Source organism: Macaca fascicularis, chromosome 7 (assembly GCF_037993035.2).
Source record: "Macaca fascicularis isolate 582-1 chromosome 7, T2T-MFA8v1.1".
Classification (NCBI taxonomy): Eukaryota; Metazoa; Chordata; class Mammalia; order Primates; family Cercopithecidae; genus Macaca; species Macaca fascicularis.
The window spans coordinates 74,446,329-74,662,718 of record NC_088381.1 but is presented as its reverse complement, the minus strand read 5'-3'; the positions used below and the strand labels follow the sequence as shown (position 1 = coordinate 74,662,718).

General features: G+C 48.5%; 2 protein-coding genes, 1 long non-coding RNA gene and 1 other non-coding gene across 9 annotated transcripts; 1 reads left to right on the top strand and 3 right to left on the bottom strand.

The window, feature by feature from the left end:
• Window positions 1–47,189: 47,189 nt before the first annotated feature.
• Window positions 47,190–84,115, bottom strand: LOC135971900 (uncharacterized). Its single transcript, XR_010588271.2, has 4 exons — window positions 83,930–84,115; window positions 83,244–83,316; window positions 52,095–52,253; window positions 47,190–50,441 (listed from the first exon to the last, which is right to left on the bottom strand). It is a non-coding gene; the product is annotated as an uncharacterized lncRNA (long non-coding RNA).
• Window positions 84,116–84,231: 116 nt separating this feature from the next.
• IDH2 (isocitrate dehydrogenase (NADP(+)) 2) lies at window positions 84,232–101,518 on the top strand. 2 transcript variants are annotated; one of them, XM_045395995.2, is made up of 11 exons: window positions 84,232–84,424; window positions 93,974–94,065; window positions 94,966–95,131; window positions 96,842–97,002; window positions 97,088–97,231; window positions 97,963–98,099; window positions 98,277–98,428; window positions 100,141–100,253; window positions 100,423–100,520; window positions 100,614–100,706; window positions 101,146–101,518. In XM_045395995.2, exons 1-11 carry the CDS (start codon window positions 84,310–84,312, stop codon window positions 101,231–101,233), a joined length of 1,359 nt encoding a protein of 452 aa, XP_045251930.1. In that variant the 5' UTR covers window positions 84,232–84,309; the 3' UTR covers window positions 101,234–101,518. The 2 variants fall into 2 exon arrangements, with proteins under 2 accessions (XP_045251930.1, XP_015308733.1); XM_015453247.3 differs by lacking the exons at window positions 93,974–94,065; window positions 94,966–95,131.
• A 1,712-nt stretch (window positions 101,519–103,230) lies between these two features.
• Window positions 103,231–183,454, bottom strand: ZNF710 (zinc finger protein 710). 5 transcript variants are annotated; one of them, XM_065548423.2, is made up of 6 exons: window positions 183,316–183,454; window positions 123,660–123,752; window positions 116,473–117,964; window positions 111,481–111,672; window positions 110,478–110,652; window positions 103,231–105,759 (listed from the first exon to the last, which is right to left on the bottom strand). In XM_065548423.2, the coding sequence occupies exons 3-6, from the start codon at window positions 117,934–117,936 to the stop codon at window positions 105,590–105,592; spliced, it is 2,001 nt and encodes a 666-aa protein (XP_065404495.1). In that variant the 5' UTR covers window positions 117,937–117,964; window positions 123,660–123,752; window positions 183,316–183,454; the 3' UTR covers window positions 103,231–105,589. The 5 variants fall into 5 exon arrangements, with proteins under 5 accessions (XP_065404495.1, XP_045251926.1, XP_065404496.1 ...); XM_045395991.3 differs by lacking the exon at window positions 123,660–123,752; XM_065548424.2 differs by lacking the exons at window positions 123,660–123,752; window positions 183,316–183,454 and adding an exon at window positions 181,440–182,387.
• LOC123574815 (U7 small nuclear RNA) lies at window positions 108,276–108,338 on the bottom strand. Its single transcript, XR_006699999.1, has one exon. It is a non-coding gene; the product is annotated as a U7 small nuclear RNA (small nuclear RNA).
• Window positions 183,455–216,390: the final 32,936 nt, after the last annotated feature.

Sequence of the window (216,390 nt, the reverse complement as noted above, 5' to 3'; positions counted from 1 at the left end):
TACAAAAATTAGCCGGGCATGGTGGTGCCCGCCTGTAATCCCAGCTACTCAGGAGACTGAAGCAGGAGAATCGCTTGAACCCGGGAAGCAGAGGTTACGGTGAGCTGAGATCACACCACTGCACTCCAGCCTGGGCAACAGAGTGAGACTCCATCTCAAAATAAATAAACAAACAAACAAACAAATAAATAAATAAAAGAATTCTTGCATACTTTCATTTTTATGTATTCTATCACACGAATGTAGCATACATTTTTAATCAAGTGGATATTTAAGTTGTTTCTTATTGTTTATTATCTTAAGTAATGTTGAGATAAGCATCCTTGTCAATAAATGTTTATGCACTTCCTGAATTATTTCCTTTTGCCCTTTATATTCTTCCTTCCTCCTTATAGTCATCCAATTAGTAGCAATATGTACTGTGTTTATAACTAAGGCCGTGAACTTGTGCAAACGACTTTTAAAATCCTCTCAATCCTCTTTTTTTTTTTTTTGAGATGGAGTCTCGCTCTGTCGCCCAGGCTGGAGTGCAGTGGCGTGATCTCAGCTCACTGCAAGCTCCACCTCCCGGGTTCACACCATTCTCCTGCCTCAGCCTCCCGAGTAGCTGGGACTACAGGCGCCCACAACTGCGCCCGGCTAATTTTTTTGTATTTTTAGTAGAGACGGGGTTTCACCGTGGTCTCGATCTCCTGACCTTGTGATCCGCCCGCCTCGGCCTCCCAAAGTGCTGGGATTACAGGCGTGAGCCACCGCGCCCGGCCTCAATCCTCTTATTAGCTCTGCCTTTCAAACAGTGCTGGGGTGGGGACACTCCTTGCTAAGGATATGGAAAGCACAGCTAAATTAGAGGTCTTGCCTAAGGTCACCCAGCCCCTGCAAGCTGTGCCTTGCAAGAGGCTATGTTAAAAATCAGCACTTCTTTCTCCATAACACCCTCTAGAAAAAAATATTAAAATTATTAAAAACAGATTTAATAAAAATTAAAATCAGCACTTCCAATTTTCCAGCACACAGAGCACCTTGGGCGCATCACTGCTCAGAAGAGCACCTGGAAACTAGGACTCCCCCGTGGGGCCTCAGAGCTCTGCAGGGATTCGGCTACTGGTCCCCAGACCAGAAGAGTACTTTCCCCTGCCTACTCCGGCACCTTCTCCCTCCTCCCTTTTCCTGATCCTTCTCCTCCTCCAACTTCCTCCAGTCTTCTGTTGAATAAAGGGAAAAATCTTTAATGTTGTTGAAATAAAGCCCTGTCTTTAATGTTATTGATCCCCCCTTCTCCCATCTCCTCCCCCGACCCCCAATACACATACCCTTTCCTCTCTGCAGGACCTCAGGTGCAGAGACGTTTGAGTTAATACCTTTTCGGTTCACAGCACATTATTATCATTTGTCTGCACAGGGACCCTTGATTAATGTAGCTGTTTGTTTCCTTTTATCGTCATTCCTCCTCCCGCTCCCTCTCCCGATAGAAAACCATTAAGGTGTTTAATATACATGTTATTGTTCTTACATGTTCTTTAAAATGTGTAATTTTAGAATTAGATACATGTTTTTGTTAACTTTTTTTTTTTTTTTTGAAACGGAGTCTGGCTCTGTCGTCAGACTGGGGTGCAGGGGCATGATCTTGGCTCACTGCAACCTCCGCCTCCTGGGTTCAAACGATTCTCCTGCCTCAGCCTCTCAAGTAGCTGGTACTACAGGGACCCGCCACCTTGTCTGGCTAATTTTTCTTGTATTTTTAGTAGAGACGGCGTTTCACCATGTTGGCCAGGATGGTCTTGATCTCCTGACATTGTGATCTGCCCGCCTTGGCTTCCCAATGTGCTGAGATTACAGGCCTGAGCCACCACTCCTGGCCTGTTAACTTTTTAATTTTGAAACAATTATAGATTCACAGGAAGTCGCAAAAATAGTACATAGTGTCCCATGAACACTTAACCAGCTTTCCCCAGTGATGAACTTATATAACTGTAGCAGAATAGCAAAATCGAGAAATTGACATTGGTCAATGCTGTAAATAGACTGCAGACCTTATCGTTCAGTGTTTGCATGCACTTATTTGTGCATGCACGTATATATGTGTGTATAGTTTTACATAATTTGAATCCATGAATGCATTTGTGTACCAACCACCACCATCAAGAACTGTTCCATCCCCGTGGGGTAATCCTTCATGGTACCTCTTTATAGTCACACTCCTGTCACTGTTCCCTCACAACCATTAATCTCTTCTCCATCTGTATAGTTTTGTTATTTCAAGAATGTTATGTAAATATAGTGCATAATCTTTTTTTCTTTTTTTTTCTTTTTTTTTTTTTTTTTTTTTGAGACGGAGTCTCGCGCTGTGTCACCCAGGCTGGAGTGCAGTGGCGCGATCTCGGCTCACTGCAAGCTCCGCCTCCCAGGTTCACGCCATTCTCCTGCCTCAGCCTCCGAGTAGCTGGGACTACAGGCGCCCGCCACCACGCCCGGCTAGTTTTTTGTATTTTTAGTAGAGACGGGGTTTCACCATGTTAGCCAGGATGGTCTCGATCTCCTGACCTCGTGATCCACCCGCCTCGGCCTCCCAAAGTGCTGGGATTACAGGCTTGAGGCACCGCGCCCGGCCTAGTGCATAATCTTTTGAGATTGGGTTTTTCCTTTCTCTTTTAAAAAATTCTTTTAAGACAATGTCTCTCTCTGTCATTCAGCCTAGAGTGCAGAGATTGGCCTTTTTCGATAATCACAATGCCTTTGAGATATATCCAAGTCATTGTGTGTATCAATAGTTCTTTCCTTTTTATTACTGAGTAGTATCCCATGGAATGCATGTACTAGAGTTTAACTTTTACTTTTTTTTTTTGTACAGATGGGAGTCTCACTATGTTGCCTACGCTGGTCTTCAACTCCTGGGCTTAAGCAGTCCTCCCACCTCAGTCTCCCAAAGTACTGGGATTATGGGCATAAGCCACCACATTCAGCTCAAGTTCATCCACCCATTGAATTGAAGGCTATTTGAGTTGTTTCCAGTTTTGGGCTATTACAAATAAAGCTACTCTAAACATTTGTGTACAGGTTTTTATACAAATGTGAGTTTTCATTTCTCTGAGATATATGTCCGAAGAATGCCGTTGCTGAGTCTTATGGTAAGTGCATATTTAGTCTTATAAATTGCCATGATGTTTTGCAGAATGGCTGTACCATTTACATTTCCACCAGGAATGTGGAGAGAGATCCATTTTCTCCACACTCTTGCCAGCATTTCCTGTTATCACTGTTTTTTATTTTAGCTGATCTTATAGGTACATAGTAATATCTCATTGTGATTTTTTCATTGTTTTTTGTTTGTTTGTTTGTTTTGTTTTGTTTTTGAGAGGGAGTTTCGCTCTTATTGCCCAGACTGGAGTGCAATGTTGCAATCTTGGTTCACTGCAACTACCGCCTCCCGGGTTCAAGCGATTCTCCTGCCTCAGCCTCCCCAGTAGCTGGGATTTCAGGCATGTGCCACCACACCCAGCTACTTTTGTATTAATAGTAGAGACGGTTTCACCATGTTGGCTACAGCTGGTCTCAAACTCCCGACCTCAGGTGATCTACCCACACTGGCCTCCCAAAGTGCTGGGATTACAGGCGTGAGCCTGCCTCGTTGACTCATTGACTTTTTTCTCTACATTACTGTTTACAAGAAATGCAGTTATTTTACGTGTTTAGACACAACAAAACAGTGCTCTTTAACACATGCAAGTACAATGGCTATAGGTGCAAATAAATTTTGCAGTAATACGCAAAGTCTAAATCTGAAGCCCTTTCTGAATTGGGAACCTAGGTAAATGGGCCCTCCTTGGTACCTAACAGGCTTCATCCACTTCCAAGCCACTCCCTGCAAGCCCCCCACTGCCCTGTCCCCTCCTAGCCATCTTCCCACCAAAGTAATGGTTCTCTACCCTGGCTGTGCATTGGAATTGCTTGGAGGAGCTGGTCAATTCTGCACATCATTTCAATCAGATTATCTGGGGGTGAATCCAGGCATCAGTCTGTTTGTTTGTTTGTTTGTTTGACAGAGTTTCACTCCGTCACCCAGGCTGGAGTGCAATGGCACAATCTTGGCTCACTGCAACCTCTACCTCCTGGGTTCAAGTGATTCTCCTGCCTCAGCCTCCCGAGTAGCTGGGACTACAGGCGTGTGCCACCATGCCCAGCTAATTTTTGTATTTTTAGTAGAGACAGGGTTTCACCATGTTGACCAGACTGGCCTCGATCTCCTGACCTCAGGTAATCTGCCCGCCTTGACCCCCAAAGTAATGGAATTACAGGCATGAGCCACCACTCCCAACCAACATCAATATTTATTTATTTGATTTTTTGAGAGGGATTCTGGCACTATTGCCCAGGCTGGAATGCAGTGCTGCAATCTCGGCTCACTGCAGCTTCTGCCTCCCGGGTTCAAGTGATATTCATGCCTCAGCCTCCAGAATAGCGGAGATTACCGGTGCCCACCAACATGCCCAGCTAATTTTTGTATTTTTTGTAGAGACGGAGTTTCATCACATTAGCTAGGCTGGTGTCGAACTTCTGACCTCAAGTGATCCCCCTGCTTCAGTCTCCTAAAGTGCTGGAATTATGGGCATGAGCCACTGCGCCCAGTCAAACACTTGTAAATGTTTTAATTCTGTAGGTGATTCTAACCAGCAGCAGAGGTTGGGGGTTGGGAAGCTGGTCCTACAGAAACTGCCCCTCCTCCTATCTACCCTTCCACTGTAGTTTGTCTCCCACTCCTTTCCTCTCAACTGGTTTACTTCTAAAGACTTTTTTTTTTTTTTTAGATGGAGTCTCGCTCTGTCACCCAGGCTGGAGTGCAGTGGCACCCCCATCTCAGCTCACTGCAACCTCCGCCTTCCAGATTCAAAGGCCTAAAGACTTTTCAACATCATCAAGTCTCTCCCACTTACGGAAAAAAAAAAAAAAAATTGCAAATACTCACAAATATTCCTTGACTTTCACATCCTGCTCCAAGCTCCTTCCCACCCTAGGGTTCTTAGCTAGACTGCTCTCCTCTGATGGGAGGCCAAAGTGGGTGGATCACCTGAGGTCGGGAGTTTGAGACCAGCCTGGCCAACACAATGAAACCCCGTCTCTACTAAAAATACAAAAATTAGCTGGGTGTGGTGGCGAGCACCTGTAATCCCAGCTACTCGGGAAACTGAGGTAGGAGAATCGCTTGAACCCCGGAGGCAGAGGTTGCAGTGAGCTGAGATAGTGCCACTGCACTCCAGCCTGGGCACCAAGAGTGAGATTCTGTCTCAAAAAAATAAAAATAAAAAATAAAAAAATAAAAATAAAAAGCACGTTTAGAAACTGTAGGTCTGCGGTGGGGCTGAAGATTCTTCATTTTAACACATTTCAATATGAGGGCGATGCTGTGCACTATGAGGGCGATGCTGTGCACTGTCTTCAAGCAGTAAAGATTTAAGTCTCTGTTCAAAAGGCTCCTTGGGAAAGTATCCCCGACTTTCCTACATTTAGGTCTCCTTCATAGCACTTAAGGCTTTTTTGACATTTGTGCTCGTGCTCCCAGTTTACTCCTCCATAAAATGGGAATTCTGGCCGGGCACGGTGGCTCACGTCTGTAATCCTAGCACTTTGGGAGGCCGAGGCAGACAGATTGCCTGAGCTTAGGAGTTCAAGACCAGCCTGGGCAACAGGGTGAAACCCCGTCTCTACTAAGATACAAAAAATTAGCTGGGCGTGGCAGCGTGTGCCTGTAGACCTAGCTACTTGGGAGGCTGAGGCAGGAGAATTGCTTGAACCAGGGAGGTGGAGGTTGTGGTGAGCCGAGATCGCACCACTGCACTACAGCCTGGGTGACAGAGTGAGACTCTGTCCCAAAAAAAAAAAAAAAAAGGCATTCCACGAAGGCATGGGACATGTCTGTCTAAGATTGCTCACTGTCATGTCACCAGTGTCTCACATAGCGTCTGGCACATAGGAGGTGCGCTAAAACATTTGCAGGATAAAGTACATTGCTCACTAGGGCAGAGAAGTAGTCCCTGATCTAGTGGGCCAAACTCTTGTCCTCAGTAGAGCCTCTGCTCAGGGCAGAGGGAGCTGCCTCCTTTCAGACCCTCCCCTTCCTCCAGGACCTCCATCTCACCCATCCCCTCCCCCTCACTGCCCCAGCAGCTGCAGCCTCCAATCCCAGAAACAGGGGATCAGAAAAAATTACACAGGAGGTCTCTGGGCTCAATGTCTCTTCCCTGCTCCCAGGCATGATCTACCTCCCCAGCCAACAAAACAGTACAAACAGGCTGGGCATGGTGGCTCACGCTTGTAATCCCAGCACTTTGGGAGGCTGAGGCGGGCAGATCATGAGGTTTGGAGATTGAGACCATCCTGATCAACATGGTGAAACTCCGTCTCTACTAAAAATACAGAAATTAACTGGGCATGGTGGTGCGTGCCTGTAGTCCCAGCTACTCAGGAGGCTGAGGCAGGAGAATCGCTTGAACTTGGGAGGTTGCAGTGAGCCAAGATTAAGCCACTGCATTCAAGCATGGTGACAGAGCGAGACCCTGTCCCAAAACCAACCAACCAACCTAACAAACAAAAAAAAAGACAAACAAACCTTTCTAGTTCCCTGGAAATTGACCTCTTCTTTTTATTGTTAAGGGTTTTGTAGGAAGGGTTAAACCGTTTACAGAAAGTGAGAAGCCTCCCTCCAGCCCTCCCTGACAACTCTTGAGATGCTCTGCAAAAGGTCAGATGTTTCCAGAAACTCAACAGACAGCCAGTGTCTATTTAAATGGAAAGACAACGAGTTCCCGGCAGCCAGCCAGCTTTCATGGGCAGTTCTTGCCTGGTTCTGCAGGCACCCGGCCAGATGCCCAACCATAGAGCACCCCCACCCTCACCCTCTTTGTGGCCATGGAGCAGGCTGGAGTTGTCCGAACCCAGCCTGAAATCCCGCAGGCCAGGGAATTATCGGCCCCATCCAATAAATGGGGCACATACACCAACTGTTCTGGAATGCAGACGTGCCAGGAGTGATGGGGGAGGGGAAAAACTTCCTGCGGACACTGAATATTTCAGCTGGAAGGGACTGTATCCTGATCCTGTTGTTTTAGAGAGGAGGCTCAGAAAAGGGTACCTCTGGTGTAGTTGAGAAAATACTTAACCAGAATCAGGAAACCTGGGTTAAAAATCCAGCCCTGGGGCCAGGCACGGTGGCTCACACCTATAATCCCAGCACTTTGGGAGGCCGAGAAGGGCGGATCACCTGAAGTCAGGAGTACAAGGCCAGCCTGGCCAACATGGTGAAACACTGTCATTACTAAAAATACAAAAATTGGCGGGGCATGGTGACGGGCACCTGTCATCCCAGCTGCTTGGGAGGCTGAGGCAGGAGAATCGCTTGAATCCGGGAAGTGGAGGTTTCAGTGAGCCGAGATCACGCCACTGCACTCCAGCCTGGGCAACAGAATGAGACTCCATCTCAAAAAAACAAAACAAGTCTGGGTGCGGTGGCTCATGCCTGAATCCCAGCACTTTGGGAGGCCGAGGTGGGCGAATCACCTGAGGTCAGGAGTTTGAGACCCGTCTGGCCAACATGGTGAAACTCTGTCTCTACTTAAAAAAAAAAAAAAAAAAAAAAAAGCCGGGTATGGTGGCCGGCGCCTGTAATCCCAGCTACTTGGGAGGCTGAGTCAGGAGAATCGCTTGAACCCGCGAGGCGGGGGTTGCTGTGAGCCGAGATCGCGCCATTGCACTCCAGCCTGGGGGACAAGAGCAAGACTTCGTCTCAAAAAAAAAAAAAAAAAAAAAAGGGAAAGAAAAAAAAAATCCAGCTCTGGCACTAAGAACTCTGGGATCTTGAACACAGCATGGGTCCTCTCTGCACATCAGTTATCTATCTGTAAAAAGTGGATGCAAATACCTCCCCGCCAGGTGAGGTCACACGCAGCACAAAACAAGGCCTCCTGATCCCAGCCTCAAGCCCAGTCGCCTCTGCCCTCAGATTACCTTAAGCATCGATATTATAGAAAATAAGAAGTGGCTGAAGCTGGGCGTGGTGGCTCACACCAGTAATCCCAACACCTTGGGAGGGCAAAAGGGAGGATGGTTTAAGTCCAGGAGTTCAAGAGCAGCCTGGGCAACATCTCTACAAAAAATTAAAAAACTAGCTGGGCATGGTGGCACGTCCCAGCTACTCAGGAGGCTGAGGTGGGAGGATGGCTTGAGCCTGCGAGGTTGAGGTGGCAGTTCACCACTACCGCCATTGCACCACTGCAACTCCAGCCTGGGCAACAAAGCAAGACCCTGTCTCAAAAAAAAATAAAAGTGGCTGAAGACATATTTAAACAATCTTTGTCTTTTATTACTTAATCATGTTCTTTGTAGAAAAATTAGAAAATTCTGACAAGGAATGGTGGCTCAGGCCTGTGGTCCTGACACTTTGGGAGGCTGAGATGGATGGACCATTTGATCCCAGGAGTTCAAGACCAGCCTGGGTGACATGGTGAAACTCTTTTTCTTTTTTTTTTTTTTTTTTTTTTTGAGACGGAGTCTCGCTCTGTCGCCCAGGCTGGAGTGCAGTGGCGCGATCTCGGCTCACTGCAAGCTCCGCCTCCCGGGTTCACGCCATTCTCCTGCTTCAGCCTCCCGAGTAGCTGGGACTACAGGCGCCCACAACCGCGCCCGGCTAATTTTTTGTATTTTTAGTAGAGACGGGGTTTCACCGTGGTCTCGATCTCCTGACCTTGTGATCCGCCCGCCTCGGCCTCCCAAAGTGCTGGGATTACAAGCGTGAGCCACCGCGCCCGGCCGGTGAAACTCTTTTTCTACAAAAAATTACAAAAATTAGCTGGGCGTGGTGACGCATACCTGTAGTCCCAGCTATTCAGGAGGCTAAGGTGAGAGTATCATCCGAGCCCAGAGAGGTTGAGGGTGCAGTGAGCTGTCATTGGAGCACTGCACTCCAGCCTGGGTGACAGAGTGAGACCCCATCTCAAAAAAAAAAAAAATTAAAAAAAGAAAAGAAAATTCTGATAAGCACATAGAGAAATAAATTTATGTTCCCATCCCCTAGAGTTAATAACTGCTAAAATTCTGGTGTTTATCCTTTCGTAGTTTCAAGGTGTGTATTTATAAACTTTTTTGAAAATGGATCATAGGATACATGTGCTTTTACATTCCTGTTGCTTTTATTTACTTATTCATTTTTTGCCTAACCCTGCCATGAACTAGCTCTTTTTGGTTCTATTTAACATTTCAATGGATAATTTACATCCATAATGTCTACCTGTAGTTAGATAGATAAGTAAAGCTTTCTATAGTTTGTCTAATCTCCTCTAGCTAGATATTTAGGTTTTCAATATTTACATTATTATGAGCAAGATAAACCCATCTTTATTCACTTCTTTTATTTTCTTAGAATAAATTATGCTCTGTGGACTGCTGGATCAAAGGATCTGTGTATGTGTATGTGTGTGTATGTACAGGTCTCATTCTGTCACTCAGAATGAGTGCAGTGGCGCGATCTCTACTCACTGCAACTTCTGCTTCCTGGGTTCAAGCAATCGTCCCACCTCACCCTCCCGAGTAGATGGTAATGCAGTCGCTTGCCACCCTGCCAGGCTAATTTTTGTATTTTTTGTAGAGATGGGATTTCATCATGTTGCCCACTTTGGTCTCGAATTCCTGGGCTCCAGCGATCCTCCCACCTCGGCCTTCCATAGTGCTGGGATTATAGGCGTGAGCCACAGCCCAGCCAATATGTACACATATATATTTTTTTAATTTAAATTTTTGTCTTTTTTTTTACACATACATTTTTAAAGAGACAAAGTCTTGCTATGTTGCCCAGATAGACTCAAACTCTTAGGCTTAAGTGATCCTCCCACCTAAGTCTCCCAAATGGCTGGGACTACAAGTGGCGCCTGGCTTGGATCTCCATATTTTTTAAAGGCTTCTGATACACTGTCAGACTGTTCTTGAGAAATGTTGTGAAAATTGTTATTTCTTAAAACAATATATTTCAACATATTTCTATATGAAGACTTGTCCTTTCTTCTTTCTTTGCTGCTGCTTCTTTTTTTTTTTTTTTTGAGAAAGGGTCTGGCTGTGTTGTCCAGGCTGGAGTGCCATGGTGTGATCATGGCTCATTGCTCACTGCAGCCTCAACTTCCTGGACTCAAGTGATCCTCCCACCTCAGCCTCCTGAGTAGCTGGGACTATAGGTGTGTGTCACCAGGTCTGGATAATTTATTTTATTTATTTAATTAGTTTATTTATTTTTCTTTCTGAAGATTCCAAAAGTATAATTTTTATTTTTTGTAGAGATGGGGGTCTTGCCACGTGGCCCAGGTTGGTCTCCAATTCTTGCCCCAAAGTTATCCTCCCGCCTTGGCCTCCCACAGTGCTGGGATTCCAGGTATAAGCCACTGTTCCTGGCCAGTCCTTCTTTACCTGGAAAGCTGCTCTCTTCAACATGACACTCAGCTTTGGGAAACCTGAGGGTGTAGGAAAGAGAGCACAGATAAGCTGAACGGGTACTGGTCCATGGACACAGAGCAGGGTGGAGCAGGGGTTTTTTTGTTTTGTTTTTATTTTTTGTACCTGACTCACTCCTCCATGTCCCCAGTCATTAAGACGCCATTAAGACGCCATTAAGGCACTGTAGCTCACACCTTAATCCCAGCACTGGGAGGCCGAGGCAGGTGGATCACGAGGTCAGGAGATCAAGACCATCCTGACCAACATGGTGAAACCCTGTCTCTACTAAAACTACAAAAATTAGCTTGGCATGGTGGTGCACTCCTGTAATCCCAGCTACTCGGGAGGCTGAGGCAGGAGAATTGCTTGAACCTGGGAGGCGGAGGTTGCAGTGAGCCGAAATCGCACCCACTGCACTCCAGCCTGGCGACAGAGCAAGACTCTGTCTCAAAAAAACAAAACAAAACAAAACAAAACAAAACAAAGCAAAACAGATCAGACCTGGCTAGTAGCCAGTAAGATGTCCATGTCCCTTTCTCCCACCCCACATCACAACAAGGGCTACAGAATATAAGAGAAACTGGTCCAGATATTGACCTGGAAAACTCTGATGGATGGATTTTTTGTTGTTGCATATGTTTTTGCATATCCTACCCCCAGGCCTCTAAACAGTCACTTTCAAAAGCTCTTCATTTCCAAGTTAGACATCACTATTACAACTTTTGTAAGCACCTGTTTATTAAGGGCTTCATTTACACCATCACATTTAATCCCCACATGCACCCAGGAAGAAGGTACAGAAAATAAAACTGAGTTTTGGAAAGATTAAGGAACTTATCTCAGGGGACATGGCTGGTAAATAACCTATTTGAGATTCCAATCTAGGTCTGACTCCAAAACTTGTATTACACACACACACACACACGTGCAGTGGTGTGATCTCGGCTCACTACAACCTCCACCTCCCAAGTTCAGACTATTCTCGTGCCTCAGCCTCCCAAGTAGCTGGGACTATAGGCACATGCCACCATACCCAGCTATTGTTTGTATTTTTATTTAATTAATTAATTTATTTTTTGAGATGGAGTTTCGCTTTCATTGCCCAGGCTGGAGTGCAATGGCGTGATCTCAGCTCTCTGCAACCTCCGCCTCCTGGGTTCAAGTGATTCTTCTGCCTCAGCCTCCCACGCAGCTGAGATTACAGGCATGTGCCGCCATGTCTAGCTAATTTTTGTATTTTTACTAGAGACAGGGTTTCACCATATTAGTTAGGCTGGTCTCGAACTCTTGACCTCAGGTGATCCACCCGCCCTGGCCTCCCAAACTGCTGGGATTACATGCATGAGCCATTGTGCCCGGCTATTTTTCTATTTTTTTTTTTAAATAGAGATGGGGGTCTCACTCTGTTGCCTAGGCTGGTATATTTTTATTTTATTTTATTTTTTATAAGACTAAGTCTTGCTCTGTTGCCCAAGCTGGAGTGCAGTGGCACAATCTTGGCTCACTGCAACCTCCATTTCCCAGGTTTAAGCGATTCTCATGCCTCTGCCTCCTGAATAGCTGGAATTACAGGTGCTTACCACTATGCCCAGCTAATTTTTGTATTTTTAGTAGAGATGGGGTTTCACCATGTTGGCCAGACTGGTCTCAAACTCCTGACCTCAGGAGATCCACCCACCTTGGCCTCCCAAAGTGCTAGGATTATAGGCATGAGCCACTGTGCCTTGCCAGATATATTTTTAAATTATTGTAAAACTATTAATGTATGTCAAAACTATATACAGGCAAACTTCGTTTTATTGCTCTTTGAAGATATTGCAGTTGGTATATACTGCATTTTTTTTATAAATTGAAGGTTTGTGGCGAGGTCAAGGAAGTCTATGAGCACAGCTTCTCCAACAGCATGTGTTCACTTAGTGTCTGTGTCACATTTTGCTGATTCTTTCAACGTTTCAAACTTTTTCATTATTAATATATCTGTTATGGTGATCTGTGATTGGTGATCTTTGATGTTACTATTTAATTGTTTTGGGGTACCATGAACCAGGCCCATATAAGATGGCAAACTTAATTGATAAACTTTTTTCTTTTTTTTCTTTTTGAGGCGGAGTTTCGCTCTTGTTGCTCAGGCTGGAGCGCAGTGGTGTGATCTTGGCTCACCACAACCTCCGCCTCTGGGGTTCAAGCGATTCTCCTGCCTCAGTCTCCATAGTAGCTTGGATTACAGGAGTGCGCCACCACGCGTGGGTAATTTTTGTGTTATTAGTAGAGATGGGGTTTTACCATGTTGGCCAGGCGGGTCTCGAACTCCTGACCTCAGGTGATCCACCTGCCTCGGCCTCCCAAAGTGCTGGGATTATAGGCATGAGACACCATGCCCAGCCACAATTGATATACGTTTTGCTTGTTTTGACTGCTCCATCAAATGGCCATCAATGGGTCATTCTCCCTCCCTTCTTTCTCCCTCTTCTGGAGCCTCCCTATTCCCTGAGACACAAAGATGTTGCAATTAGGCCAATTAATAACCCTATAATGGCCTCTAAGTGTTCACATAAAAGCAAGAGTTCCACATCTCTAGCTACAAAGGATTAAGCTTAGTGAGGAAGGCATGTTGAAAGCCAAAACAGGCTGAAAAACTACCCTTCTTGAGCCAATTAGCCAAGTTCCGAAGACAAAGGAAAATTAAAGGCACTACTACAGTGAACACACAAACAATAAGTAGGCAAAACAGGCTGGGCATGGTGGCTTGCACTTGTAAGCCCAGCAGTTTGTGGTGTCCACAGATTGCTTGAGCCCAGGAGTTCGAGACCAGCCTGGCCAACATGGTCAAACCCCGTGTCTACCAGAAATATAAAAGTTAGCAAGGTATGGTGGTGCACGCCTGTGGTCCCAGCTACTTGGGAGGCTGAGGTAGGAGAATCACTTGAGCCTAGTAGGTCAAGGCTGCAGTGAGTTATGACTGTGCCACTGCACTCCCATCTGGGCAACAGAGTGGAACCCTGTCTCAAAAAAGGTTTTAAATTTTTTTTTTTTTTTTTTTTTTTTTTTTTTTTTTTTGAGACGGAGTCTCACGCTGTTGCCCAGGCTGGAGTGCAGTGGCGCGATCTCGGCTCACTGCAAGCTCTGCCTCCCGGGTTCCCGCCATTCTCCTGCCTCAGCCTCCTGAGTAGCTGGGACTACAGGCGCCCGCCACCGTGCCCGGCTAATTTTTTGTATTTTTAGTAGAGACGGGGTTTCACTGTGGTCTCGATCTCCTGACCTTGTGATCCGCCCGCCTCGGCCTCCCAAAGTGCTGGGATTACAGGCTTGAGCCACCGCGCCCGGCCTTAAATTTTTTAAAAAATTAAAAAGGCATATCCTTTTTTTTTCCCCAGACAGGGTCTGGCTCTGTCACCCAGGCTGGAGCGCAATAATGGCACGATCTCAGCTGACTGCAACCTCTACCTCCTGGGTTCAAGCGATTCTCCTGCCCCAGCCTCCCAAGTAGCTGGGATTATAGGCACCCGCCACCATGCCTGGCTAATATTTCTGTGATATCTGCATATTTTTTAAAGATAATATGATGGCTCACTTAATAGACTACAGGATAGTATGAACATAACTTTTATTTTTTTATTTTTTATTTTGTTTTTGAGACGGAGTGTCGCTCTGTCGCCCGGGCTGCAGTGCAGTGGCTGGATCTCAGCTCACTGCAAGCTCCGCCTCCCGGGTTTACACCATTCTCCTGCCTCAGCCTCCCGAGTAGCTGGGACTACAGGTGCCCGCCACCTCGCCCGGCTAGTTTTTTGTATTTTTTAGTAGAGACAGGGTTTCACCGTGTTAGCCAGGATGGTCTTGATCTCCTGACCTCGTGATCCACCCATCTCGGCCTCCCGAAGTGCTGGGATTACAGGCTTGAGCCACCGCGCCTGGCGAACATAACTTTTATACGCACTGGGAAACCAAAAAATTTCATGTTCCTTCTCTACGGCAGTGGTCTGGAACTGAACCTGCAATATTTCCAAGGTATGCCTATATATCAAAGAGGCCTGGAGGGATTCAGTAGCAATGTGTTAACTCCCCTCTGAGAAGGAGGGTAGTTTGGGATGGGGTGGTAGACATTCCCAAGGTGAATCAATATTTCCAGCTCTCTTCCTGTGTCCATGGGAAGGTTATACTTTCACACTGTCTTGAAGTTAGGTGTATCCTTGTGATTTGCTTGTGAAATGTGAGGAAAAGTGTCAAGTGTCCCTTCCAGGGGAGGCATTTGAGATCCAGTGTTGGTTCTCATGCTTTCTTCCTCTATAATGGTGAACTGTAAAGTTTCATGTTGGGATGGTGGTATCATATGTTGGTGGTGCTGTGACTATGGTGCTGACTACAATGAGCTGAATCTCTGAGTCCATGTTAGGAATAAAGTATGGGCAAGAAATACATCTTTGTTGTTTTAAGCCATTTTTAGAGATGTTTGTTACCACAGCATAGCCTAGCCTGTCCTGACTGATGCAAGGGGTGATGAGAGAGTTTCGTGTCTTCTGCTAGCCTTTTCTGTATGTTTATCATTTTACAATAAGAAAATGCCATTTATAAGTTTTAAAAATAAAAATAATATGCCTGTCATGGTGGCTCATACCTGTAATCCCAGCACTTTGGGAGGCTGAGGTGGGAGGATCTCTTGATCCCAGCGGTTTGAGAACAGTCTAAGCAACATGGTGAAACCCCAAAAATAAGCTGTGCGTGGTAGCATGTGTCTGTAGTCCCAGCTACTTGGGAGGCTGAGATGGGAGAATCACCTGAGCCTGGGAGGTCGAGGCTGCAGTGAGCTGAGATTGTGCCAGTGTATTCCAGCTTGTATGATAGAGTGAGCAAAATAATTTAAAAAATAATAATAATAGACATGCACACAAATGGGAGCACAATATATACACTGCCATGCAATGTTCCTCTTATTCTTAAAACTGACCCTTTGTTTTCGTTTTTGGTTTTTGGGTTTTTTTAGGGACTGGATCTTGCTCCGTCACCCAGGCTGGAGTGCAGTGGTGTGATCATATCTCACTGCAGCCTGGAACCCCTGGGCTCAATGATCCTTCTGCCTCAGCCTCCCAAAGTGTTAGGATTACAGGTGTGAGCCACCGTGCCTGGCCAAACTGACCCTTTCTATGTCAGCTTACACAGCTCTACCTCATTCTTTTAAATAGCTGCATGGTAATCTGTTCTCTGGATATACCACAATGTATTTTACACACACACACACACACACACACACACACACACACACTTTTTTAGAGAAAGAGTCTTGCTAAGTTGCGCAGTCTGGAGTGCAGTGGCTATTCACAGAACCATCCTGCTGCTGATCAGCACCAGAGTTTTGACCTGCTCTGTTTTGGACCTGGGCTGGTTCACCTCTCCTTAGAAAACCTGGTGGTCCCCTAGCTCCCGGGAGGTTACCATATTGATGCCCAACTTAGTGCGGACACACTATAAGCATAGAGCACAACAGCTCAGAACTCCTGGACTCAAGTGATCCTTCCACCTAAAACTCCTGAGTAGCTGATTACAAGGTGCCCACCACTACAATGAATCATAATGGATCACTATTGACAGATGTATAGGTTATTCACATATAGATTATTCACATCCGGTTATTCACAAAACAAATGCTCTAAATCACAGCTAGACTACAGCTGACTATTGCAAAATTTATGGGAGAGTGCTGATATTTATTTTCCCTCTTTTGGTTCATTCTGGCAGTTTACAGCCTGATCTTAGCACTCAGGTAGGGTTGTGCAAACCTCCTGTGGTTGGATGACTAAGCCAGGCATGCTTGCACCCTTTCTGGGATATATGGATGAGGAGGCTTGTAAGTGCCTGCAGGCGTGCATGCGTGAAGGCTGGGGGGCGGGCCAGAAGAGCAGGGCCGGAAGCACGTACACATTGCAACTCTCGGCTGACTGACCCTGACTCATGAGTTCAGGCAGAGAAGTTAACGGCCTGGAAACTCCAGAGCGCTGAACGAGGTCTGACTCACTGACAATTATCCAGAAACGAGTCATATCACTCCTTGGTTCTCCTCCAGAGCCACCACACAATCTTTGGGAAGGGCCTGTGACATGAATCATTAGGATCCTGAGAAAGATGAGAGTTGTTTAAAAAGACTGCCAAGAGGTTTATCATTTCTGTGTCATTCACTGAAAGATTTCTACTTAGTCCTCATTACCTTAATATTTTGAATGCCCCCCAAGTAAAGGATCCATTCACGAGTGACACAGATTCCACCTGCATCCCCGGAGTGATATGACTGAAAACATTAGACATATGTATCAGGACTTCTTCCCATTCTTTTATTTCTATTCAGTGGCCTTCCGTCCTTCCTATTTCATAAGATAGGGTCTCACTATGTTGCCCAGGCTAGAGTGTGGTGGCTATTTACATACATAATCATGGCTTACTGCAGCCTCCAGTCCCTGGCCTCAAGTGATCCTCCTGCCGTAGCCTCCTGTGTTGTTGGGACTACAGGCTCATGTCACCATGCTTGGCCTGTTCACTAGCTTTTTTCAATTATTTTTCAAAATGAAAATACCTTTATTGGCCGGGCGCGGTGGCTCACGCCTGTAATCCCAGCACTTTGGGAGGCCGAGGCGGGCGGATCACAAGGTCAGGAGATCGAGACCACGGTGAAACCCCGTCTCTACTAAAAATACAAAAAATTAGCCGGGCGCGGTTGTGGGCGCCTGTAGTCCCAGCTACTCGGGAGGCTGAGGCAGGAGAATGGCGTGAACCCGGGAGGCGGAGCTTGCAGTGAGCCGAGATCGCGCCACTGCACTCCAGCCTGGGCGACAGAGCGAGACTCCGTCTCAAAAAAAAAAAAAAAAAAGAAAAAAAAAAGAAAATACCTTTATTGGCTGGTTGTGGTGGCTTATGCCTGTAATCCCAGAACTTTGGGAGGCCGAGGCAGGTGGATCACCTGAGGTCACGAGTTCAAGACCAGCCTGGTGAAACCCTGTTTCTACTAAAAGTACAAAAAAATTAGCCGGTCATGGTAGCACACACCTGTAATCCCAGCTACTCAGGAGGCTGAGGCAGGAGAACCACTTGAACCTGGGAGGTCGAGGTTGCACTCCAGCCTGGGCAACGAGAGCAAAACTCCGTCTCAAAAAAAAAACCAAAAAAACAAAAAAGGCTGATTATAAAGAAAAGTCTTGCCCATTACAAAATAAAATTTCAGATAAGTATATAAAAGGGAGTGAAAAATTACCCATAAGGTGATTTCCAGAGATGCTGCTATTAGCATTTTGGAGCACATCCTTCCAGACTTTCTTTGTGTGTCTGCACACAACGGAGACACATATTTGCAAAGTTACCAATACGTATAGATTTCTGCCCTCATTTGGAGGAGCTGCCCCCTATTCCATCACAAGGGTGCCTCTCGTCTCCTCCCTGTCATGCTGCAGATCTAATAGAAGGCCATAGCAAGCACTTAATAAGCTTTTTTTTTTTTTTTTTTTTTTTTTGAGATAGGGTCTGTCTCTGTTGCCCAGGCTGGAGTGCAGTGATGTTACTTTAGCTCACTGCAGCCTTGACCTCCCAGGCTCAAATCATCCTCCCACCTCAGCCTCCCAAGTAGCTGGGAGCTACATGCCACCATAGTGCTAATTTTTGTTTGTTTTTTTGAGACAGAGTCTTGGCCTGTTGCCCAGGCTGAAGTGCAGTGGCATGATCTCGGCTCACTGCAACCTCCACCTACCAGGTTCAAGCGATTCTCCTGCCTCAGCCTCCTGAGTAGCTGGGATCACAGGTGTACACCACCATGCCTGGCTAATTTTTGTATTTTTGGTAGAGATGGGGTTTTGCCGTGTTGCCTAGGCTGGTTCAAACTCCTGGGCTCAAGCAGTCCTCTTGCTTTGGCCTCTCAAAGTGCTGCGATTACAGGCATGAGCCAGCATGGCTGGCCTCCTGGCCGATAACCTTTTTTTTTTTTTTTAATTGAGATGGAGTCTTACTCTGTCACCCAGGCTGGAGTGCAATGGCGCGATCTCGGCTCACTGCAACCTCTACCTCCTGGGTTCAAGTGATTCTCCTGCCTCAGCTTTCCAAGTAGCTGGGATTACAGGCATGTGCTACCACACCTGGCTAATTTTTGTATTTTTAGTAGAGACGGGGTTTCAGCATGTTGGCCAGGCTTGTCTTGAACTCCTGACCTCAGGTGATCCACCTTCCTCGACCTCCCAAAATGCTGGGATTATAGGCGTGAGCCACTGCGCCTGGCCCAGATAAGCTTTTAATGAGCCTAATAAAGGCATCTAAAGATGGCGTTATTATTTTAACAATTTAGCCATGAAGAACTCCATCTTCCATGAAACTGGAAGTGAATTTACAAGCATATGGTTATGGCGGGAGGAACATTGTGCTTGGAGTTAGACCAGCTGAGTTCTAGACTTCCCTTTGCCATTTTCCTATGTGGGCAAGTCCCTTCACGTCTTTGAACCTCATCTGCAGTTGAATACATGTGAAACCGGCTGTTAAATGCCATGTGCTATGTACTCTGTAGAGGCATTACTGGGATTCTGTGGCAGAATAGGGCAGACACTTTGATTTCTCACTCCAGGAAGAAGGCAAGAATTTTAGTTTCCCTGGAAGAGACCTAAAGGTAAGTCTCATCAGATATATCCAAGAGTCCTAGAAAAATTTAGAGCTCAAAAGCATTTCAGAGATCAGAATAGTACCCCCTCATTGCAGTAATTCTAAACATGTGTACATGGATAACATGACCTCATGGAGAAATGCGATTGATATGTGGATCTTCGGCATTCTGTGTCTGGCTGGAGGTCCTGGAGCTTCCTGAGACAAATAGTTCTCTTCCTGGTTCTGCACCAAATGAGGGATATGACCTTAGGCAAGTTCCTGTAAGCCTCTGGACACGTCGATTTTCTCATTTATGAAATGGAGTTTATGATCCTGCTCTACCTGTCTCACAGAGTTATTGGGAGGTGCAAATGAGGCACCACATGTGGAAGTATTTTGGAAATGGACAGTGTTTTTCACACTCACAAAGCTGCCTCATTGCAGTGCCAGGCCACTGCCCCAGAGCACAGAGAAATGATGGGCACAGGCAGCCCAGACCCTACTTCAAGGTGGGTCTTACAGAATGGGAAGCCTACAGACAGTCCCTGAGTGCCTACTGTGCCAGGCACTGCTCTGGGCACTTCTGGGGAGATAAAGGGAGAAAGGACAGACAGGTTCCCTGTCTTCACGGAGCTTAACTTCTGGTAGAGGGAGGTAGACAATAAAAAGGGAAACATGGCAGGTGCGATGGCTCACGCCTGTAATCCCAGCACTTTGGGAGGCTAAGGCAGGCAGATCACGAGGCCAGGAGTTCGAGACCAGCCTGACCAACATAGTGAAACCCCGTCTGTACTAAAAAATACAAAAAGTTAGCCAGGCATGGTGGCGGGCACCTGCAATCCCAGCTACTCGGGAGGCTGATGCAGGAGACTTGCATGAACCTGGGAGACGGAGGTTACAGTGAGCCAAGATTGCACCATTGCACTCCAGCCCAGGTGACTGACAATACGAGACTCTGTCTCAAAAAAAAAAAAAAAAAAAAAAAAGGAGATAAATACAGACAGGATAATTTCAGAGAGTGGTATGCTCTGGATATAAAACTGGATGACGTTGGTTGAGAGGGACAAGGCAGGCGTGACAGAAGAAGGCTGCTCTAAGGAGGTCACACCTGAGCACAAGACCTGAGTGATAAAGACAGCAATGGAAAGACCTGGAGCTCAAAGTGTTTCAGGACAAAGGGACAGCGAGTGCAAAAGCCCTAAGGCAGGAACAAAGTCCTATTCAAGGAACTTAAAGAAGCCTGGTGACTGGGAGCTACAGCAGAAGTTGGAAGGGAGCAGGCCAGGGCTTGTGGCAGGTTTTGAGGACAGGCGACACATAGTCTAGTTTGTGTTATGCAAAGATCACACTCTGCTGGGTCTGAAGTTTCATTTCCTAGGCCGAGGTGCAGTGGCTCACGCCTGTAATTTCAACACTTTGGGAGGCCAAGGTGGGTGGATCACCTGAGGTCAGGAGTTCAAGACCAGGCTGGCCAACGTGGTGAACCCCCATCTCTACTAAAAATACAAAAGTTAGCCAGGTGTGGTGGTACGTGCCTGTAATCCCAGCTACTTGGGAGGCTGAGGCAGGATAATCTCTTGAACCCGGAAGGCAGAGGTTGCAATGAGCTGAGATCGTTCCACTGCACTTTAGCTTGGGCGACAGAGACTCCGTCTGAAAAAGAAAAAAGTTTCATCTCCTATAGGTGCTGTTGGGGACAGCAGTGAATTTGAAGGGCTTGCAAGGGCTTTATGCACGAACCAGCACAACCTCCTGAACCTTCATAGTAGAAAATTGAGACAGAGAGAGAGTTGGCTTGTCTAAGGTCACTTCAGTGCTCCATTCTGGGTTGGCATTCAAACCCAGGTCTCGGACTCCAGGTGCCGCCTCTACACCCAAGACTACCCCTCCAGGAGAGGTTGGGAGGCGGTTCACTGAGGCCACACTGTGGAATGAGGACCCAGAATAGGTCTCTCTCAGTGCCCCAAAGTTTCCTGGTTCAGTCAGTGAGATCCCAGCACTGGGTTCCAGAAAGGAAGTACATTGCCCATGATGGACCCTGTTTGGTGTCACCAGGCTTATTCCTCAGCCCTCAGGTGGCAGGGACAGGGAGGAGGGGTCAGCTCCATGAACCCAGACAGCCAAGAGCAACCTGATCCAGCAGGAAGCTGGCCTCCAGCCAGACAAAGCATCGACAGGCACCTGGGGCCTTTGTTCCCTTTATTCCTGTTGCAAACTTTCCCAGCACCTGCATTGAGCCTCAGGAGCACCTGGGCCACGAAGAGGCTCCCACGGGATCTGGTTCTCCTGCAACAGGGAGTGGCCAACTCCTGACCAGAGGGAGGTCTCGTGATAAAATTATAATGATAACAACAATAGCATCCACTTACGGAGCTCACTACGGGCCAGGTGTGTCATTCCATTTAACTCCCATAACAAACCCAGAGGCATGGACTATTATTAATCCCATTTCACAGATTGGGAAGTGCAAGCACAGAGAGGTAAGGTGACCCGAAGTGAAAATACTATGGGCTTGGAATCAGCAGATCCCAGCCCTGTTTGCCTCTGTGACCTTGGGCAAGACATGTAAACTTCATAGAACCTGTCGCCTGATTCTGACCTCAGAAGACCGCAGTGTGGATTGAATGACTGGATGTAAGCAAAACTTCTGGCACCAGGATCTGGATCCACAGGTCTTGTCTTCACCCCTCCCTCCCACCATAGTTCTGTGACCTTGGGCTTGTTACTACCACTGAGCATCAGTGTCCTCAAGTAAACAGGTATAATAGATATTACCTAATAAGGCTGATGAAGGCCTGCAGCTCTTTGGAGAGGAATACTTCTTTAGAGATGACTGTGCTCCTGAGACCATCCGAAGAAGATGCCGTTTTACGTATTGCCCTCTGCTTTCTACCAAAATAAACAAAGAAACACAAATAGAAAAACCGGTCTTAGAGCCATTTCCCACTTGAGACAAAAAGCCAATATTACTCATACAGCTGGGCTCAGAAGATTTTCTCAGAAGGAAAACCAGAAGTGACTGCTCAAGTCATAATATGGCTACCAGGATTCTATTTCCACACCTTCAGACAGGACAAATGACCCCACCCGCAGCAGTGGTGACAAGAGGACAAGATGGACTGTTCTAGGCTCCTGTAAAGTCTAGGGAAAGGCCCGGCGTGGTGGCTCACGCCTGTAATCCCAGCACTTTGGGAGGCTGAGGCGGGTGGATCACTTGAGGTCAGGAGTTTGAGACCAGCCTGGCCAACGTACCGAAACCCCGTCTCTACTAAAAATATAAATTAGTGAGGTGTGGTGATACATGCCTGTAATCCCAGCTACTCAGGAGGCTGAGGCAGGAGAATCGCTTGAACCTGGGAGGTGGAGGTTGCTGTGAGCCAAGATTATGTGACCGTACTCCAGCCTGGGCAACAGAGTGAGATGCCGTCTCAAAAAAAAAAAAACAAAAAAACCAAACAAACAATAAATAAAATAGGCCTGGTTTAGTGGCTCACGCCTGTAATCCCAGCACTTTGGGAGGCCAAGGTGGGCAGGTTGCTTGAGCTCAGGAGTTCGAGACCAGCCTGGGTAATATGGTGAGACCCCCCCAGCCCCATTCCTACAAAAAATTTTAAAAATTAGCCAGGCATGGTGGCACACACCTGTAGGTCCAGCTACTTGGGAGGCTGAGGTAGAAGGATCACTTGAGCCTGCGAGGTTGAGGCTGCAGTAAGCTATAATTGTGCCACTGCACTCCAGCCTGGGCAGCAGGGTGAGACTTGTCTCAAAAAGAAAAAAAAAAAAGTAATTGGAGGAGAAAATCCTATTCTTCTTGGATTGCTAAACTGGTAGGATGTGAATCCTGACCAGTTGACAGCCATTTTCTGGGTGGCAAAAGGCTTTCTGCAGTAGTAGGGGATGAAGACATCAGTGAGAGAAGCCAGTGGCAGAGTGTCCAGATGTTGTATTCCCAGACCCCTATGGTCCCGGCCGCCCCTCCCATGGTGTGGTTCAATGAACCAATACATTCCTTTCTGTTCCTGGCAAATCCAGAGCCCTGCCTAATCCAACCACCCAGCACTGAGTAGTAATAAACGCAAGAGTTCAGTAGGAGAAATGTCATGGGCAGGAGTGGAAGTGAAAGTTTTGGGCAATAGGGCTGTGAAGTCAGAGATGGACAAGACTGCCTCACTCATTCTGTCAATATTTTTGAGCACCTGCTTGTACCAGGCACCTGTTAGTCACTTAGGATATAACAGTGAATGAGAAGGACCTGGTCCCTTTTGTCACTTTGGAGTAATCAGAGGGGGGATCCTGGAGTTGGTGAGGCATGAGGAGGTCACTGAAAGATGGTAAAATCTGGCCAGGCAGAGAGGAACGAGGAGAATTTTCCACAAATAGAAAAACATGAATAAAGATTCGAAGGCATAAAACTGTAGTGCCTATGGGCGGGGCGCGGTGGCTCACGCCTATAATCCCAGCACTTTGGGAGGCCGAAGCGGGTGGATCACTTGAGGTCAGGAGTTCAAAACCAGTCCAGCAAACATGGTGAATCCCCATCTCTACTAAAAATACAAAAATTAGCCTGGCATGGTGGTGCGTGCCTGTAGTCCCAGCTACTTGAGAGGCTGAGGCAGAAGAGCCAGAGAGGTGGAGACTGCAGTGAGCGGAGATCACACCACTGCACCCCAGCCTGGGCAACAGAGTGAGACTCTGTTAAACAAACAAACAAAAACTATCGTGTCTATGAAGTCACAGACAAGGTCCTGTATTTCCAGTGTCTGGCTACCATACGCGCTCTATTAGTGTTTGCTGTGTGTTGAAGTAAGTGCAAAAATGAATCAATGAAGCAAAGTTTAAGTCATTTTTGGGAAGAGCAGGTCATTCAGCTGCGCTGGAGATGAGGTCCCTTTGGAAAAGGTAATGCGGAGGGAGGGAGATTGAAGCCAGACTGCAGATGACCTTGCTGAAAAGCATGGTCTTTGCCTTGACCACGCCACACAATCCCAACGCTGGCAGGGCTGGGAGCAGCTGGCCAGGCAGAGTGGCTCCCACAGGCTCTGTGTGCTCCCATCTGTGTTGTGGCTGCCACGCCCATGCTCTCCAACCTCACCAGCCAGGCTCCACCCAGCACCCTAACCAGCACCATGGCCACCCAAGGTCATGCCCCAGACACCACCCGCCCTGCTGGCTCCTGGGCAAAGCTGCCAGCAAAGCACTCCTGCTCAGTCTGTAATTTAAACATGACCTCCTCTTCAGCCTAGAGCACTCGTGGCTTTCTACACCGCAGACATACACTCTGCTGCGGGGGAGTTGCTAGCACAGGAGAAGAGAGCTGGAGTCTCCTGGAACTCCTGGACCTTGGCCAAGAGGGCATTCCTCCCAGCTCCACTAGGCTGAGGCTGGACACAGCCGGGGTCCCCATCGTTGGTTCCTTAGCCTAGGACTAGGGAGACCACGCCCCCTCGTGGCCAGGAGCCACGCAGCAAGTTGGCCTTTTAGGAGAATTTGCACCTTTGCTTGCTTGCTTTATTTATTTATTTATTTATTTATTTATTTATTTATTTATTTATTTAAAATACATTTCTGAAAAGTCAAGAATATCAATAAGTCATTTAAGTTATACAGGTTGATATCTCAAAGAATCTCATAGTAAAGAATTTTTGAAAAAGCTGTTTTGGGCAGGGTGCAGTGGCTCACGCCTGTAATCCCAACACTTTGGCAGGCTGAGGAGAGTGGATCACAAGGTCAGGAGTTCAAGACCAGCCTGGCCGAGATGGTGAAACCCCCGTCTCCACTAAAAATACAAAAATTAGCCGGGCGCGGTGGCAGCTGCCTGTAATCCCAGCTACTCGGGAAGCTGAGGCAGGAGAATTGCTTGAAGCTGGGTAGCAGTGGTTGCAGTGAGCCGAAATCATGCCACTGCAATCCAGCCTGGGTGATAGAGTGAGACTCCGTCTCAAAAAGAAAGAAAAAGAAAAAGCTATTTTGCATTTGCCAAAACCAAAGCAAATGTTTCTGACTCTAATTTATTTTATTTTTATTTATTTATTTTTTGAGACAGAGTTTCACTCTTGTCCAGGCTGGAGCGCAATGGCACGATCTCGGCTCACTGCAACCTCTGCCTCCCAAGTTCAAGCAATTCTCCTATCTCAGTGTCCCCAGTAGCTATGACTATAGGTGTGCACACACCTGGCTAATTTTTGTATTTTTAGTAGAGACGGGGTTTCACCATGTTGGCCAGGCTGGTCTCAAACTCCTGTCCTCTGGTGATCTTCTCGCCTAGACTTCCCAAAGTGGTGGGATTACAGGCATGAGCCACCATGTCCGGCCTCTAATTTCTGTCTGCTCTTCTCCTCTTCTCTTCTCTTCTCTTCTCTTCTCCTTTTGCCTCCCTCCCTCCTTCCTTTTCTCCCTCCTACCCTCCCTCTTTTCCTCCCTTCCTCCCTCCCTTCCTTTCTTCCTTTTTGAGATGGAGTTTTGCTCTGTCACCCAGACCTGAGTGCAATGGGCACAATTTTGGCTCACTGTAACCTCCACCTCCCGGGTTCAAGTGATTCTTCTGCCTCAGCCTTCCGAGTAGCTGGGACTAAAGGCGTGTGCCACCATGCTAGGCTAATTTTTGTATTTTTAGTAGAGACGGGGTTTCACTATGTTGGCCAGGCTGGTCTCGAACTTCTGACCTTGTGATCCGCCCACCTCAGCCTCCCAAAGTGCTTGGATTACAGGCATGAGCCACTGCGCCCAGCCTGGCCTAATTTCTTTTAACACTTAACTGTGAAGTTGGGAGGATGGGATGCCTGAAAATTGTTTTAATTATTTGCCAGCTCTGGCCAGGTGTGGTGGCTCATCCCTGTAATCCCAGCACTTTTGGGAGGCCAAGGCGGGTGGATCGCCTGAGGTGAGGAGTTTGAGACTAGCCTGGCTAACATGGTGAAACCCCGTCTCTACTAAAAATACAAAAATTAGCCGGGAGTGTTGGTGTGGCCTGTAGTCCCAGCTACTCCAGAGGCTGAGGCAGGAGAATTGCTTGCTCGGGGAGGTTGCAGTGCGCTAAGATTGTGCCACTGCACTCCAGCCTGGGTGACAGAGTGAAAATCCATCTCACAAAAAAAAAAAAAAAAAAAAAATATTTGCCAGCTTCGTGAAGAATCTTCCCAGCTAAATATGTTCTGTGAGGTTGTGGAACATGCCTTCTGCTTTTTTTCCCTTATTCTAAGAGCCCTATGAGGGCAAGTAGATCCCTAGTCCATAGAATGAACTGCAAAGGTAGAGGGCTCCTCTCTCCATGTTCCTGAGAACATGAGAGAGGCTTGGAAACAAAGCCTTTCACCTCTACATTGTTTACAGTGGGGGCAAACTTCTGAGTGTCTGTGACATGAACTCATTTACAAGCATTTTTGTCCACATTACGTAATGCCCTGTGTTTGGTGCCAGTTATTGGTGGTGGTTGTGGAGGAAGAGGACGATGATTCAAGAAAACTAGATCCTGATCTCAGAGGCCTCTATCCACTTTAGACACAACATACACATATGACACAACTTGCAAACAATTCCAAAACAGCAGCACAGTGTAAATGAAACATACATGTGCTGAGAGCCAGTAATCAGCGTGGGAGTAAGGCTGATGGCAGGGCGTTTGCTGGAAACATGGTTTGAGGGGAGTCTGGAAGAATGCCAGGCCCACCGACGGAGGCGTCTGGGGGACTGGATTGATGTTAAATAGGAAGCCAGCATCTACTCATCTCTGGAGATACAACCATTACGTCCCCCAAGGCACTGTGGCCCACCAGGCACTTACTCTCACTGGTTTGCCTTTGCAAAGGTTCCGCAGTCCTCTCTACCTTCTTGCTCTCACCATTTGGCTGCCACAAATAGAAACCACTGCTAGGGATACCTGGCCCACCTGCACACCTCTTTCAACTCCTGTAGACTTCAGACTGTACCGGGAGGCATCAGAGTACACCTCACTGGCATAACTGCTTATGCCCTGGTCCTACCCCTGCCTCTATCTTCCAAGGGAGAAACCAAGTCCTTTGGATCCCCAGAGCCACAAGAGTCCCCAACTCATGAAGCCAGGCATGCTGCTCATTCTCTGCAGAGAACACTTGAGCAGAGTTGGTGCAGTCCCTACTCATTGATGGAGCTGCGGCCAACTACAGGTGACAGCTGTCCACTCTGACTGTGACTGCCCTGGAAGCTTGTCCTGGTCGCGAGGTTCAGTATAGAGGGCATGGATTATGAAACGCAATACCTGAAGCAGTGTAGCTTGAGGGCAGGAGGCAACTATTTTTAACCACCTCTCAGGCCAGGAAGGTCATTAGTGAGGAATGTTGCATGAGGGAGATTGAAGGATTCCATTAGGCCTGTCCAGTCGTTACTTGTAAATTTTCAAAACACAAACAGAAGGCCAGTTGATTCATTTACAGTGGAAAATGCAATTGGCACACAATTTGGAAATACTCAAAGGACCTATAAAGCTGTTCAGTGAATAAGAAACTCAACTAAAGACAATCAGATGGACCAAACAGCTAAAGACATCAGGTCAAGAAAGCCCAAGGCAGCCATGTTACTATGCCAAGTTCCAACTCCTTAGAATCATTCATCCCTACATCTGGATTCCTCAGGACTTTTAAACACTCAGGATGCAGCACCCTCCCATGGCCATGAGGACTGAATATAGCCCTGGGCAGTTGCCCACCCACTGCCTCTAGAATGGCTCACCGCCAATTCTCTGGGAGAGATTCTGCTGTCAGTGATGATCTCAGCTTTTGGACTCGTACCTGTTTGGATTTGGCTAGTCACTGGATGACCCATTTAGATTCTCTAATCTGGCTTCTGAACAGAACAACGAAGGCCAGGTAGGGTAGTTCACGCCTGGAATCCCAGTGCTCTGGGGGGCCAAGGCAGGAGGATCACTTGAGATCAGGAGTTCGAGGCCTAGGCAACATGGCGAGACCCTGTCTCTACCAAAAAAAAAAAAAAAAAAAAAATTAACCAGGCATAATGGTACATGCCTGTAATCCCTGTGGGTTAAGAGGCCAAGGTGGGAGGATTGTTTGAGCCCAGGCATTCAAGACCACCCTGGGCACACAATTAGACTCTGTGTCTACAAAAAATTTAAAATTAGTCAGGTGTGATGGTGCCTATAGTCCCAGTGATCAGGAGGGTGAAGTGGAAGGATCCCCCGAACCCAGAAGCTGAGGCTGCAGTGAGCAGTTACCATGCCGCTGCATTCCAACCTGGGCAACAGGGCGAACAGAGCCTTTTGACATGGACTTAGAAACCTGCCTCACCTTGGCCTCAGTCCACTGATTTGGGGGCTATCATTTGACCTGACCGTTCTAGTATCTACTCCATATTTCTCTATCTTGGCTGCAAACAATAATAAGTCTGTTAGGAGATCTGCTGAATCTAGGATCTCTGTGCCTCACATCCCAAGCTGAGGTTGGTCTGGGGCTGCAGTTGACCCATTCTAGCTCCCATGAATTGTCCCATCCTTTTCTATGGGATCCTGAGTCACCCCTTTAAACTTGCTTAGCCCTCTGCCCCAATGTTTGAAGTTTCTGTTGCATTCCTTTCAGGAAAGGGAATGGCATTTTGACCCTCTCCAATCTTCCAGCGCATCTTCCATTGTCATTTTTCAAAGACCAGTGGCAGGGACTCAGCATCCCGTTTCTCAGTAGCCTGGGATAGAATTAGTCTGGGCCAAAGGACCTAAACTTATTTTGAGTAGCCAGGCACTTGTTTACAAACTCTTCAGCCCATCTTGGACCAGCTAAGAGCTACCTCCGTCCCCGGCAAAGCTCATGCACACAGTTCCCTCCCAGGTCTGAAAGGCAGAGACTGCCCCGCCCCCTACACTGGCCACAGGTCCCACCGTCCATTTCAGCCTCTGCCAGAAATCCCCCTGCCCCATCTGCTCTCTGTCCCCTGCAGCTCCTAGCAGCAGGCCTGCCCTTTCTGAACAGAACCAAAAGTTCCTTTCAATTGTCCTCTCTGGCAGCATTCTATTACAGTTGTTTATTCCTTCCATTACAAAAAGTAGCACAAGCTCATGAAAGAAAATGTAGAAAATCCAGCTAGGTAGCAAGATAAAGGGAGGAAAAACAACTTCCTGCCCCATTACCTAAGAACAGGCACAGTTAACATTGCAGTACCATAGGGAAGCTATCCTAACAGGTCTCCTGTATCCTTTTTTCTTTTTCTTTTTTTTTTTTGAGACGGAGTCTTGCTCTTGTCGCCCACGCTGGAGGGCAACGGCACGATCTCGGCTCACTGCAACCTCCGCCTCCTGGGTTCAAGCGATTCTCCTGCCTCAGCCTCCAGAGTAGTTGGGATTACAGGCGCCCTGCCACCACTCCAGCTAATTTTTGTATTTTTAGTAGAGATGGGGTTTCGCCATTTTGATCAGGCTGATCTCAAACTCCTGACCTTGTGATCTGACCCCCTCGGCCTCCCAAAGTGCTGGAATTATAGGCATGAGCCACGGCGCCCGGCCAGGTCTCCTGTATCTTTACGTGCCTTCTTTTAAAATTTCCTTTTAGGCCAGGCACGGTGGCTCACGCCTGTAATCCCAGCACTTTGGGAGGTCGAGGAGGGTGGATCATGAGGTCAGGAGATCGAGATCATTCTGGCTAACACGGTGAAACCCCATCTCTACTAAAAATACAAAAAATTAGCCGGGCATGGTGGCACAAGCCTGTAGTCCAAGCTACTCTGAGGCTGAGGCAGGAGAAAGGTGTGAACCCAGGAGGCGGAGCTTGCAGTGAGCCGAGATCACACCACTGCACTCCAGCCCAGGTGACAGAGCGAGACTCTGTCTCAAAAAAGAAAAAAAAATTCTTTTAAATCTGAGCCCTAATTATTAGCATTTTGTATACCCTTTGACGAAAGAATTCCACTTCTACAGAATCACCGTGAATGTGCACAAAGATTTGATCCACCAGCAACCCGGGCACAAGGGATCTGTTCTCCAGGGCACCAGCAGGAACAGGTGTAGCTGCAGGGCAAGGATGTTACTGGAAGCAGTTTAGACAAACCCAGAAAAGGTCCCTCACTATCATAGCAGTGTTCTTTGGGGGAGAAGATAGAAATGAGGAACGAAGGGTATATTTTTGCTTTTACTTTATATATTTAAAAAAAAAAAAAAAGCCAGGGCTAGGTGCAGTGGCTCATGCCTGTAATCCCAGCACATTGGGAGGCCAAGGTGGGAGGCTTGCTTGAGCTCAGGAGCTGAAGACCAGCATGGGAAACATAGTGAGATTCTGCCACTACAAAAAATTTTTAAAAATTAGGTAGGCATGGCTGGGCGCGGTGGCTCAAGCCTGTAATCCCAGCACTTTGGGAGGCCGAGACGGGCGGATCACGAGGTCAGGAGTTCGAGACCATCCTGGCTAACACGGTGAAACCCCGTCTCTACTAAAAAATACAAAAAACTAGCCGGGCGAGGTGGCGGGCGCCTGTAGTCCCGGCTACTCGGGAGGCTGAGGCAGGAGAATGGCGTAAAAACCCGGGAGGCAGAGCTTGCAGTGAGCTGAGATCCGGCCACTACACTCCAGCCTGGGCGACACAGCGAGACTCCGTCTCAAAAAAAAAAAAAAAAAAAAATTAGGTAGGCATGGTGCATGGTGGTGCACACCTGTAGTCCAGGTACTTGCAGGCTAAGGCCAAAGGATTGTCTGAGCCCAGAAGGTTAAGGCTTCCATGAGCTGTGATTGTGCCACTGCACTACAGCCTGGGTGGCAGAGTAGGTCTTGTCTCAAAACAAAAATAATAAAAAAAAAATATATAAATAAATAAAAGCAACAAACAAACAAACAAAACAAGAAAAACAATGATTTTTGCAGAGATTCTTATCTTAGTTTTTCCATTTCTGATGTTTCCGTATTTTCTATAGGGAGCATATGTTGCTTTTGTAATCACTGAAATGTAAGATAGTGGTATGGACTAAATTATGTTCATCAAGAAGTTCTAGCTTCATAGGTATTTGTAGGTAAAGTCTTTAAAGAGGTAATTAAGTTAAAATGAGGTCCTTAGGGTGGCCCCTAATCCAGTAGGACTGCTGTCCTTATAAGAAGAGAAGATTAGGTAGGGCCAGGTGCAGTGGCTCATGCCTGTAATCCCAGCACTTTGGGAGGCTGAGGTGGGCAGATCACTTGAGGTCAGGAGTTGAGACCAGACTGACCAACCTGGTGAAATCCCGTCTCTACTATACAAAATTAGCCAGGTGTAGTGGCACATGGCTGTAATCCCAGCTACTTGGGAGGCTAAGGCAGGAGAACTGCTTAAACCGGGGAGGCGGAGGTTGCAGTGTGCTGAGATTGTGCCATTGCACTCCAGCCTAGGCAAAAAGAGCAAAACTCTGCCTCAAAAAAATAAAAGAGAAGAGAAGATTAGGACACAGACATGCAAGAGGAAATGTATGAGAACATAGGGAGAAAATGGCCATCTGCAAGCCCAAGAGAGAGACCTCAGAGTAAATCAGCCCTGCAGAAACCTTGATTGTGAACTTCTGGACTCTAGAATTGTAAGAAGCTAAATGTCTATGGTTTAAGCCACCCAGTCTGTGGTACTTTGTTATGGCAGCCTACCAAATTTGTTTGCAAATTACATTGCAAACAAATGCAATGGTCAGGAGTTTGAGACCAGCCTGGCCAATATGGTGAAACGCCCGCCTCGGCCTCCCAAAGTGCTGGGATTACAGGTGTGAGCCACTGCGCCTGGCTATCGATCACTTTTTTGTGCGTGGCTAGAATTTGAGCCCCAGCCTGTGGTTCAGGGACCAAGCAGAGGATCCCACAAAGCAAAGAGTGAGGTGTCTCTCCTGCAAGCTGCCACCACCGCAGTCACACCAACAGGCTCAGAAAGCCCTAAGAGCAGTTCTCAGTGAGGAGTGGTGCCGAGTGGAAAGCGTACATCCCCTGTTGGTGGCAGTGGGGAAGAGAAAGGCCAGAGTCAGGGAAGTGGTGGCTCTTGGCCAGAAGAATATTCTAAAGAGCAGATGGCAGAACCTTCCATGTGGTGGCCTCTCGGGGCCCACCATATACCCAGGTGTTGTTCTGACCCTGCTGTGGGTTTCAGACCCCTTTGGAAATCCAATGAAAATAAGGAACCACTCCCTGAAAGACACACACACACACACACACACACACACACACATAGATTTTGCACACTAATTCAGGGAGTTTGTGTCCTCCTTGAGCCAACATTCAGGCACCCTAATTTCAAACCTCTGCTCTAGTGAAAACTGTAAAAAAGCAGTTTATGGAACTGTTCGACCTGGCTCCTGCCAGTGCAAAAACTGTTCACTGAGCAGGAAACAAAACGGGACTGAAAGGTAAACAGTCAGATGTAAACAAAGAGAAAGCCAGGAACTTTTACACAAACATTCCCGCAAAGTAGGAGGCTGCAGCCTCCATGTGGCTCTGAACACAGCTTTCCTGATAGCAGAGACTGAATGAGGCACAGAACATCTGTTTTGCATAATGTGCTCATTGCAGAGGGAGTCAACAGAACCTGTGGCCCCAGAAATGTTTCCCCTTGAGCTGAAGCTTCTCAGAGAATGGAAAGAGAGGTGGAACCACGTTCCGGTGTAGATGAAACTGGCCAATATGATAAGAAAATGAAATTGCGAACATGTATAAGTAAGCCCCAGGGTTTTGTGTGGCCATCCTCAGGGACTCTTGTGTGCAGTGACGACATGGTAGGCTTTGGGAGTTCTCTGGGCTCACTCTTACACTCTCTGAACACCAGACTGTAAGTAGTAGAGAAGTAAGGGCTCTTGCCTATATATTGGATTATTGCTTTCTTTTTCTTTTCTTTTCTTTTCTTTTCTTTTTTTTTTTTTTTGAGATGGAGTCTTGCTCTGTCGCCTAGGCTGGAGTGCAGTGGCGCAATCTTGGCTTGCTGTAACCTCCGCCTTCGGGGATCAAGAGGTTCTCCTGCCTCAGCCTCTGGAGTAGCTGGGACTACAGGCAAGCACCACCACACCTGGCTAATTTTGTATTTTTAGTAGAGACAGGGTTTCATCATGTTGGTCAGGCTGGTCTTGATCTCCTGACCTCGTGATCTGCCCACTTCAGCCTCCCAAAGTGCTGGGACCACAGGCGTGAGCTGCTGGTTTTTTTTTTTGTTTTTGTTTTTGTTTTTTTGAGACAGAGTCTCATTGTGTGGCCCAGGCTGGAGCACAGTGGTGCAATCTCAGCTCACCGCAATCTCTGCCTCCCTGGTTCAAGTGATTCTCCTGCCTTCGCTTCCCAAGTAGCTGGGATTACAGGCATGTGCCAGCACACTGGCTATTTTTTTTTTTTTTTTTTTTTTTTTTGGTATTTTTGGTAGAGACAGGGTTTCACCATGTTGGTCAGGCTGGTCTTGAACTCCTGACCTCAGGCAATCCACCTGCCTTGGCCTCCCAAAGTACTGGGATTACAGGCATGAGCCACCGTGCCCAGTCTTACATTGGATTATTGGAAAAAATAATTTACAAGAATGTGGCCCAGTTACAGTGGCCCGTAATCATGCCTGTAATCCCAGAACCTTGGAGGCCGAGGCAGGAGGATTGCTTGAGCCCAGGAGTTTGAGATCAGACTGGGCAAAAAAAAAAAAAAAAAAAAAAAGAATGTTCATTGTAGGCCTATTTATACCAGTGAAAAATTGCTCCAAATAGCAGATGGCTTAAATAAATTATGGCGGACTGTTTGTGTGTGGGTTTTTGTTTGTTTGTTGTGGGGCAGGTTCTTGCTCTGTTGCCCAGACTGGAACACAGTGGCGCAACCATGGCTCACTGCGGCCTTGAACTCCTGGCATCAAGTGATCCTCCTGCCTCAGCTTCTGGGGTAGCTAGGACTATGGATGTGTACCACTGCATGATGTGAGCCATCAAGCCTAGTCAGTGCATTATTTGATAGACTTAACCATCTAAAATGACAGTGCAGAACATCATGCAGACAGACATCTTCTTCCCTCCGCTGGTCTCAAGCCACAGGGTCATTTTTTTCTTTGATCTTTTCAAAGTCACCCTTCTTAAACATGAGATGTGGGTGGCCATGTCCAACCTCTCCCTCCCCGGTGTTTTATTTATTTTTTTAGAGACAGAATCTTGCTGTGTCATGCAGGCTGGAGTGCAGTGTGTGATTACGGCTCACTGCAGCTCAAGAGATCTTCCTGCCTCGGCCTCCTAAAGCATTGGGGTTACAGGCATGAGACACCGTGCCTGGCCTCCCTGAAGGTATGAGGTGATGTGGTTGCTGTCTCCCAAGTTTTCACTCCATATAAGTTCAAATCCCATCTGTGGGCAAGATCCTTTAGTCTCTCTTACCTTCAGTTTCCCCTCTATGAAACAGCATAACAAGCAGCTTTTTTTTTTTTTTTTTTTTTTTCCTGAGACAGAGTCTCACTCTGTTGCCCAGCCTGGAGTGCAGTGGTGTGATCTCGGTTCACTGCAATCTCTGCCTCCTGGGTTCAAGCAATTCTCCTGCCTGAACCTCCTGAGTAGCTGGGATTGCAGGCATGTGCCACCATGCCAGGCTAATTTTTGTATTTTTAGTAGAGATGGGGTTTCACCATATTGGCCAGGCTGGTCTTGAACTCCTGACCTCAAGTGGTCTGCCTGCCTCGGCCTCCCAAAGTGCCGGGATTACAGGTGTGAGCCACTGCGCCCAGCTGCAAGTAGCTTTTTGATGACCTCCTATGGGAGATGAGATTTTTGAAGCTGACAGCATAGCACAGTTGTTAGGACACCAGACTGTGGACCCTCCGTTGGCTGACCTTGGTGGCTCAGATTCCAGCCCAGCCATTTTCTTTCTGGGTGGCAATGGGCAAAGTGCTGAAGCACTTTCTGTGTAAATTTTCTCATTTATAAAATGAGGATAACAAAAGCATGGTTGTGAGGACTAACACATCTAAAGCACTTAGCCGCATCTGATAGGGTAGTCATCAGCCACAGTACCTACTGAGCACTTGAAATGTGGCTTGTCTCTCCCAGCTACTCGGGAGGCTGAGGCAAGAATTGCTTGAACCTGGGAGGTGGAGGTTGCAGTGAGCTGAGATCGCGACAGTGCGAGACTCCATCTCAAAAAAAAAAAAAAAAAAAAGAAAGAAATGTGGTTTGTCTAAACTGAGATGTGCCCTGCATGGTGCTCACGCCTGTAATCCCAACACTTTGGGAGGCTGAGTGGGGAGGCCAGGCACAGTGGCTCACATCTGTAATCCCAACACTTTGAGAAACTGAGGCGGGAGGATCGCTTGAGCCCAGGAGTTTGCGACCAGCCTGGGCAACATGGTGAGACCCTGTCTCTAAAAAAAAAAAAAAAAATTAAAAATTAGCCTGGTGTGGTGGCATGTGCCTGTAGTCCCAGCTACTCTGGAGGCTGAGGCAGGAGGATCGCTTGAGTTTGGAAGGTCAAAGCTGCAGTGAACCATGATTGTGCCACTGCACTCCAGCCAGGGTGACAGAGCAAGACCCTGTCTCAAACAAAACAAAACAAACAAAAAAACCCTGAAATGTGATGTATGCATAAATTCACATTGGATTTTGAAGACTTCATACAAAAAAGGCCAAGTGCAATAGCTCATATCTGTAATCCCAGCACTTTGGGAGGCTGAGGTGGGTGGATTGTTTGAGACCAGCCTGGGCAACATCGTGAAACCCCAACTTTACAAAAAAATACAAAACATTATCAGGGCATGGTGGCATGTGCCTATAGTCCCAACTACTCGGGAGGCTGAGGTGGAAGGATCACCTGAGCCCAGGGGAGGTCAAGGCTGTAGCGAGTTGTGATCATGCCACTGCACTCCAGCCTAGGCAACAGAGTGAGATCCTGTCTCAAAAAAACAAAAACAAAAACAAAAAAAAGTAAAATAACTCACTAATTGTTGATTATATTGGGTTAAATAGAATATATTATTTGTTTTCTTGTTTTTAAGATGGAGTCTCACTCTGTTGCCCAGGCTGGAGCATAGTGGCACCATCTTGGCTCACTTGGCTCACTGCAACCTCTGCCTCCCGGGTTCAAGCAGTTCTTCTGCCTCAGCCTCCTGAGTAGCTAAGTGCCATCACACCTGGCTAATTTTTGTATTTTTAGTAGAGATAGGGTTTCCCCATATTGGCCAGGGTGGTCTTGAACTTCTGACCTCAAGTGATCTGCCTGCCTCAGCCTCCCAAACTGCTGGGAGGACAAGAGTGAGCCACCACACCCAGTCTAAATAGAATATATTATTACAAATAATTTAACCAGTGGGTTTTTTGTTTTTACTTTTAAAAATGCAGCTACTAGAGTCTTTAAAACTATGCTCTTTTCTGTCATGGTGCAAAGTAAATTAATAAATTAAAAAACAACTACTAAGCCAGGCACAGTGGCTCATGCCTGCAATCTCAGCAGTTTGGGAGGCTAAGGCAGATCACCCAAGGTCAGGAGTTCGAGACCAGCCTGACCAACATGGTGAAACCCCGTCTCTACTAAAAATACAAAAGTTAGCTAGGCGTGGTGGTGCGTGCCTGTAATCTCCTGAGGCTGAGGTAGGAGAATTGCTTGAACCCGGGACACGGAGGTTGTAGTGAGCCAAGATCTTACCACTGCACTGCAGCCTAGATAACAGAGCGAGACTCCATCTTAAAAACAAAACAAAACAAAAGGCCGGACACGGTGGCTCACGCCTGTAATCCTAGCACTTTGGGAGGCCGAGGTGGGCGGATCACCTGAGGTTGGGAGTTCGAGACCAGCCTGACCAACATGGAGAAACCCCATCTCTACTAAAAATACAAAATTAGCCAGGCATGGTGGCGCATGCCTGTAATCCCAGCTACTCAGGAGGTTCAGGCAGGAGAATTGCTTGAACCCAGGAGGCACAGATTGCAGTGAACCGAGATCATACCACTGCACTCCAGCCTGGGCAACAGAGTGAGACTCTATCTCAGAAAAAAAAAAAAAAAAAAAAAAAGCTGCTGAGGCAAGGGAATCACTTGAACCCGGGAAGCAGAGGCTGCGGTGAGCCAAAATCACACTATTGCACTCCAGCCTGGGCAACTGGAGTGAAACTCTGTCTCAAAAAAAACCCAAAACCGGCCGGGCGCGGTGGCTCAAGCCTGTAATCCTAGCACTTTGGGAGGCCGAGACGGGCGGATCACGAGGTCAGGAGATTGAGACCATCCTGGCTAACACGGTGAAACCCCGTCTCTACTAAAAAAAATACAAAAAATTAGCCGGGCGAGGTGGCGGGCGCCTGTAGTCCCAGCTACATGGGAGGCTGAGGCAGGAGAATGGCGTAAACCCGGGAGGCGGAGCTTGCAGTGAGCTGAGATCCGGCCACTGCACTCCAGCCCGGGCGACAGAGCGAGACTCCGTCTCAACAAAAAAAAAAAAAAAAAAAAAAACCCAAAACCAAACAACAACAACAACGAACTACCTAGGTAGCTTACATTATGTGTTTATTGGACAGCAGCTGCTTAGAACAAGCCTGGTATGGAGTAAGTCAGTGTAATTGAAAGCTACTGTCAGTGTTCAGTGCCTGACATATGGTAAGTGCTTATTGAACAGCAGTTTTTTGGTTTTTGTTTTGTTTTGAAATGGAGTCTAGTTATGTCACCCAGGCTGAAGTGCGGTGGTGCGATCTCAGCTCACTGCAACCTCCGCCTCCCAGGTTCAAGTGATTCTCATGCCTCAGCCTCCTGAGTAGCTGGGATTACAGGTGCACCCCACCATGCCTGGCTAATTTTTTTGTATTTTTAGTAGAGGCTGGGTTTCACCATGTTGGCCAGGCTGGTCTCAAACTACTGAGCTCAGGCAATCTGCCTGCCTCAAACTCCCAAAGTGCTAGGATTATGAGCGTGAGTCACCATGCCTGGCCTGTTTTTTTCTTTTTTTTTGTGACAGGGTCTCACTTTGTCATCCAGGCTGAATGAGTGTAGTGGTGTGATGTCAGCTCACTGCAGCCTAGATGTCCTGGGCTCACACAGTCCTCTCACCTCAGCCTTCTGAATGGCTCTGACTATAGGCGTACACCACCATGCCCTGCTAATTTTTTTTAACTTTTTTTTTAGAGACAGAGTCTTGCTATGTTGCCCCGGCTGGTCGCGAACTCTTGGGTGCAAGCAATCCTCCTGCCTCAGCTACCCAAAGTGTTGGGATTACAGGTGAGAGCCACCATGCCTGGCCTTGAATGGCAGTTTTGAAGACTTTTCTCCATCCCCTCTCTTGCCTCTCTGCCTTGGCAATCTAACCTGGAAAGCATTGTCTGTTTCCTTCCCAGCTTGTTCTATTCACTGGCAGTGAGAGCCCTGTCTTTCCTTTTATCCTCCCAACTCCCAATGCCCCTCCAGGGGTGCCCAGCCCCCCAGTGAATTTCCATGCTGGTGGGACTTTCTGGCTGTCCAGTTTCCCATCACCTCCCCTCTCCCACCAGCTCTGGGCCCAAGCACCTCTGTGTTCCCCCGGAGTCCACCCACCAGGGGTGTGTGTGGTGATCACTCTTGCCATCGTCACTCTCGGGTTTTCTCCTTAGGCCCTGCACTTCTGAGGCTTGATCTGCGATGCTGGGAGAGATGGGACGCTGCCAGAAGGGGCTACTGGCAGGCTGCCAAGAGGCTGCCCACAGAGGCCTTTGCCCTGACAAATTCACCCCTGGGGCCCTGAGTCTGCCCTCAGTCTGGCAGCTGGTAGAGAGAAGATCCAGGTCCCAGCTGTGGACTCAGACAAATCAATTGCTCGGGAGGCCAATATATACACCAGATGGTAAGTTTTCCATGCATTTAGCAGGGTGAGACCAGTTTTTGTTTAGGAAGATATCTTGATCAGCCACTTTTGTTGAGGAAGAGGAGGTGCTAAGGACATGGTTGAAGGGAGATGTTTAAACACAGGAGGAATCAAACGGCTTTACAGAGAATGTTAACCGGAACTTGGGGGTGAGGGACCCCAAAAGAGAAGAAGAGATGGAAGGATGGTCATAGAAATGAAGGAGGGAGGGCAGGGGCAGAAAACAAAATGGCAAGGTCAGAGCCTGGGGTGTATGTGTCCAGTGAGAATTTCACAGTGGCAGGGACACCAAAGGGCTTTTTTTTTTGAGACTTTTGTTGCCCAGGCTGGAGTGCAATGGTGTAATCTCGGCTCACTGCAACCTCCGCCTCTGGGTTCAAGTGATTCTCCTACCTCAGCCCCTCCGAGTAGCTGGGACTATAGCTACAGTAGCTGGGACACGCCACCACGCCTGGCTAATTTTTTTATTTTTAGTAGAGACGGGGTTTCACCATGTTGGCCAGGCTGGTCTCAAACTCTTGTCCTTGTGTTCCACCTGCCTCAGACTCCCAAAGTGCTGGGATTACAGGCGTGAGCCACTACACCCAGACTCAAAGGACTTTTATGAACAGGATCTGTACTATTCTTTTTGAAATGGTTTGTTTTCCTACTAAGTACATCCCTCTATTGCCCAAGCCTTCAGTAAAAGCTGTATCTCATGTGACAAGAAAGCATAGAAAGGTCAGGCATGGTGGCTCACATCTGTAATCCCAGCACTTTCACTTTGGGAGGCTGAGGTGGGCAGATCACCTGAGGTCAGGAGTTTGAGACCAGCCTGGCCAACATGGTGAAACCCCATATCCATTAAAAATACAAAAAAGCCAGGCGCGTTGGCTCATGCCTGTAATCCCAGCACTTTGGGAGGCCGAGGTGGGTGGATCAGGAGGTCAAAAGTTCGAGACCAGCCTGACCAACATGGTGAAACCCCATCTCTACTAGAAATACAAAAATTAGCCGGGTATGGTGGTGGGTGCCTGTAGTCCCAGCTATTCGGGAGGCTGAGGCAGGAGAATCGCTTGAACCTGGGAGGTGGAGGTTACAGTGAGCTGAGATCACTTCACTGCACTCCAGCCTGGGTGACAGAACAAGACTCTGTCTCATTAAAAAAAAAAAAAAAAAAAGAAAGAGAGAAAGAAAAAGAAAACAAAAGAAAAAAAAAAAAGAAAGCATAGAAAGAGGGCTTTTTTTTTTTTCCCCTAGGATGGGCACAGAGCAGAGGGACGTCACCAGGAAGTGATAGGCAGGGACTCAGGAGGTCAACACTGCAGGTCAGGGACCAGGGGGACTGGAAAGCCCTCTAGAACCCTGGAACCAGTGGGGAGGATGTCAGGGGCCCGACTGTCATGGGATAGGAGTAGGAGGAGATTCAATTTAGAGCTCAAAGGCTAAGGCCACCCAAGCTGTGCAACTGGGCCCAGCCTGGGCAGCTGTCATGCTCGGGCACTTTGTCCCTACCTGACCTTACCTCATGGCCAGACCAGCGTAAAAAACAGGCCTGCGAGGAGGGCTTGGCAGGACTGTGTCTTGCCAAGGAGTAATCTGGGGCTGCACATAAGGATTGGCCCTGGCTATGGTGTGATAAAGGACTCGCCTCAACCAGGGGCTCCGCCTACTGCTCCTCCCCAGGTAGACACTGCCACCTTCTGGCTCTTCCTCAACTGGCTGCCGGCACCTGCCTCCTCCACACCTCCTTCAAGACAGGTTTTCTCCCGACCAAGAAACAGAATTGTGGAGGTTTCCTTTACCTGCTTACAATCCTGTCTTTCTGGGCTCCCATAAGGTCACTTAAATTAGAGTCTAGGTGATGCCAACCTTTAGAAATAACTTTAAAAAACAATCTTCTGAGAGTACCTCTTAAGTGTTCTCATTTTTTTAAAAAAAAGGGTAACAAGGGTAACTATAGGAGGTGATGAATGTGTTAATTAATTTGATTGTGATAATCATTTCACGTGTCCATATACCAAATCATCACGTTGTATGCTTTTAATATATATAATTTTACTTTGTCAATTGTATCTCAACAAAGCAGAAAAATCCACCCCAGGCTTTTGGTCTCCTCCCACTGATGGCTTCCCACAACTGTCACTGCCTCATTTTTCAGTTGATTGGGGGCAGGGCCCCACTGTGGGGTGTCACTGTCACTGGTATGAAGGCATTTGAGGCTACAGACACTGTTCCCGGTCGTTCCCCCTTGGTTTTTGTTGGCTTGTTTGCTGGTTGGTGGGGTGTTTTTCTTTTTGTCTTTTTTTTTTTTTTTTTTTTTTTTTTTTGAGACAGAGTCTCGCTCTGTCGACCAGGCGGGAGTACAGTGGCCAGATCTCGGCTCACTGCAAGCTCCGCCTCCCAGGTTTACGCCATTCTCCTGCCTCAGCCTCTACAGGCACCCGCCACCTCGCCTGGCTAGTTTTTTTGTATTTTTTTAGTAGAGATGGAGTTTCACTGTGTTAGCCAGGATGGTCTCGATCTCCTGACCTCGTGATCCACCCGTCTCGGCCTCCCAAAGTGCTGGGATTACAGGCTTGAGCCACCGCGCCCGGCCGTCTTTTTTTTTTTTTTTTTTTTTTGAGATGGAGTCTTGCTCTGTCACCCAGGCTGGAGTGCAATGGTGTGATCTCGGCTCACTGCAACCTCTGCCTCCTGGGTTCAAACGATTCTCCTGCCTCAGTCTCCTGAGTAGCTGGGATTACAGGCACCCATCACCATACCCGGCTAATTTTTGTAGAGACTGAGTTTCACCGTGTTGGCCAGACTGGTCTCAAACTCTTGACCTCGTGATCTGCCCACCTCGGCCTCCCAAAGTGCTGGGATTACAGGTATGTGCCACCGCACCCGGCAGGTGGGGTGTTTTTTGCTGGGACTCCCCAGGCCTCTCCACTACTGTGCTCTGCTGCAGGCAGGTTTACTGGGATTCCTGTAACCAGTTTCTTGAGTTTATCAAGGGGTTTGTCTCCCTCCACAGCAATAGTTTGTTAATTTTCTCTCTCTCCTTACCTGAATGCGGGGATATGTTCTCTCTCTCCTTACCTGAATGCGGGGATATGTTCTCTCTCTCCTTACCTGAATGCGGGGATATGTTCTCTCTCTCCTTACCTGAATGCGGGGATATGTTCTCTCTCTCCTTACCTGAATGCGGGGATATTTTCTCTCTCTCCTTACCTGAATGCGGGGATATTTTCTCTCTCTCCTTACCTGAATGCGGGGATATGTTCTCTCTCTCCTTACCTGAATGCGGGAAAATGCCTTCCTGCCTTTCCTCCTGAGAATCACTCTAGCCTGGCCAAAAGTCCTTTGTTTTGGTCTTTCCAAGTCAGTGCTGAAACCCAAGCTTTCTCCACCAAAGGGAGTCCCAGCTCTTCACCTCCCAAATCGTCCCATCCCCAAGTCCCAAACAGGGAAGAGAGCTCGGGCGACTATGGAGATTGGAGTCTTGCCTTAGACCCCAAGGACCAGGCCCTTGTCCAGGGAAGCCCTTGGTCCTAGTGGAATCTGCAGGGGTGGGGGTGGGGAGGCTGCTGGAGAGACCTCCAGGTGACATTCCCGAGACAGTGGAAACTCACATGGCCCAGCTGTTCATCCTCCATGGGCTCCACTTCCCACCCATCCCTGGCTTGCAGATCCTCTTACCACGGCATGTTTCCTTCCCTCCCCTCCGCAGAGTTGGCTGACTCATTAGGCATTTCCCACAATCCGGTTCCTTCATCCCCCCGCCGCCCCTGCCACAAGCTTCCTGCTGGAGTCTGGAGGACCTCAAAGGTGTCCAAGGAGGCCAGCCCTTGGGAGGCCGAGGACTTCACAGCCCGAGGGGAGAGCAAGTCGTCCAGCCGCTGAGACCCACTCAGACCACGAACAGGGCAGGTGCTCAGAGAGCTCGCCCTCTCGTCCACCCCAAACTGGCTGTTGGACATTCTAGTGTTGACCCAGAGAAAGAAGCTGAGGCAAAATCAATATACAGGGTTAATTTGGGCCAAGAGTGAGGACAGCCATTAGGGACACACTTCAAGTTGCCTTGGCGTGTGCTCTGTGTTCAGCTTTTGTTACAAGCAGGCCTTTAAAGGCAAAAGGGGACGGCCGGGCGCGGTGGCTCACACCTGTAATCCCAGCACTCTGGGAGGCCGAGACGGGTGGATCACGAGGTCAGGAGATCAAGACCATCCTGGCTAACACTGTGAAACCCCGTCTCTACTAAAAATACAAAAAATTAGCCGGGCGCGGTTGCGGGCGCCTGTACTCCAAGCTACACGGGAGGCTGAGGCAGGAGAATGGCGTGATCCCGCGAGGCGGAGCTTGCAGTGAGTGGAGATCACGCCACTGCACTCCAGCCTGGGCGACAGAACGAGACTCCATCTCAAAAAAAAAAAAAAAAAAAGGCAAAAGGGGACAAAGAGTGGGTGATTCAACAATGTTCTTAGTAGTTTGCAGGAATAACATTGGCTTGTGATTGGCTATGCATTATTGAGCTATGGGGTATGAGTTACGGTGTCTGGAATATGGCATTTTATGGCTACATGATATCAGTCTAGAGCCCACATAGCAAGTGGCTTCAAGAGGTAATTATTTAGCTTGGTGGTTGGGGGTGGGGTGAGGTGTGACTGCTGTCATTTGCTGTTGCATTTCTTTTTTGAGACAGAGTCTCACTCTGTTGCCCAGGCTGGAGTGCAGTGGTGCAATCCTGGCTCAAGCGATTCTCCTGCCTCAGCCTCCTGAGTAGTTGGGTTTACAGGTCTGTGCACCACTACACCCAGCTAATTTTTTTTTTTTTTTTTTTGAGACAGAGTCTTGCTCTGTCACCCAAGCTGGAGCGCAGTGGTACAATCTCGGCTCATTGCAACCTCTGCCTCCTGGGTTCAAGTGATTCTCCTGCCTCAGCCTCCTGAGTAGCTGGGATTACACATGCACACCACCATGCATGGCTAATTTTTTGCACTTTTACTAGAGATGGGGTTTCGCCATGTTGGTCAGGCTGGTCTTGGACTCCTGACCTTGTGATCTGCCCACCTCGGGCTCCCAAAATGCTGGGATTACAGGTGTTAGCCACTGCACCCAACCCGCTGTCACATTTCAATGCCTCTCTGGGCCTGATAACGAAAAGAGGATTTGCATTCTTTTTTTTATTTTCAGATGGAGTCTCATTCTGTCACCCAGGCTGGAGTGCAATGGCATGATCTCGGCTCACTGCAACCTCTGCCTCCTGGGTTCAAGCCATTCTTCTGCCTCAGCCTCCCGAGTAGCTGGGATTACAGGCACCCGCCACCATGCCCGGCTAGTTTTGTGTATTTTTAGTAGAGACGGGGTTTCACTATGTTGGCCAGACTGGTCTCAAACTCCTGACCTTGTGATCCACCTGCCTCAGCCTCCCAAAGTGCTGGTATTACAGGCGTGAGCCATCACTCCCGGCCTGGGACCTGCATTCTTCAGATAAAGTTTTTTTATTGTTGTTTTGTTTTGAGATGGGATCTCACTCTGTTGCCCAAGCTGGAGTGCAGTGGCACGATCTCGACTCACTGCAGTCTCAAACTCCTGGGCTCAAGTGATCCTCCTACCTCAGTCTTCTGAGTAGCTAGGACTACTGGTGTGCACCATGCCAGTTAATTTTTTATTTATTGTAGAGATGGGGTCTCGTTATGTCACCTAAGCTGGTCTCGAACCCCCAGGCTCAAGTGATTCTCCTGCCTCAGCCTCCCAAAGTTTTGGGACTACAGGCGTGAGTCACCACACCTAGCCAACACAACACTTGTCATGCCAAATGTTTGGGCTTTTTTTCTCCATACACCAAGTAATTCTGCAGCAGACACCAGTTGGGATTCCTATAATTCAATTCAATTCTGACATGGTCTACCTGGAGATACAGGGGGTGAGCTCTGGAAGGGTCCTGAGCACAGGAGGGTTGGGAATAGGCCTCCAAAATCTGGCTGTAAACTGGCCCCAAAACTGGCCATAAATAAAATCTGCAGCACTGTGACATGTTCATGATGGCCATGACGCCCACGCTGGAAGGTTGTGGGTTTACCGGAATGAGGGCGAGGAACACCTGGCTCGCCCAGAGCAGAAAACCACTTAAAGGTGTTCCTAAACCACAAACAACAGCATGAGCAATCTGTGCCTTAAGGACATGCTCCTGCTGCAGATAACTAGCCAGAGCCCATCCCTTTGTTTCAGCCCATCTCTTTGTTTCCCATAAGGAATACTTTTAGTTAATCTATAATCTATAGAAATAATGCTTATCACTGGCTTGCTGTCAATAAATACGTGGGCAAATCTCTGTTCAGGGCTATCAGCTCTGAGGGCTGTGAGACCCCTGATTTTCTGTGTGTGTGTCTTTAATTCCTCTAACGCCACTGGGTTAGGGCGGCTGAGCTGGTCTCAGCACGGGAGTTTCCATCTCTGTGGAGTTGGGGTGCACCACCCTCCCAGCGCATGGAAGTCTTCCTGTTCACCCACTTGGAAGCTCTCTGAACACTGTCCTTTTGGGTTTTGTGGGTGATTCCTAGTCATGATTGATTACATCAATGGCCATACCAAATATGTTTATCTTTTTTTTTTTTTTTTTTTTTTGAGACAGGGTCTGACCCTGTTGCTCAAGCTGGAGTATAGTGGTACGATCTCTGCTCACTGCAACCTCCACCTCCCAGGGTCAAGTGATTCTAGTGCTTCAGCCTCTTGAGTAGCTGGGACTACAGGTGTGTGCCACTACGCCTGGCTAATTTTTTTTTGTTTTGTTAGTAGAGGTGTGTTTTTGCCATGTTGCTCAGGCTGGTCTAGAACTCCTGAGCTCAGGCAATCCACCTGCCTCAGCCTCCCAAAGTGCTAGGATTACAGGCGTGAGCCACCGTGCCCAGCCATCTTGTTTTATTTTCTTCTTGCATGTATCCTTTTCTGAAGCTTGAGCTCCAGGGCCCCTTCACTTGCACAGGCCCCTTCCGAGGGTCCCTACCTAATTCTGTATGACTTTCTTAAAAAGGACTCCCTTGTCCAGCCAATCCTACCAAAAGCTTCAGACTCCATAAAGTCTAAATCCATGTGTACCTAGAGCAGAGGACCAGGCTGCAATTAGTACATCCTGTGCCTGCCTCTGGCAGAAAGACAAACTCAGCATTTCTCCTGCCAGGCCACTTCTACAGGCTGTTGCTCTCCCCACCTCTTCAGGCCTGAGTGCTGAGAGGCAGCCTGGCCCAAGAGTCTTTGTGACTGCCCTGCTAACAGTGCCCTGGATTGGCAGGGAGGGGGTGTCAAAACTCCAAGAGCTGCCGTGTGTACTTCTCTTTTCTGGATACCTTCCACCTTGACTCTGTCAAACAGACATAAACATTCTCAATCAGCAACCACCCCACTCTAAACTACTCAGAAAAGAGGTTGAAAAACCAATAAGACTTCTGCAGAATCTCTTCCCTTTCCAATCTGCAAAACTAACCCTTACCTCTATCCCCTACCCCACCTCTTACCAGCCTGGGCAAATACAGTCAGCCCTCTGTATCTGTGGGTGCCGTATCTGTCACACATGTCCGTGTGAAGAGGGTCCACCAACAGGCTTTGTGTGAGCAACAAGGCTGTTTATTTCACCTGGGTGCAGGCGGGCTGAGTCCGAAAAAGGAGTCAGCAAAGGGTGGTGGGATTATCATTAGTTCTTATAGGTTTGGGATAGATAGACATACAAAGTACCTTCTTAAGGGCAGGGGAGAACATATCATATCAGTTAGGGTGGCACAGGAACAAATCACAATGGTGCAATGTCATCAGTTAAGGCTATTTTCACTTCTTTTTTGGATCTTCAGTTGCTTCAGGCCATCTGGATGTATACGTGCCGGTCACAGGGGATATGACGGCTTAGCTTGGGCTCAGAGGCCTGACATTCCTGTCTTCTTATATTAATAAGAAAAACAAAACAACATAGTGGTGAAGTGTTGGGGTGGCAAACATTTTTTTGGGGTGGTATAGAGAGACAATGGGCGATGTTTCTCAGGGCTGCTTTGAGTGGGATTAGGGGCAGCATGGGAACCTAGAGTGGGAGATATTAAATTGAAGAAAGATTTGTAGGGGTGATATTGTGGGGTTGTTAGAAGGAACATTTGTCATATAGAATGATTGGTGATGGCCTGGATGTGGTTTTTTATGAATTGAGAAACTAAACGGAAGGCGCAAGGTCCAAATAAGAGAAGGAGAAAAACAGGTATTAAAGGACTAAGAATTGGGAGGACCCAGACATCCAATTAGAGAGTGCCCAAGGGGGTTCAGAATAATTGTTTGGTTGGTTGGCAAGTTTTGGGGATCTATCCTTGAGTTTTTTTATGTTATCATACCAGGCCAGATTGATTCAGGTAAAAAAAAACACTGTTTATTTAAAAATATGGAGTCTTTTTTTTTTTCTTTTTAAAGCAGTGAGTAAGTCAAGGCCTCAGCAATGATTTTGGAGAAAAGAGAAATGCAAAGCCAGCAATTGTTTGTTAAAGAAGGATTAGAAACAGCTAGGAGAGAGTGACTGAGATTGATAGTGTGGTGGAGATAGCTGGGGAGAGGTAGAGGGTGGCATAAGAACAGGAATGAGAATAACAGTGAGTATAAAAGTAAAGAATAGGACTTCATCAGGGTGAAAGTATTAGAGTGTACCCTGTCAGCAAAGATTATCCACTTTAAGAGAGACTTAAGGGTGGGGGTTTGAGGTAAAACCAGGAGATATCAGTTACGATGGTTTGAAGGAAAAGTGTAAACCGGCAGTGTAAACAAGGGCAGGGTATTTACCAGTAGGGTATTTACCAGTAGTTGAGTATTTACTCCTAGTATGACTAGACATAAGATAGTAGGGATGACAAGTTTTTGCAGTGCAGTTCAAGTTGGGCTGGTGTCTGGAATGAGACTGAGGCCTAATGAAAAGGACTGTCCATACAGGAGCTTAAATGGGCTGTACTAGCATCCTGAGGACAGGCTCTAATTCTGAGAAGAGCAAGAGGTAAAAGTACTGTCCAGTCCTTTCTAAGTTGGAGGCTGAGCTTGGTGAGGTGTGTCTTTAAAAGACTATCAGTCCGTTTTACCTTTCCTGAAGATTGAGGACAGTAAGGGGTATGAAGGTTTTACTGAGCCTGAGAAACTGCTTGGTGATTTGACTAATAAAGGCCGGTCCGTTATCAGACTGTATAGAGGTGGAAAGGCTAAACCGAGGAATTAAGTCTGACAGAAGGGAAGAAATGACTGTGGTGGCCTTCTGAGACCCTGTGGGAAAGGCCCCTACCTATCCAGTGAAAGTGTCTACCCAGACCAAGAGGTATTTTATTTTCCTGACTCAGGGCATGTGAGTAAAGTCAGTTTGCCAGTCCTGGGCAGGGGCAAATCCCCAGCTTGATGTGTAGGAAAGGGAGGGGGCCTGAACAATCCCTGAGGGGCAGTAGAATAGCAGATGGAACACTGAGAAGTGATTTCCTTGAGGATAGATTTTCACGATGGAAAGGAAATGAGAGGTTCTAAGAGGCGGGCTAGCGGCTTGTAATCTACATGGAAGAGGTTATGAAATGACGACAGAATAGAATGGGCCTGTGAGACTGAAAGGAGATATTTTCCTTGGTCCAAGAACCATTTGCCTTGTGTGGGGAGAGATTGACAGGTGGAAGTTTCAGTGGGAGAGTAGGTGGGAGTGACCAATGAGAAGGAGAAAAACTGGCCATGAGGGACAAAAGTTGGAACACTAGCTGCTTCTTTAGCTATCTTATCAGCATAAGTGTTGCCCTGAGCAATGGGATCTGATGCCTTATGATGGCTCTTGCAGTGAATGACTCCAGCTTCCTTTGGAAGTAAAGGGGCCTTGAGAAGAGTTTTTATTAAAGAGGCATTAATGATTCCTTGCATAGCGAGGAAACCTTTTTCAGTCCATACAATAGCATGGTGGTGCAGGATATGGAAAGCATATTTAGAGTCAGTATCAATATTGACGTGTAGTCCCTTTGCAAGAGTGAGGGCTCAAGTTAAGGCAATGAGTTCGGCTTGCTGAGAGGTAGTGGAGGAAGGCAGCGTGGTAGCCTCAATGATAGATGTGGAAGACACTATAGCATAGCCTGCCTTTGCTGGTGAGTGGCAATTAGGCCTGGTGGAACTGTCATCGATAAATCAAGTGTGATCAGGGTGAGGAACAGGAAAGAAGGAAATATGGGGAAATGGAGTGAATGTCAGGTGGATCAGAGAGATACATTCATGGGGGTCAGGTGTGGTATCAGGAATAATGTGGGGGCTAGCCTAAAACAGTAAGGTCAAGTCGTTTGGACAGAAAGGCTACAGGGCACAGTCCCGGCTCTTGTGTAAGAATTCCGATTGCACAGCCCTGCACTTTAGCTGTGTATAATGAAAATGGGTTGGGATGAGTGAGGGAAAGCTAGTGTGGGAGCAGATTTTAGGGCTGTTTTTAAGAAATGGAAAGAGAAGTGGGGAAAGGATTTAGGATCTATGGGGTCAGCTAGGTCTTCTTTTTTGAGTTTATATAATGGTTTCATTAGGATGGCAAAACCAGGTATTTAAAGGTGAAAGTATTTAACCATGCCCAGGAAGGAAAGGAGTTGTTGTTTTGTAGAAGGGGTTAGGGTTTGGAAGATTAGTCAGACACAATTAGCAGGGAGAGCAGGTATGTTTTCATGAAGAATTATGCCGAGATAGATAACGGATGAGGAAGAAATTTGGGCATGACTGAAGTAATGGGGGCTGTCCGTGAAGCCTTGCGGCAGTACAGCCCAGGTAGTTTGCTGAGCCTGATGGGTGTCAGGGTCAGTCCAAGTGAAAGTGAAGAGAGGCTGGGATGAAGGGTGCACAAGAATAGTAAAGAAAGCATGTTTTGAGATCCAGAACAGAATAATGGCTTGTGGAGGGAGGTATTGAGGATAGGAGAGTATATGGGTTTGGCAGCATGGGGTGGATAGGCAAGACAATTTGGCTGATAAGGTGAAGATCCTGAACTAACTTGTAAGACCTGTCCGATTTTTGAACAGGTAAAATGGGGGAATTGTAAGGAGAGTTTATAGGCTTTAAAAGGCCATGCTGTAACAGGTGAGTGATAACAGGCTTTAATCCTTTTAAAGCATGCTGTGGGATGGGATATTTGTGTTGAGCAGGGTAAGGATGATTAGGTTTTAATGGGATGGTAAGGGGTGAATGATCGGTGGTCAAGGACGGAGTAGAGGTGTCCTACACTTGTGGGTTAAGGTGGGGAGATACAAGGGGAGGATGCGAAGGAGGCTTTCAGCTGGGGAAAAGGGCAGCAATGAGGTATGGCTGTAGCCTAGGAATAGGCAGGGAAGCAGATAATTTAGTTAAAATGTCTTGACCTAATAAGGGAGCTGGGCAGGTGAGGATAACTAAAAAGGAGTGCATAAAAGAATGTTGTCCAAGTTGACATCAGAGTGGGGGAGTTTTAAGGGGTTTTGAAGCCTGGCCGTCAGTACCCACAACAGTTATGGAGGCAGGGGAAACAGGTCCTTGAAAAGAAGGCAATGTGGGGTGGGTAGCCTCCGTATTAATTAAGAAGGGGATGGACTTACCCTCCACTGTAAGAGTTACCCAAAGAATCTGTGATGATCCAGGAGGCTTCCGAGGCAATTGAGCAGCATCAGTCTTCAGCCGCTAAGCCAAGATCTGGGAAGGAGTCAGTCAGAGAGCCTTGGGCCAGAGCTTTTGGGGCTCTAAGAGTGGCTGCCAGGTAAGCTGGGCAGTCTGATTTCCAGCGGGTCCTTGCACAGATGGGACATGGCTTGGGAGGAATCCCGGGCTGTGGGCATTCCTTGGCCCAGTGGCCAGATTTCTGGCACTTGAAGCAAGGTCCTGATGGAGAAGCTCCTGTAGGAATGCTTGACTGCTGTGGCTTAGGCATGTGTGGCTTAGGCATTTTGAAGTTCTTGTGTGCTGGAGATGTGGCTAGGGTTTCTCTCACAGTTGGGGCAAGGACTTGCAGCTCAGAAATATGTCGCTACTTGGCTGCCTCTATTCTATTATTGTACACCTTTAAGATGAGGTTAATTAAGTCCTCTTGTGGGGTTTGAGGGCCATAATCTAATTTTTGGAGCTTTATTTAATGTTGGGAGTGGATTGGGTAATAAAATGCATATTGAGAATAAGACAGCTTTCTGACCTTTCAAGGTCTAGGGCTGTAAAGCATCTCAGGGTTGCTGTCAAATGAGCCGTGAACTGGGCTGGGTTTTTATATTTGATGAAAAAGAGCCTAAATGCTAACTGATTTAGGAGAGGTTGGATAAAGAAAAAGGAGCATTCACTTTGACTATGCCTTTAGCTCCAGCCACCTCTTTAAGAGGAAATTGTTGAGCAGGTAGGGGAGGGCTAGTTGCGGAACAAAACTATAAGCCGGACAGGGTGTGAGGAGGGGAGGTGATAGAAGGATTACAGGGTGGGGGAGTGGAGGCTGAGGAAGAATTGGAGCCTGATTCAGCCTGGCAGGGAGCGACCTGAGGAGGACCAGTATGGGGAGGAGGGCAGAGGTCAAATGGGTCAGTAGAAAAGGAAGATTGAAAAGACTCAGTGACACTTGGGGTTGGGACTGAGGGGACAGGCGGGAGGAAAAGAAGGATTTGGGACAAGTAGCATTGGAAACAGAGACTAGGAAGGGACTGATGTGTAAAAGAATGCCTGGACGTCAGGCATCTCAGACCATTTGCCCATTTTACGACAAGAATTACCTAGACCTTGTAGGATGGAAAAATCAAAAGTGCCATTTTCTGGCTATTTGGAACCATTGTCGAGTTTGTATTGGGGTTAAGAGGCATTGCAGAAGAAAATAAGGGGTTTAGGTTTTAGGTCAGGTGTGAGTTGAAGAGGTTTTAAGTTCTTGCCAGGCTGAGGGAGAAGAAGGAGGAATGGAGGGTGGAAGGTTGCCCATAGTGAAGGAGGCAAGCCCAGAGAAAAGAGAGGGTAGAGACATGGAGAGAAGGGGTAGGGGGTACTTGCCCCCCAGGAAAGTGGTGCTTGCCACTAAGGGTGAAGGATCAAGGCAGGCTTCCCCGCGGTGATCAGACACCTCTGAAACGTGGGTGAATAATCAAGCAGACATCCCCACAGTGATTAAACATTAAGGGAAGACTGTCTTCCCGAGTCCGTGACTGGTGTCAGAGTTTTGGGGTCACGGATAAAATGTGTCTCCTCTGTCTCTACTAGAAAAGGAAAGGAGTTGAAATTAAGAGAAGGGAGAGATTGAGGGATGGCGCCAAGATTGAAAGGAAAAAGAGGCTGAGGGATAGTGAGAGAGGTTGGAGAAGAGAGTAAAAAGAGGCTGCTTACCCGATTTAAAATTGGTGAGATGTTCCTTGGGCTGGTTGGTCTGAGGACCCAAGGTCATAGGTGGATCTCTCTCACGGAGCAAAGAGCAGGAGGACAGAGGATTGATCTCCCAAAGGAAGTCCCCCAATCCGAGTCACAATCCAAATGTCACGTGCGTCCCTGTGAAGAGAGTCCACCAACAGGCTTTGTGTGAGCAATAAAGCTGTTTATTTCACCTGGGTGCAGGCGGGCTGAGTCCAAAAGAGGAGTCAGCAAAGGGTGGTGGGATTATCATTAGTTCTTATAGGTTTGGGATAGGTATACAAAGTATATTCTTAAGGGCAGGGGAGAATATTACAAAGTACCTTCTTAAGGGAGGCAGAGAATATATAGTATCAGGGTGGGGCAGGGACAAATCACAATGGTGGACTGTCATCAGTTAAGGCTATTTTCACTTCTTTTTTGGATCTTCAGTTGCTTCAGGCCATCTGGATGTATACATGCAGGTCACAGGGGATATGATGGCTTCACTTGGGCTCAGAGGCCTGACAGTATCTGTGGGTGCCGTATCTGTGGATTCTGTATCCATGGACTCAGCCAAGCACAGAACAAACATATTTGAAGGGTCATGCACGGTGGCTCACACCTGTGATGTCAGCACTTTGGGAAGCTGAGGCAGAAGGATCACATAAGGCCCGGAGTTTGAGACCAGCTTGGGCAACATAGCAAGACCCCATTTCTACCACAAAAAAAAAAAAAAAAAAAAAAAAAAAAGAAAGCCAGGCATGGTGGTGCATTCCTATAGTCTCGAGGGAGGCTGAGGTAAGAGAATTGCTGGAGCTCAGGAGTTCAAGGCTGCAGTGAACTATTGTTGGTGCCACTGCACTCCAGGCTGGGTGACAGAGTGAGACCCTGTCTCCAGAAAAAAAAAAAAATTGGAAAAAATTGAAAAAAACATTGTGCCTGTACTGAACATGTACCTTTTTCCTTGTCATCATCTCCCAAACAATACAACGTAACAACTATTTACGTAGCATTTAGATTGTATTAGGTATTATGTGTAAAATCTAGAGATTTAAAGTATATAGGAGGATGTGGGTAAGTTATATGCAAATACTAAGCCATTTTATATCAGGGACTTGAGCATGTATGGATTTTAGCACCCAATGAAGGTACTGGAACCAATCCCCCACAGATACTGAGGGCTGAAGCACCGTGTTTAGCACACAAGCTTTAACTGTCCTACTGCCTGGCCCTTGGCAGGCCTGACTAGTTGATCACAGAACTCTTTCCAGGTGGGCTTCTATGCAACCACTACTGATAGATCAGAATGGAAACCTATTTCCCTCCTAATGAAACTCAGATCTAAGTTATTGAACAGGCAAATCTTTTTCAAGGGAAAAGGACGAATGCTTGCAATAAATTCCATCTATGTTGACTACAGGGAGGTCAATTCTAAGAATGTATTTTCTTTTTTTGTTTTTTGAGACAGTCTTGCATTGTCACCCGGGCTGGAGCGCAATGATGTGATCTCTGCTCACTGCAACCTCCGCCTCCCAGGTTCAAGCCATTCTCCTGCCTCAGCCTCCCATGTAGCTGGGATTATAGGTGCCCGCCACCACGCCCGGCTAATTTTTTGTGTTTTTAGTAGAGACAGGGTTTCACTATGTTGGCCAGGCTGGTCTCAAACTCCTGACCTTGTGATCCGCCCACCTCGGCCTCCCAAAGTGCTGGGATTACAGGTGTGAGCCACCATGCCCGGCCTCTAGGAATGTATTTTCTATTTGATCAAATAAGGGGAAGCCTCAGGAGATCTTGTGGTACATCCTGTGACAAAATGGGATAATCACTAACCTGGAACTGGAAGTCCTGCTCTGTTCTGGGCAAAATGAATAACTTCCTTATTCTGCATGGGGGATTACTACATATGTTAAGTGATCTTGAGAAAGTGAGTGGGCACTGGGCGTGGTGGCTCACGCCTGTAATCCCAGCACTTTGGGAGGCCGAGGCAGGTGAATCACAAGGTCAGGTGATCAAGACTGTCCTGGCTAACACGGTGAAACCCCGTCTCTACTAAAAATACAGAAAATTAGCCAGGCGTGGTGGCATGAGCCTGTAGTCCCAGCTACGTGGGAGGCTGAGGCAGGAGAATGACGTGAACCTGGGAGGCGGAGGTTGTAGTGAGCCGAGATCACACCACTGCACTCCAGCCTGGGCGACTGAGCAAGACTCATCTAAAAAAATAAATAAATAAATAAAAGAAAGTGAGTGGATTAGTGAGGGTTCTCGAGAGGGACAGAACTAACAGGATAGATGTATATATGAAAGAGAGGTTTTTTTAATTATTATTTTTTATTTTTCTGAGACTGAGTCTCACTCTGTCACTCAGGCTGGAGTGCAATGGCGCAATCTCAGCTCACTGCAACCTCCATCTCCTGGGTTCAAGTGATTCTCCCACCTCAGCCTCCCAAATAGCTGGGATTACAGGCACCCGCCATCATGCCTGGCTAATTCCTGTATTTCTGTAGAGACAGGGTTTCACCATGTTGGCCAGGCTGGTCTTGAACCCCTGACCTCAGGTGATCTGCCTGCCTCAGCTTCCCAAAGTGCTGGGATTACAGGCATGAGCCACCGTGCGCGGTCGAAAGGGACTTTATTAAGGAGAATCGACTCACACCATCACTAGGTGAAGTCCCATGATAGGCTGCAAGCTGAGGAGCAAAGAAGCCAGTAGAGGCGCAGTCCCCAGAACTGCAAAAGTAGGGAAGCTGACAGCGCAGCCTTCAGTCTGTGGCCAAAGGCTGGAGAGCACCTGGGAAACCACTGTGTTGTCCAAGAGTCGAAAGGCTGAAGAACCTGATGATGTTTGAGGGCAGGAAGCATGCACCACGGGAGAAAGATGAAGGCTGGAAGACTCTGCATGTCAGCTCCTTCCGCGCCTTCCACCTACTTTATTCTCACTGCGCTGGCAGCCCATTGGAGGGTGCCCACCCAGATCAAGGGTGGTTCTGCCTCTCCCAGTCCAATGACTCAAATGTTAATCTCTGGCAGCGTCCTCACAGGCATACCCATAAACAATACTTTGCATCCTTCAATCCAATCAAGTTGACACTTATATTAACCATCACAGTGAGGGTGATAAAGCACCATTCACAAGAAAAGGAAGAAAGAAATCCAGAGATACCCTCGTGGGCTTTTCTTTTTTTTTTTTTTTTTTTTGAGACAGGGTCTCACTTTGTCACCCAAGATGGAGTACAGTGGTGCAATCACTGCTCACTGCAGCCTTTACCTCCCCGGGCTCAAAGTGATTCTCCCACCTCAGCCTCCCGAGTAGCTGGGACTACAGGTGTGCGCCACCACACCTGGCTAATTTTTACCTTTTGTACAGATGGGGTTTCACCATGTTGCCCAGGCTGGTCTCCAACTCCTGGGTTCAAGTAATCCTCTCACCTTAGCCTTCCAAAGTGCTGGGATGACTGGTGTGAGCCACTGTGCCCAGCCTTTTTAAAATTTATTTATTTATTTTATTTTATTTTTTTAGAGGCAGGGTCTCACTATGTTGCCCAGGCTGGAGTGTAGTGGCTATTCATAGGCAGAATCCCACTACTGATCAGCACAGGAGTTTTGACCTGCTCCATTTCTGACCTGGGTCGGTTCACCCCTCTTTAAGCAACCTGGTGGTCCCCCGCTCCTGGGAGGTCATATATTAATGCTGAACATAGTATGGACACCTGGTTGGCATAGAGCACTACAGCCCAGAACCCCTGGGCTCAAGCCATGCTCCTGCTTGAGCTAGGACTACAGGTGTGCACCATTGTGCCCAGCCTCATGGGGTTTTAAATGGGGGGCCATGGTGAACTGTTCCCAGAACCTGGAGCAAGAGTGTCCCTCTCTGGTGGCAAAAGCAGTAAAAAAGGAGACGATGGACAAGCTTTTGGGCTGCAGACAGAACCCATAACCAGCATCTTCCAAGTCTAGTCTCGGCTGCTGAGGCGCTGACACCTGCAGAGATGGTCCCACTGCACCTGTACAGATGGTGTCCGACTTCCAATGCTTCCATTCCAGATTTTTCAACTTTGTGATTGGTTTATTAGGATGTAGCCCCAACTTAAGTCAAAGAACTCCTTATGACTTACGATGGGGTTATGGTTTCTACTGAAGGTGTAATTCTTTCACACCATCATATAGTCGAAACATCTGAAATCAAATCATTATCAGTCGGGGGACCGTCTGCTGTGCTGCCCACAATAAATGTATTTTCCACATACAACGGGTTTATGGGGCTGTAGCCCCTTGTGAATCGAGGAGCATCTGTATCATTTCCTATTTCAGTTGTTTCTCTTGGCAACCCCTTCTCTTGTCCTCTCAGACTGGCTGTTATACGCCTCCTCCACTATCCTCAGTCCCCCAACTACTTTGCCAGCGGGTGAGGAGGCTGTAGCGGGGAAGGCAGGAGACCCAATAGGTGGGTGGAGGAAAGGCAGGGAGGTCGCCATCCCTCACCCTCTGCCTCCTCCTTTGAGAAAATACAGGCCGTCAGGCAGGAGCCATCCAGCTCCCACCAAACCGGGAGGGGAGGGGAGTACAGTGTTCTCTGGTTTGGGACTTGGATCCCCCCACATCTGTGGTGTCAGCCATCACTGTCCTCTTGCTGGCATCTTCAGCCTCACCTCTGCTAGCTCCCTTTCCTCAGCATAGAAATTTGCTAAGGGCATTCCCAGCTTAAAACAAAACTAAACTAAAACTAAGGCGGGGTGCCTTAGTTTAGTTTTTTAAAGAACAGTTTTGGCAGGGCACGGTGGCTCACGCCTGTAATCCCAACACTGGGAGGCTGAGGCAGGTGGATCGCTTGAGGTCAGGAGTTTGAGACCAGCCTGGCCAACACGGTGAAACCCTGTCTCTACTAATACAAAAAATAGCCAGGCATGGTGGCGTGTGCCTGTAATCCCAGCTACTCAGGAGGCTGAGGTACAAGAATTGCTTGAACCTGGGAGGTGGAGGTTGCAGTGAGCCGAGACGGTGCCATTGCATGCCAGCCTGGGCGACAGAGTGAAACTGTGTTTATGTTTGTTTGTTTGTTTTTGAGACACAGTCTTGCTCTGTCGCCAGGCTGGAGTGCAGTGGCGGGATCTCGGCTCACTGCAACCTCCGCCTCCTGGGTTCAAGCAATTCCCCTGCCTCAGTTTCCCGAGTAGCTGCTACTATAGGCATGTGCCACCACTCCCAGCTAATTTTTTTTTTTTTTTTTGTATTTTAGTAGAGACGGGGTTTCACCATGTTGGCCAGGGTAGTCTTGATTTCCTGACCTAGTGATCTGCCCGCCTTGGCCTCCCAAAGTGCTGGGATTATAGGTGTGAGCCACCGCGCCCTGCTGAAACTGTGTTTTTTTTTTTTTTTTTTTTTTTTTTTTTTTTTTTTTTGAGACGGAGTCTCTCTGTGGCTCCCAGACTGGAGTGCAGTGGCGCAATCTTGGCTCACTGCAAGCTCCACCTCCCGGGTTCACGCCATTCTCCTGCCTCAGCCTCCCGAGTAGCTGGGACTACAGGCGCCTGCCACCACGCCCGGCTAATTTTTTGTATTTTTAGTAGAGACGGAGTTTCACCGTGTTAGCCAGGATGGTCTCGATCTCCTGACCTCGTGATCCACCCGCCTCGGCCTCCCAAAGTGCTGGGATTACAGGCGTGAGCCACCACGCCCAGCCTGAAACTGTGTTTTTTAAAAAACAAAAACAAAAAACAAAAACTGAAACCCAAATCTCGAAATCCTTCCTTCCACCTAGTGTCTCTCTCCCTCTTTCTCCTTCTTGGAAGGGAAGTCTACACTGGGTGGCCCCACTTGGCGACCTCCCTGCCTTTCCTCCACCCACCTATTGGGTGTCCTGCCTTCCCTGCTACAGCCTCCTCACCCGCTGGCAAAGAAATGAAGAAACAGACCCTGCCCGGGTCACTGATGGCCTCTTGATTGCCAGATCCCTGGGACACCTTCTGGTGCTCGTTTACTTGTCCACTTTGTAGCTTCCCCCCATAGTCATCCCCCGGACACCTCTCTCCTGGGACATCTCGCACTTTGCGGGACAGCTCCTTCTCTGTCTCCTCTTAGGGGCTCTTAGGTCCTCATGTCCTCCAGGGTCTTGTCAACGATCCCTCCTCATAGCACACTCTCTCCTTGAGCAAACTTATCAGACTCATGGCTTCTACTACTGCCTCTGTGTTGAGAACGTTTAGTAACAAGCAACATGTCAAACATGCAAAATAATCACGTATGAACCAAGGATACCGTGTAAAGGAAGACAGGTGAGGGAGAAAGAAAAAACACTGATAGTCCGGGCGCAGCAGCTCCTGCCTGTAATCCCAGTACTTTGGAGTCTGAGGTGGGCGGATCACAAGGTCAGGAGTTTGAGACCAGCCTGGCCAACATGGTGAAACCCCATCTCTGCTAAAAATAATAATAATAAAAATAGCCGGGTGTGGTGGCATGTGCCTGTAATCCCAACCACTTAGGAGGCTGAGGCAGGAGAACCGCTTGGACTTGGGAGGCAGAGATTGCAGCGAGCCAAGATGGCAACACTGTACCCCAGCCTGGGCAACAAGAGTGAAAACTCCATCTAAAAAAAAAAAAAAAAAAAACGGTCCAGGCACAGTGGCTCATGCCTGTAATCCCAATACTTTGAGAGGCCGAGGTAGGTGGATCACCTGAGGTTAAGGTCAGGAGTTTGAGACCAGCCTGGCCAACATGGTGAAACTCTGTCTCTACTAAAAATACAAAAATTAGCTGGGCATGGTAGTGGGTGCCTGTAATTCCAGCTACTTGAGAGGCTGAGGCGGGAGAATCACTTGAATCTGGGAGGCGGAGGTTGCAGTGAGCCAAGATTGCACCATTGCACTCCAGCCTGGGCGACAAGAGCAAAACTCCATCTCAAACAAACAAAAAAAAGAAAAAACACTGATAAGACACTTGAGTTCCCCAGACAGTCCTTCTATATGACTGTGGGCAAATTAACATACCACCCAAATCCTGGACTTCTCATCTACAGAACTGGGATAAAAATAGTACCTACTTCATAGGGTTGTTATGAGGATTAAGTAGGATAATTCTAGAGCAAGCACCCCGTGCGTGAAGTTGCCAACATTATTTATGACTGTCTCTGTTGTCACTTGCAGGGGTAGAGAAGCAATGGGCAGGAGTGAGATTAAACTAAGAAATGGTAGTTTGGATTCAGGTTTTCAAACACACGAGGGCAGTGGACTTCTAGGGTCTGTTTGCCCAGGCATTCTTAATTTGAGAATGCAGGTATCACTGGTCTGTGAGCCTAGGAGCAGGCAGCCCCTTCCTAAGGCTGCTGCTCTCTTTCTAGCCATCTGGATGACCTTGCGAGCACCTGACGGGGTGCATTCGGCAAGTGGCTGGCCAGCGAGTGGCTGGCCAGGATGCCCTACGTGCATGTCCCAGCATTCCTGAAATAGCCACCCTGCAGTAGGGGGAGGTGCTGGTAGATGAGAATGTTAAATAGCTTGGAGCCTGGAAGGGAAAAGGTCACCTCTGGGGTTGTGTCCTTGGGGAGGGAGACGCAATTGCCAGAGAAAGGAGTCCCTAAGAAGGATATTGAAGCTGCCCTGAGCACTTGTGCAGTTGCCGGGTCCTGGGTTATACTCCACAGGATCCAAAAGGGCACGTGGGGTGGCTGGAGTGGTGTCTGGAGCCAGCTTGTACAGGCTCATGAGAGCCCAATTGTTAAATTCTCAATAATTTTGCAAGCCAGTTGTTACACACAGTCATTATTAAAAATTAAGTTATATAAACTTATGATTATATTAAAAGACTCAAACTCATCACTTTCCAATTATTTTACTATATTTTACTAGTATCTGTGCATTTGAGGACATTTATGTCTGTTGCATCTATATGATGGAAATATCATAGATGGAAATACACAACTCTGTTCAGTGATGCCGTGTTGGTAGTTTGAAATTGGCCATGGTGGAAATATTTACACTACTGAAATCAGCAAATGCTACAAGTTAGTACACATACACACACATACCCTACTGGAGCCGGTTGTTAAACATTTGCCAGCACCTCATTGGACAAACTGATTTCTTTCTTTTTTCCCCACGAGATGGCATCTTGCTCTGTCACCCAGGCTGGAGGGCAGCGGCGCCGTCTTGGCTCACTGCAACCTCTGCCTCCTAGGTTCAAGCAATTCTCCTGCCTTAGCCTACCAAGTAGCTGGGATTACAGGCACATGCCACCATCCCTACATAATTTTTGTATTTTTTAATAGAGATGGGGTTTCGCCATGTTAGCCAGGCTGGTCTTGAGCTCATGACCTCATGTAATCCACCAACCTTGGCCTCCCAGTGTTGGGATTACAGGCGTGAGATACTGCGCCCGGCCCAAACAAACCGATTTCTAGGAAGTTTGTTGTTAGCCATTTCCTGTGTTTCAGTATTAGCCATCTGCCCCAGATAAACAGGGCCTGAGTTCCACTGCAGTTTTTTGGGTCTCCCTAATCCAATATCTGAGTGAGCTACCTTACACATCCAAATCTCACTAGTCCTACCCCAGCCAGAGACAAGAATGATGGTGGCCATCATTCATCACTTATCACATGTTGCGTCCATGTTCAGCTGAGTTTTTTGTTTTGTTTTGTTTTGTTTTTGTTTTTTTGAGACACAGTTGTATTCTGCCGCCCAGGCTGGACTGGACTGCAGTGGTATGATCTTGGCTCACTGCAACCTCCACCTCCCAAGTCCAAGCGATTTTCCTGCCTCAGCCTCCCTAGTAGCTGGGATTATAGGCACATGGCACCATGTCAGGCTAACTTTTGTATTTTTAGTAGAAAAGAGGTTTCACCACATTGGCCAGGCTGGTCTTGAACTGCTGAGCTCAAGTGATCCACCCTCCTTGGCCTCCCAAAGTGCTGGGATTATAGGCATGAGCCACCACATCCGGCCAGCTGAGTATTATTTATTTATTATTATTACTTTTTGAGACAGAGTTTCGCTCTTGTTGCCCAGGCTGGAGTGCAATGGTGCTATCTCAGCTCACTGAAGTCTCCGCCTCCTGGGTTCAAGCAATTCTTCTGCCTCAGCCTCCTGAGTAGCTGGGATTACAGGTGTGCACCACTACACTTGGCTAATTTTTATATTTTTAGTAGAGACGGGGTTTCACCATGTTGGCCATGCTGGTCTCGAGCTACTGACCTCAGGTGATCTACCCACCTTGGCCTCCCAAAGTGCTGGGATTATAGGGATGAGCCACCACACCCAGCCAGCTGAGTATATTTTAACCAGCACATTACCATGAGGTTGGTACTAAGCTGTTACTCTGCCCGTTTTACAGATGATGATAAAGTGAGCCACAGAGAAATCTGGAAACTCTCCCAAGGCAACCAGCTAGGACAAGGTTGGAGGCCTCACTTAACCACTAGCTCTACTGATAAACAATAGTCTGATCATCTGATAAGGGAATTTAATTAAGTGGTTCGATTGCCACTCTTTCATGCTGCCAACCTTGACTTCAGCTTTCAAACACCACAGGGCATGGTTTCATGTAGTTTTATTGTTCTTACTCACAGACAATAAAACTTTGGACTCTCAAAATGTGGTCTATCCTAGGTCTTTAGGAGACTTTTATGAGTAAACAAGACTGTTCTAGAGTTAATGATCCACTATTTCAGTTGATGTAGGGCTTCTAAATCAATTAGGGGTTGAGATCCAACTATAAAACTGACTGGGCCGGGCGCGGTGGCTCAAGCCTGTAATCCCAGCACTTTGGGAGGCCGAGACGGGTGGATCACGAGGTCAGGAGATCGAGACCATCCTGGCTAACCCGGTGAAACCCATCTCTACTAAAAAAAAAAAACAAACAAAAAACTAGCCGGGCGTGGTGGCGGGTGCCTGTAGTCCCAGCTACTCGGGAGGCTGAGGCAGGAGAATGGCGTAAACCCGGGAGGCGGAGCTTGCAGTGACCTGGGATCCGGCCACTGCACTCCAGCCTGGGCGACAGAGCGAGATTCCGTCTCAAAAAAAAAAAAAAAAAAAAACTGACTGAGTTCAAGACCTGGCCATCTTCCATAAGAGCTAAAGAGAGTAAAATTCTTGTCAAAAGTTACATAGTTCGGCCAGGCGCGGTGGCTCATGTCTGTAATCCCAGTACTTTTGGAGGCTGAGGCGTGCAGATCACCTGAAGTCAGGAGTTCGAGACCAGACTGACCAACATGGAGAAACCCCGTCTCTCCTAAAAATACAGAATTAGCCGAGCGTGGTGGTGCATGCCTGTAATCCCGGCTACTTGGGAGGCTGAGGCAGGAGAGCATCGCTTGAACCTGGGAGGCGGAGGTTGTGGTGAGCCGAGATTGCGCCATTGCACTCCAGCCTGGGAGGCAACAAGAGTGAAACTCTGTCTCAAAAAAAAAAAAAAAAAAGTAAAAGTTACATAGTTCGTAAGAGATGAGGACAGAATATTAACCTGACTGATTCCAGAGCCCCTGCTCCAGGGAGAGGCAGATGATGGACTATTAGGCTTCTAGTAAAAGAAAAAAAAAAAAAACCTTGGGAGAAATGATAGTCAAAGGGTACAAATCCTCAATTAGACAGGAGGATAAGTTTTTTCTTTTTTTTTGAGATATATTGCACAGCATGGTGAATATAGTAAATAATAATGTGCTATACATTTTGAAGTCACTAAGTGTAAATTTCAAATGTTCTCACTATAAAAATTATAAGCATTTGAGGTAACAGATATGTTAATTAGCTTGATTTAATTTTTCTACATTGTATTCATAAATCATAACATACTTTAGTTTTTGTTTTTTGTTTTTAAGAGATGCGGGTTTCACAATATTGCCCAGGCTGGTCTTGAATTCCTGAACTCAAGTAATCCTCCCACCTTGGCCTCCCAAAGTGTTGAAATTACTGGAGCTCCACCCATAACATCACTTTGTAACCCACAAGCATATACAATGGCAATTTGCCAATTTACAATTTAAAAATATCTTGTAGAAGAATATTTAATGGCAGAGAAAAATGCCCTAAAGTATTAAGTAACAAATGAAGGCTAAAAAAAATAGCTATTTTATCAATTCTTGAGAACACATTGTTTTTCACATTTAAACATACCTGAAATCAGGGTGAATAAAAATCAATTCTAGATGGATTATAGGTATCATTGTAAAAGTTTTTAAAAAGTCCAAAACTTCTGTACTTTAGGAAGATATTATAGGAGTTTTTTGTTTGTTTGTTTGTTTGTTTTGAGACAGAGTCTCGTTCTGTCGTCCAGGCTGGAGTGCAATGGCGCGATCTTGGCTCACTGCAACCTCCACCTCCTGGGTTCACGCCATTCTCCTGCCTCAGCCTCCTGAGTAGCTGGGACTACAGGCACCTGCCACCACGCCCGGCTAATTTTTTGTGTTTTTAGTAGAGATGGGGTTTCACTGTGTTAGTTAGGATGGTCTCATGATCTCATGATCTGCCCTTCTCAGCCTCCCAAAGTGTTGGGATTACAGGTGTGAGCCACCGCGCCTGGCCTATAGGAGTTTTGAAAAAGGCATAAGTCGGCCGGGAGCGGTGGCTCAAGCCTGTAATCCCAGCACTTTGGGAGGCCGAGACGGGTGGATCACGAGGTCAGGAGATCGAGACCATCCTGGCTAACATGGTGAAACCCCGTCTCTACTAAAAATACAAAAAACTAGCCGGGCGAGGTGGCGGACGCCTGTAGTCCCAGCTACTCGGAGGCTGAGGCGGGAGAATGGCGTGAACCCGGGAGGCGGAGCTTGCAGTGAGCCGAGATCGTGCCACTGCACTCCAGCCTGGGTGACACAGCGAGACTCCGTCTCAAAAAAAAAAAAAAAAAAAGAAAAGAAAAAGGCATAAGTCTTCTAGAAGATACTGTAGGAGAATACCTTCACAATCTTGGGATAGGAAAAGATTTATTACATAGGACATAGAAATAATAAACATAAAAGATATGTTGGCTGAGCATGGTGGCTCACACCTGTAATCACAGCACTTTGGGAGGCCAAGACAGGTGGATCACCTGAGGTCAGGAGTTTGAGACCAGCCTGGCCAACATGGTGAAATCCTGTCTCTACTAAAAATACAAAAATTAGCTGGGTGTGGTGACAAATGCCTGTAATCGCAGCTATTCAGGAGGCTGAGACAGGAGAATCACTTGAACCTGGGAGGCAGAGGTTTCAGTGAGCTGAGATCATGCCACTGCACACCAGCCTAGGCAACAGAGCAAGACTCTGTCTCAAAAAACAAACAAACAAAAACAAAAGATATGTTGACCTAGAGGAAGAAAGCGAGGGAAAATCATTTATAAAAATAGAGAGTTTATCTGGGCCAAGTTGAGGACTGTAACCCAGGAGCACAGATTCAAGTTGCCCTGAATAAATGCTCCAATTAGCAGTCTTTACAGATGGGTTTTTTTTTTTTTTTTTTTTTTTTTTTGAGACAGAGTCTTGCTCTGTAGCCCGGGCTGGAGTGCAGTGGCCGGATCTCAGCTCACTGCAAGCTCCGCCTCCCGGGTTTGCGCCATTCTCCTGCCTCAGCCTCCTGAGTAGCTGGGACTACAGGCGCCCGCCACCTCGCCCGGCTAGTTTTTTTTTGTATTTTTAGTAGAGATGGGGTTTCACCGTGTTAGCCAGGATGGTCTCGATCTCCTGATCTCGTGATCTGCCCATCTCGGCCTCCCAAAGTGCTGGGATTACAGGCTTGAGCCACCGCGCCCGGCCACAGATGCGTTTTTAAAGGAAAAAAGGGGAAGCCGTCCCTAAATGGTCTACCAAGAATTTACATTAAAATAACATAAGCTATTGATTAGCTAGCCATTGATTTTTTTGTATCAGAAATTCCAGGACATGAAGATAACAGAAAAGGCAAAAAAAAAACAAAAAAAACAAAAAAAACAAAAAAAACCCCACAAACAAACAAACAAACAAAAAAGCAAAAATGCTTTTAAACAGTTGCCCCAGGCATGAATGTGGGAGGGCATGGGGAGCTGTGACTGAAGTCCCATACTCAAGTCTCTTGGGGCCTGATCAATTTCGTATACCTCACATAGACTGTTCTGAGCTATTTTTCTTTTCTCAGGTCAATAAGTTGGACTACATTAAAATTCAGAGTTTTTGTGCATCCAAAGATGTGTTAAAATATAAAGCAAGCCACTGAGTAAGAGGACATTTGCAACACAAACATCCAAAAAGGAGACTCAACTGGGCACTGTGGCTCACGCCTGTAATCCCAGCACTTTGGGAGGCTGAGGCAGATGGGTCACTTGAGGTTAGGAGTTTGAGACCAGCCTGACTGACATGGTGAAACCCCATCTCTACTAAAAAAACAAACAAACAAAAAACCAAAATTAGCTGGGCATGGTTGCGTGAGCCTGTAATTCCAACTACTTGGGAGGCTGAGGCAGGAGAATTACTTGAACCTCAGAGATGGAGGTTGCAGTGAGCTGAGATCTCGCCACTGTACTCCAGCCTGGGTGACAGATCAAGACTCTGTCTCAAAAAAAAAAAATAAATAAATAAGGAGACTCATATCAATATGTATATCAAGGCTGGGTGTGGTGGCTCAGGCCTGTAATCCCAGCACTTTGGGAGGCCGAGGCAGGCGTATTACCTGAGGTCAGGAGTTCAAAACCAGCCTGGCCAACATGGCAAAACCCTGTCTCTATTAAAAGTACAAAAACTAGCTGGGCGTGGTGGTACACATCTGTAATCCCAGCTACTGGGGAGGTTGAGGCAAGAGAATTGCTTGAACCTGGGAGATGGAGGTTGCAGTGAGCCGAGATCCCACCACTGCACTTCAGCCTGGGTAACACAGTGAGACTCCGTCTAAAAAAAAAAAAAAAAAAAAAAGAAAGAAAAAAATGCATATCGAACTCCTACAAATCACAAACAAGCAGAAAAGCCAATGGAAAAATAGGCAAAAGATTTGAAACAGGCGCTTCACAAGAGAATATCCAAATGGCTAATAAATGGCTAATAAGCATATGAAAAGGAACTCAATCTCATTAGTCCCCAGGGAAATGCAATTTAAAAATCACACTGAGGCCGGCGCGGTGGCTCAAGCCTGTAATCCCAGCACTTTGGGAGGCTGAGGCGGGCGGATCACGAGGTCAGGAGAACGAGACCATCCTGGCTAACACGGTGAAACCCCGTCTCTACTAAAACATACAAAAAACTAGCCTGGCGAGGTGGCGGGCGCCTGTAGTCCCAGCTACTTGGGAGGCTGAGGCAGGAGAATGGCGTAAGCTTGGGAGGCAGAGCTTGCAGTGAGCTGAGATCCGGCCACTGCGCTCCAGCCTGGGCGACAGAGCGAGACTCCGTCTCAAAAAAAAAAAAAAAAAAAAAAAAATCACACTGAGCTCCCACTATACCCACCAGAATAACTAAAGCTGAAAAGAATTACAATGCTAACTGTTATCGATGCTGTAGAGAAACTGAAATTCTCTTACTTTGCTGGTAGAATATAAATTAGACGATCAATTTGAAAAATTGGCAGTGTCTATTAAAGCTAAACACTTCATATGTGTATGTGTATGGCCTATGACCCAGTAATTCACTCCTAAGTATTATCCCACAGAATTTTGTATATATGTACAGAAGATAAGTGTAAGAACGTTCATAGAAGCATCATTAGTAATAGCCCCAAACTGTAAACACCTGATGTTCATCAATAGTAGAATGCAAATAGTAGAAAAAATTATGGCAGGTTCATAAAATGCAATTTTAGGTAGCAACGGAATTAGTAAATTACAGCTACATGCAAAAACATGAATGAATTTTATGATGTAATGTGGAGAAAAAGACACAACAGAGTATATACTGTATGATTTTATTTACATAAAAATAAAAATGAGAAAAATCAATTATTTTAGTAGAAGTTAGGATAGTAGTAGTGACCTTTGGGGAACTTTGAAAAATAATGTCTAAGAGAGCACTTAATGACGGTTTCTGGGGTGCTGGTAATGTTATGTTTTCTCTTCTTTTCTTTTTTTTTTTTTTTGAGACAGAGTCTTGCTCTCTGTCTCCCAGGCTGGAGTACAGAGGCACGATCTTGGCTCACTGCAACCTCTGCCTCCCAGGTTCAAGCGATTCTCCTGTCTCAGCCTTTAGGGCCTCACCTCTTAATACCATCTCATTGGCCATTAATTTATTTTTTATTAATTTATTTTTTTTGAGATGGAGTCTCGCTCTGTTGACCAGGCTAGAGTACAGTGGCATGATCTCGGCTCACTGCAACCTCTGCCTCCCAGGTTCAAGCGATTCTCCTGCCTCAGCCTCCAGAGTACCTGCGATTACAGGCGTGTGCCATGATGCCTGGCTAATTTTTTTTGTATTTTTAGTAGAAACGGGATTTTGCCATGTTAACCTGGCTGGTCTTGAATTCCTGACCTCAAGTTATCTGCCTGCCTCGGCCTCCCAAAGTGCTGGGATTACAGGCATGAGCCATCACACCTGGCCCAGCCATTAAATTTTAACACATGAATTCTGAGACATTTAGACCTTAGCGGTGAGAGTAAAATAAAACAAGTTGAAACAGAAAAGCTTAATTACTCACAGGCTTTTGTTAAAAGACCTGTTGAATGACACCTTTTGGTTATTAGGAAATTGAACCCAGGAGGCAGGAGTGAAATTCAAGACGCAATGCTGAGTAAAGAAACTGGCGTGACTGGGTGCGGTAGCTCACACCTGTAATCCCAGCACTTTTGGGAAGGTGAGGTGGGAAGATCCCTTAGAGCCCAGGAGTTCAAGACCAGCCTGGGCAACATAGGAAGACCCCTGTCTCTATTAAAAAAGAAAGAAAGGTGCAAACATGTTTATAAATCTACTTGAAAAAAAAAATGAGGAGGCTTAGAACGCCCACTGGAACTAAAATATTACAGACTAATAAAATGAAAGATGGGAGAATTGGAGAGAAATAATCTAAGTTTCTCATATTTTTAAGAAGGATAAATAAAATGAGTTTTAAACTTTGTAAAGTCAAGAATTTAATTTCTCCTTCCTTTCCCTCTTTTCTTTCTTTTCTTTTCTTTTCTCCCTTCCTTCCTCCCTTCCTTCCTTCCTTCCTTCCTTCCTTCCTTCCTTCCTTCCTTCCTCCCTCCCTCTCTTCCTTCCCTCCCTCCCTCCTTCTTTCTTTCTTTCTCTCTCTCTTTTCTCTCTCTCTCTTTTTCTTTATTTCTTTCTGATACAGGGTCTTGCTCTGCCACCCAGGCTAGAGTGCAGTGGTGTGATCATGGCTTACTGCTGCCTTGACCTTCAGAGCTCAAGGGATCTCCCTGCCTCAGTCTCCTGAGTAGCTACAGGTGTGTGCCATCACATCTGGCTAATTGTTTTTTTCAATTTTGGTAGAGATAGGGTCTTGCTATGTTGCCCAGGCTGGTCTCAAACTCCTGGCCTCAAGTGATCCTCCTGCCTCAGCTTCCCAAAGTGCTCAGATTATAGATGTAGGTTCCCAAGTCTGAATTTAAACTAAACAGGTAGAAATAGAACATATCATTTCCATACCAGTAAGGGAGGTAGACGAGAATAAAGAAATCTTGGCTGATCCTATAGAAAGCTTAAAAGGATGTGAAAAGAAGCAAAAGAAGGCCAGGCATGGTAACATGGGTGTATAGTCCCGACTACTTGGGAGCCTGAGGTGGGAGGATCCCTTGACCTAGAAGCTTGAAGTTGCAGTGAGCTATGGTCACACCACTACACTCCAACCTGGCCAACAGAGTGAGACTTTGTCTCTGAAATAAATAAATACATAGATAAGCAAAAGAAAACCATGGCAAATAGAAAGTGCAAATAAAGAGATAGAAATGTAAAAAATATTCAGCAATCTCCATAAATGTGAACAGTGTAAATATGTTTATAAAAGACAGAGACTTTCAGCTGGTCATGGTAGCTCACACCTGTAATCCCAGCACTTTGGGAGGCCAAGGTGGGCAGATCGTGAGGTCAGAAGTTTGAGACCAGCCTGGCCAACATGGTGAAACCCCATCTCTACCAAAAATACAAAAATTAGCTGGCTGAGGTGGTTCATACCTGTAATCCCAGCTACTGGGGAGGCTGAGGCAGGAGAATCACTTGAACCTGGGAGGCGGAGGTTGCAGTGAGCCAAGTTTGTGCCACTGCACTTCAGCCTGGGCAACAGAGCAAGACTCTGTATCAAAGATAAAAAAAAAAAAGAGACTTTCAAAGTATGTTACAAAACCAAAACTCAGCTATGTGTGGATAAACATAAAATATGCAACAGAAAAAATTAAAAGTAAAAGGCATCAAAAAAGTTGTGTCAGGTAAATACCAACCAAAGTAAAGCTGGTGTAGTAATATACAACAGTTCAAAATAAATCTGAAGGCAAAAAGCAAGATTGGAGTATAAAGAGAATCATTATTTAATGATAAAAGGAGTAATTTACTAGAAAAATATAACAGGTATGAGCATAACACTGAAGAAAACTTCAAAATACATATAGCACAAATTGATGGAATTATCAAGAGAAATGAACACATCCACAATCACACTGGGCAGCCTTAACACCTCTCTTAGAAACAAATAGCTTATAAAAACTTATAAGAACATAGATTTCAGTGATGCTACTAGGGAGGCTGAGGTGGAAGGATTGCTTGAGCCCAGGAGGTTAAGGCTGCAATGAGCTGTGATGTTATCACTGCACTCTAATGCTTCTCCCCATGCCAAAAAAAAAAAAAAAAAAAAAATCAGAAAAGATTGGGTGTAGTGGCTCACACCTGTAATCCTAACACTTTGGGAGGCCGAAGTGGGAGGATTGCTTGAGTCCAGGAGTTCAAGACCAGCCTGGCCAACATAGCAAGTGCTTGTCTCTGCTAAAAACAAAACAAATCATCAACAACAACAACAACAAAAAGAATACCTAGGGCCGGACGCGGTGGCTCACGCCTGTAATCCCAGCACTTTGGGAGGCCGAGGTGGGCAGATCACCTGAGGTCATGAGTTCAAGACTAGCTTGGCCAAAATAGCCAAATCTCATCTCTACTAAAAATACAAAAATTAGCCAGGCATGGTGGCGCATGCCTGTAATCCTAGCTGCTCAGAGGCTTAGGCAGGAGAATCACTTTAACCTGGGAGGCGGAGGTTGCAGTGAGCCAAGATCGCACCACTGCACTGTACCCTGGGTGACAGAGCAAGACTCCATCTCAGAAAAAATAATAATAATAAAATAAAATAAAAAACAAATAAAGGAAGACCTAGAACTGGGTGTGGTGGTATGAACCTGTAATTCCAGCCATTTGGGAGGCTGAGGCAGGAAGATTAATCGAGCCCAGGAATTCAAGTCCAGCCTGGGCAACATAGCAAGGCTCAATCTCTTAAAACACAAAGTTCAGGTGCAGTGGCTCACGCCTGTAATCCCAGCACTTTGGGAGGCTGAGGTGGGAGGATCACCTGGGTCCAGGTGGTCAAGGCTGCAGTGAGCCGAGATCATGCCACCACACTCTAGCCTGGGTGATAGAGTGAGACCCTGTGTCAAACAACAACAAAACGAAAACACCTGGAACTTACACATTAGACCACGCATTGGACCACTAAAGAAGAGTCAATACATGTTAAAGAGGACATATTATAAACTAACAAAGACTTCCCTTTGGCCAAAACTTCAGTCAGCCTCCTCTGAGTCCTCCGCCTCCATAGGCCTGACCTCGGGTTCTCTCTCTATCTTTGTAGAATCCAGTTTGAGCAAATGACCTGCTAAGTCAGTTTAACAAAATCTAGGCCAGGCACTGTGGCTTGTGCCTGTAATCCTAGCACTTTGGGAGGCCAAGGTGGGTGCATCAGCCTGGGTAACATGGCAAAAACCCATTTCTACAAAAAATACAAAAAAATTAGGATGCATGCCTGTGGTCTCAGCTACTCAGAGGCTGAGGCAGGAGGATCGCCTGAGCCCAGGTGGTCGAGGCTGCAGTGAGCCGAGAACGTGCCACTGCACTCCAGCCTGGGTGATACAGTGAGACCTTGTCTCAAAAAGAGAAAGAAAGAAAGAAGGAAAGAAGGAAAGAAAGAAAGACAGGCCAGCCTCAACCTTGGTATCTGACCCCCCCTTGATATCTTATCACCCTGGCCTGCCTTCAGCAATAATGCTATCAGTCAGTTTAGCCAGAACAGAAGCACTTTTATCCTCGATGTTTCTTTGTATTAGTTTTCCATCCACTGACACCCAACCCCCCACTCCTTGGTTATAGATCCCCACTTGTCCTTGTTGGAGTTGGAATTGAGTTCACTCTCTCCCCCACTACAAGACCCCATTACAGAGGTCCCTACACCTATCACCATAGCTCACCTTGGATAAAACCTGCCTCGCCATCTTTAACAAGTATCATGAATCATTTTTTCTTTAGCAAGACCTAGTGCAATAAAATATAAAATCACTATCAAAAAGAGAGCTCCTAAATCCTACGTGTTTGTAATTTAAAAATATGCTTACATTAATTATTGGGACAATTTGGGAAACTTAATATGGACTATATATTATACAGTATATTAAATAAAAATTATAGGAGCCCATTATTTTGGACAAAGTTCCTGCGCTAACAGACCAGATTGAAAATCAAAATGGAGTCACCCATGCTACAGTTCCATTTTCACCACACCCATACTAAGCTGTTGGTTGACCTTTGAAGAAATCAGAAGGAAGGGACAGTGGATTTCCCAAACAGACCAGTGTAAATCTTTAATTGATATAATAAAGTCCTTACACAAAAAAGTAGCCTAAAATAATCTGCTGTTAACTAATCAGTTATTTTTATTTTGTTCTGTCTTCCTTTCCCTGCCTTACAAGAAACAGTAATTTGATTTTATTTTAATGAATTTATTTATTTGGAGATGGAGTCTTGCTCTGTCACCCAGGCTGTACTGCAATGGTGCAATGGCAGCTCACTGCAACCTCCACCTTCCAGGTTCAAGCGATTCTCTTGTGTTAGTTCAAGATTCACTTGAACCTGAGAGGCGGAGGTTGCATTGAGCTGAGTTCGCACCACTGTAATCCAGCCTGGGCGAGATTCAGTCTAAAAAAGAAAAGAAAAAGAAGAAAATCTACAAGTAAATGAACTGCACAGTCCAAACCTGTGTTGTTCAAGGCTCAACTGTAATGCACTCTTTGTTCTTTGTTTCTGCTTTCTTCAGCCCTTCTCTGTCTATAGGGCCAATCTCCATGGCCAGGTGTGGTGGCTCATGCCTGTAATTCCAGCACTTTGGGAGACTGAGACCAGGAGGATTGCCTAAACTCAGGACTTCAAGACCAGCCTGGGCAACAAAGTAAGACCTCATCTCTACCAAGAAAAAAAAAACCAACTAGGTATGACGGTACTGCATGCCTGTAGTCCCAGCTACTGGGGAGTACTGAGGAGGCTAAGGTGGGAGGATCACTTGAGCCCAGGAGATCGAGGTTTCAGTGAGCTGTGATTGTGTCACTGCACTCCAGCCTGGGTGACAGACACCCTGTCTTAAAAAAAAAAAAAAAAGGCCAACCTTCTCTGCTCAGCTTATTATAGCACTTTTATTCTATGTTATGGAATAAAGTGTTGCCTGATTCTAGAATCACACATAAAGGCAATTGAGATCTTTATTATACATTTATTGTAATTTTGTCTTTTGACATGTATAAATATTAAATATCTTGTGTATGATCATGTGGCCTCCACTTTTGTTGAGATGCAATTACTCTGTTCTAGTATAATTATTCTCAAATGTTTTTATTTCAGTGCTACCACCCAACAGGTTCTTCTTCCTTGCCGCACAGAAAAAGCCAGTATGTTGAAACAGAAGGTGCTGCAGTAGAGAAAGAGTTTAATAATCATAGGGTGCTGAGCAAGGAGGACCGGAGATGTTCTTCAAATCCATCTCATCAAGAAATCAGAGGCAAGGGTTTTTAAGGACAATTTGACAGTCAGGGGACAACTAGGGAATTAGTGCTGCTGATTGGCTGGGGATGAAATATAGGAATGTTTAAACTGTCTTGGTGTGCTGAGTCAGTTTCTGGGTGGGGTCACAGGACTGGTGGAGTCAGCCCCTTGGTGTGGGTCATGGGTCTGGGTGAAGTCATTTGGTCTGCCAGAATGCAAAAGTGTGAGAAATATCTCACACCAGCCTTAGGTTTACAATAGTGATATTATCTATAGGAACAACTAGCGAAGTTACAAATCTTGTGACCTCCAGCAGTTACTTACAAATCTATATGACCTCTGAGCAGTAAGCAATTATAGAAAAGCAAGTATGCCTACAGTTTAGCATAATTCAGACCCCTCCCATGATTCTAAACTCGAGGTCTTTCATTAGCTTTACAAAGGCAATTTCAGTTCCAAACATGATGGGGGTTAGTTTTGGGAAAGGATTATTATCCTCCTCATCCTTCTTTTCTTTTCTTTCTTTTCTCTCTCTCTCCTTTTTTTTTTTTTTTTTTTTTTGTAGAAACAGGGTCTCACTCTGTTGCCCAGGCTGGTCTCAAACCCCTGGCCTCAAGTGATCCTCCAGCCTCAGCCTCCCAAAGTGCTTAGATTACAGGCATGAGTCACTGCACCAGGCTAATCCTTGCTTTAAGGTTAAACTATAAACAAAATTCTTCCCATAGTTAGCTTGGCCTATGCCCAGGAATGAGTAAGGGCAGTTAGCTTGTGAGGTTAGAAGCAAGATGAAGTCAGTTATATTGTATTTCTCTCACCGTTATAAGTTTTGCAGAGGTGGTTTTATTGGCATCCGTTTACATACACTGCTTTTGAGGATTCCAAAGAGCTTTTGCATTTATGGGTTATATATAACCATATTTACTGAGTTAAAAGTTAAAATTGAATATGTTTTAGAAATATTTATTTAGGCTGGGCGTGGTGGCTCACGCCTGTAATCCCAGAACTTTGGGAGGCTGAGGCGGGCGGATCACAAGGTCAGGAGATCAAGACCATCCTGGCCAACATGGTGAAACCCTGTCTTTACTAAAAATATAAAAATTAGCAGGGCGTAGTGGGACACGCCTGTAGTCCCAGCTACTCGGGAGGCTGAGGTAGGAGAATTGCTTGAACCCGGGAGGCAGAGGTTGCAGTGAGTCGAGATCGCGCCATTGCACTCCAGCCTGGCAACAGAGGGAGACTCTGTCTCAAAACAAACAAACAAACAATAAAAGAAATATTAATTTATTTAAAAATAACTAGTTTCCAAAAAAACTTCATGAGAAGAATTGCATTGTTTACATTTTTGCAATTCTCTCAATATCTGACTAATGAAAGTAGCTGGATTCTCATAGCTGCTTCTGCATTCATGTTGCTGTTATGTTGTTTGGGTTGAAGTATATGAAGAAAACCCAGCCTCACACAGCTGTAAAAGGAAGCGGGGGGAGAATTTTCATAGTTTTTTCAGATATTGAGGATACAACCGTCCCTTGGTATCCATAGAGGATTCGTCCAGAACCTCCTGCGGATACCAAAATCTCAGGATGCTCAAGTCCCTGATATAAAATAGTGTAGTACTTACATATGACCGACAAATATCTGTATGTACACTTTATTTATTTATTTAGAGATGGAGTCTTGCTTTGTCACCCAGGCTGGAGTGCAGTGGCAGGATCTCAGCTCACTGCAACCTCCGCCTCCTGGGTTCAAGTGATTCTCCCGCCTCAGCCTCCCAAGGAGCTGGAATTACAGGCACCCGCCATCACGCCTGGCTAATTTTTGTATTTTTGTAGAGATGGGGTTTCACCATGTTGACCAGGCTGGTGTTAAACTCCTGACCTCAGGTGATCCGCCCACCTCGGCCTCCCAAAGTGCTGGGATTACAGGCATCAGCCACCTCACCCAGCCCTGTCTGTATACTTTAAATTATCTCTAGATTATTTATAATATGTAATACAATGTAAATAGCCGTATAGTTGTTATACTATATTGTTTAGGAAAAATGACAAGGAAAAAGAGTCTGTACATGTTCAATACAGAAGCAATATTTTGTCTGAATATTCTTCATGCATGGTTAGTTGAATCCATGGATGCAGACCCCTTTGGTTACAGAGAACTGACTGCACTCATTTCCTGTAACAAAATGCATGAGTGATAGTTTCTTAAAAGTTACTTGCAAGGTAGAATTTGAAATAATGAGTATTTTGTACTGTGTTACATTTAAACTCTTTTTTTTTTTTTTGAGACAGTGTCTCACTCTGTTGCCCAGGCTGGAGTGCAGTGGTATGATCTTGGCTCACTGCAACCTCTGCCTCCCAGGCTCAGGTAATCCTCCCACCTCCCGAGTAGCTGGAATTACAGGCATGTGCTACTGAGACTGGCTGTGTCTGTTTGTTTTTAAAATAAACAATATATATCTCAATTGTTTTTTTCTGGTTATAAAAGTAATAGATGCTTGTTACATGACATTCAAACCCCACAGAACTGTATAAAGTAGAAATTGAGAGTCCTGCGTAATCCCACCCCTCCCTCATACTCTTTGGTTTAAGTGTCTTCAATTTTTCATGTATGTGTGTGTGTGTGTACATATGGTTATTTCTCTGCAATTTTCTCCTTTAATTTATTATATCATGTAACTTTTTTTTTTTTTTTTGAGACAGGGTATCATTCTCTCGCTCTGTCACCCAGGCTGTAGTGCAATGGTGCGATCTCAGCTCACTAGTACCTCTGCCTCCGAGTTCAAGTGATCCTCTCACCTCAGTCTCCCGAGTAGCTGGGACCACAGGTGCATTCCACCATGCCCAGCTAATTTCTGTATTTTTTGTAGAGACTAGGTTTCACCATTTTGCCCAGGCTGGTCTCAAACTCCTGGACTCAAGCAATCTACCCTCCTCGGCCTCCCAAAGTGCTGGGATTACAGGTGTGAGCCATCACACCTGGCACACAGAACATCTTTTGATGTCAGCAAACATCGACCTACCTCATTTTTAAATTTTTTTGATGTATTCCTTATGTTTTATTCCATTCTTTTAATTAATTTATTTATTTTTATTTTTTGTTATTTTTATTATTTTTTGAGACAGAGTTTCATTCTACTGCCCAGGTTGGAGTACAGTGGTGCAATCTTGGCTCACTGCAACCTCTGCCTCCCGGGTTCAAGCGATTCTCTTGCCTCAGCCTCCCGAGTAGCTGAGATTACAGTTGCCTGCCACTACACCCAGCTAATTTTTGTACTTTTAGTAGAGATAGGGTTTCGCCATGTTGGCCAGGCTGGTCTCGAACTCCTGACCTCAGGTGATCCACCTGTCTCAGCCTCTCAAAGTGCTGGGATTACAGGCATAAGCCACCGCACCCGGTCCATTCTTTTTATTTTTTTACGTTAAATTAAATTAAATTATTATTTTTTTCAGAAATGGGATCTTGCTGTGTTGCCCAGGCTGCTCTCAAACACCTGGCCTCAACCAATCCTCCCACCTTGGCCTCCCAAAGTGCTGGGATTTCAGGTGTGAGCCACCATGCCTGGCCTCATTCTATGTCTCAAATCCAATACCCTCACCCGTTGTCCAACACTTCATAAACATACCACAAATCAAAATCTCACAAGGATAACTATTTAAAAATCATTTTACTTTCTTCTTTCCTTGCTCAAAAGGAATGCCCTGCACCATTAGATTATTGTTAATGCCTTTTGAAAAAAAGTACGGAAAATAATTAATACTTTGTTTTTTTATTAATAGTACATTTTCAGATTTACAGACTAATTGAGCAAAATAATACATAGAGTTCTATATACCCATCCTACTACCCTAGCCCATCCTTCATAGTCTCTCCTATTAATATTTTACCCATGTTATACTTATTATGATTGATGAAAAAATACTGATATATATTATTATTAACTATAGTCCATAGTTAACATTAAGGTTCATTGTGTTGTACAGTTCTAGGGGTTTTGACAATGTAATAACATGTAACCACCATTACATTTCCTTTCCCTTCCCCTTCCCCTTCCCCTTCCCCTTTTCTTTCCTTCCTTCCTTCCTTCCTTCCTTCCTTCCTTCCTTCCTTCCTTCCTTCCTTCCTTCCTTCCTTCCTTCCCTCCCTCCCTCCCTCCCTCCCTCCCTCTTTCATTCTTTTCTTCTTCTTGTTTGAGACAGGGCCTTATTTTGTCACCTATGCTGGAGGGTGGTGACACAAATATGGCTGCAGTGTCAACCTCCTGGCCTTAAACAATCCTCCTTCTTGACCTCCTTTAATGCTGGGATTACAGGCATGAACCACCATGCCTGGCCAATCCACTGTTTTGAAATATCTGTTGATGCATTCATTTCCCATGTTGCTCAGTGGACTGAGGTCTTCTCAGGAAAGGAACATGCCCTCTTGTCCATCCCTGGGTTAGGACTGGCATGTCACAGGGGCTCAGTAAACTGGTACCATGTAGGCCAGGTACAGTGGCTCACACCTGTAATCTCAGCACTTTGGGAGGCCAAGGCGGGTGGATCATTTGAGGTCAGGAGTTCAAGACCAGCCTGGCCAACATGGCTAAATCCCATAAAAAAAAAAAAAATCACAAAAAATTAGCCAGGCATAGTGGCGCATGCCTGTAATCCCAGCTACTCAGGAGGCTGAGACAGGAGAATTGGTTGAACCTGGGAGGTGGAGGTTGCAGTGAGCCGAGAGCACGCCATTGCACTCCAGCCTGGGTGACAGAGCAAGACTCTGTCTCAAAGCAAAACAAAACCAACAACAACAATAAAAACTGGTGCATTATAGATATGAATGATCTGATAATATTGACATCACTAGCAGCAGATCCCCTCAATATGTGGCAGGTACCATTCTAAGCATTTTTTCTGCGTGAGTTCATTTAATTCTCAGAATTACCCTAGGAGTAGGTGCTGTTATTATCCACATTTTGCAGATGAGGCAACTGAGGCTCAGAGAGGTTAACTACTGACTTGCCCAGGCAATGAGACCTTGAATCATACAAATTATCTCTGCAAATTGGATGAAATCTGTATACTCTAGGAATCTGCTGCAATATGATAATGTTGCAACTGGTTCTTTTTTTTTTTTTTTTTTGAGATGGAGTCTTGCTCCGTCGACAGGCTGGATGGAGTGCAGTGGAGCAATCTCAGCTCACTGCAACCTCCGCCTCCCAGGTTCAAGTGATTCTCCTGCCTTAGCCTCCCAAGTAGCTGGGACTATAGGCACTCACCACCATACCTGGCTAATTTTTTTTTTTTTTTTAAGTACAGATAGGGTTTTACCATGTTGGCCAGGATGGTCTTGATCTCTTGACCTCGTGATCCACCTGTCTCGGCCTCCTAAAGTGCTGGGATTACAGGCATGAGCCACCACTCCTGGCCAGCACCTGGTTCTTTTTAATGGCTTTTAATCATTTCCTGTGGCCCCAACTCTGGCTCTCTGGTTTTTAACTCGATTAAGCTATGTTGCTTAGGCTGGCCTCAAACTCCTGGGCTCAAGCAATCCTCCTGCCTCAGCCTCCCCAGTAGCTGGGATTACAGGTGCATGCCACCGCAAATGGCTCATGGCTCCCTAGTTTTATTAATATTAGGAATTTTTAAGAATATTAGTATTTTTTAGGATTAACTTAAGTGATGAGAGAAAATTTCAAGAAATTAAATAGTATTTTAAAATCTTTCAAATTTGCTTCTCAACCCCATTGATGTCCACTTTCCAAAGCTAAAATCAGAATAGATTTTGTGCTCTTTTATTGGAGGGGTCTGGGGCGTTGGATACCCTACATGATGACTCAGGTAAATGAATGCTGTTGTCCCTGCAGCACCCTACCCTCAGTGCAGGCTTGTGAAGGTGGGCTTGGACTTGGCCATTGTCTTAGTTCAGGATGCTATAACGAAAATATCACAGATTGGGTGGTTTAAAAAACAGAATTGGCTGGGCACGGTGGCTCACGCCTGTAATCTCAGCACTTTGGGAGGTAGAGGTGGCCAGATCATCTGAGATCAGGAGTTCGAAACCAGCCTGATCAACATGGTGAAACCCCATCTCTACTAAAAATACAAAAATTAGCTGGGTGTGGTGGCAGGTGCCTGTAGTCCCAGCTACTCAGGAGGCTGAGGCAGGAGAATCGCTTGAAGCTGGGAGGTGGAGGTTGCAGTGAGTTGAGATCATGCCACTGCACTCCAACCTGGTGACAGAGCAAGACTCCATCTCAAAAAAAAAAAAAAAAAACAAAAACTACCTGGGCATGGTGGTGCACACCTGTAATCTCAGATACTCAGGAGGCTGAGGCAGGAGAATTGCTTGAACCTGGGAGGTGGAGGTCACAGTGAGCTGAGATCATGTCACTGCACTCCAGACTGCGTGACACAGACTCCATCTAAAAAAAAAAAAAAAAAAAAAAAGAGAAAAAACCACTTCAGTCCATAGCAGCCACCAAGTGTGGGTTGGGTCTGGCTGTGGGCAGTAGAGAACCTGTTTGGTGGAGGGAGAGGACAACGCAAGGGCACAGAGGCAGTGACAATTCAGGAGAATGCTACATTTAGGGATCCTTGGGAGGGGGAAATAGCAGAAGAGAGGAGAGGGAGGTGGAGGCCATGGACTGTTAGAAGCTGTTCAGAGTTGATTGTGTATGGCGTGGGAAGCTCCTGTGGGTATCTGAGCTGTGGAGTAGCTGCTCAGGATTGGGCTTTAGGAGGACAGTGCTGGAAGCAGCAGGTAGGGCAGATTGGGTGGGGGAGGGGACACAGACAGCTGGCAGGGAAATAAGTTTGGAGATGACCATAAATAGCTCTGCTGTCAACGCCTCTCCCACAACCCTCTCCTCCTCCTATTCTCCGATTTCTAATAATGGCTGTGCCATTCTTCCAGTCCCAGGGATGGAAGTCTGAGTCACTCTGACTCCTCCCCCCGCCATGCCCCATGTCCAACCAGCTACAATTCCTGCTGATTCTATCTCTTCTACGCCACCTCTGGAGTCCTGCCCCTCTTTGGGATTCTGCCAGCACCCTGTGTCAGGCCTGTCCCTGGCTCAGGAACTCTTGTCTCCCTTCCCCAGGCTCGATCCCAATACCCTCTCACCACTGTTGCCAGATGTTACCGTCTGCCTATTGCACACCCCAAAATGAATGCCCTGGAGTGTTGGCTGGATGAAATGTGAGCACCTGCGGGATTCATTCCTGTAATGCCAGCACTTTGGGAGGCCAAGGTGGGAGGATCACTTGAGCCTAGGAGTTCCAGAACAGCCTGGGAAACATGCTGAAACCCTATCTCTACATACAATACAAAAATTAGCCAGGCATGCACCTGTAGTCCCAGCTACTCACGAAATTGAGGTGGGAGAATCACTTGAGCCCGGGAGGTCGAGGCTGCAGTGAGCTGAGATTGCACCACTGCACCATTGCACTCCAGCCTGGGCAACAGAGTGAGACCTGTCTCAAAAAAAAAAAAAAAAAAAAAAAGAAAGAAAAAAAAGAAAAAGGCTGGTGTAGTGGCTTGTGCCTGTAATTCCAGCTACTTGGGAGACTGAAGCAAGAGAATCACTTGAACCTGGGAGGTGGAGGTTGCAATAAGCTGAGATCACACTGCTGCACTCCAGCCTATCTCAAAAAAAAAAAAAAAAAAAAAAAAGGAGTCTGGGCACGGTGGCTCATGCTTGTAATTCCAGCACTTTGGGAGGTTGAAGCGGGCTGATCACCTGAAGTCAGGAGTTCAAGACCAGCCTGGCCAACATGGTGAAACCCCTGTCTCTACTCAAAATACAAAAATTAGCTGGGCGTGGTGGCGCATACCTGTAATCCTAGCTACTTGAGAGGCTGAGACAGGAGAATTGCTTGAACCTGGGAGGCAGAGTTTGCAATGAGCCGAGATCCCGCCACTGCACGCCAGCCTGGGCAACAGAGCAAGACTCTGTCTCCAAAGAAAAAAGAAAAAGAAATGTGAGTCCCTGACCACTCCTAGCTGTCCTGTCCAGCCTCCCCCGAGACCTTAGAGCTCTTTGAAGAGGCAGCTAGATGGATGCTCCTTCCCAGGCTCTCCAGGGTCTCCTGCATCCAAGGTGCTTTTCTCCTTGCCAGATGCTTCAAGTGTCATCTACACTCCTCTTGGGACACCTTCTTTCTCTCTCTCTCTCTCTCTCTCTCTCTTTTTTTTTTTAATAGAGACTAAGGTCTCACTCTGCTGCCCAAGCTGGTCTCAAACTCCTGAGCTCAAGGGATCCTCCTGCCTTGGCCTCCCAAAGTGCTGGGATTACAGGTGTGAACCACCACACCCAGCAGACACTTTCCTCTTGTGCCTGCGTTTATGGTGATTGTATACATGTGTGTCTGGCTCCCAGAGGGTAGGGACGGAGTAATACAAATTTTTGTGCCTCCACAGGGAACTTGCACATGACCTAAATTCAACGACAAATTAGGGTTTGATTGAAAATGTGGAGGGGTGGAAATTTTCAATTCCACTGACCCCAAACGGGAGGATCTGAGCCCCTTTCCTTTAAACACCATCTTTCTCTGCAGCAGCTTTCAGAGCCAATAGTTACCATCACCAGGAATTCCAGACCAGCACAATAAATAGGGGCTGTGGTTTCTCCCTCTTTCTCCTTAAAAAAGTAATAGAAAAAAAATTAGCCAGGCATGGTGGCATGTTCTTGTAGTCCAAGCTACTCAGGAGGCTAAGGTAGGAGGATCACTTGAACCTGGGAGGTTGAGGCTGCAGGGAGCCGTGATCATGCCATTGCACTCCTGCCCGGGCAACAGAGTAAGACCCTGTCTTGGAAAGAACAACAACAACAACAACAACAACAACAACAACAGGATTGGAGTTGATTTGAACTGGAGTTTTACTACTTCCCAGCAGTGCACCATTGAGCAAGTGTGGAAACCTCTACGAGCCAATGGAGCTGGCATCAGCTGCCTCATCAAACAGGGATTGTATGGGAAAGGCTGGCATGGAGCTGGGGCTTGGGAGGCAGGCAGTTAGAGGCAGTTTAAAGATTTTGCTTCAATTGCCTCCAGCTGCTGCTGTGCTTACAAGGAACACAACTGCTCCCTCTCTGATCCCTCAGCAGGCAAAGGCCAGACTCTGGAACACACCTCCAGTGCTGCCTCTGGCCAGGCCTCTGAGATACCAGTCCACCATGCAGAGGAAGGGGCGAGTCCTTGGTAGGGGGAGGGGGGCAGCAATTTCATTACCACCATTTCAGAGGTGGTAGTGTGGGTGGTTGACATACATAAGTCTCATTGTTTGAACCAGAAGGATCTTCAGGGGTCCAGTCTTCCAGTTTACAGGTGTGGACATTGAGATCCAGGCACCTGATAATACCAGGTTGGCAGGAAGGTCGAATGCCAGAGGTTTCCATGATCTCTACTTGTGTTTGGAGCAACAGAATTCTGAACAGAGTCAAAGGGATAAGGGGTCTTTTCTGGCACAAGCTGGCCCAAGACCAGGCCTTTGACAGAGGTCTCAGACTCTGGGGGGCCCAAAAGCAGCCCTCCCTTGGGCTCAGCCTTCTGGATCCTAGGGCCAGAGCAGTAGCTCTGCCGGCTAGGACTCGGTGAGGGGAGCTTTGAAGTCACTAGTCGAAGGTCACCTTCCTGGCCCAGCTCCACCTGACACTGTTGACTGTGAGGCAGTGGAGGGGAGGGCTGAGAACACAGCACATAGGTTGCTCCTATTTGGAGTGAATTAGTGTGACTGGGAAAGCAGAGAAGGGAAAGAGGTCAGGTTTTTCCAAAGAAAACCCAGCCCTCAGCTAGTGTCTTAGTTTAAGAAAACAGATGAAGAGAGAAACTTTGTGGCAGAACTAATTATAACCGTCTTTTGTGGCCAGATGCAATGGCTCACACCAGTAATCCCAGTGCTTTGGGAGGCCTAGGCGGGAGGATCATTTGAGCTTAACAGCTGGAGACCAGCCTGGGCAACATAGTGAGACCCTCCCATCTCTATTTTTAATTAAAAAAAAATCTTTTCTATGCAAACAGGAAAAAATGGAACTGTTTTCTACTGTGGCTGCTTGATTACTCCAGGGTCTCAGAAAACAATACCCCAAAACGCAGGCCTCAGGAGCAGCTCTCTCTGACCCTCTCCCTCCCTCCTGTCTTCGGCCCCTCACTCTCCTCGGAGGCCAGCCATAGAAACTAGAATCCTTCTTCCTCAATGCAGGTCATAGAAACCAGAGCCCTTCTCCCCCAAAGCCAGACATCGAACCCAAAAATATTACTCTAACCTTCTCCCACACGTTTCTGGGTAAAAACTGGCCATAAATAAATTATCTGACCTACCTTGTTTGCTTGCAGGTCCTAAGACCCCTCCATCCCAGAGAGAGTCCTGCCCCATCCTCAGAAGGAAGGACTGCTGCAGAGAGAGGCCAAGAAGAATCTACATGGACAGGCCTTGCTGGGTTTCCCCACTCAGGTTATTGGCCTTCTGGTCCAATCATATTTCTTTCTTCGGTTTTTTTGTTTTTGTTTTTGTTTTGTTTTTTTGAGACTGAGTCTCGCTCTGTTGTCCAGGCTGGAGTGCAGTGGCATGATCTCAGCTAACTGCAACCTCTGCCTCCCAGGTTCAAGTGATTCTCCTGCCTCAGCCTCCAGAGTAGCTGGGATTGCAGGCGCACCACCATGCCCGGCTAATTTTTGTATTTTTAGTAGAGACGGGGTTTTCATTATGTTAGCCAGGCTGGTCTCCAACTCCCGACCTCAAGTGATCCGCCTGCCTCGACCTCCCAAAAGTTCTAGGATTACAGCCGTGAGCCACCGCGCCCGGCCCAAAGTGGGATTTCAACTCTCTACACCAGCTGGACGCGACAGCGGACTCGAGGAGGCGCAGGCGCCGGTGGTCTTGGCTCAAGAATGCAGCAGCTGCGCTGGGCTAATGCGCCTTGGGGTTCCGCCCTGCAGGCGAGGGAAGCAAGGGTTCGCTCAGATTGACCTTTGGGTTTAAGCTAAAGCGCCAGTAACTGACATACAGGTTTACATGGGGCATCCTGGAGAGGGTCAGCCTCGCAAGCGGCTCTGCTAATCACCCAGCCCCGATTCCGCTAGCGGGTCCCGGTAGGTCTCACGCCTGTAGCTCCTGCAGAGCTGGGCTTTCAGCAGCGCCCACAGAAGCACCGGCCAGGCCCGGCCTCTGGGTCCCGGCTTCGCGGGACACTGGAGGCGTCGGAGGCCCTGGCCCCGCCTCCTCCCCGGCAAGGCCCAATGGGGCGGCGGGCCCGGCAGCCCCGCCCCGGTGGTGTCCGCTCGGCCCGCGCCCGCCAGGCCCAGCGTTAGCCCGCGGCAAGGCAGCTGGGAGGAGCGGCGCGCGCTCTGACCCCTCCCGCCCTGCTCTTTCACTCTCCTGCTTGGGATGGCCGGCTACCTGCGGGTCGTGCGCTCGCTCTGCAGAGCCTCAGGCTCGCGGCCGGCCTGGGCGCCGGCGGCCCTGACAGCCCCCACCTCGCAAGAGCAGACGCGGCGCCACTGTGAGTGCCGCGCGGAGGGTCCAGGCAGGCGCGCGCCCCCAGCTGCGACGTGGCAGCTTCCCAGGCTGGGGCGGGGGAGCGCGTCCAGCCAGCCCGCAGCCAGGGGACGGCGGGGCCGGGCGCACAAAGGGCCGGGGGGCAGCTTCGCTCCGTGCTCCCCCGCCCGGAGCTTCCCGGCCGGGCCAGGCGGTGGGGTGGGGACTTGAGGGACGGTGGCAACTGGTGGCCCGGGCGACGGCCAGTTCTGCGCGGGCGGGGGCTCGGGGCTGCCGCGCGCCCCTAGGTATTTCGGGAGGGGGTCCTGAGAGTGTCCGGGACCCGAAGGGTGGCCTGCCCGCCCTGCGCCCCTGGAACGAGACTAGCACCCGCTGGGGGCTGGAGCACCCCGCGCGCTCCCCTGGCGAGAGGGAGGGTCGTGGCGCGGCCCCTGCTCAGACAAAGGCTGGGAGGCGGGAGGCATGCACTTCCCCTTCCTTTTCAGCCAGGCGCACGCTGATACCAGGCCCACGTCAGCTATTTTTGGAGCCTTTTACACACAGCTGGAGGAGCGTCCTTTTTAATTTTCCCCTTTTGTTTGGCCGCCCCCACCCGCAGCCCTTCGCCTTCATCGCTGCACTTGAGGCTCCATCCTGGGGCCTCTCCTTGACTTGACCTGCCTTGGCAGGCACATGCCCTCCCTGCCTGGCTCACTCGCCGCAGAGATCTGGCAGCCCGCGCAAAATGTCACTTTGCGGAATTGTTCCCACGGCTTCTGGGTACCTTTAGCTTCCTGCTTAGGAGAGAAGACAGTAGTCGGGTCGTAATAAGCAAGACTTAACCCGAGCCTCCGTTACCAACGCAGGCTGCCTTGCCTGGCGTGTGGGCATCGGCCTGCCCCCTCACCCTGGCTACCCAACACAGCTACAAAAGGCAGGGAACAATGTAGGTCCCTTGGCCCTGTCTGATGCCTGTTGTCATGGAAACTCCTATCCTAATCTGGCCAGGAGCCCCTTGCAGTGAGCCAGGAGAGTGCGGAAGAGGGGGTGGGGCCCGCCGGCCCTGGCCTCACCAGAGGAGGTAATGGTTAACCGGGAGCAGCTGACTAGAGCTGGGGGGTAGGGAGGCTTGGGCCCCAGTCCTGCCTCCCCTCCCAAGGAGAAAGGGGCATGTCTGCTTTTGTACCTCTGGGAATCTGTCTCAGGGATCAGCCCAGCAACTCCCAGTTTCCAAGTGCCCCAGGCCCCTAAGATTCCCATAGAGCACACCACCTTCAGCAAAAATACGGTGGAAGTGAGCTACAATCTTTAATTCTCCCTTTTCTGCCTTGATGGTAAAAAAAGAAACAAAACAACACAAAAAACACAAAACTGGAACACAAAGCCCCTTTTAAGGGTCCTGAATTTGGATGCAGAAAAAGTAGTCAGTTGCGGGTCCTTCTAGAAGTCCCCATGTGGGTTGGTTATGAATGGGGAAATTGCTTGGTTTTTGAGTTGGACATCAGACTACATACAGTTGCGACTCTGCCAACTTGTTACCTGGCAACGCAGCTGGAGACAGAATACTTGGCATTCCCCTTGATGACAAGGGAAGAATATTTTTGGGCTAAAAGAGCCCCGTGTCTTTGCTGCCTGGTAATTCCTGCACGCATCTTTTCCTATTTTGCAACGCCATAGGCTTAGCGACTGCTGGTGATGTTTCTGGTAAGTTAGAGCTTGGGGCAGTGGGGGCCAGTTCTGTGAACCGCCCGGTGGGAGAATTACTTATCTAACCTTCCTTTACTCCACTCCTAACCCAGAAATTTCTTAATTCTTGCCCCTTAAGTGTGCAGATCTTTCTGCCATGTCAGATAAGGCCCTAGCTGCCCTGCCAGAGCTGATTTGGGTGGTTGTGTTTAGGCCTAGTAGGTACTGAGGAAAAGCCTCTTTGGAATGGCTGAGGCCTGCTCCCAGATCTTCTGTGTGAAGTTGAGGGCTCTTGGGCTGGTTCCATTCAGGGTATGAGGTGCTGGAAACTGCTCTTGGATTACTGGAAGCTGGAGTCAGTGGCCTTCTCTGGGGTTTATACTCTGTAAACTCATGTTAAAAATACCAGCAGATTACAAATATTAGTACACTGTAGGTTGTAAGCTTCTGCAGGGCATGGGGCCCAGTGCTGGTGAGAGATGCCACCTGTGTACATCTGGTGCAGGCTGCTGGTAAGAACTCACTGGCCCCTGTGTGGCAATGCATACCAGATGAGTGAGAGGGGAGGAAGCACATTCAGTGAAACAGAAGATGAGGGCAGGGCAGCCCTGACCACAGATGGCGTTGACTTCAACTTGACCTTTATTTATGTCTTTGGCAAAAGTAGTGTTCTCCTACTTTGTGCCAGACACCATGCCGGGTGCTGGGGATAGAGCTGGAAATGAAACCAGCAGAGACTCTTTCAAAACCCTTAGGAGCTCGAATTCTGATGTGGGAGGGGGCAGACAGTAAACAAGATAGACGTTGACTAGCGTGATATATGGGTACAAGAGCTAAGGAAGGCCAGGCACTGTGGCTCACACCTGTAATCCCAGCACTTTGGGAGGCTGAGGTGGGAGGATTGCTTGAGGCTGGGAACTCCAGACCAGCCTGGGCAATATAGTGAGATCCCGTCTCTACAAAAATAAAAAATAAAATTAGCCGGGCACAATGGTGCGTGTCTGTAGTCTTAGCTACTCAGGAGGATCACTTGAGCCCAGGAGGTCAAGGCTGCAGTGAGGTATGATTGTGCCACTGCACTCTAGCCTGGGTGACAAAGCAAGACCCTGCCTCCGCTCCCCACAAAAAAGAGAAGAGCTAAGGAGAAAAAGACAAGAAAGGTGTGCACAAAAGTTTGGATAGGGCAGCCAGAAAAGTCCTCACTGAAGGAATCACTGAGGAGGGGAGGAAGCAGGCCATTTTCTGGAAGCAGGGGAAGAGGGACTTGCAGGTGTCAAGGGCATGATGGAGGAGCAGAGAGGATGGTGTGAAGGCTGGCTCAGCAGGCACCAGGTTGAGTGATGGGATGAGGTTTGGCAGTGGGGTCTGTAGAGGGCTCACAGGCCGTTTTTGAGAACGTTGGCTTTTACTTTGCAGGGTTTTGAGAGAAGTGCCGTGATCTGATTTCCGTCTTATCAGGAGCATTCTAGCTTCAGGACCTGGCAAGAGAGGATGATGGCTTGGATCTGGATGGTGGCACTGGGGATGGTGAAGAAGTGGTTGGATTCTGGGTATATTTTAAAGGAAGTGCCAGTAGTGGGGAAAGGTTCCAGTTCAGGAGATTTTACATAACAATCTAGATACCCAGCAGGCACTCACTCATGGCAAGGATGGGCTTGTCTGAGGGTGGCTTCTGGTTTTGGTGGTTTGGATATGGATATGAGAGAAGGGAAGGAATGAAGGATGACACCAAGGAAACTACTAGAGTTTGTTCCAAAATGGCTGTTCTGGCCCAGCGGGGTGGCTCCCAGGACTTTGGGAGGCTGAGGCGGGCGGATCACTTGGGGCCAGCAGTTCGAGACCTTCTTGGCCACCATGGTGAAACCTCGTCTCTACTAAAAATACAAAAATTAGCTGGGTGTGGTGGCGGGTGCCTGTAATCCCAGCTACTCTGGAGGCTGAGGCAGGAGAATTGCTTGAACCTGGGAGGTGGAGGTTGCAGTGAGCCAAGATCATGCCACTGCCCTCCAGCGTGGGCGATGAGTGAGACTCCATCTCAATAAATACATACATACATACATAAAATAAATTATACAAAATTACTGTCCAGCCTTCTTGAGCCCCCAGGAATTGGAACCTTTCCCCACTCTCTGATCCTTTGCTGGGACGTGCTGACTGAACAGCCTCTCTATTGAGAGCATGGGTCGGAATGTGGAGGGAGCAGTTATGCCTGGGGCTGGCTGCCTGTGACTGGACCTCTAGCCTCCTGCTGGGAGCAGCAGAAAGCCAGGGATGGGTTTTGAAATCCTTACTTGGTATTGGGTGCTAGGAGCCCCAGACTCGGCCTAATGGGCCTCTGGTGAGTGGTGTAATTCCATTCTGCCCTCTCGCTAAGAGACCAGTGTTTGTGCAATGCATCAGCTGAAGATTCATGGTGGCTGTCACTTTGGAGGTTTTCAGGGAGGCTTAGCTGCTGCTCCATGCATTTCAGATAGCTTGTCACCACGTGTCTCCCAGAGAAGGGCAGACCATGGCTGTATCTCCACCATACAGGCTGAAGAGCAGACAGGGGTCTCAAACTCCAGTGCCCTGGGCCACACTGGAGGGCACTTAGCTGTCATGGAATGAAGGGAGAGGCCCCCCTCAGCCCAGCCCATCCTTGCCATGAGTGAGTGCCTGCTGCATATCTAGATTTTTATATAAAATCTCCTGATTTTATTTTGACTGGTTTAAATTTTTATTATTTTGGAAAAAAAGTATAAAACTTACCATGTTAATCATTTTTCAGTGTACAGTATTGTTGAGTACATTCACACTGTTGTGTAACCATTACCACCATCCATCACCAGAACTTTGTCACCTTGCAAAACTGAAACTCTCTACCCATTAAACAACACCTCCCCATTTCCGGTCCCCAGTCCCTGGCAACCACCATTTTACTTTCTGTTTCTATGAATTTGACTATTCTAGGTACCTCATGTAAGTAGAATCATATGGTATTTGTCTTTTGTGACTGGTTTATTTTACATAGCATAATGCCCCCCAGGTTCATCCACTTTGTAGCAGGTGTCAGAATTTCCCACCTTTTCAAGGCTGAATCATATTCCATTGTAGATACAGTAGTCCCCCTTATCCTTGGAGGATGCATTTCAAGACCCCCAGTGGATACCTGAAACTGCAGAGCCTGTAGATACTGTGTTTTTTCCTATGCATACAGATCTATGATAAAGTTTAATTTATGAATTAGGGACAGTAAGAGATTAGCAATAATACTAGTAATAAAATAGAACAATTATAACAATATAGTATAATGAAAGTTACATGAATGTAGTCTCTCTTAAAATATCTTATTGTACTGTACTCACCTATTTTTGGACTATGGTTGACTGTGGGTAACTGACACCACAGGTAACTGACGTCATGGAAATAAAACCTTGGATAAGGGGGGACTGTATCACATTGTCTTTATCCATTCATCTGTGATGGACACGTGGGTTGCTTCTCCCTTTTGCCATTGTGAACACTGCTGCTATGAATGTGGGCATACATGTATCTCTTTCAGACCCCGCTTTCAATTTTTTTTGAATGTATATCCAGAAGCAGAATTGCTGGATCATAATAGTAATTCTTTTTCTTTTAGCTGAGGAACACCCATACTGTTTTCCACAGCAGCTGCACCATTTCACATTCCCACCAACAGGTCACAATAGTTCCAATTTCTCCACATCCTTGCCAGCACTTTATTTTCTGTTTTTTTGTTGTTTTTCTTTTTGTTTTTTTCCCCCCCAATAGTAGCTATTTTAGTGGTTGTGAGGGGATAGTGGGGTGGTATCTCATTATGGTTTTGATTTGCATTTCCCTAATGATTAGTGATGTTGAGCATCTTTTCATGTGCTTGTTGGCCATTTGTATATCATCTTTGGACTTGAAATGTCCACTTAAGTCTTTTGTCCATTATATTTATTTATTTCCTGTTACCCAGGCTGGAGTGCAGTGGCGTGATCTCTGTTCACTGCAACCTCCACCTCCTGGGTTCAAACAGTTCTCCTGCCTCAGCCTCCCAAATAGCTGGGACTACAGGTGTGTGTCACCACACCAGGCTAATTTTTTTTCTATTTTTAGTAGAGACAGAGTTGCACCATTGTGGCCAGGCTGGTCTTGAACTCCTGACCTCAAGTGATCTGCCCACCTCGGCCTCCCAAAGTGTTGGGATTACAGGAGTGAGCCACGGTGCCCAGCCAGTCTTTCGTCCATGTTAACAAGGAGTTATTTGTTTTATTGTTGAGATTTACTGATTTTTAAAACTTGGCCACCAGGTAAGATTTTTTTTAAAAAACCACTACCTGGAACAAGCAGAACAAGTCTCTGCTGGCCTCGGCTCATGTGTTTTAGGCATTTCAGTCTCCCAGTGGGGTACTGGATAAGTGCATAGTTAGCACTTGCCGGTGAGTAAATAAGCAGGTCCCATGGTCCCTGAGGGTTGACACACCAGGTCTTTGATCTTGACCTTGAACTCTCCTAGCCATGCCTGCCTGAAGGCCAACCGTGGAGCCCAGGCTGAGGCTGAAACCTGTAAAACTGGCCCCAAGTGAGTCTCTTCTTAGGGCTCCAGATTATGATAGTTCATTTTTTTTGTTTTAAAACAAATTTGATTAGCTGTTCTCAAATGAACTCATAGGAGATGCTCCCCAGAACTAAACTAGCTCTACAACAGCTCAGCAGACTTTCTGCAGGTTCTGCAGCTCTTTCCACTCAAGCTTTAGAGAAAAGTGAAAGAATATTGTAGATTGGGTTCAAAATCCCCATCGCATCTTGGGAAAGGTGGCAGAGCCAGCAGCAGCCAGCCACCTTTTGTTCTCTAGGGAATGAAACAGTTCAAGGCTGTGTTTGTGTTCTGCTTCCCTACATCTGACCCACAGGTCTTCCAGAGACTGCATTTGGGTCAGGGACCTGGGTTCTATCTTGCCTCTGATGCAGACCACACTCTCTGAGTCTCATTATTCCCCCTAAATGATCTCTAAGATTATTTTTAGATTAAAAAAAAAAACACCTCTTTGCATGTCTTTGGAAAGTGAGTTGTTTGAGGTCTGTTAGGCTTTAGTCACTTTTGTTTTAAATGTGCCATGGTGGTTTCTAGGCCTGCTTTTCACAGGTATTCTGTCCCTTGTCAACTTAGCAGTTGTCAGTTCTTCCGACTTCTTTCCTTTCCTTTCCTTTCCCTTCTCCTCCCCTCTCCCCTCCCCTCTCCCCTCCCCTCCCCTCCCCTCCCCTCTCCTCTTCTTTTTTCTTTTCTTTTTGATGGAATCTCGCTCTGTTGCCCAGGCTGGAGTGTAGTGGCGTGATCTCGGCTCACTGCAACCTCCGCCTCCCGGGTTCAAGTGATTCTCCTGCCTCAGCCTCCCCGGTAGCTGGGATTACAGGCACATGCCACCACGCCCGACTAATTTTTGTATTTTTAGTACAGATGGAGTTTCACCATGTTGGCCAGGCTGGTCTTGAACTCCTTACCTTCAGTGATCCACCTGTCTCAGCCTCCCAAAGTGCTAGGATTACAGGCGTGAGCCATTGCACCCAGCCCCAACCCAGTGTTTTCAGATAAGCATTCTCTTCCCTTCATCTGATTTGCTGTGTCTAATCTAGAGTGGAGCTGGAAGACACATCACTACGTTTCTAAGGACTGTGTGTAACACAAGAGTAAGCAGGTTGTAAGTGAGGCTGAGGAGTGCTGCTTTGGGGGAAGGGCACAGCTCTCAGCCATCCTGTTCCGAGCTGGTGAGATTTCCCTGTGACTGAAGTTTTAGTAGATCTTGTTCCCTGCTCTGCAGTTGCTGCTGCTTCCCAGGCTGTGGGCAGAGGAGCAGGCTGGTGCTCCGGTGCCCCTGTCTGCTGCAGGCTGAGGTTCAACAAACCTTGTCCAAGGCAGCTGTACTGATTCATTGTTAGGTGGCCAGTTCCTGAGCTTTCTTTGAAATGCACTTACCATACTGTTGGGTTTTCCTGCAAGTCAGACTCTCCTTCAGCAGCGTCTCCTGCTCCCTACCCTCCATTGTCTCCTTGGACCTCTGATCAGCCCCTCATTGAGTCCTTTGATGCTTCTCTGGTAGGACTGACCGACCTGCGTCGACTGGGATCAAGGGTTCAGAGTTCCATTCGCAGGTGCTGTAAGCCTGTCCTTCCTGTTGAATAAGATCAGAGTCCTCGTGGCTCTGCTGTTTTCAAGCTCTGTAACCTTGGGCAGTAAGCTGTTAACCTCTCTGAGCCTCAGTTTCCCACATTTAAAATGGAGATAACGGCCAGGTGTGGTGGCTCATGCCTGTAATCCCAGCACTTTGGGAGGCCAAGCCAGGAGGATCACCTGAGGTTAGGAGTTCCAGACCAGCCTGGCCAACATTGCAAAACCCCGTCTCTACTAAAAATACAAAAATTAGCCAGACTTGTTGGCATGTGCCTGTAATCCCAGCTACTCGGGAAGCTGAGACAGGAGAATGGCTTAAACGTGGGAGGCGGGCGGAGGTTGCAGTGAGCCAAGATCGCGCCATTGCATTCCAGCCTGGGCGACAGAGCAAAGACTCTGTCACAAAAAATAAAAATAAAAATAAATAAATAAATAAAATGGAGGTAATGATACCTCCTTGGGGTTATTTTTGGGATTAAATGGAATCACATTATATAGCATTGGTACCCTGTAAAGCACATAGTAGGCACTCAATACTTATCTATATACCATTTCCTTTATCACTACAAGTTAGTTAAGGGCTCTTGGGTTACAAGCAACAGACAAAGTGACTGGTTAACTTGGAGAGGATTTTATTATGAGCTACACAGGGTAGCTCATAGAATTGCAGGGAAAACTGTAAAGAACTAAGTCTTGGACAAAAGAAATATCTAGGCATGGGCGTGTAGCCCCAGCTACTAGGGAGGCTGAGGTGCAAAAAATAGCTGGGTGTGGTGGCATGCGCCTGTAGTCCCAGCTACGTGGGAGGCTGTGGTCGGAGCATCACTTGAGGCCAGGAGGTCGCTGCTGCAGTAAGCTATGATGGCATCAGTGCATTCCAGCCTGATCAACAGAACAGGACCCTGCCAAGAAAGAGAGAGAGAGAGAGAGAGAGAGAGAGAGAGAGAGAGAGAGAGAGAGAGAGAGAGAGAGAGAGAAAGGGAGGACTGAAGGACAGGAAGGAAGGAAGGAAAGAAAAGGAAGGAAGGAAAGAAAGGAAAGGAAGTAAGTGAGGATGGATCCAGGTGCTCTAAACCAGCAGTTACCAAACTTTTTGGCACCAGGGGCCAGTTTCATGGAAGACAATTTTTCCATGGGTGGCAGGGTGGTGGGCAGCGGCGATGGTTTTGGGATGATTCAGGTGCATTACGTTTATTGTGCACTTTATTTCTATTATTATTACATTGTAATATATAATGAAAAAATTATACAGCTCACCATAATGTACAATCGGGGGGAGCCCTGAGCTTGTTTTCCTGCAACTAGACAGTCCCATCTGGAGGTGCTGGGAGACAGTGACATCATCACGCATTAGATTCTCATAAGGAGCACGCAACCTAGATCCCTTGCGTGCGCAGTTCCCAGGCATGAGCTCAGGTGGTAGTGCTCACTCGCCTGCTGCTCTCCTGCTGTGTGGCCCAGTTCCTAACAGTCCATGTACCTGCATTAAAGGCTGTGGCCTGGTCTGCTGACCTCTCTCCAGAGCCCACGGTACTAGTCCATGGCCTGGGAGTTGGGGGCCCCTGCTCTAAGCAGTCAGGGAGCTGATTTGCAGACGGGGGAGTGGACGCTGGGCAATTGGAGCCCTGGCTTTCTGCCACCGTCTCCTGGTGAAGGGCGGGCCTGGCCGGGAGGAGAGGGCGCCCCACTCCAGCCTCCCCAGGGGCATGATGTACTATGTGTCCCCGCTTCTAGATGCTGACAAAAGGATCAAGGTGGCAAAGCCTGTGGTGGAGATGGATGGTGATGAGATGACCCGTATTATCTGGCAGTTCATCAAGGAGAAGGTAGTGCCCCGTCCCGAAGTGGGTGGCTCTCCAGGTGGGCTGGCCAGGGAGTGTTCTGTCCCACAGGGTCTTCTGGACTGCAGGTCCCTAGGACTCCCCCGTTGTCCTGGTTGGGCAGCAGCAGCAGTTTCTCCCCGTCTGTCTACCCTTCTTTCACATCTGGTCCGCTAATCGTTTGGAAGTCGTCAGGCGGGGGCCTGTCCCCAGCGGTCTGTGTTGTGCTGGTGCCAAATCCCACACGTTGTGTCAACTTTGAGCAGCTTCAAGGTTAATCCTGTATCATTTCCATCTTGATCCCCTGCATTTTACCTCACTTCTTGAAAAGGAGTGAAAGAGGAACAGGGCTGGTGTGCAGGGCAGTGCCCCGGCCTGCAGCTGTGGTGAGCTGCCCTGGCAAAGGGGTCCCAGTATGGCTACTTGGCGTCTCCAAAGTTGCCGTGGTCTGTGTATGTCCAGGAGAGCATGCAGTCCTTGTGAAGGCGCCACACTGTGTGTGCGTTCATGGGACACAGGTTGAGAACTGCCACTTCCGATTGTCAGATCTCAAAGCACTTGAGGAGAGGAGGAGACCAGTTGTATGGAGAAATCTAGATGTACGTGGGGTTGGGGTTTGGCTGAGTCGGCGGGCTGTGTGAGGCGGGCGGGCAGATAGGCACAATGGGGGAAGAACCCTCCAAAAGGCTGGGGCCTGGCCTGCCAACATCTCTCCAGAGCCCCAGCCTCTGCCAGCTCTGGCCAGGCCCCACTGAGAAATGGCTGGCTCCAGCTTTCTGCTGCGCCCCTCCACTCATCCCTGTTCTGACTGTCTCCTGCTGTGGCCTGCAGACTTCCTATGCTGCCCTTTGTTGTCGTGTCCCTGAATCGCTGGGGTGACGCCTTGCTCTGGCCCTCTGTCCCCAGCTCATCCTGCCCCACGTGGACATCCAGCTAAAGTATTTTGACCTCGGGCTCCCAAACCGTGACCAGACCGATGACCAGGTCACCATTGACTCTGCATTGGCCACCCAGAAGTACAGTGTGGCTGTCAAGTGTGCCACCATCACCCCTGATGAGGCCCGTGTGGAAGGTGCGAGGGTGTGGAGGTGGGCGGGCCAGGGAGGGTCACAGGCTTCTCCCACCTGCCTCTCCAGACTTGGGGTGGGGCAGTTGGCCATGTCACTCACCTCAGGACTGGGAGGTTGGGAGGCTCCGGAGCTGGGGCTTTCCTAAGGCCAACTGCACCTGAGGCTAGTCTCCCTGTGTGTGCCTGGTGGACAGTGGGGCCTCAGAGGTCACTGTTGATGAGGCTGGGGCAGGCATGGGAAAGGGGCTGGCCTCAGGTTCCACGGTTAGGGCACAGCAGAGCTGAGGACAGAATCCACGTCTTCCATCTCCCAGGACAGTGGTGTTTCTGCTGCACTCTATGGCTCTGACAGTGGTAGGTGTCATTGGTGACAGGGCTGAGGAGGAGGAAGGTAATGCTGATGTGGTCACAGTAATGATGGCTTCTTTGGGCAGCAGTCCATTCTGGCGTGGACAATCTTGCAGGCAGGTTTGCAGAGAGATTGTGCAGAGGAGTGCTGTGTGTAAGGCCTGTGTCCTTCAGAGCCTCAGCAGCCTCTGGGGAACATCGCTATTGCCCTCCTGCTGCTGGCTTGGCCTTGCAGGTCTGCCCCTGTCCCCATGGTCATGCAGGATCACTGAGAAGTGCCTCCCCCCCCCCCCCCCCAGGCCTGGACTGGCTTCTGGTCCTTGGCTGTTGGGACCGCTCTCGAGGGTTCCATGAAGTGACAGTAGTGTGTGAGCAGAGAGGCCAGGTTTGGATAATTTGAGAAAGGATGGTTGAGGAGTTTTCTGAGCTCTCTCTTCCTACTTTCCACAGTCGGAGGGAGCGGGCGGGAAGCACTCAAGATACATCTGCAAACTCCCCAGGCCTGCCCCTGTCCTGCAGGTCATGCCTGACCCACAGCACTGGGATCATTTGAGTGCTGAGCTCTTCATTTCACCTGAACCCTGGGAGTTATGTATCCCCATTTATAGGACAAGGCAGAAGAGGGTCACAGCCTTAGGAACTGGGGCGGCGTTGGGGCCAGGACCGGAGCATGTGGAGTGGGCAGTGTGTTGTCAGGCTTCGTCAGACAAGCCCTTCTCCCGGACTGTACTCCCTCCATGTGTGACGTGGGAATCATAATGGCCAACAGAGCACTTAGCATGGACCGGGCACCGTTCTAGGCCCTTTACACACGAGCTCATTTAGTCCTTATGACAACACTTAGGCTAGGTATTTTTCCAGTAATTTTCTTTTACAGCTTCAGTTGAGTCACTTTTGTAAGCCTCACCATTAAAATTGGCAGACTTGGCTCACGCCTGTAATCCCAGCACTTTGGGAGGCTGAGGCAGGCAGATCACCTGAGGTTGGGAGGTTGAGACCAGCCTGACCAACATGGAGAAACCCCGTCTCCACTAAAAATACAAAATTAGTTGGGTGTGGTGGCACATGCCTATAATCCCAGCTACTCGGGAGGCTGAGGCAGGAGAACTGCTTGAACCCGGGAGGCGAAGGTTGTGGTGAGCCGAGATCGCGCCATTGCGCTCCAGCGTGGGCAATAAGAGCAAAACTCCATCTCAAAAAAAAAAAATTGGCAGACTCCAGAGCCCACACATTTGCACTCTAGACTCCACTGCCTCCCTCGTGAAGAATTTTAGGACCGCCGTCTGACTGTGTTGTTGCTTGGGGTTCAAATTCTGGTTGAAAGGTGGCGGCTGCAGTGGGACCACTTTATCTCTGTCCTCACAGAGTTCAAGCTGAAGAAGATGTGGAAAAGTCCCAATGGAACTATCCGGAACATCCTGGGGGGGACTGTCTTCCGGGAGCCCATCATCTGCAAAAACATCCCACGCCTCGTCCCTGGCTGGACCAAGCCCATCACCATTGGCAGGCACGCCCATGGCGACCAGGTAGGCCAGGGTGGGAGAGGGGATCCACTGACCTGGGTACCCCCCGACTGGAGCTCCTGGCCTAGCCATTCTCTTGTCTCTGCAGTACAAGGCCACAGACTTTGTGGCAGACCGGGCTGGCACGTTCAAAATGGTCTTCACCCCGAAAGATGGCAGCGGTGTGAAGGAGTGGGAAGTGTACAACTTCCCCGCAGGCGGTGTGGGCATGGGCATGTACAACACTGATGAGGTGAGGCTGGCTCTGGCATCCTGGGCCCCTCCTCTCCCAGCTTGTCTCTTCATCTCTGTCTCGTGGTTTTCCTTTCTTCTGTGATGGCCTCATTCTTAGGCCACAAAGAGGCAGAAATGGCCACCAGGGCTGGGCATGGTGGCTGACACTTGTAATCCCAGCACTTTGGGAGGCCGAGGCAGGAGGATTGCTTGAGGCCGGAAGCTTGAGACCAGCCTGGGCAACAGTGAGACCCCATCTCTTGGAAAAAAAAAAAAGAAGAAGAAAGAAAAGAAAAGAAGTGGCCACAAACAGCTCCAGGCGTACTCCTGCCTGCTTGGCTACCCTATCAGAAGAGAATGCCTCTTTACCCTCAGTTCCAGCTCAAATGCCAGGTTGAGTCACATGACCACCTCTGAGCCAATCATAGAGGCCTGGGGGAGAAGGGCTTCTGATTGGATAAGCCAGGGACACACTGTCAACCCCAGCGCTAGGCCTGGGAATTAGCCCTGCCCAGCCACTAGTCTAAGAACTGGGGAAAAGCCGGTGCTTTCCAAAGCAAAGTTGAGGGGCCTCTTGCTCCTGGGAAGTTGAGAGGGAGAGGCTGGGCCAGCAGAAACATCCTGTTCACTGCACGGAGGCTGGTGTTAAACAGTCGTGTGGGCCGCGGGGCACCGTTCCTGGGAGGTGGGAGGTTGCTGGCAATCTCCAGGCTAGGGCACCACGCCAGGGCCCTGTCTCTCCCGCTGCAGTCCATCTCGGGTTTCGCGCACAGCTGCTTCCAGTATGCCATCCAGAAGAAATGGCCGCTGTACATGAGCACCAAGAACACCATACTGAAAGCCTACGATGGGCGTTTCAAGGACATCTTCCAGGAGATCTTTGACAAGTAAAGCCTCATCCATGTACTCCGTGGCCTTTCTTCCCTTCCCCCCATGCTGTTCCCATCCTATACCCTGGGGAGGTCACTATTAGAATGCATTTGGCTCAGCTCCGAGGCTCAGGGAGGGATCCCCAGCCTGTCAGCCTTCTGCCCTCTCCCCATAACAGACCTTTTTACTCCCAGGCACTATAAGACCGACTTCGACAAGAATAAGATCTGGTATGAGCACCGGCTCATTGATGACATGGTGGCTCAGGTCCTCAAGTCTTCGGGCGGCTTTGTGTGGGCCTGCAAGAACTATGACGGAGATGTGCAGTCAGACATCCTGGCCCAGGGTATGCTGGGAGGATGCTGCTCCCTGTGGGGGTGGACTATTGGTCTTCTCTGGCTGGAGGGATTTTCAGACCCTTTTGGTAGAAAACTCTAGTGGAGCAGCAGGACTCATTGCAGGGTCCTCTGTGGACAGCAGGGGGCAAGAGCTCCCTGGCATCTGAGGGAGAGAGGATCACAAATTAGGTTTAGACTGGTGTATTACTGAGGCTGCTCTTAGAGAGAAAGGAGGGCACAGGAATTCCAGGGCTAGGTTGTCAGCCCTAGGTTGCTCCAGTCCATGATGGAGCCTCATGACTCTGATTCCAGTAGGAAAATGGGATCAAGCAGGACTGGAGGTTCTTTAAACTACAGCGAATGCTTTTTGCATAGTGAACCTAATGGATGGAAGAGAATGTCGGGGAAGCTTGCAAACCCCCAAGCCCTAGGGTGTCCTAAAAGACAAATCAGATTGCAGTAAAAAGTATAGGTGATGAGGTCAGGAGTTTGAGACCAGCGTGGCCAACATGGCGAAACCCCGTCTCTGCTAAAAATGCAAAAAAGTCAGCCGGGCGTGGAGGCGGGCGTGGTGGCAGGCACCTGTAATCCCAGCTACTTGAGAGGCTGAGGCAGGAGAATCTCTTGAACCCCAGAGGCAGAGGTTGCAGTGAGCCGAGATTGCGCCATTGCACTCCAGCCTGGGCAACAAGGGTGAAACTCCGTCTTCAAAAAAAAAAAAAAAAATAGGTGAGACCGTTAGAGAAGAACAGCGAGAAATGGGCCAATTGTCTTGGGAACAAGAGCAGGAAAGGTGGTAGGCATGGGAAACAGGCAGGACATAGAGAGTGAAAGAGAAACCTAAGTTTGCCAGGGCAGCTCCTGGTAAGGGGAAAAGGGAAGCCCGGGACCGGTTCTGATGAAAAGCAGAGTCTTGTTACTTTGTGTAAACCTTTGGCTTTACTTTGGAAAGTTCAGTGGGGATCCTCTCACCAGAACAATTCCCATGTAGGATAGAAGGATGAAACGCCGTGGCAGATGAGGCAGAGACGTGAAAATTAACCTTAAGTGTCTAAGGAATGGTGTGAAGGTGCAGGTAAAATGGAGAAGGGATTGCTCACAGCCAAAATTCTTAGAATTCATAGACAAAGCATTTTCCTGTAGATGTTGTCCATGTTTTCTTTCTTCAATCCTTATTTTGGTGTCATGGGGGTGCCTTTGAAGCCCTGGAGCCCTTGACAATAGAAAAGTTTGCTGGAGTTGACATGTGGATTTGGGAACATTCGGAAATTAATCAAAAAGCTTGAAAGTGGCCTAAGAGAGCAGCTGCAAAAGTGATTGTCGGGAAATAGCTGACCACAGCTTTATTGTTTTGCTTGAATGTGCCTCCAGGTCACGAGCCAGGCTGGATGGCAGGCTGTGGGGGACCACAGGACTCTGTGGGGTCTTGGGCCCTATGGGCCACAGGCTGTGGGGTGCCTGGAGCTGGTGACACAGATGGATGTTAATGTGCTGCTGATAGCCACCCTCTAGTGCCCTCCAGCCCTGTGCTGGGCCCTGGAGACCCACAGCAGGGTAGAGAGGCCTGGAACAGTCCCTGTCCTCCCAGTTGCAGTTGGGGGAGGCTGAGTAGAGCCACAAACTGTGACAGCTACAATATTGGGTTATAGAGGGCAGCAGGGCTCAGCTGGGTGGCCCCAGGAGAGGCGAGGCCCTGAGAGAAAGGCTTTCTACCCTCCAGGCTTTGGCTCTCTTGGCCTGATGACGTCTGTTCTGGTCTGCCCTGATGGGAAGACGATTGAGGCTGAGGCTGCTCATGGGACTGTCACCCGCCACTATCGGGAGCACCAGAAGGTGAGTGCAGGGCATGGGGCCTCACAATGCCCCTCTACCTCTAGCCCACTGGGCTAACAGCTGGAAGGACCAGCCTGACCCGCCAGTCCCCAGGGGTGGGCAGCTGTATCTGAGCAGCCTCCTCGCTAGCTGGCTCGGCTCTTGATCCCCCTGCGACCCCCGTCCCCAGGGCCGGCCCACCAGCACCAACCCCATCGCCAGCATCTTTGCCTGGACACGTGGCCTGGAGCACCGAGGGAAACTGGATGGGAACCAGGACCTCATCAGGTGAGCATGGAGGGAAAGGCCGGAGCTGCTCAGGACAGGCTCTGGGTCCTGCCCTTGCACAGATGGGGTCTCATTCTGCCCCATCCCCCATAGGTTTGCCCAGACGCTGGAGAAGGTGTGCGTGGAGACGGTGGAGAGCGGAGCCATGACCAAGGACCTGGCGGGCTGCATTCATGGCCTCAGCAAGTGCGTGGCCTGGGGTGGTGGGCAGACCCTGGGGCCAGGTGGGAGGAAGCCAGGGAACCCTTCCTAAAGTTCCCCTCATGAGTCAGCTTAGCTGTCAGGGGGCCTGGGGCAGGACATATCCATAGCCCCAAGAGATTGCTCAGGCCAGCCTCTGCAGACCAGGCCTAGTGAGTTCCTCCCCATCCCTGAGGCTGGCTGCTCAGAGCTCCTTCTGACCCTGCCCACGCCCCTTTCCCAGCTTCTCTCAGGAGAGCAGTTACCTGGAAAGACAGACCCTACTGGTGCCTGCCAAATCGCTGTGGCCTCATGGCAGTGGCCTATAGCTGGCCTCTGGCCTATAGCCTGGATGGCAGGAGATGGCTGTTCTGATGCCCAAGCTCAGGCTGTTCCCTGGAAGGGCCTGGAGCCGCCCCTGATGTGAGTGGTGCTCTCTCTGCAGTGTAAAGCTGAACGAGCACTTCCTGAACACCACGGACTTCCTCGACACCATCAAGAGCAACCTGGACAGAGCCCTGGGCAGGCAGTAGAGGGAGGCGCCACCCATGGCTGCAGTGGATGGGCCAGGGCCGAGCCGGCGGGTCCTCCTGAGCACGGCAGAGGGTGAGCCTCACAGCCCCTCTCTGGAGGCCTTTCTGGGGGATTTTTTGTAAGTGAGATGTTTTTAAAAGCATATGTGTGTTTCCCCTCCTGGTGACGTGAGGCAGGAGCAGTGTGTTTTACCTCAGCCAGTCAGTATGTTTTGCATACTGTAATTTATATTGCCCTTGGAACACATGGTGCCATATTTAGCTACTAAAAAGCTCTTCACAAAACTGTCTGCTGTGTTTGTCCCTGACGGGAGGAGGTAGTGGGACCCTGAGGCAGAGGCCCTGCTAGAGCTGGCAGGTTCCCCTGGGGCAGACCAGAGCACCTCAGGAAGGGGCTGCCACCGCGGGGAGGGGACCAGGCAGCCCTGGGATCCCGCATTCCACAGGGGCCCCCTGCGGAGCTCTCGGACACTCAGGGCACAGGCCTGTGGGTTCCCTGGAAATTTCTAGCATGATCCAGTTTCTGTGTCCAGTTCTGCATTCTGAGAGTCAATCAGTCCCTGATAGGTTGTCATTGATTGTTTTCTTCATTGGTTTTAACCTTCTAAACATCTCCAGACCACTTTCTTAGCCTTTCTCTAGGTACTAAAAACAGGTCCTACCCACACCTGCCTCACACTTCTCCTTTCCAAGGCTGACTGAGTTTGGCGGGGCTTGGGTGTGGGTGAACGAGGGCCCCGCATTGTCTAGGCCAGCGGTTCCCAGGCTTGGGTTCACTTCACCATGCATTGGCAAAACTAGAAAAGTAAGCTTGTGAAAAATTGCTCTCAGCCAGGCATAGTGGTGCACGCCTATAATCCCAGTACTTTGGGAGACTGAGGTGAGTGGATCACTTGAGGCCAGGAGTTCGAGACCAGCCTGGCCAACATGGTGAAACCCCATCTCTACTCAAAATACAAAAATTAGCTGGGCATGGTGTTGCACACCTGTAGTCCCAGCTACTCGGGAGGCTGAGGCAGGAAAATGGCTTGAACCTGGGAGGCAGAAGTTGCAGTGAGTCGAGATTGCACCAGTGCACTCCAGCCTGGGTGACAGAGCAAGACTGTCTCAAAAACAAACAAAAATTGCTCTATGCAAGTTCTTTAGCCCCATGTAAAAAGGAAAAATAAAAGTTGCTCTAAAGCTACATATAATCAAAAGGACTGTCTGCTGCATAGTAAGTTCTGCAAAGCTTCTACTTTTTGGTGTTAAAATGTCCTGGAGAAGAGTTGTATAATCTTTATAAAGTCCTGGCTGGGTGTGGTGGCTCATGCCTACAGTTCCAGCACTTTGGGAGGCCGGGAGTTTGAGGCTGTAGTGAGCTATGATTGCACCTGAGTAGAGTGAGACCCCATCTCTCAAAATCCCATCTTACAAAGTCCCTTTCCTAAATACTAGGGGGACTCCTATGGCTCCTGAAACCTGACCATTGCTGTAGACTGAGTGGCCTTGGAAGGGCTCTAGCCCTCCACCCACACTGGTGACCCCCCGCTTCCTCTTCCTGAGTAATGCCCTGAAACTCTCAGGGCTGTAAGAAGAAATGTGGACTGCTGGCTCCAGCAGGCCCACCCCCTGGGAAGAAGCTCAAGGTTTCCTGCGTCTTCTTGCCTGTCATCAGCACAGGGCTGGCAGCTCTGCTGAATGCAGCCTCTGAAGCCCAGCCTGGCATCGGGAGCTGGCTTCTTTCCTCAAGCCATGTGTGTGGGTAGGGAGGGGAAGCAGCTTTTCTCTGCAAGTGCTGGGAATGCAGGGGCCTTGGCCGGCTTGACTCTTTTGACTCAGGCGCCTGGCCCTGCAGGTGGCCATTCCAGTGCAGAGGATGGTCTCAGCCTCCCCTGGGCCGCCCCTGGAGAGTGCAGCCCTGCTGTGTGGGGCTGGGAAGTTTTGCTGAGAGTTCCTACTAGGGGTGAGGGCCAGGTCCCCAAGAGCTGGGGAAAGAAGCATTTGCAGTCACCTCACTAAAGAATATTCATTTATTTATAATTATTGCTAAGTAAACTTCTCTTTTAAACAGGAACATAAAAACACAGTAGGGCTTTGCACAAGTGGAATCTCTAAACAGTTGGTTTGTATACATGTCAAAATAAGTTAGAATGGAATTCGTCCAGGAGTTTCCAAGTCACCCGAGAGGCTGTGCACCTCTTTTGAGAAGTGTAGGGAGGGGTGCAGACAGGAGCCTTGCCGAGACCACCCCCCAGCTCAAACTGTGAGTTGTGCTGTTTCCTCCTCCTAGCTTTGCCCAGGTCCAAGGCACAGGGCAGGGGGCGTTCAAGTATCGAACCTCACAGAGGGCCAGTGCTGACAGTGGGGCTGGGGGAGGGAAAGGAGAGCCCCACCCCGGGGGCCAGACCTTCTCCCTTCAGTTTCCAAGACCAAGGCCACTGCACTGGCAGGTGGGAGGAGGAGGAGGAGGTACAGGGTTCTTTTTGGTACCAGGGGAGAAAGACGTTGTAGGAAGAGGTAGTTGCAGGGGATGATGCCTTCTGCTCAGCAGGAGAAAATGTCTTGTGCAGTGACGGGGTCACTGCCACCTGAGGGTCATCATGGCGGGCACCTGGGAGGTTGTGGGGCCTTGGGGTCTGGGAGCCACACTTGGGCCACCTTGTCCATCCTCAGTCCTGATCACAGTCACCCTGAGGCCTGGCTTGGTCCTTCACTTAAGGATCCAGCCTTGGGGGTGGCTGCGCTGCAGATTGGTTCCTCCCACCCGAGGCTGTTCCCCTCTCCGGGTTTCTAGGCTGAAGTTAGTGGCTTCATCTGTGCCTTTGAGGACGACTCCTGCTTGCCACTCCCCACTGAGGCCTCAGGAGGCAAGTGGGTGGGGGTCCGGGTGCCCTAGAGTTCCTGAATGTGATATTTCACTGCCCTGGGCCTGTCGTCTCTGGTTCCAGGGGCAGGAGCTGGCGTGGGAACAGAGGGGAAGACAGCAGGCGGGCGAGAGAGCTAGCTCTTGGCTGAGCAGAGTCAGCAGCCCTGACAGCCGAGGATGGGACATGGGATGGAGCAAATCAGCAACTGCAGGAGCCAGGCAGGGGTGGAGGGCTTTCCAGCTCTGCTTTCTCCTGCCTCCCACCCCAGCCTGCTGAGGCTGCTGCCAGCGGCTGCACCTCCAGGGCCAGTGTGACAGTCCCCATGGAGCCCCGGTCCTGCCCGGCCAGGCTGCTCGGGGTGGGTGGGTAGGAAGGAAGCACGCACAGCACACGAGGAAGCTTATGCTTGGAAAAAGAAAATGCATCTCCATCAGAAAAGGTCATAGGTGACACACAGTTGGAAAGAAAAAAATAAGTTACCTTCAGAAGACCCCCTTTGCTCAAAAAAACCCTTGATTTCCCTCTGTGGGCTTCACTTTCCTTTTTTAAATACGTTGCTCTTTCCGGGGAGCTGCTGACTTGTTATCCCCGTCGCAAGGTGGACACTGAGGAATAAGAAATGACTGCGGTCCCCCTACCCCGCAGGTGGTCCTGGGCCTTCCCCAAGGACAACCCTTCTTGGTCCCCCGTGGTGCCCTCATCCCGCCCTGCTCTGCCCCATGCTTCTGGTTTTTGTTAGTGTGTGCCCGACGCAGGGCCTGTCCCGGCTTTGTTCCTGGTGGGGGCCCCCTGGTGAGGCGTTCCAGCTAGGGCCGAAGTGGATGACGTGTTGCAATCCACTTTAGGGACACCCGCTTCCAGGAAGGGATATAGGACAGGGGTCTTCTGGGGGCTGGGCTCCCCCCAGCTGTCCTGCAGGCCAGGGCCAGGGCCACGTGCATGCCTGGCTTGAAGAGCACGTGGGAGACCCCGGGAGGTAGAAGGCAGAGTGCCCTGCCTGGCAGTCTGTCGACAGGGCAGGAAAGGGGGCCTGGACAAGGGAGGGGTGGGCAGTACTGGCCAGAAGGGAGCTCAGACATCTTTAGAGGCAGGAGTTGGCCGTGAAAAAAACATGGCTCAAGTGGTCTCTTCTTCCAGTGTCAGGACCCCTGAAGAGCTCTGCTGGGTCTGGAGAGACCCCGAGGGCCTGTGCCCTTGTGACCTGTCCCCAGTGGCCCCACTTCTCCCACCCCCCATGGAAGCAGGCCAGGGAGACTCAGATCTGGGCCTCGTGTTCTCCTTCCCTTGCTGGGATGCCTGGGCCTGCGCTGGCTCACAGCCGGGGCCAGTAGTACAGTCTCCATTTGGTCTAAAGGTCCCTAGTGGTGCAAATGACTTGGGGAGGGAGGGCTCAGAACAGTGGGGCAGTAGCTTGTTTCTTGGCTGCAGGAGGTGCAGCCTGCAGCCCATGGGTCTCACCCCCATTCCCTGGCCCCCCTGGTCCCCGTTGGGGGTGGCCCAGCTTGTGCTATAGCACATTGTAGTAGGCCATCTCTTTCATGGCCTGTTCAGTGAGGACACTGGCCTCGGCGCTGCTGTCCACGCTCGCATAGCTGTAGGCGTTCTCCTCAAAGTCTTCCATCTCCTGCTGGCCATCGAGCTCAGAAGGGTCAGTGCCTGTCAGCTCCATCATGGGGTCTGTAAGAGAGGGGCACAGTCAGACCTGGCTACTGTCTCATGGGAGGAGCCAGTCACCCCCATGCAGGAAGCTGATGGCCTTTCTAAAGAGAGGGTTTCCCAGTCACAGCCTCCAGGAGCCTCAGCTGCCTCTCAGCCTTCCCACCCTCGGACGCCTCAGGGTCCTGTGGCTTCTAGCTGGGTCACCAGACCTAGGCCGTAAAGCTGAGTGTGGGGGAGTGGGTGCTATCGGTGAGGGCCCTTGTGAGAACTGCAGGCCTGGCCTTGAAGTCTTCTTTGGGTCATTCCTCTATTGACCCGTCAGTCACTAAGCCCTACTTATTCCTTCTCTGCAATGTTTCTCGTTGGCCATGGGAAGCTGCCTGCACATCACCTTTGCAACACTTATTAGCACCTGCTGCATGCCAGCCACTTCACAGGCCTCGCCTCATCCAACAGTCACAACAACCCCATTTAGCAGCTCAACAGGCTGAGGTTTAGAGAGGTGAATCAACTTGCCAAAGGTCACCCAGCACATGCTGTTGTTCTGAGCCACTGTGCTGCTCTGCCTCAAAATGCTGGAGGGTGCTGTTCCTCCTTTGGCCTCCTGCCAGCATCTGTGCTTTTCTATCGGTTCTAGCCATTGGTATCCTTGGGCCTGGCTCTCCAAGGGACAGACAAACACTCAGAGTAGGTTCATAAAGAATATGTCAGGCAAAAACTCTGAAGAGGCCCCTTGGAATTTTGTAATTATAAAGCTCTTACAGGGGAAGCCCAGGGTACGATCTGGGGGAACTGGGAGGCTGGCAGGGGCTGTGGCTGGCCCCCAAAGTACATCTGGCCCTGTCTGCTGAGATGTGTGTGGGGGGGAAACAGACCCCAGGCTGGGGGCAGCCCTAGCAGGTCTAAGGCAGGCTTTGTCAGCCTTGGCACTTAGGGCCATAATTCTTTTGTTGTGGGGCTGTCCTATGCATTGTAGGATGTTTAACAGCATCCCTGGCCTCTACCCATGAGATGCCAGTAGCATCACCCCAGTTGTGACAACCATAAATGTCTCCAAACACGGCCAAATGTCACCTGGAAGACATACTCATGCTCAGTTGAGAACCACTGGTCTAAGGGTAATCCCATCCCTTGCCAATTAGTGGTTCAGGAATAGGCATGTGACCCAATCCTGTTGAGTAGGTCATGAGGAAAGGCCTGCTAGTAAGTTCTTAGCACCTTCTCATTGATGTCAGAGAGCTAAGGGGAGCAGGCTGTTACTCTTCCACTGGATGTGAACAAGGAAGCACACACCCTGACGGCCACTGGCAGCCATCTTGTGACCATGAGGATATTTGCAGCTAATGCTGTGGACAGAGGAAGCCTCACCCTGCTGTCACGGTTGGCGAACTGAATCAGCCAGCTCTGAAGAGGGCCTAGACTTTGAGACATTTCTTTTCTTTCTACTTTTGACAAGGTCTTGCTCTTTTGCCAAGGCTGGAGTGCGGTGGTGCAATCACAGCTCACTGCAGCCTCACCTCAAAGCAATCCTCCCAACTCAGCCTTCCAAGTAGCTGGGATGATAGGTGTGTGCTACCACACCTGGCCTTGAGCCATTTCTTAATTTCCTTATTGTTTAGGCCAGTCTGACTGGGCATCTGTTATGTGTGCCTGTAGCATCTAACGCACTGTGAGTCTGCCGGACTTTACAAAACAAGGTCACCTGTCCCATATCTTATAGATTTGGGCTGTTTCTTCCCTCGGTCCTAGTGCCACACCCTCATGTTACATAGCTGGTTTTAAAAACAAGCTAAATAAAGCACCTCGGGAAAATTTCTACCTGTGGGTCTCTGTACGCCATCCCTATTTTGTTTATCAAGTCTATTGGTCCTGTCCTGTGGGCCCCAGAGAATAGTCTGTAGCATTTTTTATAAGGACATTGATCCACCTCCCGAAATGACAGCCCCATAGTTAACGAGATTGTTCTGTCTAGAATGTATGCTGCCTGCCTTCTGCATACGCATCAAGCCTGGGCTTCCCAGACCAAGGCTGTATGTGGGAGGTGGGGACCTGGAGGCCAGTCGTTCCAGGGCCAATCGCTTCATTCTGTCATCTGGTACAGCCAGGGAATAGAGCAGTTCTAAGCATCCCTGGTGACTGAGCTCATATAGAAAGAGGTTGTACCTTCACCACCCCTAGGAACAAGGTGTACAGGGATTGTCTTTTTAAAAAATCTTGTTTACAGGGGGCGGGGTTTTTGGTAAAAACTGGAAAACCTGCTAAACAAATTCTTTTTTTTTTTTTTTTGAGTCAAAGTCTTGCTCTGTCATCCAGGCTGGAGTGCAGTGGCACAATCTCAGCTCACTGCAACCTCCGCCTCCCAGGTTCAAGCAATTCTCCTACCTCAGCCTCCTGAGTAGCTGGGATTACAGGCATGCGCCAACATACCCAGCTAATTTTTGTATTTTTGGTAGAGACGGGGTTTCATCATGTTAGCCAGGCTGGTCTCGAACTCCCAACCTCAGGTGATCTGCCCACCTTGGCCTCCCAAAGTGTTGGGATTACAGGCGTGAGCCAGTACACCCAGCCTAACAAATTCTAAAAGAGCTGTAACACTGACAGTCTCTTCATGGTCCCAGTTATTTCCAAAAGGGCACGGTCTGCTCTGCTTCCTTCTGGTGGGTTCGCAACAGGACAGACCCACGGGAACACAGCTGTCAAAATCTACTGCACATGGAATCACCCAAAGTGCTTTACAAAAATCCTGATCCCAGGCCACATTCCAGATCACTTACATTTGAACCTCAGGTCCAAAGTCAGGCATCAGCATTTAAAACATTCCTCAGGTGACTCCCAACATGCAGCTGATTTGCCAGCCAGCCCTCTGGAGTCTGGATCAAAGGTTCTCAATGTGAGGTCCCTGAACCAGCGGCCCTTTTGCTAAGAACTGGGAACTTGTGGGAAAGGCAGTGTCTCACACCCCACCCCAGACCTACTGAATCAGAAACTCTAGGGGTGGGGCCAGCACTTTGTTTCAACAAGCCCTCCAGGAGACTCTGAGGCACTAGTCTGGTCCAGTGTGTCTCAAGCTTGACTGTGCAACATATGGCCCAGAGATCTTTTTGAAGTGCAGAGTCTGATTCAGCAGGTGTGGGTGGAGCTGAGAGGCCAGCAAGATTCCAGGTGGGGCCGACGCTGCTCATCCTCCTACCACATTTTGAGTAGCAAGGAGCTACCAAGAGCAGCCGACGGGGTTTCATTCTCATCTACTAGAAGCAACCTTAATAGACAACTGAAAAACAAAACAAAATAACTGAGATACCTGTTTCTGCCAGAAAACCCAGGTCATTCACTGGTTAGCTGCTCCAAAACCAGAGTTAAGGCTACTGCAGCTGTCCCCTGCGTGCCTGACTGCGTTCCAGTAAATAATCCCACGTGTCAAATCAGCTCACCTGGTTACTGCCAAGGCATGTTCCCAGCTGGTGTGACTCAGAGGCACACCAGAATTTTTTATTATTATTTTTTGGCGATAGGGTCTTGCTTTGTCACCCAGGCTGGAGTGCCGTGGTCCGATCACAGTTCACTGCAGCCTTGAACTCCCGGGCTCAAGTGATCTTCCTGCCTTAGACTCCCAAGTAGCTGAGACTACAGGCACACGCCACCCCACCCAGCTAATTTTAAAATAGTTTTGTAGAGACCAGGTCTCATTATGTTGCCGGGTTTGGTATCAAACTCCTGGCCTTAAGTGATCCTGCTGCCTCGGCCTCCTAAAGTGCCAGGATTATAGGTGTGAGCCATCATGCCCGGCCAGAGCACCAGAAATAGCTCCAAACTGTAGAAGGAGCCTCCCTGTGGTACTGTCGGCTCCCTCCTTCCTGTGGAGTCTCCACAGCAGTCCCTCCCCACCATGAGGCCAGAGAGGCTAATAGCTTTGCTGTCACCCAACAGAAATGCCTTTAGTACTGACCACTGCTGGAGGGAAAGGCTACCGCTAATACTTGGCATGTTTTCTGACAGCCTCTGAAACTTCTATGAACTGCTGAGGTGTAGGGTCCTCTCCCAAAATTTCTCCCAGATCTTAACGTCAGGCCCGTCTGGCCCTTTCATGAGTACGTGGCTTATCGTTTGTGGCAGGCACTTGTGAAGAGTGTGACTGATTGACACTTTTTTGCCTTGGTTGCTGGGAAGCTCAGATCTCCCCTCTGCATGTCCCTTCCCTAGGACCTCCCATGGTGTACTTGGGAGTTGGGACCTCACCTGGCTCTCCCTTATCTTTCCAGCTGCCATTTTTTCCCCTTTTTAACTTTCTTTCCCATCCACTTATTTGAAATATTATTTTGCGGTAACGAAATAAAGTGTCTGTCACCTCCTGCTGTGTTGTCATCTTGCATGAGCTACCTAACTTTACTGTTCTTCAGTTTCTGCATCTGTAAAATGACGATAATAACAGAGCCAACCTCGCTCTGAGGATCACGAGTTAATAAAGGCCTGGCACACAGTTAGCACTCAATAAATGTTAGTTATGATTTTTATTATATTGTTTACGTGAGCTCATTTAAGTCCTTTGAAGAAGACATAAATATCCCATCGTTATTGTCATCATGGCCCTCCAGGGTCCCCCCCTCTCCAGACCTGAGCCCATCCCAATGAAGTCTCAGCCTTGGCCAGCCTCCCCACTCCTCTAACTGGGCAGGAGGCTCCTGAGTGTGCCATGTTGGTATCATTCCTGCTCTGTCCATTGCGCTCGGCCCACCCACCTTGGCTGTCCAGGCCGATGTCCATGACGCCATGCTTGACCTTCATGTGCCGGCTCAGGTTGCCCTTGAGATTAAACTTGCTGGAGCAGTAGGGGCACTTGAAGGGCTTGCTGCCCGCGTGCAGGTGCATGTGACCCAGCAGGTTGTACATGCGGTTGAAGGACTTCCCGCACACCTAGAACACATCAACCCGGTGTCCTGAGCCTGTGGGGAACCTGCTTTCCCTGGACCCCAGCCCACTCCCACCTCTATGGCCAGGCCGGAATCCTATTCTTTTTTTTTTTTTTTTTTTGAGACAGACTCTCACTGTTGCAGTGGCGTGATCTTGGCTCACTGCAACTTCTGCCTCCTGGGTTCAAGTGATTCTCCTGCCTTAGCCTCCTGAGTAGCTGGTTTTATAGGCATGTGCCACCATGCCCAGCTAATTTTTTGTATTTTTAGTAGAGAAGGGGATTCACTACGTTGGCCAGGCTGGTCTCGAACTCCGTACCTCGAATGATCCACCCACCTCAGCCTCCCAAAATGCTGAGATTACAGGCATGCGCCACCATGCCCGGCCCAGAATCCTGTTCTTTATGGACAGTTCTCTCTTTATGTTTTTCCATGTGACCCCAGACACCCGAGAGACAGGGACACAAGCCATCCATTGCGGGTCACTGCTCCTGTGGGTCTGCCCCACTTTCTCTGAGCTAGAGTTATCAGAAACCCAGGGCTTGGATCTCTAGCAGCACTAAGCCCCCAGGATGGGGTCCTTTCTCTGTGGCTGCGCCATGACCTTCACCCCCTCCCCAGCTCTCATAAAAACCCAACTTCAGCAGCTTTCAGGATCTGAATCCTCACCTGCCCTCCCAACCCCCAAAGCCCAGGCTAAGTTTCACCCAGCCGGGGCTCCTCTTGCCCACACTGGCCAGGCCAGCGCTTGGTGGGCCACAGCTGCTGCAGGCATGCTGATTCCAGGCCACCCTTGGGGAGGTCCCAGCCCTGGGGCCTGACGGCCTGGTACCTTGCATTTGAATGGCTTCACGGGCGAGTGTACAATCATGTGGGTCTTGAGGGTCTGCTTCTGCACAAAGGTCTTGAAGCAGATGTGGCACTGGTAGGGCCGGACGCTGGTGTGGATCAGCATGTGCCGCTTCATGTTTGCCTGTAGGGTGAACTCCCGGCCACACACCTCGCACTTGAACTCCTTCACGCCCTGTGGGGTGGGGGGTGATGGTCAGGGCCACCCAATGGCCACACCCTCTGGCAGTGACCCTCGGTGGGGAGCCGGGTAGGTGCAGGGCCATAGCATCACAAAGGCACAGTTTCTGGGAAATGTCTCTTTTTGAGGGTATTCCAAAATAGGTAACACTTGTTTAAAACCACCAAAGAATGTTGGGGCAGGGCCACTTACTCCAGGAAGCCTTTCAGTAATAGACAGAAACAGGCTGTGCCTTACTGTAACGATTCAGATACCTGCTGTCTCCTGCCCCCAGGGTGGATGTGTACATAAGGTCTGTACTAGTGCACTAAGGCAAATGCGTGCTCATTCATTCATTCATTCATTCATTCAACAACCATTTACCGGGCACCTGCCCCAAGCCAGTACCACACTAGGTGGCAGGGGCCTGTGGTCAAGAAGACACGGGGTCTGCCTGCTGTCTGTGGACTGTTTCATCAGATCAAGGACATGTGTATGTGTTTTTATCTTCCGTGCTGTCTCTTGGTGGCCTTTTTGGTTCACAGACCCTTTTGATAATATGATTGAAGCTATGGACACCCCCCAAAAATGGCACTTAGGTCTGTGTAGAATTTCAAAGGGTCTTAAACTCCTAGAGCCTATCCACTGACCTCTTGAAAGTGTTTTCCTAACTTCCATGGTGATAACAGCCACCTGTAGTTCTGTCCAACATACAGCCTTACAGGCCGCTCCCTGGAGGGTCTAATTTGTGGGGCCTGGGATGGGCCCAGGAATTTTTATTCTCAACAGGGCCCCCAGATGATTCTTATCATTGATGGACTTTGGGCTATTCACCCCCAGCAGACATGGATTCCAGGGGAAAACCCACTGGTTTGGACTGTGAACATGCTTTTCTATGGTTTGGAGGTCACTCCCAGAGCAGGACAGGGTGTTGTGTGCAAAGGGGTCCAATTTATTATCCATGAAGGAAAGTTAGGATAAAAGCTGGGAGCTGGGCTGGGCACGGTAGCTCACACCTATAATCCCAGCATTTTGGGAGGCTGAGGCAAGAGGATCACCTGAGGCCAGGAATTCAAGACCAGTGTGGATAACACGGCAAGACCCTATCTCTAAAATTTGAAAAAGGCCAAGTATGGTGGCTCATGCCTGTAATCCTAGCACTTTGGGAGGCTGAGGCGGGCAGATCACAAGGTCAGGAGTTCGAGACCAGGCTGGCCAACATGGTAAAAACCCCATCTCTACTAAAAATACAAAAATTAGCCGAGTGTAGTATACACCTGTAATCCCAGCGTCTGAGGAGGCTGAGACAGAAGAATTGCTTAAACCCAGGAGGCAGAGGTTGCAGTGAGCCGAGACCACGCCACTGCACTCCAGCTTGGGTGACAGAGTAAGACTGTCTCAAAAAAAAAAAAAAAAAGTAAAAATAAATAAATAAAAATTTATGGGAGTGTTTTTCTTTTTGATGAGTAAGTAATTTAGTAGGAACCCAATGGGACATGTGTCTGTGGTCACAGCTGCTGTCTTTTTTTTTTTTTTTTGAGACGGAGTCTCGCTCTGTCGCCCAGGCTGGAGTGCAGTGGCGCGATCTCGGCTCACTGCAAGCTCCGCCTCCCGGGTTCACGCCATTCTCCTGCCTCAGCCTCCCGAGTAGCTGGGACTACAGGCGCCCACAACCGCGCCCGGCTAATTTTTTGTATTTTTAGTAGAGACGGGGTTTCACCGTGGTCTCGATCTCCTGACCTTGTGATCCGCCCGCCTCGGCCTCCCAAAGTGCTGGGATTACAGGCGTGAGCCACCGCGCCCGGCACAGCTGCTGTCTTAACTGCTTGTTTGGTATAAAACTTTGTATTATAACTTAACAGTTCCCGTGTCTATGTCTCTTAGCAGCAGGGACTTGTGTTGTATACCCTCTTGACACACTGCAGATGTGTATGACCACCAGGGGGCCCTGCCATTCAGGAGTTTATTTTATAAAACACATGATGTGCACATTGTACAAATTTAGGCTGATAATAGGGACATTTTCAGTTTTATTAGCCTTTGGATTTTGCTTTCAGCTTTTCTTCACAGTATTAACACTCTATGGACTTGGGATTTTTTTTTTTTTTTTTTTTTTTTTTTTGAGACAGTCTTGCTTTTGTTGCCCAGGCTAGAGTGCAGTGGCATGATCTTGGCTCCTTGCAACCTCTGCCCCCTGGGTTCAAGCAATTGTCCTGCCTCAGCCTCCCGTGTAGCTGGGACTACAAGCGCCCACCACCACGCCTGGCTAATTTTTGTATTTTTAGTAGAGATGGGGTTTTGCCATGTTGGCCAGGCTGGCCTCCAACTCCCGACTTTGTGATCTGCCCACCTCGGCCTCCTAAAGTGCTGAGATTAAAGGCGTGAGCCACTGCGCCAGGCCCTAGACTTGAGATTTTTAAGTCCCCTAGTAGAGGAGAAAGATGGCAAATGTATAGCACATGTGCTGTCACCCTGCACAATCACTCCTTGTAGACATTAACAATCAATCATAAGGTTTTATTGCCAGGCCTAGATTCAGTTTCAGAGTCCTTTTCTCTTTTTGGAGACAGCCTTGCTGTTGCCCAGGCTGGAGTGCAGTGGTACAATCACAGCTCACTGCAGCCTTGACCTCCTGGACTCAAGCGATCCTCCTGCTTCAGTCTCATGTATAGCTGGACCACAGGTGTGCGCCACCATGCCTGGCTAATTTATTTATTTATTATTACTATTTTTTTTTTTGAATAGAGTCTCACTGTGTCACCTGGGCTGGAGCACAGGGGTACAATCTCAACTCACTGGAATCTCTGCCTCCTGGGTTCAAGCAATTATTGTGCCTCAGCCTCCCTAGTAGCTGGGACTACAGGTGCACACCACCACACCCAGCTATTTTTTAAAAAATATTTTTAGTAGAGCCAGGGTTTCACTATGTTGGCCAGGCTGGTCTCAAACTACCGGGCTCAAGTGATTCTCCTGCCTCAGCCTCCCAAAGTGTTGGGATTACAGGTATGAGCCATTGCATTCGGCCCAGAATCCTTCTTTTTTTTTCTTTTAAAGTCTTGCTATGTTGTCCAGGCTAGAGAGCAGTGGCTATTAATAGGAGCAATCATAGCCTCAAACTCCCAGGTTTGAGCAAACCTCCCACCCCAGCCTCCTGAGTAGCTGGGACTACAGGTGTGCAGCACCATGCCTGGCTAGACTCCTTCTTGACATCACATTTTAGGCAGCTACTACCAGTTGACTGGAGGAGCCTCTGCAATGAAATCTACAAATTGCTGGTTTCTAGGCCTGGCCGGGTGTTAACAGCTCCCCGACTCCCTGTAGTGTCTACTGTGAGAGACAGGGTCACATATTTGACCTGGAGTATCACTCATAGGCCACTGTTATGGGGAGAGGAAGCTCCATGTACATTCAGCTTTGAAGGGTAAAGTTGGTGGGATTTTGGTGGAAACCATGGGGCAGCCAAGTACCAGAGTGGGATTGTGGGACCCGAGGGGCCTCATTCCACCTACCTGGATATGAGGGCCTCTCAGAGGAGGTGATGTTGGCTGAAAAGTGGGGAGACTAGTGGCTGAAGGCAGGGAATGGAGAGCAGGGGAGTATGGGTTAAGGCTGGGTTTAGAGACATGGTAGATTAGAAAGTGCTGCTCAATTTTCTGCCCTCCCGAGCCACTGTTTATAGTTTAGCCATATTCTAGAACGACTTGTACTTTTCCGTAACAAATATTTTTCCTTACATCTTCTCTGCTTTGAAAATTAAATATATTTAGCCTGTTCCTAAAGGGAAGTCACAGGTTTTGATTCGCTTTTGTAATGACAAGGAACAAAGGACACCCTCTGTACTTCTGACCACTGAGCTAGGATGCCTCCCTGTTGCATCCTGGCCTTTCTCTGGCCTCTGTCCTCCCATCTAGAAGATAGGGAGGGTAGGCTATTTCAGTGATTTTCAAACTGTGTTCCTTGGGTCTTGCAGGGGTTCCATAAACATTTCATTTAAAAACTTTTTTTTTTTTTTTTTTTTGAGACAAGGTCTCAGTCTGGTTGCCCAGGCTGAAGTGCAGTGTTGTGATTTCAGCTCACTGCAACCTCAGCCTCTCAGGCTCAGGTGATCCTCCCACCTTAGCCTCCCAAGTCGCTGGGACTACAGGTAGTGGCACATAACGTTTAAATTTTTTTTTTTTTTTTTTTTTTTTTTTGAGATGGAGTTTCGCTCCTGTTGCCCAGGCTGGAGTGCAATGGTGCAATCTCGGCTGACTGCAACCTCTGCCTCCTGGGTTCAAGTGATTCTCCTGCCTCAGCCTCCCAAGTAGCTGGGATTACAGGCATCCGCCACCACACCCAGCTAATTTTTGTATTTTTAGTAGAGATAGGGTTTCACCACATCGGCCAGGCTGGTCTTGAACTTCTGACCTCAGGTGATCTGCCCACCTTGGCCTCCCAAAGTGCTGGGATTATAGGCATGAGCCATCATGCCTGGCCTTGTTTAAATTTTTTTGTAGCAATGGGGTCTCATTATTTTGCCCAGGCTGATCTCAAACTCCAAGACTAAGCAATCTGCCTGCCTCGGCCTCCAAAGTGCTGGGATTACAGGCGTGAGCCACTGTGCCCGGCCAAATACGTTTTTGAATGCGTAAAGCTTTACTACTTAAAAAATTAATTTCAATTATATAGCATTTCTTTCTAATACTCATCAAAATAAGTATGTAATGATAAAACTAGGAGACCACCTAAATGGTCCCATCTGGGACTCCGGAAAGTACTGGATGAAAAATTGGCAGGAGGGGCAGGCAGATCCCCAGGCCCTGGGGATGGCCTTACCTTGTGGGTGAGGGAGTGCTGCTTGAGGTGGTGGATCTGGCTGAACTCCATGCCGCATTCAGTGCACACGAAGGGCCGCACGTTCTGGTGCTTGAGCATGTGGTTCTGCAACTGGCTGCGGTAGTGGAAGGACTTGTCACACTCGAGGCACTGGTAGAGGGTGGGGCCCTGATGAGAGGCCAGGTGGCGCTTGAGCTGGGTCAGGGTGGAGAAGTCCAGGCCGCACTCGACGCAGACGTGGCAGCGGCCACTCTCGTGCTTCACTTCGTGGGCCTTGAGCTCGCTGGGGTAGGCGAAACCGCGGCCACAGAAGTGGCAGCTGTAGGGCTTGACCTCCGAGTGCAGCAGCATGTGGCGCTTGAGGTGGCTGGTCTGCGTGAAGGCCTTGTGGCATACCTGGCACTTGTGGGGCCGGGTGCCCTGGTGCGTCAGCAGGTGCGTCTGCAGGTGGCTGGGCTGCTTGAAGAGCTTGCTGCAGTGTGGGCACGAGTGTGGCTTGATGCCGTTGTGGCCCAGGATGTGCGTCACCAGGTTGTACTTGGACGTGTAGGACTTCTCGCACATGCGGCACTGCCAGCGCTTCTGGCGGTCGCCCGCCTCCACCAGGTAGGAGTCGTCGATCTGCACGTTGATGTCCAGCCGATCCAGCTGGGCCTTCTTGTGGCGTTCCACGGTCGAACCCGCCACGTCAGCCTCGAACTCGCCGGCCTCCTGCCACACGAAGCCCTGTTCCGGCTTGACAGGCTCCGGGGACTCCATGCTGGGGGCCTCGGGGTCACTCAGCGGGGCCAGGTGGGGTGGCTCGAACCCACACTCTGTGGGCAAGGCCTCTGGCCCAGGCAGCGCCATGCTGGGCTCGGGGAAGCCATCCCGGGCCGGGGCCGGGGCCGGGAAGTGAGGGTCATACGAGGCCACGTCCAGCTCCGGTCTCGGGGTTCGGGGCAGATGCCGGAGCGTCCGGGGCTTGCGGCTGAAGGCGCTGAGGTCAATCATCTTGACGGCGCTGCTTTGCACCAGGGCCTCGCAGCCGCCACTGGCTGCCTCGGCAGGGGCTTCTGCTGGCCCTGCTTCCTTGTCGTCACCTGGCACAGAAACCTCATAGACCTCTTGCTCCTCCTCCTCCACCTTCTCAAACTTGACCTTGGGCACCAGCCGCACAGGTGGCCGCGTCTTCCGCCGGGTGTGCTTCTCGAAGGCTGCCTCCACCTCCAGCACCTCCTCCTCTGCCGGCTCCTCCAAGGCCCTCCCGTTGCAGGCCAGCTGGTAGACCTCGGGGCCTGGTGGCCCGGGCTCTCCCACGGCTGCTCCAGAAAGCTCGGGCCCCAGGTCCGGGTAGAAGGCCTCAGCGCTTATGGTAGCTCCAAAGAGCTCATTTTCGGAGACCAGGCCAAGCACGGCAGCCTGAGCCAAGGACAGCACCACCACAGCGTCCGTCTGTGTCCCTGAGTCCATGAAGCCCTCCATCCCGCGACGGCTAGCTAGGAGGGCATCGCTGTGGGTGGAGAAGGGAAAGTTAATATTGCTGGCTCACTGCTGCATGGACAGACAACAGACATAGCACGGACTAGAGCTTGGCTGATTTTGGGTGTGTCTGACCCTGATGTCTTTTCTACTCCTGCCTTGGGAACAGTGCACACTTGTAATTTCAGGGAGCAATGATTCCCGCTGTGTATCTGACCATCTCCTCCAGCTCCCTGGGGGATCCTGGGTAAGCTCTGCCCCCTTGCTGGCCTCAGTCTTCCCATCTGTACAACAGGGAGGTGGGATTTCCTCAGTGGTTCTCAAATTGTGTTCTACAGGTCCTTCAAGAATTCCTTAAAAAGGCCCGGCATGGTGGCTCACATCTGTAGTCTCAGCACTTTGGGAGGCTGAGGTGGGCGGATCACCTGAGGTCAGGAGTTCGAGACCAGCCTGGCCAACATGGTGAAATCCCGTCTCTACTAAAACTACAAAATTAGCTGGGCTTGGTGGCGGGCGCCTGTAATCCCAGCTATAGGAGGCTGAGGCAGGAGAATCGTGTGAACCTGGGAGGTGGAGGTTGCAAGTCAGCCGAGATTGCGCCACTGCACTCCAACCTGGGCAGGAAAGTAAGACTCTTTGTCTCAAAAGAAAAAAAAAAAAAATCCTTAAAAATTGTATTCAAAAATGCAAAAAATAAAGATTCTACTATTTAAAAACTGATTTTAAAAGGCCCACCTACTCAAATGTAGTATGCGCTACATTCTAACACATTCAGTAGCCCCACTGGCTTTGTTGCCAAAGTAATTAATTTGCACAGACCTTGGGACTGTGCGGTGAGGTGTTAACTGTCATTATTTGTAATGACTCGGCTGTATGAATGAGAATGTATGACAAAAAGACACAACATAAAAAAATAAATTAGGTGCTGAGGCTGATCTCAAACACTGGCTATCACTTGTCAGCCCCGATGCTAAACATATGCATCTATCACAACTGGTTGTTGTTTTTCTTCATTAACTAAATGTTATACATTTAAATATCTAAATTTATACTGATCAAAATATCACTTTTATCTGATTTATACATTGGAGTTTCATGTCAGATCTGATTTGAAAGAAGGGCTCCTTGACAGCTAACATGTTTGAGACCACTATCTGAATTGAATGCTCAAACAGGCTCCCAGGTTCACATTCATAGTCTCTCATCTAACAGGTTTTTTTTTTTCTTTTTGATTAGAGATAGGGTCTTGCTCTGTTGCCCAGGCTACTGTGACACAATCATGGCTCACTGCAGCCTCAACCTCCAGCACTGAAATGATCCTCCTGCCTCAGCCCCTCGAAATGCTAGGATTACAGACATGAGCCACTGTACCTGCCCCTAACATGATCTTCTGAATAGTGCCAATGTGCCCACCTGCCCAGGTACAAACCCCCAGCACAGCAGCCTCTTCCCTCGCTGGGGGCTCCAGCCACATATGGAGGCACCTGCTCCGTGAGCCCTCTGTGGAGCCCGGTCTTTGCACCCATGGGTCTTCCCACCTGGGGCAGCCTTTTCCCAACCCCATTGACCCCTGCTCCTCCCACCAGCCTCCGAGGCATGGCTCGAGGTCCACCTGCTCCTGGGGTCTTCCTGGCTCTCCCAGCCTGCCCTCGTGCCCTCTCCAGGCTTCCAAGGACTGCAGCACGCCAGGCAATGTGCCCACAGGGGGTGGCGGCCTCCTCCTGGGTCTATACCCCTTGCCCTGGTTCAACACCTGGCACATCAGAGGAGGGGGGATGGCATTACTGGGGTGACTGTCGCCTGCTCTGCTCTCAGGGCTCCCAACCGACCAACTACCAGCTTCTCCCAGGGCTAACGGTCAGGCACACGGTCAGCAGCCCTTCCTTAGGAAACCGGCTCCGGGCAAGGCGTCCCCCTCCCCCCAGCGCCCAGTGGAGCTTCCCTTTCCTGAGGACGGCTAAAAATACCCCAGACAGGAATTTAGCCTTCTTGAAACGGACACCAAAGATTAAACTATCAAGCTTAGAGTGAGGCTCTCGTGGAAGGGATCAGATAGAAGGAAACCTTGGCCTAGGGGTCAGGGTGCATCTGAAATAGGCTGGAGGGGCTAACCCTGCTTCCAAACCACCACACCCCACCCCAATGTCCAGCTGCTGGGAAATGCAGTCAGCGAGGACCTGGAGTCCCAGCTCAGTCACTTGAAAGTGACTAAGCAAAGTCACAGCAGTGGCTCAGTTTCCCCATCTGAAAAACAGGGATGAAAACACTCACCCATGGAAAGGTTGTGAGAGCCCAGGGTCCTAACACAAGTGAAGCAGCTTGGTTCATTATAAAGCCCTAACCAACTGTAAAGGATCACTATTGGCCGGAGCATGGTGGCTCACACCTGTAATCCCAGCACTTTGGGAGACTGAGGTGGACGGATCACTTGAGGTCAGGAGTTCGAGACCAGCCTGGCCAATATGGTGAAACCCCATCTCTACTAAAAATACAAAAATTAGCCGGGCGTGGTGGCAAGTGCCTATAATCCCAGCTGCTTGGGAGTCTGAGGCAGGAGAATCACTTGAACCCAGGAGGCGGAGGTTGGAGCGAGCAGAGATCACGCCATTGCATTCCAGCCTGGGCGTCACAGCAAGACTCTGTCTCAAAGGAAAAAAACAAACAAACAAAAAAAAAAACCATTATTATCTGCCCAGATCTCTGGGAGAAGCCTTTTCTGAAAAAAGTCACAGAGCCAAGAGATGTTTCCATTCTTGGGCCCCAAATTCAGCAAAGCTTAAGTGATTCTGAGGACAACCGCTAGAGACTGAGAACTCATTCATTCATTTATACAATAAATAGCTGCTAAATCCCTGCTATGGGTTAGGGCTTGTGCTTGGAGACAGCAAGGTGAATGAGGTAGGGTCCTGCCCCTCGGGGCCCACCACAGCCACCCCCAGTGCCCTCCAGCCACTGTCAGGTTTGTAGAGCACGCTGAGGAATGTGGCTGCCTCCTGTCACTGCGGTCTGACACAGCACCCAGCGGCAACCCTCCTGTCTGTTGTGGGGTTTGGGCAAATGATGTGTTCAGCAGTTTTTGTAAACTTCCCCAAAGGCAGGACCAGCAAGGAGGAACTGAGCATCAATGGCCAAGCCAGTGCTTCCCCCTTGGCTCTGGATGCTGAGTTCAATCTAGGCCCTGCTGTCTACTAGCCATGTGACATCAGGTGATTCTCATCTCTATGGGGGGGAAAAGGCTCCTGACTCATGGGACAGTGAGATGAGAATGGCAGTGTCGTTAGTTCCCTTTCCTCTCCTTTCCCCTGCAGCCTAATACCAGGCATCAGCCCCCTCCTGCCAACCTCAAGGGTGCGGGCACAAGGAAACAGTTAACACTGCTTTAGAGGCGAGGAGAGGGCAAAAACGTCAGCCAATGAACTGCCCATGGGAGCTGAAGTGTGGTTCCCTACAGCAAGGGTAACCATGGAACTGACCATCCACACTGGGACCCCTTCTACAAGGAGCCATTCCTTATAGTCACACCAGGACACCAGAAGCAAACCCCTTCCCATATGAACAGGTAGTTTGGACTTGAGAAGGTGCGTCTGTCTCAGGAGCCTGTGCTTGGCTGTAGAAAGGGACTAACCCGGAGTCCTTGCTCTTGAGGGTTTGTGCCTAAGTAGGGGCAGGAGAGCGGCACAGAGAGCTGCCAACAACTGACGACGAACACCACGGAAGAGCTACAGCTTCTCATTACAGAGACTCACCAGGTCCCCAGTGAGTCATTTAATACTAGAAACAACCCGGGGGGCAGGGGTAGGGTAGTGCGCTCCCCACCTCATGCCCCAGGAAACCCAGGCTTGAGTAACATACTCCCGAGTGCCTCATCAATGAAGGGAGAGCTGGGTCTGCAGCCAGGCCGGTCTAGCCCCACAGCGGGTCCCATCTGTGCTCCTGCAGCTATGCACCTGCGGAGGTCACATCTGAGCCCAGCTCCTCAGTTCTCAGGAGCTGTCCTGGGTCACTACAGGCCAGCAGGGGCACATAGGCAAGACCTGGGCAAACTGCATCATGAAGCCTCAGGCTCCTTCCTGGCTGGCTGGTCCAGGGCCTCAGCCGGTTGGGGGAATTGGGGTCTCTCCTTCTACTAGAAGTCTTCATTGAGCCACCGCCCACCTGGGCAGTTGGCCCCATGCTTTCTTTTACACTGGCCTGGACACTTGGTTGAGTAGAACACCCACCCACCCTGTAATGCTCACTTTGTGGGGCTTATGGGGGCAGGCCCTGTCCATGTTGTCTTGTTCACTGGGGACGCCAGGCAGGCTCTGTGTGCGTGCGTGCGTGCGTGCGTGCGTGTATGCAGAAGGGGCTCTGCTGAGGAGGGAATCTAATTTACCTGTGTTTCGCATGTGTGTTCTGCCTGCCTATCACACACGAAAATGAGGAGTGGGGAGCCCCGGTATCGCTCTGTTCTTCCTCCTCCTGGGCCAGCATTGTGGCTCGTGTCTCCTCACCCACTCTGGTTCCATCTCCCGGGCTAAACCCTTCTGTTTATGTCCTGGCACGGGGCCATCCACGGCAGGAAGAGAGCCTGCCAGGTGTGTGTCACCTGTGTGCCAGGGCTGCCTCCCCACCCACCCCAAGGCCCCTCTGTCATCTGCCTGGGGCCCTACTGTGGCCCCTCCCTTCTTAGAGCAGGGCCTCTTCCACCACTTGTGTGGAGGACTCAGAACAAAAGCTCCCCCCAGGTCCAGGAGAAAGGGGAGCTCAGACTGCCCCAGGCTGGCGAGATGAGGGGCGTCCACTGGCTGGGATGTGGCGTGGCCTCCCACCAGGATGGCCTTGGTCCCCAGGGTGGGGAGAAAGTCAATGTGAAAGGCGGGGAAATAGAGACGCAGATGAGCTGCCTGATTGTAGTTGTGCTGGGAGTGGGGGAAGGGAGGCCATATCAGAGAGAGAGAGAGAAAGGGAGAGGGAGAGAAGAAATGAAGAGACAGGGAAGGGGGAGCAGAGGAGGAGCCTGAGTGAGGGGGAGGGAGAGAGAATGAGGCTGTGGAGGCCAAGAAACAAAGGCGGGAGGGGGAGGGGCGTGCAGTGACACCGGAAGCCCAGGACTGCCCTATTTCCCAGGGCTGGGCACCTCCACCTCCCAGGCCTGAGGGCCAGGCCAGCCCCTGGGGAGGGAACAAACACTCATCGTCTGGGGGCCAGCAGGGGACCTTCCCCACCCAAGCAGGGACACAGGCTCCTCAGAGCTCTGGAATCTCTCACTGTGACTTCTATGGCTTTGCCCCATGGGTCGTGTAAAGGCTGGGCAAGTCACCTGGCTCCTCCACGTGTCTGTTTCCTGATCTGTAGAATGGGCACAAGAGCCTACTTGGAACGCGGAGGCGGGCAAACTACTGACCTACTTGCCGGTTGCCAGGGTCCCTTCCCCAAGCTGTGACAGCACCTCATCTCATCCCACACTGCTTACAACAGTGCTCCTTTCCTCTCATGGGGACCCCACCACACCCCTGCTCTAGGAGCAGGGGAGGATCGGGTGGGATCAGGGTGGCTGGTGTCCCTTAGGACACAGATCTCAGGGCAGAGAGTAGGTAAAGACACCCAAAACCTGGTCTGGCACGACAGGAGCCATTTTGAAGGAAGAACCAACAGGACCTTGTGGCCACCTGGATACTCTGGCTAATTCCCACCACTAGGGAGATCTCAAACACCAACTGAAGGGTGGGTGCAGCGGCTCACACCTGTAATCCCAGCACTTTGGGAGGCCAAGGCAGGCGGACCACTTGAGCTCAGGAGTTTGTGACCAGCCTGGGTAACATGATGAGCTCTCGTCTCTACAAAAAAAAAAAAAAAGCAAAAATTAGCTAAGCATGGTGGCATGCCTGTAGCCCTAGATATTCAGGAGGCTGAGGCAGGAGAATCGCTTGAGCCCGGGAGGCAGAGGTTGCAGTGGGCTGAGATCGTGCCACTGCACTCCAGCCTGGGTGACTAGAGTGAAACCCTGTCTCAAAAAACAAAACAAAAAAAAGTATAGAAATAAAAAACAAACAAACAAACAAAACAACCAACAGACAGAGGTCTGGGACTTCTGCCAGGCCAGGCTTGGGACATCACCAAGCACCCCTGATCAATGTAATTTGGAATAGTCATCAGTGAGCCCATACTCCCTGACACAGCCTCAGCAGTGCCTCAAACTTATGCTGGAAGGACAGGTTTGCCTGTTGGCTCCCTCATCTTGGCCTTGAATTACCAGGTTGCTCAGAGTCTGCAGTCTCCAGCCCTGCAGCTGAACCTCTGACTTTTTATTTATTTATTTATTTATTTATTTGAGACAGAGTCTCACTCTGTTGCCCAGGCTGGAGTGCAGTGGCATGATATTGGATCGCTGCAACCTCTGCCTCCTGGGTTCAAGCAATTCTCCTGCCTCAGCCTCTAAAGTAGCTGGGATTACAGGTGCCCACGACCATGCCCGGCTAATTTTTTTTATATTTTTAATAGAGACAAGGTTTTGCCATGTTGGCCAGGCTGGTCTCGAACTCCTGACCTCAGGTGATCCACCCGCCTCGGCCTCCCAAAGTGCTGGGATTACAGGCGTGAGCTACCACGCCCGGCCTGACTTTTTATTTTTTTAAGAGATGGGTCTTCCTCTGTTGTCCAGGCTGGAGTGCAGTGGTGCCATCATAGCTCACTGCAGCCTCAAACTTCTGGGATCAGGCGATCCTCCCGCCTCAGCCTCCCAAGTAGGTGGGACTAAAAGCATATGACACCACACCTGTCTAATTTTACATTGTTTTTGTAGAGGTGGAGTCTTGCTAAGTTGCCCAGGCTGGTCTTGAACTTCTGGGGTCAAGTGATCTTCTCACCTTGGCCTCCCAAAGTGCTGGGATGACAGGCATAAGCCACTGTGCCAGGCTTGAGCCACTGATTTAATGCACATTTACTAAGCACCTATTAGGTGCTTGCTTGTGGGTACATAGAAGGGGCAAATTAAAGTTCTCACCCTTGGGGAGTTGACTTGTATGAGATCAGTCCACATGAAGCACCAGGATCTCTGGGAGGTGGGGGCTGCAGTATGGGGTTGGAGTGGGGACAGGACTGAGGGCTGGGTCCCATGGAGGCAGTTCAGGACCCAACAGAGCAAGAGCAGGGAGGGGACTCCTGACCCTGGGTCTGGCATTCAAGTCCTCCAGGATGTGACTCTGGGCTTTTTGCCCCTCGGAGTCCAGGGCCCTGGGGCTGAAGAGGCTGAAGCTGGAGTGGGTGGGACAGGTAACCAGGTGGGAGGAGAAGAGGAAGTTCCAGGCCTGTACACAGCTGTGAAAAACATGCATGGGATTTCACCGCCTAAGGAAACCAGCCTCTTGGTTTCCCCTGTTGTCCTCCTCGCAGGAGGCTTCAAGGGAAACTCTGCTCGCATGCGCAGAAGGGAAGAGGAAGCGAGAGCTGGGAGGCCTGTGCACACCTCGGGGCCCCTTGCCACAGTCTCACTTCTGCCCAGCCCACAGGCCTCAGGAGCCAGGGGCCCAGGGAGCTGCTGCCCGCACAGGGGAGGGGCAGAGGAAGCTCCAGAGTCTCTTCCTCCTGGGATCCTGTCTCTGCCTTGCTTCCCCTTTCTCTATGGACAGATTCACTGAGCCCCGCCTCTGGTGGCTGGGACCCTGACACAGGGCCACCAACCCACAAACCACCGTGATGCGCACCGTGCCCAGCCCTGTTAACAGATAAGGAAACTGAGACCCAGGGAGGGGAAGGGAATGGTCCAAGGTCACACAGTGAGACAGTGAGGGAGCAAGGACTAGAATGCAGGTCTCCAGCCCTGCATCCCCCACAGCCTTTTGGTAGGTGGGATGCACTGCCCATGCCTTCATTTGCTGCCCAAGATGGCTCCCAGGCAGGCTCCATGGCCCCTCTGCCCCCAACTCACCGATGTTCCCTACCTCGGGGCCCCTGCACAGGCTGATTGCCCTGCCAGGACTGCCCTTCCCTTGAACTGGGTGAATTTCCCATCATCTTTGAGGATTTAGTGCAGGCACTGCCTCCCTTGAAGTACACGAGGGCAGGATGAGGACCCTTCTCCCAGCCTGAGATCATCACTGTGATGGTAAATCTTATGCGTCATCTTGGCTAAGCTATGGTGCCCGGCTGTGTGCTTGGCTAAGCTAGATGTTGCTATGAAGGTATCTTGTAGATGTGACCCACATTTACGATTGGTTGACTTTAAGAAAAGCAGGTGACCCTCCATAATGTGGGTGGGCATCAAACAATCAGTTGAAGGCCTTAAGGGCAAACACTGAGGTTTCCCAGAGAAAGAATTCTGCCTTGACATATGAATCTTGCCTGAGTTTCCAGCCCCCGGGTATGCCCTGCAGATTTTGGACTTGCCAGCCCCCACAATCACAGGAGCCAATTCCTTAAAAGAGACCTCTCTGTGTATATATATATGTGTGTGTGTGTGTGTGTGTGTGTGTGTGTGTGTATATACATATACACACATATATATAGTATCTCCTACTGGTCCTATTTCTCTCTAGAACCCTGACTGATACGATCACACTGTGGATCATCTCCCCCCACAGCCAGGCCACCCCTATAGGACAGTGACTGCAGAGGAACAGAGGGGGCCCAGCGGGGGAGTGTCTCTAGAGAAAGACACCAGGGTACAGAAAAGGGAAGAGAAGGAAGCTGACAGTCACCAAGGGACCAGGATTGAATGCCGTAAGTGAAATGGAGAGGGAAATCCTTGCCTGAGAGTTCTACCAAGGCTTTGCTCTTCTCTGTGCACCTCACTCCCAGGACAGTCCTGCCTCCTCATTGGGGTAGTCTCCAGGCAGCATAGGGAAGGGCCTCTCCAAATTAATTAGCAAGAACAGACACACTCTCAGTGACCTGACCTTGTCTGGTGAATCAAGCCAGAAGGCCCTCCCCACCCCAGGTACCTTCTTCCTTGCCTTCCCCTAATGGCAGAGTCTCCAGGAGCTCAGGCCCAGGAGCTCTGAGTGCTTTCTCACCTGACACCCTCCCAGGAGAGAGAGCCCCTCCTACAGGGCCTGCTCTGACAATGGTAGCTCTCTTGATCCATCCCCCAGGCCCAGGTGCACCTACACCTGACCTGGGAGCCACGCCTCTGCTTCTATAAGCTGAGGGCTGAGGTGGGCCTGACTGCCACAGGGTGGCCCCTGTGTGAGGATCTCCCTCCTCTAAGAGGTCACAGTGACCCTAAAACCCAAGGAAATGAGGAGTGGGGCCCCCACGGCAAGGCCTGAACTATTTTGATGTGACTTCTCAGACACAAACTCTTGTGAAGACAGAGACCCTGGGTCCACAGAGTTCCAGAACTGGTATTGTTTGATTAGAACGCCAATACCGGGGTCTCACTCTAGACCAGTTAAACCAGAATCTCTGGGTTCAGGGCCTGGACACAGGATTTTCTAGAGGCTTCTCAAGTGATTCTGATTCTCCAAATCATTATTATTATTATTTAGTCTTGCTCTGTCACCCAGGCTGGAGTGCAGTGGCATGATCTCAGCTCACCGCAACCTCCACCTTCTGGGTTCAAGTGATTCTCGTGCCTCAGCCTCCCGAGTAGCTGGGACTACAGGAGTGCGCCACCACCCCTGGCTAATTTTTGGATTTTTTAGTAGAGACAGTGTTTCGGCATGTTACCCAGGCTGGTCTCAAACTCCTGGGCTCAAGTGATCCACCCAGCTTGGCCTCCCAAAGTGCTGGGATTACAGGCGTGAGCCACCGTGCCCGGCCTCTTGAAATTAATTAGCAAGAGTTGACGCATACTCTCAGTGACCTGGCCTTGCCTGGTGAATCAAGCGGGAGGCCCCTCCCCACACCAGGTGCCTTCTTCCTCACCTTCCCCTGATGGCAGCTGCCCCACTTCCACCCCTGGCATAGCATAGCATACCTCCAAGCATAGCATACCCCCATCATCTAGGGCAGTTCATACAGAAGTTGGGCCCAGACCTATGGCCTGGCCCTCCCCATCCCCTGAAAGAACTTGAGCCAAACTTTCCTCTCTTGGAAACATGGCTCTGCATTAAGCCTCAGTCGTCCATCAGCCACAGGAGCAGATGGGCAAAGAACACACAAAGGAGCGCCATGGGGTAGAGTGAGGCCAAAATGCGAAGGGGCAGAGAGCCTGGGCAAGTGGTGGTGGCGGAGTGGGTGTCTGAGGAGAGCCCAAGGGAACGCTGATCCCAGAAGGCACCTGGATTCCAGATGGTGCCCGGCCCCTGCTCCTAGCTTGGGGGACCCTCGCTGGAAATCAACCCCCGTTAGCCCTGAGGTGAGTTGGGTGGGCCTCTGGTTCTTATAGAAATGAGCCTGCCTAAACTAACAGGGCGTCTGCTGCACAAATTACTGTGGGCAAATGCTGAGCTGCCTGCAGAGCTGCATAAAAAGCCCATGGTAGCTTTTCTTTGATGCTAAGTACAGGAGTAATGCGCCGCCTGTGATCTGAAGACACCAGGATCCCAGAAGTCATGGGCCTGATCCTCCCACCTCGAAGCTCACATGCCCAGTAAATGCATGCGTGTTTCTTTACAGCAAGGGAGGGACGCTTGGCTCTCCCATGGCAGGATGGTGGCCTTGCTGAAGACCCTTTGCTTCAGCCACTTTGGCTGTGGGTCTTAGAATCTTCACCGGCAGGGCTGAAAGGAACTTTGGGGACTCTCCTGTCCAATGCCATCATTTTACAGGTATGGAAACAAAGACCCCAAGGCCCCTACCCCTCAGTGAGGACTAATCTGGAGCTCTAGATTTTTTTTTTTTTTGAGACTGAGTTTTGCTCTCGTTGCCTGGGCTGGAGTGCAATGGTGTGATCTCGGCTCACCACAACCTCTGCCTTCCGGATTCAATCGATTCTCCTGCCTCAGCCTCCAGAGTAGCTGGGATTACAGGCATGAGCCACCACGGCCAGCTAATTTTTTTTGTATTTTTCGTAGAGACAGGGTTTCTCCATGTTGGTCAGGCTGGTCTCAAACTCCTGACCTCCGGAGATCCACCCACCTCGGCCTCCCAAACTGCTGGGATTATAGGCGTGAGCCACTGTGCCTGGCCGTTTTTTTTTTTTTTTTTTAGACGGAGCCTTGCTCTGTTGCCCAGGCTGGAATGCAGTGGTGTGATCTTGGCCCACTGCAACCTCCAGTAGCAGAGCGATTCTCCTGCCTCAGCCTCCCACGTAGCTAGGATTACAGGTGTGCACCACCATGCCTGGCTAATTTTTGTATTTTTTTTAGTAGAGATGGGGTTTCACCGTGTTTCCCAGGCTGGTCTTGAACTTCTGACCTCCGGTGATCTGCCCGCCTCGGCCTCCCAAAGTGCTGGGATTACAGGCATGAGCCACCATGCGTCTGGAGCTCTTGACTCCTTGTGTTTCCTTCCATCCATGTCAAACATGAGGGTCACCCCCCAACTCAGGCTCTCCCACCAGGGTGTTTCCCTTCTACTGTCTGGAGGCCGTGAAGGTGTGCACAGGAGATTGTATGGGGCAAGGAATTTCCACCATTCAACCCACCTGAAGGAAATGTTTTGAGCTCTCAAGAGTTCTGCCACGTAGCTGTCTCTTGCCCTAGGATGCTAATAGTCAGTCAAAAGAGAGAAGACTGAAGCAAGCCCTGTGCTTGTACCAATCAGTCACAACATCCCACCTGCTCTACGTCCTAGTCACCTCCCATTGCTCTTGCAATCAAGCCAAACATCTCACCAAAGGCCTCCAGAACTTGCCTGGTTGGTCCCTGCCTCCATGACAAGTCCACAGCGTGCTGTCCCCTCCCTCCATGTGAAGCCACACGGACTTCATCCATGTTCTTTAATAGACCTCGCCTGCACACGACCTCTTCACACATGCTGTCCCCTACCTGGAATGCTCTTCCTCATTCATCTCCCTTCAGCTTTCAGCCCAGGTATCACTTCCTCAGGAAGCTTGCCCTGACCCCGTGCCCCACCCTGACCAGGTCTAGACCCCAGGTCCTGAGCAGTCTCAAGTTTCATACTTTTCCTTCCTGGACCTTATTGTAACTTTTAATCATTTGTTAATGATTTATTTATTTATAGAATTACTTGCCTAACAGCTACCATCCCAGTTAGATTCTGACATCCCAGTTAGATTACACTCTCCAAGGGCAGAGACCTTGCCTGTTTGCGCACTACTGCATCCCTAGCAGAGTACACAGATAGAATAAATTGTTGCCCTTTTGAGAACACCCATATTCAAGGGCAAAGAAAAAAGAGGCCCCTTGCTAAGCCCAGCTTTGGACAGCAGCCAGATAGACCCTGCCCACCTCTTTTCCCTGAGCTTTAGGGCCAGTTCCTGTTCCAAGGGGGAGGGACAGCAGGTCTCATGTTTCCAGAGGGCTCCACATCTTTCCTCCAAGTCCGGAAGCAAAGAAGCACATCTGTTCCCCAAACAAGTACACTATCCTGGACCCAGAGACCACCAGCTTTATGTAACGGGAAAAACAGACACAACTTCAGCTCACAAGTTCAAGGGGACAAAGATAAGGATCAAAGGAAGTAACAATAGGACCATTCACTGGGCTTGAACTTCATCAGGGCCTGGGATGAAAGCACACCATTTCTAGCCTTTGGGGCAGTCCTCTGGGATGGGGCGTACCATTTCCACTTTACAGACGTGGAAACTGAGGCAGTCCCCCGCAGGCAGGATAGAGCAGGCCCAGGGCCGAGACCCAGCCCTCTCTACCTCAGCTGTCAGGGATGGGCTTTCTGGGTCTTGTCTTCCTCCCCTGCCAACCTGTTTTCCCACACCGGGGCCTAATTCACACCTGGGAGCCCCTCATGGCTTCCCTTCCTCCTCACCAAGCCTTGCCTCAGACCCCTCCTGCACCAAACCCTCCGCCTTCTCCATCCCATCTTCCTCTCCCTCCATTCCTCCCCTCCTTCGGTTTCCGTGGCAACCCCATCCTCCGCTCCGCCACTCGGTCCTGCCTTCCCATCTCATCTCTTTCTTCCCTCTTTCATCTCTCCCCTCATCGCAGTGTACAGTCCAAATCCCCCTCTGTCCTCTGCCTCTGCTCTCTCGCTCCCTTTTACTCTCCTTTTATCTCCTTCAATGTTCTCTTGTCATCTCAGGGTGACATTTATTTATCTCTTGCTTAAAAATAAAAAAGAAAAGAAGGAAGAAAGGAGGGAAAAAGAAACCCCATTCCATCAGCCAGGGCTTCTCCAGATCAGTCCTGGCCTTCTCTCTCTCGGTCATCTCTAAGGGTCAGACTCCCCATGGGGGCCAGGAGAGGGGAGACAAACCCCAGAATGGACCCCTGCCTGCCACAGGGAAGCTTCTCTATTCACCTCACCTAGGGAGGGGAGGAAGAAAACACACGGGTGGGAAGTATGTGTTGGGGGAGCTCCCTGGGAAGAGGCATCCCAGAGAGTCTGGCCCTGCTTCCCTGAGTTCAGGATAGGGGAGAAGCCAGCACCCCCTCAGGATGAAGCAAGGGCAGGATCTAGAACAGGGGGTGGCCAGGTGCAGAAATCCCCCATGGCCAGCCCCAGGCAGGAATTCACTGCTGACTGGCGCAGTGGCTCACAACTATAATCCCAGCACTTTGGGAGGCCAAGGCGGGAGGATCACTTGAGCTCAGGAGTTCGAGACCACCCTGGGCAACATTGTGAAACCCCATCTCTACAAAATATTAACAGGCCATATGGCACGTGCTTGTAGTAACAGCTACTCGGGGGGCTGACTGGGAGGATGGCTTGAGTCTGGGAGGTCAAGGTTGCAGTGAGCCATGATCACACCACTGCACTCCAGCCCGGGTGACAGAGTTAGACCATGTCTCAAAAAAAAAAAGGAGTTCACTGCTGTCCAGGGAAACCCATGCTGCCTCTTCAGGCCCTACCTTGCATTGTGTGAGTGAGACACAGGGCCTGGCCCCAGGGTGAGGCACCCAACAAATGCTCAGGGTGCGCAGCTCCCTCACTCCAAACAGGATGGTGAGGTTCACCAATTCTCCACAATTCACTCTTCTATGTTCCTAAATTGCCTCTGAGTAAAGGAAGCAAAATTCATGGGCTTTCCCACCCATGTCTCTGTGCCCCAAGTTTAAGGCAGAATGAAAGGTTGCCAGCTCTTTCTAATTTCTTTTCAGGGATCATTTACTGAGCTCATATTATGGACCAGGCACAAGAGACAGGCTGTCCCAGGGAGATGGACATTTTATTTTATTTTATTTTTATGATTATTATCTTTAGAGGCAGAGTCTCTCTCTGTTGCCCAGGCTGGAGTGCAGTGGCACGATCTCAGCTCACTGCAACCTCCGCCTCCCTGGTTCAAGCGATTCCCCTGCCTCAGCCTCCTGAGTAGCTAGAATTACAGGCATGCGCCACCACACTTGGCTAGTTTTTTGTATTTTTAGTAGAGATGAGGTTTCACTATGTTGGCCAGGCTGGTCTCGAACTCCTGACCTCAGATGATAAGCCCACCTCAGCCTCCCAAAGTGCTGGGATTACAGGCGTGAGTCACCGAACCCAGCCCAAGATAGACATTTTAATTTTCATTTTACAGATGAGCAAACTGAGGCTTAGAGAAGCTATGATTTGTCTAAGTCACAGAGCCAGTAAAAGATAAAAGTAGGATTGGAGCCGATTATAATCACATTCTTCCCCATTTACTCCTCTTCTTCCTGTGTTCTTGGGAGGAGTGAGGTCATATCACTCCAAGTCCTCCTTAGCTCAGCCTCCTCCTGGCTTCTCTATTGCTGTGTTTAATCTCGAGTGATCAGAAATGACAGGAGAAACAAAGATCCGGGAATGGAGACTGACTGCAGAAAATGAGGCAAACCGATTATGGTTGTGGCCCCAGCATCTCAAAATGACCAAGAGAAGAGATCCCCTGCGAGAAAAAAATGTCACATGGGGATAAAGAAAGGGGCCCTAGGTCTTCAGGAGCCCTCGAGCTGTGTGAGTGTCTGGCTGCAGGTGAGAAGTATTGCTGCGCCAGGGATCAGGCCAGGGAGGAGGGTATGGTATTGGTAGTCCTCCACTAAAAGGCTGGCTCAGCACCTCCTGGACCCCAAGAGCAGGGTCTGAGGAGGGGGAGATGAGAAGCAGCAGAGGTGAGGAGGAAACGGGGAAGGACGGCCCCTTCCTCTGCAGATGGTAGGAGGGAGGGGTACATGGTTCTCAGCCCAGCAGACCTGTCCTCCACCCCCAGCTCTGCCACTTAGGAGCTGTACACCCTCAGGCAAGTGTCTCAACCTCCTCCCTGGGATTTGGTTTCTTTGTCTGTATAGTGACAGGAGAAGGGTCTAATCACTGTGCCCTTCCTTTCAGCCTGGAGTTGTGCCTATTGAGATCATTTTTATACAGCATGTAATATTGACAACAAAACCTATTTACAGAGGAGGAAACCAGGGCACAGGAGTTGAGTGATTCACCCACGGTCACCGGGTACACCAGAAAATAAGTGGAGTTGGGTCTAACTTAAATGCCTCTGCTTTTATTAATTAATTTATTATTATTATTATTATTTTGAGACAAAGTCTCACTCTGTTGCCAAGGCTGGAGTGCAGTGGTGCCATCTCAGCTCACTGCAACCTCTGCCTCCCTGGTTCAAGCGATTCTCCTGCCTCAGCCTCCCAAATAATTGGGATTACAGGCACGCGTCACCACACCCAGCTAATTTTTGTATTTTTAGTAGAGGCGGGGTTTTGCCATGTTGGCCAGGCTGGTCTTGAACTCCTGACCTCAGGTGATCCGCCCACCTCAGCCTCTCAAAGTGCTGGGATTACAGGTGTGAACCACCACTCCTAGTCTGCCTGTGCTTTTAAGATAAAGGGCATAAAGGAAATGACGTGTTTCATAAGGGCTGGTGTATAGTAAGGACCCAGTTACTGGGAGTGACTGCTAATTTTTTTTTTTTTTTGAGACGGAGTCTGGCTGAGTCGCCCAGGCTGGAGTGCAGTGGTGCCATCTTGGCTCACTGCAACCTCTGCCTCCGAGGTTCAAGAGATTCTCCTGCTTCAGCCTCCCAAGTAGCTGGGACTACAGGTGTGTATCACCACACCTGGCTAATTTTTGTATTTTTAGTAGAGATGGGGTTTCACCATGTTGGCCAGGTTGGTCTCCAACTCCTGACCTCAAGTGATCTCCCCACCTCGGCCTTCCAAAGTGCTGGGATTACAGGCATGAGCCACGGTGCCCTGGCCTGTGCAACTGCTATTATTATTGTTCCGATCATCCAGCCAGGCTGGTGCTGGGTGCTGGTGAGGCACAAAGATCCCCAGTCTCAGGACCTCACGATTTGGCTAGAGACAAGATTAAGAACCACAAAGTAGTAGTGGAAAGTATCAGATAGGAAATAGCAGTAAATAAATGTGCTTTAAAAAAAAAAAAAAAACAAATTTAAGGGATCAGGAATGTTCTTCCATATAAATGGGCACGTTAGGAGGCGATAAACTCAGGGCATGGGCCACAGAGTCAGAATGCAGTTTGGCCCCATCACTCACACCTTGGTCTGTGTGTGCCTCAGTCTCCTCTTCTGTGGCATGAGATAATGGTTCTCACTTCCTGGAGTTGTTAGGGGGTTTAACTGAGCCCATTAGACAAATGAGTATGATCTGTGGTGTTTATTACCGAAAGGTTGGGTGGAGGGGTACGGGGAGGTCTAGAGAAGGGAGAAGCTGGTTAGGAAGACCCCTTCCCCCGTAGACCCAGCCAGAGAGGAGGGCCTGCCCAGGCTGGAAGCACGGGATGGAGAAAGGAAGGGAAAGCGGACAGAAGCGCAGGAGGTAGGGAAGGTGCTGAGGTCTGAGGGCAGGCGAAGAGTATGGCCTGGGCACAAGCCCTCTCCATTCTCACAGCAGCGTTATGACTCCTCCCTGGGCCTCCATGCCAGCAGAGCCCCTGGCAGTGGCTGCCTCCCGAAGCCACTACTGTAATCAACATTTATTTTGCAGTCACCCACACACCCAGCTCGAGTACGGATTTATGCCAGGAGGAGTAAAGAATGCCTCTCTCATTCACGTAATGCCTTCGTGTATCTCCTGAGGGGAGGGACGGCTGGTGCAGCATATCAGCTGATAGTGTACACACGCAGACATCAGACACATGCGGCCGTCCACACAGGCTCTCACCAGAGGCAGGCAGGAGTGGCGCACAAAGCCATGCCTTCCTCAGTCACCTGACAACGATACTTTCATGCAGTGAGCCGAGGGGTAGGACCTATGCAAGGGGTGGAAGCTCGGGTACCCACACTTGACCCTGCAGTCGAGCTGGAGGGAGATGCACGCCTCAGATAAGAGGTTCAGAGAAGGCAGGAGCCACATGATGGGCATCCCAGCCAGGAGCTCCTGGGTCTGCACATTACCAGGAGCTCACAGAGGAGGCGGCCAAGGCAGCCTGTTGGCTGCAGGGTAGAGGAGAGGCGGGAGGAGAACCAGAGGACAGTGGGGCCTGGGAAGGAGAGACAGAAGAGGGTCTCGAGGGCAGGACCATGGATGTCAGTGGGGAGGGTACCCAACGTGGTCGGCTCAGCCCAGAGCAGGAACTAGTTTCCTCTCCAATCTGGATCACAGAGGATGACCTGTAGGAGCTTGGAAGCCCTATCTGCAGGGTGGTGGGCTCTGGGCCACGTGTCCCAGATGCTGGAATTCAAATGCATGTGTGACCCAAGGGCGAAAGTGACTTTAGCAGAGGAGATGATAATAAAACTAGCAAATGCCTGGCCGTGACTAGTAGTGTGAGGGTTTCCGTCCCCTCTGCCTGGGGTGCGACTGCCTGTGGGGTTGAGGCCCCTTGGGGCAGGCCATGGAGGCAGGGTGGGGCCCCTCAGCAATGGGAAGCTCTAGAATTGGCATGGCCACCTCTTTGCTGTACTGTGTTGGGCAAGTTGCTTCATCTCTCAGGGCCTCTGTTTTCTCAACTGTAAAATGGGAGTAACAGCTGCCTTCCCCACAGGATGGGGAAGAAGATTCAATAAGATAATGCAAGGGGATACACCTGGAGCTGGGGGCTGGCTTCTGATAAATGGTCAGTTTTAGCTTTTACACCATAATATATGTACACATACAATATGAGTCACCCAGGGCCCCTCAATATGTGGCGTGTTCTCACTATCACTAAAAATATCTAAACCCCATGAAGGAGTTGGGAAAGGATGAACACTTGGAAAAAGTAATGAAATCAGGTGTGAGGAAGGACAGAGATGCTGGGAATGGACCCGGTCCCACGGAAGGTTCTAGCTCAAGTCCATTGTCCACATGAGAGCCCCTGGATTGCCAGGAAATGGGCAGTCTCAACCCCAGTGCCTGTGGGGCTGTGAGGGTCCCTTGGGCTCCACCTGAGGAGGACGCTGGAGAGGTGGGAAGGCATCTTCTGTGGGCCTCTAGAAGTCTCATCACAGATGCTACCTCTTTTCTGAAATTTTACAACTCATCCAGGTAGCTCAGAAGACCGCATTCCTAAATGAAGTACAAGATCCAACTCTCCTCATCAGAGTGTAGATAACCTCTTTCTGGGATCACACTCCTGCCAGCTGGAATGACCCACTCCTCAGCAAACAAACGCAGCTCAGATGGGTCACAGAGGAAGGGCCAGGTCCAAGAATGGGACCCCCACCCTGCCCCGTGCTAGCCCCAACCCCTGAAACCAAAATGCCCAGAAGCTTCTTGTGTGAAGCCCACACACACTCGTGTGTGTACAGCCAGGAGACAAGAGTCACCCTCCTCCCTGTGCTGACACAAGGACAGGCTGGGCTGTGTCCTGGCTCTGAAGTACTCAGGGCCTGCCCCTGGGAGCCTTGGTGGGTTCCCTCCTTCAAATGCCCCCAGCTCTGGGTGCCAAAGTGAAGAAGGAAACACAAGATCTTCTGGGACTCCGAAAGACAGGCTTGGCAAGAGAATGAGCAGGCCTGCTCACACAGCCACAGTTCTCTACAGTTTACAAAGCCCTTCCCAGGCATGAGGTCATGGGACACTCCCTGCCAGGTTCTGCACTGGCATCTGAATGGGCAGCACCTGCGTGGGCTCTTATTCCTGATGGCAAAATCTGACATTCACAGACTGGCTGGCTGCCCTGAGAGTGACAGTGCCAGCCTGGCCAACTTTCAGTACAGTGTGTCATTTAATCCTGACTGCAGTCTATGGTTGGTACTGGTGCCATCACCCTGTTTTACAAATATGGAAACTGAGGCACAGAAAGGTTACTAGCTTTAGAACATTGCTCCTCGCAGCATGGCCCTCGAGCTCTGGCACTGCTTCCAAATAGATAAGGGAAGCCTTAGAAACTTGGCTGGGCGCGGCCGGGCGCGGTGGCTCAAGCCTGTAATCCCAGCACTTTGGGAGGCCGAGACGGGTGGATCACAAGGTCAGGAGATCGAGACCATCCTGGCTAACACGGTGAAACCCCGTCTCTACTAAAAAAATACAAAAAAACTAGCCGGGCGAGGTGGCAGGCGCCTGTAGTCCCAGCTACTCGGGAGGCTGAGGCAGGAGAATGGTGTGAACCCGGGAGGCGGAGCTTGCAGTGAGCCGAGATCCCGCCACTGCACTCCAGCCTGGGCGACAGAGCAAGACTCCGTCTCAGAAAAAAAAAAAAAAAAAAAAAAAGAAACTTGGCTGGGCACAGCGGCTCACGCCTGTAATCCCAGCATTTTGGGAGGCCGAAATGGGTGGATCATTTGAAGTCAGGGGTTCAAGACCAACCTGGCCAACATGGTGAAACGCCGCCTCTACTAGAAAAAACAAAAATTAGCCGGGTGCGGTGGTGCACCCCTGTACTCCCAGCTACTCAGAGGCTGAGGCAGGAGAATCATTTGAACCCGGGAGATGGAGGTTGCAGTGAGCTGAGATTGCGCCACTACACCCCAGCTGGGTGACAGAGCAAGACTCTGTCAAAAAAAGGACAGAAGGAAGGAAGGAAGGAAGGGAGGGAGGGAAGGAGGGAAAGAAAGAGAAAAGAAACTTGTATAGCAATGTGACAACGCTGTGACATCTGAGCCAGGTTGATAAAGTATTAGTCTGTGAGGCTTAGAAATGGACTTTAAAAAAAAACCACCAGGTTTCGAAGCACCGGTTTAGATCCAGACTCTAGAGTTGAAGGCCTGAGTTTGCATCCTCTGCTACTTCCCAACGGCATGACTCTTTCCCCTTACTAAAGTGGGGTGGTACCAAGAGCACCTGCCTTACCAGTTAAAATATGTAAAGTGCTGAAAGCAGAACCTGGCACGCCTATGGTGTTTACTGCTATTATTAGCATTCGGCAGCTCGCTTGGGGCCACACAGTAGCTACTGGAGGAGCTGGACTCCTTGATGCCAGTTCTCAGTGGGGAATTGACTGCTAGGTCCCCTGCCACCTGGGAAACTGGGGCCCCAGAAACATGCCTGCTACTAAAGCCTGTTCACAAACTCAGACCCTCGTCCTGTCCCCACCCACCTCCAACCCCCCTTCCATCTCTAGGCCAGCTTGGCTGTGGGTGGGCGTCTTAATGGGTGTAAGGAGATGTTCTTGCCCAAACCGGAAAAACCTGATGGTCAGGCAGGCCCGCCCTGGCAGCTTCCGGGTTGCTAGTAGTATCCTGAGAAGCAGGTGGGGCCAGGAAGAGCAGTGGTGGCCTCCTCCCCTGGGCCCAGGCTCCAATCTCTATGGTGCCTGCCCCAAAGCCATTCTGATCCCTCTCTTGGAGCATAAATCCCAAATGTCCCTAGATAAGCAGACTCCCTGCTACCTTTACCCACAGTTCATCTTGTCTTGGTCACCCAGACCCAAAGGGAGGACAGTTTTTTCCCCAACCCTTTTGGAGCCCCAGACCCTCCTCCTGGGAAGTGGGTGTTAGCACCCAACTTGCACATAGTAGGGACTCAGCACCATCTGGGACTTCAGATCCACCTCCCTCATTTCCACATCCGACTGACATTCTTCCTCTACCTGGGTCTGGTCACAACTGATGAGTGGGCTCGTTGTCCCCACCCGTCTAGGTGTCTGGCTTGGTCACTAGCCCTTCCTTCTCCTGCCGCCCTCCGTACCTGGCACTGACTTATCCCTCTGCCCTCCTCCAGTCTTCCCTGGGGAGGATATGGCCCCTTCCCTGAGGCCCTGTGCTCTGCGGGGGGTGGGGAAGCGATAGGACTCCCACTTGCATGAGGCTTTACAATTTACACAGCACTTGGCTGTGAGCTGTACTGTTTCCACTCTACATCTGTTAACGACACATGCAATTCACACTTCAGCGAACATTCATGAAGCACCTACTATGGGCCAGGCACTGAGCTGGGTGCGCAGAAGGAAGGGCACACAGGGTTCTGCCTTGGGAGGGTCCTGCCGGCCACACCTCCAGGCCTGATGGCTTGTGCCAGCACACCTGGGCCTGGAGCCCTCATCTCACATAGCCCAGGCCACTCACATCTCAGGGCTCCCTCCCAGAGGGAGCTTCCTCCTGCAGAGAGCCCTGTGCCCCCCCAGAGACCATGGTTTTTCCTGGGGACCCTGGGAACCCTGGCTGGACGGGAGCCCCACAAGCTTTCTCTGTGGCCCTGGGGGACCCAGAGTGTGACCAGGTCCCTTCTTTTGTGCTCTGAGGAGGTAGCCAGGGTCTTCCAGGCCCACTGCCCGACGTGCCCCTTCTGCAGGGCAGAAATGTGCCCAGATATGCAGGTAGGTCCTCCCAAAGAGACCTGGCCCCTGCTCCCTCGTGTCTCTTCCCTCTCCGGCCTTCAGCTCAAAGCTTTCATGCACACTTAGTCTCCCTGCCTGCACTACAGCCCGCTGCAACCCTGGCAATGTCCAATTTCTTGTTTTCTCTCCACCCCCTGAACTGGGGCCAGATCGATGTCCTCCATCACCTCCTCAAGCTCTACTGTATGATATCTGTCCCCTCCACCAGAGTTCAACTGTCCTCTGGAACGTGGCAGCCCTTTGCCAAACACAGGAGCTTTGAGCTGGGCCTCCTCCTCATCTGGCAGCAGCCACACAACCCTCTCTGGGCTCCCAGGCCACGCACCACCACCCTCTACCTCGGCCCACTCCTTGGCCTCCTGCATCCCAGCGGCCCCTGGGCTCAGGCCTTGGCCTGAGTGGGCTCCCTCAGAGAAACCATCTCTCATGGCTTCAGCGCTCACCTCAGTGTTGACCTCACTAGAGCTGCACCCTTACCCAGGTCCGCAACGGTTCCTAGACGGCAAACCTGTCAGCCGTCACTGTCTAACCTCTCCATGGCTCGTGTCCTTGAAGCCATCTGCCATTTCCAGCTTCCTTTTTTCTGCTGTTCCAGTTGACCAGGCTCAAGCTCTGAGGTCACTGTAGAGTGACTGAGGTTTTGCAAGGCTTTTCTGCCTGGCAAACACGGACAGCACGCCATTCTCCTAGGAGCTAGAGAGATGAAGACAACAGTCTCCGCCCTCCAGCAGCCACAGTAAATGGATGATCACCTTTGTGAGTTGATAGCTATGACATACAACTCCCAGAAGGTGGATAAAGGGAGATGTGATTAAGTCTATGTGGGGGAGTCAAAGGGGGAGGTGGCACCTGAGCAAGGTTTTGTAGGTTGTGTAGGAGTTCAGCAGGCGGATTAACAAAAGAAAGGCACTCCGGGGGAGGGAGCAGTGATTGTAATGTGGAAGTGTGACACAGTGCAGGGGTTTGGCCTACACAGGTATAAACACACCTCAAGAGTAGGCAGGGCCACCTTTACTCCTCAGACCACAGCGACTGGTGGCCCCTGGGGATGTAGAAAGTGGAGGCCTTGCTGCGGTCCTATCCACTCACCCACACACACAGGAGAGGAGCCACTGCTTAGCAGGTAAAGTAAATGTGCTAACCAGGCATACGCACACGCCTGATTGACAAGCATATGTCGGCTCTCAGAAGAGGTTCGTTTCCACAGGTTTAAAGAAAAATAAAGAGGCCTACAGGGAAAGAATCAAACTGTTCTGTTTGGCTAATTTAGGAAAACCTGAGTGAATATTCTCTATAGCTCCCAAGTGACATTTTAAAATCCCTCTGATGCGTGGGACACATGCGTCCCTGCCACAAAGGATGTGTCAACACAGGCTGCCAAACCCAAGGTGGCGGGCCCCTTATTTGGTGAGGGCTATCCAGCTCAGCCATCGGTCCAGCTTGTGTAGTGTGGACTGGCCCCCTTCCTCACATTCAGCCCCTGCGTCATGTTCACACGGACACCACTTAGCCCTCCTCGGCAGGGAATGGTGACACCAGGCTCTGCCAGAGTGGGGAGGCCCATGGGACCACATCCACCTCTGCCTTCACCCTCACCTCGAGCCCCATATTGGGCCAGGCAGAAGGGAGGGATCCCAAGGCCATGTCTAGATCCTGCCAGTCTCACCCCAGGCCTTTAGTCACCTATCCCTGCTGACCCACTCAGGACTCCTCCTGTGTGACAAACAGGCCCCTCCAGCTGGTGGAGACCCCCAAACACTCTTCCCTCTTTAAAGCAGGAGCCTAAAAGAAAACAGTGCCTTCAACAGGTTTTTTTGTTGTTGTTGTTGTTTTACACATTTAGAACAATGGAGAAAAAAACTATTCTCCCTTCCTCAAATAAACCCACTTCTCTACTGGTCTCTTCCCTTGAAAACAGAAGCACTATTCAAAAGGAAAAAGAAAAAAGAAATTTAAAAGAGAGAGAGAGGCAAGAGGGAAAAAAAGGAACTGAATAGAAGAAGAAGAAAAAGGGGAAAAAAGAGAGGGAGAAGAGAGTGAACCCCGAGGGAGGTGGTGAGGGCTAGGAATGAAAGGCAAAAGTGAAGGGAAGGAAGGCAGAGACACAAAAGGCGGGGGAGAGAAAGACAGAAGCTTTGAAAGAAAGAATGTTCTAGCGTGAATGCAGCGTGCAGGGGAGAAAGGCGTGCTTGAAAAGGAGCAGCCTGAAGCAGTGACCCCTCATTCACAGGCGGTGCCAATCACGGTGACAATGCAAACCCTTTCTTCTTTTCTCCTTCTCTCCTTTCTGGGGAGGGAGAGGCTGAGCACTGCAAGTTAATTCCTAAAAGTACAAAAAATAAATTCAGTTCCACTGGAGAAACATCAAAGAGCTGCTGTAAAGGCTTCCCCCAAACAGGCTACACCCCCAAGGGGAGTGCTCCCTCTCCAGGGGCGCCACAGGCCAGTGCCCATCAGCTTTATTACAGGGTCGGCTGCTCCCTGCCCTGGCCGCCCGGCTGTGGCCTCCTCCCATAGGGTCCTGGGTGTGCCAGGGGAGATAGCCTGTGATGCTGTGCACAAGGCTCGGTCTCCAAAGGCAGCTCGGACCTCTGGGTGCCCGCAGGTCTCCTCTCTCAGAGCCCTTGGGCCCTTAACCAGGTAGCGGGGGGCAGATGAGAGGGGTCTCAGTGAGACAGCTCCTCTGGCTGGAGGCGAAAGCCATGGCAACTCACCCTGCCTGGGCCATGTCCACCTGGTTCTCTGGCTGCCTGCACACAGGAGGTGCTCGGTCCCCGGTGGATATGTGGGGTGAAGGACATTCTGAGTCAGCCCTGGGATGGCCTGTCCCCTCGAGGGACTGCTCCAAGGAAGCCTGCCGCCTGCTCAGCCTGGGCCTTCACTCCAGGAGGGTGAGCGGGTGGGTTGGCTCTTTTTACAGGCCACCAGCTGTTGGGTCTATGTCACTCACAAGGGAGGGCCTCTGTGGACGTTGAGGCGTGTTCTCACATCACGGGTCACTGCAGACCAGCACCTTCCTGAGTTAGCCAAGACCCAAAGACTACGTGCAATATACATGCCCTGACCTGGATTTAGATTTCCTGTCCTTCCTGGTTGGGCCTCAGTTATACACCAGATAGTGCCAGCAAATGGCCACACACAGCCCTCAGTCTAGTGACCGAGTGTCTCCCAAAATGTCCCTCTGCGCTCACAGGTGAGTGTTCCCCGTCCCCCTTCTTTGTCTTCCCTTCTCCTGCTGTCTCTCAGTACCTATCGAGTCATGAGGAAACCTGAAATGGGGTCACCTTTACGCAAAGGCTCCTTTTTCCTTCTGATCATCCAAACGCTAGATAATGAGAAATGCCTGGGAGCAGAGAGGCTGAGTGGAGGAAGACTGATTGGTTTATTGACTGATTGATTGAGCGAGTCTCAACCTTACTCATCTATTGAGCACTCAGTCTGCGCCGAGCTCAGTGGTGTGGGCTGGGATTATAAAGCGAGGAGGACCAGTCCAGAGCCCTGAGGTGCTTGGGGCCAACCTAATGCTGCCTGGAGGGGATGCGGGGAGACACATGGATCAGGGAAAGAAAAAGCTTCCTTTGCTATCTTTATCTGGAAAAGGCTGTTATTTCTTGGAACAGGCCCCAGGAGGGCCTCAGAACCCAACAAGCAGGCTGGAGAGAAGGGGGGCATGGAAAATACAAAGAGGCATAGGGGCCGGGCGCGGTGGCTCACGCCTGTAATCCCAGCACTTTGGAAGGCTGAGGCGGGTGGATCACCTGAGGTCGGGAGTTCAAGCCAGCCTGGCCAACATGGTGAAACCCTGTCTCTACTAAAAATACAAAAATAAGACAGACGTAGTAGTGGGCGCCTGTAATCCTAGCTACCTGGGAGGCTGAGGCAAGAGAATCACTTGAACCTGGGATGCAGCGGTTGCAGTGAGCTGAGATCATGCCACTGCACTCAAGCCTGGGCAACAGAGCAAAACTCCGTCTCAAAAAAAAATAAAAATAAAAAAATAAAAAACAAAGAGGCATGGGGCAGATATTTAACCTAGCCACCAGCAGCCTATAAAATCACCCTTGCGCTTCCATTTGACAAAGGCAAATCCCACAAATACTTTTTGAGCACCGACCATGTGCCAGCCAGCTCCTGTGCGTTCCTAGGGAGATAGCAGTGCACAAGACTCAGTCCTGCCCTTAAGAACTTACGGTGTTGTGAGAGCAACAGGCAATTTTAATTTGGTGTGTAAGAACAGAGGAGGGGCAGCCTGAGAGAGGCTGGGGGGTCAGGGAAGCTCTTTCAGAGGAGGTGGCATGGAGTTATTTTAATATATTAAAGTGAACAAAATTTTCATTTGTTTTGAAAAAGATTTAAAGAATTTCACTGGTGGCCAGGCCCAGTGGCTCACACCTACAATCCCAGCACTTTTGAGAGCCCAAGGCAGGAGGATCGCTTAAGCCTGGGAGTTTGAGACCAGCATAAGCAATATAGTGAGATCCAACCTCTACAAAAAATAAAAAAATTAGCCAGGCATGATGGTGCATGCTGGTAGTCTTAGCTACTCTGGAGGCTGAGGTGGGAAGATCACTTGAGCCCAGATGTTGGAGCTGTGATCACACTGCTGCATTCCAGCTTGGGTGACAGAGTGAGACCCTATCTCTAAAAACCAAAAAAAGAAACAAACAAACAAAAAGAAAAGAAAAGAATTTCACTGGCAAGATACCTAGGTGTCTAGAAAAAAAAATAGAATTGATCAGTGAACCAACAGATAAATATCCAATGATGTTTTCCTCATCTGTTGGTATATTAGGAGGAATCAGAAGCACAGAGAAAAGTAATGCAGTGAGAACAACAGAAACAATAATGAACTCTTTTTTTTAAAGAAGTAATAGTAGTTCAGTGCCATGTTTAGCAGTGAATAGTATTTACACTGTGGGCTTAACCCAAAATTGCGACCTAATGATAATACTAAGAGAGGAGGAGGAGGAGGAATGATAGGGTGGTGGAGAGATGAGTCCTCACTTACAAGAATATGGAGGCAAAAGATAATGTCCAAAATTGATAAATCAAGAAGTCATCGGAGTAACATATTATTTCAGAACATGGAGGTAAACAACAGGAAGGAGGAAGTAAGCAGTTTGCAAATGGTTAACTAGCTGGAGGGCTGGAGTCAGGAGTGAGGTGGGGCGGGGCCTACTGTGTTAGCACTAGAAGCCCATCAGAATGGTTTGATGTAAAAAAAGATGCATATATTACTCTGATAAAAAACAAAATTAAAAGCAAGCAAACAAGCAAAAAAGGCTTGGTAAAGGAGTCACTGTTAAGTCAAATTGAGATCACTGTGAACTCCCCAGAGCATTCAGCCAAGAAATAGAAGGGGCACTGTGCTTACGAATTGATGGGAACAGAAATTCCTTCAAGAAAGAACAGAATTCAGAGAGGTGCTGCCCATGGTGACACATTTGGGTGGAAGAGGCTGGAGGGCTTGTACCTCGCAGGGAAAATCTGCAGAGTGTTCACATGTGGCTTTAACAACCGCATCCGTAGCACTAAGGACACCTCCCTGGAGACTGGGGGATCTGGGTACCAGGGTTCCTGCTGTTGCCTACAGCTGGGGACCAGATCCTCAGATACGACTTCCTCAACTAAGGCGGCATGATCTACATGCATAGGAGGCAGTGGCCACAGTGCACAGACCTGAGGCCTGGGTGTCCTCACCAAGCCACAGCCCAAGCTGGCATGGTCATCCAGCAGCATGGCTACCACAAAGTGCCCCCAGGCTCTGGCTCTCACCGCGAGCTGACTGTTTCCTTATCAGGCACCTCTGCTGTACATTATGATCTTTCCTAATACGTGACAGCAAGATTACACTTGTCCAGAGATCTCTTCTCTGGCCACCTCAAATTTCCCCCAAAAGACTAGAGAATTGCAGAGCATATCAAAAAGCTGAGAGTCCAGAATGAAACAGATGTGGGTGACTTGAAGAGGGGCCTTTGGTGTCCCAGGCACTTTTCTCTTTATGAGACAGTGCCCCTTGCTTGGAGGCTTTGGACTCAGTTCTAACAAGCATGGTTATCCAGCTTCCCAGACCATGGCAGATGCAGAGGGAACCCAAGAAGGTGAAAGGGGTGCCACTCGCTGCTGGAGGCTACAATGGTGGCTGGCCAGGATGCAGGCTGAAAATGACCCAGTGACAGTTTGGGGCCATTAGGGATGGGGTAAGCAGCTCGGACACCTCCATACCTCAGCTCAGCACCAAGGGCTCCTACTCATGACTTGCAGTCATCAAGATGGATTGGACTGTATTAGATTACATTCAATACTCGGCTGAGCACTCAGCCAAGCACGTGTTGGATCCAGGAGTGAAATGAGGTGAGACCACCTGTCATACAGTCGTGGGGCAAGACTCCCAGCTGTCACTGCAGAGAGCCCCACGCTGGGTCACAAGGCAGGGCTCTAGTCCACTTTTGCCTAAGATAGTGGACCTGGGCATAGCCTCAAGCTCTCAGAATCCCACCTACTAAATGAAGAGAATATCTGCCCTGCCAGCGAAATCTTTACACATCAGAAGCACTTTTTTTTTTTTTTTTGAGATAGTCTCACTCTGCCACCCAGGCAGGAGTGCAGTGGCACGATCTCAGCTCACTGCAACCTCCATCTCCTGGGTTCAAGCGATTCTTCTGCCTCAATCTCCCCAGTAGTTGGAGTTACAGGCGCCCACCACCACACCTGGCTAATTTTTGTATTTTTAATAGAGATGGGGTTTCACTATGTTGGCCAGGCTGGTCTCAAACTCCTGGCCTCAAGTGATCCAACCGCCTTGGCCTCCCAAAGTGCTGGGATTATAGGCGTGAGCCACCTCACCTGGCAGGAAGCATTTTATACATAACATGTCATGTTACCAAAGCCATCACTTTTTCTAGGTGGCTGGACAGGATACCCCACGACTCACATAGGGACGGAGAGCCAAAGAGCCTCTCTGCGTTAGGATTTGCCTGGACACAATGAAGCAACTATCAGGCAAGTTTTGAAACTATGCAAACTTAACCTGAACATATTCGATTACTCGAATCTATTGTGTAACACAGCTGGCCTTCCTGGACTCTTCAAAGCCAATGTCAATGTGTCTCTCTCTCTCTCTCTCTCTCTCTCTCTCTCTCTCTCTCTCTCACACACACACACACACACACACACACACACACACACACACAGAGCAGGGAGGCTGTTCTAGATTAAAAGAAGGCAAAGAAACACAACACCCAAATGTAATGCATGAAGCTTTCTGGATCAGGAAAACAGCCATATAAAACACATTTTTGGAGTTCAACTGGGGAAATATGAATGGGATGTAGATTGGATATTATTGGACAGTGGTAATTTCTTAGGTGGGATGATGGCACCGTGGTTGCAAACGGGGAAGTCCACACTCCTGAAATATACCTACTGACGTACTCAACGGTGGGCTGTCTGCAACTCACTTTCAAATGACTCAGCAAAACCATGTGAAAGAGAGTGTGATAAAGAAAAGGTGGCAAAATGGCAACAATGAGTGAATCTGGACGAAGGTTCTTAACGTTTCTGTCAAGTCTGAAAATTCCAACTAAGGAGTTAGGAGGAAACACACCACGTGGGTGAGTTGTGACTTATTCTTTGCGTCTGTGGGGCCAGCTTTTGGCTTGTTCCCCAACCTGCTCCACAATGAAAGTGATGCACTGGTGATAGAGAAAGGGGCCTGCGACAGTGCTCCTGATCTGCATGGCACACCTAGAAAATCATATTTGGACCATACACTGGGGTAATTGGGCAAGGCTGGTCCAAACCATCCACAGACCCACCTAGCTCAGCTGACTGAGGGTCAAAAGGAAATCAGTGCCTGGGTACCACTCAGTGGCCCCAGGATTCACTTTGGTACAGCACCCTGGCTGGAAGGCCAGGCCTGTGGTTAAAAGGGAGTAGACACCAGACTCTCACTTGTCTCTTCACCTCCTCATCAAGGTTTCCCTCGGGGAATTCGTCTCTCCCTGCTCAAGCCTGTCTCTTATAGCTCTGGAAGCCTAGGGACCGTATTAGAATATTCTATGCTTAGGCCCACTGCCCCCTCGAGATCCAGAGTTCTTCGAGGGCAGAAACCTGGCCTTCCTCATCTTTAAGCACAGATTCTGGCACGCCACATCCGAAGGTCAGAGAAAGGGATCCAGCCTGCGATGCTTATGAGTGCTGAAGATGCTCTCATAATCGTGGCGTGCTCGGGCCGGAGATCATTTCCTCAGAAGTGTTCCAGCTCAGCCCTCACTCCATCCTAGCCAGTGGTGTCCAAGGCTGAAAAGCCCAAGCTCTGCTACCTGGTGGTGGTACTCGCTGGTGACTGAGACTCACTTTCCTCTTCTGAACTAGGTCCCTTCCAGCAGACTCTCTAGGGACATCTGTGCTTAGTGCTCCCCTAGTTCCTTCTGTCCAGGGGCCTGGGGCTGACTGAGCAAGGCAGCCTTCCCATCACTGGAGAAAAGCCCCAGTGCACAGAGCAGTTCCTGACACTTTCTAAAGCCCTCCTGGGGATTCCCAGTCCCGGTGGCCCTGGGAGGGCAAATGCCAATGCCAACACCCAGGCTGGACCTAGCCCCAGGGACTTTCTTCCAAGGGGAGGGGAGGACCAGGAAGAAGGGTTGGAGAGCTAAACTTAAAAACAGTGTGGGCCGGGCGCGGTGGCTCAAGCCTGTAATCCCAGCACTTTGGGAGGCCGAGGCGGGTGGATCACGAGGTCAGGAGATCGAGACTATCCTGGCTAACATGGTGAAACCCCGTCTCTACTAAAAATACAAAAAACTAGCCGGGCGTGGTGGCGGGCGCCTGTAGTCTCAGCTACTTGGGAGGCTGAGGCGGGAGAATGGCGTGAACCCGGGAGGCGGAGCTTGCAGTGAGCTGAGATCACGCCACTGCACTCCAGCCTGGGAGACACAGCGAGACTCCGTCTCAAAAAAAAAAAAAAAAAAAACAAAAAAAAAAACAGTGTGTGGCCCACCCAGGGAATGAACCTGGAACAACTCTGATAATTTTTAAAAGCCCTTCGAATGACTCCATTGGGCACCAGGATTGAGATGCTCCACCCCCACCCCGAGCCCCTGCCAGGTCCTCCAAGCTGAGCCAGGTTTCGAACCCAGTCCCACTTTCCCTCCTCCCCACCATGCCTGACCTCCCATCTCTAGCCTGACCCTGGAGGCGGCCCTTGCTTGTGCTGCTCTCCTCCTCCTCACCTCTCCAGAATTATTGCATTCTTTGAAATGTGCTTGAAGTGCCTCTTTAGCAACCTGGGCTGCCTCTCCAGGAGGGCAGGAGAATTTCCTGACGTGGAACTGGGAACAGTGGCTGGAGATGGGGCAGACAGAGCCTTGAAGGCCATGTCTGGATGCCATTCTCAGGCATGGGAAGCCAGGAAGTAACATGATCCCATGCACGTTGCTGAAGACCCTTCTGGTTCCTGTGTGAAGAGGACGAGGGGGGCCAGGACTGTGTCTTGAGCTTATCTATTTAACCCTTTCCCATGCCCTGCCCCACCCCCAGCTCGAGGCCTGCATGGGAGCCACAGACCTTGGGAATGATGGCCAGGTCTGTCACTAGAAATAATGGAGCTGGCTTTCTTTCCACTGCGGCCAGTAGGACTGACAGCTGAATGTGGGGAGGAGGTGGTTAGTGATGAATGCTCACAATGAGAATTCATTCCAGGCTCCCAATGGAGAGAGACCATCTGGACAGAGCCAGAGGCCACTGAAGGGACGTCCCTCGGTGGGGAAGACGCTGGCTCCAGCCACTTCAGAGAGAGGCTTTGGAAACCCAAGGAGCACTCGCCTGGTGTCATTCAAAGGAACATTAAAATTGAACGGCGCCAAGTGAAAGGAAGAGAAATGTTATACAGCAAACCTGTGAAGGGGTTCCCCCAGATAAAAGCAAGGGAAAGAGGAAGAGAGAAACAGAGGCGGATGGGGGTGGGGGGCGGGCGGCAAGAGTGAAGGGGAAGAAAGGAGGAACGGGAGGGGAGTCTCAAAGCTTTCTGAGTTCACAAAGAAAGAAGGAAACAGGGTAGAGAAGAACAAAAAGGAGAAGGTGAAGTGCTTGCGCTTCGAAGTGGAAGTCACTCCAGCCCTTGAGAAAGCTGCTTGTGGGGCCGGGTGAGGCGAGTGCGTCTCAGGATCTTCTACCAAGCGGCTCTCCTACCAAAGAGGACCCAATCCCTCCACCCTCGGAAGCATCAGGACTTCACAAGGCTGGGAAATGCTGACTCCAGGCTGCTTTGGGGATGTGCAACGGTGCCACTGCCCGGGGCCCTTGCCCAGGGCCCCATGTGTAGAAGTGCCCGCACTTGGTTTCGTGCTCTGCTGTTCTTTAAATTTTACTAATTTTTAAACATGGGGCCTGCATTTTCATTTTGCACCTGGCCCTGAAAATTATGTAGCCAGTCCTGGCTGACCTTTCCAGAGGACATTTTTGCTAGAAGGCGGGTGCAGGAAGGCAGTGGGCTGGCTCCGCTGCTGATCGCTGTTTGCTATCCAAATACACGTCCCCGTGTTGTTGACTCAGCCACCAGGTATTAGGAAGTGCAGGGCTTCCCACCCCAGCTAGAGAGCCCAGTCTAACTCAGATGAGATATGTGAGTGCTAGAAAGCGTTATCATTTAAGAAGCTACCAGGGTCTGCCGGATGCTAGGCACAACATGGTCCTGACCCTGTCCCAGAACATAAGAAGCACGATGGTGCTGAGGCCTGAAAGCCAGCCTGCTAACACCCTCCCAGCCCTGGGAGTCCTGCCGTCTGCAGCCAGCTCATTACTGAGGCAGCAGGGGCAACTGTGCAAACCTGTCCACACCCAGGAGCTGATGGGCTCATGGGTCCAGAGTGGAGATGTCACTGCTGCAGGAGCCGGACAGCCAATGCTGAGCCAGGGCAGGAAGCCACAGCAAGTAACTGGCACCCGGCAGCCGGAAGTGGGGGTGTTTGAGACCAAGACCACTGCCTCATGTCTCAGCCCCCACACCGTGCCCCAGGGCCACTGTGTGGTTGCCAAGTCCCCACGTGAAGTGAGGCAGATGTGGCCAATCACCATGGCCACGGGCCTGTGCCCAGCCTGGCCCAGCCCCCCACATCCCCCAGCAGTGCTCCCCTTCTCTGCCTGGTCCTTCACTCAAGGGATCCAAAATTCCAGTACTGTACAGGCCTCTTTCCCTTGCCAGAACCTCCTTCTGATGACTGAAGGCAGAGGCCCTCCAGATACCCCTTCTACCAGCAGGGAAGCCCTGGGGCCCCTGCCATCAAGCCTCCTTCTCTGAGTGAACAGAGGGCTGTAACAGCATCACAGCATCGTTTCTAAGGGCTTGCAACTCAAAAGATCCAAATCTCTTAAGCCCGACCTGGGGGCGACGTGGAAGAGGTCTAAGTCCCGGACAGGTGCCAGGTGTGCAAAGGAAATGCACCTGCAGGCAAAACCTGAGGCAGGTGGGGCCGGGTGCCCCACCCATGGCCAGAACAAAGAAGGCTCAGAAGGCCTGCAAGGGTGTCCTGGGCCCTAGGGTAGCAGGAGGGCAGGCGGGCCTCTTGGAAGGGGCGAGAAGAGCAGGCGGGTGAGGCAGAGGCCGGAGGAGGCCCAGCCAAGCTGCCAGGCTTCCCCTGCTGCCAGGGAGGGCCCTCCAGGAACTGAGTTAATCAGCAGGAAACCGATGGTTGTTTCCTGACAACCCTGCTGCTGCCGACACCATGGCCACCACCACCACAGGCACAGAACACACACACGCACGCACACGCACACACACACACACACACAGGAATTTGGAAACAGGAAGGACAGCTGGCAACTTCCTGAGGACCCACAATGCAATCCACTTTTTCAAATAACACAGACAAAACAACACAAAGAATTCCTCCCTTTCCTGAGTGCAGACTGTGTGTGGAGCCTCTTGTATGTGATATCTTGTTTATATCTGGCAGAAGAACCCCTCCAGGAATGACTGTCATTCACCTGTTTTCTTTTTCTTTTCTTTTTTTTTTTTTTTGAGACAGTCTCACTCTGTCACCCAGGTTGGAGTACAATGGTGCAATCTCGGCTCACTGCAACCTCTGCCTCCTCGGTTCAAGCGATTCTCTCACCTCAGCCTCCCAAGTAGCTAGGACTACAGGTGCTACCACGCCCAGCTAATTTTTGTACTTTTAGTAAAGACAGGGTTTCACCATGTTGGCCAGGCTGGTCTTGAACTCCTGACCTCAAGTGATCTGCCTGCCTCGGTCTCCCAAAGTGCTGGGATTACAGGTTTGAGTCACCGTGTCCAGCCATTTCCATTTTCTAAACTCTGAGGGGCAAAGAAAGACAGTGGGCCAAGCTTGCACAGCTAGTAGTGCCCACGTTTCCATACCCAGGCCAGGCAGGACTCAGAAGGCCATCTCTTAAACCACTTTGCTCTGCCTTGAATCAAGGAATTTCTCCCCAGGCTCTGTGACCAGAGAGCCTGTTCCAGTCTATGGGACAAGCTGGGCATGGTAACAAATGCCTAAAGTCCCAGCTACTTGGGAGGCTGAGCTGGGAGGATCGCTCAGGCCCAGGAAGTCAAGGCTGCAGTCAGCTGTGGTCATGCCTGTGAACAAACACTGCACTCCAGCCTGGGCAACAGAGCGAGAACCTGTCTCTAAAAAACAGGAAAAAGGAACCTATGGGATAAGGCTCAACATGGAGTAGCCGGCTAGTCTAGGAGCCAACTCCTTTCTGCCTGAACTGGTCTGCTGGGATCTCGAGGGTGAAGTGGGAGTGAGAAGTCTTTTGCCTGTCCAACCCTTCTCCCACTTTCCACTTCCTAAGCTTAAAGGCACACCTCCTGCTGCAAACTTTCCCAACCTTTAACATCCCCAGTGCTTCTCAAACTCTATAGTGAAAGGTCAGTTTGATTCATCTTAATCCTTAATCCCTCTCAGATCTAACATCGGCAGGCAGTTTAGTCCTGAGTCCTGCCACGTGGGGTCAACGGTGCCCACCCTTGCCCACACCCTGTTCGAGATGAAGCCACCAATCGCCCATTTGGATGTCATCCTGCCAGTGTCAAACTACAGAAATTTCTAAACACTAATCCCATTTTCTGTGTTTAGCTCCTCCTCTTGGTTGGTTAACATTGTGCAGAACAGCACTGGTGCATGGCCCGTACTTTTGTGGGGCACTAGCCTAAGAATACACAAGAATGTTTGTAAATTAAAGAAGTTTAAATGCAGATATATATTTCCTCTTAAATGAAAATTCTAGTCACAGAGCCTCAAATTTCAAACACATACTTTTTTTTTTCTTTTTTTTAGACACAAGTTCTTGCTATGTTGTCCACGCTGGCCTTGAACTCCTGGACTCAAGGAACCCTCTTGCTTTAGCTTCCCGAGTAGCTAAGACTATACAGGCCAAACACACATTCCTTTTTTTTTTTTTTTTTGAGATGGAATCTTACTCTGTTGCCCAGGCTGAAGCGTAGTAGCACAATCTCAGCTCACTGCAACCTCTGCCTCCTGGGTTCAAGCAATTCTCCTGCCTCAGCCTCCCAAGTACCTGGGATTACAGGTGCCCACCACCATGTCCGGCTAATTTTTGTATTTTTAGTAGAGATGGGGTTTCGTCATGTTGGCCAGGCTGGTCTTGAACTCCTGACCTCAAGCGATCCTCCTGCCTAGACCTCCCAAAGTGCTGGGATTGCAGGCGTGAGCCACCATGCCTGGCCCCAAACACACATTCTTGTTACTTTTTGGAGGCCATTTAATTTTCCAAGTTCATCCAGTCTGCCTCTCCTCTCTCTTAAAAATAGAAAATAATACATTTAAGCATCCTGGAATTTACAATCAACCACATGTGATCTGCTGAGTTCCACGGAGCTGAGGTTTAAAGAGAACGTTCTGTTAATGAGAAATTCACAGTGGCTGGACACAGTGGCTCACGCCTATAATCCCAGCACTTTGGGAGGCCGAGGCGTGAGGATCACCTGAGGTTGGGAGTTTGAGACCAGCCTGGCCAATATGGCAAAACTCTGTCTATACTAAAAATATAAAAACTAGCTGGGCGTGGTGGCAGGCGCCTGTAATCCCAGCCACTCGGGAGGCCGAGGGCAAGAGAATTGCTTGAACCTGGGAGTTGAAGGTTGCAGTGAGCTGAGATCGTGCCACTGCACTCCAGCCTGGGAGACACAGCGAGACTCCGTCTCAAAAAAAAAAAGAAAGAAATTCACAGTCAATACTCAGTACACAATATAATGTTCGTAACTGGATGGCTTCCTTCAGATGAAAATGGGCTTTAGTTTTTACTAGCCCAAGCATCTGCAGGTTTAATTTCAGAATAAAAGGCCACTGTAACAGTTCATAGTTGGCCCAAGCTGGCCGTAACAACACTAGCACCTAGGAATATCTGACGGTATTTTAAGATGCAGGCACTTGGTTCCCATCTACCCAGATCCAGTGCATTTGGGGCTGGACCCAGGCAACTACATTTAACAAGCTCCCCAGCAGAGAGTAAGAGATGACGTGGCCACTGAAGATGACCCCACTGCATGAAAACAAGAGAGATGGGCTATGACCAGTGGCTCACAAGAATTGGTCTTCGGAATGCAAAACAAGCAAAAACAAAACCAACTGGGTTTCTCCCATGGGGCAAGTGCTGTGCAAAGACCTGGCATCGAAAGACCAGAGTTACAGTATTTTAGAACTTCCCGTGTGTCCTCACTTAACCTCTCTAGTCTTCCAATTTCCTCAAAGAAGACAGGACAAATGAGAGCACTGCTTCTCAAATGTGCTGAGGAATCACCCGGGGATCTTGCTAAAATGCAGATTCTGGTTCAGCAGGTCTAGGGTGCTGTGAGAGATACTTCATTTCTATTAATAATAAGCTCCCCGGTGATGCTGCATCCTGGATCCCCCCAGGGTACATTTCAATCCCTAGAGTCTATGATTACTCACTATATTCACGCAGCTTATGTGTTCATTTTCATTCACTTCAATGTGTTGGATTAAACTCACGACCATCATTCTCATTTATGAACAAAACCCATCACCACCAACTGTCGGGTCCACAACCTCTTGAGATGAGCCTAAGCTTCCAATTCAAATGTTTATTTAAAGAAAGAAAAAGAAAAGTAGATTTCGTGTTTGTTGGTATCCGTTTGTTACCAAACAATCCATTAAGCAATTTTTTTTTTTTTTTTTTTTTTTTTTTGAGACAGTGTCTTGCTCTGTCACTCAGGCTGGAATGCAGTGATGCAATCTCCGCTTACTGCAAGCTCTGCCTCCCAGGTTCACGCCATTCTCCTGCCTCAGCCTCCTGAGTAGCTGGGACTACAGGTGCCCGCCACCACGCCAGGCTATTTTTTGGGTTTTTTTTTTAGTAGAGACGGGGTTTCACCATGTTAGCCAGGATGGTCTCAATCTCCTGACCTCATGATCCGCCCGCTTCAGCCTCCCAAAGTGCTGGGATTACAGGCGTGAGCCACTGCACCCAATTTTTTTTTTTTTTTTAATCTGAAATGACCCTCTTTGCAGCACAGATACGGCCCTTTCCTGCTGGGCATGTGTGACTGCCCCATTGGGAAGGTGGTCTCATATTCCCACCCAGCTGGGCCTGCTTGGTGCCCCCTCCCCCACTGGTTAACACACACTCTGTGCACACGTGTTCAGAGTGTTCGGCCAGGGCCTGGCACATGATAAGCACTCAACTCCTGCCAGCTGTTTCGCTCAGAGACAAGGAAATGAAAGCCCAGAAGGCTTATGATTTGCTGAAAGTCCAGTTCTTGGCAAAACCAAGACTGGCCCTGAAACTCATCCCTCCTTCCTCTGTGCCTCAGTTTCCTCATCTATAAAATGGAGCTAATAGCTAATTCTTTCTTTCTTTCTTTTTTGAGACGGCGTTTCGCTCTTGTTGCCCAGGCTGGAGTGCAATGGCGTGATATCGGCTCACTGCAACCTCTGCCTCCCAGGTTCCAGTGATTTTCCTGCCTCAGCCTCCCAAATAGCTGGGATCACAGGCATGTGCCACCACATTTGGCTAATTTTGTATTTTTAGTAGCGATGGGGTTTTACCCTGTTGGCCAGGCTGGTCTTGAACTCCTGACCCCAGGCAATCCATCCACCTCAGCCTCCCAAAGTGCTGGGATTACAGGTGTGAGCCACTGTGCCTGGCCGATAGCTAATTCTAATGGTTGTTGTGAAAATTAAATGAGGAATGTCTGTAAATGCACTTACACTGGCACTTAATAACTGCTCATATGATCTTGATTGTCAAGTTTGATCTTTTTAATTACTAAAAAATTTTTTGGCCAGGCACGGTGGCTCACACCCGTAATCCCAGCACTTTGGGAGGCCGAGGTGGGCGGATCACCTAGGGTCAGGAGTTCGAGACCAGACTGGCCAACATGGTGAAACTCCATCTCTACTAAAAACAGAAAAATTAGCCAGGCATGATGACGTGTGCCTGTAATCCCAGCTACTTGGGAGGCTAAGGGAGGAGAATCACTGGAACCCAGGAGGTGGAGGTTGCAGTGAGCCAAGATCACACCACTGCACTCCAGCCTGGATGACAGAGTTGAGACTCTGTCTCAAAAACAAAACAAAAAATTTTTTTGTAGAGACTGGGTCTTGCTACCTTGCCCAGGCTGGTCTCAATCTCCTGGCTGCAAGCGATCCTCCCACCTTGGCCTCCCAAAGTGCTAGGATTACATGTGTGAGCCACTATGCTTGGTCTATTATCAAATTTGAAAATCCCAGAATGACATAAAATCCATTCTGATTTGGAGGTTGTTCATTCTCTGTGGTTCGTATCAGCGTTAACTGCCCTGGTGATGCCAAATGGCCAGAATGACCCCTACTCCTTGCTGGGGCCTTTTTGATTGGACCAAGAGAGTTCACCACCCTGTAAATATACCCCATGACAGACACCTGGCTGGTGCTCTCCCGGGGAAACCTTCCCCTGCTGAGGGAAACCCTGTGCAAATATGTTCCTGGGTCAAAGTCCTCTGAGAGGTTTCCCAGTGGGCACTTGTTCCACACCCACATTTACTATCTCCATAATTGCCAGGCATGGGAGTAGGTGTTAGGAAAAAGTAACAGGAATAAACAGAGCACAGCCTTTCCCTGCCATGAGCTTACTAAACTGGAACTAAATTGCTTTTAAATTAACATTTTCCATTATAAAATTAATAAAACCACCCGTTACAAAAGGTTTGAGAAAGAAAGATGGAAGAGAAAAACATGAATACTCCTTCTCACCCTAATGCAACCACTTCTTGTGTATTTCTTCCTGGTCCTCTTCATGCATGTGTTTTTCACATGGTTTTAATCAGTGTATACAATCTGGTGTCCCACTTGTTTTCCCTTACCTGGATGCCACAAGCGATTTTCCATCTTGCATGTTTGTAATCGATCACCCATGTTCATAGACCATTCACACAGATCCCCATCTGCCTGCCAATTCTTGCACTGGAGGACATTCAGATTGCTCCCAGTCTGTCCACACTGCCCAACAAATCACCTCCATGCATTCATGCACAGAGAAGATAAAGGGAAGAGGCAAATATCATATAATTTGATGGTGTCAGAAGGGACTCGATGAATAATGACACTGTGTCAACTGGGGCAAGTTACTTAACCTCTCTGAACCTCAATTTCCCATAATATGGGTAGAATTGTAAAAAGGATTTAAATAGGAGACCATTGGTAAACTCCCAGCACAGGGCATGATACACAATAAATGCATGTTTTCTTTTCTCTTACACATCAGAAGGTCATGTCTATGACTCCTAAATACCCTCTCAAGGACTGGGACAATCTGCAGAGACACCCTTGGAGCACAGTGCAGCATCTTCCCATACCCTGCATTCAGATTGCTAAGTTCTGGGTGATTGAGGATTTGTATGCTGAAGTATTGAAGGGAGAAATTATGTGTGCTCTGTAACTTTCTCCAAAATGGTTCAGGAAAAAAAATATATACCTGTGCAGATGAAGCAAATATGGCAAACATTAACATCTATTACATCTCAGCCATTGGTGTAAGGGTATTTACTGTAATATTCTTTCAGTTTTTCTCAATAGTTGAAATTCTTTCATAATAAAATCTTCCAAAAACTCTTCTAATTTAAAAAGTTAAAAATGGTATACTTTCAAAACTTGTACTGAATTCATTAATTTCTTCAAGAAATATTAATTCAGGGCCAGGCGCGGTGGCTCAAGCCTGTAATCCCAGCACTTTGGGAGGCCGAGACGGGCGGATCACGAGGTCAGGAGATCGAGACCATCCTGGCTAACACAGTGAAACCCCGTCTCTACTAAAAAAATGCAAAAAACTAGCCGGGCGAGGTGGCGGGCGCCTGTAGTCCCAGCTACTCGGGAGGCTGAGGCGGGAGAATGGCGTAAACCCGGGAGGCGGAGCTTGTAGTGAGCTGAGATCCGGCCACTGCACTCCAGCCTGGGCGACAGAGCAAGACTCCGTCTCAAAAAAAAAAAAAAAAAAAAGAAATATCAATTCAATAGAATCAACAAATATTAACTCAATATAGTATCTGTTATGCAGAACTGACCTGGTTCCTAGCCTCATGGAGCTTACCATTCGGCATTTTCTTTAGGTCAGGCATTTGTTTGCTAATTATATTGTCTGTGCATATTGTCTTCAAGTTTAAATCTTTTTTTTTTTTTTTTCGAGACAGTGTCTCACTCGGTCACCAAGGCTAGAGTACAGTGGCACAATCTCGGCTCACTGCAACCTCTGACTCCCAGGTTCAAGTGATTCTCATGCCTCAGCCTCCTGAGCAGCTGGGACTACAGGTATGCACCACCATGTCCAGCTAATTTTTGTATTTTTAGTAGAGACAGGGTTTTGTCATGTTGGCCAGGCTGGTTTTGAACTCCTGGCCTCAAATGATCAGCCTGCTTGGCCTCCCAAAGTGCTAGTATTACAGGCATGAGCAAGGCCTTCAAGTTTAAATCTTGATTTTTAAAAACTAATCTATATAGGATCTTGGTAGAATTAAAATATCAATGGCTGGGCACATGGCTCATATCTATAATCCCAGCACTATGGGAGGCAGAGGCAGGTGGATCATTTAAGGTTAGGAGATTGACACAAGCCTGACCAATATGAAATACAATAATTAGCCAGGTTGGTGGTGCATGTCTGTAATCCCAACTACTTGGGAGGCTGAGGCAGGAGAATTGCTTGAACCCGGGAGGTGGAGGTTGCAGTGAGCTGAGATCTCGCCACTGCACTCCAGCCTGGGTGACAGAGCAAGACTCTGTCTCCAAAAAAAAAAAAAAAAAAGAAGAAGATGAAAAAGAAGTTACAATTTTTTAAGGTAGTCAAATCTGTTGAATTTTTTGATGATTTCTGCTATTGGTTCTAAACTTTGGAAATCAACCTCTAGCCTACGATTTGGTAGAGGGTAAATTGTACTTATTGTTATTTAATACTTTTACTCCTTTATAATATTTACATGTTTCTGTTTCAGTATTATGATGTTGACTAGAGTGTTAAAAAGCAATGTTAAATAGTGATGGTGATGGCAGGCCTCCTTATTTTGTTACTGGTTTCCACAAGAATGCCTCTAGTGTTTAAGTTAATTATAGAATTGGTTATTGGTTTGAAATAGATATTTTTGATTATGCTAAGAATGCACACTTCTGTTCCTTTTTTGCTGTATTGATTAGGTAGACATGGTTTTTCAATTTAATCATTTTTCCCCAGCACATATTGGAAACAATATGGTTTTACTTTTTTAATGCATTAGCATGACGTAGTCACTATATTAAGCTTTCCTAATATTGACTATTCTTTCCTCCTGCCCCACTGGGTTATGGTGGATGACTTGTTTAATGTATTATTGAATTCTATTTCCTACCCAGCATTTTTATGCTTCAAAATAGTCTCCTTGCCATGTTTAATATCAGGCTTATTTTGCTTTGTAGAATGAATTGGAGAGCTCTCCATCTTTTGCTAAGCTATGGAACAGCTTAGCGTTATCAGTATTATCAAATTTGAAATAATTAACTAGCAAAAACACTTGGGACCAGTGTCTTTGGTGGGTAGAGGGGCAGTGCTTTGATAAGGATTGAAAATTTTTCTCAATTAGCAACATATAAATTTTCAGAAAAGCATGCATTTAATTGAGATTTTGAAATTATGCCTATGATTTGCATAAATTTCTATTATTTTAAAATCTCCTCTGTATCTATTGCAATGTCCCCTTTCTCATTCCCTTGTTTTTGTTTGTTTGTCTTTTTTTCATTTCTCCCTTTTATTTCTCAAATAGAATTGCCAGGGGTTAGTCTACTTTACTGTTTGTTTAAAAACAGAATCAGCTCTTGGATATGTTTGCTAATTTCACTGTGTTACTGTTTCCTAATTCATTTATTTCTGCCTTTATCTTTACTATTTTTTTTTCCCTCCCGTTTTCCTTAGGGGCTGTTTTTATTCTTTTTTTTCCTAAGCACTCAGGCTGAATGCTTAGTTTATTTGCTTTTTCTCTCTCCCTTTTTAATAATAAAAGCATTTAAGGTTATAAGAATAGTGCCAGCTGTCTCCCATAGGTTTGGGTATGTGGCATTCTAGTTCTCAATGCTTTCTAAATATTTGTCAGTACATTCTTTATTTCTTCCTTGAACCAACAGCAATTTAAGTGCTTTAAATTTTTTCAAGTGGTTGGGTTTTAGTTTTAGTTTGTTTAAATTTACAATATTTTGGCGAGGTTTACTGCATGGTGATCAAAGGACTCCCCAACTGGCACAATTTCTGTTTTGGGTAGAATGTGAGTTTTTGCAGTTGGTTACTGGTAGCTGACAGAAATGTTTGCAAAGCATATGCTCACTTGTAAAGCCCATGTGCTTTTTTAAAGTTTTTGTTTGCCATAATGTTATGTCAAATGAAAAAGAAAAAGGATATAAAGTTCAACGTGCTTGTAACCATGTTTAAAATACAGTGTATTTACATATATGCAATGAAAAAGGCTGTGAGGAAATACACAAAAGTACTAAATGATGTTGGTAATTTCCAGCTTGTGAGATTATGGCACAATTTGTACTGTCTTTACCGTTGTCTGTATTTATCAAATTTTCTACATAAGCCATAAGGTTGACTATTTTAATAATAAGATTTATTTAAATATGTATTTGCTCAAGGTCTCGTCACAGACATGCTCTGCTGTTGGGACAGTATTTCTGCAAAGCTTCCCCTGGCCAGAGAGTGAAGGAAGCCACCAAGAAGAACTTGAGGAATAATTGGATTTAGACCCAAAAGAGTGTTGATGCCTGAAGACGGTGGCCCTGTGAGGGACTTGGTCACCCTGGCTCTAGAGGAGGAAATTCATTCTCAGGGGCACCCTGGAGAACTGCCCTCATCCCTCCACGTCCCCCACTCTCAAATGAGCTTCCCCCGCTTACTGTCATGGCTGAGTTTTCTCTCACAGGGAAAAGACAGGTATATGAAAAATAGCCAGTGAAATCCAACCACAGCAACATATTCATGCAGACTATTTTCTTTCTTCCTCAACATGATCTCTAAAGCCCACTCAAAAAACTGCATTTTCAACCCAAGGTCAACTGCCAGAGACTAAGTGAATTCAGAGGAACTATGGCCAAATCCCCAGTGCGGGCCCTTGCTAATGGAAAGGGTGGCCGATGTTCACCTTGGATGTTCTATCGGTTCCTGCCACCCACCCCAACACCGACAGCTCTGGAGAGGAGGTGGCCAAAAACTCCAGGGAGATGTAGCAGCCTGATCTAGCAGGGAGATCTACCTGCCCACCCTCAGAAGAAAGCAAGGATGGAGGTGGAGGGAGAGGCAGCAGAGATGATAAAGTATGAGAGGAAGAGGGGGTGTGGCAAGGAAGCCACAGACAGAGTAGTTCCTGGGAACCCATCATTTCACAAGCAGGCAACGGGCAAATGCACTGCCCAGGCGCCACGGCCTTGCAGCCACCTGCGCTCCCTTCCCCACACATCTACTGCCATTACTGGGAGTCGTCTTGCAATGGGGTCTTCCTCCTCTGTTTCTCTGCTGCCCATCCTCATGGATTTGAATCCTCTGGACCAGACGGGAAGAAGGAGCACAGGTGGGGGGCCATCAGCTGTCTCAGCTGGCATCCAATGACCCTCCCACCCCCAACACAGTCTGGTGGGGTCTGGGTCTATAGGAGTCAGAGGGAGGAAGACACTCCTAGAAAGTCAGGGGAAGAGCATCCTGACCGAGGTGCCCTTTTCTGAGGGGAATGTGTTAAGATGGCCAGTGAAATATGGCACGGGCCAAAAGAACTGCAGTGATGGGCAGAGATGCTGGGATGCCCAGTGCCCCAGTGAAGCATCTTGTTTTGTGGGAACGCTCGCTGCTTGGGCATGACTTAGGTAAGGGGTGGGAAGGAGGGTTGCATCATATGGCCAGGGAAAAGAGCCACAGACATCCTTTCTCTATAAACCTGGCCCTTACCCACTCCCTACTCCATGGCTGGGTGTTCTGGGTTGTCACCTTCAAGCATGCCTTTTGTTTTTTGAAGGTCTCACTCTGTCACCCAGGCTGCAGTGCAGTGGCACAATCTTGGCTCACTGCAACCTCCACTTCCCAGGCTCAAGTGATCCGCCCATCTCAGCCTCCCGAGTAGCTGGAACTACAGGTCTGTGCCACCATGCTGAGCAATTTTTTGTATTTTTGGTAGAGACCGAGTTTTGCCATGTTGCCTAGGCTGGTCTCGAACTCCTGAGCTCAGATGATCCACCTGCCTTGGCCTCCCAAAGTGCTGGGATTACAGGCGTGAGCCACCATGCCCAGCCAAGCATAGTTTTGTTTTATTTTGCTTTTAATAGAGTTGGGGTCTCACTCTGTCACCCAGGCTGGTGTGCAGTGGTGTGATCATGGTTCACTGCAGCCTTGAACTCTTGGGCTCAGGGGATCTTCCTGTCTCAGCCACCTGAGTCATAGGGATTACAAGCATGAGCCACCATGCCTGGTTCTCCTGCAAGTGTGTTTATGTTCAATTTGATGCCACCTACAGGTACCAACTTCCTACCTGCTGCTCCATGCAGTGGGCTGAACCTCCAACTCAGAATGTAGCCAAGAGCTTGCAGTCATCACTCTTTGGAAGAGTGCTACCCAGAGAACGGCTGGCTTCCAGTTTGTCAGTCAGCAGAAGAACTTGTGCAGGGAGAATGGAAATGAGCCAGTATTTTAGCTCTGATTTTTATCTAGACGCCACCAGGCTCTCCAGTGGCTCAACCACCTCTGTAGCCCCTGCTTTACTTTTCTGGCAGGTCTTAGGAGCTGGGTGGCAGAGTCGTTCAATGGATGGAGTGTGAGCTTTGGACTCATCGCTCTGGGTTCAAATCCCACTACCACCCCTTATAGGTGTGAGGCCTTGGGAAAGCAGCCACCTTCATAAGCCTCAGTTTCCCTGTCTGTAAAATGGGGAGAGGAATGCTATTTCTCAGTGGGTCACTGAATTCAAAGAATCTAGATCAGTGTCTGGCCTATAGCAGCTTCTTGACAGACATTAATTCTCCTTCTCTTCCCCTTGCCAGTACTGGGGAAAACCCAACCTCATGATGTCATGTACTCCTGCAACATTTCAAAAGAGCTTTCTACATTCTCAAATGGATTCAGTAACTATAAATATGTATTAAGAACATGCCCCAGTGGAAAAATTTTACTTGGGGTTACTTCTCAGTGAGTTTTAAGAAACACAATCAAGCCTATTAATGTACTTTTGTAAATTATCTGTAAACAGCTGGTGCAAAGCAGAAATTCTAGGCGAAATGAAAAGGAATTCAAGCAAAAGTGCCATATGTATTCCAAGGGGTTTCTCATCTCTCAGGTCAACATTTCCAAATGGATTTCCCCATAGGGATTTAACAACACAAGCCCCAAGTCTCCCAGCTTATGCCAGAGTGATCCGCCATATTGTTTCTTTGCTCAGAGCCCACTGGTGGCCTCCCAGGCCTCGGGATGAAGCCCGAGCCTTTTGACACATTCTCAGTTGGTCCCCATCTATACCTGCAGCCTCATCTTCTGCCATCTCATCCACAATCCCCCTCTGACTCCTCAAACGTGTCCCCTGCTGCCTTTGCATGTTTGAGTCCCCCATGCCTCTTTTTTGTTTTGTTTTGTCTTTTTTGAGACGGAGTCTCACTCTGCCCCCAGGCTGGAGTGCAGTGGTGCAATCTCGGCTCACTGCAACCTCTGCCTCCCGGGTTCAAGTGATTCTCCTGCCTCAGCCTCCCGAGTAGATGTGATTACAGGCACGCACCACCACGCCCACCTAATTTTTCTATTTTTAGTAGAGAAGGGGTTTCACCATATTGGTCAGGCTGGTCTTGAACTCCTGACCTGGTGATTCGCCCGCCTCGGCCTCCCAAAGTACTGGGATTACAGGCATGAGCCACTGTGCCCGGCCTTGTTTTGCTTTTTGAGACAGAGTCTCACTCTGTCAACCAGCCTGGAGTACAGTGGCTCCATCTCGGCTCACTGCAACCTCTGCCTCCCTGGTTCAAGCGATTCTCCTGCCTCAGCCTCCCAAGTAGCTGGGACTTACAGGCATGCACTACAATGGCCGGCTAATTTTTGTAGTTTTAGTAGAGACGGGGTTTTGCCATGTTCACCAGGCTAGTCTTGAACTTCTGACCTCAGGTGATCCGCCCGCCTAGGCCTCCCAAAGTGCTGGGATTACAGGTGTGAGCCACCACACCTGGTCCTCCATCCCTCCTTTGTCTGCTAGGATGCAGCTAGACACCACCTCCACCAAGCAGTCTTCCCTACAGCCCCCTCCCCCCAGCACATTTGAAGAGCTAACTTCCTGTGCTTTTGTGTCTATATCCAATATCTAGTACCCCTTCTGGATTGGGGGCTCACTGGGGAGAGAGACCATGCCATTCACCTTAATATGACAGAGTTTAGCACAGGGGTGGGCAGTTGGTAAATGTTGGCTGATTGAATGAAGTAAGAGATGACAAAGGGAGACTTTTCAGAGAACAGAGGATTCAGGATGGTACGGGCCTTTCTCCTGACTTCATAGCCCCACGGTCTGCAGGTAATAGTGATAACCATGGGTTATATACAAATACATGGCATAGCTATGAAAAGTAGGCTCATGAACCCACTTCACAGGCTGTGAAACCAAGGCTCGGAGAGGCTGTGGGTCATCAGGGCTAGGATATGGCGAGCCGAGGCTGAAAGCCATGGGTCCTCTAATCCTGAGCCCCGTGACTTAAGGATGAGGTCCTCCCCTTGCCTCTAAGCCGCATCTGCAGGGATCTTTCAGATCTGCACCTACTTGTGGGGAAAAGAGCAGCTCTGTGTTTCTGCATCTAATGCAGTTTCCATCCAACAAAGAACACAGTTGAGAGAGCTCCCCAAGGCTGAGGCGGGGCCAGGTCAGAAGTCTGAACACACACTGGAGCAAACATTTGACTCCATCGCAAGGAACCCAGGGCTGAAACCCTCACCCTTGGAGCTGATGCCCCCCAGGCTGCTAAGGGTGGGGTGCCACACCCTCTCTCACAGGACACCAAAGTTGCCCACTATTCGTGCCCTTGGTGGGTCCAACACTATCACAAATGGACCCCTATTTTCCCCAAATCTTAGTCGACTAAAGAAGCAAAGTGACAAGTTTCATCTGAATCTAAGGTTGCAGAACGGGATCTGTAACACTGTCACAAGTTGCGGGGAGGCGGTGGGGGACCCACCATTCAGGGAGGAGGGGAGGACCGGGCAGATAAGAGATCTCATCCACTAGACAGATAACGGGGCTAAAATGACAAAGGAGCTGGGAGCCGTTGCTGGCACTTTGAGAAAAAGGAAGAGCATATTAAAATTTAAACAAAGCCCACCCCAGGGGAAACATGCAGCCTCCCTCTCCCAACCTGTGCCTCTCATTTCCAACACACATGAGTCGTCAGGTTCACAGAAACCGAAACGTCCCTCATCTCAAGGGGCTGGAGTTTGTGTTTTTGTTTTTTGTAACCCATCCGGGCAGCAGCTGGCATGCTGTGTCTCCCGGCGGGGAGGCAGCTCGGGCCTCCACCAGCCCCCATGGCCTTCTTGGCAGAACTGAGAAAAAAGGGTGGGCTGGGCTTGGGCCTCAGCTGGGACAGCCCTGCCTGGATGGAAGGGTGCAGGGGGGTTGGGAGCAGAGCTGGAGGAGGGAAGGGGCAGTGAGGTGCCTGGATGTGCCCAGTCCTGAAGGTGGGCACCAGTCTAGGTCCCAGCAGGAGAGAAAAGGGAAGAAAGCAGCTCAGCAGACAGGAAGGGCCCCAGAGGCGCCATGAAAAATGCGCTGTCACGCAGGAGGAAGAGAGCGGAAAAGGAGGAAGAGCTGGTCAGGAGTGGGAACAGGAAGGTCCGATTTAGACCACGTAAATGCTACTTCCTCAGTAATTCCATCAAACTTCCCTCTGTTCCCCCCACCAAGTGATGACGAAGAACTGGGCTTCAAGGGGCTGAAAGTCTGGGCAGAGGCACTTCCTTGGCCTGGACTCCTGGGCCAGAGTCTGAGGCCTGCACAGGAAATCCTCAGCTCCCTCAGTTACCGCCCCCCCATAAGCACCAACCTAGTCTCTGGATTAGGGCAGGATGTTTGTTTAGGAGCATTGTCTTGGAAGAAAGATCAGCCTAAGTTCTCTGACAGACTCTAGAATTCTCAAAGCCAGCTCTCTGCCCTGGGTACCCTAACGGCTGGCACCAGAGAAGGTTTCCCTGGGGAACCACAGGCCTGCAGCTTCCTGGGGTCACGGGAGGCAAGACAGGGTCTCTGGGCCCAGCCCTTGCACTCCCATGGTAAAGCGAGGGGCCAGGATGATAGACTCCCTTTCCTAGGTCAGCTATGCCCAGAGTCTCTCAGGCCCTTCCTTGCCATTTACTCTCAGCCAACCTGTATGACCTGTGAGAAACATTAGGAAACAGAGGTCTGAAAGACTCACAACCATGTTTAAAAGAATAGGAGTTAGTATTTGGTTAAACAGAATCCAAATATGATACAATGTGTGCAGGGGGCAATTTACCCATCTAGATCAACAGCCTTTAGAATGTGTCCTTGGCCCAGTGATTCTCTTCTGGAGATGTATCCCAAGGAAATAATCAAGTGTCTGGGCAAATATACCCAAGGATGTTCACCACAGCATTCTTTACAAGACAGAAACAGAGGAAACAAGCTACATGTAGGAGATTGCTTAAATAAATGATAGTCCATCTGTTCAAAAGAACCATACAACCCTTTAAAGTGACTTGACGGAGGCTGCTTAACCTGATGGAAATTTTAATCACATACTGTAAAGTAAAAGCAAAAAAAAAAAAAGAAAAAGAAAAATGTAATAAGATGGTACAAACAGTATGATCTCATCTTTTTAAACTGAAAAATATTCTTGGGGGGGGCCATACAATATACTAAAATATTAATAATTATAGGTGGTTTTTATCTTCTCTTTGCCTACTTTGAGTCCCTAAATTTTCTGCGATAATCATCAACCTCTTTGTAGCAAGAAAAAAAATCAATGAAAGCTATTTTCTAAAAAACAAAAGGAAGAGATACAACGTCCAAGAGACTGTTCATTCCTTGGGCTTTCAAATCTTAGCTGGATTTGAAAACAAACAAACAAAAAACCACTAGACAGAGACATCTTAAATCCACCTAAGAATATTTAAGAATATTTTCAAGGTGGTTTCCAGGACAGGGGAATTAGAATCTTCCATAAGGCCCTACTGAGCACAGGAAGAGTGATAGCCGCTAGCAGGCAGACACATCCTCCAGCAACGTCCATGAATATCCAGGGCCCAGCTTTCCTGTGCGGGCCCTTCCAGTCACTGGAGCTGGAGCGGGGAGGTAAGGGGCAGGCAGGGGCCAAGGTGCAAAAAGGCAAAGCAGACATGACCTCCGTCCTGGTTTAGGGAAAGGGCAGTGGCTGTTTCTTTAGACAGTGAATTCAAAGAGAAGGGGGAAAAAGGCCAGTTCCTAACCTGAGATTTGTTCATCTAGGTGGCGACAGGAAATTAATTTTTACAACCAAGGTAGAAAAACCCCAGCTGGGTGCGGTGGCTCACACCTGTAATCTCAGCACTCCTGAGGTCAGGAGTTCAAGACCAGCCTGCCAACATGGTGAAACCCCGGTTCTACTAAAAATACAAAAAGGAGCTGGGTGTGGTGGCACACGCCTGCGATCCCAGCTATTCAGGAGGCTGAGGCAGGAGAACCGCTTGAACCCGGGAGGCGGAGGTTGCAGTGAGTTGCGATCACGCCACTGTCCTCCAATCTGGGCGACAGAGCAAGACTCCATTTCAAAAAAAAAAAAAAAAAAAAAGCCCAAAACAGGGATTTGGAAGAGAAATTGCAACAAGCTCTGTAATTGAAGCAAAAGAACATAGCTGATGTTACACAGAAGTTTTTCTGGACAGTGAGACAGAACACAAGGTGATGATGGAACAGAATGCTGGGGAGGACGTCCAGAGCACTCACAGCGTACTGTGAGTGAGAAGCTAGCCTTTGCTAAGACAGATGCCCTGGAGCCCAAGGAAGGAGATTCCACAGGGCATGGCCTTAATTATTCAAGCACCAGGAAAACCTGAGGAGGAGTGGGAAGGTGTCTCAATGTTTCTGGTCCCTTTATGACCAAAAGCCAAAAGCTTTAAAGTCTATTTCAGATATCAAAATGCATCCATTTGGGAACCGTTTCCTGGGTGCTTCCCATCCATTCTCGAATTCTGCAAACAACTGGGCACTGATGGGTATAAACTTTACAGGGGAACAGCACCATGCTGTTCAAGACACTCCCACCTTCACCAAGCAACCAAACAAAAGTGGACAGGGTGGGTCATTAGGACGCATCCCTTGTAAGATGCCAAGCAGTATAGTGACAGGATGTTGGACATGCCAGCTCAGGCCCACAGATCCCGAAAACTTCCTACTCCCGAGAGCATTCCTCAGCCCAAAAGGACCCTGCCTCTTTCTTAAAAGAATGATGACTCCAAGTTAGAAAATAAATGTGGCACCACACACAAGGACAGCTGGAGCTGGATGATTTTGTATCTCTTAGAGACATCAAATTCTTCCCCTGGTGAAGCTATAGCCTATAAATTACAGCCTCGTATTATATATGGCCAACACTTTCAGCTTTGTTCTCCATACAGCATTTCTCATCAGCAAGGAGGAAGCAGTCAACACCCTACTTTGAAAAACAGCACAGGTAGTTCTGGGAAACAAATAATAAAAATGCACCTCTCCGTCCCTTTAATTAAAGAGATGCCATCCAATGGCACTTCTGAATAGAAACATATTTTTAAAAAGTTATTCTCCCAGAATCTTCCAAGTACCAATGCCTTTACCCCTAAAAAGTTTCCTGCCATAAAACAAAGTAAAGACACCAGCTTAGGGAGCCAGGAAATGCTCCCTTGGCACCTGGCAACAGCTGGCACCTACCTGAGGCCAGTTTATAGACAGAAATAAAAGCTCCCTTGAAATAACACTAAGGTTCAGACATTCTGATAAAAGCTGGGAACTTCAAAGGCAGGACTGCAGTGCCCATCCCTAATCCTCCTCGATGTGTCTGATGTGGCTGGCTGGGCTCTGGGCTTGCCTTCACCATCTACTGCCTGAGCTTTTGCCTCGTAGGCACAAGCCAGCTGCAGAGGCGGGAGTGAGTTTCTTTACAGTCACTCCCTTTGCAGAGATGGGTCTAGGCCATGGTGTATGGCCATTTGTCCTTGACCAATGAAATGTTGGTTAAAAAAAAGAAGAGGCCAGGCACAGTGGCTCACGCCTATAATCCCAGCACTTTGGGAAGCCAACGTGGAAGAATCACTGAGGTCATTAGTTTGAGACCAGCACAGACCCCACCTCTACAACAAATTTAAAAATGAGCCAGGCATAGTGGTACATGCCTGTAGTCCCAGCTACTTGGGAGGCCAAGGCAGGATGATCACTTGAGCCCAGGAGTTTGAGGCTGCAGTGAGCTATGATCGTACCACTGCACTCTAGCGTGGGTGACAGAGTAAGACTCTGTCTCAAAAAAGTAAAATAAATATAAGAAGAGAGCAAGAAAAGAAAACTGACAGAGATGAGCCCAATGGTTCTGGAGTCAGGACTGAATTCTATGCCAGGTTCCAAAGCTAACTCTCTCCATGAACTTGGGCAAGTCATTTCAGACTTCTGAGCTTCAGTTTCTTGGTCTAAAAACCATAACCTTGCACCAGTTTCTGGAGAGTATAAACTGAAACCGTCTATGTGAAAACGCAGAGCAAAGGTGAAAGCCTTCTTCTCCCCCTCCGCCTACCCTCCTTTCTTTCTACCCATCCTTTTTTCCTTCTTTTAAAAAAAATTATTAGGTAGTATGTGCACAAGGTACAAGATTCAAAATACAGAAAAAGATACACAGTAAAAAGTTTGCACCCACTGTGGGAAACCACTGTTACCAGCCTCCTAGGTATCTTTGCAGAGCTACTGCATAACCAGGCATTCTATCCCTCACTTTCTCACTTAAAATGTCTTAGTTGGTACATAGTGTACATTGGTACACAGGGCATGTCCATTCTTACAACTGCACAGAATTGCATCGTATGGCATTGGGCCCAGTGACTCACGCCTGTAATCCGAACACTTTGGGAGGCTGAAGGGGGAGGACTGTTTGAGTCCAGGAGTTTGAGACCACCCTGGGCAATACAGTGAGACCTCGTCTCTACAAAAAATTTAAAAATTAGCTGGGTGTGGTGGCATGCACCTGTGTTCCCAGCTACTTGGGAAGCTGAGGTGGGAGGATCGCTTAAGCCTGGGAGGTTGAGGCTGCAGCCGGCTGTGACTGCGCCACTGCACTCCAGCCTGGATGACAGAGCAAGACCCTGTCTCAAAACAAAAAAATAAATAATAATAATAATAAAGAATTGCATTGTATGGTGGCAGGATAACTTATTTACCAGTTATCTAGTGATGGACATTCTGGTTGTTTCCTTTCTCTTTTCCTTTTACAAGCAATGATGCAATTAACTATCTTGAAAAAATGCATCATTTCACACGTGTACAATTTATCAGTAAAGAGAAATTTCCAAAAGTGGAATTGCTCATGCACTTTTAATTTTAATAAATATTGCCAGAATTCCCTCCATAAAAGTTGTACTGATTTACACTTATTATCAACAACTATGAGAGTATCTGTTCCCCACCGTCACATCTCCACAGAAAACTTGTGTTTCTCTTATTGCTGGTGGGCTCAACACAGTCTCATATGGTTCAGAACCTTTTCTGTGAACTATCCGTGTTTTTAGCCTGCTTTAAAAATTCGGTTGATGGTCTTTTTCTTACTGATTTGTAGGAACTCTTTAGATATTAAGGAAATGAGCTCTATGATATATGTTGCAAAAATGTTTTCCCAATTTTGAGAACTGGGAGACTCCTTTGATTTTATGATGGATTCTGCCATGAAGAAATTCTCTACACGCATAGGGTCAAATATATTAATTTTTTCTCTTATGACTTCTGGGTTTTAAGTCATTCTTAGAAAGTACTTTCTCCAAGTTCATTTTAAAAAATATTTAGCATCTATAACCCAACTGAAATTTATTTTGTGTTAATTTTTTAGATAGCCACCTAGTTAAATCAAGTCATAATTTCTTAAATGCCATTTTTTTTTTTAAAGAGATAGGATCTCACTATGTTTCCCAGACTGGATTCAAACTTGCGGGTACAACTGATCCTCCCACCTCAGCCTGTAGTGTAGCTGGGATTACAGGGACACACCATCATGCCTGGTTCTGCCATCTTTATTTTAATATTAACCCATCTTGAAGTCCCTTCTTCTTCCTCTCTTCCAACTCATGCCCAGTTACCTCAGAATTATACCCTTTCTCACCACAGCCCTCCCATCCCTTCATTCAATTTGTGAGTCAAGAGTTGATCCATGGTATTGTGACTGACAGCCACACAGCTGCACTGGATCTCAGTGTCTTAGAAAAAGTAGAGACCTCAGAGCATCCTTTCATTTTATAGCTAAGGATACTGAGATCCAAAGAGGTGAACTGGCTTTGTCTAAGACCAGGGGGCAGGTTAGTGCTTGTGATTTTTTTTTTTATTACTATTCAAAAAGAAGAGAAGTACTGGTTTTGCCATAAATTCGATTTGATCAATAAATATCTATGGAACAACTACGCTGTGCAACAGTGAGCCAGGGACTGGGGCTCCAGAAATAAATGATATAGCTCTGTGCTTTCAAAAAGCTCAGAATCCAGCATGGGGTCCGAATGCATATACTCACAGACTAATAGGTAATGCAACAGTGGCCTGTGAATGTGGAAAGATAATTTTGCAACATATGGTGTGGGGAAGGCTCAGGAGATACTGGGTTTTTAATTGGGCCTGAAATGATTAGGACTTTGACCAAAAATTGAGAGAAAGCATTTGGCAATAAAGTGACAATGGGACAAAGGAGAGCGTCTGGTGATATATATTCAGGAAGGAAGTAATCTTAGTGTTAGCTGTGGGTGGAGTTTAAAAAAAAAAGGTTCCTCTGAGAATCTGTGGTCATTGGCAGGCTCTTATGTGGGTTTAGGTTCTGGTTGTCAAACCTGCAAGCTAAGAATTATAGAGAAATGAATCCATCTGTAGGGCCTTCAGGTACCTAGCAGAAGGAAACACACATCCTCCCTGGAAGAAGGTACTCTCATCCTATACCTCAAAGAATTCTCACAGATAGAATCCTAACAAACATAAGCTTGCAATCAAAAATCACACACCTGGCCAGGCACAGTGGTTACACCTGTAATCCCAGCACTTTGAGAGGCCAAGGTAGGCAGATCATGTGAGGTCAGAAGTCCAAGACCAGCCGGCCAACATGGTGAAACCCTGTCTCTACTAAAAATACAAAACTTAGCCAGGCATGGTGGTAGACACCTGTAATCCCAGTTCCTCGGGAGGCTGAGCCAGGAGAATCACTTGAACCTGGGAGGCAGAGGTTGCAGTGAGCCGAGATTGTGTAACTGCACTCTAGCGTGGGTGACGGAGCAAGACTTTGTCTCAAACAAACAAACAAAAGAACAGATGATAGCCACCAATCCTTGCTTTCAGGAAGCCCAGTGAATCTTTAGCCAAATAAAATAAAATCCACTCCTCAGTACATTACAGTGAATTGCACAGTACAAAACATAAGCATACAAATACACACACAACCTCAGAGAAGAATTTACCTACGGGAACAATAACTGGGCTACCAACTTTCCTTTTTTTTTTTTTCTTTGAGACGGAGTCTCCCTCTGTTGCCAGGCTGGGGTGCAGTGGCGCCATCTCGGCTCACTGTAACCTCCACCTCCCAGGTTCAAGCGATTCTCCTGCCTTAGCCTCCCGAGTAGCTGGGACTACAGGCACACGCCACCACAATCAGCTAATTTTTGTATTTTTAGTAGAAACAGGGTTTCACCATGTTGGCCAGGATGGTGTCGATCTCTTGACCTCGTAATCTGCCTGACTTGGCCTCCCAAAGTGCTACGGTCACAGGCATGAGCCACCACGCCCGGCCCCCAGCTCCTTAATATCAACAATGAAAGTCTGAAGACAGTGGAATGATGCCCGTAAATACTGAGAAAATAATGGTCAGTCTAATGTTTTATACCCAGCAAAACTATCTTTTAAGAGTAAGGATAAAGCCATTATTATATATATTCTAGGCTAAAAAAAGATGAAGAAGAAAAAAAACAAAAAGAATAAGGATGAAATAATATTTCAGCCAAACAGAAACTGAAAGCTTATGTCTAAAAGACCTTTGCCACATGATGTTCTGATCCCAGAAAGAAGACCTGAGATGAAAGGAAAAATGTGAGTAAAAGGTAAATATGTGAAAAATAAAAACAAAGGATTAAGTGTATACAACATTAAAATTAGAGTCCAATTTGTGGGATTAAAGACAGAAACATAAACTACTGTATGACAATGGAATGTGGGGAGGGACTGTGGTGACTTTATATAAAGCATTCTAAGGTCTTTACATTGTTTGAAAAAAATACATAGACACCAACTGAACATCACGCAGTCTGTGTTTCAGGCCGGGCACGGTGGCTCACACCTGTAATCCCAACACTTTGGGAGGACAAGGCAGGAGCATGGCTTGAAGCCAGGAGTTCAAGACCAGCCTGGGCAACATGGCCAGACCCTGCCTCTAAAAAATAAAACAGCCAGGAGTGGTGATTCCGTGCCGTAGTCCTAACTACTCAGGAGGATAGGCCGGGCGCAGTGGCTCACACCTGTAATCCCAGCACTTTGGGCAGCCGAGGCAGGTGGATCACGTGAGGTCAGGAGTTCAAGACCAGCCTGGGCAACATGGTGAAACCCTGTCTCTACTAAAATACAAAGATTATCCAGGCATGGTGGCACACGCCTGTAATTGTAGCTATTCAGGAGGCCGAGGCAGGAGAATCACTTGAACCCAGGAGGCACAGGTTGCAGTGAGCTGAGATTATACCACTGCACTCCAGCCTGGGCAACAGAGTAAGACTCCATCTCAAAACAAAACAAAACAAAACAAAAAACAATAAAAAACAGAAGTTCAAGAACATAAGTTCAAATTCAAGACCAACTACTTAGGAGGCTGAGGCGGGAGAATTATTTGAGCCCAGTAAATCAAGGTTACAGTCAGCTATGATCCTACCACTACACTCCCATCTGGATGACAGAGCAAAATCCTGCCTCTGAAAATAAAAAATTTTAAAAAATAGTATATAAGTTTCAAAGCAGTAGAGAAAAAATGGAGTGAAGGAAAGAAAAAAAAACTTTCAATCAATTTGAAAGAATGAACAGAAGAATCAGAAAAAGCACACACAGAAAACACCAAACACAATGGTAGAAAGAAATCTGCATCCTGTTTTGGCCAGGTGCGGTGGCTCACACTGTAATCCCAGCACTTTGGTAGGCTGAGGCAGGTGGATAGCCTGAGCTCAGGGTTCAAGACCAGCCTGGGCAACATGGAAAAACCCCATCTCTACAAAAAACAAACAAACAAAAACCCATAAAAATTAGCCAGCTGTGGTGGTGCATGCCTGTGATCCCAGTTACTTGAGAAGCTGAGGTGGATCACTTGAGCGTGGGAGGCGGAGGTTGCAGTGAGCTGAGATCTGCCACTGCACTTTAGCCTGGGTGACAAGAGTGAGACCCTGTCTCAAAAAAAAAAAAAAAAAAAAAAAAGAAGAAGAAGAAGAAAAAAAGAAATCCATCTATTTCCAAAACCATAACAAATGCAAATGGCTTGAACTCTCTGGTTAAAGAGCATAGATATCAGACTAGATTAAAAACAAAAGGAAATCCAGCCCTAGGCTGTCTACAGGAGATATGAGGACAGGGATCATAGGCCAAGAGGCCTATACAGGCTGAAACCACAGTCATGGTAGGTAAGTAAGTAGCAATGAACCATGACCAAGGCATCAAAGCATAGCAAGAGGAAAGAATGGCACAAAAAGCAGATGAGAGGTAGGAAAAGGACCCAGAGTGATGAGCCAGACCCAAGGTGGAAAAGACTGTTCATGATAGTAACTGCTATGGAGAAGTCAGGTAAGAGGAAGTCACAAGATGGGCCACCAGGCAGTCACGTAAAAGGAATTCACAAGATGGGCCACCGGGCATGATTAGGTGGCCAGGGACCTCTAGGAGAGCCAGCTGGAGTGAGAGTGGGCTGGGGTGAAATGCTCCACTGTTGTTGAGCTGGCAAGGAGGAGAGGGGGAGAGAGGAAGTGGGGATGGAGTGGACTCTTCGTGAAATCCTAGGGTAAAGAGAAGTGACACAGGTTGGGGTTGGGGACCGGGAGAGAGGTGTGACTGTAGCTGTAGGTGGAGAATTAAGGCATAGGAGGATGTGGGGTGCCCAGACCTAGGGAGGAAGCCAGGGCAGGACACAGAGGAACAAGCAGTGGGGTTGACGGTGGGCACATGGGGAATGGACCAGGGAAGTGGGCAAAGATTTCCCAGGTTGGGGCAGGGATGGTCAGGGCTGCTTCAAGGAGTGCTGTGTAGTGGGAAGACAGGAAGAGTTCTGAATTTCAGAGGTGACCTGCTTCTGGGTACTGGCAAGTCTACAAACGATCTTGTGATTTGCAGCTAGAGAATGGAGCCATGATGGGAAGCGATGGCTTGTGAGCCCAGGGCCCGAGGATCAGACATCACAGAGTGAGATTAAACTGACCAGCACTACCAGTTTCCAAAGGGTACCTGATGCTTCTCAAGGGGCCAGCTTGGACTTGGTCCTTGTGAGGACATTCTGATGTGACCCAAGTTTAGCCATTGTCTTTTACCAAACACATGCAGGACAGCCTTCCCAGTCTGGAAGCCCGTATCCTTGCTGTCCCACCCAGAATGGGATGGGGCCCAGGATGTCATTCCAGGTACCATCCAGAAGACAAAACCACACATAACCAAGAGTTATCACAAAAGTTATAGTTTCCCTTTTAAATGTGGAGGGTAGACATTCCTGCTTTCTGTAGTGACCACTCTAACTTCATTTCAATTCCATATATATAACATGCTGGGGGCAGGGAAAGAAGAAAGGGAAAATAGTTGGGTCACAATGTGATCACTTATTCTCAGCTTCCCACTACACTAAAAATCCTCACATTTCCAACAGTTTTCTTAGTCTCCCAGAAATAAACACACAATAGAGCATATGTATTTAATATCAGAAAATCCTTTATAATGGTGATTGCAAAAGAGACCAACCCACTTCTTTTTTTTTTTTTTTTTTTGAGACAGGGTTTTCAGGCTGGAGTACACTGACGCCATCACAGTTCACTGCAGCCTCAACCTACTGGGCTCAAGCGATCCTCCCACCTTAGTCTCCCAAGTAGCTGGGACTACAGCTACACGTGCCACCGGCTGATTTTTAAAATTTTTTTGTAGAGACAGGGTCTCACTATGTTGCCCAGGCTGTTCTCAAACTCCTGGGCTCAAGCAATCCTCCAGCCTGGGCCTCCCAAAGTCCTGTGATTATAAGCATGAGCCACTGTGTCTGGCCTCCAACCCACTTCTAATAGTTCTTTTACTTCACTTACATATATATATATATATACACACACATATATATTATATATAAAATAAAGATAATACATACTGGATAAAAATTCAAATAATACAAAATGAATGAGAGAAAAGACAAAAGGCCTGTGTACTTGGGGTAGGCACTAGGGATGGGGGAAGGGTCAGGTCTGTGAACTATACACATTAATTAGCAGGTAATAAAAAACAGTTATTTTACCTTTTGAAGCTGCTGATTCGACATATATTTGGCTGTGCTTTGGCTGTAACATCCTTTAATCCTTCCCTTTCAGAATCAACCCGTTTCCTGTTGCCACCTTACCTCCCTGATTTAATGGTGCAATTCTTCAAGTGCCTTCTTTCCAATTCTAGAATTTTTAATTTAGCCTTTAGTGCAACAGCAGTTTTATTTTCTAATTACTTTCTTTGCAAACAAGCATGAGTTGGGCTCAATAGTGATACAAGCTTTCTTGGGCTAGCCTGGCAACCTGGAGCTATTCACAACGTGCTTCCTTGGGAAAATCCTTTCTATGTTTTACATGAACAACTGGGGAGATGCTTACTTGTAAAGTGGGGGTGGGGGTAAGCCTCTTCATCTGTGCTACCAAAAAGAGCTCACCCCTAGTCCTGCTTGCCCTGTTACTAGGGTAGGCTTTGCAACCAGCGACTCTGGGACCCCAGAGCCTGGGTTCTAACCCTGGCTCTGAGGCTTACTAGATCTGTGACCTCCAGGAAGGTATTCAATCTAAATGAGCTAACAGTATGTGTAGAGTGCTTACAATTATGCCTGGCATATAGTATGTGCTGTATAACAAAAGAGCTGGGTGAGGTTAGTCAAGTAAGACATTTGACTAATTCTTAGAGCTGGTCAGTGAAAGCTATGGGTCCTCTTCCCAGAAAAGTGCACACATGTAACCTTCTGCACAGTTTCAAGTATCCCTGACCCTCGAAGCCCACCCACACACTGCAAGAGTCCAGGACCCCCGATTTCAACCCTCTGGTCTTCTCTACAGTAATGTGAAGGTCTCAGGGATAAAACTCTGAGGCAATTCTTAAAAGTATTATGTTCCCATGCATGGAACTATTGAGCAGGTGCCTCTCTCTCCCTGTTTTAGGTTCCACTTTTGGCAGAAACATTATACCTTTCTTCCCCAAAGCCCTTTTGACCCTTGCCAGTTTTTCTCTTGCTTCAGGCCAAATCCTCCCAGGGTCACCTTAAGACAATCTCTGTGTGCAGCTCCACACACTTTTAGGGAATTATTCTGATCCTTATCAAAAGCTCTGATGGTTCAGCCCATCTTCAGTGCTTACAGAAGTCAGAGCAGAGCATGGACTAGTGTCTGCAGGGTCTCCACCAACAGCAACACAGGGGTGGGTCACTCTCAACAAGCAGGGAGACAGCACAAACTGGAAAAAGCCAAAGATCAAAGAAGTCACCCTGGGTGACTTTCCCTGGGTCATCCAATGAGCTCCCAGTGAAGCTGAGAACTCATTGAGAGCATTTCAGTACTTTCGAGTCCATCAGTGCTTTACAGACATTACCATGCATGTGAATTAAAATGCAGATCCAGTAGGTTTGCTGAGAAGCCCGGGGCTCTGCATTTCTAACTCACTACCAGGTAATGCTGATGCTGGTCCATGGACCACATATGGAGTTGCAGGGTTCACATCAAGGTTAATGAACTGTACCACCCTGGTTAAAGCCTCTTCATCCACACTGCAGGTGGCTACTTAAATGCCCCTTCTTCAGGAAAGCTTCCCTTCCCCCTCTCCATGATTACTGGCTTCTATGCCTCCATACTTTTTCCTTTGAAGCATTTATAACAACTGTAATTAAAGAGTATTTGTGTAATTATTAGTTTAATGCCTGCCTCCCAGGGAGACTGCAAGCTTCACGAGGACAGGACCTGCACAGTGTCTAGCACATCACAGATGCCAATGAACGAGGAGCTGCTGTGGTCTGGAACAGGCTGGGCCAGCATCCTGGAGTAGGCAGGTAACATTTACACATGTGGGAAACAGCCTCTGATGGTATCAAGGCCAACAAGGACATTTCTTAGCTTTAAAATTCCCACTAGTTTCAAATGTATGCCAACTAAACTTTAAGCTGAAAAGCAATCTTTGCCCATAAAAAGATCTCCTACATCTTTATCAAGTGCAAAATAGCCCTGATCTCACAATAGCCACTCTGCTTGAGGAATAGTTAGGCCCCTAAAATAAGCATTCCCTTATAGGCCTCACTGGGTGAACCCTCTTCGGGCACGCTCCCTGACCAGCCTCCCTCTGCTGCAGACCCACAATATCATTAGTTTTTCTGCTGCTGTCCTTTCAAGGAACCCCGGAGTGCTGAATGCCCAACTCTTTGGCATGGGCAGAGATATATGACCACATTGTTGTTCCTGGGAGGCAAAGTTTGAAGTTAGACAGCCTGGATTTAGATACCAGCTCTGTGCCCTTGGACAAGTTATTTAACTCCTCTGCCAAATGAGAATAAGAATGCGAGAGCCAGCACCTGCAAGGACTAACAGAGACAAATACACAAAGCACGAAGCATAATTCTGGCCTAAGACACATGATTATTATTATTCTCCCTATATCCTGAGTCCAATTCAAAACCTATTGTTTTAGGCTGGGCACAGTGGCTCACGCCTGTAATCCCAGCACTTTGGGAGGCCGAGGCGGGCGGATCACGAGGTCAAGAGATCGAGACCATCCTGGCCAACATGGTGAAACCCCATCTCTACTAAAAATACAAAAATTAGCTGGGTGTAGTGGTGCACACCTGTAGTCCCAGCTACTCAGGAGGCTGAGGCAGGAGAATCACTTGAACCTAGGAGGTGAAGGTTGCAGTGAGCAGAGATTGCACCACTGCACTCCAGCCTGGTGAAAGAGCGAGACTCCATTCCAAAAAAAAAAAAAAAAGTCTAAAAAAACCTATTGTTTTGCACAAGTCTCCACCCAGGGGCTCCACCCCATTCAGGATCCTCTCTTCCCAGCCCCCTCCTGCCTCACCTGTCTGGAGCTTGTTTGAAGCAATGACTCACAGCACAACTCTGCAGCTCCCATCAATCACCTCCCTGTCCCTGCCTGTGTCACTCATGGGTTCCTTCTGGGAGGTAAATCCTTTCCTAATGTCCAGTACATTCATTCAGCAAGTATCTACTGAGGGCCCACTATGGATGAGACCCTATTCTAGGCACAGGGACTCAGCAATGAACAAAGCAAAGACGTCTACCCTCACGAACGTTGTAGTACATTTAACCCACAGATGGAGATCAGTTCAGGTCTTGGGTCCTTATATTCCTTCTCTTCTCTCCTGACCAATCCTAAATAAATCACATACAAGTCAAAGTACAAAGAAAGCATTCCAGATCAAAAAATGGTGTGATGTGAGAAAATCCCAATGACTAAACTGCTTCTCTGATTGTTGGACTTTGAAGAAGTCAATGTTGAAACAGCCTGAATCACCCAGTTCCCCCTAGTTGTCTCACTGGCCAGTCACATCCTCCAGCATAGTTTGTGTAACACATCTGGAAAATGAGGCGCTCCATTTACCCGTCTCATGTGTGCAGCACGAGCCCACGGTTTCATGCTCTCATAGCTACATTCTTTGAAGTGAGCTTGATTCGGGATCCCCAGCAGTAGCAGAGACAGTGGCCTTGTAGAAACAGCACTGGGAACAGGCTCTGAAAGCTCAGGTTTGAGTGCTGGCTCTGCCACTTACTGTGTAATCCTGGGTACAGAGCTTTCTTCCTGCCTCAGTTGCTTTCAGACAATCTCTAAGGTCTTCTTCCAGCTTTGAAGTCAAAGGGCTGGGATCAACCACCATTAACACCAGACCCAGCACATTCACAGATCCTCTATTTCAACACAATGAGTCCTGCCCTGGCCTAGGCCCTGGCTAGGCCTGAGGAATGGGGGTATGGGATGGGTCAGCAAGCCAGATTATGAGCCTGCGCCAAGCATTAGCACTGGTGGGGCCAGGGAGCCTTCACCTGTCTCCTCCAAGATGCATTGGACTCCTCCTTTTATTTATTTATTTACTCCCTTCTAGAAAGAAGTTGTGCCTCTTTCCAAACACAACTCTGCTAGAAATATCTCTGGGCCACAAGGCAAACCTAAAATAGAAGTGCAAAATCTCTGGTGGTCCCATTAGTCTCCCTTCCTCCAACTCAAAAACCATTCCAGACCTTGTCTGTCTCCTTGTCTCTAGACAGTGAGCCTAAAATAAGTCTCCCTGGTAGGAAATGCCTGGTTGGAATGGAAATGACCCAAGCCCTGAAAAAATGGCCCGCTGACCACACACCGTGGGCTGAAGACTCACCCAGGTATCAGCTCTGAGGAGAAGACAAGCAAGTGAGCCTGGGTCCCCAACTCCCTGCAGCCCCCTCCACCGAGACACAGGCAACCAGGCCAGGCTGAAGAAAGAAAATGTGACCCAAACATCCAATTCCCCCTACCCAAAAGAAAGCAGCTCTATCCCCATGGCTCTCATGCAGGAAAGCCAGCTCCAAAAGATCACTGGGGCACCAGGTGGGCACCTCTCTGGAGCTATAGATGACCAATCAGAGGTTCTGCTCCAAGACTGGCAAGTACCCGGCATGGAGTTACTTGCTGAGGGTCAGCTGATAAAACCACCGAGAAAGTATAAAAAATAACATTCTGTTTAAAACAAACGAGAAAGGAATGGCCACTCTAGGTTTCCGAAGTCAAAACCAGAGAGCCCCATCGGCTTTGATCACATTAGGAATACATTCTCTCTTATCTAATGAGTTAAGAACAGTTTTCTTCTTCCCTTCTCCCATGTGGCCCCATTGGTTCTCTAGGCCCCCTGGGGAAGATGCAATAGGGACACAGACCCCCAGTACTCTACTTGGCAAAAATGAACCTTGGTTTTACTTACACGTGTACAAAGGCAGGACTGAGAGGGCAGCTTCAAAGCTGGCTGAGTGACCCCCAAGAGCACAAAGTCCTTCTCCGCACACCTGTCGGGGAGTTTTGTGAATTTCCCAGGCACCCACAGGAACTAGTTATGTACCCTGCAGGTCGATACCGGCCGGGAGTTCCCATTTTGCACAGCAAGAAAGGTGCTCAGGGTGCCCTTTGCAGGTGGGCACTCGGTCTGCAGCTCAAGGGTGGGCCGATGACGTTGCTCCCTCACTGGATTGCCCAGCAGGCCCCCCCTCAGACCCGGTAGGATGAGCACCTCGAGGTGTCCCTGTGATCCCAGCACTTTGGGAGGCCAGAGCGGGCGGATCACGAGGTCAGGAGTTTGAGACCAGCCTGGCCAATATGGTGAAACCCCGTCTCTCCTAAAAATACAAAAATTAAACGGGCGTGGTGGCGTGCGCCGGTAGTCCCAGCTACTGGGGAGGTTGAGGCAGGAGAATCGCTTGAACCCGGGAGGCGGAGGTTGCAGCGCCACTGCACTCCAGCCTGGGCGACAGAGCAAGACTCTGTATCCAAAAAAAAAAAGAAAGAAAGAAAGAAAAAAGAAAAGGCACCCAGGATACTGCTACGACTTGCCCTAACCGTCTCGCAAAGCCTAGATATACATGAATGACCCTTTCGGGTTAGTTAAAATCCACACAAGCACCTCCCTGGCCTCTTAAATGTTTCCAAACTACAGCTCAGACTGGAGGGAAGCAGTTGCAGCGCCCATAAAAGTCATCTTAAAAGGCAAGTTGGAAAAAAACCCGATACGCACTAGTTAGCAAGTCCGCGGTGAAGGGGGCGGCGGCCCAAGGGCCGGATCTGCGGGATCTGCGCGCCTAGGGTGGGGAGACTGGGGCTGCCCCGTCGGTCCCCGAGCCCGCGCGCCCACCTGGTAGCCTGAGGGCCCCGATCTGACGCCGGTGATCACGCCCCACAGCTCCATCCAATTAGGAAAATGACCGCGAGAAGACCGAGAGAAGGCGACGAGGAGGAAGGGGGGGCCGAGCCGCTGGAGGCTCAAGACGGGCGGTGGGGACCCCGCCCGCCACCCCCACCCCCACGCCCCCAGCCAGCGAGCGCTGGTCCTGAGTCCCCGGCCCGCGGCGCCCCGACGCCATCCGGGCGGGGGTCCCGAGGCGCCCAGCTTGCGGCGGCCGGTGGCCCCTCGGGGACGCCCCCAGCCCCCCCAGCGCCGCGCTCAGCTTTCCCCCACCCCCGGCCGGCTGGGACGCGCAGCAACCCCACCCGCTCCGAGAATAAAGTTTGTGGGCAGCCGTAGGGGCGGGGCGGCGAGGGGGTGAAACTTTGAGTCCCGGGCCGGGTGTGGGGGGGAGCGCACCCAGCACCGGGACACCCACGTGCGGGCCCGAGAGCCGCCGCCACCGTCGCCTCCCGGGCCTCCCGCGCCGCCGCCGCCGCGACGCTTTCCTTTCATTTTTGCTTCTCTCTCTCTCTCTCTCTCTCTCTCTCTCTCTCTCTCTCTCTCTCTCTCATTCGCGCGCTCTCCTCCCTCTCGCCCTCTTTCGCTCGCTCCCTCCCTCTCCCTTCCCCCTCCCCCTCCTCTCCCTCCCCCCCCACCCCCAGACGCCATCTCTCCCTCTTTCCCCGGCTCTCCCTCTCTCCCTCCAGCTCTCCGGCATGAGGGAATGTGGAAGTGAAAGGAAAAGACGACATGTTTGCAGCGCGGCGCGGGCCTGCGCGCGGCCGTCCCCAGGGAGAGGCGGGGGGCGGGTCGGCCGCGGCCGCAGCGACCCACCCCCGCGCCCCCCGCGCCCCAGCCGGCCGGCCGGCCGCCCGGGGCTGCGGGGCTGGGGCTGGGGCCGGGGGCCGCGCGGGACACTCACCCTGGGTCCGGGCGCGGCTCCTGCGCTGGGGCCCTCGGCGGGCCGGGCCGGGCCGGGCCGGGGGCTCCTGACTGCCCACCGCCCGGGCTGCTGCTGTGCGCCCGCCGCCCGCCTCCACGCGCGCCCGCCGCCTGCTCCTGCCGCCCTCCCTCCGGCTCCTCTCTTTCTCTCTCTCTCCCCCCTCCTCTCGCTCGCTCTCTCCCTCGCGCTCTCTCCCTCCCTGGAAGAAGGGAATGAGGCAGGGCTGACGTGAAGGGATGCAAAACAGCTCCTCCTAAGCCAGCTCGCAGAGGAAGAGAGAAACAGAAAAGCAGCCCTTTTATCTCTCTTTTGTTTTCTCACTTCCTTCCACCCTCAACACCCCCCTCTTGTCAGCCCAAGTTTTCTTTTCTCTTTCTACCGCAGAGGATTTTTCTTCCTTTCTTTCTCTTTCTTTCGGTTCAACTCTCCCACTCGAATTGAAAGCCTGAAGGGTTTTCTTTCTCCTGTTTTTTTCTTCCCTCTTTTCTTCCTTCTTCCTCCTTATTTCTCTAAAAGGGTTTTGTTTGCTGTGGGAGTTTCGTTTGAAAATCAAGTCACGCCTTTTTTCCTTCTTTTCTTTCTTTCTCTCTCTTTTTTTTTCTCCTCTCAGCAGAAAAGGGGAACAAAGATTAACTGAAGCGGGGAAGAGGGGAGAGGCAGAACCTCGCTTGGAAATGGGGGGCCCGGGCCTGTCCGGTACAAAGGGGGCCCGGGGGCCCTGCGCCCCGCCCCCCTCCCCAGGGAAGCCAGGGGCGTCCTCTGGAGAGGAGAGCCGGTGGGGGTGTGGGGCACGGGTGCGGCTCATGGGTGCCGGTTCCTTCCGAAGTGCGAGCAAGGGCCGCCGAGCCCGCCCCCTCCCCAGCCAGAGGTGGCAAGCTGGGTGTGTGTGCTTCACTTATGTATTTTTAAAGTAGGCAGATGGGCTTGGAACAAACATCCCCGCAGAGCACCGAACAGCAAAAGCCTTTAAACAGCTGTTAGCAGAGCCCTGGACGGCCTGACTCGAGGGAGCGGCGCGGGCTCCGAGCGCCAGGGCCTGGGTGGGGAAGGGGCTCAGGGCAGCTGCTCGGATCGGCGGGCTGGCGGGGTCCCCGAGCCCAGGGCCTGGGCCTAGGTCCCGGGGCGCAGTGTTGGGGGGCGCCGAGGCGTGGCCGCTGGCAGCGCGGCCGTCAGGTCCCTCTCTGCTCCCTGAGGAGCCGCGGGGTTTGGTACAGCCTCGCCTCCCTCCAGCTCCGGCGCAGGCCGGACACCAGGCCTCCAACCTTCGGAATACCCGCCACCCCGAGCCATTTCTCGAGTCCGACGCAGGGCGGGTCCGGAGCCCTCGGACAGAGCCGGGCAGTGCCGCCAGGAAGGGTCAATTATTCATGGGGCGCCCAGGCGTGCTCCCAAGACCTGCTCTGTCCTCGGGTTCTCCGGAGGACTGGGGAGAAGACGGGGGAAAGTTCCCAGAGCAAAGTTGGTCACATTTCTCATTTTCCCAAGTAAGTACTGAGCACCTGCTGGATGCCGGGCCCTCGGACTGGGGCTACAGTAGGGGAAGAAACGTGAGGTCTTGGTGGGCCCCGAGAGCAAACGCAGGGAACAATGCAGGGGAAGCTGCGGCTCAGGACCAGGTCACCGGGAGGAAGGAAAGCCTGGATCCTCTCCCCTCCCTCTTCCCTTCCTTCCCTTCCCTTCCTTCCTCCCGGCTGCATCTCCTTGGCTCCACCCCTTCTCCTCATCAATTCCTCCCACACTTCCCTGCTCTCCCTGGCTTTTCACTGAAGGGTCCCTTCTCCCAGGGAGGAGCAGATGCTGAGCCCCATTGTCTCTCCCCCAGTGACTGCAGCCTCCCGGGGACAGGACCTGCCACTCCTCCCCCCTCCCCCCAGCCCTGAGCCCTGGGCTTTTAGAAATGAGAGCCCCAAGGCCACGGCCCCTCACCCCACCCTAAACCAGCTCCTGGTGCTCTGAGCTATGACTCCAGTCACTCAGAACACATTTGTCTCTGACTAGGAGTGAGAAAACAGTAGCCTGAGAGTTTGGTTCAACAAGAAGGACACCATGGTTTTTTAACAGCAGCACCCTGAGCCCCCAATGACCCCAGAGCCTTTGCCCAGGTCCTGCAGGAAGCCACATTTCCGTCATCACCTGCATCCTCCCACTTAGTACACTCAAGCTGTATCCTCCAGAAAAGCAGAATGCAGCTCTTAGAGCCAAGCATTCATTTAACAAATGCTTACTGAGTACCTACCCTGTGCCAGCTAAGGTGCTGGCTGCTAACAGCAAGACGCAGTCCTTGCTTTGGCCTTTGGCTTGGCAGGCGAAGGAGCAAGAAAAGAAGACAGGCAACCGCAATACCATGCAATACAGGCAATAGTGAACCAAGGAAGCTCCTAAGAGGGTGCTTAGACTATGGTGGTCAGGTGTGGCTTCCTGGAGGAGGTTGTGTCTAGATTAGGCTGTGCTAGCCAAATGCATGGGAGAGAACAGTCTGTCCAAAGGCCCCAGGGCAAGACAGCACATTATTACAGGTTCTTAGAACTGTCAAGAGTTGAAGTGTTCACTGCAGCTTAGAATACAAGTGGGTGGGGGGAGAGTAAGGACAGAGCACAAGTGGGAAAAAGGGGAGGGTGTCAGGGAAATGTTCAGATTTTAGCCCCTCCCACTTGCTAACTTCATAAATGTCAATGAATAACATAACTTCAGTGAATAAGTTAGACTTAATTTCGGGACACAGAAAATGCAGGTAAGGGCCGGGTGCGGTGGCTCACACCTGTAATCCCAGCGCTTTAGGAGGCCGAGGCGGGCAGATTACGAGGTCAGGAGATCAAAACCATTCTGGCTAACTCAGTGAAACCCCGTCTCTACTAAAGAATACAAAAAATTAGCCAGGCATAGTAGCAAGCGCCTATAGTCCCAGCTACTTGGGAGGCTGAGGCAGGAGAATGGCGTGAACCCAGGAGGCGGAGGTTGCAGTGAGCCAAGATTGCTCCACTGCACTCCAGCCTGGGCGACAGAGCAAGACTCCGTCTCAAAAAAAAAAAAAAAAAGAAAATGCAGGTAAGAAGACCTGTAGATTGCAGAGACAGTGTCTTAGTTTAAGGGCCCGGGCTTACCTGCTGCATATTCCTGGGCAAGTCAACCTCTCTAACTTTTCTGTAAAATAGGGATAAAAATACTTGCTTCACAGTTTGTTGTGAGGCTTAAACACCACACCTAGCATGGTGTTCAGTACATAAGCACCAATCCTTGGTAGCTTTTATTTACTATTACTACAAATCAGGGTGACTGGGTAGTGCCCCGACGACCTGGAAATAAGATTATGTTCAGGGTTGAAACCAGAGTGACTCACCACACCAGAAACACAATGAGCTGGCTGAGGGGGAAGCATTCCTTCAAAGATGACCAGTGTCCCAGTGGGTGGCTGGGACTGGTGACCACCCACATCTGATCAAGATGGACAGGTGGCTTCTCAGGAACATGACCAGAGCTTGATGACTGGTTACCAAGGCCCAGCCTGATCAGCAGAGTTGTAGCCTGCCTGAGGAACAAATAGGAATCAGGAGAGGATGGGCCTCATGAAATCCAGGAAGGCCCCTGGGAGCAGGCCCCTGGCTATGTTTGCTAGGAGAGAGAAGTAATCACAGAAGTTCGCACTGGAGGAGCAGGGGAGGGGTAGGGGGTGATTACTGACTTCTCCACAACCTTATTTAAAGCTCCCAAAACCTCTTAGTCCTTTGGTTGGATTATTGGTTCTCCAAGTGACCTGCACATGAACTTGGAACCAGTTAAATGCCCTCAAGGATCCAGGCAGATACCACAGCTCTAGTTCCTGCTTTGTAAACATTTAACTTCTATTATTTCTTTTGTGAGTGGGAGTCTTGCTCTGTCACCCATGCTGGAGTGCAGTGGCACGATCTTGGCTCATTGCAACCTCCGCCTCCTGGGTTCAAGCAATTCTCCTGCCTCGGCCTCTCAAGTAGCTGGGATTACAGGCATGTGCCACCACACCCAGCTAATTTTTTTGTATTTTTAGTAGAGACGGGGTTTCGCCCTGTTGACCAGGCTGGTCTCGAACTCCTGACCTCAGGGGATCTGCCTGCCTCGCCCTCCCAAAGTGCTAGGATTACAGGCGTGAGCCACCGCGCCCGGCCCTCTGTTATTTCTTTACAACACAAGTTCATTGTGAAAGAATTTGAAAATCGGCCGGGCGCGGTGGCTCAAGCCTGTAATCCCAGCACTTTGGGAGGCCGAGACGGGCGGATCACGAGGTCAAGAGATCGAGACCATCCTGGCTAACACGGTGAAACCTCGTCTCTACTAAAAAATACAGAAAACTAGCCGGGCGCGGTGGCGGGCGCCTGTAGTCCCAGCTACTCTGGAGGCTGAGGCAGGAGAATGGTGTGAACCCGGGAGGCGGAGCTTGCAGTGAGCTGAGATCTGGCCACTGCACTCCAGCCTGGGCGACAGAGCAAGACTCCGTCTCAAAAAAAAAAAAAAAAAAAAGAATTTGAAAATCAACTAAGCGAAAGTGAGAATGAACCCTATCTAGAGACATATTTCAGTATATATCCTTGGACATTTTATATCCCAGTAGCTACATTTAAGTGCACATAATAATAAAACTGTACAAAGTCAATATCATTAAATGATTACTATATGTATAAGTATGTTACTTTTACAAAATTAACAAAAATGGCATAACACTACACCTACTGAATTGCAACGACTTTCACCCAGTATATGTCACAAATTATCTCCTGGTCTGTAAACACCCACATTCTTTGGATACAGGGTCTTGCTCTGTCACTCAGGTTGGATTACAGTGGCATGATCATACCTCATTGCAGCCTCGAGCTTCTGGGCTCAAGCCATCCTCCCACCTCAGCCTCCCGAGTAGCTAGGGTTACATTGTGTGCCACCATGCTCGGCTGTATCTTTTACTTTTATTTTTTGATACAGACTGGGTCTCGCTATGTTGCCCAGGCTGGTCTCGAACTCCTAGGTTCAAGCAATCCTCCTGCCTCAGCCTCCCAAGGTGTTGGGATTACCAGCATGAACCACCTCACCCAGCCTATATTATCATTCTTAGTGAATGATATTATTCCATGGTATATGTATCTTAATTTGTTTAAACAAATTGTTAGACTCATGGGATGTTTGCAGGTTTTTCGCTTTTATGAACCTGCTTTAATAAACATACCTGTACAGCCACCTTAGTGCTAGGCTGGGCTAAGCACTTTATTTGAGGTAGGTGTCATTATCATTTTACAGATGAGGAGGCTGAGGTACAGAAAAGCTTAAAAACTTCCTAAGGTCACTACCTTGGAGAGTCTGAGCCAGAATGTGTAGCTAGGGTTTCCCTTTGGGAGTTCTCTTTCAGCATCTGTTTTCCCCTCTTTAGAGTCCCCTCCACTTTCCCCACCAATTTCCTCTCTTCCAGATTGCCTCCCTGTGAGAACCTGTCTGGACAGGTGACCCACTTCCTTCTGTGACACCTTTTTAACTTAAATAGTGTTGGGAGGGGTGGAAGCTGATAATAAATGATGTGTAATATATGATACAGTATTTTGTAAATTTCAAAGCCCGTGTGAATGTTAGAAGGTCCCAGTGAGGCCCTAAGCTTGCAGACATCACCATTTAGCCAAATCTCCTGACTTGCCCAAACCCAGCAAGGAATCCTCCAGATTCACACCAGAGAGAAAGAAATCAGCTTTTTGATACAGAAGTAGTAAATGGAGGCCTCCCCTGGGCATTTCAGAAGCCCCAAAGCTGCCTCCCTAGAGCTGAAATTCAAAGGTAGGTTTATAATTATAAGGTTTATTAATCCTGATTTCCCTGATGGAGGATACATTCCTGCTGCAGACCTTTCCAGGATGTTCTAGCCATCTCTGAAAATTCCAGGAATCTTGTAAGCTGAGAAAAGGGATGAAACACAGCTCTTCAATGTTTCAGTCGACGTGTTCACTAGAGTAACTCGCTGGGAGATTAGCAGGTGATTATTAATATCTGCTTCTTTCATTGCCAGAACCAACCAAACATTTTAAAAGATATTATTGGCTTTGCAATATCTAATATTCGACTTTTAATATCCAGACTCCCAACAGGAATCCAGCCAATGAAAGGCGAGGACTCCAGGGTTCAACTAGACAGGCGCTGCCAAAAGCAGAGGTGGACCTAGGGCTCCTAAAAGGCTGGTCTTAGCAGAAATGTCATGGGGGTTGGGAACTGGTAGAGAGTCACTGAGAGCTAAGCTCTAAGTGCCCACAGAAGATGTACTGGGTAGCAATTCAAAATCCTCAGAAGGACCAGGTGCAGTGGTTCACGCCTGTAATCCCAGCACTTGGGGAGGGCGAGGTGGGCGGATAACTTCAGGTCAGGAGTTCGAGACCAGCCGGGCCAACATGAAACCCTGTCTCTACTAAAGATATAAAAATTAGCCAGATATGGTGGCACGTGCCTGTAGTCCCAGCTACTCAGGAGGCTGAGGCAAGAGAATTGCTTGAGCCTGGGAGGCAGAGGTTGAAGTGAGCCAAGATCACACCACTGCACTCCAGCCTGGGTGACCAAGCAAGATCGTCTCAAAAAAGCAAAACAAAACAAAAAAATTAAATTTAAATTTAAATTAAAAAATAAATGATAGAAAACAAAATCCTCAGAAGTATAGTAACAATTTAGGAATACTCAGAGTTTTCAGGGAAAACCCAAGGAAAGCGTAAGTTTGTGTGGATAGATGGGATGAACATGTGACTTACAAATTATTAATCCAGGAGTAATGAAAGGGTGCATGAAATAATCCAGCTCCTCTGACCTTCCCTTGTGATTGAGGGTGCACAATTGCATGGCTTTATTCCCATCATGGCTTGAACCAATTAGTTAATTCATCCTATACACATAAATGTAAGAATAAAAATATGCCAAAAGAAACATGGGTCATCACAACTGCCAGTTTCACCGAAGAGTTAAAAATAAATTAAATTTAAAAGCCACATTGATGATACTTATGGCTACAGGAGGGCAAATTGGTACAAAGCCTGGAAAATAATTGGATAGTAAAGATCAAGAGAAGCTTAAAAGTTTCTACCCTTTGATTCAGTAACTCGAATTCTAGAAATCTGTTTTTGAGAGAAATAATCAGCAGTGTGAACAAAGATGTGTTAAGCATGTTTATGAAAGTATTATTTATATTGGCAAAAGTTAAAAATAGGAAAAAAGAAGGAAAGAAAGAAGAAAATAATCTAAATATCCAAAAATGATGGAAATGTTTAAAGAAGTTATGGCATGCACATTTGATGTAATACTATATTAGCTATTAAAAATCATGTTTTTGAAGACTAATGACTTGGGAAGTGTTTGTAATATGCTGAGTGAAATATAAAATTGCATATGCATCAGAAGTATATGTTTTTAAAATTTGGTATATACACATATACTTATCCAGAAAAATACATGTAAAATGCCTGGAAGAAAATATACAAGTTAAAAAGTTATTTCTGGCTGGGCGCAGTGGCTTACACCTATAATCCCAGCACTTCGGGATGCCAAGGTGGGCAGATCACTTCAGGTCAGGAGCTCGAAACCAGCCTGGCCGACATGGTGAACCCTCATCTCTACTAAAAATATAAAAAATTAGCCAGGTATGGTGGTGCATGCTTGTAATCCCAGCTACTCAGGAGGCTGAGGCAGGAGAATCACTTGAACCTGGGAGGCAGAGGTTGCGGTGAGCCGAGATCGCGCTATTACACTCCAGCCTAGGTGACAGAGTGAGACTCCATCTAAAAAAAAAAAAAAAAAAAAAAAAGTTATTTCTGTTTGTTGAAATTATAGGTGATTTTAATTAATTTTCTTCTTTATCCCTTAGTGTACTTGCCCAACTTCTTTTTTGTTTCTTTTCCTTCCTTCCTTCTTTTTTCCTTCCTTCCTTCCTTTCTTCCTTCCTTTCTTTTGTTTTTAAAGACAGGGTATTGCTCTGTCACCCAGGCTATAGTGCAGTGACACAATTCTGGCTTACTGCAGCCTTGAACTCCTGGGCTCCAGCAGTCCTCCTGCCTTGGCCTCCCAAAGTGCTGGGATTATAGGCATGAGCCATCACGCTGGCCCTATTTGCCAAATTTCTATAATGATTATATATTTTTTCTCTTCCTTGAGCAAGCTGTATTTATTTTTCTTTTTCTCCTCTCCTGGATTATTAAGGTATAATTGGTATACAAAAAATACACATAATTAATATATACAATCTGTGAGTTTGGACGTATGTATATATTCCTGTGACAATAACTACAGTCAGTATATCCATCACCTCCAAAAGTTTCCTTGAACCCCTTTGTTGTTTGTTTTGTTTGTTTCTGTGGTAAGAATGATTACGTTAATTTTGAACAACAAAATATATATTTAGAAAACAAGGTCTAGGCTTCTGGTTCACTTCATAGTCAATGATGAGAAGACCTAGGCCAGGCCTTCAAGGAGCTTCCAATCTTCAGGAGAAACGGCCATGGAAACAGAAGTGATGGACAGAATGCAATTATTTCTCCTCCCTTGGAAATGTTTGAAACCTAGGAGGAAAGAGGAACCAGCGTTTTGGTTGCTGATGATCTGGGCTCTGGGTTGAATACACTATCTGTTGTGAAAGTGTATTGTGCAAAAAGAGAATAGAGCTTTTTGTGAAGGGAGATAAAGAGGGTATAGGGTGGGAATGAGGAGGATGGGGAAGGAGGGGGCAGGGCCAGGCAGATCCCTGAGAGGCCTGGAAGCACTTATCCTGTGGGTGAACCTCAGGACTGCTGTAAGGTCCCTCCAAGTTGTCCTCCCCACACTGCACATGGGTCTTGGTGTCCAGGGCCAGCCTGGTAGCTGGCATTACATTCATGACAGTTCAGTATATGTTTATTACCCATAAGAATACATGAATGTGGCTCACACCTGTGATCCCAGCACTTTGGGAGGCTGAGGCGGGCGGATCATGAGGTCAGGAGATCAAGACCATCCTGGCTAACACAGTGGAATCCCGTCTCCACTAAAAATACAAACAATTAGCCAGGCGTAGTGGCGGGTGCCTGTAGTCCCGGTTACTCGGGAGGCTGAGGCAGGAGAATTGTTTGAGCCTGGAAGGTGGAGGTTGCAGTGAACTGAGATTGCGCCGCTGCACTCCAGCTTGTCACGAGGTGTGACAGAGTGAGACTCCATCACTCCATCTCAAAACAAAACAAAATAAAAAAAGAGGTGATGTTTAAACCAATTCTTGAAAGAAAAGTGGGAGGCTGCTCAGCAAAGCAATAAGGACAAGATGTGGGGCAGGGGGAATGGATTTTGGAAACATGTAACCTCTCTGAGCCCCCATTTGCTGCTCTGAAGAATCCTACCTCACCACTGAATGAGATAATATATGCAAGGCACCTAGCACAGGGCCTGGCCGATAGTAGGTACTGAAGAAGTCAGTTCTTTGTTCCTTCAGTATCAAAATCAGTTCCTCTTTGAAGTTTACTTTCCATTCACATTTTGTTCTTTTCCCCAGTTCCTCTAGATATCTTGATGGTTGGCTTGGGCCCTTAAAGTCACTCAGATGATTTTCCAAGATCTGAAAAATAATTTAAGACACCTATCATATTTTCCATCACAAAGAAACTCCCAATAAAATTGAAAATACGGGTGTCATATAGATCACATTCCCTGTTCACATATGCTAAAATTAGAAATTAATGTTAGAGTCTGTGTGAAATTTGTGACTGTGAAATTTGTGGCAGTGAAAACAATTTAAAAATAAAAATAATTAACTTTAGAAATCAGCTATTAAACATTCTCTAGACCAGGCACGGTGGCTCACACCTGTAATCCCAACATTTTGGGAAGCCAAAGCGAGTGGATCGCTTGAGTCCAGGAGTTTGAGACCAACCTGGGCAACATGGTGAGACCCCATCTCTCTAAAAAAATAAATAAATAAATAAAAATAAAAATTTGCTGGATGTGGTGGTGCACACCTGTAGTCCCAGCTACTTGGGAGGCTGGGTGATAGAGTCCCTGTCTCAAAAAAAAAAAAAAAAAAAATTCTCCAAAATTGCTTTTGGATAAAGTAAGAACTCAAGAATAAAGTGGTTTTGTTTGTTTGTTTGTTTTGTTGTTTTTGTTTTTGTTTTGCTTTTATTTTGGAGACGGAGTCTCGCTCTGTCACCCAGGCTGGAGTGCAGTGGCAGGATCTCTGCTCACTGCAAGCTCCGCCTCCCAGGTTCACACCATTCTCCTGTATCAGCCTCCCGAGTAGCTGGGACTACAGGCGCCACCACGCCTGGCTAATTTTGTGTGTATGTGTTTTTAGTAGAGACGGGGTTTCACCGTGTTAGCCAGGATGGTCTCGATCTCCTGATCTGGTGATCCGCCCGCCTCCACCTCCCAAAGTGCTGGGATTACAGGTGTGAGCCACCACGCCCAGCCAATAAAGTGTTAATTTAGAAAATAACACAGGCTGGGCACAATGGCTCATGCCTGTAATCCCAGCACTTCGGGAGGCCAAGATGGGAAGACTGTGTGAGGTCAGGAGTTCCAGACTAGCCTGGCCAACCTAGCAAGACCCCATCTCAACAACAACAAAAAAGAGAAAATAACACAAACAAGAATTGTACCCGTGAATGGAATATTGTTGACAATAAAAAGAAGGACTGGCCTGGGTGCAGTGACTCATGCCTGTAATTCCAGACTTTGGGAAGTCAAGGCAGGAGGATCACTTGAGCCCAGGAGTTCTAGAACAGACTGGGCAACATGGCAAAACTCTGTCTCTACTAAAATTTCAAAAATTAGCCAGGTGGTGCATGCCTGTAATCCCAGCTACTTGGAAGGCCGAGGCACAAGAACTGCTTGAACCCAAGAACAGGTTGCAATGAGCCAAGATTAAGCCATTGCCCTCCAGCCTGCACAACAGAGTGAGACTTTGTCTCAGAAAAATAAAACAAGAAAAAGTAAAATATGACCCTATTTAATGATTATTGGGAATGTTGCAAATTGTATAAATACAGTTAAGAATGTTCAAATAAATTAAAAATAAATAATTTTTTTAAAAAAGAATTGCACCTGGCCAGGCATGGTGGCTCACACCTGTAATCCCAACACTTTGGGAGGCCGAGGCGGGTGGATCACCAGGTCAGGAGATCGAGACCATCCTGGCTAACACGGTGAAACCTCGTCTCTACTAAAAATACAAAATATTTGCCAGACATGGTGGTGGGCGCCTGTAGTCCCAGCTACTCGGGAGGCTGAGGCAGGAGAATGGCGTGAACCTGGGAGGCGGAGCTTGCAGTGAGCCAAGATTGAGCCACTGCACCCCAGCCTGAGTGATAAAAAAAAAAAAAAAAAAGAATTGCACCCATGAAAACCAAAAGTATACATGCATTACTCAAAAATGTATTTAGCCGGGTGCGGTGGCTCACACCTGTAATCCCAACACTTTGGGAGGACGAGGCAAGTGGATCACTTGAGGCCAGGAGTTCAAGACCAGCCTGACCAATATGGTGAAACCCCATTTCTACTAAAAATACAAAAATTGGCCAGGCGAGGTGGCATGTGCCTGTAGTCCCAGCTACTCGGGAGGTTGAGACAGGAGAATCGCTTGAACCCCGGAGGCAGAGACTGCAGTGAGCCGAGATGCGCCACTGCACTCTAGGCTAAGCAACAGAGTGGGACTTCATCTCAATTTAAAAAAAAAGTATTAGATTTTAAAATAATTTTATTATTATACCCAGAAAAGTTAAATAAACAAAATAATCATTGATGTAACAATCTAAAATATTAAATCTAAAAATATTAAAAAACAAAATCCTAAAATGAGGAAGGAGGATGTGAATAAATTAGAAAATGGAAAAACAGAATTAACACATACATCTTTCAGCTGGTTCTTTTTTTTTTTAAGAGACAGGTCTTGCTCTGTGGCTCAGGCTGAAGGACGGTGATGAGATTGGAGCTCACTTGCAGCCTCGAGCTCTTTACCTGCTTTACCTCACTATCCTATTAGGTAGATACTATCACTTCCAATTTCCTGGGACCACCAACAAGTTAATTAATTAATTAATTAAGTAAGTAAGTAAGTAAGTAATTATTGTTTAGAGACAAGGTCTCGCTCTGTTGCCCAGATTGGTCTCAAACTCCTGAGCTCAAGTAAGCCTCTCACCTTGGCTTCCCAAAGTGCTGGGATTACAGACGTAGCCCAGCAAGTGTTTTATTTTGTTTTGTTTTGTTATTGCACCCAGGCTGGAGTGCAATAGCATGATCTCAACTCACTGCAACCTCCACTTCCTAGGTTCAATCGATTCTCCTGCCTCAGCCTCCCAAGTAGCTGGGGTTACAGGCATACCCACCACACCCAGCTAATTTTTCTATTTTTAGTAGAGATGGGGTTTCAACATGTTGGCCAGGCTGGTCTTGAACTCCTGACCTTAGGTAATCCACCCGCCTCAGTCTCCCAAAGTGCTGGGATTACAGGCGTGAGCCACTGTGCCCAACCAACAAGTGGATTTTTAAAGGAAAATATGAGACAGTTCCTAAGTTGTTTACCAAGGATTTACATTAAAATAACATTATTGATTGGCTGTACATTTTTTTTTTATCACAAATTCCAGCAACATAGATATGATGGTTAAGGCAGGTACTCAGGAAACTACAGGGAAGAAAAGAAAGAACAAAATGCCAGACTGCTCTAAGCTGTTTTTCTTCTCTCATTTCTCCCTTTTGACAGATATCTTTCTCTTCTGAAGGCACTGAGAATCAACATTGTAGGTTTAAGTTCATCCCACATCGTTGGGAAGGCTCATTCCCAGGTGATATTGACCCACATAGGAGGGAAAAAGGAGAGATACTATTGCTTAAGAATTTAGTGAATTCCAGGCGTGGTGGCTCACACCTATAATCCCCATACTTTGGGAGGCCGAGGCAGGCGGATCACCTGAGATCGGGAGTTCGAGACCAGCCTGACGAACATGGAGAAAACCCGTCTCTACTAAAAATACAAAATTAGCCAGGTGTGGTGGTGCATACCTGTAATCCCAGCTACTTGGGAGGCTGAGGAAGGAGAATCGCTTGAACCAGGGAGGCGGAAGTTGCAGTGAGCCGAGATGGCACCAGCCTGGGCAACAAGAACGAAACTCTATCTCAAAAAAAAAAAAAAGAAAAGAAAAGAAGAATTTAGTGAATTCTCAAGGCCTAACTGATTAGCAGCACAAAGGGACATAGCAATGGGCTCTCAGGCCAGTCACCATCCACCTACAAGGGAGCCAAGGCATGTTGGTTGGATCATTTTTTTCTTTCTTTCTTTCTTTCTTTTTTTTTTTTTTCCTGAGACAAGATCTTGCTCTGTCACCCAGGCTGGAGTGCAGAGTGAGATCATAGGTCACTGCCACCTTGACCTGGGCTCAAGTGATCCCCCTGTCTCAGCTTCCCAAGTAGCTGGCACTACAGGGGCATACCACCATGCCTGGCTTATTTTTAAATTTTTTGTAGAGATGGGGGTCCCACTGTATTGCCCAGGCTGGTCTCAGACTCCTGGGCCCAAGCCATCTCCCACCTCAGCCTTCCAAAGTTCTGGGATTGCAGGCATGTGCTGCAAGTGGCACAGCTGGATCATTTCTAAGTGTCTAGCTATCACGATATCATGACTAGTTGTTTCCATTGTTGACTTTAGATATCTAGAAATACAAAGCATTGTCAATTTAAGAGTAAAAAATATGATGAAATAAGGACAATTTTTTTTTTTTTTTTTTTGAGACGGAGTCTCGCTCTGTCGCCCAGGCTGGACGGCTTACTGCAAACTGCGCCTCCCGGGTTCACGCCATTCTCCTGCCTCAGCCTCCCGAGTAGCTGGGACTACAGGCGCCCGCCACCTCGCCCGGCTAATTTTTTTGTATTTTTTTTAGTAGAGACGGGGTTTCCCCGGGTTAGCCAGGATAGTCTCCATCTCCTGACCTCGTGATCCACCCGTCTCGGCCTCCCAAAGTGCTGGCTTGAGCCACCGTGCCCGGCCTAAGGACAATTATTAACAAAACAATTTGAAATCCAGATTTGAGTAATGTTCCTATTCCTGAAGGTAACCAAATAAATATTTCATCTACTTCTTGTCCTGGTCTGAAGAACAAGGCATTAAAGACCTCCAGTGATAAAGATGTCCACGCAGGTTCAGCTGCCTGATACGGTGCCTTCCAGTGTGGTTGGAAGTTCTTTATTCGAAGTCGTTTTCTAATAAACAAAATCTCCAGGTTGGAGATGGTAATGTTTGATGTCTTCATCTCCCAGGAGCTTGCTGTTACAAGAATCCTTCATTAATTTAAAATTTTTAATGAGAAGCTTATAAGGCCTTGGCAATGAAGAAGAATATCATCTTTAAGGAGAGCTGGTCAGTAGACTCCTTCATCCAGATGCATGGGCCTTCCTGTTTTTATTTCAAAGGAAGAGAGTTGATGTTTTCCCGAGTAGAATATAAGTTAAGCAAATGGAGGAGCCTTAGGCCAGGGAAGGTTAAAAGTTTCTGTAAGCTTTGCCAATGGATTGTTGTGGGTTTTTTTTTTTTGGTCTTTTTTTTTTTTTTTGAGACAGTGTCTTGCTCTGTCACCCTGCAATCTCTGCTAACTGCTGCCTCAAACTTCCGGGCTCAAGTGATTCTCCCTCCTCAGCCTCCCAAGTAGCTGGGACTATAGGCATGCACCACCATACCCGGTTAATTTTTTTAAAATTTTTGGTAGAGATGGGGTCTCACCATGTTGCCCAGGCTGGTCTCAAACTCCTGGGTCAAGTGATGTCTTACCTCTGCCTCCCACAGTGCTGGGATTACAGGCATGAGCCACCATGCCCAGCCTGCCAATTGATTTTTTATGATGTGTGTTTCACCAGTCTAATAGACTGGGGGTGGTATGCACAATGGAAATGCTGATCCATCCAATCTTAATCAGTTTTGTCCACACAAGATAAGAATGTCCACAAACCTTTTTTTTTTTTTTTTTTTTTTTGAGACTGAGTCTGGCTCTGTCGCCCAGGCTGGAGTGCAGTGGCCGGATCTCAGCTCACTGCAAGCTCCGCCTCCCGGGTTTACGCCATTCTCCTGCCTCAGCCTCCGGAGTAGCTGGGACCACAGGCGCCCGCCACCTCGCCCGGCTAGTTTTTTGTATTTTTTAGTAGAGACGGGGTTTCACCGGGTTAGCCAGGATGGTCTCGATCTCCTGACCTTGTGATCCGCCCGTCTCAGCCTCCCAAAGTGCTGGGATTACAGGCTTGAGCCACCGCGCCCGGCTCCACAAACCTTTTATAGTGTCACAAGTTTCCCCCATTATCTCTTTCCCCAAGTTTCTATATCCAATCAGTTTTATCTGTCGTTCTTTTTAAAAAAATCTCTTCTACTTAAAACATCCTTTAAAAACCTCTAGACAAGGTTGGTGTGGTGCCTGCCACATTTAATTCCAGCATTTTGGGAGGCTGAGATGGGAGGATTGCTTGAGGCCAGGAGTTTGAGACCAGCCTAGGCAACGTAGTGAGACCCTATCTCTCCAAAAAAAAAAAAAAATTAGCTGGGTGCAGTGGCACATGCCTGTAGTTGTAACTGCTCAGAAGGCTGAGACAGAAGGATTATTTGAGCTCAGGAGTTTGAGGCTGTAGTGAGCTATTGATAGTGCCACTGCACTCCAGCCTGGGTAACAAAGCAAGATCCTGTCCCTAAAAAAAAAAAAAAGAAAAAAAATTTAGACGAAATTACATTTCTTTGAACAAAAACCACACTGTCATGCCTTCTTTACAATCTTCTTTGCCAAAAAATATCCTATTTTCTGATATGCTCTGTATAAATAATTGCTTCTCTTAGAACTAGTAGTTTTAGTTCCACATATTAACTACAATTTTAACTCTCAGTAACCTTAGTTTCTAGTGAAAAACCTAGAAGTGATTTTGAACTATTTTTTATATCAGTATTTGTAGATGAAAACCATTTCATAACTTTTTAGGAAGATGTTTCTTCATTTTCTTTTGTTTACTAACAGATCTAAATATATTTTAGCTTTTCTTTTTTTTTTTTTTTTTTTTTTTGAGATGGAGTCTCGCTCTGTCACCCAGGCTAGAGTGCAGTGGCCGGATCTCAGCTCACTGCAAGCTCCACCTTCCGGGTTTATGCCATTCTCCTGCCTCAGCCTCCCGAGTAGCTGGGACTACAGGCGCCCGCCAACACGCCCGGCTAGTTTTTTGTATTTTTTAGTAGAGACGGGGTTTCATCATGTTAGCCAGGATGGTCTCGATCTCCTGACCTCGTGATCCACCCGTCTCGGCCTCCCAAAGTGCTAGGATTACAGGCTTGAGCCACCGCGCCCGGCCTATTTTAGCTTTTCTATGCCATATGAAAATGAGGTGCTGGCCAGGCATGGTGGTTCAGGCCTGTAATCCTAGCACTTTGAGAGGCGAGGCAGAGGATCACTTGAACTCAGGAGTTCAAGACCAGCCTGGGCAACATAGAGAAATCCCATCTCTACAAAAAATTTAAAAAATTAGCTGGGCATGGTGGTGCATGCCTGTAGTCTCAGTCACTTGCAAGGCTGAGGTAGGAGGATCGCTTCAGTCAGGGAAGTGGAGGATGCAGTGAGTTGAGATTGTGCCACTGCACTCCAGCCTGGGTGACACAGCAAGACTCTATCTAAAAAAAAGGAAAAGAAAAGAAAGAAATAAGATGCTCCAGTATATAAACTTAAGGTTATGTTTAATATTTCAGTATTTTAACTTACTTAGAAATGACTTAGAAAACTTAAGGTTATGTTTAATATTTCAGTATTTTAACTTACTTAGAAATGACTTAGACATTTTATGCTTATGTATTCCTTAATTTAAGATAAGATGATTTATAATATACAAGTACCATCCCCACTGTCTTCCTCAGTCATCTTGGGTCCCAAGTACCCATGTGGCACCAAGGACGGTGATGAAGGGCAGAGCCCATCTCGATCCTGAATTTACATGCTAGGTGTAGAGCTTAGGACGGAGCTATGAAGACAATGCCTGGAGGATCTGACCCTTTCCCACGTGGGTAGGAAACACAACTGGGCCAGGGAGGACATACTGGGTTTGTCCCTGCCCTGTTACTGGTGGCTTAGGTGCTGTAGACATACATATGTCTTTAGGGCTTACTATGGCCACCTGTGTAGAATCCAGAATCTAAAGGCACAAAACCAAAGATATAAGCTCACAGTAAGATGTGTGCAATGCTTCAGGGAAGCCTAGCAGACACACAGCTTTAGCTCACAAATAAATCAAGAAAGTATAAAAAAAATTACAGAAGCAACAGCTTTATGACCTTAAAATATATCTAGCAAAGACAGTAAAACCTGTCCAACCCATAGACCCAGGTAAAAATGTCTTAATTATATTTAATATCGACAATTCTGAAAACGTTCTAATTTCATATTACCAATGATTTTAAAACTAGTTTTATTTATAAAAGATGACTAAAGTCACATGAACTTAAAAAGCATTTGGTAGCCAGGCATGGTGGCATGCACCTGTAGTCCTAGCTACTCAGGAGGCTGAAACAGGGGGATCACTTGAGCCTAGAAGTTCAAAGTTGCAGCAAGTTATGATCACATCACTGCATACCAGCATGCATGACAGAGTGAGATCCTGTGTCAAAAAAAGAAAGAACAAAAGAAAGAAGGAAAGAAGGAAGGAAGGAGAGTGAGAAAGAAAGAAAGAAAGAAAGAAAGAAAGAAAGAAAGAAAGAAAGAAAAAAGAAAGAAGGAAGGAAGGAAGGAAAGAAAGAAAGAAAAGAAAGAAAGAAAGAAAGAGAAAAGAGAAAGAGGAAAGAGGAAAGAAAGAAAGAAAGGCATTTGGGTTTACTCATTTAATTTATGAACTCATTTATTATAAGTCAACTTGAAACCACGTAGACAGGATACAAACAAAGACATGTATGCTGTATACATAAAAAATACAGACAGGCCAGGTGGGTGTCTCATGCTTGTAATCACAGCACTTTGGGAGGCTGGGGCTGGAGGATCACTTGAGCCCAAAATTTGAGGCCAGCCTGGGCAACATAGGGAGATCCCATCCCTACAAAAATAATTTTTAAAAATATTAGCTGGGTGTGGGTGGTGCTCATCTATGATCCCAGCCACTGGGGAGGCTTAGGGTGGGAGGATTGCCTGAGCCCAGAAGGTCAAGGCACTTCAGCCTGGGTGACACAGTGAGACTTTGTCTCAAAAAACAAACAAAAAACCTACACAGACACAAAAATAATGATGTTAATGCTTTTACTTAAAAATTTTAGCCATAAAACTGGTAAAACTCACTAGTTTAAAAGGACAGTTGGATTAAATTGTGCCTCGGTAAATGGAATAAGTTAAAGCTTGTTCAAGCCCTTATCAAGTTTTTGAGAAAACAGAGTAGCAAATTTGCATCTCAAAGCACAGAGAGAATTTAAACATTTTCAGGGAGTTTGGGTGTGTTAGAAGAAGATTAAAAATGGATGCCAAAGCCAGTTGTGGTGGCTCACACCTGTAATCCCAGCACTATGGGAGGCCAAAGTGGGCAGATCACCTGAGGTCAGGAGTTCCAGACCAGCCTGGCCAACATGGTGAAACCCCACCTCTATCAAAAATACAAAAATTAGGCTGGTGTGGTGGCGGGCGCCTGTAATCCCAGCTACTCGGGAGGCTGAGGTAGGAGGATCACCGGAACCGGGGAGGCAGAGGTTGCAGTGAGTCGAGATCACACCACCACACTCCAGCTGGGCGACAGAGCGAGACTCCGTCTCAAATAAATAAATAAACCCACAAATACAACTTACATTCATGCACCTATCAGTTTGGAAAGGGAGTTAGTCAAAAATGCAAAGACAAGTCTGAATTACAATCAACAGGAGGCAGCTGCAATTTTAAAAGCAATGCTACATTATTTTCCGCCAAGAGAGGTGAAACCACTAGCACCTGACAGCCCATAACTGGATCCTTTTGCCCTGAGGCAGAGGTGGAGAAGGCAGAAGTCCTCAGCAGAGCTCTTTTCCTGAATCTTCTGTGTAGAGACAGAGACCAAAGCCCTGATTCTTAAATGAAAGAGAGGGTTTGAAACCACTGGAGTCAAAGGAACACAATAGAGTGAGGCTGGCACCCAGCGCTGAGTCTCAGAGGGAACACTGGGTAGTCAGTGGCGGTCACTCTGAATCCTCTGGATCTGTGCCAGATACGTTAACCTACAGAAAGAAACTGAGGCAAATTAATACAAGTAGAGAACTTATTTGGGGCTAGTTTGGGAACTGCAACCTGGGAGCGTAGATTCAAGTTGCCCTGAATATACACTCTGGTTAGCAGAAGGTACAAGTGGGTGTTATTGTTGTTGTTGTGTGTTTGTTTGTTTTAGTACTCAGTGGTTATAGCAACGAGTGGATTTTTAAATGAAAAATAAAGATACAGTTCCTAAATTGTTTACCAAGAATTTGCATGAAAATAATGGCAGCCCTGGTAGCTCACACCTGTAATCCCAAGCACCTTGGGAGGCCGAGGAGGGTGGATTACAAGAGGCCAGGAGTTCAAGAGCAGCCTTGGCAACAAAGTGAAACCCTGTGTCTACTAAAAATACAAAAATTAGCCTGGTGTGGTGGCACATATCTGTGGATATCTGTGGTCCCAGCTACTCGGAGGCTGAGGCAGGAGAACTGCTTGAACCTGGGAGATGGAGGTTGCAGTGAGCCGAGGATGGTGCCACTGTACTCCAGCCTGGGCGACAGAGTGAGACTCTGTCTCAAAAAAAAAAAAAAAAAAAAAAAGAAAAGAAAAGAAAGGAAAAAAGAAGAACTTAGCTATTAATTGGCTATACATTGCTCTTTGTATCACAAATATCAGGAACATGAAGATAATGGGTGAGGTGGCTAGTCAGGAAATTACAAGAGAGAAAAGAAAGAACAAAATGTCATTGAATAATTGCCCCTGCGCATGGGTGACCCCATCCCATGGGCATGGATGCAGGACTAAAGTCCCATAGTCTGTCTCTCTGGATCTGATAAATTTTGCATACCTCACATAGCTCAGAATGACTGCTCTGAGCTATTTTTCTTTTTCTCACTGGTAAGCCCCTACCGTAGCTCCCCAAACTTCCTGGCAGCATTTTGTGCACTAGTAACTATTTAATTGTTTATAATACTGTGTGTCCTGCCCCTCTCATCCTGGTTTGTGGTTCCAAGAGGATAGGGATCATATCTTCCTTCAAACCTCCGAGTCCCAGTGCTCAATCAATACTTGTAAAATGAATGAATGAACAGACATGCAGGTGTCAATCACCCAGTCAAATAGAGACTGCAAAGTTGTTTTCTAATAATGAAGGAACTGGTGGGGGGTGGGGACAGGGATTTGATTGGACATCCAAGCCAGGAAGAAGATGTGGAGGAAGCAGGGATTCATTGATACAGAGGCTGTGGGGGCCAAGTGGAAGGGAGTATCAGAGTGTAGCAAGCCCCAGATTCATTGTTGGTGTCTTGCGCCCGCTCTAAGGCTAGGCTGCCTAAGTGGAGAAAGCTGACGGTGGCAGGTAGTAAGTGCTTGGTAAATGTTGTCATTATAATTAATGCAATAGGCCAGTTGTGGTGGCTCACACCTGTAATCCCAGCATGTTGGGAGGCTGAGGCAGGTGAATCACCTGAGGCCAGGAGTTCGAGACCAGCCTGGCCAACATGGCTGTATTAGTCCGTTCACACGCTGCTAATGAAGACATACCCGAGACTGGGGAATTTATGAAGGAAAGAGGTTTAATTGACTCACAGTTCAGCATGGCTGGGGAGGCCTCAGAAAAATTGCAATTATGGCGGAAGGGGAAGCAACACATCCTTCTTCGCATGACAGCAACAAGGAGAAGTGCCAAGCAAAAGGGAGAAAAGCCCCTTATAAAGCCATTAGATCTCATGAGAGTTCACTCACTGTCACAAGAAAAGCATGAGGGTAACCGCCCCCATGATGGAATTACCTCTTACTGGGTCCCTCCCATGACACATGGGGATTATGGGAACTACAATTCAAGATGAGATTTGAGTTGGGACACAAAGTTTAACCATATAAATGGTGAAAACCCATCTATACTAAAAATACAAAAGTTAGCTGGACATGGTGGCGGGCACCTGTAATCCCAGCTACTCAGGAGGCTGAGGCAAGAGAATTGCTTGAGTCTGGGAGGCGGAGGTTGCAGTGAGTCGAGATCGAGCCACTGTACTCCAGCTTGGGCTACAGAGCAAGATCCCGTCTCAAAACAAAACAAAACAAAACAAAAAAATAAAAAGAAAATTTTTTTAAAAACCCATAAAATTAATGCAATAACCATATGGATGGAGCTCCTGGGAAAAGCTGTTTCATTTGCTGGAAAAGGGAAGGATGGAAGAAAAATCTAAACAGAAACCTAGAGAAATGAAAGTGTAGGCCAGACGCGTTGCCTCTTGCCTGTAATCCCAGCACTTTGGAAGGCTGAGGTGGGTGGATCACTTGAGGTCAGGAGTTCAAGACCAGCCTGAACATGGTGAAACTCTGTCTCTACTAAAAATACAAAAATTAGCCAGGCGTGATGGCACATGCCTATAGTCCCAGCTACTTGGGAGGCTGAGGCAGGAGAATCACTTGAACCTGGGAGGCAGAGGTTGCAGTGAGCTGAGATCATGCCACCGCACCCTAGCCTGGGCGACAGATTGACACTCTGTCTCAAAAAAAACAAAACAACAGGAAAGATTTGTGATTTAGGCAAAGAAATGTGGCCTTATTGTGGGTGGGAGAAGAAGCACAAGGAAAAGGAGAAGGAGGCAGATATACAATCTGCTTGCTTCAGCTGAGCATGGTGGCTCACACCTGTAATCCTAGCAATTTGGGAGGCTGAGGCGGGTGGATCACCTGAGGTCAGGGGTTTGAGACCAGCCTGGCCAACACATTGAAACCCCGTCTTTACTAAAACTACCAAAATTAGCCAGGCATGGTGGTGCTAGCTACTTGGGAGGCTGAGGCAGGAGAATCGCTTGAACCTGGGAGGCAGAGGTTTCAATGAGCTGAGATTGCCACTCCAGCCTGGACCACGGAGCGAGACTCCATCTGAAAAAAAAAAAAAAAATCTGCTTGCTTCATGGGAGTGGAAACTACATACAGGTATGTCAGAGAATTGTCCTTAGCAACCAATGTGGCGGAGGGGACAGCTATTCCTAGGGATTGCTTGGTGGCTGCCCCCATACTTCCAGAAAGTCTGAGAGAGGAAATGCTGAGTATTGGGAAGCATGAGTTTTTTTTTTTTATTGTTTTGTTTGAGACAGAGTCTTGCTCTGTTGCCCAGTCTGGAGTGCAGTGGCTTGATCCCAGCCCACAGCAAACTCTACCTCCTGGGTTCAAGCAATTCTTCTGCCTCAGCCTCCAGAGTAGCTAGGATTACAGGCATGGGCCACCATGCCCAGTTTATTTATTTATTTATTTATTTTGAGACAAAGTTTTGCTCTTGTTGCCCAGCTGGAGTGCAATGGCGCAATCTCGGCTCCCTGCAACCTCCACCTCCCGGGTTCAAGCGATTCTCCTGCCTCAGCCTCCTGAGTAGCTGGGATTACAGGTGCCCACTACCATGCCTGGCTAATTTTTTGTACTTTTAGTAAAGGCGGGATTTCACCATGTTAGCCAGGCTGGTCTCGAACTGCTGACCTCAGGTGATCCACCAGCCTCAGCCTCCCAAGGTGCTGGGATTACAGGCATGAGCCACTGTGCTGACCTTTTTGTTTTTTTGTTTTTTTTTTTGTTTTTGTATTTTTAGTAGAAATGGAGTTTCACCATGTTGACCAGGCTGGTCTTGAATTCCTGACTTCAGGTGATCCACCCGCCTTGCCTCCCAAAGTGCTGGCATTATAGGCATGAGTCACTGCGCCCGGCTGGGAAACATGAGTTTGAATACATCTCATCACAGTGATAAAGAAGGCGGGGACACCTTGCAGCAGGTGCAGGTCATTCCTCTGCAGACCCAGCCCCTTACGTTAGCTTCATGCTGGTCTCCTTCTCAGCCCCTCTCCTGCCTTCCTTTTGCCACCTCTTGCCCAGGTGCTGTGAGACAACCTCCTACTCTCCTCTCCCTCCTGTGGAGTCCATTTGTGAGTAAAAACAAAAATGGCTGGAATCATGGTGGGGTTGCAAAGATTCACGTTTTCTTTGTATACCTGTAAAAAGAAAATATGAGAGGTGTGTTCTCCTGGATACACCTATATTATGAAAGAAGAAAACTGTACCACATGAAGGAAAATTAAGCATCACAAAGAGCCCCTCCATCAACCCCCCTGAGCCCTTGGACATGCTCAGAAGCCCCTTTCAGATCCCCTCTGGAGCCTCCATCTGCCAGTTCATTCTCATTAATTAAACGTGCTTTTCTCTAGCATCAGCACTCATAACAAATGATGACAGGGTTTCAGATCCCAAATCTTTCTTATTTATCATCCGTGGTTATAAGTCTTACTTTCTGTTTTTTTCATTTCAAAAATTCAGCATTTCCACTATATTACACATAAAAATAAAAATATATTAGCCTGGGAATTTGACAACTGAAAATTCCCCCACCCTTTCCTCCACATGGGTAAAAAAATGTGCTAAGTTCTAAACTGATTTACAAATGAATTTTTGGACCATAACCTGTCTGTAAGCTATTTGGCGTATCTGTCTGTAACCACGTATTTGTATGTGAATTTGCTTACCCCAAGTGGGGTTTTTCCCTCTCTTTCTTTTTCTTTCCTTCCATCCTTCCATCCTTCCTCTTTCCTCCCTCCCTCCCTCTCTTCCTCCCTCCCTCCCTTCCTCAGCATCCGCTCATCTTGCTTTTTTTTTTTTTTTAATTTTTGAGATAGAGTTTCACTCTTGTTGACCAGGCTGGAGTGCAATGGTGCAATCTCGGCTCACTGCAACCTCCACCTCCTGGGTTCAAGCGATTCTTTCCTGCCTCAGCTTCCCGAGTAGCTAGGATTACAGGCATGTGCCACCACACTCGGCTAATTTTGTATTTTTAGTAGAGATGGGGTTTCTCCATGTTGGTCAGGCTGGTCTTGAACTCCCGACATCAGGTGATCTGCCTGCCTCGGCCTCCCAAAGTGCTGAGATTACAGGCGTGAACCACCACGCCTGGCTCATCTTGCTTCTTCCTTCTTCTTCTTCTTTTTTTTTTTTTTTTTTTTTTTTTGAGATGGAATTATTGCCCAGGCTGGGGTACAATGGCACGATCTCGGCTTACTGCAACCTCTGCCTCCCAGGTTCCAGCGATTCTCCTGCCTTAGCCTCCTGAGTAGCTGGGATTACAGGCGCACGCCACCATGCCTGGCTAATTTTTTTGTATTTTTAATAGCGACAGGGTTTCACCATGTTGGTCAGGCTGGTTTCGAACTCCTGACCTCAGGTGATTGGCCTCCCAAAGTGCTGGGATCACAGGCATGAGCCACCGTGCCCAGTCTCATCTCGCTTCTTATAATGCATCCCAAATTTGGTTTGAGGGCACTATCCGTTCCCTACTCAGAGTCCACGCAGTTGGGTGGTGTTGATCCAGTCACAAGGGTGGCATGGGCCCAGGTCCAGCCCATCAATGCATCACATTTCTTTATGTCACTTTTGAGCCAAGTCAGGCCAGCTAGGGGCAGTATAACTCAATTAGTTGTTAGACTTATTGTACTTACCTTTTGCCTTTTCCTGAGAGAGTGTAGTAAGGTTTGGAGCTATGGCCACCATCTTGCAGTGACAGGAAAGTGAAACCAGTGTGGAGTAGAACAGAAAGGGGAAGCAGAGACTTGCTTCTTTATGAAGCCGCCCCTGAAGATTGACTTTACGCTTAGGCTTGTCTGCTTTATGAGCGAATAAGTCCACTTTTTGCTTTAACCAAAAAAGTTTGGGTTGGATTTTCTGTCACTTGCAACCAAAAGAGCTCTCACTGGTTCTCTCTCTACTCCTGCATTAGTGAGTCCCATGGCAGACTCATGGATCCCCTGCTGTTGACCTAAATACCCTGCTCTTCTCCTCCTCTTTGGAAAATGAGCACTGCACACATGTCCTGCTGAAAGAAAAGGAACTGTTTTTAAACAGTCTGAGCTCCAGTCTTTTCTGTACCTCCAAATAGGCAAGTCACATATGTTCCCAGAGTTCTAGCAGACACTCTAGCTGTCATCTGGCACTATCCTGAAACTCAGAGCAGTTCTCCTGCGGGGAAACGCAGCCAGCCCCAGGTAGAACCAAAGTGACAGGGAATTCAGGGTGTTCCGAGTCTCCCGATGGCCAAACTGACCAAACCTCTCCTGGCCGATCTCCAGAGGCACAGAGAATTCATGTCATGTTTGAAAGAACAGTAAACCTGGCAGGCAAGGTGGGGAGAGAATTGGTTAAAGACAAGGGCAAAGGCATCAGCCAGACATGGGTCTAAATCCTCATCTCATCACTCATAAGCTGGGTCCTGGTGGCAAGTTAGTGAGCCTCCTGGGCCTCAGTTATCTCATCTGTAAAATGGGGATAGCAGCATCCACTTCATAAAGCATTTGCAAGGACTGACTGACATAATGAGGTAACAATGCCTGCAGTAAGTGCTCAAAATATGAGAAAAAATAACAATATTATTATCATTCAATAGCTCCAAGCCTGGCCTAACTTAAAAGCATGGTAAAGCTTCTTGTTAACTGGAAGGATCCTAAAAAGGAGAGGGCAAAAGCTAGCTACGGCTTGGTTACCCCTCAGTCGGAACCATGGCATGAAGAACATGGGCATTAGCTTCAGGTAGACTTAGGTTCAAGTCTGGCTGTCAGTTATAAGTTGTGTGACCTTGAACAAGCCATGAGAGACCTTCTGAGCCATTATTGCTCCATCTGTAAAGTAGGCAAATGAAAACTGACCTCAGAGACTTGTGGTGAGAATGTTATGTTGTTAAAAGCTCAGTAAGTGGGCAGGGCACGGTGGCTCACCCCTGTAATCCCAACAGTTTGGGAAGCTGAGGCGGGAGGATCACCTGAGGTCAGGAGTTCAAGATCAGCCTGGCCAACATGATGAAACCCCATCTTTACTGAAAGTATTTTCTCTACTGAAAAATTAGCCAGGTGTGATGGGCGGTTTCTGAAATCCCAGCTACTTGGGAGGCTGAGGCAAGAGAGTCACTTGAACCCGAGAGGCAGAGGTTGCGGTGAGCCAAGATTGCACCACTGCACTCCAGTCTGGGCGACAGAGCAAGACTCTGTCTCAAAAATTAAAAAAAAGCTCAGTAAGTGGTGGGTATGCCCTGGGCGTGTCCATGGCTGGCTGTGCAAGTGATGGCTCTCAGTTAGCTGAGTGCAGGGGTGAGGCTGCTGTTATCTTTATTTAAGCAGAATTAATGTATTCCTTAGGCAAGGGATATAATTTATGGTGAGAGAAGAGGAAGAGGAAGAAAAAAGAGGAAGAATAATGAGCAAACAACATGTGCTACTGAGGAAGAGCTATGTGGAGTGACATTGTCTTTAGATCTTTATGCACAGATGGTTTGCCACTCTGGGAGCCTTGCAATATGAGGACAGGGCATTGGCAGTGGCGTCAGAAGAGCTGGGTTCTCCCTGGGAGGTGGAGGTTACAGTGAGCCAAGATCATGCCACTGCACTTCAGCCTGGGTGACAAAGCAAGACCCTGTCTCCAATAAAAATTAAAAATAAAAATAAGCCAGGCACGGTGGCTGATGCCTGTAATCCCAGCACTTTGGGAAGCTGAGGAAGGTGGATTACCTAGGGTTAGGAGTTTGAGACCAGCCTGGCCAACATGGTGAAACCCTGTCTCTACTAAAAATACAAAAAATTAGCCAGGCCTGGTGGCAAGCGCCTGTAATCCCAGCTACTTGGGAAGCTGAGGCAGGAGAATTGTTTGAACCCGGGAGGCAGAGGTTGCAGTGAGCCGAGATTGTGCCATTGCACTCCAGCCTTGGCAACAAGAACAAAACTCTGTCTCAAAATATATATATAAATAAATACAAATAAAAGTAAAAAGAAGAGCTGGGTTCTCATCAGTGCCTCTGAGCCACCCAGAAACTCATGTCCCTTTAGTTCTGGCTGAGCTGCTTTCCTTACCTGTGTGACCTCGGACCTGTGACAGTTTCTCTGAACCTGTGTCCTATTTGTAAAGTGGAACTATTAACGCTTATATTTTTCCAGGATGGATGTGGAGGTTAAATGAAACATGGAATGTGGAAACATTTTAAAAACTGTCTAGAATCGCCATGTGCAGTGGCTTACGCCTGTAATCCCAACACTTTGGAGACTGAGGTGGGAGGATCACCTCGAGGTCAGGAGTTCGAGACCAGCCTGGCCAACATGGTGAAACCCCGTCTCTACTAAAAATACAAAAAAAAAAAAAAAAAAAAAAAATTAGCCGGATGTGGTGGTGCATACCTGTAACCCCAGCTACTCAGGAGACTGAGACAGGAGAATCACTTGAACCCGGGAGGCAGAGGCTGCAGTGAGCTGAGATTGCGCCATTGTACTCCAGCGTGGGCAACAAGAGCAAGACTCAGTCTCAGAAAAAAAACAAAAACAAAAACAAAAAACAAAACACTATCCAGAATCCTCTTCTGGCCCCAGATAGCCTTAAGGATCTATGGTTTGGGTCCTGCAACTTTACAATGTACATGACATACTTCCTTTTTTAAACATTTAAAATATTTTATATCTTTTTAAAAATAAAATTTACAAAAATTAAAATAATTTTTAATTTAAGACTGGGTCTCACTGTGTTACCCAGGCTGGTCTCAAACTCCTGGACTCAACTGATTCTCCCGCCTTAGCCTCCCAAAGTGCTGGGATTACAGGCATGAGCCACTGCACCTAGCCACATGACATATTTTCAATGTACTTTTCCTGTGTCTGTTTTATGCCCTGAAGGATGGACAGGGTGGGGACAGGGCAGGGAGGGTAGCAACACAGAATTTGGCATGAGCTGGGCTCCCTGATGGAGGAGGTGGTTGGGGTGGGGCTGTTAAATGGGGCAGAAGTGAGGTGGCAGAAAGGCAGACAGCCTAGATGACCTGAACCTGAATTCTGGCCTCCAGCTGGGAGACCTTGGGCAGGTCACTTAGAAACTCTCCAGCCTCCCTTAACTCTTGAGAATGAGAATGAGTATGTTATTGTGAGAATTAAAAAGAAACATGTTTAAAGCACTTAGCATGGTCCTGGACATGTTTTCAATCCCCATGAGTTTTACTGAATTATTAAATAGGAGAAACAAATTCGAAACTCAGGAATACCTGAATACAGTCTGGGTTCATTCAGAAATGAACATTTGATCCACTAAGGGAGTGTCTGATTTTCAAACTTATCTTACTTCATTTAATCATATTTAATTGACTTAGAATGGCAGAGTACGGGCTCTCTTGGTTGGAAAGGACATTAGGCAGGGCTTGCAGTGTGGCCGCAGGAATCCTAGGCTCAGCAGAGCTGCCTCAGTGCCAGGAAGGCCCAGTGAGCAGAGTTCCAGGGATTTGCTCCTGAAAGAAGTTTGTAAGCCCCACAGCTCAATGCATAAACCCATTCTGATGTTCCTGGTATGAGACTGGGGCCCTTCTTTGAACAATTCTGTAACATTAGACATCACTATCTTTCTTTATCGGAAGAGGAATCTACTGCCCTGTCATGGCCATCTGTGTCCAGCTTCTAGACCTGATTTCTAGAATTCTCCATGTTTTTTTTTTTTTTTTAATTTTAACTTCTTTTTTTCTTTCTTTCTTTCTTTCTTTTTTTTTTTTTTGTAGCAATGAGGTCTTCCTATGTTGTCCAGGCTGGTCTCAAACTCCTGGGCTCAAGCACTCCTCCTGCCACAGCCTCCCAAATTGTTGGGATTACAGGCATGAGCCACCGCACTTGGCTGAATTCTTCATTCTTTTTTTTTTTTTTTTTTTTTTTTTTTTTTTTTTTTTTTTTTTTGAGGCGGAGTCTCGCTCTGTCGCCCAGACTGGAGTGCAGTGGCGCGATCTCGGCTCACTGCAAGCTCCGCCTCCCGGGTTCACGCCATTCTCCTGCCTCAGCCTCCCGAGTAGCTGGGACTACAGGCGCCCGCCACCACGCCCGGCTAATTTCTTTTTGTATTTTTAGTAGAGACGGGGTTTCACCGTGTTAGCCAGGATGGTCTCGATCTCCTGACCTCGTGATCCGCCCGCCTCGGCCTCCCAAAGTGCTGGGATTACAGGCTTGAGCCACCGCGCCCGGCCAAATTCTTCATTCTTAAGGAACAGCTTCCAGCATAACCCACAGGAACTGCAGGGTTCTGCCCCATGGGCCCTCCTGAGGAAGCTGGGGGACTGACAGCTCCTGCTGAGCCTCAGAAGAAGGAAGGAGCCCAGCATCCTTGATAATCCATTTTTAGGCCGAGGTGGGTGGATCACTGAAGGCCAGGAATTCGAGACCAGCCTAGCCAACATGGTGAAACCCCATCTCTACTAAAAATACACAACTTAGCCAGGTGTGGTGGCACATGCCTGTAATCCCAGGTACTCTAAGGAGCCTGAGGCATGAGAATTGCTTGAACCCGGGAGACAGAGGGTGCAGTGAGCTCAGATCATGCCACTGCACTCCAGCCTGGGCAACAGAGGGAAACCCTGTCTCAAAAAAACCAGAAGTCAATTTTTTTGAGAAATTCATATTGAAGTCCAATAACTCAGGGGCCAGAGGCCTTTGAGACAGTGAGCTCTGTCCTCTGTGAAACCATAGCTTGTTATACAACAGGCTGTAATGAATATCACCAGGAGTCTCAAAGACTCCCCATCATTAATAAAAAATGAAAGCCATCTGGGCCCAGTGCCCAGAGCATGCAGACTCATGCCAGGCCGGGATCCTCCAGCAGAGAGCGCTCAGAGGGACAGGACACGTCAACCATGCCCCCACAGTCCCAGCCTCCAAATTGCAGAACACAGCCCTTGCCCATCTGGTTTTCTCAGCTAGAGCAGGGCAGGCACCAGAAGACCTGCTTCTTCAGGGTGTGAGCCACTCAGAGGAGAGACCTGGGCGTGTTGGGGTCAGGTAGGGGAGAGGGAGAATGGGGCACCTGCTTCAGGAGTGGATTTCCTTTGATTCTCAACTTGCACATCTGTTTGTTGCCCGTTTTGCGTGGATTGGGCTTGCACTCCTGTGCAGGGCACATGGGTTCAGCCAGAACTTTCCTGCACACTGCTGCCAGATTCACTTGCCGAAAACACCTCTCAAATCACACCACTCTTTTGCTCAAGAACCTGTAACGACTCCCCATGTCCATGGCATCAGGTGGACTTTTCTGACTGGTTTCAAGGCCTTTGGTAAATTGCCTGCTCTGTTCCAATCTGCATAGTCTCTACATAGGCAGGCTGGTCTCCCTCTTTGGCTGCCCCAAACTGCCACCCAGTTTCTATTCCATAAAATGGCACCAGTTGTGCCCACCTCCTAGAGTTACCGTCGTGTGGCTTAAACAAGAGAACACATGTGAACCACACACCTGGTATATAATAGGCACTTAGAGTATGTGAAATGTTTGTGATGTTGCTGCTGCTACTGAACTCATTCCTTCCTTTGTAACTTCCCCCTTCCCTTCCCCCAACCAAAACGTTTCTGCCCTTTACAGCTCAACTCAAAGCTCCTCTTCCTCTTGGAATTCATCCAGGATCACCATGTAACTGTGTTTCCAAACCTGGGGCACTTCAGAATCACCTGGGTTTTCTTTTTTTTTTTTCTTTTTAATTTCTTTCCTTTTTTTTTTTTTTTTTTTTGGCATGGTTAAACATTTTTTTTGGTGGTAACAATTTTTTATTTTTTTATTTTTTTACCATCATAACCATTTTTAACGTAAAATTTACCATCCTAACAACTTTTTTTTTTTTTCGCGGACGGAGTTTCGCTCTTCTCGCCCAGGCTGGAGTGCAATGGCATGGTGTCGGCTCACTGCAACCTGTACCTCCCAGGTTCAAGCAATTCTCCTGTCTCAGCCTCCTGAGTAGCTGGGATTACAGGTGCCCACCATCATGCCTGGCTAATTTTGTATTTTTAGTAGAGACGGGGTTTCACCATGTTGGCCAGGCTGGTCTCGAACTCCTGACCTCAGGTGATACATTCGCCTTGGCCTCCCAAAGTGCTGGGATTACAGGTGTGAGCCACCGCGCCTGGCCTCTCATAGTGGTTTTGATTTTCACTTGCTGGATGATTAGTGATGTAAGCACTTTTTTATATACCCGTTGGCCATTTTTATGTCTTCCTTGAGGAAATGTCTGTTCAAGTGCTTTGGCAAATCGAGTTACTTGTTTTTCTGTCACTGACTTGTAAGAGTTTGTTGTTGTTATTGTTGTTTTGTTTTGTTTTGAGAGAGTCTCGCTCTGTCACCCAGCCTAGAGTGCAGTGGTGCAATCTTGGCTCACTGCAACCTCTGCCTCCTGGGTTCAAATGATTCTCCTGCCTCAGCCCTCCAAGTAGCTGGGATTACAAGTGCCTGCCACCACACCCGGATAATTATTCTAGTTTTAGCAGAGATGGGGTTTCATGAAGTTTGGTCAGGCTGGTCTCAAACTCCTGACCTCAGGCGATCCACTTGTCTCGACCTCCCAAAGTGCTGGGATTACAGGCGTGAGCCACTGTGCCCAGCCATCTTTTTTTCTTTTTTTTTCTTTTTTCTTGAGATGGAGTTTTTGCTCTCTTGCCTAGGCTGGAGTACAGTGGTGTGATCTTGGCTCACTGCAACCTCCACCTGCTGGCTTCAAGGGATTCTCCTGCCTCAGCCTTCCAAGTGGGGATTACAGGCGCCCACCACCATACCTGGCTAATTTTTGTATTTTTTGTAGAGACCCAGTTTTACCCTGTTGGCCAGGCTGGTCTCAAACTCCTGAAGTACTGGGATTACAGGAGTGAGCCACTGTGCCAGGCCGAGTTGTAACAGTTCTTTATACATTTTGGATACTAATTCCATATCAGGTATGTGGTTTGCAAATATTTTTCTCAGTCCATAGACTGCTTCCCATTTTGTCTTCTTTGCTGTGCAAAAGGTTTTTTTCTTTAATCTAGTCCCATTATTTATTTTTGCTTTTATAGCTTGACCTCTTGTTATATTAAAAAGTAATTGCCAAGACCAATGTCAAGGAGCTTTTCCCCTGTGTTCTTATCTAGGAGATTTATGATTTCAAGTTTTACATTTAGGTCTTTTATCCATTTCGATTAATTGCTATGTATGGTGTATGAAGGGTCCAATTTTGTTCTTCTGCATGTGAAAATAGTTTCCCCAGCACCATTTATTGTCTTCAGTTCTGATTTTATTTTATTTTGTTTTATTTTTTGAGATAGGGTCTCACTCTGTTGCTCAGGCTGGAGTGCAATGAAGAAATCATGGCTCACTGCAGCCTCAACCTCCTGGGCTCAAGGGATCCTCCTGCCTCAGCCTTCTGATTAGATGAGACTCTATCTATTAGATTAGACAGAGACAGGGTCCCACCATGTTGCCCAGACTGGTCTCAAACTCTTGGGCTCAAGCAATCCTCCCACCTCAGCCACCCAAACTGTTGAGATTGTAGATGTGAACTACTGCACCTAACCCATTTCTGATTTTAGTTGCTTGAATCTTCTCTTTTTTCTTTGTTAATCTAGCTAAGGGTTTGTCAATTTTGTTGATCTTTTCAACAAATCAACTCTTAGTTTCATTGATTTTTTTCTATCGTTTTTCTATTCTCGATTCCATTTATCTCTGTTCTGAACTTTATTTCATTCCTTTTGCTAGCTTTGTGTTTACTTTGTTCTTTTTCTAGTTCCTTGAGGTGTAGAGTTAGGTTGTTGGTTTGTGATCTTTTTTCTTCTTTTAAAAAATATATACACATTTTTTATATACATGTCTTTCATTTTCTTTTTTTTAAACAGAGACAGGGTTTTACCATATTGTCCAGGCTCTGGTCTCAAACTCCTGGGCTCAGGTAATTCTTCTGCCTCGTCCTCTCAAAGTGCTGGAATTAAAGGCATAAGCCACCATGCCTGGCTGTTTCTTCTTCTATTATTTATTTATTTATTTATTTAAAGACAGGGTCTCACTCTATCACCCAGTCTGAGTGCAGTGGTGCAATCATGGCTCACTGCAACCTCAGCCTCCCAGGCCCAAGTCATTCTCCTGCCTC

Coding starts and splice junctions, on each gene's coding strand:
- ZNF710 (XM_065548423.2), bottom strand. CDS start 117,936: ATGGAGGGCTTCATGGACTCAGGGACACAGACGGACGCTGTGGTGGTG. Junction 111,673..116,472: donor AGCACTCCCTCACCCACAAG/GTAAGGCCATCC, acceptor CCCACCCCACAG/GGCGTGAAGGAGTTCAAGTG. Junction 105,760..110,477: donor CATCGGCCTGGACAGCCAAG/GTGGGTGGGCCG, acceptor CCTCTCTTACAG/ACCCCATGATGGAGCTGACA.
- IDH2 (XM_045395995.2), top strand. CDS start 84,310: ATGGCCGGCTACCTGCGGGTCGTGCGCTCGCTCTGCAGAGCCTCAGGC. Junction 95,132..96,841: donor TGATGAGGCCCGTGTGGAAG/GTGCGAGGGTGT, acceptor CTGTCCTCACAG/AGTTCAAGCTGAAGAAGATG. Junction 97,232..97,962: donor GCATGTACAACACTGATGAG/GTGAGGCTGGCT, acceptor CTCCCGCTGCAG/TCCATCTCGGGTTTCGCGCA.